We start from the raw sequence: 288,358 nt of genomic DNA, 5'->3' as shown, positions 1-288,358 counted from the left end.
AATCTTTTTAACTTATATTTCCTGCATAAAAAACTTCCTGCTTCCAACCTTTCCACTGCCATAGGATGTTTCGTCACTCTTTTTAACTTTTATTTCCAGCATAAAAATTACTTTTGTTCTTGTACTCAAGTCATATTGGAATGCCCATTTTCTTTTACATGGAGTGGCAATCCCCCCTTACATTTTGTGTTAGCCAAACATCTGAGAGCCATGTGCCTGTGTGTTTAATACACCCTTTCTTAGTGTACCATTACCAAGATTGTCTGTTGTAATCACTAAATTGTTAGTTTTTATATTTAACTCTGGGAATCAGCTGCTGGACTGATTGTTGTAGTATGATAAAGTAGTTGCTACCCCACCTTAGTTACTCACATTAGATTATATAGCATTTCTTAAACAGCAAACTAAGTTGCCTAAAACCAATAAATAAATAAAATAAACTGTATCTATTCAACTTCAGGGAATGATCACAAACCTATGTCATGTTTCCAGTATAGTATCCTGACCTATAACTAGTTACGATACTAAGGTCTGATAAACAAAAACATTCTGTTTAGCTCTAGGCAATGGCCTTATAACAGCAAAAAACTGTTCAGTTCTCTGAAATTCTCCGTTCAACTGCTATATATATATATATATATTTTTTTTTTTTTTTTCCCTATCCACAGAAGACTCAGGGAATTCCTTCTGCTTGTAGTTCTTTTCCACACAGACCATGTGTGCCTATTTTGGGATCGTCCTGGCTATTGTACTTTTTACTTGGCCTGGTTTGGTAGGAGAAGGGGTATCAAGATGCTCTCTTTTCTTAGTGTTAGTTGCACGCGTTCATTTTAACAGCTTTTGCATATGATGATACATTAGCTTCCCTCTTACTTGTTCGATAATTTTCCACTTCCTCTGCTGTAGAAAAGCAGTAATTTTAATTACCTCTTGTGATAAGGAACATAACAGGAAAGCTTAATTGCATCTGATATCCTAGCTCTGTGAACAAGTGAAGATAAGGTGCCAATGCATTTCTCTTAAGGAAGAGTGTTGTACTGTAATTAGGGACCAGCCATAGATTCATGTCGGCAATTCTCAGACCTGATTCCAGCTGCCTTGCTTTTTAAAGATCTTCTCTCTGTCCACATAGTTCATGCATTTAAAGATAAATTGTCTGGGGAAACTGCCCCTCTCTGCCCATGGAGTAACCTTATGGCCTTATTCTATAACAGGAGTCTTGGAGCTGCCCAATAATTTCTACATCTGTGATGCTATGCACCTCCTGGAGTTATTTCCTTCTACTTTCTCTGGGAGATCAAGAATTTGAATATTATTACAGTTTGCATGTTTTTTCAAATCATCCAGTCTACAGTCAAAACCATTCATCACTGACGGTAACAGTCTGGTGTTTATTTCCATTTTCAATGCATTTCATTGTTTTTTTTTAAATTTCCTTCTCTTGTACCATTAGGATGCCATGCAGGTGTCCCAGTAGTGCCCCATGATTTTGTTGTCATATTTATGAATTTGAATAGTGTCCATGGCTGATGCTTGGATCATTTTTGTCAGTGCTTCTAGAAATTCTTTTATAGATTTTAGGACTTCTGCCGTGCCAAATGGTGTTCTGCTATTATACATCTTCCCGCTGTCTCCATAGGCCATTGCTACAGGATATCTACACCATCTTTTTTAGGATATAGTTATACTAACTTTGTTTCCCTTTTGGAGAGGTCTTGCTAGGCTATGTTCATCTCAACAAGCAATCGGGTTTGATTTTGTTAGCAGCTGCGGTCTTCTAGGCGGCGGGTTAACATAGTGGAGGTAAAGAGCATTATCGGGTAAAACCTCTACCATTAACATGTGCTCATGCACATCCCTGTTTTGCACCATTTTATGCATTAAGTATTTATTCTTACTGTTGCTATATCCTTTGGGACTTTAATCTTCTTCATAGGTTCATAAGTTCATAGGTGTTTACTAGGCTAACGACCACAAGGGCCTTTTTAAGCCTAGCCATACATCCCAAATCTCTGACAAGTTTTGGTACCCTTGATAAGTGTAAACAGAGGCTTGGGAGATGAAACATTTACAAGCAAGGACCTGTTAGAGGAACCATTTACAGGTTGCCTGTGTCCATTAGAGACATAGGTGCCAAGCTCGGCCCACATAAAGCCAATGTCTGAGTTCTTTCCTGTCCTAGTTCATCTGTACTTTATTTAAGCTATTACCTACGTCTTACAGACCAGCCTTAATCAAAATCTCATCATATCATCTGCTTCATCTAGCCTTCCTCTTCAGCTTCAAACAGCAATCCACTTGCTGAATTTCCATCACTGATACAGCAGCAGTCCCTAGTCACAGGCCCACAGTCTTGCAGAAGCAGCTGTCAGTTTTTGTGTAGCAACACACTTAAAATGTTGTAGTGTGGCTTTTCAATAAAAATATAGCCAAACAAATAACTCTTTATAGAACTTTGTAACCTCATTAAAAACACATTAGGCCTAACACCTAATAAGAGCACTTATTACAACTAACTCCAAGAGACCCACACTGAGGACCCTAAGCAATTCTGACCTTCTATACATAGTCTGTTAACTCAGGATACCCAACCAAGCAATCTCCTACCACCTCAAAGAATAGATAATCAATTTCTAACCAATCTGATGCACACTTTATTCAATCTGTTTTCTCCAGAACTAACCACCACCAGCCTAGCATAGTCTTCATTTTACTCCAACAATTTTCAGTTATTCATCTGTTCTACATTAATCCAGTTCCCACCTCCACCATTAAAAACTACTCTCAAAGCTTAAACCTACTATTCTTGAAGCAGATAACTTGCCCTCTGAAATCATTTGTATGGCCGCTGACTCACTAGCTCACCCCATCTCAATCTTAATAAACCGGTCTATCCAGGAAAACTACTTAGCTAATATCGGATCATTCCCCTACACATGGGAGGTAATTTCACCAAATTATGCACCTGCACCCCTTCCCTTATTGCTGGTCTATCACCTACAATCCAGATGATGGAGTAGCTGAAAGAAGAGTCCCTGTTTCTACCCACCTCTATCACTAGTCGCACAAGACTCAATATCATGTTCAATGCTCTTAACATTTTTATTAATCAGCCACACACAGTTACCAGTGAAGCCTTACTCATTCAATATGCAGACGATACAACACTTAACTGGTCTTTCTTCTCCCTCCCAAGAAAAAAATGCAATTTCTTCAATATAATCTCAGTTCCTTATTTCAAAACCTATCTCTAATACAAAAATAACTTCTCAATTACCTCATCTAATAATAATGCAAGTAAACTAATCACTCAGACAAAACTACATGGTGCCACCATTGATGAAGTTAGACCCCAACATACAGCAAGTGCTAAAAAAGTCACACCAAAAACTCAACTTCCTATAACAAAACAAATTCCTCCCAAGTGATCATGCCAGAAAAGCTACAGCCTGTACCTTTCTTCTACCCTCACTATTATATGTCACCCTCCGCTATACTAGCACATCACTCTCTCCAAAATAAGATGGAACAATGCTAAAATAAAACTGTAAGATTTGCTGCCAGCCAAAGTGCAAAATCCCACCACTGCCTAACCTTAAAACATCTACAGTATCATGAACTTGAACACTAATGTTCTATAACCAATTCCTGATGGTCCATAATATTACTTTCAAACCTCAGTACTTTTCAGAATTACAAAAACTTGTCATGTCCTACTCCAGAAAAAGACATCTGCTCTAAGGCAAACTTTTAGTTACCTTAATCAAACCCACAACTGGACAAGTAAGCCTTTAAACTCCAACTGTGTCTCTAATATCTGGAACTCTGTTCCCACCATCAATAGACAATGACCCCACATACTCAGATTCTAAACTCTTCTTGAGCAAACCTTTAGCAAGTTATAACTCTGCATATGTTCCGCCCTTGGATAATCAACCTCGTCTACCACTATTCACCTTTTGAGTTTGCTTAATTAATATCCTGCATAATTAACTCAGTTTGGAAGCTAGGAGGAAAAATGATAAAGATCTGGAAGGTTTTGTTTAACAGTACTTTAAGAGGAGGAGAAGTACCAACATCCTGGAAGAAAGCAGTGGTAGCTGTAATACCTAAAGAGGGTAAAGGTCCATCAGATCCAGCTTCATACAGGCCCATTTCAGTACTAAACTATGATTATAAAGTGTTCATTTCTATAATGGCTATGAGAGTGGCAGAAGTAATGCTAAAACTGATAGATATGGATCAGTGTGGTTTTGTGGAGGGGAGGTAAACATCTGGCAACATTAACAGAACCCCACTCCAAGGCTCCTGAAATCCACCAAATGAACCACAAGTAATGAGCACAACACAGCTCAGTCAAAACAGGAACCACGAATCACTGCAGCAAGATTTCTTTAATTAAAAAACCATCGAACAGTATAAACACTTAAAACTGTTGAGCGCTTTCATCTAATACATCAGATTTCCTCAGAACATAAAACCAAATGTAACACAACATTTAAATAGCATAATTTCCCGCCCTTTTTGCCAATTAACTCATGTTAATTAAGCTTTTTAACCCTTGGTTGAATATTTAGAATAAAACAGACAATCTCCTATAGTCTCAAAATTCAAGAATGCATATTGCCAATTCTATATGCCTATATAAAATTATTTGAATACATAAATAATACACTGTTCTATATGATGTATTATATAATATAGTATATTGCTAATATACCTTACACACATAAAATAAGATATTTCCTTTGGCATAAATTTCCTATATACCCCTATGGTGATGTGTAGATATGGTTATACTGGTGTAAGTATCTAATATACTTTATTTATACTTTATTTCCTCAACAAGGGTTTAGTGGGTATAACTTCATTGAGACCTGGTGGTGTCGCTGCCTCCAACCGCAATTGCCACTTTAGTTAGTTGCAACCTCAGAGGAGGTAATATCAAGGCCATAGTGGGGGAAAAAGAAATAAAGTGGCAATTGCGGTTGGAGGCACCATATCTACACATCACCATAGGGGTATATAGGAAATTTATGCCAAAGGAAATATCTTATTTTATGTGTGTAAGGTATATTAGCAATATACTATATTATATAATACATCATATAGAACAGTGTATTATTTATGTATTCAAATAATTTTATATAGGCATATAGAATTGGCAATATGCATTCTTGAATTTTGAGACTATAGGAGATTGTCTGTTTTATTCTAAATATTCAACCAAGGGTTAAAAAGCTTAATTAACATGAGTTAATTGGCAAAAAGGGCGGGAAATTATGCTATTTAAATGTTGTGTTACATTTGGTTTTATGTTCTGAGGAAATCTGATGTATTAGATGAAAGCGCTCAACAGTTTTAAGTGTTTATACTGTTCGATGGTTTTTTAATTAAAGAAATCTTGCTGCAGTGATTCGTGGTTCCTGTTTCAACATTAACAGAACATTGATGATCCAGAGGAAAGCAGAATGTAAGAAAATACCATTGTTGTTGGTGGGTCTTGATCCACAGAAACCTTCAGACAAAGTGAGCTGGGACTTTATAAGCAGGGCAATGGAAGCATTTACATTTCCTGAAAAAAACTATAAGCTTGATTAGGAGGATATATGACGAACTGGAGGCAAAAATTAAAGTGGATGTGGTCCTTTCTGATAATTTCTGCTTGAGCAGAGGAACTAGTTATTGGTGTCCTCTTTCCCCTTTATTATTTGCATTATATTTGGAACCACTGGCAAAGAAAATAAGGGACTCAGAAGTTCAAGGATATAATTGGTATGGTAGTCAAGAAAAGCTGGCTTTATTTGCAGATGATATTATTTTATACTTGATAAATCCAGAATGAGACATTAAAATGTTGTGGAAGATTTTGTGCAGTTTCAGATATTTTCGAGATACAAAATTAATGAAGCTAAAACAAAGGCAATAGCAGTAAATTATGTACCCACACACAAATTAGTTCAGGAATATCCACATTTATGGGGACATGATAAAATGAAGTATTTAGGAGTATGGATTAAAACAAAAATTGAGAAAATGGAAGCTTTGTTATATGGATATGGATAATAAGATACAAGCAGTTAAAATATTTTTAGTCCCTTTAGTTTTATACAAAGGTCAGGCATATTTTAATCAACCACAGGAGAAGTCGTGAATATGAATTAATAAAGAGCTGAAGGACTTTATCTGGGAGGGGAAGATAGCAAGAGGCAAGTGGGATAAGATGATTCTTCCAGTAGAACAGGGCGGACTGGGTTTACCCAATTTGAATGGGTATTAAAGAGCTACACAGTTAAGACTCTTATATATAGCACAAGCAGAAACCTACATTTCAAAGTGGAAAGGGATGATAATGAAACAGGGGGTGAAGCTGAAGAAACAGGAGAGACTGGGAGTTTAGATGCAGGCCTTTAAGGAGAATAACAATAATCATACAGAATATTATATCCATGAAGTATCAGAAAGTATTCTAAGAACTAAGCCAACATGGGATTGGTGACAGAAGATTCTGCCAAAAGGGATGACTACAATCAGGGATGTAGACAACAGGCAAAACAGGGCTGGAATTTATTGGAGAAAACTGGCAAGTGAACCAAGGTATTGGGAGCAAATTACTAGAGAGGGAACGATGATAGAATAGAAGGACACCAAGAATTTATTTGGACTGCAGGTTAGAGATCACCTTTCCTATCAAGGATTGATATCAAAGTATCGGCAAAGAGAAAGAAATAGGGGTGTCCTAAATGAGACACCAGCACTGACAGAGATTTTAGTAGAATCTAGAACTGAAGCTGCCATTAAAAAAGAATAATTAGTATGGCATATAAAACATTGCATGATAACTATAAGAATCAATCAGAGGAGGTTAGAAAGGACTGGTAAGAGAGATTGGATAAGCAATTTACAAAGAAACAATGGGAGGATATATGTATGTCTCTCAAATATGCAACAAAATGTAGAAGATTTAGAAATTCCGCTGTGGCAACCCCTAACCGGGAAAAGCCGAAAGAAAAACAACAACATGGAAATGTTTGCATAGATATTTCTATACCCCAAATAGACTACAGAGAATTTTACTCAGGCAGACAGCAAATGTTGGAAGTGTGGTGGGGAAGAAAGAGACAATTGGGAACATATTTTCAGGGAGTTGGGTGAACTGGTGGACTTTAAAGATTCCCTGCAGGAATTACTGTCAGAGATGCTGGGTGGCAGATTGGTCTGATGAGGGAGATTTTTCTGAGCTATGATATAAATCATAACTGCCTAGGCATGGTAAGGCCTTGCTGTGTCTTATAATGATGGCTGCCAAAAAAGCAATTACTAGAAAACGGAAATCAAAATCTAAACTATCTATACTAGAATTAGTGAATATAGTAACAGAGATAAAACAACTGGAATTGAGCTCTTTAGAAAAGGGTAGGAGCAAACTACACAGGAAAAAGGAATTGTGGGAACAATACATACAAGGGAGAAATGAGGTCTAAAAGGCAGCAGGATTTAAATGAGCTACATAATATTTGACTGAAAAAGACCGAGTAGATTATAAGTGATGTATAATGTTTGCAACTGGGAGTGTGTCAGTATGGTTTGTGATGTAAAATGCTTGCAACTAGGATTGTGTCAGTGTGGTTTGTTTTCATTTGTGTAAATGTATGATTGTCTACGTAGTAAGTGATGGTTCAATAAAAATGTTTCTTTAAAAAGAAAAAAGGCAGGAATTGGATAATTTATGTAATGTTGCTTAGGTTATATGATCTATAGCAATATATGTGAAGTAAAATGTTTGTTATGTTAATTATAGCATGATTACTTTTATATGAATGTAAATTTGCCTATGTCATAAGTGATAAGTGAGTAAAGGTGTTTGGAAAAGAAAATAGCATGTTCTTTGTATTTCACTGTTGCAGTCATCACCTGTGGGTTATCCCTGCTGTGGTAACCCTCGGCCGGCCCAAATACCACAGTCAATTTTTTTTGAGTTGGCTGCAGTCGCCTGTAGACTGACGTCAGGTCATCAGTGCTATAAACCAAGCAGCCGACATCATTACATCAGTCTTTCTTACCATGGAGCCCGTAGCAGAAGCAGTTCACATGAGTGCCGGTTGGTCGCTACCAGAAGTTGAATTTCAGCTGAAATCGTCTAAAGCTAAGTACCCCATTGGGGATCCGTTTTTCTTGCACTAACTGATGTCCGAAAAAGTTAACAATTGTCTCACCTGTGGAAAGCAGATCCCACACCGAGACTTCCATTCGTACTGTGTCACTTGTTTAGGCCCAGACCATGACCTCCTCCATTGCCAGTTCTTTGCCCTCTTTAATGCGAGAACCATTCACCGTAAAGCTCTTTTTGTAGACAGTTATTTTCATGTTCCATCTTTACATTCCTATATGGCATCTGTCAGCCAACAATCTGTGGACATTCGAGATAAAGATAGAGACAGACCACATGAGGCTAAGCCTTCCGAAGACACTACCGCTAAGCATGTCATCAGTTCTCTGGAATTCAGTGAGGCACTTTCTCAGCCCCTGATGCCCGATTCAATATCTATGCAGGCCTCTACTGAAACCCTTTTGGAGTTCAGTATGCCACAGAAATCTTCTTCATCTTCCAAGCCTTTGGCTGTCTCTGCCTTGGTTGGGTTTGGAGCCATGACACAGACACTGGCTTCCGAGGAGGCCTTTTGCACTACTGAATCTAGACAAAAAACAATGTCTTCTCATCTGACTACTGTTTCTCTCAGACCGACAGATTCTCTCAGGCCTAGAAGCCAGGCCACTCCTAAGAAATCTGCTTCTAGCCACCATCTTGCTACTGCTCCACCACCCCAAGCACAAATGCTTAAAATGGTGGAGGATCTCATCTCCCTTATCGGGGGTAGTCAGGCCACAACTTCTAAAAGGAAAAGGCGCCCTTCTCCAGAAATTATGAAAGAACAGGATTCTGAGGAATCTGATTATTCAGTTTTTGAAGAGAAACAACATCCCTTAACTGCTTATGAGGATTCAGATGCAGAGGAATCCATCCCTTCTACCTCCCCTCAAGAGGACCTTTCCTTTGAGGAAACCCTTCACTCCCTCAGGGAGCATTTCCAATGGGAATCTCAGGACTTCCCACAGTCTAAGAAAAGACTTAGAGAGTTTCTGGTAATGCCCCAGCACAGAGCCCTGGCCACCACCTATTTTAGAAGTGGTGGATGATGTTTTCCATGAGTCCAGTGTAGACCCTGATGCCCTCCTTCCTGCTCCCAGTAAACCTGACAGGTGTTACAGAGTACCATATTCTCACAAATACCTCTTCAGAAATCCTGCTGCAGACCCAGAGGTCATTACACAGGGACCAAAAAGAGCTAAGGCTAGTTCTGCAAACAATCCTGCTCCTTCTGACAAGGATTCCAGAGCACTGGACAGATGGGGTAAAAAAGTGTACACCTCTGCAACCTTTGCTATTTAAGCACTCAACTGTCAGTTCCACATGTTAAAATATCAACAACACACTTTGGAACTATTAAAGCAAAAGATTTCAACCTTTCCTGACTGTGATAACTCGAAAGAGTTAGAAGATTTACTGCACTCTACTTGTCAAGTGGCCATACACTTATTACACCATGGATATGATTCCCTAGAAGCCTGAAGCAGTCAGCAGTGTCAGGATCTGTCATTAGGAGACATGCATGGTTGAAGGAACAACCTCTCCCTGATCATGTCAAGTCTAAATTAACTGATGCTTCCTTGGATAAGGACAGCTTATTTGGAGTAAAAGCAGAAGAGGTGCTTAAAAAGATGGAAGACAAAGCAAAATCTATGCAAACAGTAAAATATTTCTTTCAGGTTCAACCTCCCAGGTTCAGCAGGAACTTTCCCTTTAAGCACTGTACCTTCCCTACACCTAGCAGACAGGGCCAAGGTAAGCCCCGCAGGGACAGACCATCCAGGCCGCTATCCCATGGCCAGCAGAGAAGCAAACAATGGACAACTTTTGTCTCTACGGCAGGGAGTTCAAAGCCAACTTTCTATGGCAAACACTCAGAATGACTCCCTTCCCCCCTGCCCTCCCTTCACTCATCAAAAACTAGGAGGAAGGCTCTCCCTCTTCAAAGACAATTGGCTTTCTGTAACAAAGGACCAATGGGTCATAATGATCATTTTTCAGGGATACAAATTCTCTTTCAGCGAACTCCGAATTCCAAGAGGGTACCCAGACTTACCTCTGAACCAGTGGGAAGAGGCATTGAAACAGGTCCAAACTCTCATATCCCAGGGAGCAGTAGAACCTGTCAACTCAGATCAAACAGGCAAAGGCTTTTATTCCAGACTATTCCTTGTTCCCAGAAAAGAGGGCACTTGGCACCCCATCCTGGATCTATCCATTCTGAAAACCTCCCTGGTGGTCCCCAGATTCAAAATCTAACTTTTCAGCAGCTGCTGCCTATGCTAACAAAAAATGCCTGGCCAGTGACGCTAGACCTAAAAGATGCCTACCTCCACATCCCCATCAGTGAATTGTGCAGGAAATTCCTGCTCTTCAGAGCAGGCTCACAAAACTTTCAATTCTCTGCGCTGTCCTTTGGCTTAACTACTGCACCCAGAGTATTCACCAAATGCTTGGCCCCGGCCATAGCATTCTGCAGACAGAGAAGTATGCAGATTTGCCCTTACTTGGATGACTGCCTCATTCAGGCAGAGTGCAAAGAAAAGTTGCTCCAGGACCTTCTCTTTGTCAAATCACTCCTAACTTCCCTAAGGTTCACCATCAATGAGAAGAAATCAAAGCAAAAGCCCACCAGAAGATCATTTTCTTGAGAGCTGTGTTAGACACAGCATCCCAAATGGCCTTCCTATTCCCAGAAGGGCAGAGCTTCCTGCCTCTCTACTTTACCCAGCTGGCTTCCAGAAGTCACCTCACCATGAGGAAGTCCCTGCAAGCCGTGGGATACATGGCATCTTGCATCCTTCTCATTCCTCTAGCCAGGCTTCACATGAGAAAACCAGTGGTATCTAAAGAACCTTTGGCGCCAGCACTCTCAGTCCCTAGAGACTTTTCTCCCTCTGATCTTATGTATAAGGGCTGAGTTTATCTGGTGGGCAGAGGCCTGTGCCAGGAACAAGGGTCTTCCCTTCATCCTCCGCACTACCAACCAGACCATCACAACCGACACCTCAGACATTGCTTGGGGTGCTCACCTAACAGGCAGGTGCACCCAAGATCTTTGGGATGCCCAGCAACTTCACTTGCACATCAATCAGAAAGAAATTATGGCAGTACAAAAGGCTCTGACATTTTTCAAACCCCATCTCAGGCCAGGGGTTCTTCTTATAAAAACAGACAACACCACAGTAATGTGGATATCAACAAACAGGGTGGAGCCAATCTTACCTCCTGTGCAGGTTAGCCATGAGCCTTTGGCTTACAGCAACCTCCATGGGTCTACACCTAATTGCCCAATGCCTTCCAGGGGTCAACAACACCCTAGCAGACCATCTAAGCAGAAACTTACTAGACCCCCATGAATGGCAGCTCCACAAGGAAATCTTTCTGAAAATCACTCAGGAATGGGGAACTCCAGAAGTAGATCTCTTTGCCTCGCATCTCAACCACCAGCTGCAAAAGTTCTGCACCAGGGAGTATCACCTCCTAGCATGGAAGATGGATGCCTTGATCTTCCCCTGGAACTCCCTCTTTGTGTATGCGTTCCCTCCTCTGCCCCTTATTCCCAAGTTACTGATCAAAATAAGGCAGGAGAGACCAAAGACCATCCTCATTGCTCCAGACTGGCCCAGACAGCATCGGTACCCCTTACTGTGCAGCCTGACCTTACAGCCCCCCGAACAGTTTCCCCTAATCTCAGACCTCTTGACCCAGGTGAGGGGGAACATATTGCACCCAGACTTACAGACTCTCAATCTTTCAGCATGGCTTATACCTTAAAAGCTAACAAGGAGTCCCTGTTAAGCAAACAGGTCCTAGACATCATCACAGAGGCCAAAAGGCCCAGCACCTGAAAATGATACTAAGGGAAATGGAAAAGATTCTGCTCCTGGAACCAGTCCAAAGGGGCCAGTACCTCCCATCCTTCCATCTCTCTTATCTTGGATTACCTAGTCAAGTTGCACAATAGTGGCCTCTCTTTCTCCTCTCTTAAAATCCATGCCTAAGCCATTTCTGCCCATTATGATTCAGACCCACCCCTCTTCTCTCATCCTTTGATTAAGCAATTCCACAGAGGGGCTTCTAATACCAGACCTCCCAGAAGGCCTCCCACACCACCCTGGGACCCGAATTATGTTCTTGAAAAATTAACCTTACTTTCTTTTGAACCCGCTGCTTCTACATAATTTAAATACCTCTCCTGGAAGACTGCCTTCCTACTAGCTATCACCTCAGCCAAAAGGGTATCAGAACTTCCAGCTCTCATGGCTTTTGAGCCCTTCATCATTTTCCATGCAGAAACGGGTCTCCCCGAGTACTAAACCCTCCTTTATGTCCAAGGTGGTATCTGATGTGACCCTCAAACAGGCCATACACCTACCCACCTTCTTTCCCACCCCTCAAAATAAGGGGGAAATAATTCCACACTCGCTATATGTGCACAGACAACTCAGATACTATCTGGACCATTACTACTTGTCAGCTTTGCCCCTGGGACAGAGGGGAAGCCCATTTCCAAACAAACAATTTCCAAATGGATATGACACTGTATCCATTTCTGCTACAGACATGGGAAACCCCCCCAAGTCTATCCGTACCCATTCTACTAGGGCAGCCTCCACTTCCACAGCCTTCATTAGAGGAGTCCCCACCAGGGACATCTTGGAAGATGCCACCTGGACCTCTGTCCATACCTTTACAAAGCATTACCACCTACCCCTTTTTTCTAAGTCTAGGGCAGGGTTTGCCTCTGCAGTTTTGCAGGGCCTTCTGACCCATGCCTAGGACTCTAACCTATCCTTCCACCCCTTTCCTCAGCTTTGAAAATCCTCCCACAGGTGATAGCTGCAACAGTGAAACACAAAGAACATAGTACAGTTGTGTACACTTACCATAAATGTAGATGTTCAAGTGTATTCACTGTTGCAGTCCTGGTTTCCATCCATCCCCTATAAAGCATCTTCCCCTAGGGGGACATAAGCTTCCTACGGTGGCTTTTAGCCAGCAGGACCACTTTTCCTTATTTCCTTGTGCTTCTGATGGGTTAGGACAAGAAAAACTGATGTAATGACGTTGGCTGCCTTGCTTTATAACACTGACGACCTGACTTCAGACTGCAGGTGACTGCAGCCGACGCAAAAAAAACATTGACTCTGGTATTCGGGCCTGCCAAGGGCTACCACAGCAAGGATAACCGACAGGTGATGACTGCAACAGTGAATACACTCAAACATTTACATTTATGGTAAGTGTACACAACTGTACTTTCTTCCTCCTGCAAATTGAAATACCATATGTTACATTCATGGTACTTAATGTTTTATGTTTATTTTGTTGCACTACGTGCTGTTGTTGTTATTATTATAAGTAATTTTTCTAAACATTTATGTATTAGATTTATTTTCTTTTTGCAAGTTATAATTGCATGTTATGATATGTAATTTCTTACCTGTTATTGTAAATGGAACTCTTCCCCCAGGTCTCTGCCTGAAAGAAGGCTGTTGTTATCCAGTCAGACTTCACAGTCAAACAAAAGCAAATAAATGTATTACTGTCCTGCAAATAACCTTCCCTGTAATGATGCTAAAACACAATATACTGGCAAATCATGCACAGTAAATTCTCTAACTCAAGTTTCTGTGTTTTGTTTTGCTAAGTAAGTAAGTAAACTGAATCTTATGGATCTGTTCAACCATGGCCAAGGATAAAAAGGATGTATGAATGGACAGTTTACAATATATATATTTACCAGGCTTGTAAGAGGTAGAAAGTAAATGAAGTGTAGGAGAAACCCATGCAGACACAGGGAGAATACGCAAACTTCTGAGACACTGTAACCGGAGGTCAGCACTGACTTTTGGATCGTAGAGCTGCAAGGCAATTACAGCCACTATATGATAGAGCCTCCCTCTGTTCTGATTTCATTTAGTCCGAAGACTGTTTCATACATTGTTCAGCTTCAGTGAGTTTTGGACAGCCTTCAACAGTAGCCACTCCTTTGTGCTTGGCAAAAACAGGCATTTCCCATTGCTTCCCGGGCTTTTTAAGATAGTTAACTACTAAAGTACTCACCCTCCTCTCCATTGATTTCAATGGAATTGCTATTTGTCAAGCTAACTACATTTAAGATAGAATAAGCAATACTTTGCCTGGCCTCCTCTTCATTTTGAAAACTGCAGCCATATGGTTCCCTTGTCTTTCACTGATTCCCTTCTGAACCTAATTCCCATCTCAGTACATACTAATTCTCCATGCCAACACTGTTGAAATCTGATATGCAGGAATCTTAAAGTCTCTTTAGCTGTGTTTCCACACTAAAGTCCAAGAAACAACTGCCACAAAAATAGCCACTTTTTCAGATGAGTGCCTGGAACTTTACAAAATGTAATAGACTTTCTCAGAATAACTCTTTTTTGTAGGGGGAGAAATGACTGGGACTTTTGTAGTGTCACCAGTATGAGACAACAGTTACTTAATATTGTGATCTCCCTCAAACTTTTCTGCTGTTAAACACCTCATGCAAAAACCCTGTTTCAGAAATTGCATATCATTATGGTAAAATATGGAGATGGTAGCAGTTTTAGTAATGACTTTGGAAATGCTTCATTCCATAATGCATACATTTCCACTGGTACTACATGACATGGAGGCCACCTTACATACTGCATTGACATTGTGATGTCGTTGGGTGGTCTTATGTACGACTGTAATATCTGCATGATCAAGTACTGTTTGACTGGGTAATTTGAGCTGTAAACATAGAATGTCCCAAAACATAAGTCCAGATATGAGACGCTTTATGCATTTGGTCACTGTGTGCAGCTGAAAGAAATGGACAGAGGCAATGGGTGGTCAAGAACTCATGGGTATCACTGCTGAACTGAAATGCAGCCAGTGATAGGAACTATTCCGCTCTGTCTATAGCAAGCCTTTTTAAATGTACATGCATTATTTTTATGAACCTACTCACCTAGCTACATTTCTGTTTTACAACAGTAACAGGAAGATGGTTTCAACTGTGTAGGGTGGCAACCAGACTGTGGTTAAATTATCATTCATGTGCTTTACGTTTAGCCCACATCAGATTAGTTCATCAAATCAATGTGCATATAGCTGTTCCCACTGAATAAGCCTGCGACATCTGTGTGGATATTTAACGGAGCACTGCATTCTTTTTGTTTTATTTTTATACACTAATAATTTAAGACTCTTAACTAATTAAAAGAATTAGCCATTGCTTTTGCTGTTATCTCTCCTGGAAGCAAAGTAACTGAGGTTCTGGCAGGCAAGAAACAGCTGCCCTTGATTTTTACAACTGTATGCATTTGCTGTGACCTTGTTGAAGGGTCACAGGTTTCCCTGGACTTCTGATGGCCTAACTGGTGCCTCTTGTTTGCCTAAAAAAATCTAAGACGTTAAAAATTTAGCTTTGCAGTTGCCTGCATATTTCATTTCACATTTCTTTTGTAGACTGTTAGATTGTTGCTACAGTGTCATTAACAAACAAATAAAATCAACGATTGACTACAGAAGAATATAGCAGAAAGTTCTGACCAAGTGTGAATTAAAGTTGTATGTCCAAATCCAGCTGATGTAAAATGTTTTCTTTAGAAAATGTTCCTCTGCATTCCTAGACTGTATACAATTAACTGCAAGGAGGTGGTTAACTGAGCATGAGTCAGATTCAACAACAAATTAGTTTTCTAGACTTCCTTATAACTACCATTGTTAGTCTGATTAACCCCCAAAACCTTCAAGTATTAATTTCATTTTGCATCTCTGGGCAGACTTTTTAGCATATGTTCTCAAATAACTATTTTACTGCAGGGAACTCTTTCTGCATATCTTCCACTAATAACGGGTGAACTGCAATGACAGAGTGACTTATCTCATATGTTATCTTACTCTAGGATATTGATAAAATTAACCTGGCAGGTTTAGCATGGCCTTTCTTGCAGTTAACACACTGATAAGCAAAATAAAGTTGTTACTTCTATACAATCCTGTGAAAAGTGGTGTGTAAATTGCAAGTACATTACACATACTATTCTTGCATCAGTTTGTCAGGTTTCAGATAACTGGAATGAAAATGAATGGTGTATTAAATCCTAACAGGCAGGCATCGCTTTCATCTCTTTTCATACTACACATAAACTGATAAGTGAACATGTCCTCTTAATACCTGCTTATAGAGCATTATGGATTGGGATTGTGGTACCTAGCAGAAACTGTCAGTCCAAAGTCACCTTTCTGCTGGCACTTTACTTAATACAACATATGAGATGACATATTTTAATGAAATAATCCCAATCCAGTTTAATTCTATAGACATGATGCAGGTGCAAAGCAGGTTTTTGATTTACACTCCATGGTTATTGTGTACTGTTCATGAATTTCTGTTGTAGCTAATGCTGCAAGCAGCAGATTCTCACTTAGTTTTTGGCTGGTACGGTGCTTTTCAATAACATTTTATGGAATGTTCACAACTAGCAACATTTTATGGACTGTTCAGATTATTAGCTTGAGTTACTACCATTTCCCAAATCCATTATTATCAGAAGACTACAAATGTTTCTTTACACTTTATTGACTATTTAAAGCAAACAATTTTTGAATGATGATTAAATCATTTGGTGAGAAAACTAAGTAAATAGCTCACAGACAAAGCTGTTTTTCCCTATTAATTTAGACAACAGTATTCTATGGAGCCACTTTGAATAATTGTGTCTCATAGAGTCATAGGTTCATAGGAATATGCTAGGCTAATAACCATGAGAATGTCTTTAAGCCTAGCCATGCATCCCAAATGTATCCAACAAGTTTGGTCTCCTACGTGTTAGTTTTAGGGGTGTGTGTGTAAGCTATGATATGCATAGTCAACATTTTACTGATTGCCTCTATCAATTAGAGACATAGGTGACAAACCAGGGGTGAATTTTGATTTCCAATACTCTGGTTCAGGTTATGCCCGAGTAGGGTCAGGGAAGAACTTTGTTTCACATGGATGAGAAGCCTGTTCCAGAGAAGAGATATTGTCTGGCAAACATACCAGTCTCTCCTACATGCCCTATTTTTATTGCAAGCAAGGCTAAGTCCCTGGATCAGGTAGCTCTGATGGTATTCATTTTGTGGAAATGGAAGGGATCTATCAGAGTGGGATTCTTGGGTGCGTTATATGCCAGATATAGATCATCCTCCTGCCAACAGTTTGTAGGAGACAGAGTATAAGAGTGGGGTTTTGAAGTGATACACATTGAACATGCTGTTAACGCCCAGTATTCTTTTTGTGGGGAAGCCCTGTGGATGTTACACTTGTTGCATTTGCCTGGTCAGGAACATACCCAAGGGGCACTGTACTCAATGATGGGTATGATGAGAGCTGAGCACAGTGGAACGATGACTTCCTTGGACTTAGATGCCACACCCTTGCATGCAACTTGAGCAGCGCAAAATGATTTCCTTACTACATTAGACACGTTGGTCAAAAGCCAGGTTATTTTCTATATATTTCTACCAATCCCTGACTACTAGGTGTACTCTTATGGGTCTGTTATTAATGAGGTAGGTTTTTGGGGTACCCAACTTCCCAAAGTGCAGCATTCATTTCTTGGCACGGAGTTTTAAACCATGTCTATGGTAGCAGTTATTTGTCTGTATTAGCCTTCCTGGAGCTGGAGGATATTAATGTCTTGGGGAAACTTGTTCAGCCATAGGCCTTTGATGTTGGCCTTGACTTCCAAGGAGCAGATGAGGAGAACCTACTACTGAGACCAGAAGGAGTCCACTGGTGATGGGCCTCTTTGTGGAAGAGGGATCCTCTACCTAACTGCCTGGGTCCAACCTGTAAGCCATCGGGCAATCTAGCATGTAACATATGAGTTTATGCCTAACTTTGTGAGTTTGTTTGCAATGCCCTTGGTCAGGTCAATGTAGGCAGTATGCACCATTCTGCCCTCGTCCATTGCCTCAGTGACCTTCTTGAAGAAGTCTACCAGACTAAGTAGGTGTGGTCTTCCCTTGACAAAATCGAGCTGGGTTGGAACTAGTGTTTGAAAGTTTCCATTGTCATTATTAATAATTTCCATTATAATTCCTTCTGTGGGTTTGCATATGAGACTATTCAGACTAATGAGTCTGTCGTTTCAGGGGTCTGTAGATGGCCTACCCTTAGGTAGGGGGATGACTGTTGCAGTTCTCTCTCTATTCATATGGTGCACAGCCTGACAGGAGGCTATGGTTAAATAATGACAACAGAGATTCTGATAGGTCTTGTTTCATGCTATTTAGGAGGCATCCTGTAATAATATCGGGCCCATTTTATTGATATTCTTGGCCTTGGAGACTGCATTTAGACCTGTTCTCTAGTGATGGTGAGGGATTATGTTCAATGGTATTTTTTGAAGAGTGATGGGGGGGACCAAAATTGGAGCTGAATTTAGCAGCCACTAGATTTGCTATATCTTCTTACTCTGTACAGGTGGCTCCATTCACATTTAGCACTGCACACTGTAATGTACAGCCATTGAGGTTACGGACATAGCTAAAGAAAGACTTGTGGTTGTCCTTGGCCTAGGAGGCTAATTTTACATCTAAATTGGTTTTGGTGGGACCTGATTTGTCCTTTGAGTTGTTTGTTTAGATTGAAGGGAGAATTTTTACCTTCTGGGTGTAGTATTTCCTAATTTTTACTATGGATTTCTTTCTTATGTTGTACAACCTATTGATATTTCAATTTCACCAGGATGACTTCTTTACTGAATTTTCTGTGTACTTATTTCTGGTAGCAACAGCTATATCTATGCATTTATTAATTTGACTGTATAGAGTGTATACAATTCCACATAAAACACTGAGCTTTTAGGGTTTGGGAAGGTCTGAAAGTTTGTCAGGTTGTCACTTAATATTGGAAGTTTTCTTTAGAATAGTTTCTAAATGCTACAGGGTTAGCTGTGGTCATGTTTTTTATTTTTATTTAAAAGGAGATGGCTTTATAGTCCAATCTTACCAGAGAGAACATTATACTAGTGGGGATGTAGCATTCTCCCATGTTAGTGTGGACCAGGTCCAGCATGTTTTCTCCCCTAGTGGATGTGTGGACTATCTCACTGAGGGTGTTAGTGTTTACAAAATCCGGGAATCTGTGGGCCAGCAGGTTTGTGGTTATGTATAATTCCAGTTTACAGCGGGATAGTTAAAGTCTCCCATGAATATGGTACTGGGTTGAATGATGAGTATTTCCAGTAAGTTTAAGTATGGGTTATGGGTTTCATGGATTTTCTGGGTTGCACAGTGGGACCTATAGCTAGCAAGGATATGATGTGGGACTTTGCCTATAGTAATTTGGATATGGAGAAGCTCAAGCTCATAATTCTGTTTGACTAGCCTTGAGGTGACCTCATTATTGATTTAGATTGAGACAGCTCCACCTTTAATCCATGCCTCTATAGTAGCTGGCAGTAGCTGAAGGATATGAAGTCTGAAACTCCAAAGTCTGTCATTATTTAGTGACTTCAGTACTCATTGATTTGATAGAAAAACAAACATTTTACATGTTGCTGCCCAAAAATATGAGATAGAAATCTGGACATATTGTAATGGGTGTTGTTTTGGTGGAGCGATTTTGGGGTTGCTGAAGATATGTGTTGTACATGAAATATCTGAGAAGTTTTTAGGATTTAAAAAGATTACTTTTAAGAGCCTCTGCATGTGTGTGTGTGTGTGTGTGTGTGTGTGTGTGTGTGTGTGTGTGTGTGTGTGTGTGTGTGTGTGTGATCCATACTGTGTGTTTGGTGGGCTCACTGTGTGCATTTCTGACAACCTTGTCATTATTTTCTGTGCGGGATGTGAGAGCTTCATCTCCAAACACATTGTGTAACATCTCTCACATATCATATCAGTTTGTTTGAAAATAATTTGCTTGTCAGTAAGGATAACATTGCTTCAGGATGCCCATATTCACCAAGCTGGTAGTCAGTAAGTTGTTGTAACAGTGAGGATTAATAATAAGAGTATCTACTAGCTAAGCGCTTGGGGCACTGCTTGACCCTGCACAAAGTAGTTTCTCTTCAGGCAGCTGAGTAAAAGGGTAGTCTTTCTGGGCAAAAAGTGCAGGAATGCAATTATCAAGTAATGTCAACAAATAAAAAATAGCAGATCAGAAAGTAACACTACCTGGAAGCCTTATCAAAAGTGTAGCTCTCTGCAATCAGTAAAGAGTACAATATTAACAACCTTTAAAATGACTAAAAGTACAAAATCAACAAGTAAAGCAGCAATAAGGAAGTAACACTTAAATACAGATAACTGAACTGTAAAAACAATAAAATAAATATCTTATCTTCCACAGATGGAGCAGGGTTAATTCAGGACCCTGTGTGGCAGGAAACCTGAGCAGGAGACAATTTGTAGTAAGGGAGGTAGTCTTGAGCAATACTAGTTTGCTGGGTAGGCACTTAGTATTTTGGAAAACAGTGGGTGGGAAAAGTACTTACGTAACTTACACAACTGACAATGCAAAGAAAGAGAGGAGGGAGGACCTTGAAAGTCAGATCACATTAATTGGTGGAAGCCAGAGATACAGGAATTTAAAACTACAAAAGGTAAAGGATGTGAGGGTTACAGAAAATGTCCAACTGCAAGAAGCAGATTATATTGACAGGGGTCCAATCAAGTAAAGCCAGAACTGGAGGCCTTTAACTTAAGAAAATGTAGTAAGTCACACTTCTCTTAGTCCTATGACTTTGGGCTACAGGCTAATGACCTTAGGTAGGTTAGCATTTCAGAAACTTTAGTTACAGTACTTCCTTGCACCAATTGTAAACGTTATAGAATAGGTAGCAGTACTTAATGTACCAGTGGGGCTGTGGCACACACAAAGAACAAGGGGAGAAAGCAAAGTAAACAGAAAGGCATCAGAATGCAACTTCAAGCAGGTAAATGATAAGCAGAATGTATGACTGTAGCAGCAAAAGTGGAATGTAAACAGCTGCAAAAGCACTGAAGCACAAATCCTGTGACAGAATTTACAATACTGCCACTACTGAAATCCCACTACACTCTAACGCACAAGACTATCAGAAATAGTAACACTGTTTATGGAAAAATGCAGTCATAAATGACTGAGGCTCAAATCTGATAGTAGCTCACAGTTCTGCTACAAATGTGAATGAAACAAAAAGACTAAGGCCCCAGAGAGGGTTCAAAATATGAACTAGCTAGTGTTTTCATTTAATTCTACTTATGGAGGTGGAAGTACAGTATAATAAATAAATTGTCCAAAGATCTTGCAGTAATTCACAATTTTCCCACAACAGCAAATTAAACTACAAGATTAAAGTCCCAAAGCCAATTACAAACTGAAAAAATACAATGAGGTATGTTTTTTTTTGCTAAAACATTGAAAAAACAGAAAAGTAAAAAAAAAAAAAAACCACCACTCAGCTCACTATAGGTGCCATTAAAACTATTTAATCTTAACTGAAATAAGAGCTAGTTTTTACTCTTTTTGGTGAAAAGCTTGTTTCTCATAGTCCGGGGCTTTTCTTCTCTGAAAATAAAAATAAAAGACCCTGGATGGGCATGGCTTTGTACTGGTTATAGCAGGCTAGCTACAGAGGGATCCAGTAAAATAACTCCAGTATTGAAGCTCCATGACTTCAGAAACTATAGGAAGTCACAATTCTTAGTCATATTATTCTGAGCCCCAGGTCAATGACCTCAGGTAGGTTAGAATTTCAGAAACTTTAGGTTTTACAGTTGGGAAAGGGAAGAACCATGTAACTAATCAGTAGGGTGCAGTACTTTATGTATCAGCAGGGCAGACATAAAGAACAGGAACACTGCAAAGTAAACAGAAATTCACAGGAATACAACTTTAAGCATTTAAATAATAAGCTGAATATAAGACCTGCTGCAAAACTGGAATGTAAACAGATGAAAAAGTACTGAAGTACAAATCCTGCAGCAAAATCTACAATGCTGTCTTATTTAATTGACACAGGATTATGCAAACCCCAAACTTTGGGAGGTCCGTAGTCAATTCAGTAGCACCCCATTTTTTTTCCTTTTTGCTGGGTGCAAGCCCCCCACACACACACAACCTGCTGTAGGCGCAAAACTCCTCATTCCTTGATCATAATATATATATATATATATATATATATATATATATATATATATATATATATATCAACTCTATTATCACACAAACTCAGAGATGAGGGAGAAAGTAAGAAAAATGCAACAGCCATCTTCTCTGGCTGCCATGACAGAATGCTAGAAATTTTTCAGTTTGATGTTCTGAGCATCAGTCAGTTATCTGGTGATGAACAGCAAGGCTTGTGTTTTAATCAGATCTTCTGCTTTTCCAGGATGCATTGGTATATCCATTTTTGTCACAAAAATTCCAAGCCATCTTTAGAAAAAAACATAACATGACAAAAGGAAAGAATGTTTGTTCCTCATCTAGAGCAGGCTTTCCTTATTCATTTGAAGCAAAACGCATCCCTTACCCTAGTCAAACATAACTTGCACCAGCAGATAGGAAATCACACATCTATCCCTGGTTTGCCACCTATCTCCCTAAAGGACAGGGGTAGCCTGTGAACAACTGATGCCTTCAGTACTAATTTGTGAAACTCCTTTGCGTATTGACATGTCAGCAATTTTTTGATACATTTGGGGTAAGCTTGTCTAGGCTTAAAATGCCTCTTGCACCTAGTAATCACCTATGAATCTATAAAAGAATTAGAGAAAGTTGTGTTCTTGAAAAAAAAACAGTAAGGGTTTTTATATAAGTTTTGTTTTAATTACACTTGCATTTTTCAGCATATTTGCAACGTGATAAAATAATACAGGTAAGTAGACTCCTTGCTCAGGATAGCTTGGAAAGCACACATATGGGGATAGTAAGTGCAATATAATTCTCTTACATTTGCATAACATTGCACTAATGAAGACAATTTGAAAGGTGCCCTATCAAAGTTTTACTCACTTGGTGACATTATTCATAACAGCCACGAGCATTTTATGGTCATGAACTCTTCTCTGCAAAAAGTTCATCCTTGTAAACAAGGCAGCCAGCATGCAATGAGTTTAGGTGAAAACAAAGAATTACTTTCTTTTTGTAGAGATAGAAAGTACTAAGAATAAAACACACACTTGTGAATGTATGCATGACATGTGGAAAGTATAAGGCACTCCACATTAAATGTCATCTTGTTCCTGTATGTAGCTATATTTATGTAGTCCACCTCTGGATTTTACTTAAGGGCCTTTCAAGACAAATGGCATCTTTAACAGGTTAATTTACATTCACACACACACTTCCAAATTGCACCCCAAGTTATCTATATGCAATTTTTTATATAATTCATATCTCACTCTGCATAAACTGTACTTTCATATTTAATTAATGTGTTATGAAGCTGGCAAGGAGTTATACACATGAAGATGATGTTTTAATGTCTAAATAAATGATCTTTCTAAAATGCTAAGATAAACACTGGAAATTTATTTCTGTAACACAATTTGCTTTAAACCATTTGAGACAAAAATGTCTGTGCCAGCTATATTGCCTTCTACGTTGAGTGTAGTGACAAATGAAGAAAACAGATATGAAACAGCTGCAGGACCAAGGTGTCTGAATGTGGTGTGTTGCAGAGTGATTCATTATGTCTACACCTTTTCACCTCCCAGGCATCACTTCCTTCTCTACAAGGATACCAGTCGAGCATCACTTGTCAGCATAAGATTGCACTACTTGAAACTCTGATTAATTTCTAACACTTTTCACACACATCTGCCCACATATAATTCCTCACTGCTCATTAGGTAACAGTGTTGCTGTATGTTACAGATGTGTAAATCTTGTCAAACAATCAAAGACATTATGCTAAACATAGTTAAAAGGTATTTATTTGGCTGCTGTCAAAGCAGAATGGCTGTAGAAATAAACTAAACAGTCCTTTTCCTTTCATATATCTTGTTCTTTAATATCAGATTTAAACAGTTATTTGAAAATAATAACAGCTGCCATCACTATTGCCTCGACAACATAAAAAGCTCATTTTAGTTAATACAGTCCAAAACCAACATCCCTCTAATAACATACCAGACAGAATATCATGAATTTTTGATGCATTCCTGCATGACAGCCTCAGTGTTGTACATGTGATGCTGTAACACATATCGCAGGCAACAGAAACCATTGAATATGCCTGTTTTAGCTACCATTGTGAACATATAAGCACATTGTTAGTTACATAATGCTCAGAGGTACCCATTTCTGTAATCTTTAGTTTTATATATTCTCAGGTTTCATAGATATTCCAATAACATTGAGTCTTATGACTATTTACACCTTGCAGTACCATCCCAAACCACACTAATCAATCCCAGAGTACTAATCTAGAGTATGTTTAATGGAAGATAGTAAGGTACACTGCTTAACATACATGAGAAGTTTAATACAGATGTTTTGGTGGTGTTGGGTCATACACCTGTTCCTCCACCACATTTTATTTGTTGGTGAAGATGTAGGTCCTTGGTTCTGATACTGACGGAGTCACTGACCTTGCAGACACAGGAAATTCAGCACAACCAGGTCTCTAATAGTGCAGTAAATTAGACAGATATCTTCATTTAAAAGTCCATGAGATACTGAATAAACAGATAGATCTTCCAGTCTCTCTTGGTAGCTCAGAGACTTTAAGTCTATAATCATTTTAGTTAGGGTCTTTACAGTTGCTTGATATGTTTAGTGAGATATACCCCAAAAGGGACAAGTTTTACTCTAGAACTGGGGTGATGTAGAAGGGAGTGAGTAATAACTGGGGTAATCAATGCTGAGTATAAGGGATTGAGTAATAACTGGGGTGGTCAATGCTGAGTATAAGGGGGTGAGTAATAACTGGGGTGATCAATGTTGAGTATAAGAGAGTGAGTAATAACTGGGGTGATCAATGTTGAGTATAAGGGAGTGAGTAATAACTGGGGTGATCAATGCTGAGTATAAGGGAGTGAGTAATAACTGGGGTGATCAATGCTGAGCATAAGGGAATGAGTACCTCTTTGGACTTTGAATATATTACTTTTGTATTTAGCTATGCTAAATAAAAGGATTTCCTGACAGTCATTTCTCACATGATGGTCAAACTTGGAATTATCAACCCAAGTTTCTAGAACATTGTCTACATTTTTGTTTTGTAATGGCATGCTGTCTATGCAGCTCAATGAGGGAAGAAGATATCTACCAAAAGTGATGATGCCACACTTTTTAGCATTTAGTTTCAACCCATTCTATCACACCAAGAGTTTACTAGGGAGGGTTCATAATAAACCGCTTGGATGTCAAAGGGTTACCTTAAAAGCAACTGCCCCTTTGCAGCCAGAGGTGTTGGTTGTTTGCTTTGAGATTTGAGAAGTAAAATCCAAGAAGGAGAGATCACAGCAGTAAGCCCTGTGGGAAACTGCTGGTCACTTTCATACATTCAGATGAGGTGCCTTTCACTTGCATTGTGTGGGTTATGTTTTTCAACCAGTTTGCAAATCTTCTTACCACATGTGGGTCTATCTCCAATGTGTTCAGCTTCTGTCTGATGCCAGCATGAAGAATAATGTCAAAAGCCTTGCACATGTTAAGAGGAACGTACCACATGGCTACTGGCTACAGATTCTACTGCTCTTTTAACAAAGTTTACCATATTCAGAAGACAGGATCTACTCTTCACAAAACTACAATGTTGGGAGTCAAGTTTGACAAAACTTCCAGCTATCATAATTTGTGATGTCGGTCATAATACATTCCATGTCTTTGCAGAGGAGGCTTTTAAGGCAGACAGGTCTGTAATAACTTAGGTTGGTTGTAAGGTCACCTTTTCGTGATGCATCATTATTGCAATGTACCACTAGCTAAGCTTAGATTAAACAGATCAAGTAGTGGGTCTGCAAGGGCATATTAACATAATTAATTAAGCAACAAGGTATATAGGCAGACCCCATGGAAGAAGTATTTTTGGCCTTAGTTAGCACTTTCAGTAAATGATCTTTAGTGATAATTGGGGGAATAAGTGATTCAAATATTTAGGGCTTTGAATACAAGTCTTGGGAGTTAAGTGGGAACTGAAGTTGTTTGCAAGCCTGCTGGCAATGTCTTTTGGGTCAGAATAGGAGGTGTTACTTTGAATTAGTTCAAGCAATGTAGAGCATTATTTCTTATTTTCTTAACAGAGATAAAGAAGCAGTCATAATTAACTTTGGCTTCAGAGACCAGCTTGGGACATGACAGTACTTATTTATTTATTCAATTACTTATTATAAATTGTAATGCTCCTGATATTTCCATTGAGAAGGGGGGTTGGATCTGCTATGTATTTTAAACATTTTTTTCTTCTGTTGTAGAGTTTATTTGTGGTAGTGGACCACCAGGGTGGCTTTTTTGAGGTTCTCACAATACTTTTTGCTGGCAGTGACTACCTGCTCTATCCATGTTTCTAAATGGGTGAAAAATTCCATAGTATTGTTTGTGGTTGTGTCAAGGTCAGGGAGGGTGCAGTCAAAAGAAAATTGTAACATTTTTTCACAGAGTTGGTAGAGGTTGGCATGTTAATAATATTTAAATTCAGTTGGGCTTGTTATAGGACTGGTAAAAGAGGTATCAGAAAGGTAATGCAAGAGGGGGACACATTTCTAAGAATGATGTCAATAATACTGCTCTCTAACAGATTTTTTTGCCAACTTCTCAAGGAAGTTTTTGTTTATTAAGGCTAGGCATTTTGGAACATATACTACAGTGGAGGTGGAGGTGTCCCAGTTAATTGGAAGATAGTTAAGTCTCCCAAAAGAATGGAGTTTCTGCTAGTAGGAAGAACATATAACACTGAGGAATTTCAACTCATCATCAGGGGACAAAAAATGTATTCTGCACAAAGATGTTAATTTGAAAATATGCTCTAACTAGAGTGATCAGTAGGTTAGTTAGTTGAGTTTGTGGGTCCCAAACCTACCTGGAAGTAATATGTTCTTTGCCAAATAAGGAGACTACACCACAGTTACCATCAGATCTGAAGACATGAAACGCACAAAAGCCCAGGTATACATTGAATGCTCTCTTTAAAGCAGCAATCAGTAACCATGCAATTAAGACAATACATTTCACCGTTGGAAGAATAGAGAAGAGAAGCAGACAAACAAAATACTTAGAAAGATGGATATGATAAAAGCAATGCACAGTATCAGAACAGACTAGAATCTATTGTACACTATTTCATATAATAAATTAAAAATATCAGCACAGGCAGAAAAACTTAGAAAATATGCAGATAAATATAAAAGAAACAGACAAAATAAACAATTCACTGATGACCCCCAAGAAAGTTTTATACAGAGTTGGGAAACAAAGCTAAAGGAATAGAAACACTGCCAAAAAGAGACACATTTTGCAGAAATATCTACAAAGACCCTGTGGAGTGTAACAGACAGGCTAAATGAAAATAAGTAGTAAAAGAAACAGTAAGAAGGTCAGAGTGATAGGATATGAAATGGGATGAAGTACTGGGCATAGAAAGTGAAACAAAATTAAGAAAAGCTCCTAACTGGAAAACCCCAGGTTCAGATGCAGTGTGTAACCTCTGGCTAAAAGTATTAACATCTTTATGTGTAGATTTAACCTTGAGTAACAACTACTTATATGTGTATCTTGAACAGATACCAACCTAGTTAGCAACAGGAAAAACAACAGACCTCCTTAACAGTGAACCTGTAAGCCAACCTGGAAATTATAAATCAATAGTTTGCCTTCTGACGATGTACAAACTGTGTACTGGAACTGATGCCAACAGAGTTTACAGTCATTTAGAAGAAAAGTCAATCATGGCAATGGAACAAACGGACAGCAAAAGAACGTCATTTGGAAATAAAAAGGATTGCTTACAGATATAGAAGGCACATCCTAAACTGATCAACTACATTACAGTGACCATTACAGTGACCATGAAACAGTGGCAAGTGACTTATAGGTTCATAGGTTGCTACTAGGCTATCGGCCCTAGGGCCTATATAAGCCTAGTTATACCAATTCCCTGGATATTTCTTCCCACAATATTTTGATACTTTGCAATTTATCCATGAGAAAGAGCAAATTAATATCCCAGGGATAAAAGTTCAAAAGGTGATATTCCTGGGTGATTCTTTGTCACTGTATTTGTCTTACTCTTAACCCATTAATCTATTTCATTAACAGATTACATCTTGGTTATAATCTGGTTCCCAGAAAACAAAATTTTTCATCAGCTTTTTGTGGATGACAACATTATATAGTTTAGCAGAGGAGTTAAAAACACAACTGCAAGTGGTTAAAACTCTCTCAGATGATAATAAGAATAACATTTGGTCTTTTTAAATGTGTGAAAGCAACATTAAATCAGGAAAGTTGCAGTATCAAGGAAATATCAAGCTAGGTCACAAATGTGATATAAAGAAACTTGAGCAGGAAGAAGTGTATAAATATCTGGGATTTGATGAAGGATTGGCAATAAAACATGAACAAATGTGAATAAAACTCAGTAAGGAAAACTTCAGAAAACTATTATATAAAACAGCCATGACATCTATGTATAAAGTCTAACCTATAAACCAATTTGTTCTCTCTGTTTTAACTTACAGTTTTGGTGTGATTAACTGGCCACAAAAGGTATTGGATCCATTGGACAGAAAATAAGAAGAATGCTTTACGCTTATCAAATGATATATAAAAACAGTGTATACAAAGATTATATATCCCTTGCTCTGAAGGAGGTAAGGGCCTCCTCAGAATTGATCACATGTATAGATCTGCAGTTGTGGGACTGCGTACATATCTGCTGATCTCATCAGATCCAAACATAGTAAAAGTTTTAAAACATGAAGACAGAAAGTATGAGATGACCTCTCTGCTTACTTTAGCAGAAGCATTCAGGTTGTAAATCGTAAAGGAAATCAAACCAGAAGTAAATAATAGTAAGACAGCAACTGAATGTGCCAAGAAACAAAAGAATGTGTATAAGAAGTATCAGATGAGAAGGAAAAGAATGTGGAAAAGCCATAAATATAGTAGCAAGTACAGAGATCTCCTTGAACGGCCTCATGTTGATTGATACAAGAATGGTTAAGGAGAGGTGAGTTGAAATCAAAGGATGAAAGGTTGACAATGCCAGCCCAGGATATTGGACTATGTACACATTGGTGTACAAAGCCCATTGAACATGTGGGAGGAACAGATAAATGTACATTCTGTACAAAATAACTGGAAACAATTGCACACCTTGTTGCTGAATGTGATTCACTCTTGGCAGAGGGAAAGTATGCTGAAAGACGCAATAATGTGGCACAACTGTTGCATTGGGGATTGTGCAAATACTGCAATATAGAAGTTGCTGAGAAACATTGGAAACATTATAGAGAATGATGAAACGTACATCATGTGAAAGCACGCATTACCAACAATTCAGAAAATAGATGACAGAAGACCAGATACAGTAGTCCATGAAAAAAATGCAAAAGTAGCATTGATCTCTGAAATTGCTGTAGCTAGCGATTACAGTATCTCATGTACAGAAAGACAGAAAGACATAAAATATCAGGATTTGCAGGCAGAAATAAGAACAATGTGGAAAAAAGATACCCAAACAGTTCTAACAGTAGTAAAAACAATGTGTCTAATCAGAAAGAATCCTTATTCATGTTTAGATATGCTACCAGTACATATAACTCCACATGAATTAGAGAAGGAGTAATTTTGGGCACATTGTAGATGCTGCAAAGAGCATTTCTGGCTAACATCAAAGATTGAACCAATACTAATTTCACAAACTTTAATTATACCTTCACTTAGGAATGGGGTCCATTCCCATCACAGTATAAGAAACCCAAAAGATTTGCAGAAAATAATCTACCATTGCCTCTCCCTAAGACAACTAGGATGGTTAGAACTCCCTAACCTACTAAAATACAATCAACTTCTCCTGACCCATCAACCAAATACAATACCTGCCCTCTCTGGTCTGCCCACCTTCCGTAGTACCACTTTACTGACCGTTACCAATTGCTTACATAGCTCAGGCCAATCCCTTTACTCCTATGTAGTTGCTAAGGCCTGGAATTCTCTAACCCTTAAATTAATTATCTGATGAAGTTGTGGACGAAAACGTATGGTGATTTACTTCAGCGTTAGTGTATATTGAGTGAACTGTTCGGCTTATTAAACACAGTGTGCCTTATCTAGCAGTGGTTCAGGGTGCTTTGTTTGGCTTACTAATTCTCTAACCCTTGACATTAGATGTCTAAATAGTAAACATACTTTCAAATCCCTACTAAAAGATCTCCTGTTCAAAACTTGGATATGTCCCTATACAGAACCAGACTAATTTAACCTGTTCCTGACTTTCAACATCCCTAGATCACAGGTGTACTATCTAGCTTCACTTAATGCATAGTACTGTGAACCAGGTGTTTAGGCCACCTTTATAGCTATGATTTTTAGTTTATGACCCTGTTTGGCTATGGAAACTTCTTTTTGAATTTATGTTCAAGCAATTCATTGTATATTTGTTATATAATATCTTGCTTAATTGTTTCTCAATATTCTAACCACTGTATACTGCATCAGTTATAAAACTCTGATTGTAATCGTTTTACATGTTCTATGCCCTTTGTACAAAATAGCTATATTTATATAATTTTGTATTATTTTTATTATTTTTTTATCATTATTTTATTATGTATCTGGAGCTTTTCTCCCAGGCCTCCGCTGAAAATGGTCACCATGTGTCCAGTCGGACTAACCTCGTAAACAAATGAAAAATAAATAAAAAAGTAACCATGCAGACATGGATGCTTTTCAAATGCAAGAGTGCCTCAAAATCAGGCAATTTATTGTCTGCTATTGAGAAAAGCCACTTTAATGTGATCCAATTTTTTAGAGTGATATGTTGGTTATATTGGAATGTCTATCAACTGGACTATATCTAAAACAACTTGGGGGGATAGCAAAGGCTTTAGACAGTATGTTGAAGCCTTGGAATGAGAAGTACAAGACATCTTTAGCAAAGCAAGCTGCACTGTGAACCATTTTATTATTTATTTATGTATTTTATTTGACATTTGTTTACCAGGGTGGTCTGACTGGGTCTACAGAATCTGTTTTCAGCAAAGGCCTGGGTTGAAAAGCTCCACATACAGTAGAATACAAATACAGTATAATCCAATACAATAAAGATTACATTAGAAATACTATACAAAAAATAAGTTGAAAGAACAAACTGCTACAAGATGTTGGAATGTATTACCACACATCTAGACAATTCTATACAGTTAAAACATTACAGACAATAATAATCACTCTCATCATACATGATGTAGATAGTGTCAAAAAAAAAGTATGTACTAGGTAGTGCAATGTGTGACATTGACTGTTATAGTACATGCAAAATAGAATGTTAGTTTCAGTTAGGAAAATAGCAACCAGAAAGTTAGTGATGCAGACATATAGTGAGAGAGAGTTAAGAAGAATAGAAGCAATAAAGCCTGAGCAGTAGCTTAAGGATATGGTATAGAAGCAGAGAAGGAGTTAGAAGAGCTTTAGAATCTTGCAGTCTGTGAGGGATTGAAATGTGAGAGAAGAGGAAGAACTGAGCATTACGCAGGCTTTATGCAGGAGCAGAGCCATTTACTTTTGAGATGATTTTTTAAAGAGGCTTTAAAATGGGTTAGACCAGGCATAAACCCTGGTAGCTAGAGGTAGTGAATTTCAATGCGTAGAGACAAAGTATGAATACAGAGAGCGACCAGGTTTTCTTTTGGGTTTTGAGATAGCTAAGAGATTTTTGTTTTCTGATTGTAAGGATCGATTTGGTGTGTAAGGTGCGACTAGATTGGCTAGTGCAGGGCAGGCAGTAGGCTTAAAAATAAGGTTGTACAAGGTGGATAGCTGAATAACGACAAGTTGGTTGGGTAGTTCAAGCCAGTTTAATTCTAGGAGTGGTTTACAGTGGTGTGTGTGATATTTACAGTTTGTGGCAAACTTTGTTGTAGCACTGTTCCAACTTTCTTAGGGTAGAATTTTATAAGTTGGTTAAGAAAGGGGCACCATAAAGGAAAGAGGGAAGTAAAAATGTTTTTGCAAGGGTAGTTTTGGTTGCTGCAGTAAAGAAATGTTTGTTTCTATATAAGAGTCCCAATTTTTGATGAGTTTTCTTTATATATATTGCTGTATATGGGGGTCAAATGAAAGTTTATTGTCAATGATAACACCAAGAAGGTTGGTTTCTTGCACTATTTCTATGGCAGTGTTGTCAGATGCAAGGATGTTGAAATGATCAGTGACAAGGGAGGTGTTTTTGGGATGAAAGAGTACTAGTTTTGTCAATTTTGAGTTGGGCATTTCTTAGCCAGGATTCAACTACTGTAAAGGACTGTTGAGTTTTTGAGAGTAGTTCTGGTAGTGATAGAACAGTACAGATTATGGTGGAATCATCAGCATACTGAATGAGGGTCCCAGTGTGAGAGGCAGTGTGAAGGTTGTTTGTGAAAATGTTGAAGAGTATGGGATCTAGGATGGAGCCTTGGGGGACTCCAGTAGTGTTGTGGAAAAAAGGTGAGAGTTTGTTGGACCATTTCACTGATTGTTTACAATCCTTGAGGTAGCTCTGAAACCAATTTATAGTATTATGTGAGAAGCCTAATTTAGACAGTGTGTTCAAAAGTAAGGGGTGAGACACTGTGTCAAAGGCCTTGGAGAGATCAAGAAATACTGAGGCTGTATAGCATACTGCATCTCTGGCCTTGTTCACGGTGTCTGTAAAAGATAGTAGGGCTGTAGCTGTGCCCCGGCTAGGTTGGAAGCCATGTTGGGTTTTGGTTAAAAGGAATCCAAACACAAAAAACAAACTAGAAAAAGAACTGAGACAAATGAACATGCCCTCACTGCACCACTTCTATTAAAACAATCCAAATGGTATCGATGTCCACCTTCAATGGACCAAGCAAAGCATAAAAGTTTTAAAAGGTAAAGCCTTCAGTTTTAATTTCCGCTTTTCGTCCTGCTCCTAGCAGGACTTCTTCAGACAAACAACAAGAATCAACAAATTTCCACTTTTTAAATAAAATCACATTTCAATTACAGTTGAAATCACATTTCAATTAAAATGCTTAGTTCCCTGTAACGGGATTTAAAAAGGCCAACCCCCCAAGAATAAAAGACACAGCACATTTTGTACTTTCAATATTTGACTTTGTAAACAAGTAAAACATGAAAGTAAGAAATAAAAAATGAAAAGTAGTAAAAACAAAAAACAAAAGAAATAAATATTCCCTTCTATCTTGACAAGTTACCAGTAGTGCCGTTCAAACATACAAAAAGTGCAAAAATAACACACAGTGCCTGTGTGTTTGTTTACCTCCTTTTTTCACTTATTCCTGACATGTTGACTAAACTTACTTCTTCACCTAAAATAGCTCTTCAGCAATCCTTACTTATAAAGTTACCCTAAGCAACTTCTCCTATTTGTATGAATACTGAGAAACATCGCTCATACAACTGCCTTATATACTAATACATAAAGGTTCCATGACTCATGTCTACACTTAAATCTGTATCTTTATATTTCCAGAACTCACCCTGTGTTGTTACATATTAATGTGACACAAAGTTGTTCAAGGTATTTCGCCTCGCTCTTGTTGCCACAAAGAATAGCATACCTAGACGTAGACCTTAGTAAAGACCACATAAACAAACGTTATATTGCAAAGATCTATAGAAAAGAGACCTACTCCAATGCCTTACTTCACTTTACTAGCAACCATCCACTCTTCCAGAAACGATCAGTGGTCAAGGGCCAACTGGTCAGGGCAGCCCATATGGTGACCACTGACATGGACTTCAACATGGAGTGTAGTAGGTTGGAAGATATGTTTGTCAAGAGAGGTTACCCATCCACTTTAGTATTAGACCTTATAAGTGAAGTGAAAGAAAAGAGAAAAAGAGGGGTTTACCAACCTATTTTGGGAGGCTCAGTAGGAGCAGATAGCCTCTACAGTTATTCTACTGAGGTTCAACCTAGCACTAATGTGGAGAGGGATACTCATTCATCAAATTTTATAACTACTTTTAATATGGATGGATATGGAATTAGGTCTATTATTTATAAAAACTGGGAACTAGTAAAATCTGACTATAGCCTGTCTTCTATATGGAGAGATGTACCTAGGGTCACCTTTAGAAGAGGTGCCAATTTAAAAAGTATACTACAAAGAAGCTGGAAACCTTTAAATCCAACTAGTAGAAATGGAATGTGGAAATGTAACGTGTTCATATTGTCCACAGGTAGATGCTGGCCAAAATTTTACAATTAGAGATGTCAGTTATAAAATCAACAAGAAGTTCAACTGTAATTCAAAGGGAGTGGTCTATCTCGCTCAGTGTAATACCTGTCCTGCCTTTTATATAGGCAAAACGGACAGGAAACTGAGGGAGAGAATTTATGAACACGTATACAGTATTAGAACGTTAAAAAAGGAAAACGCATTGGCCAGACGTGGAAAGTTTCCCACAGCATTCCTTTAAATTTAAAGCCATAGACGATCAAATTTGTGACTTGAGGGGTGGTCCAACTTCTTTATTGTTGGAGAAAAGGGAGTTGTTATGGCAACTCCAAACTAGAGCCTGTTGTCATCTGGGCTTGAATGAAATTTATTCGATTTCTTGTATACTGAAGCTCAAAAGCCTCACGAGGTAAATCACTGTGTCCCTTTACTTTTTATTTATAATATTATATATATATTTTTTATTAGTATTTTAGGAAAAAAGTCCACTAATTAATATATATATAACAGCATGGCCTCACAGACCAGGTCATTTTGCATATGGTCGGGCATGCCCCCCCCCCCCCCCCCACTTTATCCACAAAATTTCCCTTGGAAGTTTATTTGTGTGATATAACATGCTAAACCATTGCAGCTTGTGTAGGTATATACCAACAAACAACACTAGGTGGTGTTTTAGGGTAACTACACAAGCAAACAGCAATGGAGGCTTGAATAAGATGAACTAGCAGATATTTTTGGAAATTGTTTAAAGGATGGAGTAACAGTGGAGCTTTACTGTATGTTTAGTGATTCATCTCCACCACACTGGGGTCTTGAATGTGGCAAAAAGAGCGAGGCGAAATACCTTGAACAACTTTGTGTCACATTAATATGTAACAACACAGGGTGAGTTCTGGAAATATAAAGATACAGATTTAAGTGTAGACACGAGTCATGGAACCTTTATGTATTAGTATATAAGGCAGTTGTATGAGCGATGTTTCTCAGTATTCATACAAATAGGAGAAGTTGCTTAGGGTAACTTTATAAGTAAGGATTGCTGAAGAGCTATTTTAGGTGAAGAAGTAAGTTTAGTCAACATGTCAGGAATAAGTGAAAAAAGGAGGTAAACAAACACACAGGCACTGTGTATTATTTTTGCACTTTTTGTATTTTGAACGGCACTACTGGTAACTTGTCAAGATAGAAGGGAATATTCATTTCTTTTGTTTTTTGTTTTTACTACTTTTCATTTTTCATTTCTTACTTTCATGTTTTACTTGTTTACAAAGTCAAATATTATTGAAAGTACAAAATGTGCTGTGTCTTTTTTTCTTGGGGGGGTTGGCCTTTTTAAATCCCGTTACAGGGAACTAAGCATTTTAATTGAAATGTGATTTCAACTGTAATTGAAATGTGATTTTATTTAAAAAGTGGAAATTTGTTGATTCTTGTTGTTTGTCTGAAGAAGTCCTGCTAGGAGCAGGACGAAAAGCGGAAATTAAAACTGAAGGCTTTACCTTTTAAAACTTTTATGCTTTGCTTGGTTCATTGAAGGTGGACAAAGTGGTGCAGTGAGGGCGTGTTCATTTGTCTCAGTTCTTTTTCGGGTTTTGGTTAAAAGGTTGTTGTGCAATAGATACTGCATTACTTGCTGATGGATACCTCTCTCTAGAATTTTGGATATGGGTGACAAGATGGATATAGGATGGAAACTGGATGGATCAAAAGAGTTGCCTCCTTTGTGGATGGTGGTGATGTGAACTTGTTTCCATACAGTAGGTATTTCTGATTCAGATAAAGACCTATTTTTAAGGATACTGATTGGGTGGGTGACTGAGTTAGCAGCCAGCTTGAGGTATTATGGGGAGAGACTGTCAACTGAAGTAGAGCTGGGTTTTTGTTTTTGTAGCAGTTTCTTAATGGTGTCAGTGGGTATGGGATGAAATGAGAATGGGGTTTGTATGACATTTTGTTGAATAGCAGGGTTAGTAATTACAGGGTAAGAAGCAGCTGATGGCCTGGGGTTGGTGTCTGAATAGGTTGAAGGGTGGGGGTTCCAGCATTAGGGGTGTGAGTTAGTAGTTAAAGTTTTCGGCCATTTTGCCCCATACTGAGACATACTGGATCACTCCTGGAATGCCATTAACTTTTTATCCAATTACTGAAACCAATTATCTTTTTATTTTGTATCTATGCATCATGTGGAGTAAAGGAAGGATTACACTAGGACCAGTATCTGACCTATATTTGTAACATGCATGGAAAGTTCTGACATGCCTCACTGCATATTATTCAGCATTTTACATGTCAATTCATTCACTCCCACAAGAGCCAGTACCATGCTGTTTTATTATTTGTCAGAGGATATGGTCCCTAATACCCTTGTAATAACTGAAATCCATCCAGGCATCTGGTGACAAGTTAATGTCATCTATCACTAAATCATTTCTGCAGTGCTGTGGTCAATGCAACTCTTATGGGAGATATGCAAGAGGTGAATGAGTGGCCTGATTTTGGTGAAACTTAGTATTCTTATTTCTGGAGGCTTGGTGTGATTAGTGAAAAATTGTGACGGAGGTGTCTGATGCTCACAGGGAAAGGCTTTTAGGTGAAAGGGAAGTCTACAGTTTAATGAGCTATTTACATCTCTGACAGATGAAAATATTGATATTGAGTATAAGTTCATTACCTGTGAGCATAAGACAATCTATTCACAGCCTTATTAGACCTAGTGCTAAAAGACTGACAAGCACTAAAAGGCTTTCTCTAGTATTTTTCTAGAAAGCAGCTGTACATTCATAACACAAATATTTCAGCAGTTTCCCATTCAGTAAATAGCAGATTAAATTGTTGCAGAGATAGCTGTCTAGCACTTACTGAATCAGTAGGCCTGTAACCTACAAACTGAAAGTAACATATATGATTGCGTCTAAATGTTAATTTTCTATAGATTTTGATATATATCTTGTTCATATAATTATAATGTACCGATTCAGTATGAGAATGGCTAACTGAAATTCAGTTGCTAAAAATTGTAAGAAAATAACTACTGCTGTATTTGAGACCATACAGAAAGGCAAAACTATCTCCATTGTTAGCAATGTTGATCCACTGAGTTTTCTTTACCAAAAGTAAAAAAAAAAAAAAAAAAAATAACTTGGGATAACCATGGACCAAATGTTTATTTCTCCATTCATGTACATACCATATCACATGCTGCCCTTACCCAATTAAAACTGGTATACAAATTGTGACAAAAGGAGATACTGCTAGCACAGCTAGATGGAATTTTGTAAATAATTATATGTCACTGGTGAATATCAAAATGATTTATACAAGATGCTTGTGTTACAAATGTATTTGTATGTCGTGTATATCAAACTGCTTGTACAGACGTGTGTGTTAAAAAGATATTTGTAGAGTGCTGTGTTTGAAATGTAACCATGGTGTTCCCTACTGGAAGTGAACAGAAATGTACCTGCAATATTGTAACTGTTTAAATGTATATGCTTAACAGAGGAAACTGGAAGATTAACCTCAGTCCAGCAAATGTTAGAAAAACATCTGAAATTAAATTACTTTATAGACTATGCAATAAAGAGGCTATCTCTCAAGTTTTCAGTGCAGCTAGAGACGCAAAGTCTGTACTAGAAAGCTTTTTGTATTGTCTTTGGAGTGAACTAAATACTACTTTAGAAGGATGAAGGAATGTCATTGTTTTATGACTTCCAGCATCTGCAAAAGATCTGAGCAAGACCACTTGAATGATTATTTTTACAAGTAGATGCTAAATACTGCCAGCTTCAGCAATGGGATTTTTTGCCTGGGAACTAGAAGTCAGAGGACCTGAAATGATGTCATTCTGCAAGCTTTCCCAGCAGTAATGTTTTAGATATTACTTTGATAAGTCTCTTAGTGAGACAGAGCATTCTGCATTCTGTCTTGGACCTGAAAACAATAATAAGAACCATTCACCACATCTTCCTAGCTCTAATGAAGTAAGTTTCTAGGGAACAGTATAACTCTTTTAGATACATTTGGAAATACAGTAAAGCTTAGTTTAGATATTTTTCTTTATTTGTGTGAGCCTGTACTGCAATGTTATTTTAAATATTTCCTGCAGTTTTGAACTTTGATGTCACTGTGAATACATATTTAGTATTAGGTTCATAGGTGTGTACTAGGCTAATGGACCTGGAGCCTTTACAAGCCTAGCCCATAGAAGTGCCTTGGCATCATACGGCATCTATCAAGTAGAGCCACTTGAGTGATCCCCAGGATGAACTTTCTATTTCCCATCCACTCATCAAGATTTATCTTGAAGAGGGCCAGTGAGGTGCTCTGCTTGACATGTATGGGAAGTCTATTCCAGAGCATGGGCAGTCTTCTGGGTTATGAACCTGTCTCTCCAGCATGTTCTTTTGATTGTGGTAATGAGGTTGAGGTCTCTGGAGTGTGTGATGTGGAGGAATTGGGATTCCTTTATATATAGCATTTTAAAAGAGCTGGGTCAGACATAGCTTTGCAAGTCAAGCAGAGATTTCCTCTTAGTAGATGATATGAGGCAGAGAATAGCAGGAGTTTTTAGAGTCTGTCCATGTAGGACATGTATATAAGGTCTAGGATCCTCTTCGTGAGGTACTTTTGGGGACTTTCCTGCTGTTGCATGTGTCTAGTGAGGTACGTGCCAAATGAGGCATTGTACTCAATGATTGGCCTAATGAGGGAAGAGTAGAGAGAGATGATGACCTCTTTCTTCTTGGATGCAAAACCCTTGGTAATGAGATGTGCCACATAGAAGGATTTTCTGACCACAGTGGTGGTTGAAGGAGAGGTTGCTGTCAACCTGTGTCCCCAGATCTATTATAATGCCTTCAGTGTTCAGTGGGCTCCCATCGATGTGGTAATTAGAGGGAACTGAGTTTTTCCCAAAGAGGATGACAATGCATTTTTTGGGACTAAGCTGAAGGCCATGGTTTTGACACCAGTCATTGATCTCAGTGAGGCCTTTCTGTATGATGTCGACATCACTTGGGGAGTTAATAATGGCTCCCAGCTTGCAGTCATCTGTGACTTCTCAAATCATGTGACCCAAACAGGTATGACCCTAACCCTGAGTAGCATCCTGCCTTCGCCCAGAATGATACCACAATATAAGGACAAAATGATTGACTTCAACAATTGGCTAAGCTTCTGATGTCATTCAAAGGGAATCCAGTATCTGTCTGCCTGGGATGACATGATAGACAGACCACGATGCTTTGCCAGAGATGGTCTGCACCTGTTGCCCCTGGGATTCAGGTTACTGGTTAAGGCCTTTTTTAGGCAAAGTTCAAAGGACAAAACCACCATCGTAACAGGTAAAAGCATGCAAAATCTGAAGGTAATGTTACTCAATGCTAGAAGTCTAAACCTCAAAATGCACTAACTCGAGGCACTCCTAAAAATGGAGAACATCGATATCTGTGCAGTAACTGAGACCTGCTTCAAGGTTCCAGAGAGCACCACAGCAATACCAGGCTACAACTCTTACCACAGTTTTCGGCTACCAAACCAGGATCGAAACACTAAAAGTGGAGGAGTGTCCATATTCACCAAGGATATTCACACCATCAGGTTAGTTGCCCAACACAATGAGTCTGAAATTCTCCACGTGCAACTAGCACTAGGTAAGACTGCAGTCCAAATTGTAGCTTGCTACAGATGCCCCACCATGTCCCAAGATTCTCACTACACCTTTCTAAACATACTGGAAAATATTAATATACAACCAAACATCCTAATACTGGGTGATTTCAACTACCCTGCCATCAACTGGGAAAACTACTTGTGTATCAACACCTTTACCCAACGGTTCTTGGAATTCATAAATTCCAATGCCCTGGATCAACTAATCCATAGTCACACCAGGGACTCCAATATCCTAGACCTGGTCATTACCAACATGGGAAATTGATGCTCCACACCTCTGGTCACCCCCCTCATTGGTCAGGTCAGATCATAAGCTAATCATCTTAAACATCCACATCCCACCCCCACCCCCCAGTAAGGAAATCTCCATAAAAAACTTCTCCAAAGCCAACTTCATGCTACTCAAGTCAGAAGTTACAAACTTCATGACACCCATGCAGATGGGAACTGAAATTTCAACTGCTGAGTCCTACACTAAGGCACTGTATGAGCACATCCACTCATGCATGAACTGTGTCATCCCAAATAGAACCAAGATGCTCTCCTCCAAAAAAGGAAGCCAATCTGGTGGTCCCTTGCCAGAAACAAACTTTACAACAAAAGGAAGAAACTGTTGCAAAAAAGAGGAAAATCCCAGGATGCAAAAAAACTCCCTTACCAGCCTCAGTAAGAAGCTGAGATCCCTCATAAAATCCTTCAAAGCTAGTTATGAAAATACAATTGCCAAAGATTCTAAAGACAACCAGAAGGTATTCTAAAACTATGTCAAGAATCTAAATGGCAATGCTCAGATCTGCTCTGAGCTACAACAGAATGGCATTAAATATACTGATCCCAAGGATATTGCCAGTATCCTGGCAGATCGATTCAGTGCCAACTTCACCCCCCTCTCACCCCCTAAAGGGCCCATCTCAATACCAAAAGATTGCCAAATTCTGGTAATAATGGACACACAGGTAAAAATAGCACTCTCCAAAGCTAAGAATACAGCATCAATGGAACCAGATGACATCTCATGCTGTGTACTACATGAACTACAAAATGAACTGGCACCTCACCTAAGTGTCATGTTTAATCATACCCTCACCTCAGGCTTCATGCCCACTGATTGACTTCTTCGAATCAGTCTCCAGAGCCATGGACGAGGGTAAGGCAGTCCACACAGCGTATCTGGACCTCGCCAAGGCCTTTCACACCATCCCCCACTCTGGAATCATAGATAAACTTACTAAGCTGGGCATTAATCCCTATGTCACTCGATGGGTTGCCAACTGGCTTCTGACAGAACCCGCACTGTAAAAGTAGCTGACTCCAAATCCAGACAAGTGGAGTAACTCAGGATTCAGTCCTGGGACCTCTTGTTTGGCATCTACTTGTCTGAAGTACAGGCTAACACTAAGGGACTCTGGCTAACAAAGTTTGCAGATGACTGCAAACTGGGAGCCATTATTGAATCCCAAAATTATGTGGATATTCTACAAAAGGGCCTTACAGAAAAAGATGCTTGGTGCCAGAGCCATGGGCTCAAGTTCAATGCCAAGAAATGTATAGTTATCTATTTGGGAAAAACATGTACAAGTGAATTACCACATAGGTGGCAGTACACTAAACACCGAAAGTGTGATAAGAGACTTAGGGACACAGGTGGACAGTGGTCTCACCTTCAATAACCACATCGCCACAACAGTCAGGAAATCCTTCTATGTGGCACACCTCATCACTAAGGGCTTTTCATCAAGAAAAAAGGAGGTCATTCTCCCACTGTACTCATCCCTCATTAGACCCATTATAGAATACAATGCCCCATTTGGTATGTACCTCTCAAGACATCTGCAACAACTGGAAAGGCCGCAGAAATACCTCACTAAAAGAATCATAGGCCTAAAGCAGATGCCCTATGCTGATCACCTTAAAAAACTCCAGCTATACTCTGTTGCATATCATCTACTCTGAGGTGATCTCTACTTAACATACAAGGCCTTGTCAAACCCAGAGCTGTTGGACATGCTACACTTAAAGAAATCTCAATCCCTCAGAGCCACATGCCCCAGGGATCTAAACCTTGTCATCACAATAAACAAAACATGATGGAGGGATAGGTTCCTGTCCCAGAGACTCCCCAGATTCTGGAATAGACTGCCCATACATGTCAAGCAGAGGGCCTCTTTGGCCCTATTCAAAAGGAACCTTGATGATTGGATGGGAGAAAAGAAATTCACCCTGGGGATCACGTCAGTCACCCTGCTAGACAGGAGTCCAGGAAAGTAAATAGTGTGGGAAGAAATAGCCAGGGAATTGTTATGGCTAGGCTTGTATAGGCCCTAGGGCCGATAGCCTAATATCAACCTATGAGCCTATGAACCTATGAAACTTAGTCAGCCAGAGTCCCTCTGTGTTGGCCTGGACTTCTGAGAAGTAGATGCCAAACAGGAGAGGACCCAGGACTAATTCCTGTGGGACTCCACTCATGACTGGTAGGCAGTCTGACTTGGAGTACTCTACTTTTATTATTTACTATTAAATATATTTAATCCCTTCATTGTGGCTGATCTTTGTAGAGATATTTAAGTTTCAAGAGTACTTGCATATTTATTTGGTGACATTGTGTATGTGTGTGTGTGTGTGTGTGTGTGTGTGTGTGTGTGTGTGTGTGTGTGTGTGTGTCTGTGTGTAAATCAAACCTCAAAGAGTGTGTGTTAGCTACCTGGGCAGGGACATGAAGCACTGATTGGACAGAGAGGGTGCTGGAGGTCTTGGCATGATCACTCAGCTGAGATCTCAACTCTATAGCTGTGCCAGTGGGGAGTCTTACCTTGACAACCCAGGGACATAGGCAAGGATTCTGTTTATGGACTTCAGCTCTGTATTTAATACAATAATTCCAAAACTTCTTCACTTGGAACTTTCCCAGCTTTCTGATCCTGCTTCAACCTGTCAATAGATCACCAATTTTCTAACCAATAGGAAACAGCAGGTGAAACTGGGGACATTTACATCTAGTTATTGCATGATCAATACAGGTGCCACCCAGGGATGTGTGCTCTCCCCTCTGCTATTCTCCCTGTACACTAATGACTACACCACTAAAAACCTCTCTGTCAAACGTATTAGATATGCAGACAATACAATGATCATCGGGCTCATCAGGAATGGTGATGAGTCTGCATACAGACGAGAGGTTGAGCAGCTGGCCCTTTGGCATAGTTAGAATAATCTGGAACTGAACACTCTTAAAACTGTGGAGATGACAGTGGACTTTAGAAGTGGTACTACAATACTGTCCCCCCTCTTTATATTTAATACTGCTGTGTCAGTTGTGGAAACCTTCAAGTTTTTGGGATCTGTAATCTCCCATGGCTTGAAGTGGGAGACCAATGTAGGGTCCATCATAAAAAAGGCACAACAGTGAATGTACTCTCTGAGACAGATGAGGACGTTCAATCTCCCACAGGAACTGTTAATTCAGTTCTATACAGCAGTCATTGAGTCTGTTCTCAGCTCATCCCTAACAGTATGGTTTGGATCTCTGTCTAATCATGACAAAAACAGGTTACATCAAATAGTCAAGTCTGCTGAAAATATCACTGGTGCTAGACTGCCCTCCTTACAGGACCTGTACTATTCTGGAGTCATGAAAAGGGCAGGATAAATCATCACCGACCCTTCACATCCAGGCCACCATCTTTTTGCACTGTTACCATCAGCCAGGCTTTATAGCTTGATACGCACCAAAACAAGCAGATATACGAACATTTTTTTTCCACAGGCCATCAATTTTATAAATGGTTAACTCCGCTTATTAGGTGGAGGTATTCCTCTTCCCAAGCCTCCAAGGATTCTGCAGTATTGTTTATATATTGTTAATACTTGTTTCTTTCCGATTTTATTTCAGTATTTCTTGCACTGAGTTGCACTTTGCACCTTGTATGTATATGTATATGTATATTTACTTTTTGTCTTGTTCTTAACAGTTGCATGTATGTCATTTGTCTTGTTTTTAATAGTTGAATGTATGTCATTTATGTAATTCATACTTGAAAAGTCACTGAAACCAGAGTCAAATTCCTTGCATGCATGCATACTTGTCCAATAAATGTGATTCTGATTCTGATTATAAGAGATCTGGTAAAAAAAGAAGAAACCAGCACCGGACTGACTGTGGTCTCTGTGTGCTCTTAAGGGAAATTGCACTTGATGCCGAGAGTGCATCTGGAAATACTGTGTGTACTTGTTATCTTCCAAGTGAAGGTCTCCCACTGTTGCCAGTAGTGAGGATTGAGGCTCCTTGATTACTGGTCCAGTGGTGGGTTGTCATATTTGGTTGGCAGTGGTGGGATTACCACATCACATATTGAGATTCAGTGATGTGGATATTGAACTCCTGTAGTCTGTTTCTTGGTCAGGGAGAGCAGGTAAGGATGTCAGCAGAGGATTATGGCAAGCTGACAAGGAGCCCATTGGCTGAGATGTGCCAAGCCAAAGGACTGGTGCATGCCAAGCTGACTAAAGCAGAAAGGATTGCAGCCTTAACCACAGCTGTATCACAAACCAGCAACCAGGAAGACAACCAGACTGGCCTTCGGAATGTACAGCTCTCAGAAAATGGACAGTTCAACTTTTCCTCAGAGGACTTAAAATTCTGTCTACAGTTAAAGAGACTTAAAGTGGAGGCCATACATTTGGAACTAGAATCAGCAGAGAGACTGAGACATTTGGAAGCCAAAGAAAATGAGAGGCAGAGGCAGCATGAAAAGGAAGTGCTGACTCTTAGCCAGGGTCATGGAGGTAATGGGGGAAGGGAATAACCGAACCCTAGAAGCAATAAAGCTCAGTAAATTTCTTCCACAGTTTACAGAGGGTGATACTTTTGATAGTTTTATTCATATGTTTGAAAGGGCATGTAAACAGCATAATGTTGACCAAGGGCCCTGTGTATGGTAAAGCTATAACTGCTGTTTCCAAATTGTCTGATACTAATTGCTTAAAGTATAATACAGTTAAAATTGTTTATTAGAGTGTTTTAAGTTAAAACTTGAAGCTTGTAGAAAAATGTTCCATGAGCATAGACGCAAGGCAGATGAAAGTGTGTGTGAATATATTGCTGAGCTATGCTAAGCACTTATTTTCATAGGTGGGTGAGTGGGTGTCAGGTCACCACTTCTGAAGGGCATGCAGACCATTTGGTGAGGGAACTAGCCCTTAGCACTTTGCCTGAGGACATGAGAATCTGGAGAAAAAAGGAGACCTATACCTAGCAAGCAGGGCATCACTACACTGGAAAGGGATACCCACTGCTGCACATGGGTATAATAGAACCCATGGTGGGCAGCCTAAATCACCCCAACAGAGACCACCAGTGACATGGAAAGCTACTAGTTCAGGTACATGGCTAGGATCAAGGGTTAAATATTTTAAATGTAACCAATGGGGCCATGTACCATATAGATGCCCACAGAGGGAAGGTGGGGAATAAAACATAGGGGAGCCAGTAAGGGTAAATGACAGAATGCCAGTGGTAAGTTGTCTGGAGACAACAAGGGTACTAAGCTACCACAAGAGGTTATATCCTACCTTAGTATATGGGAAACAGGCCACTGCTGAGAGAGACACAGCCTCTGAACTAACCATTCTGAAGCCTGCAATGGTTAAAGAGGAGCAGTACTTGCCTGGGCTGTCTACTCCAGTCAGAGCCTTAGGAGTGACCCCATTCCAAATACCTTTGGCTAGGGTTCACCTTGACTGGGAGGGTGGAAAAGGAAGGAAGCAGGTACGTGTGTTTGAGGATATCCCTGCAGATGTCCCAACAGGGAATGATTTTGATAATACTGTACCTTGCGTACATGCAGTGACATGCACTCAGGCTTGGAAATAGGCATGTGGGTCTGGTAGTTTGGGGGGACCCCAGAGAGACCACACACTTGAAGCCAGGACTGGTACAGTGGTTACTTCAGGAAGGCAACTACCCTGTAGCAGTGAGAATGAAGGTGAGCCACAGCTGCTGGTGGGTACTGATGTTCCCTTGGACAGAGTGACTGCAAGGGCTGAGATGAATAGTAGTACCCAGGCTGACAGTGCAGCACCACTGTCAGAGGATACCAGATTTCCTGTGGAAGGGGAGCTGGGAAGGGTAACAAAGAGAGAACTGAGACAGGCTCAGCTCTCAGACCCTACATTACAAGGCTTGAAAGAAGTAGCCAGCAAGGCACCTGATTCTCAAGGAGAAGGGAAATCCGTATACTGGGACAAATGGTTGCTGTGTAGAGAGTGGACCCCTGTGTTTGGAATATAACCACAGTGTGCCCTATTGGAAGAGAACAGAGTATCTGCACTATTGTAACCATTTTAATGTGTATGTTTAACAGAGGAAACTGGAGGGTTAACCTCAGTTCAGCAAACTTTAGAAAAATATCTGAAATTAAATTACTTTATAGGCTATGCAATAAAGATGCCATTTCTCAAGTTTTCAATGCAGCTTGAGACACAAATTATGTACTAGAAAGCTTTCTGTATTGTCTTTGGAGTGAACAAATTTCTACTTTAGAAGCATGAAGGAATGTTATTGTTTTATGACTTCCAGCATCTGACAAAGATCTGAGCAAGAGCACTCATACGAGTATTTTTACAGGTAAATTCTAAATACTGCCAGTTTCAGCAATGGGGGTTTTGGCCTAGGAACTATAAGTCAGATGACCAGAAATTATGTCGTTCTACAAGCTTTCCAGCAGTAATATTTTAGATATTATTTTGAGAAGTCTCTTAGTGAGACAGAGCATTCTGCTTTCTGTCTTGGACCTGACATCAGTAATAAGAGCCATCTACCACATCTGCCTTGCTCTAATGAAGTAAGTTTTTAGGGAACAGTATAACTCTCTTAGATACAGTCAGGAATATAGTAAAGCTTAGTCTGATGGTTTTCTTTATTTGTGTGAGCCTGTACTGCAATGTTATTTTAAATATTTCCTGTGGTTTTGAACTCTCTGATGTCACTGTGAATGTATATTTAGCATTGCCTTGTTGTTTTATTATTTATTATTAAATATATTTAAGTCTTTCATTTTGGCTGATCTGCGTAGCTATATCTAAGTTTTGAGAGTACTTGCATATTTATTTGGTGACACTGTGTGGGCCACTCCTAATAGCCCTGCTCTTGGTCAAACTACCATTTGGATTAGTATTACTACTGTACAGTAAGACTGGACAGCCTTTGTTAAGGGCCCTAAAGTAGCTGATAAGGAGTGACTGGTGGCAGTGGAAACTACCTTACAGTTTTGGCAGAAGGGGGCATAGCTAGTAAACATGTGCCAGCCTTTCCCAGGTGTGTGTGTGTTTGTGTGTGTGTGTGTGTGTGTGTGTGTGTGTGTGTGTGTGTGTGTGTGTGTGTAAATCAAACCTCAAAGAGTGTATATCAGCTACTTGGGCAGGGACATGACATGAAGCACTAGTTGGGCAGAGAGGGAGCTGGCGGTCTTGGCTTGGTCACTCAGCTGAGATCTCAACTCTATAGTTGTGCCAGTGGGGAGTCTTATTAGGGATCTAGAGAAAAAGGGAGACACCAGCTCTGGACTGACTGTGGTCTCTGTGTGCTATTAAGGGAAATTGCACTTGATACAGAGTGCTGCATCTGAAAATACTGTGTGTGTACCTGTTATCCTCCCAGTGAACATCCCGCACTGTTGCTTGTGGTGACAATTGAGGCTCCTTGATTGCTGGTCAAGTGGTGGGTCATCACACAAATACTCTAATTTACATCCTTTGGAGTCAAGAAATGTTGTTGCATTACAGATGGTAATGCCCAGCACAGAACACTATCTCAATGCACTTGTACTGAACTCAGCCCAAATAACAAGAACCTTCAGGTGGTAGCAAATAAAACACTCATAGGTCTTAGCCAATAAACATCACACATCATAAGCACTGACCTTTAAACATTATCGCAGAGCATCAGAAAGAGAAACAGTTTCTTATTTTCACAACAGAAGGTATTTCTAAATTGGGCCCTATGTAGTTAGAGACATGGAATCGTTGTTTATTTAGGTAAGGTATGTACCTATAAGCAGGTCTGACATTCTGTTGAATATCAACAGATTTAGGAGGAGCAAGTCTAAATCTGAGGGTCAAAAGCATAGTGATAAGCTTAAATCACAGCAAATGGCAATTATTAAGATATACAGATTCCTATCCCTAAAGATCCCATTAAAACATAATTGTAATTCACTGATGAAATCCAGAAAGTTACCAATAACTATCAGGACAAATTTCATGCTGACCTGCACATCATTTACAAATTGCTGATGTGCTCATGTTGCTGTCACAAGCAGCCAAACAAAAGCATAGAGTTCTAACATACTCCATCCACAGATCTGAAGACAATACCGTTCTCCTGAGTTAGAACACAGTTCACTAAAGAAATTGGCAAAAAAGAATTTTCAGTGCATGTGGCTGAAGCTTTGAGCTCACTAACCTAAGTATCAAAAAACTCAGGGAGTTTTAGGTCTTTCAAAATAGAATTTAATTTGGCTCCTTACAGCTAAACACATATGTCATTGGGTTAACAATGGCTAAAAAACTAAGATAAGAAAGCATGAAGAAGCTTTCAGCGCAGTTTTCTCAGTCTGTTGTACAGGAAACACAAGCACCTATACAATCTGAATGAACTAACTTGCTTTTTTCTTTCACTTAATAAAGGTTCTTCAGCAAAAATTAAGTAATATATAGCTAAACTGAAAAAGACAGAATATCATATCCTATAACTGGTACAGTCTAAAAGCTAGAAGACTAATTAAAAAATCACAAATGTACACTATTTTAGTAAAAACTTAGTTCCATATTTATAGCATGCCTCTTCATTGTTTAGTAGAACTAAAAAGCGCACCCAGGCTTACTTTCAGAAAGAACATTAAACAGCAAACATATGTGGAAGCTAGATATTCCACTGATTACAAACACAACAACTAAATATTCCCTGAACAAAACACTCATAGTTTGCAATGACCCCTTTTTAGATGCTAAATTACAGTTAATAGATTTGTACAGCATAACTCTTTATGTGAAAATGGAAAAAAGCACACTTTCACTAATGAAATACTTAGAAATATGCAAGCGGCATGATATAAATGTAAAATACATCCTTAAAACAAAATGTGATATTAACCAATCTTACAAAACTATGTTTCAGTTTTGCTTTACACAGGCATAGTCTCTTGTAGTCTCCATGTGGGGTGTTGACCTTCTACTCCATATCACCTCACTTAGTGTGTTATAAAATGCCAGGGGCATACTCTCACAGACTACTGAAGTACTTGGCTTGGACACCAAACAAGCTACTGCCCAGCTGTAGAGTTTGGATTTATTACTGGAAAGATATTGGGTACAGCCCTCCATATTTTGGACTCCGTAGTCTTGCCCATGTAGAGATTATTGCTTCTCTGTTGCTGTGATATGTCAGCATTGATGGTATGTGCTGTAATAGGCCTTAACAGTTTCACCTACATAGCAGTTCAAGATTTTCAGAGTTCTAAAAATTATCAATAATTTAGCATAATACAACCAAGTTATAGGTCAGTTATGGAATGATTTCACAGCTGAATCAGCTGCCTAATGTATCTACAGTTTATGTAAAGCACCACATTAATTTACATACTGAGTGTGTCTATAGATTTTGCTTTTCTGTCTTTATATATGACTATGTATATATATTGTATGTACACATATGTATATGTACGTGTGTGCATGTGTCAGTTACATTTTTTATTTTTTTTTACACAGTTGTCACTTAAATAATTTGTCAATGATAAAACATAAATGTGCACTTTGACTAAGATGTAATAGTCTGAGGTTTTATATGCAGTCTGCAGGCAAATCCCACAGAAGTAAACCACTTTATCGGTTCTTCAGTAAAGGATAATTAAAGAAAAACTATGCATTTCTTCTGCTCAAACAAATGCCCTTTGTAAGGAAAAGCAAAACAGTTTGGAAAGTTCAACAGCGTAAAAACTGATGGATCATACTTCACTCCATCCATCCATCTGCCCGCCCACACTCCCTTTCCCCATTTCTGCACACGGGGTTGGGATGTTACTTTAATAGTGACAATCATCTATAGCCAAGATTTACACTGTCGGGTTGCTAGCCCTGCTGCGACTAATCTTCCATACCACACACTCACACCTATGGCCAACTTAGAGTGTCCAGTCCACCTAATGCATGTCTTTGGAATGTGGGAGGAACTGGAGCACCCAGAGGAAACCTATACAACCACAAGGAGAACATGAATCAACCTTAACTGAGCTCTTGTAAATCTATTTTTTTCATTTTATATTACTCTTATTTTCCAGCCAGCATCCTACTGAACAAAAAATTGTATGGACAAATCTTCCTATTGATAAAAATTAAGTCAAAGCAACCAACACAACATTCTTTTCTCCTATTTTCGGTAAGTGTACATGTGAATCATTACAACCGTCATGCAATAGCACTGGACAGAGGTCATAAAGCAGATAAATAAAAGGTAAGCGTGACGCAGTTCCCTTGGAAATATGTGCTGAAAGAAGTTTATACAATTTACAAAAAGATTCTAACACACTAAAATAAGGTTAAACAATTTATGGAAAGCCATCAAATACTATGAACACTGCCCTTTGAATGAAATGAACACTGCAGGCAGTAACAGGACTCACACCAGGCACAAAGTCCTAACTGACAGACAAGAGTCACTTGTGTTTGATAGTGAATACCTAGAAACCGGCTTGCTGAAGTATTTAACAGCAGCTGTCCTGGTCAGCTTGTGATCCATTATGCCTGCTATATATACCATTCACTTGCTGTACTGTTGTACTGTACAAAAAGAAAGAACGTGGGTGAAGAGAAGAATTTTATGACCTAGAAAGGTGAGATTAATATGTTCTTTGGCAGATTCAAGCATCGTTTTGGGACCCTGTATAGCATTCTGTGGTCTTGATATTTATGCTAATAAATGGAAAATAATCCCTAGAATATATGCTAACAGGAACATCTGTGAAACTGCATATCAGCTCTCCTATGTGAAACTATGCATACTGTTCATCTCCATGTAATCTGTCTACAGTGCAAGCAGTGATCCAGATACTTATTTATCCCAAGCTCCTCAGGAGACAAAGTCAGTAACAGGATTTTTTTTTTGCATAATCTACCTTATTGATTTATTAACAGAAGCCAACAAACCATCTAGTGAGGCAAAATATTATACATGACTTTATGCTCTACTCTGCTGATTGCTGTAATCACTTCTGCTTCATGGAGCATCTCCCTAAATGCACATTGAGCTAATTGTATTATTTAACCCATGTGCTGCTGCAGTGCACACACATTTGGTTTGAGTAGCTGGACTACAAAAATGAAAGAAGAATGTGAAAAAGACAACAGGCAGAACAGCTGGAAAAAGAAGGAAGAACACAAAGACAGGAAAAAGAGGGCAGCAGTTAAACTTTAAATCTCTTAGTCATGCGTGTGACAGCTAAATCCCCCACTGCATTTCTGCATGCAAGTCCAGACAATACAAGACTTGTCTTTCTGTATTCAGTACTGCTCCTGTATATAGCACAAACATAACTGCACATTTTTGTCATTCCTAATTGAGTATCATAAACACCTGTGTGGCTTCTAATTTACCTACTGGTACCATGATTAGTATTCATGTTTCTAATGCAAATTTTGCTAGTTTACTGCAATTAGCCATGACATGTACATTTCCAATCTTGACATATTTTAGTGACTTGTGGACTGACAGGTACCTGTCTCTATCACCTGCAATAACTGTAACCACAGTTTTCAATACTTGCACTGCAGTCAGTATCCATAGATCATACAAAGATCACTAACATAGATCTTACTTGTTAACTGCGGATGAAGATAGGTAGCTCTTTACAGGTAAATCTTATCTATATCTTGCACCTTACATGCACATGATGGAGGACATGCAGATTAAAGAAGGGACTTACTTGCATTTTCTCTCTTTTATTATATGCAATTCCTTGGATGTCCTTTGTGGTTCACTGTTGCAGTCATCACTGTAGGGTTCTTCCTGCCAACAGCAGCCCCCGATCGGCCAGAATCCCAAAGTCTGGATTGGGTGCCAGCTGAGGTCGCATTTATCCTGACGTCAATGCGCCGGAAGGTATAAAGACCTCAGCTGACACCATTTCCCCAGCTTTTCTTGCAGCGCGGTGCCCTTTGCAGTTCACTGATGCCAGTTGGCCTGTTCCTGTTTGTTTTTGGATCTAATCCCAGGATTTTCATTTTTTACAGATAAGTACCCCGTTGGGGAGGTCTTTTTCTTGCTCCAGTCAGATGTCAGAAAAAGTTAATAATTGTATTTCTTGTGGGAAGCAAATACCTCATAGGGATTTTCACTCTTAATGTATTCCCTGCCTGGGTCCTGACCACGACGTTGCTAATTGTGTGTTTTGTGCTAGATTTAATCAGCGTATTATTAGGCGTACATATAACTTTGCCTTTTACTATTTTAGAAAAAGGTTTTATTATAACATGTCTTCAGACTCTTTTCTGGCTTCTGGGGTGTGTAAGAGGCGCAGGGATGCAGACAGGCCTCTGAGGTCCACAGCAAAGATGTTACTCAGTTATTGCCAGTTGCTGGTTCGTCGGTCGTCAGTGAGGCACCTTTGCAGCCCTTGTCGTCCGCCTCTTTTGAACCAATTGCTTGTACCAACTCCAGTGTGGAGCTGACGTGGTCTTCAGAATTGCCAGGGACTGGACCTTCGGATACTGCTCCCTCAGTTGGGTCCGGAGCCGGTAGGCAGATACCAGCTTCTGAGGGAGTTCTCAGGCCTTCACAGCTTCCTGTAAATGTGGATTTGGGTTTACATGCTAAGTCAAAGTCTAAGGCTCCAGCTAAAGTGAAGTGGCTAGCACAGGCACCTTTTGATCAGGGTCCTAGGCCTCAGAGGCAGATGCTTAGGATGGCTGAAGATCTCTTAACTATGATCAGGGGTTCTCATCTCCCTCCTGATAAGAAGCCTAGATTACAGTACGATTATGATTCTTCAGACCAAATTTCTGTTTCTTCTGCTTCTTCCCTTGAGCAGGATTATTCTTTTCCTCTTTATGAGGATTCTGATGCTGAAGATTCCTTTCCTTCCACCTCTCCTCCTGAGGATTATTCTTTTGGTGAAACTTTGCATGATATGAGGGTGCATTTTCACTGGGAAGGGCAGAAATTCTCTGAATCCAAGAAAAGGCTTAGGGATTTTCTTCTTCTCCCACAGCATAAGCCTCTGGCTATTCCCCCTGTATTGGACATTGTTGATGATGTTTTTTCGGAAGCTTCTCTCTCTCCTGATTCTTTTCCCCTTACTCCGGCCAAACCGGATAGGCATTATAGGGTTCCAGATTCTCATAAATTTCTTTTAAAAAATCTTTCGCCTGATCCTGAAACAATTTCTCAGGGTCCTAAGGGTGTTAAAGCGGCCTCTGCTAAAAATCCTATTCCCTTTGACCGAGAGTCCAGGGCTTTGGAGAGATGGGGTAAAAAGATTTATACTTCTGCTACATTGTCTATTAGGGCTTTGAACTGTCAATTTCATATGCTGAAGTATCAGCAATACCTTTTGTCTGTATTTCAACAAAAGATGTCAGCTGTGCCTATTGGTGCGGATAATCAGGAGTTACAGGATTTATTGCATGCTATTGAACAAGTGGGTAAACATACCCTGCATTGTGGTTTTGATTCTTTGGAAGCTTCTTGTAGGGCTGCAACAACTGGCGCTGTTATTAGAAGACATGCTGGGTTAAGGGATCAAAGCTTGCCGGATCAGATTAAAGCCAAACTTTTGGATGCCCCTTTGCAGCACAATGTTCTGTTTGGGTCCAGAGCTGAAGAGGTATTGAAGAAAATGGAAGACAAAGCCAAATCTATGCAGACGGTTAAGGATTTTCTACAGGTGCAACCTCCAAGATTTGGCAGACACTGGCCAACTAAATCTTGGTCCTTTCCGGGCTCGGACAGGTCTCAGAGAGGCAGATTCAGGCGTTCCAGAGGTAGGGGGCAGTCACAGTCCCATTTTAGGAATAGGCAGTGGAGTGTCCCTTCTCCCAAGGGAGATGAAGATAAGTCTCAACCCTACCAAAAACAGTCTTTATGACTCTCCCTTTCTGGTTCCAGGGGCTCCTCTCCTGGAAGCTCCTTTGGGAGGAAGGATTTCTCTTTTTTATCAAAATTGGAATCACATAACCCAGGACAATGGGTTCTGGACATAGTCTCAAGAGGTTACAGATTTCATTTCCACACTTTGCCAAAACCGAATGGTTGGCCAGACCTGCCAAATCATCAGTGGGCAGAGGCACAAAGGCAGGTTCAGTCCCTCCTGGCTATGAGGGCCATTGAATTGGTGCCAAATTTAGAAATAGGGCAAGGCTTTTATTCCAGACTTTTCCTGGTTCCCAGGAAGGAAAATTTGTGGAGACCAATCCTGGAACTCTCTGTACTAAACACCTTCCTAGATATACCAAAATTCAAGATGCTCACTCTGCAGCAGCTGCTGCCTATGTTAAGCAAGAACGCTTGGATGGTGACTTTGGACTTAAAAGAAGATTACCTGCATATTCCTATAAGGCAAGAGTGCAGAAGGTATCTGCATTTCAAAGCAGGCTTGAAACATTACCAGTTCTCTGTGCTGCCCTTTGGCTTATCTGCTGCACCCACAGTCTTTATGAAGTGCCTGGCACCAGTAATGGCATTTTGCAGACAGAAGAGGATTCAAATTTACCCTTATCTGGACGACTGTCTTCTTCAAGCGGACGACAAAGACACTCTACTTCGGCATCTAGCCTTTGTGCAGCATCTTCTTCAGTGCCTCGGTTTCACAGTGAATCTAAAGAAATCAAACCTGGTGCCCACACAACAGATTACTTTCCTGGGTGCTCTTCTGAGTACTTCAACCCAGATGGCTTCTTTGACACCAGACAGAAAAGTGCAACTGGCTTCTTTTTTCCGACACCTGGCTTCAATGAAACAGCTGACTGCAAGAAAAATTCTGCAGGCTTTGGTTTACACGGCCTCCTGCATTCTGCTAATACCATATGCAAGGCTGCATATGAGGAAACTGCAGTGGTACCTCAAGAGTATCTGGTCTCAGCATTACCACAGTTTGGAAACAGTGGTCACGATTTTGACTTGTCTCCAGCGAGATTTTCTTTGGTGGGCTGAAGCCTGTCTACAGAACAAGGGGAAGCCTTTTTGTCCTCCGCCGACCAACCAAGTTCTGGCAACGGATGCTTCCGATTATGCACGGGAAGCCCACATGCCCGGGAGATGTCTTCAGGGTGTTTGGACGAAGGAGCAAACACACCTGCACATAAATTTGAAGGAGATGCTAGCTGTACAGAATGCCCTGATAGCCTTCAGGGACCTTCTTCTACCAGGACAATTGTTGATACGGACAGACAATACTACAGTGATGTGGTACATCAACAAGCAGGGGGACTCTCACTCTTACCCCCTGTGAAGATTAGCCATGAATCTCTGGTACACTGCTCTGACCTGCAGTGTCGACTTACAGGCGCAATTCCGGCCAGGGAAAGATAACACTCTGGCAGACGCATTGAGCAGACGCATTTCAGATCCACGCGAATGGATGTTGGATGTTCGGATATTCAGGATGATTATAAAGGATTGGGGATGTCCAGACATAGATCTCTTTGCATCCCCTCAGAATCATCAACTTCCAACATTCTGCACAAGGACTTACCACAAACTAGCATGGAAAGTGGATGCCCTCTCATTCAGTTGGAAACACCTCTCAGTATATGCTTTTCCTCCCCTTCCTCTTCTACCTCAGGTACTTCTGAAGATAAAACAGGACAGACCGCACATGATTCTACTGGCTCCCAATTGGCCTCGGCAATTCTGGTATTCCACTCTGATGAACTTGGTTCAGGAGCCTCCCTGGATTCTGCCTCAAATCCCTCATCTACTGTCTCAACGGGACAGCCGGATACTGCACAGTCATGTTGAGACTCTCTGCATCTAGCTGCCTGGTGGATCCAGGGTCTGTAAACACCTCTGCCCTTTCCAAACAGGTATTGGATGTAATCCTTGAAGCTAGACAGCCCAGCACTAGAAAATCTTATGTGGGAAAATGGAAAAGATTTTGCTCCTGGAGTCAAGTCCAGGGTGGTGATTCTTCTGTTCTGAACATTCCTCTGATTTTACAGTATCTGACAGAGTTATTACATACGGGCCTATCTTTTTCGTCTGTTAAGCTTCATGCTTTGGCTATTTCTGCACATTACAATATGGATCCTCCGATTTTTTCTCATCCATTACTTAAACAATTCCTTAGAGGGGCTAAGAATATTCGGCCCCCTATAAGAGCTCCTGTTCCCACTTGGGATCTTAACTATGTTTTGGAGAAGTTAACTTTGTCTCCTTTTGAACCTGCAGCTTCTGCGGATTTAAAATTTTTGTCTTGGAAAACTGCTTTTCTTTTAGCTATTACCTCTGCTAGAAGAATTTTGGAATTGCAAGCACTCATGGCTGTGGAACCCTTCCTTATTTTTCATCAGGACAGGGTATCTCTATGGACTAATCCCACCTTTATGCCCAAGGTGGTTTCGGCAGTGGCCTTGAATCAGTCTATTCATTTGCCTACCTTTTATCCTAATCCTCAAAGTGAGGAAGAAAGTCTTTTGCACTCCCTAGACGTGCGCAGACAGCTTCGTCTGTACCTGGACAGGACCAAGATATTCCGGAAATCTGATCAGTTGTTTGTCGCTTATGCTCCTACTGTTCAGGGGAAAGCAATCACTAAGCAAACTATTTCCAAGTGGATTGCCCACTGCATCAAGTTCTGTTACTCTTATCATGGCAGTCCAGTTCTTGTTAATGTTAGGACTCATTCTACCCAGGCTACTGCTACTTCAGCAGCTTTTCTTTGTGGGGTTCCTACCAAGGATATTTTGGAAGCTGCTACTTGGAGTTCTGTATATACTTTTTCTAAGCATTACAACCTCCCTCTCTATTCTAAATCCAGAGCAGGTTTTGCTTCTGCGGTTTTGCAAGGTTTTGTGACCGCTCTCTCTGTTTCTCCTTCAGCCACCCTTTCTTAGCTTTGGGACTCAACCCTACAGTGATGACTGCAACAGTGAACCACGAAGGACATAGTACAGTTGTGTACTCTTACCATAAATGTAGATGTTTGAGTGTGTTCACTGTTGCAGTCCGGGTTACCCTCCCTCCTATCCCCTCTTTTGTTTTTTCCTTGAGTATTGTCTGTTATGAGGTATTTTGGCTGCTGAGGTTTTGGGCATGGTTTCTTTTTTGGCCTTTTCTTTCTGGGCACCTGACATCTGGGGCAAGAAAAACTGGGGAAATGGCGTCAGCTGAGGTCTTTATACCTTCCGGCGCATTGACGTCAGGATAAATGCGACCTCAGCTGGCGCCTGATCCAGACTTTGGGATTCTGGCCGATCGGGGGCTGCTGCTGGCAGGAAGAGCCCTACAGTGATGACTGCAACAGTGAACACACTCGAACATCTACATTTATGGTAAGAGTACACAACTGTACTTTTGGCAGCATTCCTAAACAGCACGAGCAGAGAAACCTAGCCAATGCATTTTTTTTTTTTTTTTTTTTTTTTGTATAAAATCTTTTTATTTCCTTTTTTTTGTGAAAACAGATACAGTAAAATGTAACAATATTAATAGGTAGTAATATGACCAGAGAATACATTGCTGAAGAATAAAAAATAAATGCAAAACAGTAAGAGCTATTTACACATATGCTAAAATTCCATCACTGGTTATATATACTAACTTCAAGCTAGAATATGTTCAAAAAGGGATTTCCAAAGTTCTGTAAAGTGAGTATGGGATTTCTCAGTGTAGGTTAAATATTTGTCAGCTAGTAGGAGTTTTGTAGCTAATTGTTTGAAACCCTCCCATGTGAGTGATGTTTTATCCTTCCAATGTAATGCGATGTAGTATTTAATTAAAGAAACTATTGTTATTAATATTCTTGTTTGCAGTTTAGTCAGGCCTGCGGGAATGATATGTAGGAGAGCTAGTTAACAAGATAAGGTGGACTTTTCATAGCCCATTTTTTCTAGTTGGACTCTGTGAGCACCATAGCTTGTAGGTGCACTTGCAGCCCCAGAAGATGTGGAGTAGATCAGCCTTGTGATTATCACAATAGGAACAGGATGGAGAGGTGATTGTGTATATTTTATTTATAATGATTGGAGTGAGATAGGCATTATGAAGTGTCAGGATCTGTATATATTTAAGTTTTTTTAAGGGGAATAAGTTTGGAAGTAAGCGGGATCACTTGAGATATTTGTTTGTTTGTGATTGAAGGATCGATTTCCTTCCAGTAACTAGAATCAATAACTTCTTTCTGCATTTCGATTGATAGAATACATTGGTAGGAGTTAGATAGCATTTTTTTGTTTGAGGATAGGTTTTACAGGTTTGAATGTCATTTGCGTTGATATCAGGATTGTCTATGATATATTGGCTAAGGTCTCGAATTTGCCTTAAAATGACTGTATAACTTTTAGGGAGCTTTAATTGTGTTCTCATTTCAGTGATAGTATTGTTCTTGAAGGGAAATATATCAGAGATGGTTAGTTTCTAGAGGAGGGGATAAGTGTTCAGGTTAATCATGCTATTATTCATTTTGAGATTGGGGTTAAGGTGGATAGGTTGTAGGGAATTGAATGCATAATATAGGTTTAATGATTTGAACATTCTTTGTATAACAGTGACTTTATGTTTAATGATTGGGTGTATTTTAAGATTTTTTAAATTTTCGTTCTAAAGGAAAGGGAGGGCTCTGGGATGTATGAATAGTATTTTGATATAGCTGTGTAATAGTTTGATCCAGATTGGAGACCATTATTGCGGTGAAGTGGTGTGGTCGGCTATTGTTATTAGTCTATTACAGTTTATGATATCATAGTAGAGTTTAAAGTCCAGCAGCCCTAACCCTCCACAGTCTTTATGGTATGTCAATTTATTATAATTGATTCTGACTTGATTTGGGGACCAAAATAAATTTGGAAGTTGTGGAGTGAATGGTTTTGAAGAGTTTTAGGTTGATAATGGTATTGGAGGCATTACATTTATATAGAAATCTGGGTAAAGATTCATTTTGATTGTGGCTATTTTAGCTAGGAATGGAAGTTGAAGTTTTGTCCATCTGCCCAGATCATGTTGTATGTTTGACCAGAGATTAATAATGTTATTTGTATATGATTGCTTAGGATCTTGGTGGAAGGATATTCTTAGATATTTTAATGAATTGTTAGTTTTAATACCAGCTGCAAAGGAGTAGGTGGGAAGCTGACAGAGAGAGTTAATAGGGAAGATATTTTTTTTCTTTAGGTTTAGTTTGTAATTCGAGAAAGCTGAAAAGGTGTCTATAGTGGATAGTAGTTTCTGGAGATCTGAATTATGTAGCGAGTAGTAAAGATTTAGATCATCAGCGAAAGCCGCTAGGGTAGTTTTAGTGTTAAAGATATTGGGGATATGGTGGAAAGTTTTCTGATAAATGAGGAGAAAAAGGGGTTCAATGTATAAATTAAAAAGATAGGGGGCATAGGACATCCTTGTCTGGCACCATTCTCAATGTCTACTCAAGAAGATAGGTGTTTATTAATTTGTAGGAAAATTATGAGCCTTGGAGTATAGTGGTTTGATAGCTTGTATGTAGTTATTGGGTATGTTAAAGAGATGCAAGATATTGAGCAAAAAGTATACATTGAGTCTATCAAATGCTTTTGAGGTATCGATAGCTAAGGTGTAGATTGGAGTACATGTATGGGTACAGAGATTAATCATGGTGTCCAGGGTATGATCAAAGGTTTGTCTCTGTATTATGAAACCTGATTGTTCAGGGGAAACAATGTTTGGAATGATTGGTTTAATTCTGTTTGCTAGTATTGATGCAACTATTGTTATAGCAAGATGTATTAGGGCTATTTGAGGTTGAAGTTTGGTTTAGGTATGAGAATAGCTTTGAATGCATTTAGATGTATATCACTTACACCATTGGAAGTAATGTAATTGAATACATGGAGAAGAAAGAGAGATGATTTTTGTGGGAAAGCTTTGTAGAATTTGGCCTTAAGACCATCTGGACCTGGTGATTTGTTGGGTTTGAGTTTGCTGACTGTCATAATAACGTCTTGCTGGGAGATTTGGGAGGATAACATATTTTGTTGATCTGGACTGATTTTGGGAAAATGTAATTGGTTTAAGAAGGCATCCTGTTTATTATGAGAGAGGTTTGATGGACGGTAGGATTTTGTATATATACTTTCAAAGATACATATGATATCTTGAGTAGTGTTAGCCAATGCATCTTAACTCATTACAGCTGGGTGGGTCTCCAGGCGTTTCTGCAGTTAACTTCTACTGACGCCTGTAGGTGTCATATATTGCTTGTTCCTATTTGCATTAATAATTCAAAAAACATGTTACATGTAGGTAACAGAATATTTTATCTTGAAGCATACATGATGGCAAACACAATTGTTTTGATATTTGACCTCTGTCTAATGCAGCTAATGACATATTGGATATTATTTGTATACTGTTTAATGTTACCGTAATAATTTTCATATTTCTCTAAATATCTCAACATTCAGATAATACAGACAGAACTGCATAGCCTCATATGAAAGCTAACAGCTGTATGAAGAAAATCCTGCTGGCAGTATGTGTCTTGCTTGAATAGTTACTGAGATATCATAAGCTGTTTATACAGCATTAAAACATTAATATTCACTGCCTTTATTATGGTTTATAAAATCAAGTTTAAAGCATCAAACTGAATGCCACCTATAAAAGATTCATTTATCCTGAATAGTTTGCCATTTACAGTTTTCTACTAACTCTTGCATTTCCAGAAATATGAATATTTGTTTGAACTGCAGGGTGATAATTTTATTATTTTAAGCCACACCCACTGGGAGTTAAAGGTACACACTCAAAAGAGCTGTACTGGAGGAAATGAGTTGGGTAAACGGCATGCTCTAAAAGAAAGGAAATGACAAGATACTGTGCATACTGTTTCCTGAACTAATCCTTAATCAAATCACCATTACTCTTAAGCAAACACCTCTAGGGTCAAGCGTACCAAAATATATATCAAAACAGAGAAGCTATTGAACAGTAATTAAATCCAGCCCAAAAATTTGGGCGCCAAATTAGTGTGACATCTAAATACTAAATAGAATGTCATGCTTTCCACTTTAAATAGGATTGTGGGTTACTACTCAAACATCCAAATTTCAAAAATTATGCAAATATATAAATATATTATTAAGGAGACTGGGTAAAACCTATAGATTTTAATGGATGATATTGCAAAAGTCTCCTTCACAAAGTGATTTATTTTGTGTGCAACATGTGGGTCTTTTCTTTAATTTTCTGGTAACATCAGTGTGTTGGTCATATGGCCTGGTTTCCTGTGTATTAAAATATTCAACATTTTGTGTGACAGGAGAGGGATGGGCTTCACAAAACTATATGGACGGTTGAATGAAGCCTGAAAATAGGAATGTATCTCAATAAAATATGTACATAGTATACAGGGGTAAAATAAGCCAGAAAATAGGTGTATACATTCAAAAACAACAACAGCAACAAAAGGTACACTTGAGAGGTTTGGGCTTAAGTACTAAAGAATTGCCCTGCAATCCCCACCTCTCCCTATATATAAATATATATATATATGTATATATATATATATATATATATATATATATATATATATATATATATATATAGACATATATATGTATACACAGTTGTAATTAGGACAGAGTGTAGGGACAGCTGACCTGTGTGTAAACTGTTAGAGAGCACAATTGATGGGTGCCAAGGAAGCATGAGTGCAGTATACCATCTTTCATTTATGAACTCGGAAGCATATTGTGGCTTCATAAATGAATGCCAAAACAGCATGCGCTGTTGCGGGGTGAGCTCATTCTGTGCTACTAACTGTAGCAAGATGCTTGTCACAGTTGTAGCAAGCAGCCTGCAGCAGTTAGAGATGCAGACAAAATATTTTTTGTTCTCAGCTTTGGCAGCACTTTTACCTATAAGTCTGGTGGGACTTGAGTATCCAGAACAATTTGCCATTGTAACTGTTCATGCATACATTTTAAGAGTGAAGAAATGTCAAGGCTTATATGTTACAGTTATATTATGATTCATCCTGATTTTATTCAGTTCTCCCCCTCCTTTACAAAGCCGTATAGTTTTGATCAGTATAAACTCCTGTTAAAGGATTACATCTGACTGATTAACCTTACCTTCTGATGACCGACTGATAGTTGAGTAAAGTATTAATGTGAGGTGCTTGCAGATGCTTGACTGTGAGAAAATATTTCCAAAACCACAGTACATTTATATTACCTGGCTACATAAAAATGGAAGGAGATAGTAACATACCCAGGCCAGGAAACAAGTTTCTGAGTTAGTATTTCTGCCAGTATACAATACCTATCACCATCTGTGTACCATTCAGGCATATTTCTATCCAACCTAAGATGCACCAATTTACAGCTGACATTTCTGTTATATAAATACATTTAATATCTACAAATCTAAAGGATTATCAGCAGCCAAGGTGTATATGTCAGACCTGACACCCTTGAACTAAACCTGCAAACAGAGATCAAATGAGTGGTAGGCTAAAGAGATCTATAAACACTACATTGTAAAACTGTGTTATAATGCAAAGTAGTTCTTTTACAAATGGCTAGAGGAAGCAAGACTATCAATGTTGTCATCAGAACATCTTCATTTGCATAAGCACATTGCTATATTCATCAGGAAATGCATCAGCTGGAAATATGAGAAACAAAGGTTAGAAAATCACATTTTAGACTTCTAACTTGATTCCATTACTAAACTGTCCTTGTCTGCTGACAAGAAGCAGATATTTTCTGCTGTTTAAAGTTGTTTTGACCATGTCAAGTACAACAACTGTACTGATATCGACATGATTTAATACACCATTATGTTCATACTGCCTGTTCACTACTGTACACCAAGTCCAAATGTTGGGGATATCTCACTTTCTCTATCTAGGTATTTATAGAGAGAGATGCATCTCTCTTTCTATATATACATATATATGAAACTAGGTCTGTCTGTCTGTCCATCTATTGTGTGTCTCCTTATGTTAGTTATTCATTTTCAGGTTTCATTATAAATCTTAACTCTTAGAATTCTATTCTTTGTTAACTATTAAACCATTTACATAATCAAGGATGACTTCATGTTGCCTTTTTAATATTTAGGTATAGACTTAGGTTACATTTTATGCCTTACTTTCTAATTGCTTTCTTTTATTGGTTTCATGTTATATTGTATTCTGGTCTTAACATTTTCTAACGCTGAATGTTTACATTTGTTATATAATTTGTGCATTTTTACTAATTGTTTACTAATGATCGATGCTCTTCATCCTGATCTATGTTCTTTATGTGACAGTGCAGGCTCCTTCCTCAGTGAGATTATTATTATTTTTAGACTATATTGAACATATACCTAATGAAAGACCTAAAACATAACTAAGTGAATTCCAAACTAGTTTTGACAAATTGACTCTTTCAGACTTTGATGCTTTTTACAGCTGTCATATCTGCACTACTAACATCTTAATTCTGATACATAGTCAAAAGCTTAAACTTTGCTGTCATGATCTATACTTGGAAGACCTCCACCATGAAAGTAAATTCCAAGGTAAGGCTTAGGGGTTTCAGCTTTGGAAGAAGCAAACCCCTGATAAAAGCCATGCCTCTTCTTCCTTATCACATCATACCTTGTTCCTCCCCGGTCTTGCTCCCCTACTATGACCATTCAGTTATATAAATGACCATGTCTGCTTATCAATGTGGGAGCAGAATGTAATTTTTTGTAAGCATCCTGACATGTGACTACACTGCACTGATATAATGTTTGTACAATCTGCTGAATGTCCTTTTTTATAAACATCTTCACACATATGCCCACATTTCACTATGGCAATGTTTGTATAAAAACTGCTCTCTAGAGGTGGTGACAAACAACAAAGCAGAGCTGCTAAATTTTGTTCTGGATTACGTAATCAGTATCCAAATTTCTATAGAGACTGGAAAAAAAAAAGTTGGTTTCTGGCAACCAGACTAATGGTTAGTAGTATGGTCCTAAGACAGTCCATCAAGAATCAGGTCAACTCCAGAAAAATGATAGATTTATCTTTGAAATTACATAGATTGTTTTTTTCAATTAGAATTTGAATGTTGGGGATTATATGCATTGCTCATCAATTCTGACAAGATTCTAACAGTAATAGAGGTTATGTTAGGAGGCCTATAAAGACATAGTCGAGTCTTCCACCCATATACATTTTAGTTGTTTGTTTGTCTTTCGGCTTTTCCCAGTTAGGGGTTGCCACAGCGGAACTCCGGTCTGCTAATGATTGGCAGTAGATTTTCACGAACGCCGAGGTGCCAGCTCGACGTCCATCCTTCAACGAAGGCATGCCCATTTACGCATGTCTTTCGAACGCCACCCAACTGCGGGGAGGACATGCAGACTCCACACAGAAAGCACTCCTCGTACTCCAGCCGAGAATCGAATGGGAGATCCTCTTGCTGTGAGGCAACAACGCTACCACTGCACCACCGCAGCTATATGTTATATAAATACATGTTTCTAAGTAATGAAGATTTTTTTTTTAATATTAGTTGAATACTCTTCTTCAATTTTTTTCATATATTCTTGCCTTGAGAATAGCTTCCAAAACACGTGTTCTGTCTTATTTTCTTAGACTAATTTCTGCTAGCACAACAAAATCGTCCCAGCTTTTACTCAGAAGTAACAGTCACTGCTGCACTGTATTTCTAAAACTCCTGTCACGTGCACAGATCAGACAAAAGTATAGCATATAATAATGTTCTGTTTGCTCAGAAAACATTGAGGGTTTACTTATTTAGACTCATGCACATTCACAGCGGAGGGAGTATGGTATTCACGCTTGTGTCCAGGTGTGTAGCAGTTGGAGCTGTATCCTTATTTGCATATCCAATGTAGTTTGACAAACCACTGACCATTCTGCTTCTTAACTCCTAGAATCAAATTTATTTTCTCCCATTTACCTGTACATAAGCACTTTTTTGAGGGGGGACTCCTTTTATTCTTTTCTTTATTTTTCACAAAGGAAATGTGTTAGTTACTAAGATATCAGAATGAGAAAGAGGCCTAATAGGAGGGATAGAAGTGCAAAAAAAGTTATTTTTTATCTTTTTTTCTTCAGGTATGTTACTTTTAGGTCTGGCTTTACCTGTGGATATATATCTAAATCTATGTCTATATATATTGTGTGTGCGTATTGCTTTTGTTTATTAGGAATGTCTGACTAGGTGGGTAACCCTTTATCAGTGAAAGTCCGGGGAGAAAATCCCCAGTGAGAAAGACAGATCTATAGCAGTACACATGCTGGTATAAAATAACATAAGACTTCAGAAATAAAGTAACATACAGGTTTATAGAAAAACAAGATCAAAACTAATTTCTGCATATAAAACACATGATATATCATATGAAAGCACAGTGATAAAAACGTATCAAACAGTTATTCAATTAATCAAAACATGGGATAGATTTAGAAATTATAATAAAAAGAGGGCCTGTTTAGTGATTAATTACAGGCATCAAGGTCAGTGGTAGAAAGGAATCCTGTATCACACAGTGATGGCAAAAAGGAATCCTGCATCTTACTAGGGTCATAGAAAGGGGAATCTCATTTCGTACTGCAGTAGTGAAAATGAATCATTTATATAATAAAATGTGGCAGAAAGGAATCCTGTATCTTTCTAGGGTGATATATAGTTAATTCTGTTTCTTACTAGGGTGATATTTAAACCCAGCTACTGGGGATGCACAAGCCAGTGCATTTCTTTGTGTTGGTCCCAAACCCAGATAAATGGGGAGGGTTGCATGAGGAAGGGGATCCGGTGTAAAATTTTGCCAAATCATACATGCAGACAAAAGTACACATATACATACCGGATTGGTCAAGGCCCAGGTTAACAAAGACTGCCACCAGTACTCTTGGCCAATAGGGTGCTGGCGGAAATTGGGCTACTGTTGGCCAAAGGAGGAGAAGAGGCGGAAGGCATGGCCGAAGGCAGGTAAAGGCTAGGACTGTGATAGTGAGGGTCGGAACTTTGAATGTTGGCAGTATGACTGGTATAGGGAGAGAGCCAGCTGATACGATGGACCGAAGGAAGGTTGGTATATTGTGGTGCAAGAGACCAGATGGAAGGGGAGCAAGGCTAGGTGTATTGGAGGTGGGTTCAAATTGTTTTATCATGGTGTGGATGGGAGGAGAAATGGCGTAGGCATTATCCTGAAGGAAGAGTATGCTAAGAGTGTTTTGGAGGTGAAAAGTGTCGGATAGTGTGATGTTTATGAAGCTGGAAATTGATGGTGTAATGATGAATGTTGTTAGTGCATATGCTCCACAAGCTGGGTGTGCGATGGATGAGAAAGAAAAAATTTTGGAGTGAGTTGGATGAAGTGGTGATGACTGTACCCAAGGGTGAGAGACTGGTGATTGGAGCAGATTTCAATGGGCATGTTGGTGAAGGGAACAGAGGGGATGAGGAAGTGATGGGTAGGTATGGTGTTAAGCAAAGGAATGCAGAAAGTCAGATGGCAGTGGATTTTGTGAAAAGGATGGACATGGCTGTGTTGAATATGTATTTTAACAAGAGGGAGAAGTATAGGGTGACATACAAGAGTGGAGGAAGATGCACACAGGTGGATTATATCTTATGTAGAAGGGCCAGTCTGAAGGAGATTGGAGACTGTAAAGTGGTGGCAGGGGAAAGTGTAGTTAGGCAGCATAGGATGGTGGTTTGTAGGATGACATTGGGGATCAAGAAGAGGAGGATGAGTGTGAGGGCAGCACCAAGGATCAAATGGTGGAAATTAAAAAATGGTAATTGTGAGGTGATGTTCAGGGAAGAGTTAAGACAGGCACTGGGTGGCAGTGAAGAGTTACCAAATAGCTGGGTAACTACAGCAAAGCTAGTAAGAAAGATGGCTAGATAGGTGCTTGGTGTGACTTCTGGAAAGAGGAAGGAGGACAAGGAGACCTGGTGGTGGAATGAAGAAGTACAGGAGAGTATACAGAAAAAGAGGCTGGCGAAGAAGAAGTGGGATTGTCAGAGAGATGAAGAAAGTAGACAAGAGTATAAGGAGATGAGGTGCATGGCAAAGAGAGAGGTGGTGAAGGCTAAGGATAAGGCGTATGACGAGTTGTATAAAAGGTTGGACACTAAGGAGGGAGAAAAGGACCTGTACCAATTGGCTAGACAGAGGGACTGAGCTAGTAAAGATGTGCAGCAGGTAAGGGTGATAAAGGATAATGAGGGAAACGTAGTCACAAGTGAGGAGAGTGTTTTGAGCAGATGGAAAGAGTACTTTGAGGGTCTGATGAATGAAGAGAATGAGAGGGAGAGAAGGTTGGATGATGTGCAGATAGTGAATCATGAAGTGCAGTGGATTAGCAAGGAGGAAGTAAAGATAGCTATGAAGAGGATGAAGAACGGAAAGGCTGTTGGTCCAGATGACATACCTGTGGAAGCATGGAGGTGTTTAGGTGAAATGGCAGTGGAGTTTTTAACTAGATTGTTTAATGAAATCTTGGAAAGTGAGAGGATGCCTGAGGAATGGAGAAAAAGTGTTTTGGCACCGATTTTTAAGAATAAGGGTGATGTGCAGAGCTGTAGTAACTACAGAGGGATTAAATTGATCAGTCACAGCATGAAGTTATGGGAAAGAGTAGTGGAAGCTAGGTTAAGAAGGGAGGTGATGATTAGTGATCAGCAGTATGGTTTCATGCCAGGAAAGAGCACTACATATGCGATGTTTGCTTTGAGAGTGTTGATGGAGAAGTACAGAGAATGTCAGAAAGAGTTGCATTGTGTCTTTGTGGATTTAGAGAAAGCATATGACAGGGTGCCTAGAGAGGAGTTGTGGTATTGTATGAGGAAGTCGGGAGGGTCAGAGAAGTATGTAAGAGTGGTACAGGATATGTACGAGGGTAGTGTGACAGCGGTGAGGTCAGCGGTGGGAGTGACGGATGCGTTTAAGGTGGAGGTGGGATTACATCAAGGTTCAGCTCTGAGCCCTTTCTTATTTGTAATGGTGATGGACAGGTTGACAGACGAGATCAGACAGGAGTCCCCGTGGACTATGATGTTTGCAGATGACATTGTGATCTGTAGTGAGAGCAGGGAACAGGTGGAGGAGACCCTGGAGAGGTGGAGATATGCTCTAGAAAGAAGAGGAATGAAGGTCAGCAGGACTAAGACAGAATATATGTGTGTGAATGAGAGGGAGGATAGAGGAATGGTGAGGATGCAGGGAGTAGAGGTGGCAAAGGAGGATGAATTTAAATACTTGGGATCAACAGTTCAGAGTAATGGTGAGTGTGGAAGAAAGGTGAAGAAGAGAGTACAGGCAGGATGGAGTGGGTGGAGATGAGTGTCAGTAGTGATTCGTGACAGACGAGTACCAATAAGAGTGAAAGGGAAGGTCTACAAGAGGGTAGTGAGACCAGCTATGTTATATGAGTTGGAGACAGTGGCATTGACAAAAAGGCAGGAGTCAGAGCTTGACGTGGCAGAGTTGAAGATGTTAAGATTTGCACTGGGTGTGACGAGGATGGACAGGATTAGGAATAAGTATATTAGAGGTCAGCCCAGATTGAAAGGTTTGGAGACAAAGCCAGAGAGGCAAGATTACGTTGGTTTGGACATGTGCTGAGGAGGGATGCAGAGTATATTGGGAAAAAGATGCTAAGGATGAAGCTGCCCGGTAACAGGAAAAGAGGAAGGCCTAAGATAAGGTTTATGAATGTGGTGAGAGAGGACATGCAGGTGGTTGGTGTGACAGAGCAAGATGCAGAGGACAGGAAGAAATGGAAACAGTTGATCTTCTGTGGCGACCCCTGGCGGGAGCAGCCGAAAGAAGAAAAAGCAGACTAGGGTGATATTTAACTTTAAGGATGATTTTCTTATTTAGTAAAGAATCAGAGAAGTCTAAATTTACCTTTTTTTGAAAATTGGAAGTGTCCAGCAATAAAGAAAATGTGGATTATGTCTTTGGTGTATGATATGCATGGGTGGTGGTATTAGTGTTTTTCTACCTGTACTATTGTGAGCAGATCATACAGATAGCTGTCAGCCTATACCATTGTGTCAGTAATAGGGGTGTTATTCTGGAGATTAGTGTGTCAGCATCAGGACAGATATCCTGGATGTGTCTGACAGGTACATAGCCAAGAATTCTTCAAATACATTTCCAGAGTGGTTTTGAATATGCTGAAATTGACAGACTGGTTAATAGCTGGTAATGTAGCCTTCCATCATTTAGATACATGTGGTGTACAGATTTATAGAACCTTATTGGGGGACAATTTCCGAAGTAGATTCAATTATTTTCATTCATTGTATCGTCTCACATTAAATGGCTATTAAATACAGCCAAAAGCTGCTTTTATCTAAAACTTTTCCAAATTAGATTTCAGTTTTGTCTTTTGTATTAAATCATGTTAATTATCAAAGATGCATCATTTACTTTCAAATTTCGGTACTTTTCCGTTATTGGGGCAAAAGTTCTAATGAGTGCTTGAAATGTTTTATTAGGAGAGAGTAAAAGGTCTACTGAAATCACTGCTTCTTGTTAAAAATGAAATGCTGTTTATTCTTTATCTGCGATCTACAAACGTGTCTTCCTGCAGTTTTGGAGAAGTTATTATTTTCCTTATGAAATGAACTGGGAAAATCGGTGATACTAGTAAAGTACCATTAACTTGAAAACCTGAAAAAAATATAAGCTAACTCACAAACTTGAGAAGTGTAATTATTATTTAAATAGAATGAATCCCCTTTTCTCCCAAAATTGCCAGTTTTTGAAGGGGCAAAATAAAACAAAATTTGAAACAAAGCCAGGGACGTGACAGGTATGGCGTTAGTGTGTTAATTTTACCCTTCTTTACTTGTCCAATTATTTCAGCCTTTATCCAGATTGTGATGATATTTATTTTTAGACAGCACCTTCCCCAAACTGTGCCAGGGTGGCAGAAGTCAACTGAGTGACAGCCAAATACTACTGAGGATACAGATGAGTAACAGTATACGCGGTCAAACACACACATCGTGCAAAAAGAAGTCTGCACCTTTTGGTTTGGCAAAAATAGTTTTTTTGTCATTTAGCAGAAAAAGGATGTCAAAACACAAGACAGTTATGAATAACATGACTTACTAGTTTAAGATACTGTTTTGACAAAACTCTTCAGTTCTACGCCTACATACCTCTCAACCTTCAAACTGTGATGTTTGAATAAAGTGTAATGCCGCGCAAAATTCCACCACAGAAATGCCATTTACTTTTGCTTCATAAAAGTAGTCTGTCTGCCAATACAGTGGGTACAACAAAACATAAATTGTTGCCTTTCAAGACGGTGCGGTGTAAAAAGGAAATACCGCAGACTTTTTGTGCTATGCATGGCTAGATTTACGGCAAGAGTGGCAATACTAAACACTTATTCTGTTAACCCTTTTTTGCTGGAGAAAAAGAAAGTAGGCACTGCCAGCCCCAACAAGTAAGGAATACCCTCATATCAGAGAGCACAATACTACAATATGTTTATAATTCACTTACACAGCAAGCACTTTACACTAGCTGTTTTCAGTGTTTTGTATGTGGTTCCATACAACAGGCCGCAAATTGAAGCAAATCTAACATTGTTACCCCTTTGCACAAGTGTAACCCTTCTAAAAGTGAGTCAGGAAGCTATATAGATGTAAGTATACTTCTCAACTGCCTAGCACAAGGAATCTGGGCAAATATTATAATAAAACATTCCAAGCGCTCATTAGAACTGCAACGGAAAAGTACCCAAATGTCAACTATTTCCTGTAATTATTTCATTTTTCTTGGAAAAATAGGTGATCTATAGTATTTGTAAGTAGTTAATAGGCATGTGGCCCACAAGATTTTTGAGAAGCCAAGTTCAAAATTCCTAGATGACCCAAAGCATTATCAATAGGCAAATGAGGGATGATAGAATCAAATCCAGTACCACAGAAACCACAAGGTAACAACTCATAGCTTTAATACTTTGTGCTGACTGTAGATCACACACACAGCTCACAAAAATGTTTAGATGACAATGTTGTAACTACTTAGAATGACAACAAAAACCCACATTTAATTGCTAGTGATGGCACAATAGACAACCATGGCTGTGGGAATAGAACCCACAGCCATCAATATGTTCTCTCCAGAAGGCAAAGCCACAATGTACTGAGCCAATTGTACATTTTTGTGAATTATTTTGTAGCAGTATACAACCAGGCTCCAAAGAACTTTAACATCCTAAATTTTTTTTCCAATGTAAATAAACTATTAACTCACTGGAAAAAATACAAAGTTTAAATATCAATCACTGGCCCCATTTTGAGGAGCCTTTTCATCAGGCACCTCACACGTACTCTTATACTACCAACATAAACTCTTGATGTACATAACTGGGTGTTTTCTGAATCCATCTTTCAACACATGGCAATATTAAACTCCAGATAATACATAATAAACATTCTGTTTGGTTACAAGATAAGCAGCTTACACTAAATGATAAGAAAAACTTAATTTCTTTGATAGTCAGTCAGAACTCACAACCCCACCAACTATTGCTATTCTTACCAACAACAATCAAACCAAGGTTGCTCTGATGGTGCAGAGGGATAAAGCCCTGAATACAGCACAGATTACCTGGGTTCAATTTGGGCCTCGGGTGACTGATGGAGTGATAAGAAAGTATGAATATGCCTAAACTGGTAGGAGGGCAGTGATGTGGGCAGCTAGACTGATAATCCTTGGTGGAGGCTGGGGAAAGTTTAGGGAGGTGGCATGGTGCAAAGAAGAGAGGGTGGACCTGGCTGTGCTGCCACAGAGGAGTTGTGAAATGCTGCAATTTCCTCATTGCACTCCCATCCACAGATGCAACCATGTCGCTGTGAGGGAGGGAAGTGGGAGTGGGAAAGGCACACAAAAATGCCCCCAGATGGATGCATAGATAGCTGAGTACTTGGGACACCCTTAGGATCCACACTGGCCCCAGTACATAGCAGAATAAATCTGTGGGGAGGGGTACTGTGGTTGTCTGGTTACCTTATTGAGGACATGGGACACTGGGATGCTAGTCTGGTAAACAAAGAAGAAAGATGATCACAAAAAAAAAAAAAAAAAAAAAAAAAAAATCAAACTATCGAATAGGTAATCTCTTCTAAATACCTAGGTTTAACCCAGATCCTAGTTTATTTATACCCATTCATATCCACAACTTAAAAGCAAATACAAACTGTATCTTATATGGTTGTCACAGAATCTTTTACTTCATTAACCCTGTCACATTTATAATATGACCTTTCTTTTGTTGCTTGCTCCTCAAAGACTTACAAACATTATCCAACATGATCTGTTATTTTATTTTCCTTTCCTTTCATGTACAGCAACTTGCTGACTTTCTCTTACAAATCATTATCATCATCATCCCCCTTTTTCCCATTTCTACATGGGGTCAGGGAATCGTGTTAACTGTTGCCATCTCTCTCAATTTAATGCCACACTCCTGCCTTCTTCGACACTAAGGCCTGGACGTCCCAGATCTTCTTTCATAAAATCCATCCACCTCTTTGCTGGATGTCCTTCTTTCCTCTTACCTTCTTCCCATCTGTCCCAAATATCCTTCACCAGACTGTCTTCTGCTTTTCTGCACATGTGCAAACCATTGTAATCTGTTCTCTTGGACCTTTTCTGCAATTGGAGCTACTTTGGCTTCTGCTCTTATGTCCTCATTTCTTCATCTGGCCCAGACAGTGCATCCTATCACCATTCTCAGGCACTTCATTTCCATCACCTCTAGCTTCTTTATCTGCTCTGCAATTACTTCCCAGGTTTCTGTACCATAGATTAGTACTGGCCACACTATTGTCTTGTACACTTTACTTTTCAGCTTCTTTGGCATTCTTCTGTCATAGACTACACCTGATACACTATGCCAGTTGTCTGCAGTCCCTCTGATTCTAGCTTTGACCTCTAGATTCAGACTTCCTTTCTCCTCAACCGCCCCTCACATATACTTGAAGCCATTTACCTGTTCCACTATCTTCCCTTCTGTCTCATTTCTCAGCTTCTTCTGATTTCCCCAGTTTGCTGCCATTACCACTGTCTTATCTGTGCTTAGTTTCATCCCATGTGCCTTCAATTTTGCATTCCATTACTCTATACTTTGATGGAGTCCTTGCTCAGAGTATGCCTGTAATGTCACATCATCTGCATACAGCAACTTTGTTGATCTGTCCCCTCCTACCTGTTTGCTAATGTAGTCCATCAGCAGTATGAACAGCAGTGGGCTCAGAGCTGAACCCTGGTGTACACCTACTCCCCCTAGGTACCACTCTGTTAGGCTGAACACTGTTCTTACTCGAGTCATTGGGTCCTTGTACATAGCTTGCACTAATTCTACCAATGTTTCTGGGACTTTGAACCACCGCAGTACTGCCCAGATCAACTTTCTTGGGACCTTGCTATATGCTTTCTCCAAGTCTAGGAATGCCCAGTTGGACTCTTTCCTCATTTCGAGCTTCTTCTCATGTATCTGTCTCACTGCAAACATTGAGTCAGTTTACTACATCGTGATCTGAATCCGAACTGCTCATCTCCCATCTTACATTCTGCTATTCTGCATATCCATTTATCAATCACCCTCTCCAGAACTTTCATGCAATGTGATAGGAGTTTGATGTCTTTGTACTGCCCATAGTTGTGGATGTCCCCTTTGTTCTTGTACACTGGCACGAGTATGCTTATTCTCCAGTCATCTGGGATGTACCTTTCTCTCTATACTGCTATGAGTACCCTCAGGAGCCATTTCTCCCCATCTCATTCAGCATCTTTATCATATCTGCTGTGACCTCATTTCAGCCTGCTGCTTTTCCTGGCTTAATTTTTCTTTGTGCTATTCTTACATCTTCTAGGGTAGGCTCCTCTTCTTTTCTCATTGTAGGCTGTTTCTGAGGTAGTACAGCTTCTGTGGGGTTTTCTTCATTCAGAAGCTGCTGGAAATACTCCTTCCATCTGCCTTTGATGTCCTGTGGACTGGTGAGCCATTTGTTGCTGGCATTCCTTATGAAGGGTGTCTGACTATCTTCTTTATCTTTCTGTCTTTGCCTTGCAAACAAGACACATAACTCTCCTAAACAGTGTACCACTTAACCAAAGCCCCTAAGGCAAAATAGCATGCCCAACACACTCGTCATGTGACTCGATAGTGAGGCACACTGATGTCCCACTCACTAGGATGAATAAGGAGAAAGTAACAGTCAGCTGCCAGTCAGGTGTCAGGATCCTCCACATAATGCATGCACTCAGGTCCCTCAACAACAGGTACAAATATGACTCTGTAATTGTACATGTGGGTATGAATGACCTGAGATGTTCCTCCCTGGACTACATGAAAAGAGACATGGAGGAGCTCTTGGATTATGTAGCCCAGGTGGGTATGACTCTATTCCTGAGCAGCAACCTACTATCACCCAGAATGATACCACAGTACAAGCAGAAAATGATTGATTTCAACAACTGGCTAAGTTTCTGGTGTCATTCTAAGCGGATCCAGTATCTATCTGCCTGGGATGACATGATTGACAGACCTTGATACTTTGCCAGAGATGGCATGCATCTGTCACCACTGGGCTTCCAGATACTGCCCAAGGCTCTTGCCACCCTTATAGTGCCTTTTTTAGGTGGTTCTCCAAAGACCAAATTACCACCATAACAGCTACAAACAAATGCAATCTGAGAGTCATGCTGCTCAACGCTAGAAGTCTAAATCTCAAAATGCACTTGCTCTAAGCACTCTTTAAAATGGAGAACATCGACATTTGTGCTGTAACAGAGACCTAGTTCAAGGCAGCAGAAAGCACCCTTGCACTACCAGGCTATAACTCATTCCACACCTTTCAGCCCCAGAACTTGGACCGAAGCTCCAACAGTGGTGGTGTTTCCATATTCATAAAGGATGAGCACACCTCCAGACTGGTAGCCCAAAATAATGCATCTGAGATACTTCCAGTGCAACTAACACTGCATAAGACAGAGATTCAGGTTGTAGCCTGCTACAGGTCCCCAACCATGTCCCAAGACTCACACTCCACATTCCTAAGCAACCTGGAGAATATTAGGGTCCAACCTAACACTCTCATACTGGGCGACTTCAGCTACCCCTCCATTAACTGGCAAAACTACTCCTGTACCAATACACTTGCCCAATGATTTCTGGAATTCATTAATTCTAATGCTCTGGACCAGCTCGTTCGTACCCCCACTAGTGGTAGCAACATTCCTGGCCTGGTCATTACTAACATTGGTGACCATTGCTTTACACCAATAGTCAACTCCTCCTTGGTTAGATCTGACCACAAACTAATCACCTTTGAAATCCACATCCCTCCTACCCACCCTCCACAAAGGTAACTGCCATAAAAAACTTCTCCAAATCTAACTTTGGGCTCCTACAAACAGAGGTGGCTTACTTCACAGTACCCATGCAAATGGAGAATAGTTACATGACCACTAAATCATACACCAATGCACTGTACGAACACGTACACAAATGCATGGATTGCGCCATACCCAATAGAACTAAGACTCTCTCCTCAAAAAAAAAAAAAGGAAGCCAATCTAGTAGTCCCCTGCCATAAACAAACTCTACAACAGAAGGAGAAAACTGATGCAGAATAAAGTGATGTCCCAAGACTGGAAAAACTCCCTTATCAGCCTCAACAAAATCCTCCAAAGCTAGCTATGAAAACAGAATTGCAGCAGATAGTAAAGACAACCACAAGGCCTTCGATAGTTATGTAAAGAACCTCCACGGCAATACCCAGATTTGCACTGAGCTATTGCACAATGGTACCTCCTATATCGAGCCAACAGATATTGCCAATATACTGACTGACAGATTCAGTGCTAACTTTACCCCTCTCTCTCCCCCCAAAGGACCAATCACAATACCAGTAGATTGCCAGGCACCCAATATTACTGCAATACAGGTTAAAACAGCACTGTCCAATGCTACGAATACAGCTTCTATGGGACCTGACAATATCTCTGTCTGTGTTCTACATGAACTACAGAGTGAACTGGCACCTCACCTATGTGCCCTGTTCAATCACAGCCTCACCTCAGGCTTTGTCCCTACCAAATGGTGCACTGCTACAGTCATCCCTGTCCACAAAAGAGGAGTGACTACAGACCCCGGGAATTATCACCCAATTAGCCTGATGAGTCTGATATGCAAAGCTATGGAACACATCATCATGGATCTAATATACCTTCTGGCTCAGTATAGGTGACTCCATTTACAATGAGATCTGCACACAATTGTGCATTGCCTATGAGGTTGCAGACATACCTAAAGAATGTTTTGTGGTTGTCCTTGGTGTGGGAGGGCAAACTTACCTCAAATTTGGCCTTGCTAGACTTTATTTGTCCTCTGAGTTGTTTTTTTAGTTTAATTAGAGTGCTTTTATCCTGCTGTGTGCTGCACCTCCTAATTTTTGCCATGATTTTCTTCCTCCTGTTATACATCCAATTGATTTTGTGATTCCACCAGAGTGGCTTGTTTTTTGAGTTAGTTTGGTACTTCTCGTTGGTGGGTACAGCTGCCTCTATACAGCTATTAACATGCTTGTACAAGACTTCTGTGAACAGTTCTGCATAGGCAGAAGTGTTCTCATTGTCTATAGGGGCTTGACATTTTGCCAGGTTCTCACTTAATATTAGGAGGTTAACCTTAGAATAGTTCCTGAATATAGTACAGTTGTGTACCTACCATAAATGTAGATGTTCGAGTGTATTCACTGTTGCAGTCATTACACTTGGGTTATCCTGCTGGCAGGCTACCGGCAGTCGGCCCGAGTTCCAAAGTCTAGGTCCGGCGTTGGTTGATGTCGTCTCTTCCCTGACATCAGTGCGCCAGGGGTATAAAGATGCAGCCGACGCCATTTTCTTCAGTTTTTCTTGCCCCAGATGTCAGGTGCCCCCAAATAGGAAAGGCTGGAAAAATAATGCCAAAAAACATGCATGTACAAAAATAAACATTTCCTTCATCTACAAGCAAATACACCACATAGGTTGTATAGAGTTGAGAAGTACAGAAAAGTCCCAGCAATGAAAAGGGGGATGGTAGGTGGGAAACATGGACTGCAACTGTAAATACACTCGAACATCTACATTTATGGTAGGTACACAACTGTACTATGTTCATCGTGTTTCACTGTTGCAGTCATTACACTTGGATTGAATCCCAAAGCTGAGGTTGGGTGGCTGGGCCTAAATAGGATTAGAAGAGGCTACCAGGCCCTGCAGAACTGCAGTGGCAAAGCCTGCTCTGGATTTGGAGTAGAGAGGTAAGTGATAGTGCTTTGTGAAGGTGTGCCCTGAACTCCAGGTTGCAGCTTCTAAAATGTCTTTGGTTGGTACTCCTCTGAGAAAAGCTGCTTGGCTGCTGCTCTGGTAGAATGTGGCCTAATGCCCTTAGGCACTGATTTGCCATGTTGTGCATAGCAGAAGCGAATGCAGTGTCCTATCCATTTTGAAATTGTCTGCTTTGAGAAAGGCTTTCCTTGTGATCCTGCAGCATAAGCTACAAACACAGCTGCTCAGTTTTTCTGAAAGCTTTTGTTTTGTGCAAGTGGAATCATAGCTGTCTGTGTATGTCCAAAGTGTGCAGAAGTCTCTCCCCTTTATTCTGGGGATTTGGATAGAAAGTTGGCAAATTAATGGTTTGGTTAAGAGCCACACTGGAAACCACCTTTGGCATAAACATTGGGTTTGTCCTTAGAGAGACCCTGTCCTGATAAAAAATGATGAAAGGTTCCACTGCCATTAATGCCTATAACTCTGAGACTCTTCTTGCTGAAGTTATTGCTAGGAGCAGAGCAGTTTTTCATGATAAGAATTTTATATCAACTGTGTTGGCTGGCTCAAGAGGAGGCAGTGTGAGTTTTTCTTAAACAAAATTGAGGTCCCAAGTAGGTATTGGTGTTCTCCTTAGGGGTCTTATGTTTCTTGCCCCTCTGAAGTACTGTCTTAGTAGTGGATGTGAAAAAATAGGAGGTTCCGTATTGTAATGAGCTGAAATGGCAGAGGCATGGATCTTAATAGATGAAAATGATAGGCCTTTGTCCAGCATCTCAGTTAGGTATTGTAAAATCTGAGGTATATTTGGAACAAGTGGTTCGAGTCCTTGTGCCTGGTTCCAAGCACAGAATCTCTTCCATTTTTCTGCATAGGATTTCCTAGTGCTAGGCCTCCTGGCTTCTAAAATGACATCCATAACAGCTTTAGAGAGAGGTGTGGTCTGAGTGACTATATTATCTGCCATGCAGCCAGATTTAAGGTTCTGATTTGACTGTGTAGAATCTGGTTGTTTTGTTGAGTCAGTAGATGAGGAATTTGAGGTAAAGGCCAGGCTGGACCTTGAGACAAGCTCTTTAGGATTATAGGTTCATAGGTTTATACCAGGCTATCTGCCCTAGGGCATTTATAAGCCTAGCCAGAGTGTGTTTGGCTTTCGTCACCCATTTTAAATTAATTTTTCTATGCCCTTTTTTGAGGTTAGTATACTGTGCCTCTGTCTAACAGTGACACAGAAGTGATACCTGGGGTAAACCTACGATCCCCCATCCACTCATAAAGATTCCTCTTAAAGAGAGTCAATGAGGGACTTTGCCTAACCTGGACTGGGATTTTATTCCAGAGTGAAGAGAGCCTCTGGGTTATAGGTTCATAGGTTCATACTAGGCTATCTGCCCTAGGGCATTTATAAGCCTAGCCAGAATGTGTTTGGCTTTCGCCACCCATTTTAAATTTATTTTGCTATGCCCTTTTTCGAGGTTAGTATACTGTGCCTCTGTCTAACAGTGACGCAGAAGTGATACCCAGGGTAAACCTACGATCTCCCATCCACTCATCAAGATTCCTCTTGAAGAGAGTCAATGAGGGACTCTGCCTAACCTGGACTGGGATTTTATTCCAGAGCGAAGGGAGCCTCTGGGTTATGAATCTGTCCCTCCAGCATGTCCTATTTATTTCAGTGCTGAGGTTCAAGTCTCTCGAGCACGTAGCTCGATGGGATTTGGATTTTCTGAGGTGCAGCATGTCCATTAATTCCGGGTTGTTTCTGGCTTTATACGTCAGGCACAGATCACCTCTGAACAGGCGGTATGCCGCTGAGTAGAGCTGGAGTTTATTTAACCGGGCAGCATATGGCATCTGTTTGAGCCCTTTGATCCTCTTGGTGAGGTACTTTTGGGGTCTTTCCAGTTGCTGCAGGTGTCTGGTAAGGTACATCCCAAAAGGGGCATTGTACTCAATTATGGGCCTGATGAGGGATGAGTAAAGAGGCACAATGACCTCCCCTGATCTAGATGTGAATCCCTTCATGATTAGGTGGGCTATATAAAATGTTTTTCTAACCACTTTGGCCATGTGGTTGTCAAATGAGAGATTGCTATCAACTTGGGTCCCCAGGTCCCTAATTACTTCTTCTGTACTTAATGGATTACCACCTATGTGGTAATTTGTGGGCACTTTGTTTTTGCCAAAGGGGATGACTATACACTTTTTGGCATTTAGCTTGAGGCCATGGCTCTGGCACCAGTTGTCTGTTTCTATGAGGCCCTTTTGGAGGATGCTTGTGTCGGCTGGAGAGTCGATTATGGAACCCAGTTTGCAGTCATCTGCGAACTTGGTCAGCTACAGTCCTTCCATGTTGGCCTGTACCTCCGAGAAATATATACCGAACAAGAGAGGTCCCAGGACTGAGCCTTGTGGGACACCACTTGTAACTGGTTTGGAGTCTGACATGGCTCCAGCAATTCTAACCATGTGGGTTCTGTCCTTGAGCCAGTTTGCAATCCATCTAGTGACATAGGGGTTTATATTTAAGCTGGTGAGCTTATCTATAATGCCCGAATGGGGTATTGTATCGAAGGCTTTTGCGAGGTCCAGGTAGGCTGTGTGGACCACCTTCCCCTCGTCAATGGCCTTGGTGACTGTTTCAAAGAAATCAACCAGGTTTAAGAGGCAGGATCTGCCCTTAACAAAGCCGAACTGGGTAGGATCCAGTGTCTGTAGGTCCCCAATATCTTTATTTATGAGGTCCATGATGATCCTTACCATAGCTTTGCAGACCAAGCTAGTCAGGCTTATGGGGCGATAGTTTCCAGGATCCGTTGAGGCACCACCTTTATGGAGAGGGACCACTGTTGCTGTACGCCACTCTTTGTGCACGTATCCTGTAGTAAGGCTGAGATTGAACAGTAGTTTTATGTTTGGGTTTAGCTCTTTTTGGAGTTCATGTAGGACGCAGCCCGGGACACCGTCTGGTCCCATTGATGCTGTGTTTTTTGCTTTGGAGAGGGCGGCTCTTACCTGAGCATCTGACATGTCAGGGGGCAGCACTCTGCTGTGATACATATTTGCCCTTTTGGTGAAGAGGGGGGGAGAAGTTTGCGCTGAACCTGTCAGCTAGGATGTTGGCAATGTCTGTGGGTTCAGTGTATTTTTTGTCATTTTGGACTAATTCTGAGCATATCTGGGAATTACCACCCAGGTTCCTAACATAACTAAAGAAAGCCTTGTGATTATCCTTAGTGTCCTGTGCAATTTTTCTCTCGAAGCTGGCCTTAGACAATTTTATGAGTGCCTGTAGTTTTTTGCTAATACTGATCAGTGATGCCTTCCCTTTTGGGATTTTGCTCTATCATTTAGTAGCTTCCTCCTTCTATTGTATAGTTTGTTTATGGCTGGGGTCCACCAGACAGGACGTCTGCCTTTAGAGGATTGGGTCTTGGTTTTATTTGGGATTGCATGATCCATGCATTCCTGAAGGTGTTCATAGAATGCGTTTATAAAGGATTCTGCGGTCTGGGCCGTATTTTCCACAGGCCCGGGGGCTTTGAAGGATTCCACCTCGGTTTTGAGGAGTGAGAAATTTGCTTTAGAGAAGTTTTTCACTGTGGTTTTCTGGGCAGGGGGGGTGGGGTCGGGATGTGAATATCCAGTGAGATTAGTTTATGGTCTGATCTTACCAGTGAGGGATACACTTCTGGTCTGGAGCATAGAGTCCCCATGTTGGTGATGATCAGGTCCAGTATGTTTTCCCCTCTTGTGGGAGTGGTAACAAGTTGTTCCATAGCATTTGAGTTTATAAATTCTAGGAACCTTTGGGCTAGGGTGTTGGAGCTAGAGTAATGCTCCCAGTCTATGTTTGGGTAGTTGAAGTCGCCCAATATAATGGTGTTTGGAGAGACCTTCATATTTTCCAGTGTTCTCAGAAAGGCCGAGTGGGGTTCCTGGGTTTGGGAGGGTGGTCTGCAGCAGGCTATAAACTGGAAGGCAGTTTTACCCACTGTTAGTTGCACATGGATAGTCTCTGATGCTTCGTGCTTTGCCACCAACCTGGAGGTGTCGGTATCTTTGATGAATATCGATACTCCCCCTCCTTTTGTGGTTCGGTCCAAGTTTTGGGGCCGAAAAGCATGGTATGAGGTATAACCTGGTAGTGCTGGGGTGCTCTCAGGAGCCCTGAACCAGGTTTCTGTTACTGCACAGATATCGATGTTCTCCATGCTAAGGAGAGTTTTGAGTGCGTGCATCTTGAGGTTTAGACTTCTGGCGTTGAGTAGCATTACTCTTAGTTTCTTATCCCTTGTGATACCTATGGAGATGGGTTTGTCTTTTGAGCCTTGCCTAAAAAAGGCACTATGGGGGTAGCAAGAGCCTTTGCCAATATCTGAAAGCCCAGGGGTGACAGGTGCAAGCTGTCCCTAGTGAAGCATCGTGGCTTGTCGAGCATATCATCCCAAGCTGACAGGCATTGGATCCCCTTTGAATGACACCAGTACTTAAGCCAATTGTTGAAATTGATCATCTTGTCTTCATATTGTGGCATCATTCTTGGTGAGGGTAAGATTCTACTCAAAGTCAGGGTCATACCGGCCTGGGCTACATGCTCAGAGAGCTCCTTTATGTCTCTTTTCATCTAGTCCAGGGAGGTACGTCTCAGGTCATTCACACCAGCATGGACAATGACTGAGTCATATTTGTACTTGCCTTAGAGTGACATGAGTGCTTGTGTTATGTGGCAGATCCTAGCGCCTGACAGGCTGCTCACCGTGACCCTCTCCTTGTTCAGCCTGGTGAGCGGGACATCAGTGTGCCTGACGATAGAGTCACCTATTACAAGTGTATCAGGTGTGTTGTTTAGTCTTAAGGGCTGTGACTGTTCGGCACACTGGCTTTGTGAGATATGTGTTGCATGTGTTTTATTTTGGGGTAGCGGTTGCTTGGGTGTCTGCTTTGGAGGTCTCTGCTGCTTAGGCAGATCTTTATTTAGAGCCTCCGAGTATGTTTTTGTGTGATTATGTGTTTGGTTTGCTGTTGTGGTAGGTCTATGTGAGACTGGAATTGTAGTGAGTGTGGTTTCCTTCTCCTCCTGACTGGTTACGCCAGTACTGAGTTGAGAGAGCTTAGCCTCCAGTTTGGCTATATGGTTGCATCTCTCACATGTGTTGGAATTTGTTGGGAGGAGGACAGGGTTGTCTGTGTACATGAGGCAGTTGTAACATTGCCTCAAGATTCCCAGATTCGCCAGCTGGACCGGAGAGGAGATTGACAACTGACCTTTGGACATGCTGTCCCTCCAGCATGTCCTATTTATTTCAGTGCTGAGGTTCAAGTCTCTCGAGCACGTAGCTTGATGGGATTTGGATTTTCTGAGGTGCAGCATGTCCATTAATTCCGGATTGGACATGGCTTTATACGTCAGGCACAGATCGCCTCTGAGCAGGCGGTATGCCACTGAGTAGAGCTGGAGTTTCTTTAACCAGGCAGCATATGGCATCTGTTTGAGTCCTTTGATCCTCTTGGTGAGGTACTTTTGGGGTCTTTCCAGTTGCTGCAGGTGTCTGGTAAGGTACATCCCATAAGGGGCATTGTACTCAATTATGGGCCTGATGAGGGATGAGTAAAGAGGCACGATGACCTCCCCTGATCTAGATGTGAATCCCTTCATGATTAGGTGGGCTATATAAAATGTTTTTCTAACCACTTTGGCCACGTGGTTGTCAAATGAGAGATTGCTATCAACTTGGGTCCCCAGGTCCCTAATTACTTCTTCCGTACTTAATGGATTACCACCTATGTGGTAATTTGTGGGCACTTTGTTTTTGCCAAAGGGGATGACTATACACTTTTTGGCATTTAGCTTGAGGCCATGGCTCTGACACCAGTTGTCTGTTTCTATGAGGCCCTTTTGGAGGATGCTTCTGTCTGCTGGAGAGTCGATTATGGCGCCCAGTTTGCAGTCATCTGCGAACTTGGTCAGCCACAGTCCTTCCGTGTTGGCCTGTACCTCCGAGAAATATATACCGAACAAGAGAGGTCCCAGGACTGAGCCTTGTGGGACACCACTTGTAATTGGTTTGGAGTCTGACATGGCTCCAGCAATTCTAACCATGTGGGTTCTGTCCTTGAGCCAGTTTGCAACCCATCTAGTGACATAGGGGTTTATATTTAAGCTGGTGAGCTTATCTATAATGCCCGAGTGGGGTATTGTATTGAAGGCTTTTGTGAGGTCCAGGTAGGCTGTGTGGACCACCTTCCCCTCGTCAATGGCCTTGGTGACTGTTTCAAAGAAATCGACCAGGTTTTAGAGGCAGGATCTGCCCTTAACAAAGCCGAACTGGGTAGGATACAGTGTCTGTAGGTCCCCAATATCTTTATTTATGAGGTCCATGATGATCCTTTCCATAGCTTTGCAGACCAAGCTAGTCAGGCTTATGGGGTGATAGTTTCCAGGATCCATTGAGGCACCACCTTTGTGGAGAGGGACCACTGTTGCTGTACGCCACTCTTTGGGTACATATCCTGTGGTAAAGCTGAGATTGAACAGTAGTTTTATGTTTGGGTTTAGCTCTTCTTGGAGTTCATGTAGGATGCAGCCCCGGACACCGTCTGGTCCCATTGATGCTGTGTTTTTTGCTTGGGAGAGGGCGGCTCTTACCTGAGCATCTGAGATGTCAGGGGGGCAGCACTCTGCTGGGATAGATATTTGCCCTTTTGGTGGGGATGGGGGGGGGGTTTGCACTGAACCTGTCAGCTAGGATGTTGGCAATGTCTGTGGGTTCGGTGTATTTTTTGTCATTTTGGACTAATTCTGAACATATCTGGGAATTCCCACCCAGGTTCCTAACATAACTAAAGAAAGCCTTGTGATTATCCTTAGTGTCCTGTGCAATTTTTCTCTCGAAGCTGGCCTTAGACAATTTTATGAGTGCCCGTAGTTTTTTGCTAACACTGATCAGAGGTGCCTTCCCTTTTTGGGATTTTGCTCTATCATGTAGTAGCTTCCTCCTTCTACTGTATAGTTTGTTTATGGCTGGGGTCCACCAGACAGGACATCTGCCTTTGGAGGATTGGGTCTTGGTTTTATTTGGGATTGCATGATCCATGCATTCCTGAAGGTGTTCATAGAATGCGTTTATAAAGGATTCTCCGGTCTGGGCCGTATTTTCCACAGGCCTGGTGGCTTTGAAGGATTCCACCTCGGTTTTGAGGAAAGTGAAATTTGCTTTAGAGAAGTTTTTCACTGTGGTTTTCTGGGCAGGGGGTGGGGTCGGGATGTGAATATCCAGTGAGATTAGTTTATGGTCTGATCTTACCAGTGAGGGATACACTTCTGGTCTGGAGCATAGAGTCCCCATGTTGGTGATGATCAGGTCCAGTATGTTTTCCCCTCTTGTGGGAGTGGTAACAAGTTGTTCCATAGCATTTGAGTTTATAAATTCTAGGAACCTTTCAGCTAGGGTGTTGGAGCTAGAGTAATGCTCCCAGTCTATGTTTGGGTAGTTGAAGTCGCCCAATATAATGCTGTTTGGAGAGACCTTCATATTTTCCAGTGTTCTCAGGAAGGCCGAGTGGGGTTCCTGGGTTTGTGACAGTGGTCTGTAGCAGGCTATAAACTGGAAGGCAGTTTTACCCACTGTTAGTTGCACATGGATAGTCTCTGATGCTTCGTGCTGTGCCACCAACCGGGAGCTGTGGGTATCTTTGATGAATATTGATACTCCCCCTCCTTTTCTGGTTCGGTCCAAGTTTTGGGGCCGAAAAGCATGGTATGAGGTATAACCTGGTAGTGCTGGGGTGCTCTCAGGAGCCCTGAACCAGGTTTCTGTTACTGCACAGATATCGATGTTCTCCATGCTAAGGAGAGTTTTGAGTGCGTGCATCTTGAGGTTTAGACTTCTAGCGTTGAGTAGCATTACTCTTAGTTTCTTATCCCTTGTGATACCTATGGAGGTGGGTTTGTCTTTTGAGCCTTGCCTAAAAAAGGCACTATGGGGGTAGCAAGAGCCTTTGCCAATATCCAAAAGCCCAGGGGTGACAGGTGCAAGCCGTCCCTAGCGAAGCATCGAGGCTTGTCGAGCATGTCATCCCAGGCTGACAGGCATTGGATCCCCTTTGAATGACACCAATACTTAAGCCAATTGTTGAAATGAATCATCTTGTCTTCATATTGTGGCATCATTCTTGGTGAGGGTAAGATGCTACTCAAGGTCAGGGTCATACTGGCCTGGGCTACATGCTCAGAGAGCTCCTCTATGTCTCTTTTCATGTAGCCCAGGGAGGTACGTCTCAGGTCATTCACACCAGCATGGACAATGACGGAGTCGTATTTGTACTTGCCTTGGAGTGACCTGAGTACTTAAGTTATGTGGCGGATCCTAGCGCCCGACAGGCAGCTCACTGTGACTTTCTCCTTGTTCAGCCTGGTGAGCGTGACGTCAGTGTGCCTGAGTCACCTATTACAAGTGTATCAGGTGTGTTGTTTAGCCTTAAGGGCTGTGACTGTTTGGCACACTGGCTTTGTGAGCTATGTGTTGCACGTGTTTTGTTTTGGGGTAGTGGTTGCTTGGGTGTCTGCTTTGGAGGTCTCTGCTGCTTAGGCAGATTTTTATTTAGAGCCTCCGAGTATGTTTTTGTGCGTTTATATGTTTGGTTTGCTGTCGTGGTAGGTCTATATGAGACTGGAATTGTAGTGAGTGTGGTTTCCTTCTCCTCCTGACTGGTTACGCCAGGACTGAGTTGAGAGAGCTTAGCCTCCAGTTTGGCTATATGGTTGCATCTCTCACATGTGTTGGAATTTGTTGGGAGGAGGAGAGGGTTGTCTGTGTACATGAGGCAGTTGTAACATTGCCTCAAGATTCCCAGATGCACCAGCTGGACCGGTGAGGAGATTGACAACTGACCTTTGGACATGCTAGAATAGTATTGGGAATTCCTTTATAATTGAAAAAAAGGGCCAATGGGGAACAAGGTACTCAAGGGGAGTTTGTGAGGGTGTAGTGCTTTTAATTTTTTAGTGCTGACTTATATAATTGCTTTAGTGAGCAAGTGTCAGGTAACTTAAATGCAATGTGTTACAGGTAACTTAAATGCAAAAATGACAAACAGTAACTTTCTTTCAAGTGAAACAAGGAAATAAGTACAGTAAGCAATGCAGATATTACTAGGGATCCACAGAAGCACTGAAAAGCCGCGTTTTAGGTGGAATTAGCGTTTCATGGAAATAACAAGCAAACAAGCATACAAACAAAGCTAGATTCAGCAAGCCTGGGTCTAGTCTATGCTACAGCAGACAAGGTGTACCAATTTCAGTAAGAAACAGTTCAAATATGCAGGCATTATAAGCCTTTAACCAGAAATTCCCAGCTCAGAAGGGCAGAGTCCAGCATCTCCTCCCACAAGAGTGCAGACCACGAATCTTCTTAATGTAAAATAACTGGCCTGAAGCCCAAGTGCTTAAACCAGAACTAATACACTTTTAGAATAACAGACACTGAGATTGGGTACCAGTACTGGCGTGGCCAGTCTGGGGCAATCAGGATCATTTTTCGCTTCTCTTGTCTGAGTTTTAGGAGTACCTTGGGAAGAAGAGGCAGTGGACGGAAGGCATGAACTGTCAGGGTTTTCCAGATGAATGAAAGAGTATCCACTTTCCATGCTTGTGAGTGATAAGTCCTTGTGCAGAATTTCTGTAGTTGGCAGTTGTGAGGGGAGGCAAAAAGATCTATGTCTGGGCGTCCTCATTTCCTTGTTATCATGCTGAAGACCTGTGGATTTAGTTTCTATTCGTGCGGATCCATGAGATTTCTGCTTAGTTCATCTGCCAGTGTATTTTTCTTTCCTGGCAGGAATTGTGCCTGCAGATGTACTTGATAGGTCAGTGCTGTATTCCACAAAGTCATGGCTTGTCTGCAGAGGGGGTAGGAATGTGTGCCCCCTTGCTTCTTCATGTACCACATAACTGTGGTGTTGCCCGTCTTTAGTAATAGTTGTCCTGGATGTAGTAGATCTTTGAAGGCTGTCAGGGCATTCTGTACAGCTAGCATCTCTTTTTGATTGATGTGAAGATGCATTTGTTCCTTGGGCCACATGCCCTGAATACATTTTCCTGCTATGTGCGCCCCCCCCAGGCATAATCCGATGCATCCGTTGTTATTGTCTGCCTGGCTGTGGGCAAGGTGAAAGGCTGTCCCTTGTTGTGGTGACAGGCCCGGGACCACCATAGAAACTCCTGTTGTAGACAGGGAATTATAGTTACTATCGTTTCCAGGCCGTGGCAATGTTGAGTACAAACACTTTTTAGATACCATTGTAGTTTCCTCAAATGCAGTCTTGCATATGGAATTAGTAGAATGCAGGATGCCATGAAACCCAGGGCCTGCAGAATTTTTCTTGCAGGGAGCTGGGACTTTGTTGCCATCATTTGAAAGTAATGAGTCAGTTGCCTTTGTTTGTCTGGCATGACATAAGCCATCTGGGCAGTTGTATTTAAGCTTGCACCCAGGAATATTATCTCTTGAGAGGGCACTAGTTTTGATTTATTTTCGTTTACAGTGTACCCTAGGCAAATTAATAATCTTTTTACAAACGCCAGATGTTTTAGTAGAATGTCTTTGCTCTCTGCTTGAATAAGGCAGTCGTCCAAGTAGGGATATATTTGAATTCCTCTTTGTCTGCAAAATGCAATTACAGGTGCCAGGCATTTTGTGAAGACCCTGGGCGCAGCAGATAAGCCAAAGGGCAGTGCAGAGAATTGGTAATGCATTGAGCCAGCTATGAATCTGAGGTATCTTTTGCAAGATTGTCTGATTGGGACATGCAGGTATGCCTCCTTGAGGTCCAAAGTAACTAGCCAAGCCTTCTTGCCCAGCATGGGTAAAAGTTGCTGTAGTGTTAACATTTTGAATTTTGGAACATCCAGGGAAGTATTTAGGATTGACAAGTCCAATATTGGTCTCCAGGCTTTGTCCTTTCTGGGTACCAGGAAAAGTCTTGAGTAAAATCCTTATCCCTGTTCTTGTTGTGGTACTCTTTGAATAGCTCCCATGCCCATGAGCGCAGCAATTTCCTTTTGTGCCTCTGCCCATTGGTTTTGTGACCGGTCCGGCATACCTTTTGGTTTTGGAAGGGTGTGAAAGTGGAAACTGTAACCTTGAGAAACTATATTCAGTACACATTTGTCCTGGGTGATTATGTGCCAATTTTGTGCGAAAAGTCCTAGCTTTCCCCCTAGGGGTGCTGCTAAAAGGTAAGTGCTTAGCTTTTGTAGAGGGAAGTCATTGGGACTGTTTCCTGTAAGGTTGTGATTTGTCATCTCCTCCATTGGGGGCAGAAGCATCCCATTGTTTAGGTCTGTAGGAGCCTTGGGGCTGAGATCTGCCTCTTGGGTGTCTGTATCTGCCTCTTTGTGGCCTGTCTGACACCTGAAAGGACCAATTTTTTGAAGGCCAGTTTCTACTAAACCTAGGTGGTTGAACCTGTAAGAAATCCTTTACTGTCTGCATAGATTTTGCTTTATCCTGCATTTTCTTTAACACCTCTTCTGCCTTAACACCAAAGTATCATGCTGTAGTGGAGCATCCAATAATTTTACTTTAACATGTTCAGGTAAACTTTGTTCTTTCAACCAAGCATACCTCCGAATGACAGAGCCTGTAACTACGGCTCTGCAAGAAGCCTCTAATGAATCAAAACCACATTGCAGAGTATGCTTTCCCACTTGTTCAGCTGCATGCAATAATTCCTGCATTTCCTTATTGTCAGGATTTTCTGAGTTTGTAAGCATTTTCTGTTTTAACAAAGACATGAGGTACTGTTGGTATTTAAGCATGTGAAACTGACAGTTTAAAGAACTTACAGCTAAAGTAGCAGAAGTGTAAACTTTTTTCCACCATCTATCCAGAGCTCTAAAATCCCTATCAGAGGGGACAGGGTTTTTTGCAGTGGAAGCCTTAACCCCACTGGAACCCTGAGAAATAGTTTCTGGGTCAGCAGCAGGGTTTTTATAAAGAAATTTATGAGAGTCAGGGACCCTGTAATACCTGTCTGGCTTGACTGGTGCAGGGGGTAAACAGTGGATTCAGAGAAAGCATCATCAACAATATCAAGCACAGGGGGAATAGCCAGGGGCCTGTGCTGAGGCAGTAAAAGAAAATCTCTGAGCCTTTTCTTCAATTCTGAATAATCCTGGCTCTCCCAGTGGAAATGCTCCCTCATGGTGTGCAGAGTTTCCCCAAAAGAATAATCCTCAGGTGGAGAGGCGGAAGGTATAGATTCTTCAGCATCAGAGTCCTCAGAGGGAGGGAGAGAATAGCCCTGATCTGAAGAGGAATCAGAGGAAATAGAAACCTGGTCAGAGGAATCATAGTCAGTGTCTTGCCTAGACCTTTTATCAGAAGGGGGATGGGAACTCCTGATCAAAGTAATTAAGTCTTCGGACATTTTAAGCATCTGTTTCTTTGGCATGGATGACTGTCCAGGAGAATGCTGTACTTGTTTCCTTGTCTTTAATGATGTCTTTGACTGTACCTTGGCTGCTGCAGAGGATTTAATAGTAAGCTGTGAAGGTCTGAAAACACCCTCAGAAGCCGATGCCTGCTCAGCAGCTCCAGACCCATCTGAGGGAATAGTTTCCATAGGCCCAATACCTTGAGTATCCAGAGGCCTAGTTGTCTCCACATGGGAGTCGGATACGGCCTGTGGCTATGAGGTAGCGGGTGTCAGTCGCTGCAAAAGCACCTCACTGAGAACTGGCGAACCGGCGACTGGTCTAGAAGAGGCTTTGTCGTCGGTTTTGGACCTCGGATGCCTGTCCTTTTCCTTGTCTTTGCGTTTTTTATGAATTCCGGTCATCGGTTGTTCCGACGGCATTATATAGTTAAACCTTCGGCCAAAGTAATGTAAAGCAAAATCAAACCAACGTTTAATAGTGCGTTTGTTGAATCTAGCACAAAACCGACAACTAGTAACGTCGTGGTCAGGGCCTAGGCAAGGAATACAGTAAGAGTGAAAGTCCTTATGAGGTATTTGCTTCCCACAAGAAATACAATTGTTAACTTTTACTGACATCGGTCTGGAGCAAGAAAAAGTTTCCCTAACGGGGTACTTAGCTTTATTGAAGACTTCGGTTCTGAAACTCTATTTCGAAAATCTCAGGAGTCGGCCGACCGGCACTTGCGAACTGCTTTTGCTTCGGGCACCGCGCGGCAAGAAAGACTGAAGAAAATGGCGTTGGTTGCATCTTTTATACCCCTGGCGCACTGACGTCAGGGAAGAGGCGACATCAACCGACGCCAGACCTAGACTTTGGAACTCGGGCTGAATGCGGGTAGCCTGCCAGCAGGATAACCCAAGTGTAATGACTGCAACAGTGAAACACGTTGAACATCCCCGGTTTAGCTGAGAGTCCAGGTTTTATTTTTACTTCAGAGACCATTTTATGGCCTGACCTTACCAGGGTAGGCATTACAGTAGGGGGTGTGCAGCACTGTCCCATATTAGTGAGGACCAGATCCAGTATGGTTTACACCCCTGGTTGCTGTATTGACTGTCTGGTCCAGGGAGTTTGTGCTTACAAAATCCAGGAGTCTCTGTGCATGTATGTTTGATGTCGTATAGGATTCCCAGTTAATAGTGGGGTAATTAAAGTCACCCATGAATATGGTATTGCGTTGGATGGTTAGTGTTTCTAATAAGTTTAAATACATGGCATGGTTTCCTGGGTCATAGAGGGGGACCTATAGCTTGCAAGGAAATGGTATTGGATTTTACCTATGATTATATGAACATGAAGCAGCTCAAGTGCATTGTCCTGTTTGACCAGCCTTGAAGTGTATTTATTTTTTATGTAAATAGAGACACCTCCACCTTTAGTCCCTGCCTGTGAAGTAGCTGGTCTAAATGTGTGGAAGGCATTATAACCCTGCACTGTTGGTGTGCTGTCCGTGGCTTTAAACCACGTCTCTGAGACCGCACGGACATCACCATTCCCTAGGGTAAAGAGAGCTTCCAGATAGTGGAGTTTTTTTTTAGGCTTCTAGCACTGAGCAGTAATACATTTAGATTTTCTTGGTTTTGATTTGATATGTCGGAAGTAAAAATGGTTTTAGACATTAGTTGGAGGATAGCAAAGTTAAAGCAATTTTCAAAGTTTGATCTTTATTTAACTACTGTTATTATGACTATAAGAACAATGATACCAAACTGTTTCAAGTAAACTGCAAAAGAGAATGGACACCCTCTCCAGGTGCATAGCCTAACATTATAAGTAATCTGCTATTTTGCACCACACTTTACAAAAAAATGATGCATGCTGATATAACATCCTTCTCATAAAGGATTTCTTATACAGTGAAAAGTGTTGTATTGCTACTCATATAAGCCTCATTGTAGTAATGACTCCAAATGTAGCAATTATGAAAAAGTGGCAATGGCTAAGCAGATTCACTGGATTCAGTTGCACAGATGGTAATTCTGGAATGTATGTCAAGTGATGTAATAATGGTCATTCACCAAGACCTACTGAAGTGTTGGCTATTGTGGTACCTCTCATAGATACAAAGTATGAAGAGATGAGAGGTATATGATGCTGATGGGTATAGATTACATTTAGGATGCCTTCATGCTTTCATTGGTCCATTTACTAGTTATGCAATATTTACCAAATGGTGAAAGAAGTTACTGTTTGGCAGTGATAGTGATACACTGTGACAAGTAGATGATCTCTGAAGCTGAACTATCAATCACGGAAGAGAATACTTTCTAGCTAGGTGAGGTTATAAATGGAGACAGAAACCATCTTAAAATGAAACTACACTAAGAGATAAATGCTGCCCCATTCTTATTTCAAGGGCTTACTGTTTCGACAGTTCTCAGTAACACTACATATAGATCATCCTGCAACAGTTAACTATCTGCTAGACAATCAAAGGTTATAAGGGATAATAACATGTGTTTCAGTACTTAATAAGCACTGAAATTGGAGTTGTGGCAAATACTTATGAAAAGAATATAGAGTTGCAGTCCCCAGCTGATACCAGGAGGTAAGCTGTTTGTTTCTTTGCTTATTTGTTTATTTGCTCACCTTGGGAAAACATAACTGAACCATACATAATAGATGTGTGTGTGTGTGTGTGTCTGTGTGTAATATAGCTCTAGATCGTTAAGTCCTTTTAGTGAGAAATATTACCAGGGTGGCATTACAAAACTTAATGATTGTTATCAAAGTATGACTTTTAGACACAAGGATTGGGTTTGGCTATGTATTTATGTTTTATCTTTGATATTTTCTATATATATATATATATATATATATATATATATATATATATATATATATATATATATATATATGACTGCCGCGGTGGCGCAGCAGTGGCGTTGTTCCCTCACAGCAAGAGGTTCTCCCGTTCGATTCTCGGCTTGGGTTGGGAGTGCCTCCTGTTTGGAGTCTGCATGTCCTCCCCACGGTCGAGTGGGCATTCGAAAGACTTGCGTTGAATGGGTGTGCCTTTGTTGAAGGTTGGGCATCGGGCTGGCAACTCAACACCATAAAAACGAACTGCCAATCATTAGCGAATTGGAGTTCCGCTGTGGCGACTCCTAACCGGGAAAAGCCGAAAGACAAACATATATATATATATATATATATATATATCTATATACATATATACATATATATATATATATATATATATATATATATATATATATATATATATATATATATATGGGTCTACTTCATAAGATTGACAGACCATTTGATCGACATTCATTTGGTCGACAGCTCATTTTGTCGACAACCAGTATTCAAGGCACTTAACAGGGATTTGCCCCCCCTCTCCAATGTTGTGTGACCCTGGAGTTGTTTCATATAGTTAGGGGGGTGTGGGGGGAACAGCCCCCCACATTGGGTGGTGTGAGGGGGCAAAGCCCCTCACCTATTTTCTTTTAAAATGTGTAGTTTTCTTGTATTTTCATGCTTTTAAACGAAAATAGGTTGGGGGGCTTTGTCCCCCACACCCCCCCTAACTATATATAACAACTCCAGGGTCGCACAACATTGGGGAGGGGGACAAATCCCTGCTAAGTGCCTTGAATACTTGTTGTCGACCAAATGAATTTCGATCAAATGGTCTGTTGACCATATGAAGTAGACCCATGTATATATATAGAGAGAGAGAGAGAGAGAGAGAGAGAGAGAAAGATATTTGGACATGAAACAGAAACAGTTCTTTTTTGACTAAACCTTTCTCTTCAGGACTTCACCAAATTTCTCTATGTCTGGGTGAGGGATAAGTACATTGAGCCACCTGCTGAGTTGTATTCCACGAGACAAAAGTAATCTAATTTTTATTTACCATTTTGTCACAGGAAGAAATGTTAAGTGAAGTAAAACAGCACTTAGCAATTATAGTATAAAAAGGACGTTCTCTGAAATAACATTTTAGTTAGAAGAGTAGTTTCAGTGAAAGCAGAACATGTATAATGTGAACTAATTTATGTGATTATCAAATATTGGTACAGCATGGATCCTCCTCCTCTCCTGCCATCTAGTGTATGTGCAGATGAGTAACTTTGTTTACTAAAGTGCAACAGTGAAAAACATACATCTGGTACCTCGGCCATTTGCCTTTATAGGATTTTTTTTTTTTTTATCCATACGTTATTGGAAGTTATCTACCACAACTAGTGAATATGCCTACACGAAAACTCAGTTGGCTACTATATTGCTCAGTATCTTAAAAAAAAATAGTTGCACAGATATGGGTAACTATCCACAAACACCTCCCTGTTTTTACCTATGTATGCGGAATATTTTAACCTCAGAAAAAAGCCTTTCTGCTCATTTTCTTGTGTAGCTTATGCAGTCATGCCACATCAAGGTACAAGGTTTCTTCAGAGCACTGAAATCAGACTCTTAACCAACTAAGTGTAGGTTTTGGTGTTCTTGAAGTACATCTAATCCGATTACCACAAGACAAAGTTGCCCCACAAGCTTCTTCTTTAGCTACACAAGCTGTACCTGATACAGGCAGCAAAATATACATTCTCTGCCTTCTCTAGTAGTCAAACAGCAAAACTATGCAATATAACAATGACATTGGATTCAGCGTTTGCTGGGATGAATGTGAACTTCTGGCATCAGGACAAGGTTTTGATACATCATGGATCCATATCTGAAGAGTAGTGTGTCTCGTGGCAAATCCTGTTCTGAAAGTAACAGGATATGTAGTCTTAGAAGATGTAGCACTACCCCCAACTCTGAAGGCACTGGTAGTATTTCTTATTACGTCTGTACACCTGCTCTAGAACACATGTATGCAAAGCTTCTAATTGATTATTCAAGACAAAAAAGTAAGCATGTCAACTCTGCTGTCAATCAAGGCATAATAGAGAATGTCCTCACCTTTAACTCTCATGTTAGTTGTTTCTCACTTAAATAATAATTTTCAAAGTGAATCAATACTTTGTTAGAGCTTCCCTTCCATTAGATCATTAATATTAGTTATTGCTTGCTTATTTATTTGCTGAATTTGATTACTGGGAACATCTGAATAGGCAATAAAACCCCTTTTTGCCATAGTCCCGGGGAGTAAAGCTCCAACTGTCAAATATGTGCACATAAGATTCATACATAGTAACCCTTTCTGATAAGACAACAGGAGCTAAATACAAATTCACATTTATGTAAAACATAAGGGCTGCATTCACATTGCAATTTGCAGCATATGGTGCTTCATTCTCATTACATTATACCAGTGACAGTGATGGATATGTGAGTGAAAACTTCACTTGGATTCCAGAAAGGAGAACAACACAACCATACAAATAATATGCAGGGCTGCATTCATATTGCAATATACAGAGTTACTTCTCATTACAGCAATTAATTGAGGTGGATATTTGTGTGCAAACTTCAATTTTAGATTTACAAAATTAGCTGTAAAGAATATCCTGAAATGATGCAGTAAGACATGCTGATACAAATGCATTATTACAATTATCCAGGAGAATTAGCTTATAGTTGCTTTGAGAGGGAAAGACTGGACAACACATTTTTGTCCTTAGGGAAATAAATTAAGAGAATGAATGGGAATTATTCCCTGTAGCAATGAAGTGCAAGTTGCGGTTTAGCCTGGAGCAATGCAGTATCACAGCCAGGAATCTGATAATATTTTTTTTTATTTGATTTGATTTTGGTTTATTGATCTTGGACCAAGATCTACTGCTTTAACTATGGGTTACTGACTGCTATACTCACCTAATCTATCCAGACTGTCGAAGAGACATAGGACAGTGGCAGGATTCATGAACAAAACTGGAAGTCTCTCCCTCCTCACTCAATGCACTACAAAGTGAAATATACTGCAGCATGAGTAACAGCTCAGGATGGCACATGATATACCGTTGCACTGATCTCCGTACTGTGCAAGGCATACTCAGTGAGTAGGGTGTGCCGCACAGTGACCCTGTGCAAGTTGCTTGATAATTTGTCCACAATGTTGTCTGTTGCTCTGCAAGGTATATATGTGGACACTGCCTTCCAAAAAGCCTCAAGATGGAACAAAAATAGTTTATTCTAATATATATTCCAAAATGGATGCTTTGCATGAATTAGTTCCTAGTAAGGCAACATAACATGGTGCTGCAAATTGTTCAGAGATGATAGAGCAGGTGGAAAATGAATATTGTATGCCACATAGAGGTAACTAACATCCTGACATGAAAATGCTCTATTTCCACTGCCCATAGTTATATGCAAGGACTGAAAAGAAGGAGAAGGCCAAGCAGAAAACTAACACACAGGCAATCAGTAGAGTCCTGCATACCCAAACTGTGGTCAAGAACACATGGACATAGTCACTACCACCATGGGACAACACAGACAGCTGCATTCTACAAAATGGGTGGTATGAGGAAAGCAGTGGTCCATGCCAACATGTAAGAAGTTACATCTAATACTCAGTACATAGTAAATAAAATATTCAAATGACAAATGACAGTCTGAATGGAGTGCAATACATGCTAATAATGCAGTGCAATGCAGCAGTGCACAGAAACGCAGCTCATTTGCTGGGACACCACAAATGGGTGGATCACATGGCTGCATATCATCTTGAGTGTGCTAGTCAGTGACTGGGTTGTAACATGCCGCTAGAACAAATAAAGTGCTCTTCACTCCACAGCAGAAGAAGACCTTGTTACTGTGCAGCAGATATAATCTCAAAGGATGAAACACAACACATTGCTATTGCGATGGTTGTCTCAGTATGCAGTCCTTTGTCCTGCTATCACTCTGTATTCATGTCCACTTACCTGCATTAACATACTTATTAATGTTTGTAGTCCATGTGGAGCATCAATATCCTGCTACATGTCCAATCCCTACTTAGCTGTACAACTACATGTGCAGCACACAATTGTCCATGCTGCTATGGAGGAGCTCTGTGTTAGTACCAGTGGTGGCATTTCATTAGTAAAAGGTGGAGAACACCTTTACTCCTTATGCCATCTTTGTGTGTAACTCTAAACTTACAGCACCACTTCTGTATGCGTAGGTTTGACTGTTGGAGATTTATATGCATGTACAGGTAATACTCTATTCTCTATTCTGATAAATGCATGGATTATAGTCTGTGTTGCAGGGGGATTCTGTTTAATATATACTAGTTTTATTGCAGTGATAGCTTCAGAAATATATAGCTTTGTCTGTTTGGTCAGCTTTCAGTGTTGCAAAGTAACTGTTTCCAAAGACAGCCATGGTACAAAGACTTGGTGCCTCTGAAGTGTGTTAATGAGTTGCTCATTTACATATGCACTATGCATCATCTGCATGACCAAAGCATAGTATCATGTCTCTCCTGCAGGCATGACAAGATGCCATTGAGGAATCCCTTAAAGCCATTTCTAGCTTGTGCCATGGATACCAGCTATATGATTAATAGAGTTCCTAGGACACATTCAGTCCATTTACCATAATCGCCTTACCACTACCATCACTGGGCTAAAGATTCTCACCTGTCAAGACAGGTATGAAGGTCTGTGTCTGCACTCCTGTCTCTTATAGACTCTTCCATGATAATTTATATATAACATTCCATGCTATTAAGGCCTCCAAAAAACAAATGGGAAATCCTGCCTCCATGAGGGCAAAAGAGTCACAGCACAGATGAATTTAAGGGTACCCATCCAAAAATGAAGGTACGAAGTTGAGTAAATGAGAGCATCGCTCTGCATTACTTGTAACTGGACATTATTATTGAGAAGAAGTATTGAATAATAAATCTGTCCTACTTGTCTGCCTTTTTTAAGTATTCATAGAGTTTCAAGTTTTCAGTTTGAGTGCTTACTAAGTCATTTGTTTTGTGGAGGCATAAGATATCATGAACACTGAGACCTTAATAGCATGGTATGTTATATATAAATTATTGTGCAAGAGTGTATAAGAGACAAGAGTACAGACACATAGCTTCATACCTGTCTTGACAGGTGAATATCTTAACCCAGTGATCTTTAAATAGGAACCTATGTGTTGTTCAAGCTGGGTGATGTGTTTGGATAGAGACATAGTAAAAGGAACATTATATCCTATGATTGGTCTGATAAGGGCAGAATATAGAGGAATGATAACTTCTTTTAACTTGGGTGAAATGCCCCCAGATATTAACTGGGATTCATAGAAATATTTCCAGACTATTTTTGCTTTGTGGAAGTAAAATGATAGGGACCTGTCTACAAAGGTGATGATATCTCAGATTACCATAGGGAGCTGTCTACAAAGGTGATGACATCTCAGATTACCATAGGGAGCTGTCTACAAAGGTGTTAATATCTCAGATTACCATAGGGAGCTGTCTACAAAGATGATAATATCTCAGATTACCATAGGGAGTTGTCTACAAAGGTGATAATATCTCAGATTACCATAGGGAGTTGTCTATAAAGGTGATAACACCTCAGATTACCACGGGGAGCTGTCTACAAATGTGCTAACACCTCAGATTACCATAGGGAGCTCTCTACAAAGGTGATAATATCTCAGATTACCATATCGGTTTTGAATGGAATGCTGTCTACACTAGAAGCTGCTGCCAAGATTTGTGTTCTAAAGGTGAGAAAGGTATACTCCATTATATTTAACTTAAAACCATTTCTAGCAAATTATTGGTTTGTAAAGTTTAGCTCCATATATCTCAACTGTACAGATTTTTGCAGAATGTTCAGATTTTTGCTCCATATTTTTATTCCATTATGTATAAAACGTTGGTTTTCTGGCAAACCACTAGCAAATCATTGAAGGTTAACATCAGAAAATAATGACAGACATTTGAGTTTCACACTTCATATCATTCAGAAAAGTCTTGCTAATGCAAAAACTGTTATTCGATCAATTTTCTAAATTTGTAAGAGCAGTATTTAAAATTTGTCTCTATTTTGGGGCCTTTGTCCCCCCATTATTGATGGCTTTGTCCAGATTGCTTGCTCTAAGAGGGTGAGAGGTATGCTGCAGTAATGGTATCAGATGCATACATCTTACACTCATTGGCATTAGTAGTTAGACATATGTCTGGATTACTGGAAATCTGAAAAGTAAATGCTCAACAGAAGGGGGGGTCACAATACTGAGGCCTGAGGAATGCCACTAGCTATATTTTTACTTTCTGAGGTAACCATGAGAATGTACAGGGCTGAGTAACTATATGGTAGCAGCATCTAATGTCCTGTAATGCATATTTTATAATATTGTCAAAATTAGTAAACTTTGCAGTGAGTCAGATGCTTAGAGGATTTAAAGGCAGAGACCAGAAACATCACAATGGATTATTTGGGGCTCAACTACCTAGAATCCTTTTTATAAAATCATGATGTGCTCTCCCTTCAGCATAATGTTTTAAACAAGTGGAACAGCTGTTCACATCAGTATTTCACATTTTAGTGTATCCCACATTCCACTTAGATTGAAGTTCTTTACCTCAGCTGTTTAAGAATCCAGTTTCTATAGATAACTAATGCTAAATATTACTGTACAAACATCAGACAGCATTGGATCTACTATAACTAAAAGACCTGTATGTTCCAGACACGTCCCTGATAATCCATATTTTGTAGCTATATTTAATTGCATTGTTTTGGGACAGATCAGTAATTACCATGGAGGTTGTAGCTATGGTACCTGACAGCATGTGTTTGGGGACAGTTCAGGAAGTGTCAGGCAGGAACTTGTAATGCAGCTATGACTATGATAACATATTTTTTAATAGACCCATAACCCTTCATATTACAGTTTTTATTACCACTTCTGTATTAAGGGGGCTGCCACCTATGTGATAATTTGTGGGTGTTTGGTTTTTCCCAAATGGGATGACTATACATTTTTTGGCATTTAGCTTGAGGCCATGACTTTGACACCAGGTGTCCGTCTCAGTAAAGCCCTTTTGGAGGATGTCCGTGTCAGCCGGGGAGTCAGTTATGGCTCCCAGTTTGCAGTCATCAGCAAACTTCGTTAGCCATAGTCCTCCTGTGTTTGCCTGTACTTCTGAGAACTATATGCCAGACAGTAGGGGTCCCAGGACTGAACCTTGCAGGACACCACTTGTGACTGGCTTAGAGTCGGACTTGGAGCCCACTATTTTTACCGTGTGAGTTCTGTCTGTAAGCCAATTGGCAACCCATCTCGTGACATAGGGGTTTATATTCAGGCTGGTGAGTTTTTCCTGTATTACCCGAGTGGGGAATGGTGCCGAAAGCCTTGGCGAGGTCACGGTAGGCTGTGTGAACCACCTTTCCATCGTCTATGGCCTTGGTGATTGTCTCGAAGAAGTCAACCAGGTTTAGTAGGCATGATCTGCCCTTAACAAAGCCGAACTGGGTCGGGTCAAGTGTTTGGAGGTTCCCAATGTATTTGTTAATGAGTTCCATGATGATGCACTCCATAGCCTTGCAAACCAGGCTAGTCAGGCTTACCAGGGACAGTTGTGGCCCCTCCTTTGTGGAGAGGAATAATCGTTGCCATGCACCATTCTATGGGCACATAGCCTGTGGAGAGGCTGAGGTTGAACAGCGTGTTTAGGTGAGGGGTTAGTTCGTTCTGTAGTTTGTGCAAGATGCAGCCTGGGATACCATCTGGTCCCATTGACTCTGTATTTTTGGCTTTTGAAAGGGCTGTTTTCAACTGTGCGTCTGTGATTTTTGGGACACTACACTTTTCCAGCATTGTTGTGGGCCCTTTTGGAAGTGAGAGGGGGTGAATTTTGCACTGAATCTATCTGTCAGGATGTTGGCAATATAAGTAGGTTCAGCATATTTTGTGCTATTTTGCACTAGTTCAGTGCATATCTGCAAGTTGCCACTAAGATTCTAAACATAGCTAAAGAAGGTTTTGTGATTATCTTTTGAATCCTTGGCTATTTTTCTTTTGAAGTTAGCCTTGGATGATTTTATGAGGGACCTTAGTTTCTTACTGATACTGATCAGGGATGTCTTTCCTTCCTGTGATTTGTTTTTTTTCTGAACTAGTTTCCTCCTTTTATTGTACAGCCTGTTTATGGCAGGGGTCCACCAAACTGGTTTCCTTCTCTTAGAGGAGTGAGTTTTGGTTTTGCTAGGGATGGCACGATCCATGCATTCTTGTACATGCTCATAGAGTGCATTTGTAAAGGTTTCTGCATCTTGGGCAGCATTACCTTTAGTGTGAGGGCTGTGAAACTTACCACCTCTGTCTTAAGTAAGGTGAAGTTTGCTTTAGAAAAGTTTTTTTTACTGTGGTTTCCTTAGTTGGGGGTGGTGGTGGGGTGTGGACATCCAGAGTGATTCATTTTGGTCTGATCTAACCACTGACGGGTTGACCTCTGGTGTGGAACACCTGTCGTCCATGTTGGTGATGACCAGGTCCAATATGTTTTCACCTCTGGTAGGGGAGTTTACCAGCTGATCCAGGGCATTTGAGTTGATAAATTCCAGGAAGCGCTGGGCCTGGGAGTTTGTACTCGAGTAGTTTTCCCAGTGAATGGTAGGGTCATTGAAATCACCCAATATCAGGGTGTTTGGTAGGACTTTCATGTGCTCTGATGTCTCCAGAAAGGTGGAATGGTGGTCCTGGGTCATAGAGGGTGATCTGTAGTAGGCCACAGCTTGCAATGCAGATTTGACCGATGTTAGTTGCACATGGAAGATCTCAGTGATATCATGCTGTGCCACTAACCTGGAGGTGTAGGTATCCTTGATGAATATGGATACACCCTCCCCTTTTGTGTTTCGGTCCGTGTTCTGTGGCTGAAAGGTGTGGTATGAGTTGTAGTCCAGTAGTGCTGGGGTGCTCTCTGGAGCCTTGAACCAGGTTTCAGTTACTGCACAGATGTCGACGTTCTCCATACTGAGGAGTGCTTCGAGCGCATGCATTTTGAGATTTAAACTCCTGGCGTTGAGTAGCATAACCCTCAGTTATTTGTTAATTGTGCTGTTTACGGAGGTGGGTTTGACTTTTGAGCTGTGCCTACAAAAGGCACTATGGGGACAGCAAGAGCCTTGGCCAGTATTTGAAAGCCTAGGAATGACATGTGCAAGCCATCTGTTGTGAAGCAATGCGACTTGTCGAGCATGTCATCCCAGGCTGACAGACACTGGATCCCCTTTGAATGACACCAGAAGTTTGGCCAATTGTTGAAATTGATCAATGTTTTCTTTATACTGAGGTATCATTCTTGGTGAGGGCAGGATGCTACTCAGGGTCAGGGTCATACCAGCCTGGGCTTCATGATCAGAGAGCTCTTCCATGTCTCTTTTCATGTAGTCCAGGGAGGTACATCTCAGGTCATTCACACCAACATGAACAATGACAGAGTCATATTTGTACTTGTTTTGGAGTGACCTGAGTGCTTGTGTTATGTGGGGGATTCTGGCTCCCGACAGGCAGCTAACAGTAACCTTCTTCTGCTTGTCCAGCCTAGTGAGTGGGAAGTCAGTGTGCCTGACTATAGAGTCAACTATTACTAGTGTGCTAGGTATGTTATTTCGCCTTAAGGGCTGTGATTGTGCGGCATACTGATTTTGTGTTTTATGTGTTGTCTGGTTTGTGACGGGAGGTGCAGGTTGTTTGGGTGTCTGCTTTGGAGGTCTCTGATGCTTTTGCAGGTTTTTATTTAGAGTCTCCAAGTACTATTTTGTGTATTTATGTGTATTTTTTGCCAGTGGTGTTTTAGTAGGTCTGTGTGCAGCTGGAGGTGTGGTGCAAGTGTTAACCTTCTCCTCCTGACTGTCTGTTTCAGTCTTGAGTGGAGATAGCTTAGCTTCCAGTTTGGCTTTATAATTGCATCTCTTGCATATGTTAGTGTTTTGTGGTAGGAGGAGAGGGTTGTCGGTGTACATGAGGCAGTTGTAACATTGCTTCAGGATACCCAGATTCACCAGCTGGACTGGAGAGTACACCTGAAATTGCCCTTTGGTCATGCCTGAATAATAGGGTGAGCTGAATAGTCCCTTGGTTGGTGAGGGGTGAATAAAGAGCCTTGCCCTGTTGGGCAATCAGTGTCAGGGTATATTAGTGCTTGCTATTAGGTCTGAGCAAGTGCTGGGCTGTAAGATGCTCTTTGCGTGCTTAGGTTGAGAGTTAGACTAGTTTCATGGGAAAAACTGAAGAGGAGACTTAGTGTAGTCGGGAATAATTTAAGCGTAGCTAACCAGCCTTGCCGGTGCGCAAAACACGGTTTTTATTGTAGGGAAATGAAATAGATAGAAATTAGCCCAAAATGGCCAATAAACTACTAACTTCTGGGCTGGAACCACTCCTCCAGGGACAGATAGGTTACCCAAGTTCCCCTCTCTCACAGGTGAACAGAGAAACTTCCTTCCATCCAAGTAAGGTATGGGCAACTCAGAAACTAGTATCAAAGCCCTGAATTCAGCACTAGCCTGATAACTGGACTATACTAGCTTAGAAAGGCAGGAAACAATGCATTTTTTTTTTTTTTTTTTGAAAAGATAAGGCAAAAACAGTAAAAAATACACTTAAAACAGCTTTAAATGACTACAAACGATCAGAAAAGGGTATTGCACTTTAGTGTGTAGCCTACAGCAGTTAAACAAATTATTTAAACAAAAAACAACTTTTTAAAAGTACACACACACACACACACACACACACACACACACACACACACACACACACACACACACACACACACCTGAGCTAGAACTTTAAGGTCAGCGGACTTCATTAATTCAGCAATCACAATTCTCTAAAAAAAAAACAAAAGTTTGGATCAGGCTAGGGTATGAACCACAGTGTCCAGGAAATCCTTAAGTAAATTTCTGTTATCATATTTACAAGTGCCTTCCTGTTACTCCACAAGGTCTCTTCCCATATATGTTCTGACTGCTGTCCACCAAGAGTCCTTTCTCTTGGCCATAGAATTCCCTCTCTCTAAGAGGCAAACATTTCTTGTTCAAATACCACTAGTATCCCAGAGAGACAAACATCTCTTAATCAAACACTGCCTGTCATCCTGGTAGGCAAACATCTTTGATGTGCTGTACTGGAGTCTTTTCTTTTAATTACAGTTGCCACCTTTCCTTAAGGCCAAAACTGGACCGAAGCTACACCCCTTGCAACTCTCATAACCACACCCATCTCCTCCCCTCTCCCTGTCCACTTTCCTCCTATTTCCTGATGTCATTGTCGTGTTAGGTGAGGAAGAGCTCCTACTTTTCCATTTGCTATGCTTTTTTTTTTGCCAATTTACTATGCTTTTCTAACATAGTAAATCTGCCGATTTAACAAACTACGATAGTTTTTCTTTTTTGAAACAGAATACTGGAGTTCGCACAGCATTTTCTGCACTGCCAGACAAATGGTTTGATTTCCAGATAGTCTGGCAAAAATAGATAGGTGGCAATGCTACTTTTAGTTAATTCTTAACAAGTGTCTCCAATCACTTTCCACTGCTGCATGCTCACTGCCGCTGCATGCTGTACTGCAGTATACTGTGCATTCGTAGTAGCTCACATTAGACTGAAGTTTCCACTGCTGCATGCTCACTGCTGCTGCATGCTGTACTGCAGTATACTGTGCATTCGTAGTAGTTCACATTAGACTGAAGTTTCCACTGCTGCATGCTCACTGCCACTGCATTCTGTACTGTAGTATATGGTGCATTCGTAGTAGCTCACATTACACTGAAGTTTCCACTGCTGCATGCTCACTGCCGCTGCATGCTGTACTGCAGTATACTGTGCTTTCGTAGTAGCTCAAATTAGACTGCACTTTCAGAGCCGTACAGCATTTTTGAAATAAAGCAGCAATTATTCCAACAAAAATAATACTTCCACAGCCATGTTGTTGCAAAGTGCATTTTCATAAAAAAGGTAGCATTTGTGCAACATTATTTATATCTACCAGGCCACAATAACCCCTCCCCATCCCAGTATAAAAGTTAAGCTTCTATCTCACTAGAATGGTTCATGGGACCCAAATAACCCATCCAAATTGTTGTTTATGTGATGTAGTCTAAATAGCCCCTGATCATATCTTGACTGGTAAGAAACCTTGCTTTGCCATGCTTTCTGGGCACTGGACAGTAGTCAAATATGGTTACCTCATTTATGCTCAAGAAATCGTTAGAAAATCATATGACACCTGACTTAGGGACCAAGACAACTGTACTGTACCATTAAATTTGGGACTGCTCAATAACTTGTACTTTAGACACCATTTTCACTTCCTCACACACTGCTTTTCTCTGGGACACTGGAGCCCTAAATGGTTTTAAGTTCACCATCTCCCCAACCACTGTTTCAGATTTGCAATAAAACATCAATATTTATTAGTGGGATGTTGGCATAATGCTTAAGGTGTTTACCTTACAGACATAAGGTGCAGGGTTTGAGTCTCACATGGCCTAGATGGCTAGGCTTAAAGTGGCCTATAAGAACAGTGAGCCTAGTACTAATCTAGAGACCTATGTGGTAGTGTGTGCTAATCTCACTGGCTGTGCTGACACTATGGGTTCGGAGTTAGTATAATGGTTAAGATGTTTACCTTACAGACACAAGGTGCAGGGTTTGATTCTCACATGGCCTAGTTGACTAGTCTTAAAGTGGCCCATAAGAACAGTTAGCTTAGTATTAATCCATAAACCTATGTGGTAGTGTGTGCTAATCTCACTGGCTGTGCTGACACTATGGGTTCAGAGTTAGTATAATGGTTAAGGTACTTACCTCCCAAACAAGAGGTACTAGATTTTACTCTCACTAAAGAAAACTGGCTGAGTTTAAAATGGTCCAAAGTACAGCTAGCCTAGTACTTACCTGTGAAACTATAATCAGAAATGACATATTCACAGCCATGAACAAAACAGCATTTTACATTCTCAGCTTTTATACATATACTATGGTACTATATAGTTACATAGTGTATGTATATAAATATATACAGACAGAGACATACATATTTGGGTCACTATTACTGTGTTTTTACATTAGGAGGACTGGGTTTATTCCTTTTTTGGCAGAAGGTGTTAGCCTGGTGTATCTGAGTTGGGAAATAAACAAAAGGACTCATAGTGTAGTCATTTTATTGGCCATAGTGTTCGTTAGTTAGTTTTCTATTTTTTCTGTAATGCCATAATTTTTTCTTGTTTGCATGGGTTAGCAGTACCCTGTACAGTAGCAAACCCATAGAAAGCTAGTTTTCCTTGTAGAATAGTTCATTGAACTGTACCCTGTGAGGCAGCAATATGGAGCAAATACATAGTGCACTGACAAGCTTAGAGCAGTTAATTGGGTGTCAAGTGGTAATATCTACAGATTTAGTAGAATTCAGTATTGTGTAAATGTTAAAGTTAGTGCAATTTAGTATGATTTAACATAATTTGCTCAAATAAATCAGCCTTATTAGTCTATACCAATAACGCACACTTAATAGCCTTCTAACCCTAACATACCACTCCCTTGTAGCTCACCAATCAAAGGGCTGAACAGTATGGAAATGTAATTTCCTAACTTCTCTGTTGCCAGCTTGGTAGATATGAGCACCTTGAGACAATGTAGAAATTGTCTCATGTTTACTAACAACCACTTAATCCTTAAAGAAGCAGACACAGTATTCGAGAGGTGTACTTACACAATGACACTTGATGCTAACCTGATCTCTCACTTACAAGTCCATGTCTCATCCTCCCCAGTAATGTCTGACCATAAAGCTATTTCCTTCAGGTTGTCAAAATCACACACACACCATCCCACCTCACAAAACATACAACACACACACAATACAAAGACTAACATATGCCCTGGCACCTAATAGCAATCTTCTTAATCAACAAATTTTACCTAGATTTCCCATTGTCAAAGCTATGACTCGGCAAGCCAAAAGGTTCTCAGAAAAAACACCACCAAACGCCACACATACTGTCAATCACAGTGGTGTAACACCTAACACCATGCATACTGTCACTCTCAGTGGTGTAACACCTAACACCAAGCATGCTGTCACTCTCAGTGGTGCAACACCTAACAACATGCATTGTCACTCTCAATGTTGTAATACCTAATACCACGTATACTGTCACTCTCAGTGGTGCAACAGCTAACAACATGCATTATGTCACTCTCAATGGTGTAACATCTAACACCGCGTATACTGTCACTCTCAGTGGTGTAACTCCTAACAACATGCATTATGTTACTCTCAGTGGTGCAACACCTAACACCACTCATTATGTCACTCTCAGAAGAGTAATACCTAACACCACACATGCTGTCACTCTCAGTGGTGTAACACCTAACACCACATAGACTGTCACTCTCAGTGGTGTAACACCTAACACCATACATCCTGTCACTCTCAGTGGTTTAACACCTAACACCATGAATACTGTCACTCTCAGTGGTTTAACACCTAACACCATGAATACTGTCACTCTCAGTGGTGTAACACCTAACACCATGCATAGTGTCACTCTCAGTGGAGCTTCAGACACTAAACCCCTAAGGCAAGCAAATACACTCCCAGGACTCTTGTCATAGGGGACTCCATCGTAAGATATACTGAAGCACCTCTAACCAGGCTGATCAAGGAGAAGATAACTGTTAGCTGCTTACCCGGAGACATGATCTGCCAGATCATGCATGCACTGAAGTCACGATGCCACAGATACCAATTTGATTCCATCATAGTCCATTTAGGTGTACATTACCTGAGATGTACCTCCCTGGACTATATGAAGAGACACGTTATGGAGCTTTCAGACTGTGTGTCTCAGGATGTTATGAGCCTATCACTGAGCACCATATTACAATTACCAAGGATGATGCCACAATATGAGCAAACAATGATTGATTTCAACAGCTGGCTGTCATTCTGAGGGGATCTAATATTTGTCATCATGGGAGGACATGGTTAACAGACTGCATTTACTTTTCCAAGGATGGTCTGCACCTTTCCCCTCTAGGATTTTGAATACTGGCTAAAACTTTATCTACCCTAGCAGTGCAAATTTGATGAAACTACGGACGTAGCAAAATCAACTCAACAGAACCTCAAGATGATACTGCTCAATGCTAGGAGCCTAAATAAAACAGAAAAAAAAACACTCCCTCCAAGCCCTCCTCACACTTGAGAATACAGACATCTATGCAGTTAGTGAGACAGAGTTTAAAGCAGTAGAGAGTACCCTGGCAGTGCAAGGTTTCAGTGCCTTCCACACTTTTTGACTAGCAGCTGCATAGACAAGGGCTAAAAGCTGAGGTGTCTCAATAAACATCAACAACAAGAATACCTCTAGGGTGGTCAAACCAGGTGACTTGCTTGAGTTCCTCCATGTGCAGATTATCACAGACAAAATCCCATATTACATCCTAGCCATCTATAGGACACCCTCCATGTCCCGAGAAGCTCACAGTGCATACATGTACCTACTGGAGACACTTACCATCCAACCTAACAATCTACTTATGGGAGACTTAGTTACCCTTCTATAGACTGGGAATCATACACAGCCTCAAATCTACAGTCACATAGATTTCTGGACTTCATAAATATGAACACCCTTGACCAAATAGTGAATCTGCCCACTAGAAGCACAAAAATATTAGACCTCATGCTCACAAACATGGGAGAATGCTGTACCCCCCCCCCACACACACACATGTCTCATCCTCTCCGGTAATGTCCAACCATAAAGCTGTTTCCTTTAAAACCAAAATCAACTCCATTATCTCATTAAAGCTAGTAACAGTTATGAACTATTTCAAGGCAAATTAACTTTTATTAAGTGATGTTTTTTCAAAATTCAATGCCTCTCCCAACCCCAAGAACACAGCAGCCTATGCTGAATTGCTCTCAAAAACTCAGTATAGCCATGTTAGTAGTTGCATAGAGGCTGCTGTACCTACAACTAGTAAGTCCAGGACCAGCTCTAGAAAAAAAATCACCCTTGCGGTATCCCAAATTAAACAGGATAAACAAGCAAAAGGGAAAAAAATTATGGCAAAAAGTAGGAAGGGTAATTCCCTTAATGATAAAAACTCTTTCATCAAACTAAATAAGATTTAAGAGGGCTAATAAAGTCAAGCAAAGTCAACTTTGAGGTTAAGACAGCCTTCCAGGTGAAAGATAACCACATGGCCTTCTACAGCTATGTCAGAAACCTCAAAGGCAGAATACAGCAATGTGCTGAACTGGTGGTTAATGGTGCCACTTTAACCAAACCTGGTGAAACAGAGAACCTGTTACTGGAAATATTCACTTCCAACTTTTGCCTCCCCTCACCCCCAATGGATCTATATTAGAACATTAAATATTTAACAGTTCGAATCACTAAAGCTCGACCTTTAGTGATCGAACTGTTAAAACATTGAATGTTCAGAAAAAAAAAATAAAAACAACAAAAGAAATAACTAAACAGTGTAGGCAAGGGGGCAAGACCCCTTGCACCCCCTACACCCCCTGCTACTTAAATATATAAACTCCGAGACTGCACTACATTGAAGTAAATGGACATATCCCCTTACGGAGATTTCCGTTTACTTGTTCGATCTTCTGCAGTTTCTCTACTCTCATGTCGACAATGTCAGATTCAACATTGTCAGCTTTCGAGAATTTAATATAGACCCCCCAACTACCCCCGAAAAAATAAACTCGATCATAGCCACTCCAACTATAACAAAGGAAGCACGTATTGGCTACACTCACTAAAGCCAAAAACACAACCTTAGTGAACCCCGATAACATCCCAGGATGCCTCCTGAACAGCATAAAATGACTTCTCAGGACCCTTGGATTTATTATTTAACTATAGTCTTAAAACAGGCTTTGTGCCATGTGAACGGAGAACTGTGACAGTCATCCCACTTCACAAGGGCAGACCTTCAACAGATCCTGTAACCTACAGACCCATTAGTCTGACTAGTCTTACTTCTAAAGCCATGGAAACAATTATCATGGAAATTATCAGCAAGGGCAAAGGAGACCTCCAGACACTGGATCCTTCTTAGTTTGGCTTTGTCAGAGGAAGGTCATGCTTACTGAATCTGGTGGACTTCTTTGAAAAGGTCACTAAGGCAACTGATGACAGGAAAATGGTGCATACTGAATATCTAGATCTGGCTAAGGCATTTGATATAAAACCCCACTTGGGCAATGTCAACAAACCTACGGAATTAGGTATAAACTCTGTTATTACACACTGGATAGTTACCTGGCTCCCTAATAGGATCTTGGAGTTTAGAACTGGTGTAGACACCTCCACAAAGAGGTCAATCACCAGTGCAGCTCCCCCCCTGGACTCTGTGCTAGCCCCAGTCCTACTTAGCATTTACTTCTCAGGTGTCAAAACCAATGCCAAAGACCTCTCGCTAACCAAATTCTCAGATGATTGCAAACTGGAAGAAGTCATTGAATCCTCTCAAAATGAGAGCACCCATCAGGTAGGTCTAACACAGACAAATGCTTGGTGCCAAAGCCATGGTTTAAAACTCAATACCAAGAACTGCATTATAGTACTTTTTGGGAAGTCTGTCACTCCAGGTATTATAATAATAAAGGAAAAACCCATAAACATTGATTCACTAGTCAGGAATCTGGGAAATTATGTACATAATAGCCAAGCCTTCGGCCAACATGTGACAAAACGTGAGAACTAAACTTCCTATCATCTTTTCAATGACTTGTGCTTCCAATGGCATTGTCATTTTTTCCACTTACTCACTTACAACGCATCTTGTATTTGTTTCAGAAAAGACCCTTAGTTGTTCTGCTTATTTTGTGTGGGTGTGTGGGTGTGTGCGTGTGTGCGTGTGTGTGTGTGTGTGTGTGTGTGTGTGTGTGTGTGTGTGTGTGTGTGTGTGTGTGTGTGTGTGTGTTCATGTGTGTGCCTATGTGTGCAATTCAGTGCAGCATGTGTGTAAATTCTCTGATATAAATGCTGTTACCTGAATTACTGTCTGGATAAAGTTATACTGTACAACTGTTCTCTCTCAGCTATTCAAATGACTGCAAACTGCAGTTACCAGCAGTGCTAAAATTCTGTCAATGAGGAGAGTGGTCATCAATTTTTGAAATGTAAAAACAGCAAGCTCAAAAAAGCCTATTAACAAAAATGTTTAAAAACAAAAAATAAATCATCCTCCAATTTAGCAAAGTACAGAAAGTTGCTATAATCATACTACAAATAATCTGAACAATCTACTTAATTTTTTTTAAAAATCCAGTTCTCTGTGGCATAAACTAATTTCCACTACAGACTGGCAGTTAACTCATAGAAATAAATCTATGATCTGTTATTGAGCTGGTTCCATTACACTAAGGTTTAATTTCCTCATCCTCCTTTCATCTGCTGGGTAACTCTCAGCAAATCAGTTGACCTGATATGTGCTCCTGGGTCATGCCTGAAAAGGAATACTTGCATTCAGTGGGCTTAACTAGTTGGCAAAAGAGCTAGCTTAATGTACCTGCTCATGGACCCACTGTCAACCTGCACATTACATCATTTTTGTCTATTACAGCGTTACTGTCAGGAAGCCATTACTCATTAAACTGCAAAATATTTCAACAGACGTTTTAGGGGAGATTTGAAAATGTTGCATATTTCAGCAGTAAGAAAAATACAAAAGCTCTTCACCTGATAAAGTTTGTAAACGTGGAGGTATTAAGCACTTCATTTATTGGGTCAGTACTCATCATCTGTAATATACACTGCCAGTACTCCAAAATGGTTCCTATATGGCAGCCTACAACAGGACTAGCAGGGAGGAATGTGCCATCAACTATACCTAAAATGCATATGAAAAAGATGCCCTGCAGTTTCAGTAACCGGTCTCTTCCACACACACAAAGTTACATAAATTACCAAACAGGTGGCATGGACATTTAAAGGTCACAAAAACAGGGCCTTCAGAGGCCAATATCCCAATAATACTGTATAATACATGTCTGAGAATGCCAAGGTTGAAAAATTCATCTGATATATATCCCCTGTGGTCTCTAAAAGAAACATTTCAGGAGTCTGTAATAAATGGGATATTTTGATGAAATGTTTCAGACTCACGTAGACACTGCTTTGTGTGGCAGATCCAGTTATGCAAAACATTTTAAAAGACATTGCTTTATATTTTGTGCAGTCTATTCTCTCAACACTATACACTCAGAAAAAGGCGGCACATAATTAAAGCTATGTCCTTTAAATTACTACATTTTATACTTCATTGCTTTGCTTTATTAGCTTCACATGTCTGCGTTTACAGTCAGTTTATGACTTCATTTTCATTTTAGGCTTAGAGAAATTGTAGGCATTCTTTTGTTACATGAATTGATTTTGTTATGGGAGTGAATAGCAGACAGAAAAATTAGTCTTTGAGGTCAGAACTAAGTACGTAATTAGGACATACCGTTGCACAAAATATTTCATTGTTTTAATCCCTGTAGGTGCTTCAACCTTGTAGCTAAATTAGTTGCGCTTTCATGGGAGTCTGCTTTAGACTGAAAAATGTGTATGTGAGTGGCAAATTAGGTCTCCTGCACTGGGGCTATAGTGCCAACAGGTAAAAATGAACCAACCACAGATGAAAATGGGTATTAATTGTATCTACTTTGTCCAATTACTAAAATAAAATACACACAAACATCCACTCAGTGTGTAAGCACACATTACTGATTTGATCATCATTTATGTACTAAAGTGACACATTTTATCCTCAGATATTAAGTGTAGGTAATTTGGTCAGATAAGAATACTGTCAGGCACAACAATTTAAACAACCCACAGATTCTTAATCCATAAAGTCTATTATTTTATTGTGTTCTTCTATTCTATATTTCCATTTTGGACAGATGGGATAACTGTGTCCAGGGATATAATACTGATTTTGCATATTTTCATCATCAGTTTATTGGACAGTTACTGTACCAGGATAGAATGCACTTAAATATTAAAGCATATTATGGGATAAAGAAACATAATTTTTTAAGCATGATGATAATTTGAATATATTATGCTTTCTTTTTTGTAGCAATTTCCTCTTTTGTTCTCTATTATAATAATGCCTTTGAGAATTAGCTATCCTTCCCAGAAAAATGATACATAACAGTTAGTGAAAAACAAGACCATTAAAACACTGCTTCACAAAAAGAAAAAAAAATCAAGCCAGGAAATTGTTTCTTAGAATTTGTTTCCTGAGTTACTAAGATGTCTGAAAAACCAACTCCTAAAGCCAATACATGTTTCTACAAGATGGTTATTGTCCAGACAGAGAATAGAAAATTTACTTGTGGTGGTGATCATAGAATGAAATGAAATGCAAACTGCAACACAACTAATGTGATATATTTAGGGACTTGTAATCTGTACCCAAGTTGTTATGTTGGTAAGGCTAACTGTAGATTAAAAGAAAGAATTTGTAACTATTTGTCAGACATAAGAAGAAAGGTTGAAACAAATGCCCTTTACAAGCATATTCATAAGGAAGGTGAAGGTTGTAACTTTAGTTGTTACCATTAATCATTATAGAGGAGGGGACATTTTTAACAAAACTGAAAGAATTGAATACTAATAAATACAAGTATTAAGAGCAGACAGCCATCCAGGCTTAAATACATCTGTTTCCATAAACTTTGTACTTAAGGCAAAGCCAATTAGATCATTTTTTTTTAAATGAATGCATTTCATTTTTTCAGTATATTTCCTGGTGCTACTATTGTTACACCTAAAATTATTATTTCTTCATTTTTTGATAATTCCTATTCCAGAACATAGGTTCATATGTAAGTACTAGGCTAGCTGCACTTGTAGGCCATTTTAAGCCTAGCAAAATTCCCTTTTTGTGTTCAAAATAACCTGTCCCATTTGGTTATAAACTGGTCTTACCCATTCAATGGTCAGAAATTATATATTACCCCTAATAAGAATAACTTGAATCATACCATAGATAACAGAGTAGATGGGATAAAGCATTTATGGGTTGTATCTTTCCATTAGGGGCATTCCAGGGGTAAATCTTCTGATTCACATTCACAGATCTAAGATATGCTTCAAAATGGATAGAGATGAATTTTGTTTATGTGGATGTAGAGTCTGTTCCACAGCAGTGGTATCCTCTGCAAAATATACCTGTCCATCTAAACCATTCTTTTGGTGTTGCAGAAAAAGTTTATATCTCTATACCAAGTATGTCTGATGCCATTTGACTTCCTGATGCACAGTAAATCCATCAGTAATGGTTCAGAAGATGCATTGTATGCAGGACCATACCTCTCAACTGTAAAGATTTTTGCAGAATGTCCAGATTTTTGCCTCATATTTTTGGTCTGTTTTTCATAAAATTGGGGTTTTCTAGCAAATCATTAACAAGTCATGAAAGATTGAAGTTGGAAAATAATAACAGTCATTTGAGTTTCAGACTTCGTATCCCTTCGGAAAATGTATGGTAACACAACACTTGTTATTCTATCAACTTTCTAAGTTTGTAAGAGCAATATTTAAAAATTGTCCCTATTTTGGGCCTTTGTTCCCATAATATTTATGGCTTTGTTCAGATGTCTTACTGTAAGAGGTTGAGAGGTATGTGCCAGACACAGGTCACCTCTTAGCAGTCTGTAGGATCAAGAGTACAGGCAGAGCGCTGAGTTGGTGCATGTAGGACAAATTGTTAAGGTCTTGTTCACTTTTAGTAAGGTATCTATGTAGGTGTTCCAGTTGTCCCATGTGCCTGGATAGATATCTGCCAAAGGGAACATTATATTCAATACATGGCCTAATGAGGGCTGAGTGAAAGGGGCAATGACACCCCTCAATCTAGACAACATCCCTTTGTTTATAAGTTGTGCAATATAGAAGGTCTTCTCACAAGAATAAACACTTGTTGGTCAATAGGTCAGCATCAACATAAGTTGCTAAATCCTGAAAAACTGGGTCAATTCTTTGGGGGTGAACTGTCAATGTGGTAACTTCCAAAGGATACAATAATGCATTTCTGGCATTTAGTTTCAGGCTATGATTTTCACACCAGTTATTTATTTGAGACAAGCATTTATGTAGAATGGCTAAATTATTTCCTACATGTGTAATTTCCTACGGTCCAAACATTTTGTCCCCCTGCATATTGCCTGCATTCTTTTCCTTTCTTCTCCTTTGTCACATCTGGCATCTTAACAAGCAAAAAAAAAAAATCCATTTTTATTTTTTACACCACTCCACCACCTCCAAACCTCTTGTAAGTGGTTTACTTCCCACCAACTGATTTTTTACTATATATAAAAATGACCAACAGTCACCTGACCTTAAACACTATAAAAATAAAAAACACACATACTGAAACCGGTAAAATCAACCGTTTATTTGCTGGTCGAACAACTAAGCGCTTTCGCCAATCAAAACAAAGGCTTTTTCTTCTCCTTCCCTTAGTAAGCTTCCTTCTCCTCCAACTCTGCTTCCCTTTCCTCCATCATGGGATTCTGGGAACTGCAGTAGAAGCCCTCCAGCACCACCTAGCAGATCCAGAGAGTAGGGGTCATTTATTTAAAAATGTTATATGTACAATACTATTTACAAACTTACATATTTACAAATATATACAGTGTACATATTTCTATTCCTTTCCATTACTGTCATACACTCATACATATCTTGTTTTTCACTATTATGATAAACTTCTATCTTCATTATGGTATTTGAACCCCACTCCCTCTGTCTCAAACACCATCTAATTTTTATTAAACATTACTGCATCTGGTGTTGCGGTAGCATTGTCGCCTCACAGTTAGACGTTGCCCGTTCAATTCTCAGTTAGAGCGTCTTGTGTGTGGCGACATGCGTGAACGGGCGTTCCTTCACTGAAGGTTGTGCGTTGGGCCCTGCAAGCCAGCACATAAAACTCTACTGCCAATCATTAGCAGACCGGAGTTCCGCTGTGGCAACCCCTAACCGGGAAAAGCCGAAAGACACAAACAAACAAACTGCATCTCCATTTACCATTAGACATGAGTTAGTTTATCTTTTCATTCTAAAAGGTCCCTACAACATAAATTAATCATTTATCTGTTTTACTAATGTATTCCATATTTTATGGCTAGAATACCAGCATATAATCATATCTATATTTATTTCATTTATCTCCTTTATATTTTCAAAGAAAGTTTCTTTACACTGTTTTCACACAATTTTATAACCCTTATACATTGTAAGAACACATGTTCTGTAGTTTCTTTCAAAAAACAACAAAGCTCCTTTATATCATCTAGATTTCTATTCCATTATTCCTCTCTTATAGTTTTACACCCCAATTTTATTTCTAACACAGAGATTTCTTTCATCAAGAAAGATACTCCTCTTATATTTACTATATCACCCAGTCCCTTACTTTTTACTTTATTTAAAGTCATGTTTATTGTATTTAAATATCGATGTATATACCATATAACTTACTTCATCAAGGCTTTGTTTCTCATAATCAATATAATATCATCTGTGTAAGTAAACATGACTAATTTTTTTTGTTTGCTGAAATAAATTTATATTAAAAAAACATAAAAACATGCAATATTAAGCATATTTTAAAGTTTAAATATATCAAAAATAAAATAAGGAAATGTTTAACTATATACACTATATATAATGTCGCCTGGTTAATCTCTAAAATGACATAATATATAATGCTTTACTGAACAGGTAGAACATTCATACCAAATAAAGCAATGAAATAGAAAAAAAAAACAATTAATAAGGGTTGTAAATAACCTAAAGAGAATCACTTATAGTTTGATATTAATCAACAAGAGGTAACACTTTAGTCCAAGGTATTTTGTAAATAGTCCTAGGAAAGACTCTGAGTTCTTTAATATTAAGGTCTTTATAAATAACCTCCATTAAAGATGATAAGAAATCTTCAAATCAAGGTGATGATGACGTGTTCCAATTCTTCTTTGTGTTTTTTGCTTGCCACAGTCAACATTACCCAAATTAAATAATTATATTCATGTTACATTATATACGTTTCAGTTACATTAAGTAAGTTAAGGGCTTAAGACAGAAGAAATGTATCAAACCACGATGGTCTTAAAAACTCTAACTTTTTCCCATAAAGGTATAATAAGACAGTCAAACATATGTAACCAGTCTTTATTACAAGTTTTCAAACATCCCCAGCAGTTAAGGTCCATGTTTTTATTAACTTTAACTATTCTATTAGGTGTTAGGAAAAACCTGCATAAAAACCTCCAAGTTAAAATTTTTCAATATTATGACCAGGATGTAGGTTTTATTCAGTATAATAATTGTGTTTTTTTTTCTAAAGTTACATTTATGTCGTGGTCCTTGCTGATAACTTTTCTGAATTTATCACTAATGTAAATGCTATATTGAATATGTAACTTGTAAAGCTTAGAGACTGTATTTTCTATATTTAATTTGTTATATTCCATTCCATTAATAAGGTGTATTATGGTTGGTTTATTTTTATATTGGGTCTGAGACAGTAAAGGACATTTTTGCTATGCTTATATTAATATATTCTGTAGACAGACCCAGTCGTAAGGATCTAAATTATATTCATTCATGAGACAATGAACATCTTTAATTTTTATATCACTGAGGCGTTGCTGCCAACACATACATTTCTTTAGGGACCAGTTCTTGATTCTATGGAGATCAGCTTTATCAAAGTAATCTCTTGTTATTTTTATTGGAATAATTAAGTCAAAATGAAGTTTTAGATCAACATTTCCTAACTATGTTTTTGAGTATTTTTTTAATATTTAATATAATTAGATTCAGTGGGAGAAGATATGTTATACTGCATGTAATTGCATCAATAATACCAGAAAAGGTTATCATGTTTAGTATGATTGACAGTATAAATTCTCATTTTTTTATCTTGGAAAAGAGATAAATGATCTTTCTAGTTAGAGTTACAGTATGGGTCATTCCAATTAAGAATGATTTCATTTATCACTGATTTTATATAAGTAATTAAGTCTGGGAAATGTATTCCTTCTGAGTCTCAAGGTTTAGTATGATGATGAAATGCTATTCTAGGCTTCCTGGGGAAATTTTAATAGGACATTTTTAATTTCCTTTAATTGAGACCTGTCAAGGAATAAAGCTAAAGCTTGTATAATATACAATACTTAAGACCAGTTGTATTAATTATTATTGGTCGTCAAAGGAAATTATCATGTTGTTCCATTTACTAGTTAAATTTGTAATAATTTCCAAGAATTTTTTTACAGATGGTATCTCTAGTTTCTTCAGTTGCACCCATTATGTTAACACCTAAGTATTCTAAAGCTAGAATATTTTTCCAATTATATTGATATTGTATACTGATGAGATTGTATTTTATTTAAAAACAAATATTAAGTCTTTGTATTATTAAATTTTAGTCCTGAACATAATCGGAATTTATTAATATCAAGGTCCGTTTATTTTAATGTTGATTTTTTATTCAGGAGGCTTAGTAATATGTCATCAGCAAAAAAAAAAAAAAATAATAATAATTTAGAATTATCGTTATTTATTGTTTTTATGCATTTTATGTTACTATTGTTTCTAATGAGATAGCTAGCAGTTCTATTGCTAGGGAAAATAATGTAGGGCATAATGGACAATCTTGTTTAGTTCCTTTGGTCAACATACTTGATTTAGACATGTATGGGCCAATTTAATATACACCTTATTATTTCTGTATATACACTCTAAATGGGTTATAAACTTTTTAGGAAAACTAAAGCCTAATGCTTTGAACAGGTAGCTCCAGTTTTATGTATCAAAAGCTTTTTCAATGTCTAAAGTTACAAATAAGACTTTTTCATCTCTTTTGTTTACGAAATCCAAGAGTGTGAAAACTCTACTAATATTGTCATTTGCTTGTCTTTTATGTATAAAACCCATGTGGTCTGTATTTACTAAATGCATCAAAGGTTCTTTAAGTCTATCATTAAAAATCTATGTAAGACTTTTATAATCATTATTTAAAAAAAGAGATGGTCTGTAAGAATAGCACAGGTGGGGATCTTTACTTTGTTTTTGCATTGGAGTAATTAAAGAATATGTCTAAGAAGAAGGGATAACATCATTATTTTGAATTTCTATGAAACTTTTTATGAAAGAGTTTAATAATGGGTGGGGAAAATAGCTTATATATTTTTAATTTGATTCCATCTAAAGTGGGTTGTGTTAAAAATGTACCAACAGTGGGTCCTGCTGAATAGAAAATAATTACACTTGTATGTTAGACTATATTGTAACTCTTGAAATGAATATATTGTAACAGAAGATACTGGAAGAGAAGAGATTAATCTTAGACCAGCTAACTTTTAAAAATAGTCTGAAATTAAATTACCTGGTTTAGTCCATAAATATTGTATCTTACAGTTCAGATTGCAGCCAGAGATAAAATGTCTGTGAAAACCAGGACTAGGAATCCTACTGTATTGTCCTTAGGGGTTAACCAATTCCTACCCTGGAAGTGTGGAAGATTTTGATTGATTCTATATCTTCCAGATGCTATAACAAATCTTAGCAAAGCTCTATGTGTGTTTATGGTGACACATATGTGCAAGATATTGACTCAGTTTCTAGTAAAGGGGGTAGTGTGGGAACCAGACGTCAGCTGACCAGATGTATGTGATGTCATTCTGTAATCCACTGAAATGATGTTTAATACTAGATGAGACAGATGTCTCAGGGCAGTCTGTTTGTGAAGCCTGACAAAGAAGACCACACACACACTTCATCTCGTCTTGCTTTAGCAAGCAACAAAGGAATAGTAATTATTTAGATCAGTCAGGAAAATATAGTGAGATTAGTTAAGTACTGTCTTTGTATCTGTGTTAATATATCCATCTGTGTTATTTTTGATATTTCCTGTGGCTAAAACTCTGGTATTTAGCATCTTCATGTTATTTTGTTATTTATTATTAAATATATTTACATTTTTCATTGTGGCTGGTGTTTTAAAGAATAATTTAATCTTTTATAGTACTATTTATTTGGTGAAACTGTGGCCACTCCTGAAAGCCTTGCTGCATTGGTCAAACACTACCATTTGTATTAGTATTAGTTTTACTCAGTATAATTGGGTACCCTTTTAAGAGCCTTACAGTATCTGGCTTTGGAGTCTTCTGGTTGCAGTATCTACCTTATAGTCTGGGCAGAGGGTGGTGGAAGACTTGGCTTGGAACACTCAGCTGACAACTCAGGGTAATTGGCAAGACTTAAAATGGCTCACAAGGGCAGTTAGCCTAGTGCTAAACTATGAACCTATGAACAGCTGTTTTAGTGGGGAGTCTTATGTGGGCCCTGGAAAGAGAGAGAGAGAGAGAGAGAGAGAGAGAGAGAGAGAGGGAAATCCAGCCTCAGGACTTAGTGCATTTTCTGTGTGCTCTTAAGGGAAATTGTGCTTGGTGCAGAGAGCTGCATTGGGAAACACTATGTGTATCTATCTTTGCTCCAAGTGAACATCCCTCACCAGTATCAGTGGTCAGGATTGAGTCTCCTTGATTACTGGCCCAGAGCAAGGATGGCCCAAGCATCATTAAACCTTCAATATTTTCAAACTTGTAAAGCATTTGGGGTGTACTTACATTATTTTTCCACAGTATTATGACACTTCTTCTTCTGCTTTTAAAAGTGGATTGTGATAGTATTTAAAAATTTGAAAGGTTTCCAAATTGTTTTATCTTCATGCATAATGTGTAGCTCTTGAAGAAGTGTGAGTTGTGCTTTATTTAAATTTAAAAACTGCAATAACTTAGAGCCTTTCCTATAATTATTTAATCCATTAATATTTAGTGAAAGTAGTGTTAAGCCCATATATATGGTGAAAATGGTATAAGTTTATTTTTGTTGTTGTCATTTTGATGGTTATAACTTTCTATTACATTTATCGAAAAAGAAAACATATACATTTTGTAGCTTCCAAATTATGATAAAGTTTCAAAAATTTTACAACCAGGCAAACTAATTTTTTATGTAAATATTTATATAAAAAGTTACTTTGTTTTTCTAAATACATGGAATTATTCGAATTCCTAACCTAGCAATACAATTAACTATGCCACTTCTCTTTACATAAATCAACCCACAAATCTATGACAAATAGGAACATTTAGCTCTATTAGAACTCTGCAATAAATTCCTAGTTAGTGAGGCATTAACTGTTGAAAGTTATAATAATGAAAGTAAAGAACTAATTCTTAGTTATTCAGTTTAATTTAAGAACAAATATGTAAGGATAGTAGTATATAGAATAAATCCATGTCCTCTTTTTTCATTTTCCCCTTTTTTCATCTTTATGTTTTATTCTTGGTTTCCTCATACAATTTTAGCATATTTGGTCAAAAAGGAATATCCAATTTAAAAAAATCTTTTATGCACCATTCATGCATTTTTCCTTATCAAATAAGATAACATAAAATAATATGTAGGAGGGGGTGCTGAAAAGTTCTAAGCCCAACTTAGAAGAGAATGATGTGGAGCCATGGCACTTACAACATATTCACCCCAAAGTTTAACACACTTGACATATTGTGTCTGAAGTTTCTGTAACTCTGCCAAAAAAATCTGAAGTATGGTCACGGAAATACGGCTTCTCTGCTGCAGTCAACTCCAAATCACTTGAAAGCTGCAGAGATTTACTCTATTTAAGGTTTGGAAACAGGAAATAGATGGAGCAAGATCTGGAGAATAGGGAGGATGGTCTATGCATGCAAACCTCAATGTTGTCAAAACACCCATTGCTTTGCCAGCCTTGTGAACAGGTGCACTGTCTTGCAAAAAGATAACTCCTTTCTGCAGCTTCCCTCTCCTTTCTTCTTTCAATGCCTCCTTTAATTGGCACAGCAAGTTACAGTAATGTTCTGCCTTAACTGTTTGGCCACTTGGAAAACAGTCAAGTCATTACAACACCTTCCTGATACCAAAACATTGTTGCCATGACCTTTCCTGCTAACTTTTTGGTCTTGAATTTCTTTGGCTTTGGTGACCCTGAATGCTGTCATTGCATGGGAAGTTATTTTGTGTCAGGATCACAGTGATGTAACCATGTTTCATCAAAAGTAACCAGTCATTTCAAAAAGTTGACATACGCTCAATGACAATGCCACAAAATCAACTTGGAAGTTTCCACTTGATGTCTTTCCTCATCACCATTCAAACATTTGGGCATCCACCTGGCTGGCAGATTCTGCATACCCATCTGCTCATGGATTATAAACCCAACACATTCTGTAGATATCTGTAGTGTCTCAGTAAATGTTTTCTGTGATATTCGCCAATCTGCCAAAATCAGGTCATGGACATGGTTAACAATTTCAGGAGTTGACACAGTTTGAGGCCTCCCAGATCTTGCTGCACCTTCAGTCTCAAAATCTCCATGTCGAAAGTTTGCACAACACTTCTTCACAGTAAGGTAAGAAGGGCTCTTGTCACTCAATGTTTGTATCATACATTTATGGATTTTCTTTGGAGTTTTCCTTTGCAAGAATATGAACTTTATGATGGCTGGAGTTCTACACATTTTGTTAATGTTTCAATCAGTCATCTAAAACAGTGTCAAAATTCTGCAATTTTGCACTTTGCAAGAAGAAAGAACTCTCTTTTCAACTATAGAAGCAAAATAATGCTCAGAATTTAGAATGTTCATCGGCCTTAGAACTTTTCAGCACCCCCTCGTAAAGCATACAATAACTTGTCTAATTTTAGTACAATTGTGCATAATGATAGTACATTCTTGCTTTATGACCATCTCATTAATCACTAAAGATTAAATTATAAAATAAGAATTAAGACGTGATCAAGTTGGGAAGAGAGGGAGTGGAAGGGGAAATTAATTAAGAACTAAATGAAGAATTGTCATCTATGTCAACAGTAAACAAAAAAAAAATCAACTCATATTAATCTTTCACTAGAAGATAGAAGAAAAATTGATATCATCATTTATTTATGTATATTTTGTCCACATCCAAATTACAAGATAAAACAGGAACATATGGTTATATCATGCCATTATTAATAAATCATTCCTTTATGTCACTTTAAGAAATAAAAACTTATAGCCCACTTGCAGCCTACATTTCTTCTTCTTTTAATCTCCATCTATGTCATTTGGGACAGTTTCTATATCAGTAACTTTTGACTGGTGTTTTGTATCATCTCATTAAGAATGTCTGTTTATTTTAAAATATTTTCTCTCATGTTTTCCAGATTATCATTAAAGACATCAATTTTCAGTGTCAACACTTGATGAGAGGAAAAAATTATTTGTACATCCTTTTTAAGAGAACCGTCCAAATGTCTATGTTCCAAATAATTCATCTCTTCTGCAGTCCAGTAAGTCTCTGACATAATTTGACAGGAAAATGTTCATATGACAAGACAAGACTTCATTACTAGAAAGTGCAGTGGTTCAGTGGTAGAGTTGTTGCCTCACAGCAAGAGGTTCTCCAGTTCGATTTTTGGCTGGGTTGCCTTCTATGTGGAGTCTGCATATCCACCCTGGGTTTGTGTGGGTTTCCTCTGGATGCTCCATTTTACTCCCACAATACAAAGAAATGCATCTGGAACGTTTTTCCCTGGGCCTCCACTGAAAATTGTCTGGTTCCAAGTTGGACTTTCCCTGTTAATAAATGTTAAATAAAATAATAAAATATGATTCCACAAAATTCAGTAATAATGTATTCTGAGTACTTCAGTTGTTCTGTATAGAATTTTTATTTTTATATTTGAAATTTCTCATACAAATTACAGATCTAAATACCTTATCAAATTCATATAAGCAAATATAATTTTCCAATTCCTTGTTTTCTTGTTCTGTCAACTTGTAACATGCCATTCTCTTTTTCTACTTTTTTTTGTCTTGAAACATTTTCTTTATATATATTATGATATTCATAGTTTTTCCTGACGTCTTCTTACCTCTCCTCTATCATTTTTCATTTCTCTCATTATACTAGTATTCTCTTTAACTATGCTACTCAAATAAGCTGACACCTCTTCTTTTTTACCCTGTAGATAATATATTTGCTTAAATAATAATTTATTAATTCTCTCTTGATTCTTTTCATACATTCTCCATTCTATAACATAATATTCTCTATTGTTCCTTTCCCAATCTGTTAACGCATTTATACACATTGTTTTATAATTTATTTTTCCACTTTTCTTGTATCTGACTGGCATTATAAAAACTTTTTTTTTTTCTTTCAAAGCTAGCCACCATTCAGACCAGTTTTATAACACACTCCAGTGCAAATGAGATCTTTCAAGAAACACATACTTATTTTTTTCTAAGCAAATGAGCTCTTTCAAGAAACACATACTTATTTTTTTCCATTTTCATCCTATAATTTCTCATTATTATTTTTATTCCTTTTCCCAATCTTATATTACCTTATTTTCTTGTATTTCTATACATATGGCTGAGTGATCTGAAAAAACCTGTCTGTCCCTTAGCTATACTTAAACCTTGGGATATAATAAAATAATCTATGTATGTCTTATAATATATTATATATTTATCTACTATATGTCCACAAATTATTATTCCAAATCTTTAAATTGTCACATTTTATAACATCAAAAATTGTCTTAACATTATTTCCTTTCCTGTTTCTCACAAAGCACAATTAAACTATTCCATTAATATTATTATATTCATACTAATTACTGCATAATCCTAAACTTCATTAAATAGATCTTCCCTTTCTTGACTTGTAACATAGGCATGCACTGCTATAATTCTATTTACTTGATTATTTCATCTGAGATCTATAATAGTTACTCTTCCTATCATTGTGAATGCTGTGCTCAGTATTTTGACTGATGTTCTACAAAGTACAGCTATGCCGAATATAGTTTATTTCCCAGGTTCCATATTGTATCTCCTCCCCAAAGTTTCTTGGTTTGCAATCTTTCTTTTTGTATCAAAAATCTTACATCTTCTAATATTACTATGTCAACATCACACTTGTTTCACCAATTTAGGATACCTATTCTTCTTATTTTGTTGATACTATTTATATTTACTGAAAGTATTCTAAAGTTGTCATTATGTCTATGTTGTGCCAATTTTGTTATATTTACAACATTTCAATTCACACCTTTTTGTATTATGACCTGTTTCACATCAAATATAACAACATTTTCTCTTATCACAGTTACTTATAAAATGATCATCTTTTCCACAGGGGGGGAAAACATTTTTAGTTGTCCCCAGTATTTTGCAATACCTGTTACCCTCCACATGTATCATACTAGAAATATGGACATTTTTTTCTTTCCCCATTTTTTGTGCAATATGACAGCGCCATGTCCAAGTCCATAATCTTCTGTTATCAATCACATTGTTAATGTCCATAACCTAACACAAAAATAAAGCACAGCCAACACAAAATAGGTGAACCTCCAATAACTATTTATTGTAAAAAAACAATTAATAGACAAAATGCTGCAGACCAGTTTTGGCAAATGCCTTCTTCAGTATAGACACAAATGGAAATAATATCAAAATCCCATCCCCAGTTACACTTAAATACACACAATAATACACATACCCCTACCTTTCACCAATTACAACATGTCATTTAAACCTGGCGGAAGCAAAGCCCCTAGCTTAATTATCCAAAACTTTTGTTTTTTGTTCAATATATTATGGCAACCTAATTTATTACTTCCTTTAACAGTAATACGATCAATAGCAGTAAATCTGAACTTATCAGTAGAATGTTGTAAAACATGTCTTCATAAAGCATTAGACACTCTGACATCACTAAAATGTTCAAAGATATGAATCTTAAATTGTCTAGAAGTTTGTCCCTCAAAAAATGCAGAACAATGACATTCAACCAAATAAATCACACATTCTGAAAAACAATTGACAAAGCACTTGATATCAAATAGCACATATATATTATCAGAAGAAAAATGTTTAGTTTTCATAACATGTTGACAAGCAGTGCAGCATCCACAAGGGAAACATCCAGTTAAAGGTATTCCTTCCACAGGCCATTTATTATTACCAGTAGGCACAGACGTTTTAAAATGATCCAAAAAATGTTAAATTCTTATCTGTCAAAAGAATGTCCCAATGTTTATCAATGAACTAACAAAACTGATTAGCATTATTGCAGTTGTGTAATGTCCATAACATACTTACAAAGTTTGAACTTGAACATTTATTTCTTTTTTTTTTATTTCTCTGTGAAATGCTTTAACCACATTAGAATTTCATGGATTACAGTTCTTTTTCATCTCATATCCCCCCCCCCCAAAAAAAAAAAATTCCCAGAACAGAACTGGTCTCAAAAATAATATCACAATATATCTTTATGAATAAGAATAAAAACTGTGAAATATATGAAACTTTCTATGCCCAGACTGACTTAGAGCTGCTCCCTCAGACACTGATCTGTCTACAAAGGGGCATCTAGAAGTTTTGTAACACTTGTTTTGTTTTTCTATGACTACTATTATCTTGAAGTTTAGTACATCTAACTTTTCTAACAATTCTAATGAGTCTAGACCTTATGATCAGTATATAACAAGTGTGCTGTAATGGAGATACAGGAATTTGATTGTGCCACCAATCATAATGAGCATATTATGTGTTCAACACATGGATGCCAAGAAATTCACCCAGAAAGCTAATCTTGGCACCCATGTTGAGAACACATAACTTTTTGTTATGATTGGAGATCTAATCATAATTCTTTGTAGTGCATTAAGATTTATTTTCTCCATGTACTACTAGTTAGTGAAAATTTTGATTTAAAAAATGATGTGTTGTACCTGTTAGAGTGTGCTCAACAATATACTAAGGTTGAAAGTAAATTTGCTACAAATATGCAACATAAATAAGATATAAGATAAAGCTTGCTCAAATGTAGAAATAGAGTTTAGCAATATGTGATTAGCATCCATGCTAAATGACTGTGACTTGGAAAATAAGAAATCTGCTGAATGGACATCTTTCCTTACAGACTTAAAAACAGGATGTATGCATTTTATTGTCAGTGAGAGCAAAAATGTAAAATATGCTTTTTTAAAGAATGGGCAATATGACATGTTTCTATCATATGACACTGTTACAATATGTTTCCTTAAAAAAAATGCTTTTCTGCACTTATCAGTATTTGCAGAAGAACAGATGTTCTTATACAAAGATCCAAATAGAATACTAAAGACAAAAAACAGGATGTTCACACTGTGAGAAAAGCTGGCCTCTTATAAATTCAGCAAAAATGTGACAGGACATTGTTAAACAAGGAAGCTTAAAAATAATATTATTAAGTCAGCATTTGTGTCAGCAGGAACAATCAGTATTGTTTCCACAGGATGAGCAATTCTCCAAAATAGAATACCAAGAGGAAATGTATATGTATGTGCATGACTAAAATTGTATATAAAGATCTGTATTAATCCAGTTATGTTAGGGGTACTGGTAGGGACACATTTGTCCCGAGGTAAATGTTATATCTCTTACATCATCTGTACTATATGAGAAGTAAAGTGGAACAGTACTTTAAGCTACAGCGTTAGTATGTCTGGTTTATTATAAAAAGTTGATGCTGCAAAGTATATTCTCTCATCAGTGTATATTCTTCAAGTTTCTGAATCCAAAAATAACCAGACTTTGATTTCAGCAGAATCCAGCCAGCAAGACTGAGTGTCTTAAGAAGACTTCAAATCCATAACAGTAAGCAGCACCATATAATTTTTCAGTACCAGCTTAGAAAGCTGGTAAAGCAATGGGGAAGTGTTTGATGTTTTATGTATTCCCTGTGTAAGGGAAGCAGTAGTAAACCAAAGTACAGTAAACTCTCACTTAACCGGAACTTAAGCAATCAGCACTCTCAAGCAACTGTCAAAAAAAAAAAAATTCAAAGAAATACAGTAAAATTTTCATGTATTGCACTTTCTGTTCCCTCCTCCCTGCAGAAACATACCTTACATTTTTTGAGTTTTACAGTTTTAAAAAGAAAGAAAGGAATACATTCCCTGTCTCCCTAACCTGACAACAAGTCACATCAAATATTATAGGGTACAGCATTAGTCAGACCTATTTTTAATAGTAGACCAAAACAAACTCCTCAAATTGTGAAACCAAAACAGTTAAAATACAGAAAAATGGCAGCAGCAGAACCACAGCAACACTGTCAGATGAAGTTGGTGGAGTACACCGACGAAAACGCTTACTTTATCTACAATAAAAACAGTGTTGCTGTGGTTCTGCTGCTGCTGTTTTTCTGTTTTTTAACTATTTTTAATAGTAACTGTCAAGCAACCAGAAACTACAGTTATCCGGCATCTACCAATCCCCGTGGGTGCCGGATAACTGAGAGTTTACTGTACTTGGTATGCTTTAGCAGGCAGCAGGTAGAAATGGGAATTGAATCAAAGCCATTTCATGCCCTGCTGTGGTTTTTCATTGATATGTCTGCTTTTTGTGCAGACTTGATGTTAACAGTACCAACGGGGTGCTTAACAATCCTCTATGCACCTCTAAGGTTGGGTCTCAGTTTGTAGCAGCGCTTAACCGGGATATTATTTAACCATTTTTAGAGAGCAATTGTGGCGCACTGTGTACTGAAAAGATAATGTGACTGTTGATTTGCCATATTAAACTTTGCAGAGTACAGAGGACATTTTAAAGTCCCACATCAGTGTTTCATTGACATTATGGTCTGACATTACATACAAGGTTAGAAATAAGTTAAGGAAAATGAAGATCGTTTATGTTATGTTCTTTTGGAAAACGTTAACATGGCTGTACTCAGTGCCAGGAGTCTTGATAAAGACATGCCGAAATTTGAGGCTCCCATGTAACTTAAACACATTCATAAATGTGAAATTACAAAGACGTTGTTTCAAAGCAATGAGGGCACATAAGTTCCAGGTTTACTTCTTATCACATTTTCATTCCTAACAACACGTGTGGGGCATTATTAGTAGTAGCCAAAGATATCATCACCTCAACATACATTCTTCATGACACTAAGTTGGAACTCCTGCATGTCTAAAATACCCTAAATAGGATAAATTACCTCTTCATAGCTAGTTACAGAAAACCTCTGTACCATCTTCAGATCATCATAGCTATCTTAACACCTTATCTAACACCACCATTAGCGACAGCACCATTCTACAGAGGACCTTTAACTCATTCAAGCATATAGTACTTTTTTGTATACCTCCAGTTAACACCCATAGCTCCTTATGGCATCCAGACCTTTCTTGGGTATGACCTTTTAACTCAATGACTTACCAACTTATAACAGGCAAAATTCGAATGGGTAAGGAATTATTAATAAAATTCCACTAAGATTGCTAATATAGGATGCCCCACAGTAGAAAAACCTTGATTATATTTTGTTTTTTTTACTTTTTTTTTAATGCTCTGGAATGCAAAGAAGTGTGCAGGCTGTAAGATGTGCAACATTCCATACCACATAGGTGTTAATAAGTTAACTACTCAACATAGGTTCATAGGTAGGTACTAGGCTATTGGCCCTAGGGCCTATATAAGCCTAGCCAAAAAGGTATCCTGGCTTTCGCCACCCAAGAAAATTATTTTCCTGTGCTCCTGTTGAGCAGAGCCACAGAGGTGATCCCCGGGGTGAATTTCCTATTTCCCATCCAATCATCAAGATTTTTCTTGAAGAGTACTAATGAGGAGCTTTGTTTGATATAGATAGTTTATTCCAGAGTATGGGAAGTCTCTGGGACAGGAAGCTATCCCTCCAGCATGTTCTGTTTATTGTAGTGACAAGGTTTAGGTCCCTAGAGTGTGTAGCTCGGAAGGATTGGGCTTTCTTTAAGTGGAGCATGTCCAAAAGCTCTGGGTTTGACATAGCTTTGTATGTTAGGCAGAGATCGCCTCTGAATAGGCAATATGCGATGGAGTAAAGCTGGAGTTTTTTCAGATGTTCTGTGTAGGGCATCTGTTTGTGGCCGGTATTTTTGCGGCCTTTCTAGTTGTTGTAGATAACCTACACTATCAATAATTATCATTCCCAACACCTCCTTGACATGATAAATGTTAACTCTCTTTTACAAACAGCCATCCTACTAGTTACTCGTCCTTGCAAATATGGCCAATTCTTGCATACCTCCCTAGCTATCATTTGCCCTTGATAAATAAAACCATATGTCAGTGACCTTTTCCTTTAAAACTGGAGGGATTTCCTTTGTAAATACCTCTGTGTTTAGGGACTACTCAAAAGCAAACCTTCTCCAATTACTTGAATGGCCTACACAAATTCTGCTGTAATCCTCCTTTGATGGACCCCAACTGGTAAAGCTGCTGCCTATGTCTCTGACATCTTCTCCCACTTAAATAGTTGCATTAATAAGGCAGTCTCTATCTGTACCTATATAATGAGAATTTAAAAACAAGCTCCTATGGTGGAATACCCATATAAATAAATTATATCACTAGAGAAAGAAATTACTTCATCTATATGTTGTGAGGTGGGCTACTAAATGGGGATCTAAATCCACCTGTGATAACAGGACATTTAAGCAAACTGATAAACAGCTAAAGGGAACCATTAAGAATGTCAAAGATAAGTATGAATTAAAAATATCCATTAATACCAAAAATAATTGCATTTCTTTCTTTAACTATGTCTGGAAGTTAACACCTAATAAAGTTCCTCACCAGTGCAGAATAATACTGCTGACTCTGACCCAAAGAAAATACCTGATACCCTAGTTGACAAATTTAGTGGAAAGTTTACACCATCCACAGGTATAGCTATTCCAGAGATTCCGCAGTCCCACCCATGTCCTTTAATTGGTGTGGAACAAGTTCTTTAAGCCTTCACAAAAGCTAAAAGCACCTAATCCATGGGGCATCTTTATATGCTAGGTGCCTGATTATCAGTACCATAAATGACATATCTGAACCCCTATTAACCTCTTCTCCACTGGGTACTTTCCCAAATCCTGGAAAACTGCCATTATAATGCCATTACAGCCATGAACCATGTCAAATACAGACTCATTAGTCTCACAAGTAGCATATGCAAAGATATGGAATATATTATCTCAGACCTCATCAACCTGGACAGTGAAAGTCTCTGAACCATGGAACTTCATTTGTTTGGCTTTGTCAGCAGAAAGTCCTACCTCTTTAACCTCAAAGATGTCTTTGAAAGATTCCCCAAAGCAGTGGATAGCAGTTACCTGGTAGGTGTAGCATATCTTGCCACTGTTCTCCAAGTAGGAATTACTGATAAGCCTGTAAATCTGAATATAAATCCATATGTTTTTTGGTGGTCTACTAACTGGTTGTCGAACAGAACCTGTGACGTTAGAGTTTCAAGTGTCATTTCTGACAACAAAAAAATTTACCAGTGGTAAACCATGGGGTTCAGCAATGACCCTCTCACATTTGGCATTTATTTCTCAAAATTCAGGCCAATACGCCTGACCTATGGTTATCTAACTTTTCTTATGACTATAAATTGGGTGTTGTTATTCGACCTTCCACCAAGTCACAATTGCTCCAAAATGGCTTACAACACATAAACACTTGGTTCAAGGACAAGAGTCTCAAATAAGGTATGAAAAATATAGTATATAAAGTGATCAGAACATTCCAATCAGACACTGTCATGAGGGATAAAGGAACTCTTACTGATAATTCCTTATCATTTGACCATCATTTCATCACATCAGTTTGGAAAGTCTTCCATCTGGCTCATCTAATTTCCAAATCCAAAAAACTCTTCATTCCCCTTGACACATATCTGATTAGACACATTATTAAATACAATACCTCCTTTATCATGCATTTGCCTAAACATATCACTCACTTCCGAGACCTCAGAAATTCATAACTAAAACAATTCTGTGTTCCCAAAAGTCTTAATTTTCTGGACAGGCTGGCAGCATTTTTACTACACTTAGTTTTACACTCCTCTACAGGGATCTCTTTGACCTTATATTCCTTTGCAGAACAAATGGTTTCCAAAAGATTTATTATTTATTTATGTTTGTTGACCAGGAATAATCCAACTGAGCTGAAAGCCCATTTACCATGGAGACTTGGGGAGAAAAGTTCCACCGTTATACCACAGAGGTAACAAATAAAGTCAACTGTGCATTCAAACTCTTTAAAACACATACAAGACAATTACCAAATTGCATATGTACGTAAACAGAATATATCAGTAGTGAAGGCTACAAATGAAAACAACAGTTAAAAATAAGTTTTAGGATGTAGATAGTATAGTGGCTAAAGATGACAGAGGAAGATAGGGAGTGACTGGGATGGATATGGGTTGGAGACAGGAATGATGGAGATAAAATTCAGGTGCAAGGACAGCTCCAAGTGGAGTTAAACATGTTTTAGACTGTACAGACATGCTTTATTTTAATCTGTCTAAGGTCTGGGGGGGGGTGGAATTAAACAGTTTGGCTAATGAATAGAGTATAGAGTCATCAGAGTGGTTGCTCAATTTGACAGCTTCTAGAAAGTTTTGGGTCTGAGATCTTAGGTGTCTGCAAGGCATATTTTGGAAGTAAATTAGAAATGGGTTAGCAATTGCTGAGTTCATACAGAATTTTATTTGTATTTTTAACTGGTTAAATATTAAAAGGCATTTTTTAATCTTATGAAGTGGTTTACAATGATGAGTTTTGTTGCAACATATTTTTCACTTTTATTGAATGCTTTTGTAGCTTATATAGGAGAGTTTTTTATATAAGAAAGAATAGAGGAGGCATAATGTAGGCAATCCCAAAGTGTAGGCTATATCTTTAGTTGTGCTGTTTCTCTTGGGTGGATTTTGATTTGAATAACATATACCTTGTGAGGTTTTGAGGTTACATGGTCAGCAAGTTTCTTGAAAGATAATTTATGATCTATAAAAATACTTAAATATATACCTAAGAGTTTGGTATGGGAGACTTCTTCATTTTTTCTGTTATTTTGTGAAGTAATTCTGATTTCACAAGAATCAAATGTAAGAGTTTAGTTTTATTGAAATTTAACAAAAAATTTAAATCAGCAGTATAAACAATGGTGGAGTCATCAGCATACTGTACTAATGTGGCTTCAGGAATCTTGACATATTCCATTTACAAAGATAATGAACACAATCTGTCTAAGTACAGAGCCTCGTGGATATAAAAGTAGATGCTACTTTGCACCAATTTGCTGCTTGCTTTTGATTAGTTAAATAACTATTGAACCATTCTAATGCGTTGTGTTTCAGATCCATATTAGGCAGCCTTTGAAAAAGGAGTGCGTGTGAGATGGTATCACATGCCTTAGGTAGGTCTAAGAGAATAGCAACAGTGGAAAGACCCTTGCTTTTTCTATGATTAATAGTATTTAAGAAAGATAAAAGACCAGTTTCAGAGCTGAATCCAGATTGAAAACCATGTTATATAAATCATAATAAATTGATATTTATAAGATGATGTAATGGCTGCTTTTATATTCATTGTTCAAGCAATTTAGAAATGGGATAGTATAGCAAGAGGTCTAAACTTACTAAGAGAGTTGTTTTGTCCTCCTTAATGAAGTATTATATAAAATTGTTTTCATAGGACTGGAACATAAGTTACATATATGGATCTAATTATCAGTATGGAGGTAGGAGACACACCATTATATCATCTGCAATTCAAAGACATTCAGATAGAGAAAGGTCAGAAGTGAGCGAGGTAGGATTTAGCTTTTGTAGTAATCTTTTTATTTGAGGGTACTTGCTGAAGGTTTAGTGTACCAGATAAGTCATGTGAGCCATTGTTACTTGGTATGAAGTTACTATTTTGCATAAAATAATTAGCCGTGTCTATGAAACATTGTTGAAAGTGGTGGCAATGCTAATATTTATTTCCCATGAGAAAGGACCGGGTGTGTTTTTTGCCCTGACTTAAAAAAGTTTATTAATGGCTGACCAGTGTTGTTTGTGATTATTTTATTGCTGGATGAATTGCTGGTTAAAGCAAATGTGCTTTTTTTCTGGAAATGTAGTAATTGAAATTATATATTTAGCCTGGTTTTAAAATGTGTTATAATTTGAATAGATTGGATTGGTTGACAGTTTTTCCAGTGTCTATAGGCATAATCCTTGATTGATATTAGACCCTTAATTTCTTTTGACATCCAAAGTGCAGTACAGTAGGCAGTTTGCTAACACATTATGACCTTAATCCTCTGTGCTTACTATCAAAACTGATATGATATAGTTTTGAGTTTGGAAAGGTTTTCTACTAGCTATCACCTCAGCCAGAAGGGTTTCAGAATTTCAGGCACTGATGGCCAGTTTGCTAACACATTATGACCTTAATCCTCTGTGTTTAAGTTTATGAACAATTTGATTTAAAGAATACAGAAATAAATATGATTGTTTTTTTTCTTTATATAACCATCCTATAAATACACATTGAAAATTTCAAATTATGATGACAGATATTTTGTAGATTCAAATAATTTTCAGGTAAGCTTAATGCACTGTGACATTCAATCGGGTTTACTAAAAATAAAAACAGGTAAGGAGTAGTGGTACATGAGTGAGGAGATCTGTCCCATGCAAAAGAGGGACTTATGTCATACTCAGAATCAATTGTTTTGAAAACAATCATCTTTCTGTGTTTTATTTATTTATTTATTTATCATTTGTTGACCGGGAAAGTCCGACTAGGTTCCACAGAGCCTGTTTTCAGCGGAGGCCCAGGGAGAAATGCTCCAGATGCATGTCTTTGGAATGTGGGAGGAAACCGGAGCACCCGGAGGAAACCCACATGGACACAGGGAGAACATGCAAACTCCACACAGAAGGCACCCCAGCCGAGAATCGAACCAGAGAACCTCTTGCTGTGAGGCAACAACGTTGACCGCTGCACCACTGTGCCGCCCAGTGTTATACTGTCAGACATTTTATATCCAACAGTGAGCAAATTGGTGTCATTTTTGGGGATGTTTTGCATATTAAATGATAAAGAATATTATGATAAACAATGTTCATAGGTTCATAGGTTCATAGGTTTATACTAGGCTATCTGCCCTAAGGCATTTATAAGCCTAGCCCAAATTTTTGTGGCTTACGCCACCCCTTATATGAAAAAATACTGTGCCCATTAGTTTGTTGTGCCTCTGTCCAGCAGTGACACAAAGATGATTCCCGGGATAAACCTACGATCTCCCATCCACAGGTCAAGATTTCTCTTGAACAGAGCCAGCGAGGTGCTCTGCCTCACATGGATCGGGATTTTATTCCACAGCATAGGGAGTCTCTGAGTGATAAATCTATCCCTCCAGCACGTCCTATTTATATCCGTGCTAAGGTTTAAGTCGCTTGCTCTAGTGGTTTTGGTGGATTTGGATTTTTGAGGTGGAGCATGTCCATTAATTCCGGGTTGGACATGGCCTTGTATGTCAGGCACATGTCACCTCTGAGCAGACGGTATGCAACTGAATAGAGCTGGAGTTTCTTCAATCTGGCAGCATATGACAGATTTTGGAGTCCTTTATCCTTTTGGTGAGGAACTTTTGGGGTCTCTCCAATTGCTGCAGATGTCGGGTGAGATACATCCCGAATGGGGCATTGTACTCTATCATTGGTCTGATAAGTGAAGAGTACAGGGGAACAATGACCTCACTAGATCTGGATGTGAATCCCTTCATGATCAGGTGGGCAATGTAGAAGGTCTTTCTAACCACTTTAGCAACGTGAGTGTCAAAAGAAAGGCCACTGTCAACCTGGGTCCCCAGGTCCCTGATAACCTCTTCTGTGCTTAGTGGATTACCACCTATATGGTAGCTTGGGGTTACCTTGTTTTTCCCGAAGGGTATGACTATACATTTTTTGGCGTTTAGCTTCAGGGCATGGCTCTGGCACCAGCTATCTGTTTCCGTGAGTCCCTTCTGAAGGATATCCGTGTCCGATGCACTTTCCACTATGGCACCCTGTTTGCAGTCGTCTGCAAACTTTGTCAGCCAAAGTCCTCCCATGTTGGCCTGTACTTCTGAGAAGTAGATGCCGAACAATAGGGGGCCAAGGACCGAGCCCTGTGGGACACCACTTGTGACCGGCTTGGAGTCTGACATAGCGCCAGCAACTCTAACCCTGTGGGTTCTGTCCTTAAGCCAGTTTGCAACCCATCTTGTGACATATGGGTTTACATTTAAGCTGGTAAGTTTTTCTACAATACCCGAGTGGGGTATTGTGTCAAAGGCCTTTGCAAGGTTAAGGTAGGCTGTATGGACTGCCTTTCCCTCATCAATGGCCTTGGTGACTGTTTTGAAGAAGTCGACCAAGTTCAAAAGGCATGATCTGCCCTTGACGAAGCCAAACTGGGTCGGGTCCAATGTCTGCAAGTCCCCTATATCTTTGTTTATGAGCTCCATTATGATCCTCTCCATAGCTTTGCAGACTAGACTTGTTAAGCTTATGGGGCGGTAATTACCAGGGGTCCGTAGAGGCACCGCCTTTGTGGAGTGGGACCACAGTTGCCGTACGCCACTCCTTGGGCACGTATCCTGTGGTAAGGCTGAGAATGTTGAAATGTACTATGTTACATGTATGAAATGTACTATGTTACTACATTCTTAGCAGACTACAGCAAAGAAAAAATGTGCTAGTTCTGCAGGAGGAAAGCTTTAAAGCATGCACAGAATTTGAGAACTGAACTAACAAGAGATGATATGGCATATTGAAGGGCATGCTGTGTATCAGGAATTTGTTAATATGACTACTAAGGGAAAAAAAAGTCCAGATAGAAAGGGGATATAATTAGAGAAAGTGATAGATGTAAATAATAGATTTGGAATGTTACACATTCTGTGGTGATGATGCTAATCTGAGCAGCTTGGAGGAAAATGGGACTTAAAAGATAATTTGGAAAGTACAGTTGTGTACACTTACCATAAACGTTGATGTTCGTCTATTCACGGTTGCAGTCATCACCTGTGGGTTATCCCTGCTGTAGTAACCCTCAGCCAGCCCGGATACTAGAGTCAATGCTTTTCCTCATCAGCTGCTGTCATTTGCAGACTGACGTCAGGTCGTCAGTGCTATAAAGCAAGGCAGTTGACACCATTACATCAGTTTTTCTTGCCCTAACCAATCAGAAGCCCATGGAAATATAGTAAAGTGGTCCTGGTGGCTAAAAGCCACCATAAGAAGCTTATATCTCCCTAAGGAAAGAAGATATAAGGGGGAAGGAGGGTGGGAAACCAGGACTGCAACAGTGAATACACTTCAACATCTACATCAATATTAAGTGTGCACAGCTGTACAATGTTCTTCATGTTTCACTGTTGCAGTCATCACCTGTGGGAGAATTCCCAAAGCTGAGGAGAGGGGTGGTAAGATTAGTAAGAGACTTAGGCATGGGTCAACATGCCATGCAGAACTGCAGAGGCAAATCCTGCTCTAGCCTTAGAAAAAAGAGGTAAGTGGTAATGCTTGGTAAAGGTATGAACAGAAGTCCAGGTGGCAGCTTCCAAGATGTCCCTGGTGGGAACTCCTCTGAGGAATGTTGTGGAAGTGGAGGCTGCCCTAGTGGAATGGGTATGAATAGACTTAGGGGGTGGTTTCCCATGTAATCTGTAGCAGAAATGGATACAGTGTGATATCCATTTGGAAATGGTCTGCTTGGAAATGCACTTTCCCTCTGCCTCTGGGGCAAAGCTGACAAGAAGTTGATCTATTTTCCTGAAGGTTTTAGTATGGTCCAGATAGTATCTGAGCTGTCTGTGCACATCTAGTGAGTGCAGAATTCTTTCCCCGTCGTTTTGAGGGTTAGGAAAGAAGGTGTATAGGTGTACGGCCTGGTTAAGAATCACATTAGATACCACCTTGGGCATGAAGGAGGGATTAGTCTTCAGGGAGACCCTGTCTGCATGGAAAATGATGAAGGGCTCAATGTCCACAGTGCCTGAAATTCTGAAACCCTTCTGGCTGAGGTGACAGCTAGTAGAAAAGCAGTCTTCCAGGAGAGGTATCTTAGTTCTGCTGAAGCAGCAGGCTCAAAGGGTGGTAAGGTTAGTTTTTCCAAAGCATAATTCAGGTCCCAGGCTAGCGTGGGTGGCCTTCTGGGAGGTCTGATACTAGAAGCCCCTCTGAGGAATTATTTAATTGAAGGATGTGAGAACAGGAGCTTATCTATATCAAAATGAGCTGAAATGGCTGAGGCATGGATTTTAATAGAACAGAAGGAGAGACCACTACTGAGTAACTCTGTTAGGTAGTCCAGGACAAAAGGGCTGGAAGGTTGTGAGGTATTTACCCCTCTGGACTGGCTTCAGGAGCAGAATCTTTTCCATTTTACTATGCTTCTGGCCTGTGTGATAATGTCTAGGACCTGTTTGCTTAACAGGGGCCCCTGGTTTGCCTTTAGAGTATTAGCCATGCTGATAGTTTGAGAGTCTGCAAGTCTGGGTGCAGCATTTTCCCCCACCTTCTAGGGATGTGGAGGTAGGTATCTTTTAGGTCTAGGGTCACTAACCAGGTATTTTTTGTCAGCATAGGCAGCAGCTGCTGCAAAGATTTCATTTTTAATTTGGGAACCACCACAGAGGTGTTAAGAATGGATAGATCTAGGATGGGACACCAAGGTCCCTCTTTTTTGGAAACAAGGAATATTCTGGAATAAAAGCCTTTGCCTGTTTGATATGACTGGACAGGTTCTACTGCCCCTTGGTGTATGAGAGTTTGGACTTGTTTCAATGCCTCTGCCCACGGATTTGGAGGTAAGTCTGGGTACCTCTTGGAATTGGGAGTTCGTTGAAAGAGAATTTCTATCCCTGAAAAATTATCTTTAAGATCCATTGGTCTTTTGTTACAGAAAGCCAGTTTTCTTTGCAGAGGGAAAGCCTTCCTCCTAGCTTTTGGTGAGGGAAAAGAGGGCAGAGGGGGGAGAGGGAGTCATTGAGTTTTTGCCATACAGGGATGGCTTAGAACTCCTTGCCTTTGGAGCAGAAGTGGTCTACTGTTTGGTTCTCTGCTGTCCCCGAGATAGGAATCTGGGTGGTCTGTCCCTGCGGGGCTTACTTTGCCCCTGTCTGCTAGGTGCAGGAAAGGACCATTGCTTTGAGGGAAAATTCCTGCTGAACCTAGGAGGTTGTACCTGACAGAAATCTTTTGCTGTTTGCATAGATTTTGCTTTGATTTCCATCTTTTTAAGCACCTCTTCTGCTTTTACTCCAAACAAGCTGTCCTTATCCAAGGGAGCATCAATTAATTTAAACTTGACATGATCAGGGAGAGGTTGTTCCTTCAACCATGCATGTCTCCTAATGACAGATCCTGATACTGCTGACTGCTTGAAGCTTCTAGGGTGTCATCTCCATGGTGTAAGGAGTGTACGGCCACTTGACAAGTAGAGTGCAGTAAATCTGCTAACTCTTTCAAAGTGACACAGTCAGGAAAGGTTGAAATCTTTTGTTTTAATAGTTCCAAAGTGTGTTGTTGATACTTTGACATGTGGAACTGACAGTTGACTGCTCTAATAGCAGAGGTGTACACTTTTTTACCCCATCTGTCCAGCGCTCTGGAATTCTTGTCAGAAGGAACAGGATTGTTTGCAGAACTAGCCTTAGCTCTTTTTGGTCCCTATGTAATGACCTCTGGGTCTGCAGCAGGACTTCTGAAGAGGTATTTGTGAGAATCTGGTACTCTGTAATACCTGTCAGGTTTACTCGGAGGAGGTGGGAGGGCATCGGGAGCTAAGCTGGATTCATGGAAGATATCATCCACCACCTCTAAGACAGGAGGGATGGCCAAAGGTCTGTGCTGGGGCAGGTCTAGAAACTATCTTAGTCTTTTCTTAGACTAAGGGAAGTCCTGGGATTCCCAGTGGAAATGTTCCCTAAGGGTGTGAAGGGTTTCCCCAAAGGAAAGATCTTCTGGTGGGGAGGCAAAAGGAATACATTCCTCTGCAACTGAATCCTCAACTTTATTAGCTGATTTCTCCCCTGGCTGCTGTGCATTCCCGGCCCTAGCATTTCTTCACTCTTTCCAACCACCCAGCTTGCAGTAAGCTTTCTCTGCCATCTCAATCCTCTAAGTAACGAATTCAGGCCACCCTACTTCACAACCCTGCCATCAAAGAAGCAAGATAGTACGTTGTCCTAGACCTAGCTGTAAAACTACATGATTTTTAAATAACCTGCGTGTGTGTTTAAGACATGCTACTTAGCCAGGATACCCAGCAGCCATATTCCCCCCTACCCCTTAGGGAGCAAACCCTTATTTTTCCGTAGTATTTCCTTCCATATAAGCTATCCGTGTCTTTCCTAACTCTTTAGTAGCTTTCGCCATTCTCTAGCGTCTGCTGCTATATACTTTAGCCCACTAGGTGGCGACCTAAACTAGGCTTGTCCTGCACACTCTATTCCCCTCTCTCTAACAGCATATCACTTAGTTCTTTTTCCCCAGTTTCCGACTGCTCCAAGCTTCCACTCTATTTACCTTAATTTCCATTCTCCCAGCTAATTTCCTCTGTTTTCCACTCTGTTTCCCCATACTATCCATACCACTTACCTGTGTCTACTGAGGTATCCTCAGTAGTCAGCTGTTAACTGATTGTTCTCTCAGCATTCTCCTCATTTACCTTTCTGAACCCTGCTACTTTTGCCCCTTTCTTCCTTACCTCCTGTACTGGACTCCCTCCTACCACTCATATTCTCAATCATTCACCCGTCCGTTCTCAAGCTCATTTCTCTTCTTCCCTCCTTCCCAACCTTTCTCTATAGGACAACCCACCAAATACTTGCCTATCCAACTAGGGTCTTAGCCCCTCCTTGATCTCACCTGTCTATACCTCCTCACCCTCCCCCCTCCTACCTCACTTCCTTTCCAAGTACATAAAGTTGTGTAGCTCTGCTATGCGCCATCTTTATTAGCTGATTTTTCCCCCTGGCTGCTGTGCATTTCCAGCCCTAGCATTTCTTCACTGTAAGTAGTTCTCTTGCTACTGTTAATATCCTTCTTGTATGGTGAGTGGTATTTCATTAATGCTTAGTCTGGGTTTGAAATTGAAACTTAATACAATAGAATTCTAGACTGCTATATCTATCTTTGATTGTACCTTAAATTGTACTAGGAGCGGCTACCTTTATCCTTGCCTCCACATGGAGTTCTCGTAAGACCCCACTGCTGAGAGAGAGCACAATACTTTTCTCCACGTTACTTCCAGTTGTTGAAGTTTTAGTTATCAGGCTTGTGGTTTGAGCTGTGCTGGATTTTTGTTGCATGACACTACCCCATCGCTCCAGCTACACTCTGTATCTTCTGAGTTACTAGGACTGTATGAGCTCAGGGTAAAGTCGGCGAATTACACCACTCATACAGTAGTCTTAAGCTAGTGATATCTCCTCGTTTACTTAGGTAGTCCGAGTTAATCCACTTTAATTTGATCTGTAGCGCTTCGTTTAAGCTGCGCTTATTTACTGAAGTATCCAAGCTAAAATCACTTATTAACTCTACAGTGGTTGTATTAAGCTGTGCTTTTTATTAACCAGCATTCTTTGCACCTTAATACCAGCACCTTTAATAATCAGTGCTCTTGGTGTGCTAAGGATACCTTATGCTGATATGACTCACACAATAGTCCTAATTTAGCTATATACTGTTATTTTGTCGAGGAATGTATAGGTTATAGGTTATAGGGAGTTATGGTGGCAATTAGTGCTCGAGGCAAACAAAGTCCCAGGATTGAATGAATATATTTCGATCCAGCCACTATTAAAACTAAAAGCAAGTAAGGAATAAAATATACCTAAACAAACCATTAGATGGCAATATATAGGTAAAAAATAATATACATTTACAAAGGACACCTTCAATGCATTAAACATCTTGATTTAAACTTGTGACAATACAAAATATTTTAAGATGTCATAGTAATTTTGTAAATAAGTTTTATGAATTGTATTTTAAATTAATATATGAACAATGGAGATTTAATAGTTAAAGATTTAATTGAATGGATTTTTTGATTGGTTGGGGTACTGACGTGAATGTATTTAAATTGACATTTGTTTTTAATGAGTGCATCTGATGAAGTCCATGGAGGACGAAAACGCATGATTTTATAACAGCGTTCATTCATTTTAATTTTTGTGAATAAAAGCTTTAGATTTTTGGACCGCTTCTCCTTTGGGGTTCCTCTCTTTGTATGGTGTTTGTCGAGGAAGACTTACGTTTTGTCACTTCTTGGACTTAATGCGCTTGTCATAAACAGCACTCTTGGCACATAAGGATAGCTGTGTTTGTTTGTGTTTATATATACCCTGTATGCAGCAGAATCTGCACGCAGCCTCTCTTTTTCAAACTTGAACAGGGGAAGAGCTTACGGCAAAATTGTTTCATGTAGCCATTCTTAGTTCAATGCAGTATAAAATATATACCTCCTATGTTTACTTCATCGCACTACTGCCCTCTATGTTAAGTGACACTGGTGTTTGTTAATGACACTACAGCCTTATATCTTAGTAGAACTGATGTATTTGACTTGATGCGTTTTTACAGTTGTCCTGTACTGTTGAAGACAAATGTGATGAACTAGGTGGTACTTAATTACATGCTGTATTTGCTTCTACCTAACACTATACTGTTAACTACCTAGGTTTCACAGTATTACATGACTTTATTTAGTTGAAATTAGCAGATAGTAGTCATACTCTGTTTTCCTAGCCAATTTTGGGTTACACTACTTTGAATTACTCCCTCTCTCATTGTTAAACATTATTTTGGTATGTGAATCAGCCTGGTAACCTAAAGCAGTGGTTACTGTTACATTTCAGACCTAGGCATTTGCTATTTTACTAGATATATGTATTTAGCATTATCACTGAAATGTTTGTGTATCTTTTTTTAACCTACTTATGTAACTACAACATTGAATAACTGCATTCTCCTCATTTACCTGTCTGTCCCGGTCCGGTCGCCCTGCGGGCTCACTCTGCTCCCCTACCCTGCCCCCAATTCCCAACCACACCCACTACTCCTACATTTATTCTCACCTGTTAACTCCTCCCTTTTTTCTTAACCAATCCTCTCACAACACATCCCTCCCACGAATTTACTAACTCCTCTCCAACCAAACCCAAAGCCTTCTCTTCTTACCCCTATACCCTTCAGTTTCTCCCTCTCTATCATACTCTCATCTCTTTTTTATTTCCACTCTTACCTTACACCAATCAACCATGTCCCCACATCTTACATGAATCTTTCTCACATCCTGTTTAACTATATTGTTCCTAATTCCTCTTTTCCATGCCACCTCATATACATCTTACAAACTCCCTTCCTCCTTCCTACCCCCCACTCCACCACCCATCTCTATCTCCATCCATCCAAATCTCACTTTCATTATATATCACCCTCAATATTTCAACCTAATACACTCCACTACTTTAAAATAAAACTTACATTCTGTTCTTTCAAGTGGCACTCACCCAAATCACTCACTAACCTCCCACAATCAACTAAGCCCAAACTACAACTATTGTTCATCTCCTCTTACTCCCTTTCCCTAGCAGGAGATATTCACCCCAACCCTGGTCCTAAAACTATTACCAACTCCACTTCCCCTGTCACAACCAATAGCACCAATACCACTCCTCCTACCTCATCTAACATTACTAACCAAAAATTCCTAAAAATTCTTTCTCTAAATGCCCACAGTCTAAAAATCAAAACTGCTCTCTTCTATGCTTGGCTTTACCATACCCTGCCAGACATAGTAGCAGTCTCCGAGACTTGGCTAAAACCCCAGATTTACGACTCTGAAATCCTACCATCAGGTTTCTAGGCTCTCAGATGTGACCACCCAAACAAAAAAGGTGGAGGAGTAGACTTAATTTACTCAAATCTACACTCCGTCTCTCCTTACCAAAACCGCATTCCTCAATTCAATAATGCAGAATTAGTCGTGGGGCTACTCAAACTGAATAACTTCAAAAGCATATGTCTTATAGCCCTTTATATCCCCCCCCTGGTAACAACACTACCACCCTAGAAGACATTCTTCTATGGGCTTCAACTAATATTAAGCTCGAGACATACATATTAGGCTATGTGATCATCGACTGGAACAAAATCAATGGCACCAATCCATCTATATCTATTAATCTTTTAAATTTCACTCAACTAACTAAGAGCATCACAAGACCCAATAAAAAGAACCCCCCCAGGTTCCACTCTGGACTGGATTCTAGCCTCCCACCCAAATAAGATCTTATACTCAGGTACCTTACCAGACACCATAAGTGACCACTTTCCTGCCTTTATCCATCGAGCAACACACTCAAAGCCACACCTTCACCAATATACCCATACCCGCAACCTCACTAATTTTAATCCTTCAAGTTTCTCTAACTCCCTCAAACTAATAAACTGGGATAATCTAAAAACACTTTCCCTAGATAACGCTGTAGATTTTTTCAATACTACCTTCTTAGATATCTTAAATTCCCATGCCCCACCTAGAACTAAACAAATAAAATCCAACCGTGCCCCCTGGCTATTTAAGGATACTAAAAATCTTATGCAACAAAGAGACAAGACCTGGAAACTGTACCACCAACACCAACTCCATGAAATGCTTCTTAAATAGAAGCAACTCTGTAACCTAACCAAAAAACATATCATAAGAGATAAAAAGTCTTACCACACAAAACTCTAGACCAATCACTCCAAAAACCCTAAACAGTTCTGGACCTCCATCAACTGTCTACTAAATCCTGGTAAAAAAAGAAACCCTTGTCCTGATACCAGTAAAACTGACACAGAATTAGCCACCCTATTCAACTCCTTCTTTATCAACTCCATAGCTGAACTCACCAAGACCTTCCTCAATCACAACTCTTCCTCTCTCCTCAAACCCACATCCCCCACATCCACCCAATCTTAACTGCCCCCCCCACATTTCACCTAAAGCCCATCTTCACATCCTACATAAAAAAAACTTCTCGCTAGACTTAAGCCATGCTCCCCAGCCCAAGACAATATCCCCTCTATCTATCTAAAGCTCGCTGCTGATGACATTGCCATCCCCATCAGCATTCTCATCAATAGATCCATACAGGAGTCTTATGTTCCCAAACTGTGGCATGCTGCCTTTATCCTTCCCCTCCATAAAGGAGGTAAAAATAATACTATCTCTAACTTCCGTCCAGTAGGTATTCTCTCCCCAATCTCAAAAATACTTGAAAAATGCATCCACCTCCAGCTCATGCCTTACCTTACTGATAATCACCTCCTCACTCCTACACAACATGGTTTTTGTCCTGGACATAGTACAATAACTGCTCTTCTCTCTTTCTTAGACTTAGTAAATCATGCCTGTGATTCTGGAGAAATTGTATCCACTATCCTTCTAGATCTTTCCAAAGCTTTCGACACTGTTTCCCATACCCACCTTCTAAATCATCTTTCTAATCTTAATCTCTCACAGAACACCCTATTATGTTTTAACAGCTACCTTTCTAATAGGTCCCAAGTGAAATGGCAAACTGGCACGTCAAAGTTCCTACCCACCCCTACTGGAGTTTCCCGGGGATCCATACTCGGCCCAATGCTCTTCAGTGTATTTATTAATGATTTTCATGCTGCCATGCCTAACACTAAAATAGTGCAATATGCAAATGACTCAACATTAGTTTGCTCTGCTTCTAATCTCCCTGACCTCCTAGCAAAAACTCAGTTGGCCTTTTCTATAACTGAAAACTGGATGCTTCAAAATCATCTCTCCCTAAATGCTAATAAATCAAAATTTCTTCTTTTCTCCCCAACAAGAACCCACCAGCTTGACAAACAATCTTTCAATATCTTTAGCCATACTAACTCCACTATAGAAATTGTCCCTTCTGCTAAACTACTTGGAGTTACCATAGATGAACACCTAAAGTTTGACACACATGTTCAGCTAAACATTAAAAAAACTCACCACAAACTTGGCATGCTATATAGACACTCCCAATTCCTCTCTTCATCTAGCAGACAAGCTCTTGCCACCACCTACTTACTACCTTCTCTTCTATATGGTGCTCCCCTACTTACCAACTTATCCTCTTCCATCTCCTCAAAACTAGAAACATGTTACAACAAAATTGCTATATTCACAACTAAAGCTAATTACTCCTCTCACCACTGCACATCTCTCCACCTGCTAAACTGGCTAGAACTTCCCAATCAACTCAACCTCCTTCAACTCTCTACTACCCACAGACTCATCTTCAAACCAACTCTATGCCCTGCTTTAGCAAATATCTTACCCTTTTACACCCCCACAGAGCCCTGAGATCTGCACACCAGAATCTCCTCTCTGTATACAATCCTAAGCATCCTGCTGGTCACCTTCTACTCTCTTCTTCCCTAGCCAAAAGATGGAATTCCCTCCCTTCTTCTCTTAGAATCTCTGAAAACTATGAATACTTTAAAACTCAGCTTCATCCCTACCTTACACAGCACTGGAAATGTAACTGAATTCTCCCTACTTAACCTACTTACTCTCTTCTATGTATGCTTCCTCAAACAGCTTCTCTACTTATTCATCCACCCCAGGCTGTTCTCCTAAACACATACCTCACTCTAAATCTAAAGACCCCTTAAACATCTGCCTCCCTCTAAGTCAAATTCAACACCAAATTATTAATAATGTTTCTCTACCTTAAATGTACACAATGTAAATACTGTATATAGTCCCTGATCTCATCCCGTCTTACTGAAAACAATTAATCTTTAATAACTACCTATATTAAGCTGATGCAGTTTAACTATGGCAATCATACCTTCCATGTGTGAGCTCCGCTTTTACTAATGTTCAACCACCTCTCTAAGAATACTCCAGACACTATAATCTATGCCCTACTAACAGTGTACTTCGGACTTATTTCTCCTCCATTTCTGCTAAACCTCAATATACAACATTCAAATTTTTAACCCTCAACTAATAATTGCTTTCCCTTTAATTGTGAACTCTTCTCTTGCCTCTATCACTTAATTATTGTACAAATAGTTCTCTATACAACTTTGTAAATATGATTATGAACTGTCCTGCCATTATGCAATTGTACTTTTCTTATTAATTTGTATAATTTCATTTTTGTTTAATTGCTTGTAATATGGAGCTTTTCTCCCCAGGCCTCCACTGAAAACAGGCTCTTTGAGCCCAGTGGACATCCCCGGTAATCAAACTGGAAATAAATAAATAAATAAGCAGTGAGAGGTTGTTCCACTTCAAAATCTAAATAATCAGATTCCTCACAATCCTGTTCTGTCAGTATTTCAGGATAAGGGTCTCTTTTCCTTTTTAGAAGTTGTGGCCTGACTACCCTGAAAATAGAGATAAGATCCTCCACCATTTTAGGCATTTGGGTTTGGGGTGGTGAGCAGGAGTAAGATGGTGGCTAAAGGTAGATTTTTTAGGAGTGGCCTTGCTTCTAGGCCTAAGAGTATCCATCGGTCTGAGAGCAATGGTAGTCAGATGAGAAGACATTGTTTTTTGTCTAGATTCAGTAGTGTGAAAGGCCTCCTCAGAAGCTGGTGCCTGTGTCACGGCTCCGGACCCAACCGAGGCAGAAAAAGCCAAAGGGTTGGAAGACAAAGAAGATTTCTGCGGCATACCGGACTCTGAAAGGGTCTCAGTAGAGGCCTGCAAATGTATTGTACTGGGCATCAGGCACCGTGAAGGCGCCTCACTGAATTCCAGAGAACTGATGACCTGCTTAGCAGTAGAGTCATCAGAAGGCTTAGCTTTGTGTGGTCTGTCTCTGTCTTAATCTTTATGTTTTTTCAGAATGCCTATCTATTGTTGGCTGATGGACGCCATTTCGGAATGTGAAGATGGAGGACAAAAATACCTGGCTACAACAAGAGCTCTATGATGAATGGTTCTTGCGTTAAAGAGGGCACAGAACCGGCAACGGGGCATGTCATTGTTTGGGCCTAAACGAGTGACGCAGTATGAATGAAAGTCTCTGTGTGGGATCTGCTTTCCATAGGTGAGACAATTGTTAACTTTTTCTGACATCGGGCAGTGCAACAAAAAAGGATCCCCAATGGGGTACTTAGCTTTAGACGTTTTCAGCTGTAATTCAAACTCTGGTAGTGACCGACTGGCATACTTCCAAACTGCTTCTGCTACGGGCTCCATGGCAAGAAAGACTGAGGTAATGGTGTCGGCTGCCTTGCTTTGTAGCACTGATGACCTGATGTCAGTCTGCAAGCGACAGCAGCCAATGCAGAAAAACACTGACTCTGGTATTCGGGCCGGCTGAGGGCTACCACAACAGGGATAACCTACAGGTCATGACTGTAACAGTGAAACATGAACATCATTGTAAAAGAAAAAAAAGAGAAATGAATGTTTGACATGTTTTGGTCCTTCTTTTGTTTTTATTTTAAGGTAAATGTGAGTAACATTTTTTTACTTTACATATTTGCTAACTAGGTAAATCCACTAGACACAAATTTCCCTTTTCCGGGATGATCCAAGAGCACTGTCAGGTTTAGTGACTCAGAGTCATGCAGTTGGCAAATGGAAGTGGAAGGAATAAAACCCCATACCACTGGGTACAGGAAACAGCTTGTTAACAGCTCACAATCTTAACCTTCTTCACTAACTGTCAGACATGAAGAGCATCAAAATATAATGGCTGCTGATAAATTATGAAATTTTGGGACCTGCTACAGTTAGTCCCAAAACAAGGAGACTGAATGGCCAAAAGATAGACTTAAATATACCAAGTCCAAGATGGTCATTTTCTGGAATATTCCCTCTTATCAGAAGTATGGCAATCTCAGAATTGGTATATATATATATATATATATATATATATATATATATGTATATATGTTTGGGGTGTGTGGGAGAACTGTTCCCATATCAGGGTAAGCAGAGGGCTTGCTCCCTGCAAAAAAAAAAAAAAAAAAAAAAAGGTTTTAAGGTGAAGAGCTCCTGGATTTTTTATTTTTTTTGGTGTATCAGCACTCAGCATTTCAAGTGCAAGTCAATAGTTATGCTAAGCAATATGCTCAAAAAACAAAAACTTGATTTTAGTACCATAAAGGACATTAGGTTTGTTTTTATGAAGGAAACAAGAAGAGCAAAATGTTATTTTCATGATAAAGTATGGTTTCTGAGGCACGGAGATTGCTCTGAGGGAGTGCTTTTTTTTTGCTTTGCATGAACTATTCAAAAACCATAATAGACGATGGCTAATATGCCAGAATGTATCAGTATTGTAGTAATCAAACACTGTACTATGGCATATTAGCCATTGTAATTAAACACTGTACTATGGCATATTAGCCATTGTCTATCAGTATTGTAGTAATCAAATACTGTACTATGGCATATTAGCCATTGTCTGTCAGTATTGTAGTAATCAAACACTGTACTATGGCATATTAGCCATCATCTATCAGTATTGTAGTAATCAAACACTGTACTACACAAAATGAATGGAAATTTAGTTTACCACATCCTGTTATATTTCATACTACAAACACAAAAATGAATACTCTTTTCAAACATTTTTGAATGGGAAGAGGCATCTGTGGCACCTTCTACATCAGAGTCTTCCTGCATATTTTTTGTACTTCTAAATAACTCAAAAAACATAACATCTCAGGGAATAGGAAAGTACAAGTATTACATCTTCTCCAAGGACTTACAATCTTGAGATGTTATACATGCGTAACGGGAGTGTGTGTAGCAACCTTCCCCAAGTGGGATGTGTGGAAGAGTGGTTACCATCCCTGCAAAAAAATTCTTTGCATTTCTGTTGTCATACTGATTGCCATAACTCCAATTATTCTATATTTGATGCACAAACATATCAAACCACTGGTGTCACTAATGTTAATTATAACTATTTCTGTAAACAAACAGAGCAGTAGAGAAGCCGCTAACAAGCACCTTAGCCAGGATGACCCTGGATGCTTGTTAGCTGCTTATTCCATCTAGCTTGCTAGCTAGCTACCCTTGTGGGCCACTTTAAACCAAACGAATTTCCCTTTCGGTGCTTGAATTATCTTACCCCATTTTTGTTACATTGGCATTAAAAATTCCATGGTTGATAATTATACATTAGTAATTATATCTCTCTCTCTCTCTCCCTCTATATATATATATATACATATATATATATATATATATATATATATATATATATATATATAAAATCTATAGCTATATATATATATATATATATATATATATATATATATATATATATATATAAAAAACTGTTATTGGAGGAGGAAATGACAAAGATAATTTTGGATAAGCTTTTAAAGACTGTCTAGGAAGTAAATGGAGCAGATGATGGTAGAATCATTGCCATACTGGATCAGGGTAACTTGTTTATTTGTGGTATTTAAATCATGTATGAACAGGTTGAAGAAGAGGGGGGGGGGCTGGATATCAATATTTGAGGTACATCAAGAGTGATTGAAATAAAAGATGACTAGCTAGATTTCCACTTTACTGACAGGTCCCTGTTAGTGAGATAGCTGTGAAACTACTGAGGGGTACAAAGGAACAGTTCAAGGGCACAGAGGTTTTTCTAGCAGGTTTTGGGGGGAGATTGTGTCAACACCCTTTAAGAAGTCAAGCGACAGACAGGATAAGAGTACACCATCATTTCTACATAGGTTGGTGGGATTGCTGAAATTCAGTATGGCCAGAGTAGTGCTACATTTAGGATAAGCTCCATGCTGTGTGGAGAGCACTGTTGAGAACGTAGCTTCGTAATTGTTTTGGGATACATTTCTTTAATATTTTGGAAAGTGGAGACATACTGTCAATGAGCCTACAGTTAGAATACTCAGTGGAATTTCCTCCTTTGTGGAGTGGTAGTATATAGAATTTTTTTTCAAGATGCTGGCAAATAAGATTCTTAGACTGATCTATTAGCATGGAAACAAGATATGTCATGGCATTGTTTGCTTTCTTTAGGTAATCAGCTGGTCAAGGTTAGTGGGATTTTAGCTTAGATGGGTATTTCTTATTAGTGGATATGAGGATAGGATTTAGAGTGAAATTGATAAGAGTTGAGATTTGGCAGCTGTTCCATATTTGTGGCTCTGACTTACGGTAGCTTATAAAAAATAATACTTTTTTTATGAAGTGGTCATTAAAATGGGCAGCAATTGGGGGGCGTGGCCAAGGATGAACACAGGATAGCAGCAGATTTCTTCAGCTCCACCAATTTCACAGCACTGACAGGAAATAATTACTTTTAAAATTAATTTATGAAGTAATTTTCTTTCTAAATACGCTTGGAATATCTATTTCTTGAATAATATCTAAAAAAGAAAGAAAATTTTAATAATATTCCTGTCAGAAAACACCTTGGAAATTTTTTCTGTCAGCTTCTCTGTTTGAAATGAGTTCCAGTAAGACAAATTCTCAAGATTCCAGCATCAAGAAAGAACTTCAGTCTCTGATATCTACAATCCAGCAACTTACTGCCAAAATGGATAAACTGGATACTAAAATTGATACCTTCATAGAAAAAACTACAAAACAAATAGACTTGTTACATATAGACTTGCAACAACAGAAGACCCAGATTACAGGCATAGAAGAGACTGTAAATGAGATGGAGAATAGAATCCAAGAAGAAGAAATCAACATTGACTTTTTGCTGAAACAGAATACACATCTACAAACTAAACTTGATGACCTGGAAAATAGATCTAGGTGCAATAACATTAGGATTTTTGGACTGCCAGAAAATATTGAAGGTAACAATATTACTTCTTTTTTAAATACATGGCTCCCTAAAACTTTAGACTTACCAGAAGCTTTTTCTTTTGGTATCGAAAGAGCCCATAGATCCATATCTAATTCTAACTCTAACAAAAAGTATCCTAGGTCAGTTATAGTTAGATTTCTATCATCTTTTGATAAAGAGATGGTACTTAAAACTGCTTGGGCTAAAGCACCTGTTAAAATTAATGAGACAACTGTGCGTTTTGACAATGACTATTCTTCCTTGGTAATAACTAAAAGAAAAGTTTTCCTGCCATTAATAAGAGAGCTTAAGAAAGCACAGTTTAAAACCTACCTTCTGTTTCCTGTCAAACTAAAAATCTTTCTTCCTGATGGCCCTAGAATTTTTGAAGACTTAGACTCTGCATTGCTGTTTATCAAAAAAAAAAAAGATTTTGGATAAAATAGAGGAAATGGAATGGGCTAGTCCTTCATTAAAGAGGTTGGCAACAGAAGCTTCAAGGAAGACTTCAGAGAAGAAAAAAAGACTAAAAAACAAATGACTTGTTTTATGTTTTTTTCTTTTTCTCTCTCTCTTTTTTCTTCACTATTAATCTTTTTAAATACAGTTACTGCATTTTCAGAAAGCCACAAATATTCTGAAAAAGATTTAATCAAAGTTACTTTCTGTGTACAAAGAACTGTTTTTGTTTTATAAATAGTCAAAATATCTGAGGAACTAATAAAAAGCTATCAATCAATCTGTTTCTCTTTGTGACAAAGAGACTTAAGGTTAGTAATTAGATACATTTCTTTTTTTCTTTTATTTTAAATAATTACATTCTTTTTAGATTATGCATTTAGTAAGGGGTGGGGGAGGGCAGGTAGAGAAGTGTAATGAAAATATGATAAGTGGAATAATAACTTATTAATTCCTTGTAAAAAAGTATATATACTGTTTAAATACTGTTGCTAATTATTTTTCCATGATTCTATTGCTTATACTTGTTTACAAATAAACTGTCATGCTTTAATTATTAATAATTAGAACTAAATGGTAGTAAATAATATGTTTCATATCTATCTTTATTAATATATACAGCAAGTTATATTCCACTATAGATACTTTTTATAGCTTTCCTTTTTTATTTATTTATTTTTTTTATCTCTTCTCTTACTCTCTTTTATTTTCTACTCTCTGTTTTTTCTCTTTTCTCTCTCTCTCTTTTTCTTTCATATAGGTACATTTACATGCTTTTGATAATTCTGATACAGTAAATAATATGATTTGTATAAAAATTGAATAGGGACTTAAAAAAATAGTTGTATTATATACTAATAACTGTGGGCTTAGTTTCACTGTCATAGAGGCTGTAATAACTTGTAAATTACTTTGCAAAGGTTTTGCTCTGTTTAGTTTCATTTATATTGCTAAATGAATGTCAGTCACTTGTATTTATTAAAATTCCCACCAGAATTTTAAGGGAGACAATCTGGGATGTGGGTTACCTCGTGAATAGTGTCCTCGAGTTGTTTTAAAAGCTTCAACACTCAGAATTCATGCAGAGAAGCTGAATGCAGTCAATTTGAACTTTGACCCCTGAATTCACACTGACACATCGCAGATTCAAGAAGAACACTCTACCAGGAAGTAGAACTGCTGCAAATGCGACTCTGCGATGGAAAATGAACTCTATTACATTTAAATCTGAGTTATTTTTTATAACTATTTACTTATTTATGTTATAATTTATAAAATATAAAAGTTATAATGATTTTAAATGATTCAGTATCCCATAGTAAACAAATGTGATATTTTAGAAGGCACAGAAAGTAAAACATATATACATATGTTTTTGAAAGTTTACTTGACTGAAACATATTAATGTATGTATGTACTTATGATTTAAACATATACAATGTTACAATTCATTTGACTTATCTAACTGACAAGCATAAATATCATTATGATTTTATTTTAGAAGAAGTTGTCATGTGACATATTTTAAAGCAGCAGTTCAGATATATAAAATACAGATGGCTTTCTTCACAACAATGCAAGTATACTTGGGAATTTACTTAGTTATGCAGTATGATTTGTAACTAATTTTATAAACATAAATATTTTATTTTACTGGCAATAATAAGTATGAGAAAAAAAGCTTTGATGCAAGTAGTTTAAAGTCTTTTAGAAGCTGTTAACTGCATTTCTATGACAGAAAATAGGTACATTTTGTTTTTTTTTCTCTCTCTCTCTCTCTCTCTCTCACTCCTTTTATTTCTCTCTCTTTTCTTGGTTCCTAATATCAAGTTTATTTGAATGCTATTTGATTATAAATGTATTATATTAAATAGATGTACATAGAAGTATGAATTGTTTTTAAAAGTTTCTATTTGTTTATACGATGCTGATTTATCAAATGTTTAGTTTTGTCTTACTAGATAATCTAATTGAAAGATGTTAATTTTAGTTAATAATAACTAGTATTAAACTGATAAGGTGGCAGCTGAGGTACTGCTGCTTAGGGTAGGGGGTTAACTTGAGTAGTATGTGCTACTCAAAGTTGGAGTTTTTAACTCAGGCTGGGTGCAAGGTTTAATCCTTATATTATTTTTTTTTGTTTACTGTTGTTTGTATATAGTTCTGACATCCACAATACATTTTGTAAGCTCATTGTCACTACAAACAAAATTGAAGCTTATACAAAATCCCATAAGAGTCTCAATATATACAGCTATATTTAAAGGTACACCTAAAGGAGGAGGTATAACATTACTTATTTTGTTAATTGTTATTCTGATTATAAGTTTTATATGTTTTAAAAATGCCAAATGACTTCTCTAAAAGGAATTACTTTAAACATTAATGGACTGAATAATCCATGTAAAAGGGCAAGCTTAATGAGATACATTAATTTACATAAGGCCAACTTAGTATTCCTTCAAGAAACACATCTCTTGAAAAAGGATATTGATAAATTAGCCACTAATAAATATACAGTATTAGTTAGTTCAGAGCACACTCAGAAAAAAAGAGGAGTGGCTATTTTATGGAATAAAAGTATGCCCATTCCTAAAACTATTAAGTCTTATGAAGATGATAAAGGAATGTTTTGTATGGTTACAATACAAATTAATGGAACGACATATACATTAATCAATGTATATTGGATACCAGGAATTGGTATTAATACAGTGAAATACCATCTTAATAAGATCATATCATTCTCTATAGGAGATATTATTTTAGCAGGTGACTTTAATTGTATCCTGCATGAAAAAGATACTACTACTATAGGAAAAAGGAAAATTACATCTAATGCAAAACATTTAAAGGACTTTGTTAATTCTTATCATTTAAATGATATTAATAATCAGATAGACTCAAAATCATTACCATACACCTTTTTTCTAACAGATATAAAACTTATTCAAAAATAGAGTCTTTATTTCTAACCAGATGGTAACAGAATTAATAAATTCTAAAATCATTTCGTGTCCTATATCAGATCATAATTCAATTGTCTTTGAGTTCATGATAAAAAGTTCTTACAATGTTCAGATCAAAAGGATACCAGCATACTTAACTCAACTAAAAGACTATAAAGATTATATACTTTCAGAAGTGCAACATTTTTTAGAAATAAACAATACACCTGAAGTCTCCATTGTTTATGTTTGGGATGCTTTAAAATCATATCTATATGGACAAAGTATCAGATGGTATAATAATAAAAGGAAATCTTGGGATAAGGAATTATTAGATATTCAAAGTAAATTAGACTCTTATAAGCATAATAATAAAGAAAATATTATGGACAAAAAAGTCAATGAAGAAATAAACAAACTAAATGAGAAATACAAAGAAATTTTAACTCATAAAGTTAAAATAACTTTAGAGAAATACAAGTTTTTGTCTTACTCAATAAGCCCCAAATACTTACATAGACTTAAAAATAAAACAAAAAGGTTGAATAAGCAAAATCATATTAAAGAAATTTTCTCTCTAAGGAAAAAGAAGAATGTTTCTAGTCTACCAGAAATATTAGATGAATTTAGAAATCACTTTCACAAAATTAATCATAATAACATTAACATGGAACCTATAGATAAAATAAAGGAATTTATAATACAAACATGAATAAAAAACTTAATAAACAACAAACTAAACTATTGGATAAAAGTATTTCATATACAAAGGTTGTTACACAAATAAACAAGCTTAAATCAAACAAAGCACCAGGTAATGATGGTATTATACCAGAGATATATAAAATTCTTTCTAAAAGTACATACTCATTAATACATAAGGTTTTTATTTTGGCCCAAAATGAGCTAATAACTCCCCCATCTTGGCAATACACATTTATTTCACCAATTGTAAAACCCAATAAAGATCCAACTAGATGCACTTCATATCGACCCATTTCATTACTTAATGTTGATTATAAAATGTTTATGAGTATTTTTGCTGATAGATTGAAGACAATCATCCCAGGCATTATAGATATAGATCAGACAGGCTTCATTGTAAATAGAAACACTTTTGATAATATAAGGAGGACTCTAACATTAATTGATTTTGCAAATAGGAGAAAGAAAGATTTAACACTTATTAGTCTTGATATAAGTTCAGCATTTGATTCAGTAAGTTGGGACTACTTGTTTACTTTACTGAAGTGCACAAACTTCTCAGATGCATTTGTAAATCTAATTGAACATCTATATAAAGGTGCATTGGTTTATATTAAAATAGGAACATATGTCTCACAAAAAATACCCATTTTAAAAGGTACAAAACAAGGGTGTCCACTTTCTCCACTATTATTTACTTTAATAATGGAGCCTTGGGCTAATCTGATCAGAAACAGTACTGATATAGAGGGATTTGAAATAGATGAAAATACAACATCTAAAATTCAACTTTTTGCAGATGATGTTCTAATTACATCAGCAGGATCTAATTCCTCTATGCAGTCCCTATTTGATAAAATGATGAGTTTTAAAAATATTTCTGGTTTAATATTCAATGAAGAAAAAACTAAAATACTACCTATATATACACGAAAAAATGTTCTCATTAGTGATTTTAGTAAATATATACCCAATTCAGGTCAGATAACTTATCTAGGTATAATATTAACTAAAGATATCAAATCTATTATACATAATAATTATAATACCTGTCATCTTAATATACAAAAATATTTTCAATACCTGGAATAATATGTTTTTTACTTTGGAAGAGAGACTTACAATTATTAAAATGATAATATTCCCCAAGATATTATATTTAATACAATCAATAATACTCCCACCTACAAAAATAACTATCAAGAAATTGAATACATTAATGTTAAACTTCCTATGGGCACCTAATAGACCTAGGATTGCATTAAAGAAACATACCAATAGCTGGTCTCAAGGGGGCATTTCTTTTCCAGACTTTAACTTATATACTATCTCTTCTACTATAAAAGTTATTACTTTGTTAATAGATCAGTCATATGTTGCAAAATGGAAAGATTACTGGGAACTAATTAGTGTTCACTTCATGAAAATCTCTTTAACACATAAAAATATGATTGTAAATAACTCCATGCTATGGTTACTAAAAGAATTTTGCACTTCACCTATTACACCAAAATATATAGTTAGTTATCCATTAAACATTATTATTAGTTATCGTAATTTTATATTCATGCATCCTAAATATAAGGAATGGAATTTTATTATATTCCCTATAAAGTATACACGTGGTATGCTTTTGTCATCTACTTCTGAAGGAACTCATTCAGTCACAGACAATGATCTAAAGTACTGGTATCAGTTGCTATCTGATAATAAAGTTAAAAATTTAGATCTTTTAAAACAAGAATTTGATCTGAGAGAAACTTGTTGGTTAGAAGTTCAGACCTTTAGACAACATCTCATTAATAAAATTGATTTAATGTCTATAACAGTTAAAGAATCTATTCCAACACTGATTGATTACCTGATATTAAATTTACAACATACAGTTTCTGATAAAGGTAAACTTTCATACATACATAAAATTATTAGAGAAGAAACTTATTACAATGTAGATACCTATTGGAATTATTTCACTTCCATTAATGGTGAATTACCAAATCAACAAGATAAACAATATATATTGGAATCTGCCTATAAAACTACTTCTTCCATTATCTGGAGACTTTTTACTTGGAAATTTTTACATAGATCCTTTTATATACCTTTGATGATGAATAAAATAAATAATAAAGACAATCTATGTAAAAGATGTAATGTAGAAATTAATGCTGACTGGGCACATATGTTTTATGACTGTATACAATTGAAAGAATATTGGAAGTCAATCAATGATTTTTTGCAGGCTCGTTTTACAGATAATTTCATTATTTCTAAATCTTATATTATTCAACACTCCTGTACCTCAAAGTGTTAAAAAAGTTAAGCTTCCATTGTTATGGTCTATTCTAGCAGTGGCTAGAAAAATAATAACCAGAAATTGGATTTCAGATACACCTCCTTATTTTAATGAATTTAAAAATGTTATGACTGTTGTGTGCCATATGGAATTGATGACAATAAAATCAAGAACTACTAGAAAAACATCTTATTATGTTATATGGGATACCTTACAAAATTTGTTAAAAAAATCTTAACTTCAATAGCATGGTATTTTAGTTTAATTAATTGATTTGATTGTAGTGGATGTCTTTGTAAATACTTTGGTTATTTTATTGAATATTATAACCATTTCTATTTTAATTACTTGTATAAAATTGTTATGATATTTACTTGTATGTTAAAAATAATAAACTTGTTTAAAAAAAAAATGGGCAGCAATTATTTCTGGTGAATCTGATTGAGATGGATTACATTAAGCTGTTCTGTTGGAGTACAACAGATTCTTTAAGGAAGTTCAGAACATTTTGGGGTTATTTTGGTGCACTTTTTTTGTGTGTTTTAAGATATTTATTTTACTTTTGTTAGCTTTGACTCTAGCTTTGGTGACATTGAAAAGCTGTAGCCTCTGCACAGGTTCTTCCTGCCCGGCTTTACAAACTTTGTCTCTCTTTTGTGTATTTGTACTTTAGTTTGTTTTGATAGCCAGAAGATGGATTTTCCTCACCTCCTTCTATGAGGGGCTTGCTTGTTGAGAATAGCAAGAAATATGCTATGGAAGTTTTGTATAAATTCATCTAGTGGCAAGTACTTTAGGGCAGGTCAGTCAGAGTTTAGTAAATTGGATGTAAAGGTGTCTTTGCTGAATGCAGTTGTTACTTAATTCATTGATGAAGTACAGTTTAGGTATGTGAGTTGAGTTTATGTGAATGAATGTGGGAAGGTGGTCACTGATTGTGTCAGGAAGACTTCAAAGAAGTTAATTTTGATGGTGTTAGTATTTATGATCTTGCCCAATATGAAGGATTTGTTACTGGGATTGTTATATCTAGTACTAGTATTAATAAGCTGGGTGAAATTAAAGAGATTTATACTTGTTTAGGAGGAGCTATGGAATGGCACTTACAAATCAGTATTTAGATTGCCTATGATTACATTTTTGTGAGGAAGGCTGGTAGATATCCATGAGAAGATGTCTTCTGCAGGGGGAAATATTGTTGACAGAAAGAATGTAGATGGCTATGACACATAGGGTCTTGTGACTACTGAGTTTAGTGAAGGACACAAGTATCTCAGTTTTGTTACATTTACAGATTTTGTTGGGATACAATAACATGCCTGGGGTATTTTTTAAGATGATAGCTACACTCCTTTTTTTCTGTCCAGTCCAAATATATTACAGCCTGGAAGGAAAATCTCATCATCTTGGAGGTGATAAGGATGTCTGGCATACCTCTCAACCATACCAAATTCCTCAGAATTTACCGGTTCTGAGGACAAAAAAATGAAGTGCCACGAATTTCTGAGTGGCCCCTTCAAATCCCAATTGTGTGCAGTTTTATGTTACAGCTAATGTTAGATTCATGAGTTAGTGCCCGTCTTCCTGTCAAGCTTGAAGACTCAGATGAGGGATTAAAAAAAAAAACGTTTGCTTACAGCTCACCCATGTTAACTTACGGTACTGTGGCAGCCAACCAAAGAGGCTGTGTGAGTCAACGTAATGACATCAAAGCATGGGTTTGATTCTGCATACAGAAAACAGCACTGGAAACTGAGGAAGATTCGGACTTGTTATTGTAATTCCGTAACTTTATTATTAAAGCACATAACATGTTAAGCGCTTTCATTCCTTGTTCAGGAATTTCATCAAATGAGTTTTAAATATGTTTTAATACTATGGTTATGGTTTTATAATTTAAATCCAAATCTTTCTTGGCTGATTTCCATTGCCGTTTTTTGCGCACAGGATTGTTGCTGCTGCAGTTTGCCATCTTTACTTAATGGGTTCACCATATATTTATGCAATGCTGTTCATGGAATACAGATTGTAGTTTTTTTTTCTCTGCTTACAAACCCATTCCACTGTCATATTCATAATGTTACTGTCCTATCTCATCTCCCAGTCAGTCATCCACAACCTCCAGTAATCTCGGAAAAAGTGAAGTGCTTGCTTATCACGTCTTTCATACCTGTCTGTTCTGAAACTTATTTGCTACTCATTTTTTCTACACACTAGAATTAGAATATTTATTCTAACTTCTGTGTTACTCCGTATCCTGGGCTGAAGTTGCAAAGAACGATTTTAGACTACATCTTATGTACAGCCAGTCATTTATCCATAACATCCTTTTTCCCATTTCTGCACATGAAGCCAGATCAACGGATTAGTGACCATCACACCACCAGATGGCTAGCTTTGCCATAATTATTCTTGCATACCACATTCAAATATGCATCCAATTGCCCAAGCCATCCACTGCATGTCATTTAAATGTGTGAGGAACTGAGAGCACTCAGAGAAAACCAACAGAACTGGGAAAACATGCAGACTCCACACAGAAGGAATACCAACCTAAAAACTGAAGAGAAAAGCTATGTAAGATACAATGGTAGGTACTCGCTGACAAACTAACACAGCTGCGGTGCAATAAAACTGGTCCTCAGTTCAGTTCCTGTTAACAAAATTGTACTGACAGGCTCACAAATGCAGTTTCTTTCCCTTTAAAAAGCTTAAGTTCCAAGTCAAGTAAAAAATGAGCAAGAACTCCCAAAGCAACCGGACTGTTCACGTTAATAAACAGAACACTTTATGGTCAATCATAACCTACTTATCAATGTGCTAAAAGCCCAATCTCTTGACCCACAAGCAATCCTTTGGTTCAAATCTTATCTGGAAAACAGACAACAAGCAGTACTCTGGGATAATAATCTATCCACATACCTCCCAGTAAGCACTGGAGTTCCTCAAGGTTCTATCCTAGGCCCTCTTCTTTTCTCCATCTTTATTAATGATCTCCATACTGTTTTTCCACAATCCACCTGTATACAATACGCTGATGACTCTACTCTTATCTGTACTGCCAAGTCTTCTTCCTCTCTCCATACCCTTACACAAAATGTATTTAACACAGTTGAAAATTGGTTCACACAACGCTGCCTTCTTCTTAACCCTAAGAAAACTAAGCTACTACTCTTTACTCCCACTATAAAATCTCCTCAGTTCCACTTCACTATTACCTCTGACAATGGAACCTGCATTTCCCCCGATTCTACTGCCCAACTACTTGGACTAACTATTGACCATAACCTCACCTTCGATGCCCATGTTAATAATATTATAAAAACTGTTAATAAACAATTAGGCTCCCTGTATAGAATAAAACCCTTCCTTACACCTCTAGCTAAGAAATCCATAGCCCAGACTCACCTTACTTCCACCCTTTTCTATGCTTCTGCCATTTACACCAATCTATCTAAGCATAATCTCACCAAACTTGAAACTAGCTACAATAACATAACCAGATTTGCCACTGGCTCTCCATACAGAACTCATCACTGCCTTAACCTTAAACAACTCAGATGGTTAGAACTACAAAAGCAACTACAATACAATCAACTTGTGATTGCACAAAAATCCTGCACCATCCTTCTAATACTCCCATCCTTACTAATCTGATCTCCCCTTATAAAAATCTTTCAACACTACGCTCAGCTAATAAACTTCTTATTGCCTGCAACCCTTCTAATAACAAAGCAGGCGATTCCCTCTTCTCCAATGTTGTGGGGAGAATCTGGAACAAACTTCCAAATACACTCACCTCACTCTCATCCTCTGTAATCTTTAAAAACACCTTAGAGACCACCTTAAAATACATTGGCTTTGCCCCTGCTCAAAGCCTGATTGAATCTACTTTTCATCTCTCCCTCCCTGGTTCTTACTTTCCTGCTTCCTTAATCAATTACCCTCCCATATCTTATGAACAACACTATAACACGTTTCCTAATGTTAAATTGTTTTAGTTTTGATTGACTTCACATGAACCCTACTAAAGCATTAAGACTTTTTTAAATTTTTTTACTTCTACTCTAATGAAACGTTACATTATTCACAATTTATTTTTTTCATGTCTTATTTTGTAATGTAAAACTAATCTTTTTTATAATATTTTGAATGTATTAATTTACTTATGTTGGAGCTTTTCTCCTCGGGCCTCTACTGAAAAGGGATATGTATCCAGCTAGACTAGCCTGGTCAACAAATGTAAATAAATAAAGTAAAACACATAAAAAAACAGCAGATTGAGTGCTTTCATCCAGATTCTGATGAAGTCCCACTTTGAGGGAATGAAAGTGCTCAATCTGCTGTTTTTTTATGTATTTTACTTTAATAAAGTGTGCTGTTTATTAATGTGAACAGTCCAGTTGCTTTGGGAGTACTTGCTCATTTTTTGATTGTTGTGGTTTTGGATTCTGAGGCCGTTTTTTCTACAGTGGTTCAGTTCCAAGTCAATCAGACAGTATATAGTTTGATAGCTTCTTACAGTTCTTATTGGCTGAGAATCCTGCTCGTCACAGCTAGCGAGAGTGGGAAAACAGATAAAATTTAAATATTTGTGGTGTAGTCAGTGGCGCATTCAGTACTCGTTGGTTGCGGACACCTCATTTGGGACAGAGTGGTATCAGGATGGACTGGATTTCAACTTTAATAAGAAGCTAACTTCAGAATGCTGTTGGCGTGTTTTTCATCAGGTAACTGAGGTGTTGTAATGAATGGAACAAACTACTGCAGCTTCTTCTTTTTGGTAAGTGGACTATTTTCTCTATGAAGCGACAGTGACTGGCACATTTTGGTAACTACCAGGGTAAGATGAGCAAAAGGAAAATTTGTCCTTATGGTTTTGATTCTGCATACAGAAATGGCATTGGAAACCGAGAAAGATTCGAACGTGTTGTTGTAATTCTCTAACTTTATTATTACAATGCATGTTAAGCACTTTCATTCCTTGTTGGGGAATTTCATCAGATGAGTTTTAAATGTGTTTTAATACTAAAGTTATGGTTTTACAGTTTAAGTCCAAATCTTTCTTGGTTGATTTTCATTGCCGTTTTTTGCTTATGTTAAAAGGAGTGTTGGCTATGCCTTGAGTGTGAGGGAATTAACCTAACATACACCTGTAAAACTCTTCTTGGTGTTTCTTCCTAGTACAGGCTCCAAGTAGCTAACAGTTTGTTTGGCGTTGATTAATTTTCATAAAATGAAAATTTTATGTATGGAAGTTTACTGCTCATGAAGGGCATGGATAGTGGTTTTAAAATATGGTTTTAGCATTATCTGCTTAAAATCTGAATCATTTGCTGGTTATTTAGTAACAGGGTTAAGAAGTTTATTTTAACTCGTGCAAGTGACGTGTACATAGAATTGTACTGGAACTGAGACTTAGAGTGCTGTTGGATAATGGCTGTAATTTAGATTGGAATACTGTGTCGCATATTAGATGCGGAGTGTTACCTAGGCCTAGACAGTTACTATTTAACAGATGGATTGCACAATTAAAATGACAAAGTTGTTATTTTTATTTTATAAATAGATCTAAATGTGATGATGATTGGCATTATGATGCTATGAAAGGTGACTTGCCTTTGTTTTTTGTATCAGGAAGCTGTGAAAATGTTTTCAAACACTTTTAGAATATATTTTTCTTTCTTCAAAAAAGATTTCACCTTAAGAATCTTTTGTATTTTGTGTTACACAGCCTAGAGTGCTGACTGACTGGCAAATACACAATGTGATTTATGATACATGATACATCCATGAGGGTTTTATACCTAGTCTTGCCCTCACTTAATCCTGCAATAGCCAACTATGCAGTTCTTGAAAAAATATAATTCAAATTTACCCTGCAGCCACTTTAAAACGTCTGTCGTATGAGATGATCTGATACTTATTTTTCTCCCATTCACAGCTGATTGTAATCCCTCATGATCTACGGAATCTGCATACCTGGAGGGGCTGCTTTTGTTCTAAATGCACAAGAATGTTTTAACACATCTGTTTGTGTTTTTATGGGTCATAGATAACCTTCATTAGATTTGCTTAGTTAGAACCCAGGAAAAGTTTTTCACAATATTAAAACTTCGAAAGCATGCATATTTCTGGGACTAATACTGTATCCATTTTTAACTGTGTGATCTGACTCATTGCATTTTGTAAGCAGTTTTCTTCAGGGTTGCTGTGCACACAAAATACTTTATATTCCCCCTCGACTGATGTTCTCATAAAACAGAAGAATCAGTCTTTGAAACCAAAGCTCATTTTGTTCTATACAAACTGTTATTGCTTGCAGCATGAATATTATTATTTTTGTGTTTTCCATTCGATTGGGGTGGGTGAGGTTACCAGATGCATTTTCTTTGAATGTGGGTTTCAAATGTTGTTTCAATGAATGTGAGTTTCAAGGGCATTGACGTTTTAATGCTAAGTCTATTTTCATTGTGAGACTGTATTGCTTTGTTTAGTAGATGTCTATTAGTGTTTGTGCTATAAAATGTAAAATAAAAGTTTTACATTATTTAATCATTGTAGAAGTAAAGCAGTATGCACATTACAGTGTTTATGGTAACTGGGGCAAAATAGCCTAGTAATGGGACATTGGAATGGATGCGAGGAACTATGGGGCCATATTTTAGTTGAATATTCTTCTGTTTGCGTTTGAAAGTTGATATCCCATAATTCCCGTGGAGTGGGTGTGGTTACAGAATTATGTATGCAATTTCTATGTTACTCGGTGTACAGATTTGTACCTATTTTTCATGGGCCTTTGTCCAGATTTTTGATGGTTCCAGGTTGAGAGGTATGATGTCTAGTGACTGAACTGACATACATGCACAGATACTGAAATTTCTTAGGTTAATTTACATTATATTTAGAACTGGACTTTTTGTGGAATTATAGAGCTGTAAGCTAGCGTTGGGGTTGATCTCCCCATAGAAATGAAGTGCTGGGTGAGAAGTAAGGAAACAGTGAGGTATTTAGATTTAACTTTGAATTTTTGGGTAAGGTTTACTTTAATAAGTTTGGGGGATAATTTAAACTAGCTGAATTTAAAGCAGTCATTATGGGATGTATTATACAGATTGTGTGTTATCAAGTAGAGGAGATGGTTATCATTGACACTGGCTGTAGGATTTTGGCAGAGATGTGTTCTTTTTGTATACATAACTGTGATAATTCATGAGGTAGGATATAAAAAGCAGAGAGCAGAGAAAATATTAGTATTGAATGGCTAAGTATGTTTCTTTGTAGTTGGTGATAGTCAGCTAGGTAGAAAGGCATTGTGCCAGGTAAAGGTGAAGATAGATTTGAAAAGAGGGCCCTGTTAAAGAATTGTTGAAAGTAAGAAAATTAATGAAGCAAATGGATTGATGTAGGAAGTAGAATGTCAGAAGGAGATGGAAGGATGGAGTGGTGCCACAAGCAAGAGTTTACTGGGTTTACTTGTCATTGACTTTGACCTGTAATTGGGAGATGGAGTGGTGTGAAAGGGGGTTAGAAGAAAATAAATGCACAGTAAGGGGTTGGTGGCTATTATGACTAGACTGGAGTAGAGCAGTGAAGCGATGCCAAGCATACTGAGGCTGAATATAGCAGGGTCCACATTGGATGCAACTCTAGTATCCAGAGACAGTCTGTAGTCTTGTAAATTACTGTGCAATATAAGTGTGAGCCTGTTTTCAAAATGTAGGTAAGAACTTAGATTTTCCACAAAGTATCAGATGTGTTTTCATTAGTTATCGGTAAATAACATCCAAGGCATGAAAAAGAAGGGTAAAAAGGAAAATGTGTCTAAAAACAGAACAGAACTGTCTATAGAGAAAAAGATAAATGTACTGATGCATCAGCTGTAAGGAACAGGTTAGGAGGTGCGGGTAGACCTGGTAGGGCAGGTTGTATCTTTAAAATTACAGAGCAGAAGAGGAGGGAATCTGCAGCTGCATAGGGGTAGTAAAGGCTATGTTTAACTCTAGAAATGTAAAATAGCCAAAGGTAAGACCATTAAGAATAGGATTAGCACAGAGATACTAAATGTGCACCGATACGATTACAAACAGAGCATGACTGAGATGATGACAAAAGAAAAAGTAAGTGCCCCTTGCACTGAATTAATTCTAATTGGATTTAAGCCGGTAAGATCTTACAGGGCTACTAGTTTTAGTTGTTTTTGCTTTGCTAAACTTGATACAGAAGATTTATCTTATAGGCACTCAAAACTCTGCAGTGTCTGTGTGAGTGGGGAGGGGGTAGCAATACTGTACATAAGGTAAAATGGTGGCTAGTCTATAAAGTGTGTTTATTCTGATTTTTAGAAAGAAGGTTAATGTGTATGAGTCTGTTGTAGTTGACTTAGGGATATATAACTGCAGTTTACTTGTTACCAGTTAAGTGAGAAAATAGATGACATATTTTCTGCAACCTTGGAGACCCAGTCAGTGTCATAAATGGGATGTTCCATGTGCTTTCAGAAAGAACAGGGACTTCATGTCTTACATACTAAATTGTGCTTTTCTTCTTTTGTTTATTTTATTATTTATTTATTTTTTTGTTAAAAGTATTTACAAAGGAATGCAATGGTCTGGAGATCTTTTAAAAAAATTCTGGAGATTTTTTTAAATAATAAAATGTTAACTATAATGCATTTAGATGGAGAGCAAGCAAGAGAGGTCAAGCCTACTGAATTGGGGGAGTGTTTTAAAATAATTAAAAAAACTGAAAGATAAACTTTAGTGAAAAGTCAACATTAAGGATATGCTGATATTAGGCCATACTAATGAACTCCTTAGAAAAACATATATTCTTTATTTTAAATAATTACTATTTATTTTAAGAACTAACAGCATTGTGTCCTAAAATATACTTTGGGGTATTTTTTTTTTACTTTATTATGATAAGTTTAGTAAAAATCCACTACTTGTCCTTCAAGTGTTACAGGATCTTAAAAACTAAATTTCATCTGCACCCGTTTAGGAAGATGGATGCTAAGTTTACAGTCTCATCTGTGGACTGGCATCTTAGGGTTACTGCACTGTCCACAGCGTATATATTTTGGAACATGAATAAATCAAAACACCTTGTATGAAGGTACAACCTTCTTATCTTCAAAGGCATGCAGTACCTGTGAATGAACCTCCTATACTGACGTTACACTATCTGCTGAAAGAACCTCAGACAGTAACATGTTTGTGTCATTATCAGATAATGACAATATCATGACTGAATCATACTGTCATAAGCAATCCATTTTAACAGCTGCTGTTGCCAGAGCTCTGTCTGTTCACATTCTTCATCCATAGTTCTGCTTACTTGCCAACAGACAATCAAAACTGTAGTGTTGAAACAGTAACAATCTCTTTCCCAATTCTTTGGATGGATAATGTGGTATTTTGGTTAATGTTACTAATTCTGGTAGTAATTTCAGGTTTTACATTTCCCAAACTGATGAATATCTAGGATGAGAAATGCAAAAGTGTGATTGCCTCTTCTACCCCTGCCCACCCGAATGATTTCACTACTTTATTCCAAGAGAAACAGGAAGAACAACCTCATGATGTTGGTTAAGAATGTTTTCCATTTTTCTCCTTCTCTTAGCATGCATGCCAGAATATATGGATTTAATATACATCTCTGTCTCCTCCAACTTCACTTGCTGGCATTGTGAGTACATTTCAGAAACACCAGCACTACAAACCGATACAAGCTGTATAGCCAGGTCATACTTTATTCAGTGAAAAACAGGCAAAATTGATGGATTCAGTTTTTGACCCAAGAGTTAGAGGATGCAAACACCAAGGCAGAGGAACTGAAGTTCAAATAAGCTGCTTTTAATAGTTTTAGACTGACAAAAATGTACACACACACACACACACACACACACACACACACACACACGCACACACGCACACACACACACACACACACACACACAATGTTGATTGTTACATTGCAACAGTTTTTTTTCTTGGTACATCTGCTCATATTCTATGACATGCATGCAGAGTGCAGAAAACAGTTGTGACCAGAAAATTGGCTTTCCATTGTGCCTTGTGAATGAAAGTTAACAATTTGCATTTATCACCTGCAAACAACTGAAGCAATAACGCAGGTCTTTTTGAAATACATTTGTACAGTGAACTCAATGACAGCTCTTTTAAAGCAGAATGGAGGCCTTTTGAAATGCATTTGCTTTGTGAACACAATGCACATCAGATAAGGATATCAACACCCAAGTAATGTCTACTTATACGGCACTATTTTGGATTTTGAAATGTATGGATTACTAAAAAAAGAAATATTGTAGAAGCTAATCACTTGAAGCAACTGTCTACTGAGTTTAGAAAAGAGAAACACTACTTTGTTCACTTTTATGTGAAACACAGCTGTGAGCTTTTGTTTTAAAAATAAGACTGTTATTGTTATGGTAGTTTTACAACATGACAGTCCTCAGCTTGGTTTAGTTTATGGCATTTCCTTGCGTCACACAAAATGCAGTCAATGTTACCCACGTTCTGTCCCGAGTCTGATTACACATGCAATGTTATCTAGTATACATATACAGAAAAGCTGACACCAATGTTACTCCCATTCTGTGCCCAGTATCATTAGACATGCAAAGCTATCTACTATACATATGCACATAAGCTGACACTGTAATGATGTCTGAGTTTTATCCTATGATAAATGTTAAGGCTAGTTCAGGAACTGCATTGAAATGTTCCAAAATGTTGAACTGCGGTCAGTTTAATCAGCAAATAAATGTAATCTCTGTTACTCTACATGTCAGAAAAACTACAAAATGCAACTGAATTACTTGCAGGTCATAATATCTAATGGGGCAGTGCTCCAAACTATTGTGATTAACCAGGCTTTGAATGAAGATATTTAACATATTAACCTTCATCATCATAATCATCAACAACTCCCTTTTTCCCATTGTCTATATGTCGTTGAGGTGCCGTTTCACTTGTTGCCATCATTCCCTATTTGATGCCACTCATGCCTGACTGTTGCAGGTCTTCTATCACACAATCCATCCACCTCTTTGCTGGACGCCCTCATTTTCTCTCGCCTTCTTCCTGTCTGTCCCAAATCTTCTGCACTAGACTGTCTTCTGCTTCCCTGCACATTTGGCTAAACTGCCATCATTTGTTCTCTTTGACCTTTTCTGCAATTGGAGCTACTTTGGTTTCTTCTCTTATGCCTTCATTTCTTCATGTGTCATATAGTGTGAATCCTGCTACCCATCTCATGCACTTCATCACCATCACCTCTAGCTTCCTCAACTGCTCTGCCTTTACTGCCCAGTTTCTGTACCATACAGTAGTACTGGTCGCACCACTGTTTTGTACACCCTACTTTTCAGCTTCATTGGCATTCTTCTGTCATACACTACTCCTGACACTCTGTACCAACTGGCTGCAGCCCCTCTGATTTTAGCTTTGACCTCCTCATTCAGATTTCCCTTCTCTTCAACCGCCCCTCACAGATACTTAAACTATTAACCCATTCTACTATTTCCCCTTCTATGTCAATTTTCAGCTTCTTCAGATTTCCCACATTTGCTGCCATTCCAGCTGTCTTATCTGTACTCAATTTCATCCCATGTGACTTCAGTTTTGCATTCCATTCTGCTGTCCTTTGAAGTTCTTGTTCAGAGTCTGCTTGTAATGCCACATTGTCTGCATACGTTAACTTTGTTGATCTGTCCCCTCCAACCTATATTGTAATGTAATCCATCACCAGTATGAACAGGAGTGGGCTCAGAGCTGAACCCTCCTGCACATCTACTCCTAACGGGAACCCCTCTTTGAGACCTAACACTATTCGTACTTGAGTCATTGGGTCCTTGCACATAGCTATCACTAATCCTACCAATGTTTCTGGGACTTCATACCACCACAGGACTGCCCAAATCAGCTTTCTTGTGACCTTGTCATATGCTTTCTCCAAGCCAGGAATGCTCAATTGGACTCTTTCCCTATCTCATCTCTTTTTCTCAAGAATATGTCTCACTGAAAACATCGGGGCAGTTGTACTGTATGCTGATCTGAATCAGAACTACTTATTTCCCATCTATTCTACTACTCTGTGTATTTGTTTATCAGTCCCCCTCTCCAGAACTTTCATGCAGTGCGACAGGAGTTTGAAAGCTCTATTCTGCCCACAGCTGTGAATGTCCCCTTTGTTCTTGAACATTGGTACTAGTGTGCTTATTCTCCAGTCATCTGGGATACATCTTGCACTCCATACTGCTGTGGGTACCCTCAGGACCCATTTCTTCCCTCTCTCATCCTACAGCTTAGTACTATCTGCTGTGACCTCATCTGAGTTTTCTGTATTCCCTGACTTCATTTTCCTTAGTGCTGTTGTTTTTTCTAGGGTGAGTCGGGGGCAGTACAGCTTCTGTGAGGTTATCTTCATTCAGAAGCTGCTGAAATACTCCTTCCCTTTGGCTTTGTTGTCTTGTAGACTGGTGGACACATTGCCACTGGTATCCTTTATGAATGTTGTCTGACTAACTTCTCTATCTTTTTTGTTTGTGCCTTGAAATGTGATAGTGTTCCTTTGTGCATCAACTGAGCTACTTTCCAGAAGTTGGTAGAGTGCTTCGGATGTCTTTTTCTTTGCTACTGCAACTCCTCTCTTAGCCGCTTTGTTAGCCAACCAGTATTACTTACTAGCCTGGTCTGTCTTTTCCTTCTCCCACGTTTTCCTGCACTCCTTTCTTTTGATGACTTCCTGGATGTCTGCTTTCCACTACCAGTTTTCCAACTCATTACAGCCGAGTGACGTCTCCAGGCGTTTCTGCAGTTACCTCTTACTGCTCCTCTAGGCGTCAAATATTACCTGTTCAAATTTGCATTAATAATTCCAAAACCATGCTACATACAAGGTATCAGAATATTTTATCTGGAAGCATACATGCTGGCAAATACAACTGCATTGATCTATGACCTCTGTCAGTGACTATTTGGTAGTACTGTAAGGTGATCATTTTTTAAAGGCTGAAGCCACACCCACTGGGAGTTAAAGGTACACACTCAAAACAGCTCTCCTGGAGGGAATACCTGGCTCAGCCACATATCTGTTCTGTAGCCATTACATATGCTGTTTTGAGGTGTTGCCATTCTTCTTCAACTCCATCTATTTCCTCTTGTTCTTCAGGTGTTCAAGCCCTGAGTAATTGTTTGAACTGTTGTTCTTTCTCTCCAGTCATCTTCCATGTCTTCAGCCTGGTCTCTATGATCTTAGAGCCTTCTCTGACCATTGCTTGCAACTGATTGTGGAAGCTGATTGTTTGCTTCTGATTGCAACTGTTTGTGTAACATTTTATCCTTCATCTAGCTGCAAAACCTTTTTTTCTAGTGGTGTAGTTTTTTTGCAAATGTATCCCCAAGACTTAAACTGAGTCTGTACTTAGGATTCATGTGAACAATCACTATGCCATGTTGTTATGTCACAAATAACACTCTACACTAAACAAGTCATCTGTACCATTAGTCTCAGTTTTGGAGTCACAAGAATGCAGTCTACAATTTAACCACCCAAGTACATTACCTTTACCTACATAAGCGTGTACTTCATCAGAATCATGGCAGCACAGATCTGCCCGGCATTAATTTTTATATCTCTATCTTAAGTGAATTTTGACTTATTTTCTGAATTATCTGCTTTCAATTGTCAGAAGTCCCATGTTGTTTTGGCAAGATGAGGCAGATATATTAGTTCTGTACCTAATCTTCATAATACTGTCATCTTCCAACAACCTATCATTTAAAAATGCCAACACTTCTTCAAATATTAGTTAATCACACTTAAAACACTACATATATCAGTTTTATCTGCTGCCCCCATGCACGCAGAGAAGAGTCGTTTTATAGGACTATATCTATCAGTTCACATTTGTGTAATACATCTGCAGTGTAACCATTAGTTTTGGACAGCTGTAAGTGTTCTGGGCTCTGTGGAACATAAGTTTTTTTAAGAAACACGTTAGGGTGTGTGATCAGCTGAGTACATCAGTATGACTGGTCACTCCTTGGGTTTGGTTAATGTTGTAAATACTGTGCATGTGCATTATGTGTAAATATCAACCACTCAGCTTGTTTTCCAGTCTAGTTGTGATGACTTCACAGTGTTATGCTTTGAACTTTATCTGGGTTTGCTCTTCTCTGTCCCATGTACCTACTTGTTTGCTGCTTTCTTGATAGTTACAGAAAATGATGGATGCCTTTAAATGTTCCACTTCATTTAATATGACTACAGTGACACCAAACAAGCTCTCCCAGGTCATTCATATCCAACAATCTGAATCTCCACACTTACTCACTAAAAGAATACACGGCATAAATAACATGTCTTAGGCAGACCACCTCAAAGCCCTATCCCTGAATTCTGTCTCCTATAGGCTGTTGTGAGAAGATATATGCCTGGCATACAAGGCATTGTCAGACCCCACCCTGATGAACCTCCTGCATATCTGGAAAACAAATAGCACCAGAATTACTAATTCTAAAGACTTAAACCTTGCCTGTGATATAAATAGGACCTGTTGGAGAGACAGGTATGTATCTCAAAGGTTACCCTTTCTCTGGAACAGGCTCCTCATCCATGTGAAGCAGAGTTCTTCCCTAACCCAATTCAAGTGTAACTTGGAAAACTGGATGGGGAACAGGAAATTCATCCCTGGTTTGGCACCTATGTCGTTTATGGACACAACCAGCCTTTAGATGCTTCATGTCCCAAGCCTCTGCTTATAAATGTTTCACCTCCCAAGCCCCTACTTACACTTATCAAGGGTTCCAGAACATGCCAGTGATTTGAAATGCATGGCTAGGCTTAAAAAGGCCTTTGTGATTGTTAGCCTAGTAAACACCTATGAACCAATCCAATTAAACTCTTTCTTTCTCCTTTTTACATAGTATCTTAGGAGGACTTGGGTCCACAGTTGTAGTTTACTTTCTCAGAATGGGATAAATCTGCACTGTAATTTTATATCACATATGTTGATCAATTCCTTTTTTTTATATGTGTGTGATTGTTGATCCAAAGACCCAGTTCATTATCATCAGTTTTATGTTATCATGTTTCCAGACCATATAAATGAGACAGAGGGAAACTAAAACCAAATTCCAAAGGAAAAAAATGTGTTTAAATTTTATATTTTGTCTGATACCACCACTAAAGTTCTATTCCTGCATATCTGAAACACTTAAGAAGGGGTATGATGTGGCATTAATGTAAAATGTTTCTCTGCTTAATATCTACAAACCATTTGTTTATGAGCTTTCATTCTATTGCTCCATAACATAAATGGTTACTTAAAAAAAACAGTATGTAATAGTATATGACATACATTATCTTCTTTTCAAACATAAATGAGGCTTATCCTAATACAAAGGCTGAAAACAGAACAGTGGTATCAATTTTAATAAATAGGGCTTGCCTTTAAATGTAGTTCATGGTAACTTAGAATACAGGCAAAGCTAAAAACTCTTGGTGACCCAGCTCTCATGTCCCACTCTGTGAACCATATGCCACTGTCACTTTGAAACTCATAACCATACTTCTCAACATTTTTGTTTAAGAATTCTAGACAGAGCCAACAACAGCAGGTGACAAACCCCCAAAATCAGGGACAATTTTTAAATTGTATTCCATCTCACACAGGTTTTGCATCAACATATATTTCTGAACAAAAAGAAGTAGGACTCTGTAATGTCTAGCATTACTGACTTACCAATCCTCAGTAATTTTCCAAAAAAGCAAACATTTTACAAGGGACATGGCAAAATATGAGGCATAATCATGGATAGTTGAGAGGCATGGTCATAACCTTTGTAAGTTCTTAGGCTCTACTAAAAAATCTGATGATTTAATGGCTTTCAAAGAACTTGATTAATACAATTCTTAATATACAGAGTATTTTACTCAGCAATACCATTGGAAGAACAGCTATTATAAAGTTTGCCAAAGTGTATTAGTTCCTGTGCAGCACAACACGAAATAGGCATTAAATAAAATGCTGGTATGGTTCAACTTCAGTTTTATTATAGAACTTAAACTATAAACACAGAGTATAAAAAACAGTCACGTCTCTTCAGACCCTGGTTCCTGGGATATCAAATCCAAATGAAGTATAAATTCACTCTCGATTTAAAACACAAAGTAGCAGTTTTATTCAGGTACACAATTGGCAAGCGCTTTCGCTATCAAGCTTCATCAAGCCTATAACAGTCAAATCTAAAATGAGGCTTATATAAAAAATTCAAAAAATGTCAATCAACACAATTAATCAATTAGTGAAATAGCCCCTTAAAGGCATCAGCTTCATAAGACATTTCATGAATCAACAAAAATTGAACAGATGCATTTTAAAATTCAACCATATCTAAACATATATATATATATATATATATATATATATATATATATATATATACACATAAAAAACAACAATTATATATGCATATATATAAAAAAGCACATATATAAACTTAAAAACAAATACATTTATACTACATAAAAATATCATCATAAAAGGTTATGAGTCATTTATGTAGTATAAATGTATTTGTTTACTTTTAAGTAAGCGATATATGTGCTTTTTTATATATATGCATATATAATTGTTGTTTTTATATATATATATATATATATATATATATATATATATATATATATATATATGTTTAGATATGGTTGAATTTTAAAATGCATCTGTTCAATCTTTGTTGATTCGTGAAATGTCTTATGAAGCTGATGCCTTTAAGGGGTTATTTCACTAATTGATTAATTGTGTTGATTGACATTTTTTGAATTTTTTTATATAAGCCTCATTTTAGATTTGACTGTTATAGGCTTGATGAAGCTTGATAGCGAAAGCACTTGCCAATTGTGTACCTGAATAAAACTGCTACTTTGTGTTTTAAATCGAGAGTGAATTTATACTTCATTTGGATTTGATATCCCAGGAACCAGGGTCTGAAGAGACGTGACTGCTTTTTATACTATTTGTTTGCTGACTGCCTGGGGTGACTGCGAGCTAGTTTCTGATTTTATTTTTATGAACTGGCTTTTTCTGCTCGCAGTCTTTAACCAATACGTGGTATTTTTGTTTATAATTTTTGTTTATAAACACAGAGTGTTAAAGTCATCAGCTGTAGCTCCTGTGGTACAGGGTTTGATTCCCTCAACCTTCAATTTGCTTTCTCTGTCACACTGAGCAAGTCAATTAACCAAACCTTGCTCCTGGATCATCCCTGAAAAGGAAATGTCTTATAGTGGGCCTACCCAATCCCAGTTAACAAATGGGTGTTATTGTTATTATATTTATTATCATCATCATTTTACACAGCAGAAGTAAATTCGTGAACATAAAATGCCATAATATAACAAATGCCATAGGTAAAATTATCTTACTGCCTCAGCTAGAATTTTGTCTCCCACTAATTACTGTAGCTTCTAAAAGAAATATTTCCACCATTCAGTTCATTTAATTTGCCATTTCCAGATTCATCACTGTCTCCTCAAGAAATGAGCACAGCTGCTAAACCACTGAAAAAGCTAACTGGCTAGCTGTGAAACAACATGCTGACTTTCCATTTGTGTCTCAACTATTTAAACTTATCAAGAATGACATCTCCCATCCTATAGCTTCCAGACTATTCAGAGACGCACCACTATACAGCCTTAGACATCTTAAACTCTGATATCCTCCCCACCAACACCGCAAGCTAAGTTTTGCAGCACAGACCATGCTTTCCCAGTCCTTGGTCCAAACTATGGGAGTCTTTCCCTTCTTTTCTTAAAGGTCATTTCTCTTACCCCAGTTTCCATTCACAAATAATAGCACATTTAAAGACTATGAAAATGCAACAGCAATCTCTCTGCTCATATAATTGAACCTCTTTATTCTCTTCTACTGCATAGCTTGCTTTGACTATATTTTTGATTGTGATTCTTTTATCACACTGACTCTGATGCCAATCTACATTTAATGCTTACATATGCTGTGTTTTTTACTGTCACTCTGCATATAATGTCTATCACCGTTATACCCTCACATCAGCTATGACATTCACTTTATATATAATATATGTATATACTGCATTTTGTCATTCTCTCAGTATATATCATGTATCTATTGGGTTTTCCATGAGCTGAGACTGAAATGGGTCGAATGGGATCAGTGCTCTACCTTGGTTAACAAATTGAAATTAAAATTACTCATCATTGCTGCTCCAGATACCCTCCTGAGCAAGGATGAAATCTACAGAATCCAACTAGACACAAACTCAAATTAGAAGTAAAGTAATAATGAAGAAATAACCGTAGGTACCCATCTGCCATCATCTATGAACACGCACAATCCAATATACACATAGGTACATATTTACATTTATATAACAAAGGCAGCTAATCACTATAGCATCTTCTATGTGAGGTATTGAGGAATCTGAAAGATTAATATTAGCATCAAGGCAGAAGATGCATTGTATATTAGTCTGTATCTATGAAGGGATCATTTGTCAAAAGGGCCTTAAGCTTTTAACTTAATGGTATGATATTAATGAGACTTCTTATTTCATTAGGTATTTTATTTCATGGGGCAGTGCTTAGTTTTACAGAAGGCTTCCTCTGTTAAGGCTAAGGTAAATTAGGACTGAGCAACAATGTGGTATCATAATTTCTTAAGTTATTGTTTGTGTTATGAACTGCAAAGATATTTTTAAGAGGGGGATAGTATTTTTCTTACACTAACGTAAAAGTCAGAGCATTGAGTAAAATGGTAGCTGTTGCTGTGATTAATAGCTACTGGTTTTACTTAAAGTTAAGGAATATGTTCAGTGGGCTCAGATAAATAAATACACCAAATAAATTATCTTATAGTCTTTGACAGTAAGATTGCATTGTGTGGAGACAATCTAAAGAACTGGTGGGACAGTTTGTTTTAATACAGGTTCTTGTAATTCATATAACATATCAATATATTTGCTATTTGGCTTTGCAGTTCAAATTGAAAGCAAATTAATACCTTTAGTTACTTTCCACCCACAATTTACAGTCTGGATAGCACCTCCCAGAAACAAGCTGTTAATGTCAGCCACATATTGATTCTATCTCAGTAGTTCAAGCAGTTACTGCAGGTTTCCCCACAAGTTAGCCCTGACTGAGGTGTCACATTGTATGTAATCTCCTGCTCACCCTTCTGACTCTGTGTTGTTATTGCAGGCTACCTCTTTTTGTACATCCCTAATTGGTAGTCAGTGGCTTGTTAATTAGTTAATACATTTCCTGTCTACCACTGAGGGAGCTTTTAATTCCCAGTCATACTTAAAGGGACATGCAACTTTTTTTCAAACTTAACATTTCACTGCTGGCAATGAGTATTCAAGTCTGGGTAATAGGACATGCAATGCAATAGCCTTTCTTGCTTCACTGATGACAAGATGAGCTACTTCATAGGGCATTTTAGTTCATTTAAAAAATTATTTGACTGAAGCTCAACATTTAGCTTGAAGGAAAGATTTTGGGCTCATTCCATGCTAACATACTTTTGATGTGTGACACATGGTATAAATTACCATTAGGGTCTTTAAGAATAACCGGGATTGGGATGATGCATTTGTTTTTTTACACTGTGCCAAATAACGACAGCAAGTCTTTGTGAGTTAATAGCTTGGTTTTGCAACACAGTTCCATACAATGACAGTCTTCTTGTAATTTACTATTTAATGTTATATTGCTTTTTTTCATAGTAGCAGTATCATCTGTACATGGAGTGTAGGACGTGTGCCATACCTAAAAGGATTCTATTAATGAAATTGCTAAAAAGGAGAGGGCTACGTACAGATCCTTGGGATGCTTCTTTTGTAATGGTGTCAGAATACATGAGTAAATTAGCACCTAGTACCACAAAGGTTCTTTTCACTAGCAAGTTTCTGAACCATAAAACTACATTTTATGAAAATCTGCAGTCATCTAGTTTCTGCCAATATCATAGTTGTGTACAGTCTTACCATAGCAGTAGATTGCCTTCTCTACACTGTTGCAGTATTCATAACCAATGGGACTTCCTGCCAAGGATAGCCACATGACTGTCTAGTACACCAAAGCCTTTTATTTTTATCAGCATCGCACCTGAGATCTATGCTCCCTGCATTCACACAGGACTTAATGGTGATGTACAGATGCTTCAAACTCAGAAATGATGTGTCCCAGGGCAACAAGAGCAACCCCAAGAGAAAGGCGTGCATGTGCATTCAGGGAAACAGGAGATGCCTAAGAAAAAAGGAAAAGACTCCTCGACCAGTCAGATATTCCCACAAGAAAAAGGGAGAAAGGGGGCAGAAGGCTGGGACTGAATACTACAACAGAGAAGAGAAGGACATCTACTGTTATGGTAAGATTTTATACAAATGTACTGTGTCATTCCATATCACTGCTGCAGTATTCATAACCAACGGGAGACTACAAAAGCTACAGTAAGGAATGGGAGGGGAAAGGCAAAGAGGAACCTTTCAGAAACTCATAAAAGATAGCCTTGGCATAAACCCACCTTGGCTCTGGAAATTACATTTAACTTGTAAAGTTTAGTGAAGGTATGCACAGAAGACCAGATTGTAGATTCAAGGATGGAAATGTTGTCCAAACCTTTGTAGAAAGCCCCAGAGAAGGCCTGGTACCATGGGCCTGAACAGAGGCAGAAAGCTGTGCCATGGAAGGAATAATAAAAGGAAATGGCTTTCAAAATCCAGGAGGAGATGGTTTGCTTAGAAACTGCCAAACCCGAAGTTCTACCTTGAAAGGAAACAAATTTTTTTCAGATTTGCATATGGCCTTCATCTTGTCCAAATAATACCGGAGCTGTATACAAAAATCCAAGGTGTGCAGAACCTTCTCACTAGCAGATTGTGGAAAAAAAAAGTGAAGGAAGATTGAAAGACTGATTAAGGGACAACTCATTGACAAACTTGGACATAAAAGAATGATCAGTACACAGAGACACCCTGTCCCTATGAAAAATCAAAAAAGGGGAACTGCCATCAAGGCTTGGAATTCAGAAACTCTCTTGGTGGATGTGAGGACAACCATTAAAACTGTCTTCCAGGTGCAATGTTGCAAAAAAGCAGCAGCAGGCTGAAAAGGAGCCTCCAACATGTTTTCAAGAACAAAATTAAGGTCCCAAAAAGGATGGACAGTCTTTCTTGGGGGCCTTATGTTGAGGACACCTTTCATGAATTGTTGAAACTCAAAACAAGGGCCCAACAGTGAATTCAAAAGTGTAGAGGCAGAGACTGTTGACAAGTGAACTTTGACAGAAGAATATGCAAAGCTAGCATGGAGAAGTTCACAGAAATGAGAGAGTACCAAAGGAACCCCCAGTGAAAATCGGTTCAGGTGAAGCTTAAGACATGAAACAAAAAGACTCTTCTATTTGGACATATATGATTTTCCTGTATTAGATTTCCTGGCCTCATGCAGAACCCTAAGCACATCCTCAGAAAACTGGTGTCAAACGGGGATTAAAACCCTATCACCCAAAGTATCAAATAAAATGTGGGCAGATGACAGTGAGACCACTTATCTTGTGTGACGTGATCCATTTGGTGAGATAACTTGTGATGATTGCCTCTGGCCAGATGAAAGAGGAGGGGGAATCAGTGCTGTCTGGGCCAAAGGGGAGAAGAAGAAAAAGCATAAAGGAATGTCCCCTTCAAGGAAAAAGGCATAGCATCCATATTCCAAGCCAGAGAATTTGGGGCTCTGGAGCAGAAACGAGGAAGCTGTCTGTTCAGAGGGGAGGCAAAAAGGTCCACTTGATGAATATCCCACCAATGAACAATGTCTAAAGACATCTCTCTGTGAAGCATCCATTTGTGGGACTGTGTCCTGGACCTGCTCAAAGGTTTTGTTCTGAAGGAATGTAAACTGCCTGAAGAAAAAAAAACCTACAGCTGAACAGCCAGATCCCAGAACTGAAGGGTTAGCCTGAAAAGAAGATAAGAGCTTGTGCCTCCCTGCTTGTTGATGTAACACATGACTGTGGCATTGTCTGTATATACCCTTAAAGGGCCTGAGGACCAGAGAGACAGTGGAAGGCCTGGAAAGTGAGGATAAGAACCAAATCTCTCTGATGTTGATGCAGTTCCATTGCTGATGTGGGGGCCACAGATTCTGAATCCTCATATTGCTGGAAGCAGCCTGCCACATCTGATCTGTAGCATCTGTAAGAAACTTCTGAGATAGAGCAGGAGGCTGGAAAGTGACACCTGTGTTGACGGATATGTCTGAATCTACAATGAAGCTCAAGTTTGAGACAAGGGAGTAAGGGCCTGGAAACTACAGAGGGTGGCAATGCTGAAGCCACACCAACTGTAGGTACCACTGAAATGTCCTCATATGAAGCTTGGTAAAGGGGACCATGAGTATGGTTGAGACCTCGAATCCCAGAGCTCCCTGAAATTCCCCAGCAGACAGGAGATATAGAGGAAGCAAGGACTGGAAGTAGATTCTTAGAGACAGAACACTGGGAATAGGCAGATAGGCCAGCATTGGAATAGTTTGGTTCCTGCAACCCAAAAAATATGATCTTGAGGGGTAAACAGAAGAGACTTCTGGAAATTGATGGTGAAACCCAGACTGTGCAAAAGGAGACTGTTAAGGCTTAGGTCCTGCAGGACTCTGGAAGTAGAGGCAGTCTGAAGAAGAAGAAGGTCATCCAGATAAAGGAATATTTGTTCTCCTTGAAGCCTGCAGAAAGCTATGACTGGAGCCATGCACTTAAAGAATACCCTTGAGGTTGTGAAAAGACCAAAGGGCAAAGCACAGAACTGAAAATGATAGGAAGAAACAGAAACATAAAAAGCTTCCTGAATAGAGAGTGAATGGGAATATAGATAGGTGTTCTTGAGATCCAGAGAAACCAAATCCCTGAAGTAGCAAGAGATAAAACAGAGTTTGGAGGGAAAGCATGCCGAATATAGGTGTCTTGAGAAAAGTATTCATAAAGGAAAGGTCTAGAACAGATCTTCAGGACCCCTCCTTTGTGGGGACTAGATACATCGCTGAATAAATCAATCCTTGTACCACTTAGGACCTCTTGAGCATGCTTGAATGCTGCTTTGATCCAGACAGCCCTGCAGTACCCTGCAAAATGGGGAATTTGGTCTGAAGAGGGTTGGGAAATGCCCAAAAAGTGGAGTAGGGATTTCCAGACCATAAAATAGCCTTGACATATTGACAGAACCCAAAAGTCTGAAGTAATCTGTTACCAAACAGGGAGTGACAGCAAGTGTCTGAGAAACAAGGGGACCCAACCATTCGGGAAAGGAGGGCAGACTGTCATACAGAAACAGAATTGTCGTAAAAAAGCGTTTTTTTGAGTGCTAGGTGTCTGATGGGGTTTGTCAGGAAAAAAACATACCTAGGAACTTTCTTAATTTTGGATGCCTGACAAGGCTATCTTTAAACAAAAACAGTAACATCACTGAAATTTAGGAAAGGGAGAGACAGACCTGCTTAAGATCCTTTATGACCTTGCTTGGTCCTACATTTAGTCTCAGGAAATGACAGACAACCTGTTTGTTCTGGTTATAAACTGATTGCTCTCAGTTATAAACTAACCTGATGGTGGGAGTGTCACTGTGATAGAAAGTATTACTAAATATCCCGTCAGAGTTATATCCTCTGACATTCAGTCACTATCTTCCTTCATGCAGCAGGTATGGGTCATATTTTATTACATTGATATTTGTTCTAAGACTGAGTAAAACAGTGAAAATACAAGTGTGTTATATTTCTAGCACTTTCATTCAGATCAGATAAGCTTTATGTATGCTGAGCATGTTTCCTCTTTAACACATATGTATGTAATGTGATGGAGTTCTGGTATGTATACATAGATAGCTACAGATATAGATAGATATAGGTATATAGGGGCAGATATATAGTTATAGCTATAGATATAGATATAGCTATAGATATAGATATAGATATAGATAGGTATTGCACTGTTTTGATGTACTGCTGAATCCCAAACATGTTTTGAAGTGATGGTGTTACATTGTGCCTGTCACTGCAGTGCCATGTTCTGACACTTTGTTCAGTATAGGTGTACATTTAACTGCATTACTGCAGTTTTCTGTTAGTATACTTCCTGCGACAACTACTCTGTGCTTTCATTCACACACTGTCTTAGTATCACTCTACCTTTATATTTCACCTGCATTCTCTTGGTCTGGCTTAGTGTGGTCTTTCCTCCATATTTTTTTTATACTACATACTAACTTTGTTACCTCAATATAATATAACAGCTTAGTAGAGATTTTTCTTTCTTTCATTTCAAAGCTTGCAGTCATTACATCTGACCTCAATACTGCAAGAGCTCTGCCACAAGGACCTACACCTACAAGCACACTGAGTTATTGTTTAATGTAAGCATGATTGTCATGAAGAACCTTCTTGTGTATTAACTTTGATCAATTAAATGCATGCCTGCTCTGTGTTTGAAATTCTGTGAAACTGTCTAAGGACCTCTTACTCAGTTGGACACTCTCCCCTTTTGCTTGACCAGTACTTTATATTGCATATGCCAGTTATTTAGTCTCCAGAAATGGCAGAAACCTGTTTTACTGGCATCTGTTAGTTAATTGTTTTACCCCAATTCAGCCACCCCATCTTCCTCTAATATTAGACTTCCTACATACATACTTCCCTTGTGACGTTTACTTCAAAACCCTCCCTGACTGACCTGACTACTTCTATACATACATTTCTGTTTCTTGTTTCCTACTTCCCCATCTCTATTATAGCAATAACCCACGCCTGGGTGTGGGTAATGCTGGATTTACCCACGGTTGGTGTGGTTTGGTCAAAAGGGCGAAGCCCGAGTGGCCAAACAAAGCCAACCGTGGGTAAATCCAGCATTACCCACACCCAGAAGTGGGTTATTGATACTATACAATGACCTTATTTAAGAAAAAAAAAATTACTTTTCTTAAATAATGGTATTGTATAATGCCTCCTTACTGCCTTTCCGCAGCTGTCTGGGTATTCTGTGGCAGGTCTGATGTACTGCGCATGTGCATGCCTACGCAGTACATCAGAGCTGTGGGCAAAAGCAATGGAGAAAGCAAGATCGCCGTTGCTTTTTACAGCCTGTCTCGCTATGTTAAATGAGTTTAACATAGCGAGACAGCTTTAAAAAAAGCAACAGAGAATCTCTGTTGCTTTTTAAAGTGTCTCGCTATGTTAAATGAGTTTAACATAGCGAGACAACTTTAAAAAAAACAACGGAGATGCTCCATGGCTTTTTTTAAAAACTGTCTCGCTATGTTAAGATCTTGCGTTCTCCATTGCTGTAAAAAAAAAAAAAAAAAAAAAAGAGTTATACTAATGGAAAAAGTCCGGGCGACCGGACCTTTTTCCATTACTATAACTCTGATTTACAACATGCACGCTGACCAATCAGCGTGCACGTTTTGGAATATTAATGGGGGGGTCGTTGTATAATTAGTTTTTAGCCCCATTACCAACTATCTTTCTTCCTACCATACTGCTTTGCACTATATCCATTTACAATCACAACCCTCCCAAATAGTACCCATCTATTCCTCGTAGTATCTTTTTCTTTTCCCAAATAAACCTTCATTTCCTCTTATTCTAACTATATCTTCATACTGTAGCCTTTATTATACCTCTATTCCTTACATTCCAAAGAAGATACCGGGAAACCATACCTCTCTTCTTTTACAGAGAATATTTTTCTCCTTACCTTTCCTCTTCCAGCTCTCAGATCCACAATCACTGAATCTTCTACTATCCTGCATCTTCTTGTTTAATTATTCATTGCTACTTCCCCACTACCTGACATCTATAAGATACAGATTCATGTACCTAATTATGATACTCTTCAGCTTATTCTTCATTCTTCTCCTCCTACTGTGCCATTTTTCATCCTATCAAAGACTCAATAATATCTCTCAACACCTCTCCAACTCTGTCCCAACCACCTATCCATACTTTCTCTTTACACACTCTACACATTGAACCAAACCTATTTAATATTACCCCTCACCTTTATTCCAAATAAAGGCCGATTAATTGCACTTGATCTCAAACCAAAACAAAATTAAGTCATAAGGTGTCCATCCTAATACCTTCAATCAATGCTAGTGACTTTCACTCATTTAACTAAGAATGTACTTTCCTGATGTGTAACAGATTGCTGACACTGCTGCTCATACGCTTGTACTTGGCGATTGATTATTTGTCGTTGCTATCTGGGGAGTGTTAGAAGCCTATTGCCTATGATTTGTTTTACAGGGCGAACTGGTTGTATATGTGTCATAAATTAAAACTAAGTGTGCGAGGGATACAAGTGCAGCTTGGATTTGCGACGCCTCCCACATGGTCATCTCTACCCCCTGCTTAGCGTGCCTTGAATCACAGCATACTGTAATCCTTGCTAGTCTAACCTTATTATTAATATCGTTTAGTGTAAGGTGCTGTTTATGCGAAGAAAGCACTGTTTATTTCCTGTACTTACACCAGGTTACGTGCATTCTCTTTCACTTGCAGATGGTGCTTGAAGCGACTTAAATAGTGTTTTGCTCAAGTGTCTTACCCTAATATCTTTCACTCGCAGATGGTGCTTGAAATTACTTAAATAATGTTTTTGCTCAAGTGTCTTGCCCTAATATATATACATATATATATATAAAATTGCATTTTTGCTTAGGCGTCTTACCCTAATATCAACCTGATGCAGCTTTACTATCCTTCATGTGTAGTGCTACCTGAAGCAAGCATAGGACAAGAATAACTAAACTGAGTGCTTACTTCAGTACCTGGGCATCCTGCACTGTTGTATATGCTCCTACTGCACGCACATATTTTTTTACTTATTTATTTACTTTACTGCAGCTAGCGTTAGCTACTTGTCAGGCCTTTTTCTGATTTACTGTACCCTTTCAGAGATGAACACAGACTGGGCCAATCACTCTACATGATTAAATAATTGTTCTACACTTTACTGCAAATGCCTGCTTACTCTGAAGTTTGCTTAGCACCCCTGTTGACTACTTTCCTTTTAAACTAGACCTGCTTACCTTTTCCTAGCATTCTTCACAAAAATCCTTTGTGTAGTGTCCTGTCTACTTAGTCCTCATTTGGGTAACCTCTGTGGGAGACATAACCTATTTCCAAGTGGCTGTTACCTTGCACATTTACTTTTGGTAACTTGTCTTGAACTATTTGTTTAAATATAACTTGCCTAGGCTGTAGCTTATATATATATATCCAGGTAATAAGTCTGCCATTCAACTTGCTGAATGTAATTCCAGCCATTTATATGTTAACAGGCATTAAGAGTACCTTGCTTGCTCCTAATTAATGCACATTTCAGGGAATTTCTCCATTCTCCTGTGCCTACTGATTACTGTTTACTTATTGCATGCCTTAATTGTCAACTGGAAGCTGTAACTGTAGACTGACATTATAGTATTCCTTATATATTGTTCATTACTGCTTGAACTGGTTCTTATCAGGATTGTTTTAACTGTAATACTAATTAGTCATGCTGCCTTAACCCCTAATTCCTCCTAGCTCTGTACCTCCTATCCTGCAATAAAGGACCTGCCTGGTCTTTAAATACCCCTTTCATCCAATTCCAGCCATCCCAACGCCTGGCCAAATATTTCTGCTGCCCCAGTGATTTGTTTTTCTTCCTTGTTTCTAACAGATTAAGACAGTATGCTATACCCAAGTCCTACTTCTTCAAGTGTTTCTGTTTAATTTACACTTTACCTAGTATAGGTTGTAGACTGTTTCTGTGTAATTTATCCTGTACCAAGTAGAGATAGTATTTAAACCACTGAGTCAGGAAACCAGCAGCCGTACTCCTCTCTATCTGTGTTCCTGCTGCCATATTCCCATACCCCCTGGTCCCATTATCTGTTTCACCCCTACCTGCTACATTTATCACAGTTACCTTGTTGTATTCTACTCTCTGCCCACTAGGTGGTGCTCCAAGCTAGCTTTAGGCTATAACTATTCCCCCACGTTCCCCTAGTTTTTCTTCTCTGGATCTTCTCTCAAATTTTTCCCCTTGCCTAGCTGCTAATCTTCCTGCATTGTTCTGATGCTCTTATCACTTTCTTTCCACACCCTCTAGCTCCATTATACCTCTTCTATTTCTTCCGACTCCACTAACCTTTTTTACCTCTAACCTGCTGCACCAAACTCTGCTTACCTCTGACCACATTCACTGCACCTGGAACCTGCTACTCTCTGATTGTCTCTGCTAACTCTTCTTCTACCTGCTCTAACCCGTTCCATTCACCCTGTGGGCTCACTCTCCACTCCCCTACCCTACCCCCAATTCCCACCCACCCCCCAGTGCTGTTAGCTTTACACTTCCATAGCCACACCCCCTACCCCTCATCTACCTATCACAATCTACTTCCACTTAACATCCCCTCCCCTACAACAATAATTCCTGAACGTTACTTAACACCTTTACACCCTCCCCCTTACCTGTCCTTACTATAAGTTCCTGTTTTTACCAACTAAACTTAACTTCCTTTCATATTCTAACCTTATAACAACTCATATTAAACTTTTTTTCCTCAGTCCACTCTACCTCTTACAACTCTCTCTCCCTCCTTCTGTCACCTTTATTTTCACCTGTTACTAGACATCTTTATTCTTACATAATACAAGACACCTTCCTTCATCTCACGCCACCCATGTCCTATTCAACCCAATGGCCTCTAAACATAACTCTATTTACACATACCTCATATTCTTACCTACTATTCTATCTTCCCTAATTCTAGCATTCACACTAACCTTCTTTGAACATTTTTCTCTGCTTAAACAGCACCACCACTACTACCAACAAACTCAACCAGTATCACATATAAATTCCCTCAACCACATTAACATAACCTCTACTTCTAGCTATATACTTCCAAAGTACCATAGATCTACCCCTATCACTTACTTCCATGACAAGAAACCCCCTAACAACTACTACATAATCATAAAACTAATACAAAAACCTCAACAACATCCCCTCTTAGATGGTGATATCCATCCAAGGCCCCAATACAAGACTTCCCAGTGACCCAATACACCAAAAACCCCATACCACCTCTACCCCAACAAGTTCATCTAACTCCCTCCTGATAGCTCACCTTAACATCCGTAGCATTAACAATAAAATATCCCATCTTCATGCGTTCCTAGATGTACACAAATTTGATACCCTCTGTATTACTGAAACTTGGCTTAAACCTTCAACCAAAGACCATGAGATTACCCCGCCAGGATATAACATCCTGAGAAATTACCATATTACCAAAAAGGGTGGAGGGTAGCCATGTTTTATAAATCAGAACTCCAAGTATCACCCTTCAATGTGCCACTTCCCACAAACTCCATTGCAGAAATCCTTTCAGCTAAACTTCAAATCAATAAGCATAAATCCATCTATATAATCTGCTCCTATCTTCCCCCCCAGAAACAATATCAGTACACTAGAAAATATACTTAGTGGCCTATTTACCCACCTACCCCAGGAAACCATTGTGTTAGGTGACTTTAATATAGACTGGACTACCTGTAGGTCCCCCAATCCTATTAACCACATAAATCTTTATGGTTTCTCACAAATGATAACCACCCCTACTAGAACCCACAAACAAAGTGGTAAGGAAACCACACTAGACTGGATCCTCATAAACAGTCACCCTACTACTTATAAACTAGGAACCCTTCCAGATGACATCAGTGACCATGCTCTAACCTATATAATTAAACAAAAACTTCATAGCCTCAATGCTACTATTTTCAAAACCTCCTGTTTTAAAAAAAACATTCGCCCTGAGAACTTCCAAAAAGAATTGAAGGCATGCGACTGGTCACCACTGCTCCATCTTCAACTTGATGAAGCAGTGACCTACTTCAGTACTAGATTCCTTCAAATCCTAGATTACCATGCCCCCTATCGCTCCTCCTGAATAAAGACCAAAACTGCCCCATGGCTCACAAAACAAACTAAGCAAAAAATCCTCCTAAGAAATAAAATCTGGGCCAAGTGGAGAGCCTCTAAAAGCCCATCAGATCACCTTTACTTTAAACAATTAAGAAATGCCACCAAAAAGGAAATTCTGCTAGACAAAAAAAAAAACTTTTGCCTCCACCTCCAAAAAAACCACAAACAAAAACCACAACATTTCTGGTCAGCTATGAACAAACTACTTCAGCCAGGGCACTCTAAGACTCCTACCCCATCAGGTATCACCCACAATAACCCTAAGCTAATAGCCAATTCCTTTAACTACTACTTTACAGAAGCCATACAAACTCTAGCTAATACTCTACCACCCATTAGCTCCCTCCCACCTAATACCACAACAAATCCAGTTCCTTCTTTTCACATACAAGCAGTACCTACATCCCTCATTTGTAACCTCCTTCAAAAACTCAAACCATGCACCCCTTCTGCTGACTGTCTACCAGCAGAATACCTGCAAATTGCAGCTAAAGCCATTGCCTACCCTATTTCTATCCTTATTAATAGAACTATTACAGAAAGTAAAATCCCTTTTATATGGCAGGTCTTTCACATCATCCCTCTACATAAAGGTGGGACATCAACTGGTATTTCCAACTTTAGACCAATCGCCCTAATCTCTCCTATAGCTAAAATAATGGAAAAATGTATCCACCAACAACTACTTGACCTCCTCCTCCACAACAATTTACTTGCTAACTGCCAACATGGCTTCAGACCATTCCATAGTACTTCAACTGCCCTGCTATCCTTTTCTGACTGTAAAAACAAAAATCGTAAAAATAACTCTCTTTCCTCCGCACTATTTATTGACCTTTCAAAAGCCTTCGATATGGTCAACCATAATCTGTTTATTGAGGTACTAAAAGCCCATTCACTGGATGCACAGGCATTACTCTGATTTAAATCTTATTTATACAACTGACATCAAGCAGTCCTTTGGGGCAATAAGCTTTCATCTCCCCTCCCTGTAAACATTGGAGTACCTCAAGGCTCTATCCTAGGCCCTCTTCTCTTTTCAATGTTTATTAATGACCTAAATACTAAAATTCCTCAAGCCACCTGCATACAATATGCTGATGATTCTACTTTAATCTGCTCAGCTAGGTCCTCAACCTCACTCCAGACCCTCAACCAAACTGCATTTCATAGTGTGGAAAATTGGTTCATGCAACACTGCCTCCTCCTGAACCCCAAAAAAACAAAATTATTACTCTTTGCTCCTACTCAAAAATCCCCACAAATTCACTTCACAATAACCTTTAACAATGGAACCACCACATCCCCTGATACTACAACCCATCTCCTGGGCATAACCATAGACAACAAACTTAGCTATGATGATCACATCAACACTACCATAAAATCTGTCAACACAAAACTAGGTTCCCTGTATAGAATCAAACCCTTCCTTACACCAACAGCCAGAATCACTATTGCCCAGACCCACTTGATCTCTACCCTGTTCTATGCTTCTGCCATTTATACTAATCTTTCTAAAAACAACCTCAACAAACTTGTCACTAGCTATAATAACATATCCAGATTTGCCACTGGCAACCCTTTCAGAACCCACCACTGTCTCAACCTCAAACAATTGGGATGGTTAGAATTGCAGCACCAACTACTTTATCATCAACTTACTATAACCCAAAAGATACTTTACCACCACAATAATACCCCAATCCTCACTAATCTGACTACCCCTTACAAAAATCTTACAACTCTTCGCTCAGCAAATAAGATTCTAGTTTCCACTATTAAATTTAACAACAAAGCTGGGGACTCTCTATTCACTAACACGGTGGGAAAAGCCTGGAACCAGCTTCCAAGTGAACTTTCTACTCTCTCTTCCACACATCTTTTTAAAAAACATCTCAAAGGACATCTTAAAATCACTGGCTTTGTCCCTGCACAAACCCTGACTGATTTTTCACTTTGCCCATTCCTGCTCTCCACTTTTACTTCACTTCTTTACTGTACTATATTGCTCAAACCATTCTATGTCCTTTTCTACTGTACTATGTTTCCTACCTGTACTAACAATTAAACTAACCTTAAACCATCCGCTGTCCTAAAAAAAAAAAACTTTTTATAATTTTTTAAAAATTTATTACTCTTTGTGTTTTTCCCCTCTCAAATATTGTTTATTTTTCTGTATTTGATCTTCGTTCATTCCCCACTAAATAACTCTGCACACAATAATTTTTTCTCTCAAATATTGTTATTATCTGTATTTGATCACAGCTTAATTTTTTATATTAATATTGTATAATAAGTTTCTGTCTATGCTTCGAGCTTTTCTCCCCGGGCCTCTATTGAAAATGGACATGTATCCAGTTAGACTAGCCTGGTCAACAAATGTAAATAAATAATAAAATAATAAAATAATAAATATGAATTCTCTCCAAAAAACAAGTATACATAATCCCCAAATATACTAAAATCCTTCTAGGAGGAGATATACACCATAATCCTGGCCCTGCTTATCACAATGAACACAAAGATAATTCTCTTCCACACACTTCTGTGACCCAACAGCTAAACATCCCAACCCTGGTGATCTAATTTTTTCTGCTATAAATATTACAAGTCTAAGAAATAAAACTGCTGAACTACATGTCCAACATAAGGCTGATGTTTTCGCTGTAACTGAAACTTGGCTTAAACCCAGCATAAATTACACCAAAGTTATACCTCCTGGCTATAATATCATCCATAATGGCTGTCTAAAAGGAAAGGCGGTGGCATTGCTTTAATATTTCCCTGTAACTACCACATTTTCCTTAGCAAACCAACACCAAAATTCAGTAGGCTTCTTATTGCATTCCTAAAAATAAACAGTTATAAACAAATATGTATTATGGCCCTTTATATCCCTCCTGGTGACAATATAGCTATGCTGGAAGATATCCTGCATTGGATATCTATAACATTTCCACAAGAAAAGAAAATATTACTATGTGATGTTAATGTCAATTGGTTGAACATAAACTCTAACTCCTCTACATTTTGCATGAACTTATGTGGTTTCACACAACTAATTAATAGCCTCACACATTACAGCAAGACATCAAATTCTCTATTAGACTGGATCCTAGTATCAGACCCTAGCAAATACTCCATCACAGGTACAATGTCAGACTCTCTCAGTGATCAATCTCCCAATCTATATGACTAGACATCCAGTTAATCCTTTCCAAATTTAAGACAGAAATGTTAATTACTACACTATTATCTATTAACTGGAACTTCCTAAAATGTCTCCCCCTAAATGATGCTGTAATTGAATTTGATACAACTTTTCTAAATATCTCAAATAGGTTTGTGCTTCCTAGAAGAGAAACTGAAAACAAATAAGGCAATTTGGCTATCCAAAAAGAGTTGAATGTTAATGCAGGATAAAAAGAAGGCATGGAAAGAACAGCAAAAATTCCTCAATAGCTTAAACTTCTGAATGCTTCACTATCAGACTAAACCTCAAATAAATGAAGACATAAAACTATACTATAATAGCTTTCAGAATAATACTAAACACAACACTAAAAAATTTTGGACATCCATTAAAGAAATCTTACATCATGGCCAAAAATTAATCCCAAACACCTTTCCAGATAATTCACCATTTGAAACTGCAATACAGTTCAACTCTTATTTTATAGATAGTCTAGCATCTCTGACCAAGGATTTCTCAACATCTAATCCCAACCCTGCCCAACAGCCACATATCACCACATCTACTTTCACCTTCAAACCTGTGCCCATGTCCTATATAAAACTACTCTTAAACATATACCATGCTCTTCTTCAGCTGATGACCTTCTAAGTGAGAACCTAAAAATAGCAGCTAATAGCATTGCCTATCCTGTCTCAATCCTTATAAATATATCAATCCAGGAATCTCCCATTCCCTTTCTCTGGAAAAAGGCACACATTATCCCTCTGCACAAAGGAGGAAATTCAGCAAACATTAATAACTTTAGACCTATAGCAATCTTATTTTGCCTCACCAAAATACTTGAAAAATGTATTCAAAACCAATTGCTAGACTATCACCTGCAGGAATATCTCCTATTCCCTCCACAACATGGCTTCTGTCCTTCCCATAGTACTAGCACTACCCTTCTAACCTATACAGATACTGTCAGTAAAGCTAGAGATAATGGCAAACCAGTCTTTCTTATTCCTAGACTTGTCTAAATCCTTCGACGCAGTTTGTCACAGCAAACTTTTACTTTAAATGTCCTCACTACGTCTTTCTCAGCCCACCCTTCTGTGGTTCAAAAGCTACCTGTTCAATAGGTATCAGTCATTAAAATGGCACTGCACACTCTCTCCTTACCCCCCCCCCCTTACCAGCCACTGAAACATGGCTTCATAACTCACGACTCATGCTCAACCCAGAAAAGTCCAAGCTACTACTTTTTCCCAAATCCCTGTCGCATTGAAACACAAAATTTAAAGTTCTCTCTCATTTGACAATACAACCACTGAAGTCACTTCTCATAACAAACTATTGAGGGTGACAGTGGATAATAATCTTACATTTGACCTGCATATAGAAAATCGCATAAGAAAAACTCATCAAAACTAGGTATGCTTAACAGAGCCAAAAACGTTCTTCATGATGCAACTAAAACTGCACTCACCACTATTTATCTCCTCCCCACTTTTCTTTATGGCACTCCCATCCTTACTAGCTTCCAGGCTTCACAAAGATTAAAACGTGAACAATGCTATAATAAAGTTGCTAAATTTGCAACTTACAGCCCTTTCAGAATCCACCACTATATAGCACTGAAATGCCTAAATTGGTTAGAACTGTCACATTGACTAACATATACACAGCTTCTTACCACCTATAAAATTATCCAGCATCCATCTGCCTGTCCAGCACTAAAAACATTTTACACAACCATATTCCCAGTTGGTCATTGTGATCCAGTGACCAAAAACTCCTGTCTGTCTACAGAGCTAGCAAATCTGCTCGTCACTTTCTGTATCCTACAAGGTTACAAATGCCTGGAAGTCTTTGCCTGTATTCGTCAGGTCTATACCCTCCCTCCCATCTTTCAAAGCCACTCTGAAAGACTTCCTAGCTAACCTTGTTCTCTGTTCTTGATGATATGACCAGCCATGGTATCCCTCTTCACATCCACTGCAGATGTGTGCAAAGCAGCAAAGGGCATGTGAGAAGCCGGTTCCATGATGGCCTCCGACAGGGTTGCAGCAGAGGGAATCGATGTCAGCATCGGGCGGTCTTCAGGGTTATCATCCTTCTCTAGAGAGATGTCTGGCAGAGGATGGACAGCAGCTGTATCAAACCTTGACTTTTTGGCCTTTTTTTTAAGCAGCAGTGACTGTACCTTGGGGTGGGTGGATTTGGGCATGGTTCCTTGGGTCAACAACTTTGCGATGTCAGTTCTCAAGATTAATGGAAAAAGAAGACAGACAGCTGTGAAGTGTCTTTGGCATAAACACCTGACAAACTAAGCACTGAGAGTAGTGAGAAGTGCCTATACAAAAGAACATTGGTTGTGATGACCATTACAGGAAATCTGCCATTTTTGGATAACATGAGCTCTCAAAACAAAATGTAAAGGAAAAAAAAAGAAATGAAAAGAAAAAAAGGAGCCCCAACAGGGTACTTATTTGAACGAGACTATGTATAACTAGTATAGAGAAGAGCGTTCAGGGCAAAGTTTAATTATGGCATTAGGACTAGCAGCAAAGACATTCTGAAGTTGGACCATACATACTTCATCTTTATGCTCTATGCTGATGATGCAAGCATACATCTAACGTATGACACTAGTAAGAATTAAAGGCTTTGGTATACTGGCCAGTTGTGGAGCTGTCCTTGGCAGGTGATGCCATCGGTTGCATCAGTGATACAGAAGGACATCTAGGGGATGACCTACTCTTTAAAAGTCACATTTGCTGTACACTTGTTTTGTGTATATTTGTTAGAATGTAAGTAGTAATTTAGTCAACGATTAATTGTGTTATAGCTGGGTCTAAAACAATATTGCTTACATGTTAGTATGTGATATTTTTATATATATTTAGGAGTCTGATTATAATAAATTACCTAAAATCTTAGCATACTTTTGATGTTGGTCTGTAATCTGTTGCATGTGAATATGTATTAACCAAAAGAAGACATATGACTATGGCATGTTTGAGGTCCGTAGGAAATTTCAGTAGTTATGAATAAATTAAAAATATGTGTTTCTTGCTTGGCAATTATGGAACTTCCTATCTGTTGAGAATTTTAATTTTAATAAATGTATAACAGAGTTGTATCTAAAGTCTATATGGTACAGTATTTTCATTGCTAGCTTACTGTAGATAATTTTGATGTAAAAAGGAGGAAGCCTAGCATAAGTATATAGTTAAGCTCAATGTGCAATGATCGATGCTCAATGTGTTTGGATAATCAAACTTGGAAGTATCAAATTAGGCTTTCATGTCATTTGTAGCCAGACCAATTGGGGCCAAACACCATGTTCCCAAACCAATCATCTTCTAATTTCTTAAAGCTCATCAAACTAAGCCTATGCAATACTGCATGATAACAAAGTCCTCACTCTATAAGCTCTGCACTGCAAGAAGATGCTTGTCAAGGCAGTGTTAAGAACTTGTAATGTTAATAACTTTCTATCATTCCTTACTGCAACTAAATACTGAACAAAGTTCACCCCCAACAAAGCAGCCAACATTCTGTTATTAGAAAATTTATGGAGAAGTATGAAGCCCCCACTAACTAACCTATAAACTACTTAATTTAAGGTTCGGAGGATTGGCATAATAGTTAAGGTGTTTACCTTATAAACACAAGGTGCAAGGTTTGATTTTCACAGGGAGTAATTGGCTAGGCTTAAAATGGCCCACAAAGTCAGTTAGCCTAGTAGTAATCTTTGAACCCATGAACCTACAGTTGCTCAAGAGTATCTCTATATTTAAGGTCTTTTACCTTGACCACGTCTTGCAAATCATTTCTGTATCCTTTACAGTTGTTTAATTGTGTGTTATATACACAAAAAGCTGCACAATACTCAATACTGGGTCTCATAAGAAACTTCAAGAGGTACACCAATATTCTTTCATCTTGACTTGATATTCAGCACAGTAGGTCCTTCAAAACTAACTAGCACATCTTAATACCTAGATTCATATACATAACATTTTGAAGTCTATCAATTACTAACCCAAAATCCCTTCTTTATCCTTTCTAGACAATACACTGTAGTTTAAAACAAAGAGATAACCATGATTGTGCACAACTTACTTAATGCTATCTATTTCAATGCCAAACATTATTAAGGGTATCAATAAAATTTTTTAACCCATTATGACAAATTGTATTAGTCACAATTACTCCCATCTTTGTACCATCAGCAAACCTACTCATCCAGATTGTTCTTAATAAGGGAAGTCAGGACATAAATACTTACCGATTTGGGACTCAGACTTTCACAGCTTTCAGTACTGAAAAGGTATTGGCATTTCTTACTCTACAACTACTGCCACCTAGCCAGTTTGCGAACCATTTTAGGATGCACTAATTAATACTTCTAGACTATATAATTATAACAACTTTGAAGATGTGGACAGTATTAAAATATTTTCCAAGTCCAGGTAGATTACATCTATTGTATCCAGTAACTTCATATAGAAACTTATCAGACTGGTCATGCTAGAGTAATAAGTTAATAAACATCAGAACCATGTGTGGCATCCGGTTTAATGTTAAGGCTAATTCCACTCCATCCATCCTTGCAATGAACACCTATATTCTTGAGTAAGGCTTTTTATTATTATTGAGATCTTCTGCCAATTTCAACTCATATCTACTCTTACCTACTCTCACACTACATGTTTTTGTTACTTTCATTTGACTGAGATTTTAGTTGTTGACACAACAATGTTATATTTTTGACAAATATGCTTTTGTTTTTCTTTTTCACAGATTCTTTTCAACTTCTTAATCCCCTGGAATTGGTTCATTTTTATTTGATTCACAAAACATGGAACATGCTTATCTATTAACTTATTAGTAAAATTATAAATAACATCCCAATTTTATTTACACATTTATCTTTCATAGTCTCTTCCTACCTCCACTCAATTCCTCACTGACTGCCCCAAAATCGGACTGACAAAAATTCCTACATATATTTTCAACTTCACATAACTCAATTTTAAGAGTTATGACCTTTCACACTGCCCTCAGGTGCTCTGCACCATGTAATTTTGAATTAGACACATTTCTACACTTACTCTATTCTGTATCCATACAGTACCCGAAACAGTACATAACCTTATCTATACAATCAATTCCTTGCTGTGAGCCCCAAAATTCAACTGAAGGAATTTCATCAATCTGACAGAACTCAGTTTTAGGAGTCATGACCTTTCACAGTACCAGCATGTGCTCTGCACCATATAATTCTGGCTTAATGAAACAAATGTCAAACTTTATCTTATTCTTTATCCATACCACATCCAAAACATTATCTAACCTTGTTGGTTGGTTCACTACCTGTAACTAATTACACACAACACTGAGCTCAGTAATTTTGCTAATTTCACCATTTTTTGAGACAGTTCCCAATCTGTACAAGGTAGACTGAACTCTCTCACTGTCATCTTAGCCCACTTATAAATCATTCCCTGACAGCTTTCCCAGACTTCAACCACTTCCTCATTCTGGTATGATACTCTGTAAAATAAAGCATCATTCACTTTTTATTTCCATTAACAATATTCACAACTACAAGTTCATATTCTTTATTAGCTAACACAGTGAAGGAATGTGAATATGGACTAACATACATAGAAACATAACCATTTATTTTCATTCTGTATAACTGTGGTGTCCCTTAAGTCTGTATGGTATCTGTTATAACAGTCTTAAACAGTAAAGATGTAGTTACTGGGGGAGGGAATATCATTGTAGTTCATGGAGCTTGGTGATTACACTTCAATAAGACAAACCAATTAAGTACTTCTATAGCATGAGACCTGATTTTAACATTTGTTAAGCACCCCTGCTTCAGTGGTTAAGATCAGGTATCATAATAGGCAATTTAATCTGCTAGTACTGGCCAGCTAATGAGAGTGGCAGAATTCAAAACATATTTCTTTCTGCCTGCTGTCTACGCCAGTAATCTGTCCCTGACTTTTCTTAACATAAAACAGTGGTTATGTTGTCTTTCTGATAGCACTCACTAAGTGCTTTAGAGATTTGAAAGCCATTAAAATACTTGGGTGTTTTTTTTGTTTGTTTTTTGTAACTAGGTGCATATAAAGTAGATAAAGCTCCATGCACTATAAAGAATTATAGTTGGATCCCTGATCATGATGTTTATTATGTGTTCTCAACATGGATGTCAAGATTCACCTGTCAAGCTTTGCTCTTGAGGTGAATTTCTTGGCATCCATTTCCTAACATATAATACACCAGTCATGATCAGAGACCTGACTGTAATCCTCTATTTTAATGCCATGCAGTTATTCATATCTAGGTTGCCTGATTTAACATTACTTGGGAGCATTTTTTAGGTATTTATAGTTTTTGTGGTTCACTTGAATCATTTAGAGGTTGTCCTAGTAACTGATTTTTTTTTAAATTTCTGCAATAGATGACTTTGGTGTGCAAGTCTTTATTCTAGCTTCTTGTTTAAGGACTAAGAATGCACCTCTCTAATCAATACTTGAGGAATTTTTTTCCAGTTTGCCCATACCTAGTTTCTTCTTTTATCATTATTTGTTCTTGAAGTCTGATACTTAGCCATTGGGCTTTACTTCCTTGCAGTCTACATTTCTTAAGTCAAAAGCCCGTCCTGTATGGAACCACAAGACTATAAAAGCCAAAACGGACTGAAGTAGAATGTGAGACATTCAAAACAACAGAGCAATCATTGTATTGCAGCTTGGCATGTGATGTTTGATCTGAGGTTTCAGACATGGATCTTTTTAGCACCATCTGCCCAGGTATTTTTGATGACTCTATACATCAGGAAAAATAAGACGAGTCTACCTACTGATACAATTTGTGATGAAAAGTATAAAGTTTTCATCTTATCAGGTTATGTTTGTTATCAGTTTATCTAACAGTGTGCATTTAACTGTGGCTGCATTATGCAAGGTATGATTTTGTGCCATTTGATTTATATTGTTATTGTACATACATTTTGTAAGCTGATTTCTACAGAGACCTTTCCAGTCTATATTTAAGTTAACTAGAATTATCAGTTTATACTGCACCAAATGTGCTAATAATGTTTTTTATAATTTCTTGTACCAACCAGCCTGAATCTATGCTGTAGCAAGGTTAATTTTTGCATGATGTCAAAGGGTAATTTAAATAACTGACCACTTTGGAGCAGTATCAGAAGCACACATTCTCTTGTCTATGCCTATAGTGGTAAGTTGAGTTGTTTTGTTTAAGACTGTAAGAACTTCATCACCAATATGGCTACCTAGTCTGCCATCTATAGATGCATGGCTTGACTGGGTAATGTGAGTGGACAATCAATGAGGTGTCTTTTAACAAGATTTAGTTATAATTAAAACCTTTAGGATGTGCCGAATAAGTTATGCTTCAGTATGAGCCCATTTTATTGATAATGCTGCAGAGGCAATACTTACACCCTTATAACAATTTACTTCTTGAATGCCCCATAGGGATCATCATGACAAGTGTTTGTTTTGTCTAGGTGCTTCTTACAACCACACTCAGTACTTTCAGCTGAGGTAAGTAAAGTTGCAAACTAATGAATGAAAGAAGGGAAGGGGGAGGATAAGTGTAATTAAAATGTAACAAAGTAGAGACAGTTATTGTTGGTCTTTAATTTGAGAAGAGTGAGCATTTAGTGCATATATTATGATTGCCAAAAACAATGTGAATTACCTACTAGTACGCAAGTTAAGATAGCTATTATTTTATTTTATTTATTTATTTTACATTTGTTTACCGGGATAGTCAGACTGGACACATGTCCATTTATAGTGGAGGCCCAGGGAGAAAAGCTCCCAGTAATTAACATAAGCAAAAAAAATATTTAAACACTTGATAAGAATACAATCCTATATACAGCATTTTGAGACATAAATACAGTAAAGCAACAATTTGACAAAAGCATGCAGTTATATAATATTTGAAATATCTTATGAGAAAGATTCTTGAGACTGTAGCATATATACATTAAGTAAAATGGGAAAGGAAACAGTTTATGGTGGTATCCGCAGTGAAAGTTAAGTAATACATGGACATAGCCAGGTATTCATTAAGTGAGATTTGAGAGAGTTTTTGAACAGCGCAGTAGTAGAGGCAGAAGTCAAAGCAGGAGGAAGGTTATTCCAGGATCTAGCTATGTTATAAGAGTTTTATGTTTTACTGAACTAACATAGGGCTAGTATATGAGCCTTTGTATAAAAATGATGAATAAGAAGGCTGTATATATACACCAGATATAATTACAGTAGGATAAAGTAATCAGCAGTTGTTAAATATGAGCAAAAATGGTTTAGTATGTATTAGTGTGGTGAAGTATAAGATACATTTCAACAATATAGGGTCATAAGAGACAAGGAGATGGTCAAAGCTGAAATGGTATCATACAGCCAGATGAGAAATGCTTGTGGTGTGGATATAGCTGTAAGACAGAAGTTGCTATCATAGTATAGTTATAAGTAAAACGTCTAAGTTGTCAAAATTAGAAGTTAGTATATTATACTGCATTACAATAAGAAGAAAGTATTAAAATGAAAAGGTTATGATGGTGTTTAGTAACTGCTAAATGGAAGTAAGGTATTCAAGTGAGATAAATATAGTTGGCTATTATTGTAGTTGTTACAGAATGTACAACTGTTGAGTTAGAAATTTGATTTAATGCAATTATAAAACTTGTTGCATATACATGGCACTGTTTAAACATGGTAATGATTACTTTAAGTATCAGTAACTGTTGTTGTACACTTAAGTGTTAGCAACAATATTATGAGACAAGTAACTGCAGATAGAGGTGTTTGGTGATAAAATTTAGTTTAGAGGTAGCATTTAATATGTTAACAGGATCATCAGCCTCACCAGTCTTATATGCAAAGCCATGGAACACATCCAAGCAGAGCTCATGTATGCAGACATAGGCAACTTAACTAAATCAGACTGCACACAATTTGGTTTTGTAATGGGCAGGTCCTGCCTACTAAACCTAGTAACCTTCTTTGAAAATGTTATCAAGGCTGTGGACAATGGCCATTCTATGCATTCTGCATACATTGACCTACCCAAAGCTTTTAATGCTATTCCTCATTCTGTAATTATTGAAAAATTAGGCAAAGTTAATGTAATCTCCTATGTTGTCCATAGAATGGCTAGCCAACTGATTGTGAATGTCACTGATAAACTCTTTAAATATAAAATTGTACTGAATGGGGTGCCACACAGATCTGTTCTAGGCCCTGTACTCTCCTGTTTAGCATTTATTTTGCACACATCCAAGTCAATATCACAGATGTGTGGTAGACAAAATGTGCTGATGACTACACACTGGGTACTGTTATCCACTTATTCATGAAAATTAAACAGGTCCAGAAAGGGATGGAATATGCACTTATCTGGTGAACTGAAAATGGAAAAATTAAATGCAAAAAAGTGCAGTGTGTTTGCATTTATCCAAAAGATGTTCCCACCATTTGTATTATAAATGATACTCCTTTTTAGACAGAGATATGAGTACTTATGTGGACATCTCTCTCTTATTAAATCATCATGTTTATGTCATACTTTGGAAACCCTTCTTTCTATCCTAATTAATTATCAGCCAAAAAAGTCATCCTGCCCCTATAGTTTTTCTTCTCAGATCCATCCCTGAATACAATGCTCTCTTTGATATGTACAAATCCAAGCATATCTCTGAACTGGAAAGGCCCCAAGATTTCTTACCAAGAAAATAAAAGTCCTAAATCTTTCCTCAATTTCAGAAGATTAACAAGACTTTTCTCATACTTAGTAGCCTATTGGCTTGTTCCAAGGTTATCTGTGTCTAGCTTTTCAGGCTACGCAAGACCCAGTCCTATTTGACTTGTATTTCTTTGAAAGACTACTGTCTTTACAAACACGTGCATTAGAAGCCTAAATTTACCCCAAAACATAAAGAAGACTCACTGTAGGGATAGGTTCCTTAAGCAACATATTCTCAGACAATGGAATAAGTTTCCACTACATGACAACACAAGTACAGCTTTGGCTACATTTAAGGCTAGTCTTAATGACTTGATGGCTAAAGAAATATTTACACCAGGCTTATCAAGGAAGGCCCTGCTCAGTTTAAGAAGAAAGCAATATTAAGCTTCAGATGAGACCCACAACAGACGTGCGTGCAACTGCAACACAAGAAAGTATGCAGAACAGAAGCATGGCGTCAAACTCTTTTTAGAGACCAACCAGGACATCGGAGTGCATCTGCCAGAGAAATTAGTTGTCTGAGGATATGGCTCATCAAGACAGCGGTCGAAATCTTGAGGAAGAGTAAGGAATGGCCCAACGATAAGAAGCAGAGCTCTGAAGCAACAGTAAGTTATATTAGAAATGTTTCTGTCTGCTTGAATGGACATAATACTTTGGCGGAACACCATTTAACTCAAAAATCATTGAACAATTGTTGTATGACAGTGAATTGTGATGGAAATGTTCTATCTATTTGTAAAAATACTTCTGACTGAATGGACATAATATTTTGGCGGAATGCCATTTGACTCAAAAATCACCTAATAATTGTCAAAAAACAGTAAATTATGACAGAAATGTGTTACCCAATGAACCATTGAAATGTATAGATAGATGTATTTCATCTTCGGATTGTGTCTTGAATGAGACTTTTCAAAATGTTCAGCAAACTTGCCAAATGGCAGCAGGCCTTTATTTAAATGTTTCTAATGGTGCAAATGAATGTGTAGGGCAATTGAAAAATTCCTTGGCTGTAGAATGGTTTGATAATGGTTATATGGCAGCAGGTTCTAATGAAAATGATTTTAGTCAGCGCAATGAACAATTGGAATGTGTTAATAGGTCTGTGCAAATTGTGAATCTGTCTAATACTGCACAAAATAGCCAGATAAGAACAATGTCTGATAAAAGGACTTCTGATGTTTTAAAAGAGTTACCAAAATGTCCTTTAGTTGTAAATGTATTTAAATATGAACTTTTTAAGGCAGAGATGTCATTATTATCACATGGTATTAAGTTTGTACCTTTACAGACTTGAACTTGTTTTCAAGGAGTTTAAATTTGAAAAATATCTTTAAGGATAATAGTAATTCTATGAATGGTCACCTTAAAAGAAGTAGTACTTTTATTCCTGTTAGTGATCCTGGTATTAATGTGTTTAATAATATTTGTGAAAAACAAATTTGTGAACTCTATAGCAAAAAAAGTTTTAAAAAAATGTATAATTTAACTGCTGAAGAATCTGAAGCACTGAAGTCCCTGCAAAATAATAATGAAACAATTATAAAAGAAGCAGACAAGAGGGGTGCCATTGTACTAATGGATACAGAAAACTATTTACAAACTGTGACTGATTTGTTATCAGACAGACAGACTTTTAAACCAGTTGGCAATAAAGAAATAGATAATATGATAAGTAAAATAAATATGTCTATCTATGACCTACAGGTGATGGATGATATAGATATTGATACCTTCCATTTTTTGAGTGCACCTTGCTCAACCATTCCTGTACTTTATGGTCTCCCTAAAATATATAAATCTATACTGAAACCTTGGATGAGACCAATAGTCTCGGGGAGGGAATGGATAACGGAGCCCATGTCTGTCTATCTACAGGACGTGTAAAAGGGTTATTTGAGGCATGTACCTAGTTACAGTAAAGACACTGGTGACTTCCTGACCCAGTTACATAGTTGGTATGATAGCAATGCCCATGACTGTTTCATTTTGGTAACACTAGATATAAAATCTCTTTTTACGGTCATTCCTAATGTATATGGAATTGACTGTACAATGAAGATCTTACAGGGCTATGGTTCTCTTTCTGCTAGACGTATTGAAACTATTTGTGAACTTTTAGAAACAATATTTTTACCTTCAGTAAGCAGGTGTACCATCAGATAATTGAAACGGCCATGGGCACTGCTGTAGCCAATACTTATGCAAGTCTAACTCTGGGAAAATGGGAGAAGATGAATGTATATGGTGAAACTAACTTATATGCTCCAAATATTTTATTTTATAAATGTTTTGTGGATGATTTTTTTTTTTTTGGTTTGGCATGGAAATGTTATAGATTTGCAGGATTTCGTTAGTTACTTAAATGGTACTGTTGAATTTTTAAAATTTGAAATGACCTTCTCTGAAACTTCTTTGAATTTTTTAGATGTAGGATTACAAGTAACAGTCTGGTTTAGAAACATGTATATATAAGAAGGAGGTGCAAGTATATAAATACTTGCATAAGAACAGTATGCATGCAAAAAGAACTTTTAAAAGTGGCTTAATAGTCAGTATCTGTGAGCTAGCAGGCTAAATACTAAACTAGATGTCTGTGAAATGCAGATGCAAGGAATGACTAATAACTTTTTGGAAAGGGGTTACAATGTAAATGAAATAGAATTGGCTAGAAATGATGTTTTACAACTAAGAAATTCAAGGGCAAAACCCTATTTTCTTCTCAAGGGCATGCTAATTCTGGTGATGTGAACTCAGTTCCTTCACAACCTTTAAGATATTTAATGACCTTTAGTAGGGCTAGTGAAACAATAGAGTATGTTATCAGAAATAACTGGTATATCTTAAAGGCCATACCTGGTCACGAGAAGTGGCTCCCAGAGAAACCTCTGTTTACCTATCATAACTGCGACAATTTAAAGAAGCTTTTATGTTATAAGGATTTTTCCTTAAATAATAAATCTGCTCCTGTGTTCAATAGGAAGGGAACTTTTGCTTGTCATAATTGTTCATGTTGCTCTATTATAAATCGGTCAATAGAGTTCATGCACCCTGTTAGTGGTAGGAAACATACCTTCCATTGTACTGCAACATGTAATACATCATCTATTATATCTCTTGCTACATGTAATAAATGATTAAGTTTTTATGTTGTAAAATCAATGAGAAGGTTAAAAGACAGGATAATAGAACACAGGTCTGAGATACGCAGGAAGATATTAACTAACTCCCTAGCCAGCACATAGAAGAAACTGATGATACACACCAGTTTAGGTTTTGGGTTATACATGTTATATACAAATGCAAGATGTGGTGACGCAATTAATAATATAGACACAAAGGAATACGAATGGATTATTCGACTAGAAGCAGATAAATATCCAGGCCTTTACATTAAAACTGGTCCTAATAGCTAAGCAACAAAGAGTGAGGAAAAAGTAGTTTTTTGTTATATTCGTCATATACATTTTTTATATATATTTCTTAACATGTTTTGATGTATATATTTTTTATGGATGACTGTCTTTTTAAGAAGATTGTTGATTTTAATTGATGTTATTGCTAAGGTGACTGTGTCATGTGATGTAATTAATTATCTTTAAAAATGCTGTTTTTATGGGATTGTATGTAAGACACTGAAGAAGTATAACTGTATCTGAAAGCTTTGTCATTTTATTAAAGTGTTTGATGGTGTGGAGTACTACTTTTTTCTTACTAACAGCAATGCTGCCAATTATAATGTGAGTCTCAAAGCATATCACATATGACTATTAAAAGTTCAAAGTTATTAAGTGCTTTACACAGGAGTCAAGTGGCACAGAATGGCACAGTGGTGGACCATTAAAACCCAGAAAAACATGAGAAATATGCACATACTCTCAAATGCACAGCATAGTTATACCTGCAACACTTTTTTGTATGCAAAATCTGCTAACTAAACTGCTGCTGTCAACTATTAAAAAACAGAAAAGAAAAAAAACTTAAATGGCCAAAAAGGAGAATTTTCTGATCCTTCAGTCTCTGCATTTCATCTTGAAAGGACATTTATAGAATGGTGTCACTAGTAAAATGAAGATGGGTTCTCAACATTAAATTACCAACAGCTCATCATCCTGCTAATTGGTTGTCATTGGAAGATACAAAGTATTCAGAAATATCTGCAATGAACACAGCTAGCTTCCTCTATTTACTGTGTGTGTGTGTGTGTGTGTGTGTGTGTGTGTGTGTGTGTGTGTGTGTGTGTGTGTGTGTGTGTGTGTGTGTGTGTGTGTGCGCGTGTGTGCGTGTGTGTGTGTGTGTGTGTGTATGTGCGCACGCATGTGTGTGTGTGTGAGTGTGTGTGTATGTAGATGAACCACACTGCTCATTAATAATGAAATTGGCTAGGCAGATTTGCATGATGAACAGTTCATTAAATATCCCGCCTGCAGATGCATCAGGGAGAAGCTGTGTATTGTGTGGCAGCACTAAAGGGCCATGAGGTTTCTGTGCTGATCTCGGTCTTGACCCTATGATACATATACATACATACACATGCACACAAATACACACACACAAACACACGCGCGCGCGCGAGCATATGGAATAAAGATGAAGGTAGGAGAGTTAGAGTATGTACTAGGGCCATACAAAAAACACATAACATAGACAGGACTACAAGGGGAGGTGTTGATGATGAAGACAATGAGGAAGGGGGATTCAGACCCACAGGAGAAGATGACAGTTATGGAGGTGATTATGGCAACTGGGGACACCACTAGCTATGATGCTGCTGTTTGTGGTGTATGGCAGGGGTGCTAGTTGAGAAACTGATATGTATATAAATGTAAAATAACTGAAGGGAAAAACATTAAAACAATACACAAATGTTTATAGTGGAAAGAAGTGTGAGAAAGAAGGTTAGAGAGGGCAAAGTACAAACACATTGTCAGTATGTAGACACAACATAATCAGCGTCTGACCACTTTACCTGTACTAGAATGCAAAGGTCATGAAGCAAGTACTCAACTGAAACAATGATGTGTCTACATGCAATTCTATTCATGCAGTTCTGCTACATGCTAAGTAATAGGAGCAATCAGACAGCAGACTTAAGGAAAACACATAATAGATGTCTGTCACACTCTTGCAAAATGAATGAACTACTAAAAGAGACTAAAGCATAAAACCCTATGGAACTTGAACCTACAACTGACATCACCTGTATTGTCAAAGGCACTTCATTTATATGTTGAGTTAAAAGAGATGTCATACAGAAGCATTCAGGGAAACATGCAGTAGTTGTGTGCCATACACTTGCAGAATGAAAGACTAAAACAGAGAAAAGCATAAACCTGTACTGGACTTGAACCCACAACAGGCATCATCTGTATTATCAAAGGCACTTCAGTTACATACTGAGCTGCAGCAGAAGTTGGAAGGAAGCCTTCAGGGAAAATATAAAGTAGTTGTGTGTCACACGCTTACAAGATGAATGAGACAAAGCTGTACATCACCTAAGGGAACTGAACCTACAACCTTCATCACATGTGCATTACCAAAGGCACTTCATTTGCAAAAACGATCTCCACTCAGTAGTACTGAAAGAACTTCTTTAATAAAATTCCACCTCAAACGATTGAAAACAACACAGTAGAGTTAAGCGCTTTCACCTAGTCCAAATACCAGGCTTCTTCAGAACTCTGAACATTGTCATTTCTCCTCTTAAATAGCATAAATTACATCATGTGACAGCCCCTCCCCAAAACAATTCAGTTACTTAAAACCACAATACAATCCTAATTTAAATGAGTCCTGGTCTACTAAGTTAAAAAACATTAAATTCTAAGTAATGAAAAACATCATAACAACCACAAAATACAAATAAATGCATGATGTGAGTAAAATGTGTAGTTCGTACAACAAGAAACGGTCCACATTAATAATGACTACAATTCACATTTCTAGTCATTGTCTGGCAGCTCTTAGTTTTAAAACACTGCCAATATTAATATTGTCATTTAATCCCGGGGCTCTTCCAGCATCTAATTTAAGTTGCCAAAGCAACTCCCTATATTCCAATTTGGATTCCCAACTACCGCCCCGAGGGTCTGTGCAAACCTGCTCAAGTACAAAAAACTTTATATCCATATTATTACAATTTTGGAAATGTTTATAAAAGGCATTAGTTTCCTTCCCTTTGCTAACTTCGTATAAATGTTCATAAACCCTCTTGTTTAAATGCCTTTCTGTTTTCCCTACATAAAAACTTGAGCATTGCATGCACATGCCCAAGTAAACTATCCCCTTGGACTTACAATTAAAGTATTGAGAGGATTGAATGTTAAATTTCCTAGACGAAACGTACAGGGAACCCTGATTGGACATGTAAGGGCATTGGTGGCATGCCCCACACTTGTAAGTACCTTTCTTCTTCCTGGCCTGCCCACTCAACTTTACTACCCCTCTCTCCATATAGTCCTTGAGATTCATATCTCTCCTCCTAATAAAGTGAGGTTGAATAGGTAAAAAATCTGAAATTTCCTCGTTTACCTTTAAGACGGCCAGTATTTTACAATAGTCCTTTCTACTTCTGACGAAGTCCCCGAGAAGGTGTGCACAAAGGCACCTTCTTTGGAAAAGGTCAAAAAGTTTATAGCTTCAATACAGCACATTTGTAAGGATTCATGGGAGTTTTTGAAGGGAACAAAGAAATAATTATTTAGCAGGGATTTGCTTATGGTCACGATTGACGTTATTGAATTGTTCCCGAGTATTCCCGATGAGAAGGGTTTGGAATGGTTTTCGGAAATTCTTATTACTGAATCTGGGTTGGACAACAACACCATTAATTTAGGAACTGAATTTACCGAAACTGTTCTTAAGAAAAACTTCCTATATTTTAATGGAGAATATTACCATCAAAAGAAGGGTGTTGCTATGGGGGCATCTTGTGCCCCATTATACACTAATTGTGTGTTATACTACTGGGAAAGAAAATTCATACTACAAACGGAGTGGACAAAACACATTATTAACTACACCAGATTTTTAGATGACATTTGTTTGTTGTGGAGAGGGTCAAAAGAAGAACTAGATGAATTTTTTAATTACATCAATGAATCTACCGAATTTTTGAAATTTACTATGAACATGAAGGAAGACAGTTTGGATTATTTAGATGTCACACTGTACAAGGACTATGAGAACAATTATTTTCAGTCAAACATTTTTAGGAAAAAGACATTTTCAAATACTTATTTGCATTTCGACAGTGGACATCCCTTCTATCAAAAAAGGGGTATAGTGGAAGGCCAGTTGATTAGGGCTTCAAGAATGACAAGTACGAGGGACGAATTCTTGAAGGAGGTGGATTTTATTAAGATTCTCTTCTTAGAGAGGGGTTACCCTGAGGATTTGATTGGTAATATATTGAAGGAAATTATGGAGAATAGGAATAATAAATTTTTCCCTTTATTAGGGAGTGGAACTGGTGATTTGGATAAAGGTTCTTCAAAAACTATTTCCAAGGAAGGTGCCTTTGTGCACACCTTCTCGGGGACTTCGTCAGAAGTAGAAAGGATTATTGTAAAATACTGGCCTGTCTTAAAGGTAAACGAGGAAATTTCTGATTGTTTACCTATTTAACCTCACTTTATTAGGAGGAGAGATATGAATCTCAAGGACTATATGGAGAGAGGGGTAATAAAGTTGAGTGGGCAGGCCAGGAAGAAGAAAGGTACTTACAAGTGTGGGGCATGCCACCAATGCCCTTACATGTCCAATCAGGGTTCCCTGTACATTCCGTCTAGTAAATTTAACATTCAATCCTTTCAATGGTGTGGAGTGGAGATCGTTTGTGGATCCTTCCTTTTTGCGAGTGGTTCTTGGTTTATCGTTCCTTTACTTTATCACTTCATTTACATACTAAGCTACAGTAAAGGTCAGACAGTAATCTTCAAGGACAAATTATGTCTCACGCATGTGCAGAATGCAAGAAGAAAACACACAACAATGATTCCTCATGGCACCACCTTTGTGATCTATAGACATTATTCAAAGCCATAATTTGCAAAGTAAGTACTTAAAACCTTGTGGTCATACTTGATTACATTTGTACCAACTGCCATACAATATTGCCCAGCTCATGTTCATGTCTGGTCAGTATAAGTAATGTATGATAGTGGTTGCACATAACATTTGGATGTATGAATTACGGCAGCCTAAAGTGTTGCTATACAGCAAGCAGGAGCGCTGCTAAGTCAATAGTACATGGGCATCAGTAGTGTTCCTTGTAACTTGCTGCACACAGCAGGAGCAGATAAGAAAACTGATTTGGAAACCTTGCCTGATCATGAGTGACACGTATTTAATAAAAATCATATCTGTTAGGCAGGTAAGCCCACTAGACATACAGTCCCTTTTCAACGGTGACTCTGGAGCTTTGTGTTTTAAGTGACTTGCAACAGGAACTATAGCTCACAACCTTAATCTCTGTGCCAACTGCAACAGCAGTTTTCAAAGTATTTATTTGTTGACAAGACTAAAGACTGGAAATAGGAGCATAGGAAAGAAATAAAAAAAAGAAGCAAGCAGCGTGCAGAATATAAGGTGAACAATTATGGAGTGCGTAGAATAGAAGTGGCAAAGGTGGGGTTACATGTTATATTTGTGGGACAGATGCCCATTGTCCATTCATAAAGTGAAGGAAAATTTGGGTTGAAAGTAAGGGAAGTAATGTGAAGGTAACAGGATTAGTGTATTTAGCAGGGGAAGACAGACAAGACTGTCACAGGGTGTGGTAACACAATGAGGGAGAGGGAACAGAATGGTGAAGAAGACTTCAGTCAAACAGAAGGAAGACAATGATGAGGGGAGGACTGTATAACCAACAGGGGTAAACACTGACATAAAAGGGAGAGGAACACCAGGTGGGGTTCCACAGCTGCAGTCCCTGCTGGCTACGATCAAGTGGGAGACTGCTCACTACCCTGGGTTCTGTTTGAAGACAGTGGTGGACAGGGCTGTGACTTAATGAATCATCTGAACAAGTTCTCCATATGGCCAATTCAAACATCTAACCTCCTGCTATTACCTACCCCACAATGTCTATCAGCTGCCAATGGTTCACAAAGATGTCACTTCCACTGGCACTATAACAGCAGGTGTAACAGCCCCAGCATCTGATGCAGAGTTACTGGGGTGGTGTGGGTAGGAAAGAAGGTGTGGAGGTGACTGTGGTAGGTTGGAACTCAGATGTTATGGGTGCTTCTGGCAGTGATGGTGGCACTTCTGCTGCCAACTGTGGGGGAGGTCAAAGGTGAGGGTCATAATGCTGCTCCTGTAATAGTAAAATAAATTTAAAGAAACAAAACAACAGATGTATGTAATAGAAAGGATATCAACAAAGAGGGTTGAGAAGAAAGAAAATCAAATACAATGAAAAAATAAAGCAGATATGTACATGGAGTATAATTAAGTTACACCTAATATACTTGAATGAACAACAGACGCACTTCTCAATTTAACAAAGCCATTAGTGTAGACAACTAAAAGGGGTACCTGAACCTGCAGTCATCATCACATGCATTTTTGAGAGGCAAATGATTAACACGAGGAGCTATCTGGACAAACCGACAGAGGTCTGTGCACCAAGATACAGTAATGTAATGCCTGAGGCAAATGTACACAAACAAAGGAAAAATGCTGCACAGACCTACATTCTCCTCACAGATTCTATAAGTGAAGGAGACAAGTATATTGACAAAGACCATTCATGAAACAAATGACTTCCTGCCAGAACAAATGTTGCTCACATAGATTTCCTACTTCTGGGCAGGTGAAGTGGTAGCAATAAGAGCCTCTTGCAGATACACAGTTACTAATGCTGTGTCACCCACTGACATTCTTTAGCAATTCCCTTATTTGGAACATGGACATTCTTCTGAGTTAAAACAGGCAGTGGGTGCAGCCCTACTGACCATCTCTTACACATTAATGAATCACACCACCATCTTGTTTTTTCTCATTAACGTAACCCAAAATGTTCATTATAATGCTGTTGCTTGTTCACATGTTATACAGCCAATAGCATATACTTCCCTTTACCATACTGCTTAGTTTGCCTACTCAAGACTGCTTACCATGGCAGTTCACTTAGGGAGATGGAGGAATGTTTTTTAAGTGTGGTCCTTTACTCCATCACAACTTCTTCACTGGAAAGACAACATCAGACATATAAGATGAATGTGTAAGAAAAGTAACTATAAAATTAAATACTAATTAAATACTAAAATTCAGGTTTTTATATGATTTTTGACACCTTGCACTTTGCATCTAAATGCAGTTGCATTTCATTAGATCACTGGATCATAGGAATTACAAGGCAACTGAGCCTTTAGGCCTTTTCTGCCTTTCCAGTACCTACCCTTAAGCCTTACATTACATTCCAAGGAGAGCTATGTCAGTCATGTCAGGGATGAATTTATAACTACCCATCCAGTTATGGAGCTACTTTTTAAAGGCAGTGTGTCACACTGTGTAACTTGGAAAAGAAGTTTGTTCTAGAGAAGGGGCAGTCACTGTGAGACAAATCTATCCCTCCACCTTGACTTATTTATTTGATGGAGAAGATTCAGATCTCTGGCCCTAATGTTATTAGTAGTGTTTGATTTTTGGAGACATAAGAGTTCTTGGACTAATGGATTCCTTTTGGCCCTGAAAGGCACAGGTCACCCCTAAGGAGTCTATATGATATCGAATATAGAGAGATACAGCCTCCAATCTCTCTCATTTAAGAACCTCTATGGTCTATTCAGCTGGTTAATATTCTTAGTAAAGTACATCCCATAGGGAGTGTTATATACTATCTCACTGCATAGTACAAGGAGGTGAGAAATTCTTTTATTCTAGAGAAAATACCTTTTCATATGAGCAAGGTAAAAGGATTTCTTAAACACCACTGAGATATTATCAAATGTGAGGGAACAATCCATCCAAGTACTTTCGCATTTTGAAGTAATGTGTTACTATAATGTGATGAAAGAGGTTGCTAACTGAATTGGATAATATTATACTTCACATCACTGATTTTGAGCCCACTTTTTTATACATCAGTTGTTGAGAAGTCTATGTTCCTGTCTGAATACCTGTATATAGAGGAAACTTGAAATCTCCCACCTTACAACCATCCACAAACTTTGTTAACCAGAGATATTCATTTTATATACATATATATATATATATATATATATATATATATATATATATATAGAGAGAGAGAGAGCTGTGAAGTTGATACCAGATAGCAGAGGTCCCAGCACAGATCCCAGGGGGACTTCAGAGGATGGACTCCTTACTTTTACTGTGTGAGTTCTGTCTCTAAACCATTTGGCTATCCACCTAATGATATGCAGTTCACTCTGGAGTTCCTTCGGCTTGTTTACTATACTTGATGTGGTATGGTATCAAATGCCTTGGTTAGGTCAGGGTACACTATGCAGGCATCTCATCCAATTTATAGCCTGAGTAGCCCTCTCAAAGATGTTTACTAGATTTATCAGGCAATATTAACCCTTGATAAAGCCAAACTACTGGGTTAAAGTTTGATAAAATAAATTTTGTTATCATAGTTAATTAGGTCAGTTATGACATATTCCGTGACTTTGCATATAAAACTCAATAGACTGATTGGTCTACAATTCCTGGAGTCAGTGGGGTCCACCCTTATGGTGTGGCATCACAATAGCTGCACACCATACCTGCTGGATATAATGCTAAGCTTAGGTTAAACAGATTGAGGAGTGGGTCCATCCATGCTTATTTAGTGCTATTTATTATGCAATCTGTTTGACAACTACTACTAAGACACATCTTCACCTACTCAATATCCACGATGCTTTGCCAGAGATGGTGTGCACCTGTCACCCCTGGGATTCACAAAAGCAAAAAGTAACAAACAAGTGAAAACAAAAACCAGAAGACAAAATTACCATGTACTTGTGAACACCAAGGGAATTCTTGTATAGTCCACACTTGTAAATACTCCACACTCAAATGGCTGCTGTAGACAAAATCCAGGATAAAATCAGTTATGTTGGATGCTAAATAAATGTCCACAAAGAGGTCCTATGCAACAAAATATCCATATGAATCAAGTAGTAAAGAAGATTTCTCCAAAAGCTTTATTGAACCAATACTGTGAAGCACTTTTTGTTCCACTAAATAGTGGGACTTCTTCAAACAAACAGATTCTGACAAAAAACAAGGTTTAAATACTGATTTTGGTGCCAAAAAGGTGCCGTTGCTAGGTTACAGTTCTGTGCTTCAATTAGTTAAAGGTATAGTGTCCTAACAACTAGTGAAATGAATCTATGAGTGAATTTAAAACAAAATCAACAAAACTTCAGAAACATTAAAAAGATTAAAAGCATTGCTAAGATGTCATTATTACAGTATCTAAATATATACTAAATATAAAACAAATATAAAAATATATAAAGTATATATGGTAATACAAATCACATCTATATATTACTACATGTTTCAGACTAAGGAATGAGCAGCAAAAAACAAAAACCAGTATGTACAAAAGTTACTCAACTTGAGCACTGAATACATATATAAATAAATCACATCAAAGAATCGAGTGGTTACAAAAAAGAAAGAACGATGTTGTGGGAAATTGCTATTCAAAGATGGTACAAAGTCACATTGGAACTACAATAGTCTGGTCATAATCCCACCTAAAACACATGCCTAACTACAAAGTCTAACAAAGGTCATAAATATATGTTCAGGATATACAGTGACACCTGAACAGCGAACTATTAAATAGTGCAATTAATGTAGTCAGGTCATGTAGAAAGCATATGTATTGTAATTGTACAAGTAATATGGTAAAAATATATATGCTAACATGTAAACGATAGATTTAAAATCAAACAGCACCTAGTAAACCTATATAAGGGTAAAATGCAAGGTTACTGAAGATAAATTACTCCATAAGTGCGCGGTAATGTACAGAAATTCACTCCGAAAACAAAGCAATCAAACCCCCCCCCCACAGGAGTATATAACATGACAGTGGTATGTATCAACATCGTAGGCTTCTCAATTTCAGTAACGGATATAATGTGATAGTCTCATTAAGGCCTGGGGGGGCATTGGCATGGCACCTAATCTGCCAAAAAAATTCTAGTACTTCCAACAGGACTTCAAAGGGTCCTTCACGGCTGTCAGGTGAAATGGTATCAATTGCTTTAAAATTTAATTTATGGCTAGGGTTGTCAATAATATGTTTAGCAAGTGCATTCTCTATTTTCTTTTTCTTGATTGCGTATAGGTGTTCGTCGACCCGTTCTCATAGTTTTCTATTAGTTTTTCCTAAATAAAATGAAGGACAAGCCTGGCACTGTGCCAAGTAAATTACTTTTGTTGACAAGCAGTTAAATTTATATTTGAGGTTATATGTAATGTTCCTTACTGTGAATGTCTGCCCTGTAATCATATGTGCACAATAATTACACATATTGCACTGATACATACCCACTCTCTGTGTTCCTAGTCACACATTGTTTTGTAATATCTGTTTCAAGTTTTTCCCTTTTTTCCAGACAATCTTTGGCTTAGGTGGTAATTTTTTACTCAGAACACCATCGTTAGATATGATGTTCCAATTTTTATTAATGATAAGGGAAATAAAGTTACTGTCTAAGCTATAGGGAGTAATTATTGTGCATGTATGATTACAGGGCAGACATTCACAGTAAGGAACATTACATATGACCTCAAATATAAATTCAACTGCTTGTCAACAAAAGTAATTTACTTGGCACAGTGCCAGGCTTGTCCTTCATTTTATTTAGGAAAAACTGATAAGAAACTACGAGAACGGGTCTACGAACACCTATACGCAATCAAGAAAAAAAAAAAAAGAAAACAGAGAATGCACTTGCTAAACATATTATTGACAACCCTAGCCATAAATTCAATTTTAAAGCAATTGATACCATTTCACCTGACAGCCGTGAAGGACCCTTTGAAGTCCTGTTGGAAGTACTAGAACTTTTTTTGTAGATTTGGTGCCATGCCAATGCCCCCCCAGGCCTTAATGAGACTATCACATTATATCTGTTACTGACATTGAGAAGCCTACGACGTTGATACATACCACTGTCATGTTATATACTCTTGTGGGGGGGGGGGGTTAGCTTGCTTTGTTTTCGGAGTGAATTTCTGTACATTACCGCGCACTTATGGAGTAATTTGTCTTCAGTAACCTTGCATTTTACCCTTATATAGGTTTACTAGGTGCTGTTTGATTTTAAATCTATCGTTTACATGTTAGCATATATATTTTTACCATATTTCTTGTACAATTACAATACATATGCTTTCTACATGACCTGACTACATTAATTGCACTATTTAATAGTTCTCTGTTCAGGTGTCACTGTATATCCTGAACATATATTTATGACCTTTGTTAGACTTTGTAGTTAGGCATGTGTTTTAGGTGGGATTATGACCAGACTATTGTAGTTCCAATGTGACTTTGTACCATATTTGAATAGCAATTTCCCACAACATCGTTCTTTGTTTTTTGTAACCACTCGATTCTTTGATGTGATTTATTTATATATGTATTCGGTGCTCAAGTTGAGTAACTTTTGTACATACTGGTTTTTGTTTTTTTACTGCTCATTCCTTAGTCTGAAACATGTAGTAATATATAGATGTGATTTGTATTACCACATATACTTTATATATTTTTATATTTGTTTTATATTTAGTATATATTTAGATACTGTAATAATGACATCTTAGTGATGTTTTTAATCTTTTTAATGGTTCTGAAGTTTTGTTGATTTTGTTTTAAATTCACTCATAGATTCATTTCACTAGTTGTTAGGACACTATACCTTTAACTAATTGAAGCACAAAACTGCAACCTAGCAACGGCACCTTTTTGGCGCCAAAATCAGTATTTAAACCTTGTTTTTTGTCAGAATCTGTTTGTCTGAAGAAGTCCCACAATTTAGTGGGACGAAAAGCGCTTCACAGTATTGGTTCAATAAAGCTTTTGGAGAAATCTTCTTTACTACTTGATTCATATGGATATTTTGTTGCATAGGACCTCTTTGTGGACATTTATTTAGCATCCAACATAACTGATTTTATCCTGGATTTTGTCTACAGCAGCCATTTGAGTGTGGAGAATTTACAAGTGTGGACTATACAAGAATTCCCTTGGCGTTCACAAGTACAGGGTAATTTTGTCTTCTGGTTTTTGTTTTCACCCCTGGGATTCTGGTTACTGGCTAAAGCTCTTGCCACCCTATAGTGCCTTTTTTAGGCAAGGTTCAAAGGATAAAACCACCACCATATCAGATACAAGCATGCAAAATCTGAAGGTAATGCTACTCAATGCTAGAAGTCCAAACCTCAAAATGCACCTTCTCAAGGCACTCCTAAAAATGGAGAACATCGATATCTGTGCAGTAACTGAAACCTGGTTCAAGGCTCCAGAGAGCACCCCTGCAATACCAAGCTACAATTCTTCCCACACATTTCGGCCACAAAACCAAGACCAAAACACTAAAGGTGGAGGAGTGTCCATATTCACACCTCCAGGCTAGTTGCCCAACACAATGCATCTGAAATTCTCCAGGTGCAACTAACACTAGGTAAGACTACAATCCAAATTGTAGCTTGCTAGAGATCCCCCACCATGCCCCAAGATTCTCACTACACCTTTTTAAACATACTGGAAAATATTAAGATACAACCAAACACCCTAATACTGGGTGATTTCAACTACCCTGCCATTAATTTGGAAAACTACTCGGGTACCAACTCCTTTTCCCAACGGTTCTTGGAATTCATAAATTCATCTAATCCATTGTCCCACCAGGGGTTCCAATATCCTAGACCTGGTCATTACCAACATGGGAGATAGATGCTCCACACCAGTGGTCACCCCCTCATTGGTCAGGTCTGACCATAAGCAAATCACCCTTGACATCCACATCCAACCCCCTCCCCCCCAGTAAAGAAACCTCCTTAAAAAACTTCTCCAAAGCCAACTTCATGCTACTGAAGTCAGAAGTGACAAACTTCACAACACCTACGCAGACGGGATCTGGAAGTTTGACTGCAGTATCCTACACTAAGGCACTGTACGAGCACATCCACGCATGCATGAATCGTGCCATCCCAAATAGAACCAAGATGCTCTTCTCCAAAAAAAGGAAGCCAATCTGGTGGTCCCCTGCCATAAACAAACTATACAACAGAAGGAAGAAACTGTTGCAGAAAAGAGAAAAATCTCAGGATGCAAAATACTCCCTTACCAGCCTCAGTAAGAAGCTGAGATCCCTCATGAAATCCTCAAAAGCTAGCTACGAAAATAAAATTGCCAAAGATTCCAAAGGCAACCACAAGGCATTCTATAGTTATGCCAAGAATCTAAATGGCAATGCTCAGATCTGCTCTGAGCTACAACAGAATGGCATTAAATATACTGATCCCAAGGATATTGCCAATATCCTGGAAGATCGATTTAGTGCCAACTTCACCCCCCTCTCACCCCCTATACCATCTCAATATCAAAAGATTGCCAAATTCTGATAATCACAGCCACATAGGTAGAAACCACACTCTCCAATGCTAAGAATACAGCATCCGTGGGACCAGATGACATCCCAGGCTGTGTACTACATGAACTACAAAATGAACTGGCACCTCACCTAAGTGTCATGTTTATTCATAGCCTCACCTCAGGCTTCATGCCCACTGAGTGGCACACAGCTACAGTTATCCCGCTCCACAAGGGAGGATCTGCCTTGGATCCAGGGAACTACCATCCCATCAGTCTGACAAGCCTGATCTGCAAGGGCATGGAACGCATTATCATGGAACTTATAAACAAAGACATTGGCAACCTTCAAACACTGGACCCCACTCAGTTTGGGTTTGTGAAGGGCCGATCTTGTCTCCTGATTCTGATTGACTTCTTCGAATCAGTCTCCAGAGCTGTGGACGAGGGTAAGGCAGTCCACACAGCCTATCTGGACCTCGCCAAGGCCTTCAACTCCATCCCCCACTCTGGAATCATAGATAAACTTACTAAGCTGGGCATAAATCCCTACATCACTCGATGGGTTGCCAACTGGCTTACTGAAAGAACCCAGACTGTAAAAGTAGCCGACTCCAAATCCAGCTCCAGACAACTGACAAGTGGAGTATCTCAGGGTTCAGTCCTGGGACCACTCTTGTTTGGCATCTACTTCTCTGAAGTACAGGCCAACACTAAGGGACTCTGGCTAACAAAGTTTGCAGATGACTGCAAACTGGGAGCCATTACTGAATCCCCAAATGATGTGGATATTCTACAAAAGGGCCTTACAGAAACAGATGCCTGGTGCCAGAGCCATGGGCTCAAGCTTAATGCCAAGAAATGTATAGTTACCCCCTTTGGAAAAAAAATGTACCCATGAATTACCACATAGGTGGCAGGACACTAAACATGGAAAGTGTGATGAGAGATTTAGGGACACAGGTAGACAGTGGTCTCACTTTCAATAACCACATCACCACAACAGTCAGGAAATCCTTCTATGTGACATACCTCATCACTAAGGGTTTTTCATCCAGAAAAAAGGAGGTCATTGTCCCACTGTACTCATCCCTCATTAGATCCATTATAGAGTATAATGCCCCATTTGGTATGCACCTCACAAGACATCTGCAACAGCTGGAAAGGCCACAGAAATACCTCACTAAAAGAATCACAGGTGTAAAGCAGATGCCATATGCTGACCATCTAAAAAAGCTCCAGCTATACACTGTGGCATATCGTCTACTCAGAGGTGATCTCTGCTTAACATACAAGGCCATGTCAAACCCTGAGCTGTTGGACATGCTCCACTTAAAGAAATCCCAATCCCTCAGAGCCACACGCTCCAGGGATCTAAACCTTGTCATCACAATGAACAAAACATGCTGGAGGGATAGGTTCTCGACCCAGAGACTCCCCATACTCTGGAATAGACTGCCCATACATGTTAAACAGAGCACCTCATTGGACCTCTAAAAAAGGAACCTTGATGATTGGATGGGAGGTAGGAAATTCACTCCGGGAATCATGTCAGTCACCCTGCTAGACAGGGGTCCAGAGAAGTAAATATTGTGGGAAGAAATATCCAGGGAATTGTTATGGCTAGGCTTGCATAGGCCCTAGGGCCGATAGCCTAGTACCAACCTATGAACCTATGAACATCCACTAAATGCATAAGTATTTTTTATACTGTAACAGTTCCCTTTATTTCATACATATGTAATCTAATTACCAAACATATTTGTGATTAACATATATTACTTAATGTCTATTCTTGTACATTGTAACTGAAAAAAATGGTCTGGATGCACCAGAAAGCAATAAATAATTTATTCCACAGATAAATATAAGCGCTTTCACCCGGCTGTAGTGCTGGGCTTTTTCAAGTAAAAAAATTATTTATTGCTTTCCGGTGCATCTAGACCATTTTTTTCAGTTACTAGTTACCAGTTTTATAGTCTCTGTTCTCCATGTTTTGTTTGTTTATTATTGTACATTAATGAATGTCTGTTTAAAATGTTCATAATATGCTGGAGCTTTACTCTCCAGGCCTGCACTTTATGGAAGTTCTTGACTAAACCCAGTCATACAAACCCAGTAAAACAAAAAACAAAATCAGATAAATTAACATATTGTCAAGACCTGTACATGAGGTGTTCTTCATTTGAAACGGTACTTTCACTAAATGTTCTTTTGTGATGGGTGATGGCTAGATTCTATTTTAAGTAGGCTTTGAATACATATCTCTGAGATGAAGTCGGCACTAAATTTGTTTGCCAATACTTTGGCAAAATACATTGGATTGGAGTAGGTAGTACCTTTATGAATAAGCTGTGAGTAGTGTTGAGTGTTGTTTCTTAATTTCCTGACCTAGCTAAAGATGGATTTGAAGTTGTCTTTCCCTTCTTGCAGCTAGTCAAATTTCATGGAATGCCTTCGTTTTTATGTTGTTTTTTTCTAGTTTCTTAACAAGCTATTTAATGTTCTCCTTAACTTGGTGATCTTTTGTTATGCTATACAGGTTAAGAATTTTCTTCCTTTTATTATATAGTTTCTAGGTCTTAAACTGAATTTTATAAGTCATAGTCAACACAATAACTATTGCATTTGAAATATTTTGTAAACAACTTAATCTCTCAAAAGCCACTCATGTTACACACATACTGTCAGTAGCATTTTATTCATCTAGTTGAGAACATTCATATGAGGCTAAGGAATTCAGTCTGTGTTACTTGGTTGTTGAGATATTTAGAAACATGTTAATGCAGTTGAGTTTGCCATTACATCCGAGTGATGCCTCCAGGTACATCTGCAGTTAACTCCTACTGATGCCTCTAGGCATCAAATATTGCTTATTTATATCTGCATCAATAATTCCAAAACCATGCTACATACAAGATTTTAAAAGATTACATCTCAAAGCTTACACAATGGCAAACTCAACAGCATTAAAATTAATTTGACCTCTATCTAGTGCAGATAAATAGAAATTAATTGTTTTTATGATATTAATTTAGATAGATATAATTTTCACATTTTTCTAAACATCTCATCAACCAAGGAACACAGACAGAACTCCTTAGCCTCATATGAAAGCTCTCAGCTAGATGCATAAAATGCTGCTGACAGTATGTGCATAACTTGAGTGGTTGCTGAAATATTGTAAGTTGTTGCACAGTATTACAAATGTAACAGTTACTGTGTTGAATGTGACTTATAAAATTAATTTTAAGACCTAGAACCTAAAGAATACTACTACTATAAAAATAGTTTGTGCTGAAAAGATTGACATTTATACTTCTTTCATAACCATTATCGTTCCAGAGATATGCACGTTTATTTGAAATGTGAGGACCTAATTTGATTCTGTCAAAAGGCTTAGGCTCCACCCATTGAAAGTTACAGTGCAAACTTGCTGAATTTCACTGTTGCGAATGAGTTAAAGAATTGTAGGAAATTTTTTCATTTGAAGTAATCTGTACATTTGCAGTAACACTATATTCCTTTCCCAACTTCTCCCATTAAAAATACTTGGCAAAACAGGATCTATTGTCAAAAAAATATATATATTTATGTGTGTTGTTTGTGTGTGTGTGTGTGTGTGTGTGTGTGTGTGTGTGTGTGTGTGTGTGTGTGTGTGTGTGTGTGTCTGGACCCCCTTCAAAACATTGAATACTCACATTATCGAATCCCACTTCATCTTCGTCAAATCTTCATTATATCGAACTCCTGAAACAATGAAAACAAATCTCAGGAAAGGAACCACTTGGCCACCACTGTGAACCTTGTTCTTCCTCCACTGTAGTGTGATCTTGGAGTTGGTATATTTAGTTGAGGGTGCGGTGGGGGTGAAACCCCCACTTGGAGGGTTTTTTTGTTTTGCTGTTTGTTTTGTCATAGTGGTTGAGTGGTTCCTTTGTCAGGGTTCATTTTCATTGTTCTGGGAGTTCGATATAATGAAGATTCAATGAAGTCAGGCTCAAGGAAGTGAGATTCGATGTTTTGAAGGAGACCTATATATCTATCTACCTATATATATATATATATATATATATATATATATATATATATAGTATTATTCTTCCCCACTCTTTCTCCTGCCCAATTATCTTAATGTGCTCCTTTTGTATTTTTCCCTGTCTTCTCTCTCTCCCATATTTCTGACTATCCTGTCTTACCTTTTCCAACATTATAACAGCCAGAACAGGTTGTCTGTATAAAGACCCCTTAAAAGAGAATAAAAGAATTTAAAAAGGTTTTATAAACTATAAGCCACTGTCACTGAACCACAATTAATGCAAAATCTTATGGAAAATCCTGAAAGACGCACACAGATCCAAGCTCCCAATGGCTTACAGAAAATAAATGACAACATTTGAAAATTTTGTACATAAAGATTTTTTCACGCACAGATATACTCATTTCATGTCAGTTTACACTGACTCAGATATGCAAAAATATATTGAGCATTCACACAAAATGTTAAGAAGTACTAAAACCATTGGCAATTGTTTGTAGTTTGTCCATTTAAATATAGGCATAGTGGTATGATTAGCAGATTCACTTTATGCATTTTATGAAATGTGTGGCTATGAACACAATCACATTTCTAGTCCTCTTTCCTCTACTTACTTTTGGCTAATGGTGGTAAACCAAGGAAACAGGAGAAGCATGAACTCGGAGGAAAACAACACTACCTGTTAAAACATACTAGTGCGCTTTGTAACAGCCCTTGCTTTACTTAAACAAAAGAGTGAAAGTAGTGGAAGTCATTTTTCAATAAACCTCTTGTGAAGAAATAGCAGTTGTGTGCAAGCCTTATATTTATATAGCTTCCTTGATAGCCAATGGATTTTGGTTAGTAAAGAGTGTAGTCCATTGCTAACATAAGTAATACAATAAGCATGTTTATCTGCTGATATGTTAAAGAGCATCAAAGTAGTCTGTGGCAAAAACAATGATAGTATATGGTGCCTTTCAATTGAATTCCAGCACTCATTCTGTTGTTTTTGGCTAAGTCTAGGCAAGATTACACATCAACATGATGAATTCTGCCAAGACAGCTAACTAAAATGCACACGCACACTGAAGATATACAATTCAAAACTGAAGGCAGAGTGCAATAAAATAATCTTTTGGGAGACAAAATTCGATGTGAACACTTATAAACTATATAAATAATTCTAAAATCATGAGCAAAAATATTACTTGGATAGATGTGATGATAAAGGAAGAGCATTTGTATGAGATGATGGCTTACCTTACATAGCAGCATAGGTGAGGAATGTAAGGAACTTACCTAAGACAGAAAAAAAGATAAAATACAGTGTAAATCTTGAGAAATATCCTTTGCTAAAAAAAGCAAACTATAAATGTTTTCTTATAACAGCAATTAGTCCAAGGGTAGGATTGTCAGACTATGTATGTGGCTAGAATCAGTGTCACTAAGTGGCTTGAGAAGTTTGCTGGAACAATCCATTTACCATTTTAACAAATATTAAAATAAATTAGTGTCTGATGAGCAGGAAAAAATTCATTCAGTCAGGACAGGAACTTCAATGACTGCACTAAGGTGCTGCAGAGACATATTTTACATTTGTTTACTAGTTTCCCAACATAACCTTCTCATCAACAATGTCTTACAACATACATCATGTATTTACTTTGGCTTGAGAGAAAGTGGGAATTCTATAACCTTAAGTCCCTGCACACTTCATATGGCCAAGTAGTGTTCCACTAGACTCAGTTTATCTGTGACTATAGGCCTGTATGTTTTTGTAAGACGAGGCCCATGCGGAGCTCTCAGATTCTAACCTGGATATGACCATTGTACAGCACAAGCATAATACAAACTTTGAGCTGCTTGATTTAAAATCAAATATTTGACCAAAAGACATGCGATTTATTTTTGTCCATAAACAGATTTTACTTACTATTATTCTGCGGTGGTGCAGCGGTAGCGTTGTTGCCTCACAGCAAGAGGTTCTCCCGTTCGATTCTCGGCTGGAGTGCAGGGAGTGCCTACTGTGTGGAGTCTGCATGTCCTCCCCGCGGTTGGGTGGGCATTCGATAGACATGCATAAATGGGCATTCCTTCATTGAAGGTTGAATGTCGAGCTGGCACCTCGACGTTCGTGAAAATCTACTGCCAATCATTAGTGGACCGGAGTTCCGCTGTGGCAACCCCTAACCGGGAAAAGTCAAAAGACAACAACAACATTCTATTCTGAATTTAGTTCCCCTTGATTTTCATCTGCCTAAGATATAAAGGAGACAATGTCATCAATGATGCTTGATCAGACAATAGTAATTTAATAAGGTCCCAAAACTAAACTAAGAGGGACTTATTTGGGAGCACAGTATGACTCTCTGTACTACTCCCTAGTCTCAATGCACCGTTGTCTACTCTTAAACTGCCTGGGTCTCTAAAAGGCCCTGCTTTTGAATTTATTATTAAGTAATGGCTGACCTAACATGTCCAAAGCTATTTAACATATCAATGCACATATACAACCTATACGTTCTTATCGATGGCAGTTGTGATGCCATGATAAAATAATTTTTGCAGTTTAGTATGTTTAACAAAGGTTCAAGTATACTTGCTATACATTACAGAAATTTATAGTACACAATTTTTCTTGCAAGGTCAACATGACAAACTTTTCCATGATCTTACAAAACATCTGAAAAAAGATTGACAGGTCTATAGCTTTAAATTCACCTACAGTGTGTCATCATCATTTTTGTAGACTGAGTCTATGAAAGCCTTTTTCCATTCATTTGGGTTTTCATGTTTATGACATGAGAAATTTTACCCAGTTACTCAGTGTTACTTATTTAATTATTTTATATCCCTATTCTATATGCTGTCAAGTTAAGGCTTTCTTTGCATTCAGTTTCTTCAAAAAGGGATTAGTAAACCACTGTTTTTGTTATTCCTCATTTCAGAGTAGCTCTTGATTTATGGACCAATGCAATAAACTTCTCTCTAGTTTTTGTTGAACAACTCAGTGTTATCATTTATACAGATGATTTTTCTGACTACTTGACTGGCAAATACATTTTATTCTAGAATCCATCATAACTGTAAATCACAGAAAACCACTTTTTTATTTATTAATTACTGTTGCAAAATATATTAATTGATTTATTGGTCTACAGTAACCACATTATTTCCATAATCAGCTCAATGAAAAGATAGATTAGTTTCCTGACACAGACTAGCATATGCAAAATGATTTCTTAGACTTAAATAAGCTGTTTTATGGGATTTTTAAAAGCTGAATTTTATCAGTTTGATTGAGATTTACCTCAGACTGACTCTAAACATTTTAAGTAACACAGTCTAATCGGTCAAACAGATAACCTGGTTTTGAATGTGTAATACAAGATGTAATGTGTTCAATTCTTGATATTGCAATCTAACTTCACTAAGAGAAAAATAGCTATTTTGATAATGCTTATAGTAACAGAATAATAATTTCAAACAACATGTTCCTGTAACCACTTTGAGAGAACTGGTTTCAATGTTTAAAAGTCAGTCAACAACACGTTATCTAGAGTTCAGAAAGACTCCACAGAAAACATAATAGGCACATTAACATTAGAATGGTGGCTCCATGTGGGAATATATACTGAACATTTCATTAACAGCTGTTAAATGAAGGCCCAAGTACAAGCCCTATGTTTATGTATTGCCTAGGATTTCAAAGGTGAAGGCCCAAGTACAAGCCCTATGTTTATGTATTGCCTAGGATTTCAAAGGTGAAGGCCCAAGTACAAGCCCTATGTTTATGTATTGCCTAGGATTTCAAAGAATGCCCTTGAGAACAATGGTTTGCATGATCTGTACAACATCAGGAAAAGGTATTTTACTACTGAATTTTACTATACAGCCTTTTGTAGTAAATGTTCCATAGTGCAAAAAAGATGCAGCTTTTTCAGGCATTTACATTGAAAAATGGATATTGGTGATTAGACAGTGACAGATGTTAACAGCCATTATAAAAATACACAAAAATGGAGATTTATAGTAGTCAGGGGCAAGTTAAGATATATGTAAAAAGGATCCTTTCTTTGAAAGAGTTAGAATTTTGATGAATACGAGTTGTAATGCTTTTAGCAATCATTTCCTGGGGATTTAATAAACTCCATGTAGGCTTTGTGCAAAGACTACATGGAGTACATTTGTTTGCACGGTGAACAGCAGCACTAATTACATATTCATGCAGTGCACTGCATTTAAACACAAACACGCACAGTTTCATGGCTAGCAACAATATTGCTAGTCAGAAAACCATGTAAAGTAACATAGATAGCAGCAGACATGAAGACCTGTTTACCTACAGGCAAACTAGGTCTGCGGGATTGCACTGCATGCCACAATGATTACCAGGGATAATAATATAGCAATGTATATGGTCCAAATACATTACAAGATATTATATCCAGTGCATAGTATTGTGGAGTCCCATTTCAGGCATTCTGTACAAAAGGTGTGTAAATGATCCCTAATGGTACATGGATGGCAGTATGAAATAAACAGTTGGGGAAGTGTGTGCATTGAATAGACACACACAGCTGATTTATAGGAATGAACACAGGGAAAGAGGACAGGTGAAACATCTTAATGTACAGCAGATGAGGAAATGTGAAATAAGACAGTTGTAACAAGAACACAAATCACATATTAATATGATACAGTATGGACTGCACAGTGGAAATGTATATTACGTGACTGTCAAACAAGGTGACATAACAATGGAGAAGGATGTCTTTGTTATATAAGCATCTTGACATGAACAATGAAGATGACATCTATCAGGGATGTTATATATAATAGGGGTTAGGTGCATATTGTGAAGCTGTGCAAAGTGAGTTGTCTGAATATGACTGCAATGTCAGCAGAGGTCTCCAGCAAGTGGGATATTTAGTTACAGGCTCATAGACGACAGTAAACAGAAGCACACACAATCCTGGACAATATCAGAATAATACCACCAGTAATCACATGTCTCTGACAAAACATGTGATTATGAGTGATCATAGATGGTTCTGCATGAACACACTTGTACAACTATTATGAGGTTTCAACAATCTATGAGGGTAATCAAGCACATTGTCCTGACACTGTAACATCTAATGGGGGTGTTAGGAGAGACACTGCTATATCTGTATGTGACATTATTATTAATCCAGGCTAGATGACAGGTGTGCATGGCATATATATATATATGTCACAATCCACCATATCATAAATGTAACCCATACCATCAGTGTTGTCAAACAGCTATGTATGTACTGTGTGCATCACTTGAACAGGTATCACACATGCATCTGGTATAACACATTGATAGGGGTTCAGCGTCATCAGACAGTAATGTTTATGCAACAAGACGGACACTTAAGTATGGCCAATAAGATGTGTGAGCTCACTGTAGCAAAGGTGGTACACTTGAGTTACTCATCCCTGGAAGATATGTAGGGAGATTGATGGAGAAGGGTGCATTGTACTCAGTTATTGGTGTGATGCAGGTTGTGAACTATGGAAGGATTATGGCCTTTGATGTGGATGTCCTGGACATAATCAATTGTTGTGTTGCATACAAGAGAGTAGCCACCACTGTAGGCACATGCTGGTGGACATTCTGCATACCATCTACCTTAGTACACAGGTCACTTACCACTTGATCAGCTCAAAGGGGTGTGATCTCTATGTTATCATTGGGTTGTGCATTTGTTTTTATAATGTACCTCTCTGGACTATATGAAGAGACACATGACTGAACTATCAGATTATGTGTTCCAGGCTGGTGTGATCCTAGCCCTAAGCAGCATACTACCTTCACCAAGGATGATTACACAATATAAAAAAAACTGATGGACTTAATTGATTGGTTTAGCTACTGGTGTCAATCTAGGGGGATCCAGTATCTCTCAGCCTGGGCTTACATGACTGACAAGCCATGCTGCTTTGCAAGAGATGGTCTGAACCTGTGTCTTCTAAGCTATTGGATACTGGCAAAGGTTCTTACCTCCCCCATAGTGTCTTTGTTAGGCAATGTGAAAGCAACTAAGGTTCTGACATAACAACATCCTCTGGAGGCAAACTCAGAGTTCTGCTGTTTAATGCTAGGAGTCTAAACATGAAGCTGCACAAGAGGAAATGGCCAACCTGCTAATTGACAGATTTGGTGCAAAGCTCAACCCCCTGGCCCCACTGGCCATACACCAAAGCATACCAGTCCCCTACTTAGTATCTCTAGACATCATGTCATATCTGTCCTCTCCAAGGTTAAAAACCTCAATGGTACCAGATAATATCCCATGTTGCTTACTAAGCAACCTAAAACAGGACTGAGTGGATCAAATTAGAGTCCTCTATAACCATTGCCCGAGAACTGGCTATATTCCAGTGAAGTGGAAAATGGCAGCAGTAATCTCCTTGCATAAAGGGGGGGGGCATCAACCAACCCTAGGAACTACATACCTATAAGTCTAACCATTCTCATCTGCAAGGCCATGGAAAAAAATCATCATGGACCTTATCAACAAGAACATGGGTGACCTTCAAACTCTAAACTCAACCCAGTTTGGCAGATCATGCTCATTAATATCAATATACTTTTTTGAGAAAGTTACCAAAATCCTGGATGAAGGTAAAACAGTGCATACTCCCTATTTTGATCTGGCCAAAGGTTTTGACAAAATGTCCCACTCAGGTATCATTGAGAAACTTTCCCAGCTGTGGATTAACACTGATCTATTACATTACAGTGACCATGGAACAGTGGCACACCACTTTGCAATTAAGCCATGATAAAGGGCAACTTATTATTTCAGGGATAAAAATCCAAAGGGGGATATTCCAGGGTGACTCTCTGTCACCACTGCTATTCTGCCTTGCATTAAGCTGTCTACTTAACAGCTTAGGTCATGGTTGCAATTAGGCTCCTAGAAAACAACAAAGTGCAAATACTACTCATCTTCTCTTTGTTGATGATTTGAAACTGTATAGCTCATCAGATGAGAAACTGAAAGCACAACTGCAAGTTGTCAAAACTTTTTCAGATGATACAAGAATGTCATTTGGTCTTGATAAATGTGCAAATGAAACATTTAAAGCAGGAAAACTGCAGCACCAAGAAAACATCAGTTTTGGACAAGAATGTGATATAAAAGAACTTGAGCAAGCGGGAGTGCATAAATATTGGGAACTTATGAAGGATCAACCATAAAACATGAACAAATGCAAATAAAACTTAGTAAAAAGTACTTCAGAAAAATTAAATTAATCCTGAAAACAGTTTTGACATCTAGGAACTATAAACCAGTTTACTCTTCCTGTCCTAACTTACAGTTTTGGAGTGATTGACTGACCCCAAAACATGTTGGATAGATTAGATAGGAAAACAAGAAGGATGCTTCATGGTCACCAAATGATTTATAAAAATCAGTGCTTACCAAGATTATATATTCCCCATTCTGAAGGAGAGATGGGCCTCCTTGAAATTGATTACATGTACAGATTTGCAATCGTGGGAATCCACACATATCTGGTGACCTCACAAGGCCCAAACATAGTGAAAGTTTTGAAACATGAGGAGAATAAATCTAAGATGACTTCCCTGCTTAGATTAGCAGAAGCATATCGGCATCAAGCAGGAATGGAAATCAAACCACAAGTAGATAAAAATCAGGCAGCAAATGAATGTGCCAAAAAACTAAAGAAAGAATATAAGGTGAAGGACCAGATGAGAAGGCAAGAAATGAGGGAAAAGCATAAATATAGTTGGAAGTATAGAAAACGTCTGGAAGAACCTCATGTTGATCAGGAATGAATGCAGGGATGGTTAAGGAGAGGTGAATTTAAACCAAGAGATGAAAGGTTAATATTGGTGGCCCAAGATAGTGGGCTACGTACATGTTGATTTACAAAGTCCATTGAACATGTGGGAGAAACAGACAAATGTAGGTTTTGTAAAACAGAATTGGAAACAGTTGCACACCTCGTTGATGGTTGCGACATACTAATGGCAGAAGGACTGTATACTGAAAGTCATAATAATGTGGTGAGACTGTTGCACTGGGGATTGTGCAAACATTATGGCATTGAAGTGGCTGAAAAAGACTGGAAATACGAGCCACAACGCATCATAGAAAATGATAAAGTTTACATCACATGTGTCACCTACTACCAAAAGTTCAAGGTAGTGGCTAGAAAACCAGATATAGTGGTCCAGAAAAATAAGACAAAAGTAACATTGATCATTGAAATTGCCACACCCAGTGTCTACAGTATCCTGTGTATAGCATGACATATAGTCATAAAATGTCAGATTTGCAAGCAAAAATGATAGCAATGTGGAAGAAAGATACCCAGATAGTTCCAGTAGTAGCAGGAGCAATGTGTCTTAGTCTACAATCCTATTTAAATACACTACCAATACATGTAACTCCATACGAATTGCAGAAGGAGTGAAGCAATACTAATTTCATTAACTTTAATAGTACTTTGACTTAGGAATGGAGTCCATTCCTGTCATGGTATTAGAAACCCAAAAGATTTGGAGAAATTAAAAAAATGGGGACTGGCCATTACATCACCAGATGCTTAGTCAATTGGCTCACTGACATAACACATACATATCTTATAACACCACCGTACTTGACCCTCATCAGAACACTAACAGAGTAAAATTATCCCTTTTTCATGTACCTCACCAGACACCTGCAGCAGCTGGAGAGACCACAGTGGTTTCTCAGCAAGAAAATACAAGGCCTACAAACCATACCATGATGTATGCGGATAGACTGAAATCCCTGTCACTGTACTCTGCATTGTACATGATGATATGACTTGTGCATGGCCTACAGGCCAGTTTCTGACCCTGCCCTGAATGAAATGCTGCACTTCCACAAATTTAATGGCACAAGAGTTGCTCTCACTAGGGTTCTTAACCTAAACTGTGACATTAACAGAACATACTTGACAGACAGCTATAGCTGATGACATCAGCAGAGTCTGCTGAGAGGAAGATGGTAATAGCAGTGTTTGATATGCTGATGTAAAATCATCTCTCCAGTGTCAAGCAAGTGGACAAACACACACATAAACACCCCCCCACACACATACACACAAAATGGTTGACCATACTGAGAACATAGCCCCTATCTAAGTACACTGTCTAGAGACCTCCATATTTAATATGAGTGTCACAGCACAAGTCGGACTTGGAGAGTGTCAAACAACAATTTATAAGTGATGACATAAGCAGTGTCTGGTGAGAGGAAGGTGATAATAGTAGTGCCCAACATGCGGGTGTAAAATGCGCTCTATAATGTCAAACAAATGCTTACACACACACACACACACACACACACACACACACACACACACACACACACACACACACACACACACACACACACAAACAGTTGACTGCAGTGAGAATAGAACCCCCTACCTATCTAAGTACACTTACTAGGAACCTCTGTATTTAATGCAAGTGCCACAGCACAAGTCTGACTTGGAGTGTATCGGACAACTTTTTATAAGTGATGCCATTAGCAGTGTTTGGTGAGAAGAAGATGGTAATAGCAATGTTTGACATACTGGTGTAAAATGCTGTCTCTAATGTCAAGCAAGTGTACACACACACACACACACACACACATGCATATACACACACACACACACACACACACACACACACACACACACACACACATACTCCAGTTGACTGCTGCAAGAAGAGAAATCCTACCTAAGTAGATTGACTAGAGAACTCAGTAATTTACAAATGCACCACAGCACAAGTCTGACTTTTAAAAGGCTGAAGAACAACTTATAGTGGATGACATCATTGTATGTTTAAGAGAAGATGTTGGGAGGCCTGTCTGAAATGGACAGTTAGCCATGTACAACTGTCAAGATCTTAAAGTTATGCATGTTACCAGACTGATGAGTGTATATATATATATATATATATATATATATATATATATATATATATATATATATACATATATACACACACGCGCGCGCGCTCACACACACATTGTGTTTCCAATCTGCGGGTATACTTTAAGGAACAGCTTTACAAATTTTATGCAAACAGTTGTCCACATTACTACAACTATTGGAAAATCTGAATAGACATGGTATATAAGAAAGCATTTGTTACTTATTTCTGTAGTGTAGTTGATACATTTGTGAAGAAGTACTGAGAGACCAAGTTTGCAGTGCATGGGGGAAGGTAACAGACAGCAGCTGTGTAAGTATGTCTTGTTTACTTAAAAAGTGCCTTCCATTTGTTTCTATTTTACATGTACGTTCATGGGATGAAGACTACATGTACAGTAAATGTAGGTAATACAGGCTATAATGCACTTTCCATAGTGTACCCTACATGACTGATGGCAAAGTGTTTGCACATGTGAGATGCACATTTATACTGCTTTCCCTCTTTGTGCATGGTTAAGCGCTGAGCAAATGTGAGCCACATTGTTAAGATTCTGACAGCTCTGAATAATGAGTGAATAAAATATTCCTGTTGCTTAACTAACTCTGTGGCAGCAGGTGTAAATGCAATGACATATTTCTTTTGGAGCTCAGAAGATACATTGTTCGATTCCACATGCATCTAATAGTTTTAAATATGTTTACTGCAATGAAATAATTTTTTATGTTACACTCACTGTGTGTTACCTTAGTGCAGCATGTGTAAGTGGCATTTCACGGAGGTAATTGCATCAAGCTAGCTATTTACAGTTGCTCAACATTGGTGTATGATGCCAAACTCCATGCAAAGAGGACAAAAAGTGAAGGGCTCTATAGCTTTTTTACTTACTTATGTGTGTGTTGTGTGTGATTCTATTTTTTGACCAGACTAAAGGTATTAAAATGGGATAGATAGGAAAGTGGTGAAATGGGGGCAAGCATGAGGAAAAACAAGGGGAAAGCAATATAGGAATGTGCAGGAGGGAGGTAGGAAAGAACCATAGCTATCCACTTCTTCAACAGAGTAACATGAAAATATGTACTGAATATTGGCTGAATTTGGACTCTCACCTCAACAAACAGGGGCAACAACAATGTAATCATGTTGTATAGCCAATTGGACCAATTCAAGTGAGTCAAGAAGATGTGTGTGAAGTGGAGAGCTATATATGGGATGCCAATTTTTTGTGGGACAGGTTCCCATTTTTTTCTTAATTCGCTAAGAGAGGAATGTTGGGTAAGGGATGTAGGTATTTCTGGGTCAGGTAAGTAGGGTAAGTGAAGATACAGATGCAAACAAACAGGACAAATACAAGACAAGAAACAGCGATGGTGATGGATGCAAAAGGTTGTGGAACACCATGATTAGGGCTGGGGAGGGGACAATAGAGGCCCATGCCCATCAAACATGGGGATAGTGAGAATCTAGTCCGCACCAGCAGGACTGTCAACACCATCCTCTTACTCTGCAGGCTGTTGTAGTGCTTGACATCTCCTCCTATGGATCATGAGGGAGAGCAGCCTGTCCATCTGGCATAGGCGTGCACCAATGGTGCTGTGCATGACCTTATGCACCTATCCTGGCATCTTTTGGCAGGTGATAAAATCCTCATTTCCACCAGTAGGGTACCACTGCACCAGCTGCTGGGGTAGTACTGCCTGAGGGCACAGGTAATACAGGGATAGCAGAGGCAGTACTGCCAGGATGGGTCCGAGATGTGTTGGGCATCGGTGCTGGAGCCAGGGCAGCCTGAGCCACTGGGGCTGGCCTACCTCCCTGTACTGTACATCATTTTTTGAGTTGTCAGAGATGTATGAAATTTAAACATTTTGATAACACACAGAAATAAAACAAAAGAGAGATAATAAATGTTGAAATAAACACAACCACTGCTAAATCAGTTAAATGCTGCAATCCCAGGCAGCAAAATATAAAATAAACAAAAACGTACTGGGATGTAGGTGAAGCAAGTGCCAATGAATCTCACAGTGAGTCCAAAATTAATACAAATGAATTTATTCCAAGCAGATATCCATAGATAAGCGCTTTCGCTATATAAGCTTCATCAGATCTAAACAAAGTGGATTAACATGAACAGGGGTATATATACACACTTGAAGTCAATTAATCATCAAATCTTAAAGAGAAACACCATATTTAACCTGATAAAACTTGGAATATATTAAGAAAACACAAGAAATATACTTAAAAAGTATGTATGAAAAATATATAAAAAATATTAAATAATATATAAAAAACACACAAAAGTGTATAGAAATATATAAAAAATATGTAAGTAATATGCATAAATATGTATAAATGTAAAAAAACCAATATGCATGTATATAACTATCTAACATTCCTACGTTGTCTCAGTTTTGGTTTTATAGAAGCTCTTTCATTGAGTCCTAACCCCCTGTCCGCTCTTAAAAGAATAATCCATTCACTCTCTTTACTCTCAGTATATGTCCTAATATCACCACCTCTCTTATTCGGAGTAATAATCTCCAAAACCCTAAATAGAAACTTGTGGGTGTTCCCACAAAGAGTTACATGCTTAGCTAATGCGTTATAAGATGAACCTTTCTTGATGTGATATATATGTTCTCTAACTCTGTCTCTAAGTGGGCGATTCGTCTTGCCCACATAAAATGACAGGCAAGACTGACATACCGCTAAATATACATTTGGGGTCATACAATCAGCCTCTACATTAGTGTTAAAAACAGTCTGTAGGTTGGGATGAAAGAAACAAGTGCTAATATCAATATAAGAACAAAAGTTACAACGGCCACATGGTTTAGTGTGGCCATGAATCATTGAATGCCTCTCTAATTTTGGATGACAGAGCATCCTTTTTAAGTTATTCTTGTTCCTATAGAGGAAATGAGGTTAATTTCCTACTATCTCCCTTAAATCTTCGTCCACTTGTCGGATGCCCCAATGTTTAGCAATAATCTCCTTGACTTTAAAATGGTCGGAGACAAACAGTGTCGAGAATTTAACCTGATTATTGATACTCTTTCCTTTTATGGTTCCAATAGAACTGATAGGTCCAAAGTATGGTGTTGCCACTGTGGAGCACAATTGATGTACTTCATTTATATGCTGGTTAACCTCTATGTGTTAACCTCTCTCTCAAATCATCTAGCTCAGCTGTAAAACCACTATCCATGGGATTTAGTCTGGAGGCTCTGATCGCTTGGCCCTTTATAATGTTCCTAAAAATGAATGGTGGGTGCATGCTTGACCTCATGAGTAATGAATTGGAGTAACAAGTTTTTCTATATACACCCGTATTTATCAGGCCATTAGATAGCTTTTCAATATATAGATCTAGAAATTCAATCTTATGTGCTGAAAAGTGCATAGTAAATTGTAGACACTTCGTCAAATTATTCATAATAAGTAACATAGATTGGCGTTCTACTTCTGTACCTCTCCATAGAACAAAAAGATCATCGACAAAGCGAGATAAGGGTTGGGGTGAAAGAAAAAAAAGAGAAAATTAGTACCATCGTATGTGACATACAATGCAGTATCACAATAACAACAGTATTTTATCTGAACTTTTACATGTAAGTATACTTTTTAACAGCTATAAACTATTATTAAGGAATGCTGAAACTAATCATTGCAATGTGCATATATTGCACATATGCTTGGTCCAATTGTACAGATTAAGTTAAAATCAGGGAATTTACATGACTTGTTTAGAAATTAATGTAATATTTTTAAAGGCTTGTACTATTTTATACTTGTTACTTGTGGTATTTGAACCCACAACATCTGACTACAATCTTACACTTGACTCCTACAGTTGGTTTGTGCTACAAACGGAAGCATGCATGTTTGCTTTTACAGTTTGGATATGCATGCTTACTTTGCTACAAATGCATAGAAAATACATTTTTATTTTATAAGCTACCAATAAAACTTCTATAGTGCTGCATGCATATCCCTTGCTTCCCTCAGTCCCTCTACATGCTCAGCATGGGCTTCTCTATTCATAGTTATCTCAGCAATGGCTGTAGAATAAACAGAAGAGAAGAGCATTATGCATACCAGTCTTGCCTACATGTACTTTCTATCTATTACAAATTCTCTTTATTAGTATAGGTACACAACTGTGGGATGTTACTAGTACTGAACTCATCCATCCACTGGTTAAGTATATCCCTCTTGCACCTTTTTAGGTCATTAAAGTGAAGCCTACACTGTTCTCCAGTGTGTGGAATGCCAGTCACACTGGAGATAGCATTGGTCAGACTATTCCAAGCCTCAGACTTGTACTGGGACCCAGTATTATCCCCCTGCAAAGGCCTTAGGCTGTGCCACTTTATAAGAAGTCCAATAAAGATTCTGGACTCATCAGCACTCCACCTCTGTACTCTAAATTAGGCACCTTTCTTCTAACATCAGACATGCCCAAGCAGAGAGACTAGCAAAAGCTAATAATGATTTTCTGCCAATTCTTAGTATTATGTTTACTGGTAGTGCGCAAACTTGATCAACAATGCCAACTGTATTTGTTTGATGTTAAGCAGGGAGCAACAGTGCTAAACAGACAGAAAAGCACTTTTTAAATGGGAAGTTTAATATGACAGTTGGCAATAGTTTGACAGCTGGTTGCTGCTGGAAATGTAAGGTGATTTTATTTTGCAGACATGTACTGGAGTTATACATTTCATGACCTGAGACATTTTTGCTTTCATGTTATACACTGATAAACGTATTTTTTATAAGGTGGGCTTCAAATCTATGCATAACAGACAAAACATTTTCTTCTGCAGTGGTGATTTTACATCTTTACTACAGAAGAAATACTTCCCAGACATATTGATGAACTATATATAAACACACATGACAGATTGAGGGGTTAACCATGTATGTATGTGACCTGACAAGGTCCTGGTTTATACATTCATGTGTGTATCAGCCTTATTGACGTCTGATGGCCATACAGGGCCAGTTGACACAATTATAATTACAGAAAATACTAATCTGTATACCCTCAGTTACACATATAATTCATATGAGCTTCACTGCTATTCATATGTATTGTTACTATTATTTATAATTATGTTTAACTTTTTATGTAACATTTAATATAAAGTGAAATGGAACAACAGTAAAAATATTTGGAATTTGCTGTACTAGAATCCAGGATCATCTGTAGTGTAACCCTACACTTACACCTGCTGCCACAGAAATAGTTAAATAACAGTTGGATATTTCCCTATTCATTGTTAACTTCTGTGCATTAACTGCCCTCCAATGCCACTTAACGTGTTTATGCATAAGTAAACTGGAAAGAGTACAGTGGAAATACACCAAAGGCATCCACAGATGTGAAAATTTAAGTTATTATAAAAGACTAAAATATCTGAACTTGTACAGTGTCTCTTACAAATATCTAAGGGGAGCTCTTATGCAGGTATATAGGTTCATAGGTAGGTACTAGGCTATCTGCCCAAAGGCATTTATAAGCCTAGCCGGAATGTGTTGGCTTTCGCTGCCCCCTTAGATTAGTTCCCTGTGCCTCTGTCCAGCAGAGCCATTGAAGTGATCCCTGGGGTAAACTTTCTGTTTCCCATCCACTCGTCAAGGTTTCTCTTGAAGAGGGTTGGCGAGGAGCTCTGCCTAATGTAGATTGGAATCTTGTTCCAGAGCATGGGAAGTCTCTGGGACAGGAATCTATCCCTCCAGCATGTCCTATTTATTGTGGTGAGTTTTAGATCCCTGGAGTGTGTGGCTCGAGGGGATATGGTTTTCTTTAGGTGGAGCATGTCCATCAATTCGGGTTGGACATGGCCTTGTATGTCAGGCAGAGATCACCTCTGAGTAGGCGGTATGCAACCGAGTACAGCTGGAGATTTTTCAGTCGAGCTGTATAGGGCATCTGCTTGAGGCCAATGATCTTCTTGGTGAGGTACTTCTGTTGTCTTTCCAGCTGTTGCAAGTGTCTTGTAAGGTACATCCCAAATGGGGCATTGTACTCTATGATGGGTCAGATGAGTGATGTGTAGAGTGGCCCAATGACCTCTTTCGATCTGGATGCAAACCCTTTTGTGATTAGGTGGGCCACATAGAAGGATTTTCTAACCACTTTGGCAATGTGAGCATCAAAGGAGTGGTTGCTATCTACTTGGGACCCCAGATCCCTTATTACGTCTTCTGTATTTAGGGGGCTACTACCTGTGTGGTAGTTTGTGGGTACTTTGTTTTTTCCAAAGGGATGACTATGCACTTTTTGGCATTTAGCTTGAGGCCATGGTTTTGACACCAGGTATCTGTCTCAGTGAGACCCTTTTGGAGGATGTCTTTGTCAGCCAGAGAGTCAATTATAGCCCCTAGTTTGCAGTCATCTGCGAACTTGGTCAGCCATAGTCCTCCTGTGCTTGCCTGTACCTCTAGGAAGTATATGCCGAACAGAAGTGTTCCTAGAACTGAGCCCTGGGGAATGCCACTTGTAATCAGTTTAGAGTCAGACCTAGCTCCTGCAACTTTTACCATGTGGGTTCTGTCCATGAGCCAGTTGGCAACCCATCGCATGACGTAGGGGTTTATGTTCAGGCTGGTGAGCTTGTTTATAATACCTGAGTGGGGAATGGTGATGAAGGCCTTTGCAAGCTCTAGGTGGGCTGTGTGGACCACCTTTCCCTCATCTATAGCCTTGGTAACTGTCTCAAAGATGTCCACCAGGTTTAGGAGGCATGATCTGCCCTTAACAAAGCCGAACTGGGTAGGGTCCAGTGTTTGGAGGTTCCCAATGTCTCTGTTAATGAGATCCATAATGATGTGCTCCATAGCTTTGCAGACCAAGCTAGTCAGGCTTATAGGACGATAGTTCCTGGGGTCCGTTGTGGCTCCACCTTTGTGGAGTGGAATAACCATTGCTGTGCACCACTCTGTGGGCACATAGCTTGTGGAGAGGCTGAGTTTAGACAGTGTGTTTAGGTGAGGGGTTAGGTCATCTTTGAGCTTGTTTAGGATACAGGCTGGGACACCATCCGATTCCACTGATGCTGTGTTTTTGGCTTTGGAGAGGGCTGTTTTGACCTGAGTGTCTGTGATTTCAGGGGCACTACATTCTTCTGGTATAGTTATGGGACCTTTTGGGGGTGAAGTTTGCACTGAACGTGTCTGCCAGGATGTTGGCTGTATCGGTCGGTTCAGCATATATTGTGCCACTCTGCACTAACTCTGAGCAGATCTGAAAATTGCCACTTAGATTCTTGACATAGCTAAAGAATGCCTTGTGGTTATCTTTGGAGTCCATGGCAATTTTTCTTTCGAAGCTAGCCTTGGATAATTTTATGAGGGAATGTAGTTTCTTGCTGATACTGATCAGGGATGTCTTCCTTTCTTGGGATTTTACTCTTTTCTGTACTAGTTTCCTCCTTCTATTGTATAGCTTGTTTATGGCAGGGGTTCACCAGACTGTTTTCCTTTTCTTGGAGGAGTGAGTTTTGGTCTTGTTTGGGATAGCATGATCTATTAATTCTTGTATGTGCCCGTAGAGTGCATTTGTAAAGGATTCTGCAGCTTGGACAGCATTATCCTTTAGCATGGGGGCTTTGAAACTTCCCACCTTGGTCTTAAGTAACGTGAAGTTTGCATTTGAAAAGTTTTTCACGGTGGTTTCTTTGACCGGGGGTGGTGGCAGAATGTGGATATCCAGAGTGATTAGTTTATGGTCAGATCTAACCAGCAAGGGGTGGAACACTGGTCACCCATGTTGGTGATGACCAGGTCCAATATGTTGTCACCTCTGGTGGGGGTGTTGACCAGTTGATCCAGGGCATTTGAGTTTATAAATTCTAGGAAATGTTGGGCAAGGGAGTTTGTACTTGAGTAGTTCTTCCAGTTAATGTTTAGGTAATTGGAATCACCCAATATTAGGGTGTTTGGTAGGACCTTTATGTTTCCCAGTTTTTCCAGGAATGCAGAGAGGGAGTCCTGGGACATGGTGGGTGATCTCTAGCAAGCTATAAATTGAATAGCAGTTTTGCCCATTATTAGTTGCACATGGATGATCTCTGAAGCACATTGTGCTGTACCACTAACCTGGAGGTGTGGGTATCCTTGATGAATATGGATACACCCCCGCCTTTTGTATTTTGGTCCGGGTTTTGTGGCTAAAATGTATGGTATGAGTTGTAGCCTGGCAGTGCTGGGTTGCTCTCTGGAGCCTTAAACCAGGTTTCTGTTACTGCACATATATCGATTTTCTCCATACTGAGGAGTGCCGCGAGTGTGTGCATTTTGAGATTTAGACTTCCTCAGTTTTTTGTTACTTGTGCTATTTACGGTGGTGAATTTGTCTTTTGAGCCTTACCTAAAAACATTACTATGGGGGTGGGAAGAGGCTTGGCCAGTATTCGAAAGCCTAAGGGTGACAGGTGCAATCTGTCTCTAACAAAGCAGCATGGCTTGTCGAACATGTCATCCCAGGCTGACAGACACTGGATCCCCTTTGAATGACACCAGAAGCTTAGCCAATTGTTGAAACTGATAATTTTTTCTCTATACCGTGGTATCATTCTTGGTGAGGGGAGGATGCTACTCATGGTCAGGGTCATACTGGCCTGGGCTACGTAATTAGAGAGCTTCTCCATGTCTCTTTTCATGTAGTCCAGGGAGGTATGGCTTAGGTCATTCACACCAACATGGACAATGACAGAGTCATAGTTGTACTTGTTCTGGAGTGAGCTGAGTGCTTTTGTTATGTGGCGGATCCTGGCACCCGACAGGCAGCTAACAGTAACCTTCTCCTTGTTCAGCTTAGAGAGTGGGACGTCAGTGTGCCTAACTATAGAGTCACCTTTTACTAGTGTGTTGGGTATGTTATTTTGCCTTAAGGGCTGTGATTGCGTGGCACACTGGTTTTGTGAAGTATGTGTTTCATGGTTTGTGTTGGGGGTGGAGGTTGCTTGGATGTCTGCTTTGGAGGTCTCTGTTGCTTTTGCAGATTTTTATTTAGAGCCTCCGAGTATGTTTTCATGTATTTATGTGTGTTTTTTGCCGGTTTTGGTTTCATAGGTCTATGTGAGACTGGTGGTGTGATGCAAGTAATTCCCTTCTCCTCTTGACTGCTTGGTCCAGTCTTGGGTTGAGAGAGAGAGCTTAGCCTCCAGTTTGGCTGTATAATTGCATCTCTCGCTTGTATTAGTGTTTGGTGGAAGGAATAGAGGGTTGTTTGTGTACATGAGGGAATTGTAACATTGCCTCAAAATGCCCAGATTCACCAGCTGGACCGGAGAGTACACCTGAAACTGCCCTTTGGACATGCCTGAATAGGTACAGTTAACTGTTTTACTGATTGGCTGGTAAGGTCGAAGAGAGAGCCTTATCCTTCTCTACAGCATAGGGGGGTCTAGTGCTAAGGTTTATTAGTGCTTGCTATGAGTTTTGAGCAAGTGCTGGGATGAGAAGTGAATGGTTTGAGTGCTTAAGTTGAAAGTTTGTCTAGTTCCAAGGAAAAAATTGAAGAGTAGACTGTGTGGAGCCGGCAATAGTTATACCCTAGCTGAACGGCGCTGCCCGGCACGCAAAACCGCGATAATGCGGTTTTTATAGCAGGGAAATGAAAGAGATAGAAATTAGCCCAAAATGGCCAATAAACTATTAATTTCTGGGCTGAAACCACTCCTCCATGACAGATAGGCTGCTCAAAGCTCCCCTCTCTCACAGGTGAACAGAGAAACTTTCTTCTATCTAAGTATGGTATGGGCAAACACAGAAACTTGTAACACAGCCCTAAATTCAGCACTAACCTGAAAACTGGACTATACTAGCTTAGAAAGGTGGAAACAAGTATTTTTTTTTTCAGAAAATAAAGCAGATACAATCAAAAAACTTTAAATGCACAGAAATGGCTATCACACTTGAGTGTGTAGCCTATAACAGTTAAACAGGTAATTTAAACACAGAAATGACTTTGTTAAACTGCAGGCAGTAAAATAAGTACAATATGTAACTGGAACAAGCTTTTTAAATCAAATAAACTCTAAAAAATCTGCGTTTTAGGCGGAATTAGCTAAAGGCAGCAAGAAAATGCAGATATAGGGCATTTAGATACAACTACCACTGGGAATGTTTGGGGTTATCAAAAAGTACTAGAAAATCATCAGATAACCTATGTAGAATATTCTATAGGAATAAGAAGTGTACTAATTGATTCTCTGATAGAGTAGCTGATGCGTGGAACAGCTAACAAATTACATTAAGGCAAGTACTAGTTTAGATATTTTTAAGAACAGCCTAGACACATACTATGGGAACACATGTTTTGGTATACTGGCAAGCTACAAGGGCATTAATGCCCATGCTTGAAATATTTGTATGCATATATGTACATATTGATAGACTGGATCTGTTTTGCAATTGTCTACAGTATGTTTCTTCTGCACTGGAGGTAAGGGAGTCTGAATTGCTGTTGTATTTTCCTTCTCCCTACCAGTAAACATTCACAGTTGCAATCCATTAGCAACAAACACTGAAGGAGTGCCTGCACTATGTTTACATCAGCAACATGGAGCCAAGAATTTGGGAATAAGTAATTCTAATGAGTTCACTCCTCATTTGCATCTTCACCATGCTCACAGGCCTGAATCTGCACTATAAAAAGGGAACCTTGTAGCCAGGGAACCTGAAGGTGAGGAGACTTGTTTATGTAGATAACACAGAAGAAGACTGATATTACTTTGGATTTATCATAGAAGACTACCAATCTTGATAAGGTATGATTGCATTTTTCAGTTATATACTGGATATACTAAGATATCACTTACAAAAAATATTTTTTATCTGTGCATTAGCAAATGCTACTTCTATCTCTATGCACTTTTTAGAAGTTTACTGATGGTATAGATATTTTTTGTCACAGCATTTTACTTTCTTAGATACACAGCCTTATTAACTTTCATCACACGTGCTAATGTTACAACTGTTTCTCTATACACTCTTCTATTGTTACTTTAGTGAAATGTAAATGTTCTATACTGTCAAAGACATAGGGGTGTCAGTCTTCTAGGATGGCCCATAGACACCTTGTAGTACAGTGCTTGCTAAAGGTACAGGTGACTTGCAATTGCATAAAACTGAATATTCAAAGGTAAATGTGTACACGTTTTTGGGACAGTTTATTTGATAGCACTTGCAACAGTTCCCTAATGTTTTATTCCTTTGCTTGGTAGCAAAATGTCATTTGCCTCTTGTTTTGGGGGTTGTGGAGACAAGTTCAATTTTTGTGTTGGCACAAACAAAAAATTGTTTGAACAGTGGTTTGATATTCTTACTCCTCTTGTTTTGTATCCGACCTTGCTTTGTGTGAGACTGTGATATGTTACAATCACATAAATCCTTTTTTATATTTGAATATTTTCAAAGGTTTTGTTTCTCCAGTGGGTAATATCCAAAAAATACTACTTATGTCTTATATCTAAATGTGGGTCGTTAATTTCTAACTTCTCTCTTAAATGATTTGCCAGTACAAAAGTACCAAACTGAGGATATTCGGTGACCATCAGTACCTTTCAGAGGTAAGAATGTGTGACTCTTTGATACCTGATCCCTATTACTTGATAGAGGACAGCTGTATTCACATAAGCCCCTGCTGTCACATGTTGAAGTCATTCCTGTACAAATCAACCACATTTTACTTACTAACATTACTAAGTAACAGTATGCAAGGATATGCTATTCATTGGTATTATTACAAATTTTTAAATACTCTAGATTCAAAACTTACCTTGTAAATCTGGCAATTGCTACAGTTTTAGTTCAGGGTTGACTCTGTCTGATGCTAGGAGTACACAGCCATTACATGGGAAGGTAAAGGTAGTGAGTGTTGCCTGGCATCAATTTTATTGCATGTGTATGCATAGGATGAAGGTTTTAGCCTCTTGGGTGATGAGTGAGTGTGCTATGCATTGCCTCTTAGCCAATGCGAGGGCATACTGAACACACTTATGTCTGCCTACACTTACAGCAGCTGCAAGTTCCCCCTCTGATTCCTCACTTCCATTGATAGTGAGATGTGTGCCCCTCCCCCTGGTTGATCCTACTGAAGCTGTTTTCTCAGGATGATCCTGTGAAGCATTGCACAATCAGTGAAGGCTTCAGTACATGTACATGGATTGTACTGCAGGGCTCTCCCAGATGTAGCTAAGCACCAGAACCACAACATCTGCAGCCCAAACACACACTCTATGATATTTCTGGTTTGAGCATGTGCCTCATTATAGCATTCTTCAGTTGGTGTGTGTGCATTTCTGATGGGTGTCATCAGCCACAGTTCCAGTGCATAACCTGCATCCCCCAGTAAATGAACATGTGGGATATCCCCCCCTAGTAAGCATCTCATATAGTTGGCAGTTGTGTCAGATATGTAAGTCATGGTAACTGCCTGGGTTGCCAGCACTCACTTTCCGGATGATTCCCTTAGCATTACACACAACTTGACAGTTAGTGAAGTAGAAGCCCTCTCTATTTATGCACACCCTTCCCTATTTCCCAGGTGGTGCCTTGATTAATATATGAATACAGTATATGGCACCCAGTACTTCAGGGTAGTGTGCTACAGGGTAGAATTCCTGAATAATTATGGCCCTGTACTCAGGAGTATGGGGAAAATATATGTGGTCACTGGAATGTTGGAGCATAGCATACAGGAAATGATGAAGGATCCTGGATGCTGATGCCCGTGACACCTTCAGCATGTACCCTGTTTGTCTCTGAAAGGTTCCTGTAGCTAAAATTCTAAGTGCTACACATCTCCACTGGTATTGGTTCCCCTCAGTTTGTCCTTGATCTGCGTCGAGGATAATAGAGGTTGCAGATTTGCTGTAGGGTGTCTATCCACCCAGTAGCACTCTACAATTTCCACCACATGTAGATTGTGATAAGTTAAATGGGGTCTAAAAAATTTCTCCTTCTTGGCCATGGTCTATTAGCAGCAGCACATACACATGAATTAAAGCATCAGCAGCCACTAACATTCTTTCTGTGTAGACTTCTTTCCATGGCTACAGTTCAACAAGTTTTGGAATTTGCACAGAAAACAGGTACAAAGTCTACAAGGCTGCTTTTGCTTTACAGCTTGTTGAATAGCCCCTCCATCTTGGATTGGTTGATTAGCATACAATTCAGCTGCTTATGCTGTAATTAGCATACTGCAGTGTTTGCCATGTTTGCACAGCTGTACATAGCATGTAGAGCTGCCTACTGAATCCAAAACTGTGTGCTACGGTGTGTGCATCATGCCATGATGTGCACATGGTCTTAGCGGACCATGTAGGTTTTTATTGAATCTGCCCCATTGTTTTAAATAAAGTATAGGAATAACTATGATGCTGTGGTTTATTCTCATGTACGCAACATTGTAGACTATTTATGTGGAAATATGCTAAACCATAGACCAGTTAAGCCATTTGAAACCTAGCCACTGCAGTTCCACTAGCACACTCAATTACTCACTCATCCAGTCCATAATGGATGGGTGAGCTTGGCCTGGGGTAAATTTGTAGTTTCACATCGAATTGTCTAATCAAGATTTAAAGATGGAGAGGGCAATAGTTTTGCTTTAAAAAAGTAGGTGTTTAATTAATAAACACGTGTCTTTGCTGTTGATATCTGTCATTCTAACATAGCTTATATATGTTGCTATATAAATTTAGCACCCTTGACCAGTTATTTGAGTTAATACCACTCTTGCAGATATGGAGGAGAACAACTAGAACTGGGTTGTTTACAACTTTGTAGGCCAAACAGAATGCCTCTGATGAGTTTGCAGGAGACAATAAGTGAGACAGGGATTATGGATGTTCTAGGTCAGTTAAGTAGATTTTCTAGTGTGAAGCTTCTGTGGTTTCTCAAGTTGAAATGGGTGCTCTGACAGGTACATGCTGAAGGGTGCATGGTACCGTAGTATCAGCCTGATGAAGTACAGCGGGAATAAGAACATCTTTGCACCAAGAGGGAAAATCATTGCTAATCAAGTGGGGAAGGTAGAAAGCTTTCCCAATGACTGATTATATGGTGGAGAAAGGAGATGTTGCTATCCATGAAGATGGCTGAATCCAGTGTCTACTTTAAGGGTGGTGTTGGGAGGTTTGTTTATCTGGTAAGCCTGCAAGAGTTCCAGTTTCCCAAACTCTATAATACTACATTGTCTGGCACTTCATCTTCAGATCATGATCGAGACAGGCCCTCCTGCAGGATGCAAGTGTCTGGAGGGAAAATGATGATGGCTTCAAACTTGAAATAATCCACAAATTTAACATTCATTTTGACATCAGAAAAGTAAAGGCCAAACAAAAGTTGTCCCAGTGCACTGGGGCACACCCCTAATAACAACCATCAGTAATATGCCTAGTGAAGGATAGTGTTCCACCAGCTCCAACAGAATGAGCTCTATCAGTATGCCAGTTGGCACTCCAGTGGGTTTCATAGAGATTTAAACTGACTATAACCAGTTTGTAAATGATGACGAAGTGGTGAATAATGTTCAAAGCCTTAGCTAACAAGGCAATTAATGCACACTGACATGCCTTTGATGAGTGCTTCTGTGACTACTTCAAAGAAGTAGATGAGGTTCAGTAGGCCAAAACTATCTTCTGCAAATTCAGATTGGTTTGGATCTAGCAAGTGTGGGTTCCCTATGTCACTGTTGATATATTCATGATTATACAGTTCCATAAATGCGCAAATTATATTGGTAAGGCTGATGACTCTGTAGATGCCAAAGTCAGCTGTGGAATGTTCTTATGTAAGGGCACTACTATAGCTCTTCCCTTAGCTTCTGTTACATACCCAGGGGAAGTCTGCAGTTAAATAGGTGGGAGATAGGTCCAGTAAGGTGTGTTTCATACTGATGAGGAAACAACTGAGAAGGACACACCAAGCTTGCGATTTTGGTCTGGACAGTGTTTTTAGTATCTGTTCTGAAATGATTTCCTGTGGAAGTATGGAATGAATACTTTGTACTGGGAAATCTGTATGTGAGAGGAGAGAAGTTGTAGCTGACTTTATCTGCTAGGATCTGAGTGGGTGTTATATCTGAGTTTTTATTTATATTATACAAGAATGCCATGGCTATCCTTCACTAACAGCAACTTTTATTTCATTATTACCTTTTTTGGGACTTGATCATATTCTTCAGTTTTTATTAAATCTTTTAAGACTGATTGATTGTAACACACTGAGATTTTTTCTTCAAGTATATGAGATGTTTCCATTTATTTTATAGTTTGTTTATGGATGGAATTCACCAAGGTAGTTTGTTTCCACACTTGACATTGTATTTGTTATGAACACAAACAGAAGTGCTACACAAGAGCTGAGGTGGGAGTTTAAGCATTGGATGTATGTTGGGGATATAAATAAGTTAATTAAGAAGTGGGAGAATGTTGAACCATGTTAAGTCAGCAGCAAACCGAAGGAGGTTAGCCTTGGAGAAGTCACTAAAGATGACTGAGTTATGACCAGTACTTGGACTGTGCGGTAAATATTCCAGTATGGTAATCTGATTTTACCAATAAGAGTTTGACAGCGGGTGGGGAACAGACAGGAGCTGCACTGGCTAAGACAAGATTAAGTATGTTGGTGCCTTTAATTGGGACTGTTTGATCAAGTAAGTTTGCACTGATAAAGTCAAGGAAGAATTGTGCATAATTGTTTGTTGAGGTAAAATTGTGCCAATTAATGTAGGAGTAGTAAAAGTCCGCTAGAATGATATTAAAGGACTGCAACTTATTATGATATCCTTCCTAATTTGTGGGTGTCATAAATCAGGTTCTGTACATGGCCAGGATATGATATTACTTCTTGTTTACAGATACTAGGAAACAAAGGAATTTAAGGTGATTGTCTAGTTTGATTAGTCTCCAGAAGATGGTGTTTCAGATAAAGATAGACATGACACCAACATCTTCACTATTGCTATCTATACTTGTGGGCCTATATCAGTGGAAGGCAGTAAAACCTTATAAGGAAGGAATGTTGTCAATAAACTGGAAGAAATCTTCAGTGATAACTCCAATATTCAAGTTTTCTAGAATGAGGAAGGCCTTGATGAAGGGCATATTCTTATTTAGTTTCCCAGCAATACACTATTTACAGGTTCATAGGTGAATACTAAGCTAACTACCCTGAAGGTCCATTTTTTGAGCTTAGCCAATAACTCAAGGTCAGAATCCAACTCTGTATCTTCTTTCTATGAAGAGAAGACCTTAACCACTAAGCCAAACCCACCAAGAGTTAGGAGGGTTTTCTAATCTGGATTTACTAGGTAATCAGAGAGGACTGACTTTGCATAAAAGGCACAATGGGGACAGACAAGACATTAGCCAGTTTGTGAAAGTCCTGGTGAGACAGGTACAAACCATCCCTGGTGAAAGAGGCATGCCTGTTTTCAGCTTAACTTCAGCCAAACACATGGACCTCCTCAGAATTATGTGGCTCATGAATTCAACTATTCAGAGCCAATCTTGATTATATTGTGTCATTCTGTGTTTTGCAGGCATACTCATCATGCCTCGTTTCATACAGACTAAGGGGGTGCATCACAAGTCATTCATATCCATATGAATAATGACCATGTCATACTCATTGTCAGGGTAAAGGGACTTCAACATTCATTTATGTGGTACAGTCTAGCACCTGAAATGCACCTGTTTCCCCATATTAGTGCAGTTTTTTGAGTGGTCCATAAATGTGACATATTATGTTGTCACCTATATCAAGTACACTGTGGTGGTGAAGGAAGAAAGTATATGTGGTATGAAATTTGATTTGTGTGTTGCTGAAGATTGTTTTTTGTGCACATCTTTACACTGGTGTGCTTAATTAGTTCTTTGTAGTTGTAGAACTAATATTTTTAGTATCAGTTTTGCAATGTGATGGTGCAGTGTTAGTAAGGATACTTACAACCAGTTTGTCTAAGAGATGTACATCTAGTTGTAATACTTATTTCCACCTCTCACGTGTGAACATTTTTTGCGGTAATAACAAATGTTTGTCAGTAAACATGAGGTGACTTGTACATTGCCTCAAGGTGCCTGGTGGTAGAAGGCTGGTGATAGATGGTCCAAAGGCAGAATGAGTACCACCAGTGTTTGATATAGAAATGCCTGGTGGTATACTGTTGGAATGTAATGGAGTTTTGGTGACCACTGGTATGTTTAGAAGGGAGTGAGTGAGGATTCTATGCTATAGAAAGGCATTCTGAAAATGCCTGATGGTATATTTTTTGTGATGTAATGGCATTTTGGTGATCCTTGGTCTCTAAGAAAGGTAGTCATATAAGTCTGATACACAGGACATAAGAAACAGTACAAATCTGTGCAGAACATTGGAACACAGTATAACACAGTTTGAGTAAGTGGCATGTGATCTAATCTCATTCCATTAAAAAGAAAACAGTGATACAATTCAAAATACATTTCATTGAAAATACTAATAACTGAATCACATTTGACAGAGTATCATGCAAGCTTATAAAAAAGACTCTGAAAGACTCATGGGACCTACTTAGGAACATTACATCTACCCTCTATTCGGAGAATTTAATTTTTGTTACCATTGATGTGGTGGACCTTTTTACTTGTATCCCACACAATGAAGGAATGAGGATCTTTGAGGACATTATTTTTATGGACAATACCTTGACACACATAGAAAAGGTTGCTGTAGTGGGACTTATGGACAACATTTTGAAATATAACTTTCTAACATTTAATGGAGAATTTTTCCAGCAAACAAAAGGGGTAGCAATGGGGGCGGCGTGTGCACCCACTTATGCTAACATAGTCCTTGCAGGTTGGGAATTGAACTACATTTTGAATTCTGAATTCCGACAATATTGGTCCTTATATCGACGTTTTCTTGGCGATATTGTTATCTTTTGGACTGGGGTAGTGACCAACTATCTCTCTTTTTGGAGTATAGCAACCACACCACCTCTTGTTTGAGCTTTACACACACAAGCTCGGTAGACAGACTTCAATACTTGGATGTGGAGGTCCAAAAGAACAAAATTTCTAAAGATTTTGAGACCATAATATTCGGAAAAATACGTTCTGCAATTCCTACCTACACTTTCTTAGTGCACACCCCACTGCAAAAGAAACATTGTCAAAGGACAATTTGTTAGAGGTTGTCGAATGACAAGCACGGACGAGGCATTTTCAGTGGAATGTCACCCGCTAGAAGCCACGTGCCTCGCAAGAGGATACCCACTCGAGTTCATAAAAAACATTAGAACGGAAGTTGAACAACACAGAAAGACCAAATTTAAACCCATAAAAGGATGTCTAAATGACAAAGCCTTAAGTGAGCAGACCACTAAGAGTCAGACAAACATCAACATAAATCATACCCCAGTTGAATCTGACTATCAATCAGCACTTATCTTGGAATTTAATGGCTTCAACTCCAAGATAAAAAGCACGATCCTCAATGAGTGGGAAAAATTCATCTCTTTCTCAGATATACCGAACATAAAAGGAAAAACACCAAAAATGGTATATAAAAATGCACGTAGCATAAAAAAGTTTTAGAGAACAATCTCACAAAAGATCCTCATCACTACTTGGAGAGGGCATGCCTTAATAACACCTCATATGGAACATTTCATTGTGGGCACTGTAAACAATGTCCCTATATTTCCAACAAAAGAGAAATTTACATTGAAATAAGGGACATTAATATATATAGCACTGGTTCATTCAACTGTGAGTCCCAGGGAGTGGTTTACCTTGCAATGTGTACAAAATGCAGTTCGTATTATGTTGGGAAAACAGAAAGAGTATTGAAGAGGCGGATTTATGAACATTTATATGAGATACAAAAAGCAAAGGACACCAATGCATTGTACAAACACACAAAGAACTGTAAAGAAGCCACATTCTCCTTTTTGTTTTAGAACAAGTTAAAAAGAAATAAGAGGAGGTCCCTGGGAAGAATGGCTTGAATACAGGGAACTGTATTGGCAAATTTTATTAGAGGCCAACAAATCACCAGGCTTAAATGAATGTATCTCAATTATTCCAGCTCTCAAACTGAGATCAATTCAAGTTTGAAACTCATTAAGTAATTCTATGAACAGTAGAGGGCACTGTTGTCTATGCTTCTGTTTTTTATGTACCTACTACAATTACTGTGCACATAAATACATTTATCAGTTTTTAACCTAACAGCTTCATTATATTGTGGGTTCTAGAAACCTAATTGACTACAATATTTTTTAATCAAAACCTCTGCTTTTAAATACTGTAATTACTTTAAAGGAAAAGTTTTTTACATATTTATTAGATGATACGAACTCTGTGATCTAGTTTTGGACGTTTTATACTTTGAATAAAGTGCGGATTGTGTGCGCTGTCTCTGGATTCCTTTTGTTATAAGCTTATAAAAATATCACAAATGCTGCTGTGGTTTTGGATCATAGAAATTACAATGGAAATTAGAGCTGATCTCTATTTTTAACATGTCAATGTCCACTGTCATGTTGTACCTCCATCTCTAGCATATCATATCATGACTGACTGTGTGAGAGGCTTTTTCATTTCTCTTTTCTCTGCAGCCAAAACATGGCTTTGTTTACTATAATGGTAAATCATACATTTAAGTAAACATGTGTGGGGAAGAGCAGAGGGGCTGCCAAAAAAAAACAACAAAAAAAAAAAACAAAAAACAAAAAACAAAAAAAAAAAATATATATATATATATATATATATATATATATATATATATATATATATACACACACACATACATACATATACATACACTCACATACATATGGGGGTATAAACAGCATATGTGAAATTTTCTATGGAATATGTTTTGGTGATTTCTGTTTTCTATGAAATGTGTTTCTGAATATTTGTGCATTGTTTTATTTTACTGTGGATGAAATGAGATTAGATCAAATCATATATAATCACTGCAGCACAATATGATACAGTCTGAATCATATATCACAATACAGCACAGCTTAATATAGTATAAATCAATAAAGTATGATAGTATAAGGGTTAAGAGAACAGCAGGCACAGATGCCATGGCACAAAAAACTAAGAGAAATTCAAAGCAGTATAATAGAAAAATGCCTTCTTCTTCTTTCAGCTTTTCCTGGTTAGGGGTTGCCACAGAGGATCACCTGTCCACTTATCATTGGCAGTTATGTTTTATGGTGTCGAGTTGCCAGCCCGATGCCCAACCTTCCACAGAAGGCACTCGCATGCACGCAGTCATGCCTAGGGCCAATTTGGCATGTCCAGTCCCCCTACAGCATGTCTTTGGGATGTGGGAGGAAACTGGAGCACTCGGAGGAATATGCAGACTTCGCACAGAAGGCACCCCAGCCGAGGATCAAACCGGCAAGTCTCTTGCTGTGAGGTGACAACGCTAACTGCTGCACCACCACGGCCACCCATAATAGAAGAATGCTTAGAGAACAGAAATAGTGTCACAGCACAATATTCTAATGCACTATTTAGTGCAGTACCAAATGAATGACTGAACTGTACTACATTTAATACAGAAGGCTAAATGTTACAAAATACATTTGGTACACTAGGCATATTTGACACAACGCAGTAGTCAAGGTGTCAACAGTATGCTTAGGTATACAGTGTTAAACAGAGTACAGAAAACAAATGCATTGCAGCACAATATGTGCCAAAGAGACGATTAAGTATAAAATGCATGGAGGGTCAAAGTTGGCAATTATTGAAGAAATGACAAAGGAGATCACAACAAAAATGTAATACTGCAGCATACTGCACTAAACTGTCAGTTACCTGGATCTCAAGCAACCACACAACAAAAATGTAATACTGCAGCATACTGCACTAAACTGTCAGTTACCTGGATCTCAAGCAACCACACAACAAAAATGTAATACTGCAGCATACTGCACTAAACTGTCAGTTAACTGGATCTCAAGCAACCAGCACTCTCAAGCAACCAGCAAAAAAAAAAAACATCGAAGATATACAGCAAAATGTTCATGTGTTGCACATTTTCTGTCACCCTCCCACACCCCACAGAAATATACCTTACATTTTTAGAGTTTTAGAGTTGTTAAAAGGAAGATAGGAATAAATTCCCTCTCTTCCCAACCTGAGTACATGTCAGACCAAACAAATAGTATAGAGTACAGTATTAATCAGGCCTACTTTTAACAGTAACTCTCAAGCAACCAGAAACTACAGTTATCCTGCATCTGCCAATCCTCATGGGTGCCGGTTAACTGGGAGTTTACTGTTAAACAATCAGTTGTTGAGAAATGCACAGCAAGGTACAATCATTGCAATGGTGCTAAATCCAGTTTCACTGATGAGTAGATCGTAGGATAAACTGCATGCACATGCAATCAGGTACACACACTACCACAGCAGCAGTTATGATAAATCCTGCTTTCTTATCTGACAAGCAGTGCTGACAACTACCAGCACATGCAATTAAGTATAGTCTGACACAAACAAACACTAGAGTACATAGCTTGTTAAATAGAGGTATTGGAATACGCTGATCGTTTTGTGTATGCATTTGGAGGATAGGAGACTTACTCTGAATTATTTCATATCCTCCCTCAAAAAACAGTAAATACAAGGCTTTTTAAGATATTTATGTGTGATTCCAACTTGGCCATGGATACCATTGTAAAGTTTCATTTGCTTATGTGTATTCACTTCAGACTACTTTATAGTATTGCATAACGATCATATTATGCAAATAGGAATTTTCCATGTAGATTCAAAATCCTTTCAGGGGCAATACCACTTGTAGTAAAAATACAGTTTAAGAATGATGCATAGAGATGAGATATGTGGTCAAAGGTGCACACTAGTCAAGACATTGTGCCTGATTCTGGACAGTCAAAATCGCTAATAAATAGGATCTCCCTGGATAATGGAATTCACTGATAAGTGTCAAAATAAATCAACATTTGTATGTATCCTTTAAAACAGCCAACAGGGGATATTTTTTTTTCCTTTGGCCATAAACTTACCAGTGGCCAGACAGAAGCCAGTCAGGGAAGATAAAAGATTTTCTTAATAGATTTCAAAGGAATCGAACTGTGTATCAGCATTCCAAAAATATATATATGTATAAGAGCACAAAAGGACACTATAGGTTCATAGGTTCAGATGTGTTTACTAAGCTAATGATCACAGGGGTCTTTTTAAGCCTAGCCAAGCATCCTAAATCTCTGACAAGTTCTGATACCCTTGATAAGTGTAAGCAGGGGCTTGGGGGATGAAACATTTACAATCTAGGGCCTGGAAGATGAACCATTTACAGATTGCTTGTCTCCATTAGAGACTTAGGTGCCAAACCAGGGATGAATTTCCTTTTCCCCATCCAATATTCCAAGTTACACCTGAATTGGGTTAGGGAAGAACTCTGCTTCACATGAATGGGGTGCCTGTTCCAGAAATTCGGTAATCTCTGGTATACATACCTGTGTCTCCAACAGGTCCTATTTATATCACAGGCATGGTCCAAGTCCTTAGAATGGGTAATTCTGGTGCTGTTTGTTTTGTGGATATGCAGGAGGTAAATCAGAATGGGGCCTGACAATGCCCTGTATGTCAGGCATAGATCTCCCCTCAAAGGCCTGTGGGAGACAGAATACAGCAATAGAGTCTTGAGGCGGTCTGCATAGGACATTTTACTAATGCCCTGTGTTCTTTTATTCAGGAACCTCTGTGGACATTCCAATTGTTGGATATGCCTGGTTAGGTACATACCAAAGGGGGCATTGTACTCAATGACAGGTGTGATGAATGCCGAATACAGTAGAACAGTGATTTCCTTTGACTTACATGCCTTACCTTTGTTTATAAGTTGCGCAACATAGAATGATTTCCTCACTACTGTAGACAAGTGATGGTCAAAGGCTAGATTACTATCTATGTGTATTCCTAAGTCCATGACCATTGGGTCATCTCTAAGGGGTGTGTTGTCAGTATGAAGGTACATTGTGAAATTATTTCACATCAAAGTGGTGGATGAGTAGATAAGCCTACCTAAAGAAATAGTGCACTTTATCAGAACAAAAGAAATCAAAAACATGTGAGGGTAGACATAATTTAGTACCTGTTTTTAGTAGGACAAAATAAAAATAGGGAAATAGTTATCCACTTGCATGTTCTCTCTTTTGGAACAAGAATGGTAACGCAGATTTGTACATTCCAGAGTCAAAAGAAGTAGGAAAGGAGAGGTTATAAACACCAGGGAAGTCACAAATGTAACAGAAGTGGCCATCAAAAATCCTGGATGCATGTCCTAGTGCTACCAGAGGTAGGAATGGCCGACGACAGCTTAACTGCAGTTTTACTACTACTAGTAACTTTATTAAAATAAACAGCAGGAACTTTTCCTCGAGCTCTGGCATGCAGAAATCAGGTGGGCACAGCCTGGCTTCTTCTAAATCAGGTATGGATGATTCAATGAGTTTGGTTATATATTTATTTGTTCAATGATTTGTTTTTATTTTTAATTAGGCCCACAAGGGAGGATAACAACAAACCATTTGCCATTTTTAGATGATCAGAAAGACTATTACATTTCATCTGAGTTTATTGAAGCGTTTTTTTTTCCTGCTGTATTATACCAAGACATAACCGTGGTGGTGGTGCTGCGGTAGCGTTGTCGCCTCACAGTCAGACGCTGTCCGGTTCGATTCTCAGCTAGAGCATCTTCTATGTTATGACATTCGTGAATGGGTGTACCTTTGTTGAAGGTTGTGCATCAGGGCTGGTAACTCAGCATGTAAAAATCAACTACCAATCATTACCAGACCGGAGTAACGCTGTGGCGACCCTTAACCAGGAAAAGCCGAAAGACACAACATTATACCAAGACATGCTTTGCAAATACGCACCATGTACTTGCGTGTGCTTTTCATCCCAATATACAACTTGTCCTTGAGTTTTGAGTTTAGTCTATATTCACTTATCTGTAAGATAATTGAAATGACTGTGCCAGACTTACTGTTATCTCTTACTTTCCAGCTTTTAGTTGCACAGCGAGCATTGCCATTCTTGTTCTAGAAACATCTTAGTTTCAAGGCTACCAGGCACCAAGCATGTCTTAAGTGTTCCATTTCTGCAAAAGTGTAAGGCAGACATTCAAAGACAGCATTTTAATTATTACTGAAATTAACTACATCTTGGAGAAAATGAACAAGGGAGTCATTGATTTAGTTAATCAAGTCTGGAAATAGTTTTTAAATTAATTGCTTTCATTGTGCTCTGCATTTAAAGTTAGCAGTGCCAAAACTCAGTAGTGCTGTGAGACTAAGAACAGTCCAGGCAAAGAATCTGCTACCTGCAGCATAAGTGCACTTAACAGTCTGCTAAACAAAGATCAGAACACATTTTAATAAGTAAATAATATCCATTTCAAGTTAAGAAATTACTGACATTTTGAGTAACAGTGCTCTTCAAATAAACTTTCAATCTCCGTTTTTCTAATATGGAATAATCATGTGTGTGTGTGTGTGTGTGTGTGTGTGTGTGTGTGTGTGTGTGTGTGTGTGTGTGTGTGTGCGCGTGTGTGTGTTTATATACATACATACATATACATGTATGTAAGTATATATAAATAGATGTGCTTCTAAACATCGAAGTACACAAATCATGAATGGCTGATGATTGATCCCAAAAGAATGAAAGCCAAAACAGTGAAAAAACAAATAATTATGCTTTTTGCAGGGGGCTGAGCCCCCAACCCCTATTAATTACATATAGTAACTCTGAGATCATTCTGCAGTGGGGAAAGGGCAACTTCTCTGATCCCCACTGTATACAATCTTGAATGGACATTGGCCGAAGCAATCAAATGAGCTCAATCTCTTCTGCTGGTCTTAAACATGTTTGAGATTATGTATGTACATATATGTGTATATATAGGATCACAGAAAGTTACTAGGCTAACGGCCCTAGGTCCCTTACAAACCTAGTCAAGTTCTACCCTTATTTCCATAATCAGCACCTATTACCCCTTTGCAAAACAGACACAGATGAACCCCCAGGGTGAATTTATGACTACCCATCCAGTTGTCCAGACTGTGTTTGAAGAGGGCCAATGAGGTGCTCTGTTTGACATGAAGTGGGAGTCTGTTCCAAAAGTGTGGTAACCTCTGGGAGACAAATCTGTCCCTCCAGCAGGTTCTATTTATGTCACATACCAGGTTAAGGTCTTTAGAACAAATAACCCATGTACCATTTGACTTGCAGATATGCAGCATTTCCAATAAAGCAGGGTCAGAGATTGCCTTATATACAAGGGAGAGTTCGCCTCTGAGTACTCTGTATGAAACAGAATAAAGGTACAGTAACTTCAGATGATCCACATAGGAAAGATGGTGAAGACCTTGAATTTTCCTTGTGAAGAACCATTGTGGTGTCTCCAATTGCTGCAGGTGCTTGGAAAGGTACAGACCAAAAAGTGCATTGTACTCTATTACTGGCCAGATGAGGAAAGAGTATGAGTAGAATGCCCTTCTTAACATTGTGGAGACATGGTGATCAAAGGTAGGATTGCTGTCAACCTGTGTTCCCAGGTCTCTCACCACTGAGTGCATACTTAGGATGTTGCTATTGATGTGGTAGTTATCAGGAACATTGCTCTTACTGAAAGGGATGATAATACATTTTTTGCATTGAGTTTAAGGCCATGACTTTGGCACCAATTTTTTGTTTGTGTAAGACCCTCTTGTAGGATATTGACATAAATTTGGAGATTCTATGACCACTTCCAGTTTGCAGAGATCTGCAAACTTTGTCAGCCACAGACCATTACTTTTTGCTTGTACTTTGGAGAAAGAGTTTCCAAACAGTAGAGGTCCCAGGAATGATCCTTGTAGAACACCACTGATTGCAGGTCTACTGTTGGAGGTAGAGCCCCCTATTTTTACTACATGTGTTCTATCAGTGAGCCATTTAGTGACCAATTAAATGATATAAGGGTTGATACCTAGTTGGGTGCATTTGTCAATGATGCCTGAGTGGGGGATAGTGGCAAAAGCCTTGGTTAAATCCAGGTAGGCTACATGCACTGATTTCCCCTCATCCAGGGCCATGGAAACTGTCTCAAAGAAGTCCACCAGGATTAACAGGCATGATCTCCCTTTGACAAATCTAAATTGAGTAGGGCCAAGTGTTTGGAAATTACCTATAGCTTTGTGATAAGGTCCATGATGATTAACTCCATGGCCTTGCAGTTAAGGCTAGTCAGGTTAATAAGTCTATAGATCCCGTGGTCAGTGGAAGCACCAACTTTGTACAAGGGAATAACAGTGGCCATTTTCCATTCAGCTGAGATGAAGCTGGTGCTTAGATTATGATTGAAAAGAGTGCCTAGTTGTGTTGCTAATTTTTGTTGGAGTCAATGCAGGATGCAGCCTGGGATGTTATCAGGTTCCATAGATCTTGTGTTTTTGGCCATACAGAGGGTATTTACAACCTGCTCTTTAGAGATACAAGGTAAGGGACAGGTGGTGGGGGGGGTGTTTAGTACGTGTGGCGTGGACACTGCTGGACAGGGGAGTGAAATTTTCTCAGGAGCAGTCAGCTAACAGGTTAGCTATGTCCAAAGGCTAAGCATATGCAGTATCATTAACTACCACTTCAGCACAAATCTGGTCCTTTCCTTTTAGGTTATGGATAGAACTAAAGAATGCCTTATGGTTGTCCTTACTTGATGAAGCTAATTTGGCATCATAGTTTGCTTTGAAGGACTTCACAATATGTCTTGTTTGCTTGTTTAAGCTGAGGAGTGAGTGTTTCCAGTTTAGGGCTCACTCCCTCTTACTCTTAGACAGCAATTTCTTCCCCTTACTGTAAAGCCTGTTAATGGCGGTTTTCCACAGGCAGGTTTGTTCTTCCTTGAGGAGCTGGTTTTGGTCCTAGCAGGTACGGCAGAGTCAATGCAGTTATACAGGTGTTTGTATAAAGCATTGGTGCAGAACTTGGCATAGTTGCCAGTTCCATCTGAGGGGGGGGGGGGAGGTGCAGTGAAGCTATTTATACCATCCCGTATAAATATAAATATGCTTTGCAGAAGTTTTTTTTTGTTTAGTTTCTACTAGTGGGGATCAAGAGTGATAGTTCCTTTGAATGAGAATGATTTCTGGTCAGATCTCACCAGGAAAGACCTTACAGTGGGGGTGCTACAGTGGTCTCTCTTACTGGTAAGCACCAGATCCAGGATGTTGGTACCCCTTGTGGGGATGTCAACCAGCTGGTCCAGGGCATTGGAGATAATGAAGTTGATGAACCTTTGGGCAAGTGAGTTTGAGCACAAGTAATTTACTCAGTCAATGGATGGGTAGTTAAAGTTGCCCAAAACCATGGTGTTTGGATGTATCTTGATAGAATCAAGTAGATCCAAATAGGCAGAGTGGGTGTCCTGATTCATGGAGGGGGTCCTGTAGCTGGCATTGACTTGAATAGGTCTCCTACCAGCAGCTAATTTCACCTGAAGTATCTCCAGGGAATAATAGTTTAACCAATCTGCAGTTGTATTTACCTTTAAAGAATAGCGATACGCCACTTACTTTAGTTTTCACTCCTTCAGTTTGTGATCTTCACGTGTGGAAAGAGGTGTAACCTGGCCTGACTGGGATGCTTTCAACAGCCTCTGACCAGGTGACTGGGACTGCACAAATGTCTGCATCTTCCAAGAAGAGGACTGTTTCCAGTGAGTGCAATTTCACCTTAAGACTCCTAGCGTTTAGCAGCTTAACCTTGAGCTTGTTTTTGGATGGAGTTTCTACATTGGGAATTTTGTCCTTGAGACACTGGCTAAAAAGGCACTATGGAGGTGGCAAGAGCCTTAGCCATTAGCCAAAATCCCAGGGATGACAGACGAAGACCATCTCTGGCAAAGCATAGAGGTCTGTCAATCATGTCATCCCAGGCTGACAGATACTGGATCCCCTTAGAATGACACCAGTAAATAAGCCAATTATTGAAGTCAATCATTTTCTGTTTGTAGTGAGCCATCATCACAGGTGAAGATAAAATGCTGCTTAAGACTAGGGACAATCCTGCCTGAGACACATAGTCTGAGACCTCCATCATGTCTCTCTTCATATATGTGTCAATGTGAAGACACACTCCCAACCTTAATAAACTTTACTGTCTCTTCTCTCCTTCACTTTCCAGGTAGTTTGAATTATTACTTACTCCCTCTGAGGCCTTCACTGATTTCCACTGATTGCCTCTTTGGTTTCTTTGCATTCCACCTGGTTTACATCCCTTGTGCTATCTCCCTCCCCCAATACAAAGTCTATATTAGAATCCTGCTGAGCATGGAGCCATCTTTATAGGTTCATAGATTAGTACTAAACTAACTGCCCTTGCGAGCCATTTTAAGCTTAGACAGTTATCCCTTGTGAGACTCAAACCCTGCACCTTGTGTTTGTAAGGCAAACACCTTAACTATTAGGCCACCCTCCCAACCCTTTTCTAGTCTCCCACCAGGACACAAGTTTTCCTCAGCAATTACATCCTGCTTGCCGGTAAGCCATTAGACCTCAGGAATTTGTTTTAAAAGTGTTCAGATTTGTAAAGTAATACTTACTTTTTGCTGTATTTGGATCTATACAACTAGTATTCATTTTTCTGATTTCTGACTACTGATCTGCTTATTTTGTTTATTTAACTGGTTGATTCTGTCATTCAGGAATTGTGTTTTACTGACACTACCACTGCAGCTATGTTGTCTCTATGCTACTAAAACTGCTGTTATAACTGTAATGTACATCTAATTGACCTAGTCTTGGAGTTAGAAACAGTATTTACTGACATAGCACTACAGTTGTCTCTGCTACTGCTTCAGCTGTACTGTTGTGTTCATTTTCCTTTTTCTTGTATGCACAGGATAATTGGCTGATAAATGTATTGTGCATGATTTATTAACCTGTTTCCAAACTAAGTTATGGCACTGTGATGTGGTTACTGTTGAAGCACTCTGAAACTGTAGCAGTAGCATCTATTCTCCTGCTTTATCCACACTATCCTCAGATTTGTATCTTTTACACCCTCCTATCTCCTAATTACTTCCTTTGACCTGTCTTTGTCTCCTTCTACTAGCTTCATCCTCTCTTTTTTTCTCTCTCTTCAGAGCACACTCAAGCAAATCTGCAGTCTGAGGCTATCACTCCACCCATAAAGTATAAGAAGGAATCAGTACTGCAAACTAAACAAGGATATACATTTTGAGCCTCAAGAGCAGGGTCAGTCCAACCAGGCATTCTACTTGTATGTTTTATGAGAGTGAAGCTATTACATTAGCAGTATTTCTTAGTAGTTCTCAGCTTGCTAATAAAACTGACTGTTGTAGCCTTGTGCCCCCCCCCCCGCTAGTACAGTAATCCTAACTGTCCAATAGACAGTATACATTTAATTCACATCCCTGTGACTAAATTAACCATCAAGCAGCCCTCTCAGTGCTTTCTGCCTTAGTTTGTATCACTTGGAGGCCCACCTGTTTATTTGCATCTCTATACATTCCCCTTCATTGTTAATGTATCACCCTAGCCTAATCTGTGCACAAACTGGTTACTAATCAGCAAGTCAATGTGAAGACACACTCCCAACCTTAATAAACTTTGCTGTCTCTTCTCTCCTTCACTTTACAGGTAGTTTGAATTATTACTTACTCCCTCTGAGGCCTTCACTGATTTCCACTGATTGTCAATCTGGTTTCTTTGCATTCCACCTGGTTTACACCCCTTGTGCTATCTCCCTCCCCCAATACAAAGTCTATATTAGAATCCTGCTGAGCATGGAGCCATCTTTATAGGTTCATAGATTAGTACTAAGCTAACTGCCCTTGCGAGCCATTTTAAGCTTAGCCAGTTATCCCTTGTGAGACTCAAACCCTGTGAGACTCAAACCCTGCACCTTGTGTTTGAAAGGCAAACACCTTAACTATTAGGCCACCCTCCCAACCCTTTTCTAGTCTTCCACCAGGACACAAGTACTCCTCAGCAATTACATCCTGCTTGCCGGTAAGCCATTAGACCTCAGGAATTTGTTTTAAAAGTGTTCAGATTTGTAAAGTAATACTTACTGTTTCTTTTGCCTTAGCTGGCTCTGCCCTACTCCGTTTGCTCTCGCTAATGCTCGGGCTGTCTCCGCTCCCCTGCCCTGCCCCCTATTCCCTCCCACCCCCACTACCTCTACATTTATAGTAATCACAGCCACACCCACAGCTCACCCTCACATCACCTCCACCAATCACAGCTCCTCAAGTCATATCACATTATACCACACCAACTTGCTCCACACAAAATACTCCCAATTGCTCTCATTCCCACTAGGCATTTTTTACATCACCCACACTACTTCCCCATCCACATATAGTGCAACCCTATAATTCCTATTCAGACCCCCCCACCTAGAAACAACTTAAACTTTATAACCATGACTATCACGCAACTAAGTCTAGTCTGTTTTCTCATAATTCTTTACAACACCACAAGTTATCACTCTAGCAATATCCCTAAACTTAGTAGCACAACACTGCATTATGCACTCTCGTATACAGACACCACACATTATAATAATATCTGCCCACAGTTATTCAAGAACTACATAACGGACCAATTCAGGACTAAACACATATGCTCTCATTCCTACTCCAAAAAAACACAATACTTTCTCACACTCCTCACCAAACTGCAACATCTGTATAACCATTTTAACTCCAGTCTCACCATAAGTGGGGATATCCACCCCAACCCAGGCCCAAATCCATCCTGTCCAACTCAAACTGCTCCAACACAAATGTCAGAACATAACACCCCCACTTTTTTCATCCCTGGGCAAATCAACAACAGCAGCAAAACCAGCCATCTTTTAATGCTAAATATTAATATTAGATGTATCAAAAATAAAATACCTGAACTCCAGGCCACAATAGCACACTACTCCCCAGACATAGTTGCTTTAACAGAAACCTGGCTAAATAAAAACATAGCTAACTCAGAATTTCTCCCTACCGACTACAATATCATTAGACAAGACAGACCACTTCGTAAAGGGGGTGGAACTGCCTTACTGTACAAGTCAAACTTAACTGTCCGTCAATTACCAAACTCCTACCCCTCCCCCAATAATTGGGACATACTTATCTCACAACTTCAACTTCACCCTAAAAAGGTCATGCCCATAATTGTGATCTATATTCCACCTGGTAATACACCTGCTAGCCTTGAAGACTTCTTATCCTGGTGTTCTTCCACATACTCACAAGAAACCCTTATTCTGGGGGACTTCAACCTAGATTGGTTCACCTGTATATCAGAACCACCAAGTAATCTAATAAATCTCCATGGCTACCAGCAGCTAGTCCAAATTCCAACTAGATGTGATAAAAAATCTAAAAGGGAATCCATCCTTGACTGGGTCCTAACTAACAACCCCACATTGTACCCTCACACTGGCAGTCTCCCAGACACCTTAAGTGACCACAACATAATATATTTTATACGTAGTAGAACAAGCATATGCAAAACCACTAACTATATATCCACTAGAAACACAAAAATTCTCTCCTGAGGTCCTCAACACTTTACTCTGTAACTGTGACTGGACCCCCCCTAAAAACCCTCCCACTTGACCAGGCTGTAGCATATTTCAACAAAACATTTCTACAACACCTAGACACTGTCGCTCCATTGCGCAAAATCAAAGTTAGAACCTCTACAAACCCCTGGCTCAGTAAAGAAACCAAACAAATCCTCAAGTCCAGAGACACTGCCTGGCTTTACTATCAAAAAAACAAAGAAACACAAAGCCTAACTGAGTACCAAGAACTGCGCAACCGTGCAAAAAAATGCATTAGGCTGGACAAAAAATCCTACTACACAATATTACAAACTAAATACCAACACAACCTGCAAATATTTTGGAAAAATGCAAACCAGCTACTAAAATCCACCCAAAAGGCTACCCCCAAACCAACCACCCCGGCACAAAGTTCCCATTGAAACACAATTCAACTCCCACTTTGTGAACTCAATTCTATCCTTAGTATCACAGGACAGTTCCTTCCTCACTATCCCCCCCAACACAAATAACACTAATACAAGCTTTACCCTCAAACAGTTTCCACCACTTCAATCAAAAGCATGCTCTCCAAACTAAAATCCTCATCAACAGCAGCCGCCCTACTCCCCAGCTATTTCTTGAAACTCACAGCAGATGCTATTGCTATCCCAGTCTCCACTCTCATAAACAGATCAATTGTTGAAAACTATGTGCCAAAACTCTGGAAAATATCTTATGTTACACCCATACATAAAGGCGGGACCTCCACTGAACTTAATAACTACAGTCCCATTGCTTTACTCTCCCCCCTGGCCAGAATCCTAGAAAAATGCATCCATACCCAGATGCTAAAATGTCTCCTAGACAGCAACATCCTGTCACCTACTCAGCATGGTTTCAGACCTGCCCATAGTACCACTACAGCCCTCCTCTGTTTCACAGACCCAGTAAACCGTCTCAAAAATGAAGGCCTACAAGTGTCAACTCTTTTTTTGGATATGTCCAAAGCATTTGACACAGTCTCACACCAAATCCTGCTAAACAAACTAAACCAATATCATCTATCAAATTCCACTCTTACCTGGTTCCAAAGCTAATTAACTGACAGGTACCAAGCTGTGAAATGGGAAAATTCTCTCTCTCCTCAGCTGCCCATAACTATAGGAGTCCCACAGGGTTCTATCTTAGGACCACTACTATTCACAGTATTCACAAATGACCTCCATACCTCCACACAGCATGCATCTATAATTCAGTATGCAGATGGCACTACCTTAATCTGTGCTGCACAAAACATTCCCACCCTCCTGCAAATAACTCAACTAGCATTCTCTGACGTTGAAAACTACCTTACCAAAGCCCGACTTATCCTCATTCCAAAGAAAACTCAGCTTATGATTATAACCAGTTCTAACAAAAGCACTAACAGTCAATTCACTATCTACTCCACTAATGCTACTCCAATTGCTCCAGTGGCACAGGCTAAGCTATTGGGAATAACCATAGACTCCCACCTAAAATTTGATAGTCATCGCAACTTAACTATTAAAAAAGTACATGCCAAACTTGGTTCGCTCTACTGTATCAAACCATTTCTTACCAACAACACAAGATCAGCCATTGCTCGCTCCCAGCTTCTATCCACCCTACTCTATGTATCTCCCATTCTGACTAATCTCAACAAAACTGAACTAAGCAAAATGGAAGCCTGCTATAACAGAATTGCCCATATAGAACTCATCACTGTACTGCTTTGAGACAGCTCCACTGGCTTGAACTCAGTGGCGGCTAGTGACTTCAAATCAAAGGGGGGCTGCAGGAGATAGCTGAATGGGTGGGGTCAATGGGAAGGGGGACAGCCAACTAGAAAGGGGAGGAGCTATGCTCAAAGCCACAAAAACTAACTTTAATTAAATATGCTGCCCTGGGTGCCAAACCGTCATTATGAGAGTCCAATCAAGGCAAATGAAGTGTAAAAGAATAAAAATATTTCAATGCATTGGCTGCATGACAGCTTACTTAATATCTAGATGGAAACAAAAAGGTTGTGAGGCATGAAAAAATAAATTACTTTTTAAATACATTACTGGAATGCCAGTCAAAATCAAGTATAAGAAAAATAAGCAGCACTCAACTCAAACCGCTTCTTCCTTGCACTGCAGTTCTAATTATAATTTATATTCAGCTTTATTAAAGTACCAAGTAACATGCTGAGAGTAGCAATCTCTGTGATGCCCCCACTTGTAAAAATGTTTCTTATCCAAAAAAGACCTGCTGCCTGACAACTATCTACTTGTTTCATGGGGAAAACATGATCAAAGTAAAAAATGAAAAGCAAACAAGAAACAAGCTCAAGATGCATTGCTTAAAGGATTACTGTACAGGTTATGGACCACACATGAATGGCATTCTGTTTAGTTTATGGGTAAAGCCCTCAGAGATCACTGGAAGTCTCCAACAAGTGTAATGAGCTTCTTAAAATAATGTAATCCTGTCCTTTATTACAAATACTGTCATATGCATTTCAATACCCAACACTTATACATTATCTAGTTAAGTATTCTTTGCATGGCAACAACAGAAAGGCTTCAATGTTGGCAATTCTTTAACAGTATGCTTATTAAAGCTTAATTGCATGTTATGATCTCAGACAAGCTTACCTGATGGTCATTAAAGCATTGCTACTTAAAACACAGAGTAACAGGCACTTTGAGTAAGAAGCATAAATCAACAGTACAAAAATATGACAGAAACCAGAGCATTCTGCAAAATCAAGAACAGATGAAAAGCCACTCTAGTACTTGCATCTACCTTGGATGGGGGGGATACTCTGCACATTTACACTGCATAACTACTCCTTGCCTTGCTTCGACACATCCAGAGTCACTACATGGGGGAGTGGGGTGCAACAAGTATGTCACAATTTGAAATGTCTCTGGCTGACTGTGATGGCCCTGACACATTTGTCATACCTCTCACCCTCAGAGCAAGAAATCTGGGCAAAGCCATACACAGAAGTAGGACAAAGGCCCAAAAATAAGGACAATTTTTAAATATTGCTCTTATAAACTTAGAAAGATAAGAGAATAGAAGGTATTGCATTAGTATGAATTTTCTGAAGAATATGAAATCTGAAACTCAAATGTCTGTCATTATTTTCTAACTTCAGTCTTTAATGATTTACCACTAATTTGCAAAAAAAAAAAAACACAATTTTATGAAAAATGGACCAAAAATGTGATGCAAAAATATAAAATAGCCACACAATACAGCTGGGAACCTGTCAAAGAAGGGACACTTTTTTAATATTAGTTCTGCTAACTTGAGCAGCTGTCAAAATAAATGAATCTACATGCATTTCTGAAATAAAAGTAATCTATAACTCTGATTATTACAGTTATTTATTAATTGTAAACCCTCCATGTTTTCTTCCCCTAATAATCCCTCTGCAAAATAGCAATTTTGGAAGAGCAACATTTTGAGCCAAATTCGGGGACAGTTGAGAGGTTTGGCTATGCCTAGTTCTATAAAGCAATTTATTTGCATGTACCTCTCAACCTGTTAATGCAATAAATCTGGACAAGGCCAAATATATTGGGGGAACATTTAAACAGTACTAAAAATTGCTCTTGTATAAACTGAGACAGTTTATAGAATAACAGGTCTTACTTTAGCATGCATTTTTCTGAAGGTTATGAAATCTGAAACTCAGTGTGTCATTATTTGGTGACTTAATTCCTAAATGATTTTCCAGAAAACCACAAATTTTATGAGGAACAAACCAAAAATAATAAGCAAAAATCTATTCATTCTGTGAAAATCTGGACAGTTGGGAGGTATAGTTCAGCTGGGGCTGTCTTTGAGTTTGCCGCCCTTCCCCCTCACAAAATCATGGTCGAATGGAGCCCTTCCCCCTGCAGCCATTCCAATGATCCATTACTTGCCTATTTCACTCCATATACCATAACACTAATGTGCATACTGCTTTACTTCTATGATGATTTAGATTTCATTTGAAAGTTTTATTTTGCATTTTACAGAACAAACACTAAGACATCTGCTAAACAAAGCAATGCAGTCTCACAATGAAAACAGGCTTAGCATTAAAAACTTCTCTGCCCTTGAAACTCACATTCAATGAAACAGCATTGAAACCCACATTCAAAGAAAATACATTTTGCCAGTGGCAGATAAAGATTAACTTTGGGCTGTTTTCAAATCATAGGCCCCTTGCACATGAAATATACATGTGCTCTTTGATACACCTTCCTGATTGTACTAAATGATATTCCTTGTACAATACAGTACAGTTAGATGGCATTTTAAATTTATTTTTTTTGAACATTTTTCCAGTAAACAATGAAACAAAATGCATGCACCAATGACAAAACTACCCAATTCAGAACATTTCCATCATAAAAGTCTACTCAACCTTCTACAGTCCACCAGTATCAGTAAATATGCACAATCTCTGAAGTAGTAAAAGTCATCTAAATAATTCCACATCAAAGAAATCTGTAACAATGTAGAGGTTCCTGCTAGAAAACAAAGTTATATGTCATTGTTTATTCATCTACAAATAAAGTGCCTGTTGCCCTTGACGAATAAATTGCCTATGTTGCATGCATTAAAAAAAAATAAGCTAGTAATAATCGCAATAGTGACTGTATGGCAAACTGATAACAGGTTCATAGTTGCTACTCTAGGTATCTTTGTCAGAAAGGACTGCAGCATCCACCCACTTTATAACAGTACAGTATCAGCAATGCATCTATCTACTGTAGGAGTAGAACCCACAGCCTTCTGCATCAAAAGCAAGTACACTACCTGGTGTGCTATTAACAATGCAAGCATATTCAGAATAAGCAGCACAAAGTTTTGTTCCCCTGCAGCTCTTAGCTCCTTGTAAAATCTACGCAACATGCAGTTGTATCTCTGAACTTTGCAGCACAAGAAATCTGGAAAAAGTCAAAATTTATTTGGGGGGAGGGGGACAAAAGCCCAAAAACCAGGGACACATTTTAAATATTGCTTGTATAATGTTGGAAAGTTGCTAGAATAAAATGCTGTGTTACCACCATACATTTCACTGCCACGTCTTTAACCCAGGGGACCCTGTGCAAAACAGTCAGAGAAACATACCACTATGCCAAATCAGCTGTTTTGTGAAAGTGAGGAAGACGAACTTAAATGGCTACCATTTAGTGAATTCAGTTCTCAACATAGCTGTCAACCTCTTTGCACAAAACACCTGAACAAAGTCAATAATGGGAGGAATACAGCCCCCAAACATATTCAATGAATTCAGTTCTCACTATAGCTCTCAACCTCTTAAGCAAAAAACATGTGGACACAGCCAGTAATGGGGGGAATACAGCCCCCAAACATTCAATGAATTCAGTTATCACCATAGATAACTCTCGACCTTAGCACAAAATACCTGGACAAAGCCAATAATGGGGGAATTCAGCCCCAAAAATAGGTTCAAATTTCAAATATCCATGTTATAAACTTAGACAACTGCTAGAACAGTTTTGTGTTACCACGTACTTTCTGAAGAATATGAAGTCTGAAATTCAAATGTCTGTTATTTTTAAACATTTAATCAGGAAACTAGTCTGACTTGGAACAAAAGACAATTTTCAGCAGAGCAGGGAGAAATGCCAGACACATCTTTGTAAGATGGGAGGACATGCAGACACCACACAGAAGGCACCCCAGCCAAGAATCAAACCAGAGAACCTGTAGCTGTTAGGCAGCAATGCTACCAGTGCACCACTGCACTACAGACTTTGCAAGGAAAAATGTAGATACACCACAGATTTTATGAGTAACAGAACAAATAGGAGGCAAAAATCTGCAAATTTTTTTAGAAATGGTGGTGGATAGGGAATCAAAAGTACAGGATTCAAGCCTGAGTGTCTCTACCCACCACCATTTGTTTTCTCTAGCCACCAGTATATAGTAACTGGGGCATTTTACACACACACACACACACACACACACACACACACACACACACACACACACACACACACAGACACACACACACACACACACACACACACACACACACACACACACACACACACACACACACACACACACACACACACACACACCCTTTGCCCAGCAAATGTCCTAGTTACAAAGCCTTCACCTACCTGTTCACTCCAGCCAACGACTGCCGTTTCACGAACGAAGCAAGTCCACAATCCAGAGAGCGACCAAACACCTACCTGAAGCAGTAATCCATGAATGAAGCCAAGCCCGCGCAATGAACGTCCCGCGAGAGCAGCAGCAGCTCACCCCTCATTCATTTTGCCTGTAGCCAAAGCAGTCCAGAGCTCCTCTTCTATGTGGTGATGACCGCACAGATTCTTGGGTATCTCACAGCAATGATTGCTGGGTACCTCTTTGGCTCTATCCGGACTGCTGATAAAGGCAGTCTGAGTTTTACTAATGCCTCTGCGCATGCACAGAGGAGTCGGGACTCGTGATTTTTTTTTCCATTTTTGTTTTCCAGTTTTAAAGATTTTTCTTTTGCAATTTCTAGGTGGGAGGGCTGCAGTCTGGCAGCCCGATAGCATGAGCCACCCCTGCTTGAACTGCCCAACCTCCTAACCTACAATCAGCTCTGCCTCTGTCATTCGATCTATTACCTCCTCAATAAGTGTCCTGCCCTCAAAAACCTAGTACAACATCACTCAGCCAAAAGGTCTCTTAGATCATCAAGCAAACTACTACTAGAAGTCACCAACAGCTACAATAGCTTTGGAGATGCACTATATAGTAGTTCAGTGGCTAAAAAATGGAACGCTGTCCCTACAAGCATTCAAAACACATCATCCAAAGCCTCCTTCAAAGACCTCATCAGGCAACATCTCAAGGAAAGTTGGCAGTGCCATGATTGCTTCCCAGGCTAGTGAAAGTGGATAACACATACATACAAAATCTAGAGCACTTGATAATAGTTTTCAATCTTATACACAAACACTGGCTAATCTACAATGTATGTACTGTACCTGTGTACTATGTATGTATTCTACCTATGTTCCAAAGTTCAGCTGTACACCACAAATCTATTAATTACCTTTATTTTTAAAATTAATATTTTTTTGTTTGTTCTCTCCACTGTAACTGTTAATGTGCCGCATACCACTGTAAAAACATGTCTCCTAATTGTGTGTATACTGATCATGTCTAAATAACTAAATGTGTCTGTAATTTTTCTTTGTGGAGCTTTTCTCCCTGGGCCTCTGCTGAAAAAGGGCCTTTTCGGCTCAGTCAGACACCCCCGGTTAACAAATGTAAAATAAAGAAGTAAAAAAATAAAATATAGTCCAGACAGGTACATCTCAAGTTATTCACAACAACATGGACTATGACAGAGCCATAACAATACCTGTTTTTGAGAGACTTGAGTCCATGTGTGATATGGCGGATCCTGGCACTTGACAGACAGCTGACTGTGACTTTCTCCTTACCCAGCCTGGTGAGAGGGACATCTGTGTGTCTGACGATGAAATCACCTGTGACTATTACATTTAGTTTTGTGTTTTGCCTTAAGGGCTTGACAGGTGAGACAATGGTGCTTGAGCTATTATGTTTATTGCATTCAGTAGAGGAAGTATTATGTGTAGCATGCTTGTGTTTCTGTTTGGAAGGCCTGTGATGTTTAGCCATGGTTTTTGTGGGAACCTCTGTATATGTAGCTATGTGTGATGTGTGTTTGGGTGGAGTAGGAGGTGAGGTGTGCATGCTGACAACCCGCTCATTGTCATGTACTGACTGGTGTGTGACAGAGCATGGATTCAAGGTTCTTAATATAGTTGCATCTCACACATACACACATATACATACATATATATATATATATATATATATATATATATATATATATATAAATAGTATGGGTCTACTTCAAAATGGTTCACCTTCCCTACCTTAACTTGGCCAAGGCATTTGACACAATATGACACTCAGAAATTGTTGATAAACTTAAGATGTTAGGTATAAACCCTAACGTCACCTAGTGAATAGCAAGCTGGCTCGCAAACAGGACCCAGGAAGTTAAAATTGGGAAGTCCGGCTGTACAGTGAGGCCAGTCACAAAGCAGAGTCTCACAGGTATTATTCCTGGGATGACTCCCTTTTGGCATTTACTTCTCTTAATTCAAGGTCAATGTCAAGAACCTCTGGCTGACCACCTTTGTAGACAATTGCAAATTAAGAGCTGTCACAGAATTACCAACTGACAATAACATTCTCCAGGATGGGCAGACACAGACAAATAAGTTGTATCAGAGCCAGGGACTAAAACTAAATGTCAAGAAATGCAAAATAATATCCTACAAGAAGTCATCCACATTTGGTATTGACAACAGTGGTCAGGGACTTGGGGACAAACATAGACAGTAATCTAGCCTTTGACCATCACGTGTTTACAGTAATGAGAAAATCACTCTCTGCTGTACATCTTATAAACAAATATATGGCATCTAGGTCCAAGAAGGTCATTATTCCATTGCATTTATCATTCTTCAGACCTATAATTAAGTACAATGCTCCCTTTGGTATGCACCTAAACAGGCATATCCAACAACTGGAACATCTGCAGAGGTTCCGCACTAAATGAATACAAGGTATAAGTAACATGTCCTCTGGAAACTGCTTGAAAGACCAATTTGTAAAGGTTGTTGAGGGGAGATCTATGCCTGGCATACAAGGCATTGTCAGACCTCACCCTGATGGACCTTCTACATATCCGCAAAACAAACAGCACCAGAATTACTGGTTCTAAAGACTTAAATCTTGCCTGTGATACAAACAGAACCTGCTGGAAAGACAGGTATGTATCCCAGAGACTTTTCCTTGTCTGAAACAGGCTCCGCATCCATGAGAAGCAGAATTACTACCAAACTCAATTCAAGTATAACTTAGACAACTGAATAGGGGACAGGAAATGTATCCCTAGTTTGGCACCTATGTCTCTAATGGACACAGGCAGCAAGTAAATGGTTCATCTCCTAAGTTTCCTGCTTACACTTATCAAGGGTACCAGAATGAGTCAGTGATTTGGAATACATGGCTAGTCTTAAAAAGGCCCTAGTGGTCATTAGCCTAGTACAAACCTATGAATCTATAAAGCTATAAGTCTGGGAAACAGCAAAATTATTGAATGAATACTTTGCTTCAGTTTTCACAAAAGAAAGCAACTGGGTTCCAAGTAGGAAAGGAAGTAATGCAGAATAGAATAGTAGGACATAAAAGAAGGCTATTGAGAGGAAATTGGATACCAAAAGTATCCTCCAAGAGTCTCCAAGAATCTGGCCAAACAGCAAACATAGCTTGTGACTGTTTTTTTAAACAGATCACTGGCAGCTCTGGAAAGCCTACAATTGAAAGATAGCCACTGTGCTACACTGTATGGGGAAATGATGGAAAAATCAAGGGAACTTCAGGCTTGTTAGACTAACAACCGTGGCAAGGAATGTCAAGAAGTGGATTACTGGGAAAGGCAGGTCACATTTCCAGAATATAACTCTAGGACAACAACTATCCTAAGTTCATGACTAAATAGAGGTACCCAGCAAACATGAATACTAGTAGTTGTGTTCTGCTTGGACTGCAGTGACTCATGCTCACAGAGAAGCCACAAGGAAAACTAGATGGGCTAGTTTAGGACTTAGACTAAGGAAATATAATACAGCATGATTAAATGTAGGACACAGGGAGTGGCAGTGAGAAGGAAAGTGTAAAGAGTAAGGAAAGGGAATCATAAATTACCACTGAGGTCAGCTCTGTGCGCAGTAGTGTACCCAGGATCCATTCAGTTATATATGATCTTATAGAGAGTAAAATGGAAGTCTTCACTGAAGAGAAAAAGTCATGGGTAGCAGTAAAGGATGGGAAAGGCTCCAAAATGTAGTGGCTGACTCATCATCTTCTTTCGGCTGTTCCAGTTAGGGGTCACCAAAGTGGATCATCTGTTTCCATTTCTTCCTGTCCTCTGCATCTTGCTCTGTCACACCAACCACCTGCATGTCCTCTCTCACCACATCCATAAACCTTATCTTAGGCCTTCCTCTTTTCCTGTTACCTTGTAGCTTCATCCTTAGCATCTTTTTCCCAATATACTCAGCATCCCTCCCCAGCACATTTCCAAGCCAATGTAAACTTGCCTCTCTGGCTTTGTCTCCAAACCTTTCCACCTGGGCTGACTCTCTAATATACTTATTCCTAATCCTGTCCACCCTCGTCACACCCAGTGTAAATCTTAACATCTTTAACTCTGCCACATCCAGCTCTAACTTCTGCCTTTTTTTCAATGTCACTGTCTCCAACCCATATAACATAACTGGTCTCACTACCCTCTTGTAGACCTTCCCTTTCACTCTTACTGGTACTCGTCTGTCACAAATCACTCCTGACACACTTCTCCACCCACTCCATCCTGCCTGTTCTCTCTTCTACACCTCTCTTCCACACTCACCATTACTCTGAACTACTGATTCCAAGTATTTAAGCATTTTAAAAAGTAGAAGTAGAGATCCAGTACCAACATAAACAGAATGTTGCACATGGGCCACAGTAATGCTGGTGTGAAGTATCAGCTAGAGGGGAGGGTAGAAAGTACAGTTTTGTACCTACCATAAATGTAGATGTTCGAGTGCTCATACAGCTGCAGTCATTACAGATGGGTTATCCTGCCGTCAGGCGGGTCCTCGGTCGGCCGAATTCCAAAGTCTAGGTCCAGCGTCGGTTGTCGTCGCTTCTTCCCTGACGTCAGTGTGGCAGGGGTATAAAAGAGGCAGCCGACGCCATTTTCTTCAGTTTTTCTTGCCCCAGATGTCAGGTGCCCCCAGAAGGAAGGCAAACATAATGTTATGCAAAGATGCAATGGTGATAAATCAAAAAACAGTAGTTGCAAGCAAATACACCATAAAAGAATACCCCAAAAAGGTTATATGAAAAGGTGTTTGTCATAAGGCCTGTCCTAAGATGGGATGGAGGGAGGGAAACCTGGACTGCAGCTGTATGAGCACTCGAACATCTACATTTATGGTAGGTACAAAACTGTACTATGTTCATTGTGCATACAACTGCAGTCATTACAGATGGGTAGAATCCCAAAGCTAAGTAAGGGTGGTAGGCACTAAGTGGAACTAGGAGGGGCTAGTATGCCCTGCAGGACTGCTGTGGCAAAGCCCGCTCTAGATTTAGAGTATAGTGGGAGGTGATAGTGCTTGGAGAAAGTGTGCACTGAACTCCAGGTGGTTGCTTCCAAAATGTCCTTGGTAGGGACCCCCCTGAGGAAGGCTGCAGAGGTAGCTGTGGCTCTGGTGGAGTAGGATCTGATGCATGCAGGCACAGTTTTTCCATGAAATGAGTAACAAAAGCGTATGCAGTGGGCTATCCATTTTGAAATTGTCTGTTTGGAAATAGCCTTTCCTTGAGCACCTGCAGCATAGGACACAAAGAGTTGTTCAGATTTCCTGAATGGCTTTGTCCTGTCCAAATAGTAATGAAGTTGTCTATGAATGTCCAAGGAATATAGCAGTCTTTCCCCTTTGTTTTGTGGATTAGGATAAAAGGTAGGTAAGTGGATAGTCTGATTCAAAGCTACACTGGATACTACCTTTGGCATAAAGTTAGGGTTGGTTCATAAGCAAACTCTGTCCTGATGGAAAATGATGAATGGTTGCACAGCCATGAGGGCCTGTAGCTCCGAAACCCTGCGTGCTGAGGTGATAGCCAGAAGAAAGGCTGTTTTCCATGACAAGTATTGTAGCTCTGTTGAAGAAGCTGGCTCGAAGGGAGGAAGGGTCAGCTTTTCCAATACAAAGTTGAGGTCCCAAGCAGGGACTGGTGGTTTCCTTGGGGGTTTTATATTCTTTGCCCCTCTGAGGAACTGTCTTAAGAGAGGATGTGAGAATAAAGGAGGATCTGTGTTGTATTGTGCAGAAATGGCTGAAGCGTGGATCTTGATGGAGGAGAAGGAAAGTCCACTGTTTAACATCTCAGCTAGGTACTATAAAATTTGAGGTATATTTATTACCCAAGGATTCTGTCCCTTTTCTTGATTCCAGGCACAAAATCGTTTCCATTTGGCGGAGTAGGCTTTTCTAGTAGAAGGTCTTCTGGCCTCCAAGATGACATCCTGCACCTCCTTGGAGAGGAGAATCTGATGGGAAATCAAGGAATTATCCATGCAGTTAGATTTAGGGTTTTGAGATGGCTGTGAAGGGTCTTGTAGTTGTGCTGGGACAACAGAAGAGGGACTAGAGGTAGGGTCCATGGTGGGGAATGTGTCAGGCTCTTCCGGAGCGGATACCAGTGTTGTCTTTGCCAGTCTGGAGCAATGAGAATCATTTTCGGCCTCTCTGCTCTGGCTTTTAATAGAACTTTGGGCAGCAGAGGAAGAGGGGGGAAGGCATAGACTGTCAATGTTGCCCAATTTTAGGAAAGTGTGTCCACTTTCCAGGCCTGTGGATGATAAGTCCTTGAACAAAATTTTTTCAACTGGCAATTTCTGTGGGTAGCAAAGAGATCTATGTCTGGCTGTCCCCATGCATGAGTTATCTTTGTGAAAACTTGAGGATGCAACTTCCATTCGTGAGGATCTTTCATATTTCTGCTTAGCTTGTCTGCCAGTGTGTTTTCCTTCCCTGGCAGGAATTGTGCCTGTAGTTGAATTTGCAATTCCAGTGCTGTGTTCCAGAGGGTCATGGCTTGCCTGCACAAGGGGTATGAATGAGTTCCCCCCTGTTTGTTTATGTACCACATCACTGTGATGTTGTCTGTCCTTATCAATAGCTGGCCTGGATGCAGTAGGTCTTTGAAGGTCATAATAGCATTTTGCACGGCTAGCATTTCCTTTAGGTTGATGTGAAGGTGCTTCTCTTTTCGGGTTCATTTTCCCTGAATGCAATGATCTGTCATGTGTGCTCCCCAGACGTAGTCTGAGGCGTCTGTTGTGATGATTTGAGTTGTTTGAGGTACACAGAAAGGAAGACCTGTGTTTCTTTGGCAAGCTTGAGCCCACCACAAAAATTCCTTTTGAAGGCATAGAATGAGTGGTATAATTGCTTCCAAGCTGTGGCTGTGTTGAGACCATAAGGTTTTTAGGTACCATTGAAGTTTCCTCATATGCAGCTTTGCACATGGGATTAGTAGGATGCAAGATGCCATGAATCCCAGAGCCTGCAGGACTTTCCTTGCAGTTAGCCTGGTGAAAGTTGCCATTTTTCTGAAGTATTGAGACAGTTGCCCTTGTTTGTCTGGCGTGAGGTAGGCCATCTGGGTGGTTGTATTCAAGCTGGCACCCAGGAAAATTATTTGCTGAGAGGGTATTAGTTTTGATTTCTTTTTGTTGACTGTGTATTCCAGGAAGTTCAACAGTTTTATTACAAACGCCAGGTGCTGCAGTAGTATGTCCTTGCTGTCCACTTGGATCAGGCAGTCGTCCAGATATGGGTAGATTTGTATCCCTTGTAGTCTGCAGAAGGCGATTACTGATGCCAGGCATTTCATAAACACTCTGTGCGCAGTAGATAAGCCAAAGGGCAATGCAGAGAATTGGTAATGGGTTGAACCTGCAAGAAATCTGAGGTATCTTCTGCAATCTTGTCTGATAGGGACATGCAGGTATGCCTCCTTGAGGTCCAATGTTACCAGCCAAGACTCCTTGCCCAGCATGGGAAGAAGCTGCTGTAATGTGAGCATCTTGAATTTTGGCACCTGTAGATATGTGTTTAGGATGGATAGGTCTAAGATAGGTCTCCAATCTTTGTCTTTCCTTGGTACCAGGAATAGTTTGGAATAAATCCCTTGACCTTGTTCATTTGCAGGTACCTCTTGGATTGCTTTCATGTCCATGAGAGCTGAAATTTGTTTTTGTGCCTCTGCCCTTTGATTTTGTGGCAGGTTTGGCATGCCTCTCATTTTTGGAAGGGTGTGAAAGTGGAATCTGTAGCCTCTGTCTATAATGTCCAGAATCCATATGTCTTTTGTAACAATATGCCAATTTTTTGAGAATAATGTCAGTTTTCCGCCCAAAGGTGCTGCCATTAAAGCTTTGCTTGGCAGGTGTAGGGGGAAGTCATTGTGTCTGTTTTCTAAAAGACTGTGATCTATCTTCTCCACCTCTTGGGGTTGGTGCTTGCCACTGTCTGGCTCTGAAAGATCCTTAAGGTTGCCCTCTACCCCTTGAGCATCTGTATCTGCCCCTTTGAGGTCTGTCCGTGGCTGGAAAGGACCAATTTTTTGAAGGCCAGTTTCTGCTGAAACGTGGAGGTTGTACCTGCAGGAAATCTTTCACTGTTTGCATTGATTTCGCTTTTTCCTCCATTTTCTTTAGTACCTTCTCGGCTTTAACTCCAAACAATACATCTTTTTGAAGAGGTGCATCTAATAATTTAGCTTTGACATGATCTGGTAAGGTTTGCTCTTTGAGCCAAGCATGCCTATGTATAACAGACCCAGTAACAGCAGCTCTACATGAAGCTTCTAAAGCATCAAAACCACACTGCAAGGTATGTTTACCCACTTGCTCTGCACCATGCAACAAATCCTGCAACTCTTTTAAATCTGGTTGTTCTGGTTGTGTCATCTTGTTTTTCAGCTGAGATATCAAAAACTGTTGATACTTTAACATATGGAACTGACAGTTTAATGCCCTCATGGTTAAAGTGGCCGAGGTGTACACCTTTTTCCCCCACCTTTCTAAAGCTCTGGAATCTCACTCTGAAGGTAATGGGTTTTAGCAGTAGAGGCCTTAATTCCCTTGGGACCCTGTGAAATTGTTTCTGGGTCAGCGGTATGGCTTTTATATAGGAACTGGTGAGAATCAGGAACCCGGTAATACCTGTCTGGTTTAACAGGAGCTGGAGGCAAAGAATCTGGATTAAGGCTGGCTTCTGTGTACACATCATCCAATATATCTAAAACAGGAGGGATAGCCAGGGGCCTATGCTGGGGGAGCAGAAGAAATTCCCTGAGCCTTTTTTTGGAATCTGAGTAATCTTGGCCTTCCCAGTGAAAGTGTTCCCTCAATGTATGCAGGGATTCCCCAAAAGAGAAGTCCTCAGGGGGGGAGACCGAGGGAATAGACTCCTCTGCATCAGAGTCTTCAAATGGAGAATAGGCATAATCCTGGTCCTCAGATAATTCTGAGGTAATAGAAGCTTGATCTGAGGAAGGGTAGTCTTCCTCTAATCTGGGCCTTTTGTCAGAGGGGAGTTGAGAACCCCTGATAAGAGTAATCAAATCCTCAGCCATTTTAAGCATCTGCTTTTTAGGCATGGTGCCTTGAGAGGGGGTCTGAGGAACCTGTTTTTTGGTTTTCATGGCTGCTTTAGATTTTGTGAAGGCTTTAATAGAGAAGGAGGAAGGCCTGAAGACCCCTTGAGAAATGGCAGGCCTGTCTAAATTCTGAGTTTCCCCGTCAGGAGTGGCGTCGGTATCTGTAGTAGGAATGGGGGCTGAGGAGCCTGCGACCTCGGGTACTGAAGACACCGGTAATGTAGTGTCATCGGTACTCAGGGGCTGCGTAGGCGCCTCGCTGAGAACCGGAGAACCGGTAGTCGGCCTTAGCGTGGTTTCAGTAGATGGTGCGGACCTCGTATATTGGTCCTTATCTTTGCGTTTTTTGCTCAAAACTGGAGTCGGAGTATCCGACAACATAATATAATTAAATTTTTTGCCAAAAAAGTGAAGGGCGAATTCCGCCCGACGCTTAATAGTGCGCTTGTTGAATCTAGCACAAAACCGGCAGGCCGAGACGTCATGGTCTGGGCCTAAGCAAGGTATACAAAAAGAGTGGAAATCCTTATGTGGTATTTGCTTCCCACATGAAATGCAATTATTAACTTTTTCTGACATCGGTCTGAGGCAAGAAAAGTTTCCCCAATGGGGTACTTAGCTTTCAAGAAGACTTCGGCTGAAATACTTTCGTAAATCTCAGGAGCTGTCCGACCGGCACTTGCGAACTGCTTCTGCTTCGGGCACCGCGCGGCAAGAAAGACTGGAGAAAATGGCATCGGCTGCCTCTTTTATACCCCTGCCGCACTGACGTCAGGGAAGAAGTGACGACAACCGACGCCGGACCTAGACTTTGGAATTCGGCCGACCGAGGACCCGCCTGACGGCAGGATAACCCATCTGTAATGACTGCAGCTGTATGCACGATGAACATCTGGTGATATCACAGCAGGAAATAGATCTTGGTGCAATGATCTCATTGGACAGGACCACTATGATCAAAACTGCAAGGAAGTTGAAGCAGCCAACATAATGTCATCTTGGCCACTGTGTACAGTTCTGGGTACCACTGAATGGAAGAGATATCAAGATCCAAAAGACAGCAATGTGTGTCCGTGCAGCACAGAATTAAAAACTAGTAAAACAATAGTGTCGGGTGACCTCAGTGTCACAAGTAAGGATTAAAAAGCACATATTTTCCTCCAAAAGGCATACAAAAAGCCAGTCATTCCAGACAAGAATGTAAAACTCCAAAATTTAATCAGAAAAAAAATTAAAATCCACGACATTTGGCTTGTACATATAAACAGTTAATCACTTTAGTCCCATAGTAAAGGACTTCTTCAGAACCATTGTAAATCATCCAATTAAGCTTTTTATACCTATCAAGGTGGCACTTAGGTCATCCAACACTACGTGAGACTTTGATTTACTAGGGATATCATGATACTGGAGGCAGTCCAGAGAAGAGTAACCATAAGAGTGCATGAGATGGAGGGGAAGAGATATGACCAGAGGCTAAAAGTGCAGCTAAATCTCTTCCAAGTAGAGGCTAGCAACAGCAGTAGAGATGTGCTATGGGTATGCAAGTTTATGTTCCTGAGATGGAAAGTTGACTTTGAGCAAAAATAAAAAAAAAGAGAACAGGATGGGGGATATGCAGCAGAATTTATAAACCAGGTATATTCTCAATTTTAAAAAGCACATCATAAAGGGGGAATGATGACAAAGAAGGAACCCAGGGAGGCATTCATGAGGGTATAGGACAAATGAAAAGTCGAGAGTGAATATAGGAAAGGGGGAGATTGAATGTTTAATGCACTTAAACAGCAGATTGGATAGGCTTATGACCTCTTCTTTGGCTGTCAGGTGACTGCATCATATAATGCAGACAGATAAAAAGTAGTAAACATATGCCAGATACTACAGCTATGTTACTCCCACCACCTCTTGCACTGGATAGAGTGGAAAAACATACCACCCAATATGACTTGATGGAAGACTTCCAGCAGAGAGCCCTATACCAGGGCGATTTAACATCTAAGCAAAAGAGTTAAAAATAATCTCCAAATGTGTAATCACAAATATGCATCTTCTTCTCTCCAGATTGAATACTGTCACAGTTGAGGTCCTAGAATATCTGTTAATGCATACAGTGTGCATGATACTTGTCATTCATTCACTGAGAAGTCAAGAATTTCTGTCTTTAAACTAGCTGATATGAGGTTAGTCTAAGTGCTCTAATGCATAAGGTCACCAATGCCTAATAGTCACAGGTGATCCATGCCATACTGTGCCTTCCTGTGCCTTCCCCAAAGGATAAAACCATGGGTTCCTATTATGTTACCAAAAGATAACATAATCGAATGCTCAGAACTTCGAAATGTCCGCATTTCAAAGATTGCATTGTGGGATCGCAGTACCGTGAAGATTGGGATAGTTGCCCTTTCCTCACTGTAGTGTGATCTCGGAGTTAGAATATATATTTAGCAGGGGGATGTGGGGGGGTGTAGCCTCCCACAATAAAAGTTTCGATATGCGGCCGTTTCGAAGTTTTGAGCGTTCGATTATGTTATCTTTCAATAACGTAATATGAACTCTAAAACCATAATATGCATTCATATCCAACTAGATAATAAAGTGTCAAAATGGACTTTCTTAGATTTAAGGGTCCCATAATTACTACATCTAATTAAGCGCTATCCCAGCATCTACACTATGCTTTTATGAGCAAATATGGCTAGTAGTTCATATTACCTGTGGGAAACAAGAAATACATTTTGGCAAAAACACGGCTGCTATGACTACTCCCTAAGCCAGTAAAGAAGGTTCAATGCTTACAAGGATTATTTGAGGCCAGGATCACATATGGGTACTAATAAGGTAATGTATAATACCCAAAGCCAGGCATGCTGATGGTGTCTGAAAGACTGATATACTTGCTCTGTGTTGTACTAGTTTTTTTCAACAGTTCATCCCAGGATTTGATGCATACCTGAGATAGTGGCATTTATAATCACAAACAAAATTTTAGATAGAGAATGCACTAAGGTTCAGCTTCTAAATGATATGAATCAGAATGTCCAAGGCTGAAAGCACAAACGGTTGTTTAAAAAATCATGACATCTTTTCTTAGAGGGGTTGGGGATGAAGTCTTTTCCCCCATGCCTTGGACTTCACTTACTGCATCCTTTAATTATTTTTTTTTTACTTAAAATTTTTATTTATTTTATTTTACATTTGTTTACCGGGAGAGTCTGACTGGGCAAGTTGCCCATTTTCAGCGGACGCCTGGGGAGAAAAGCTCCACACAGTACAAGATTAACAATACCGAGGCATACACATACAAATGTATTTAAAAACATGCAATATATATATATATATATATATATATATATATATATATATATATATATATATATATATGAATGAAATTATTCATAGAGAAAAGCATCAAACAGTCCAAGATTAGTAATACAGTAATGTACACATACAATATACTTAAAAAAAATACATGCAGAATATACATAAGAAATTATCCAGAGAAATTTGAGGAGAAAGTACTTAAAAGGAAATAAACCCTAAATGTTGCTGCAGCTGACAAATACACATACTATACACCCCCTACACTAATTTAATTTAAATGGTAAATCCAATGAATCACAGAAATCTGAATTGTCTGCAGAATTCTGCCAAGCTATGTTTACGCTGGACAGGGTCTTCTGGGATGCTTTCTTTGAATACAGATTGCTGCTTAAGAATTTAAATAGCAAAATATTTTAAACATAATTCATGGTCAACAATTTTCAGATGAATTATAATCTGTAATAACTAATTTAATAGCCTAAAAAATGGCAGAAATGATTAAGATGTATGCATACTTGATATGTATATGGATGCTCTGCAGGCCCATGAGTTCCAAATGCTTCAAAATTACTGTCTGTAAGCTGATGACTCTAGCACCTTGAATATGTGTTCCTGGGCAAACAACCTTGGGGAGGGAGTGGGAGGGATATTTTAGGGTTAAGGACTGAGAAGGGAGTTTTAAGGTTATGGATAGGGAAGGGAGTTTTAGGGTTAGTGAGCTAACAGGGAATTTAGGTTTAGGGAGAGAGTTGGAGTTTTTGGGTTAGGGTGCAATCATGAACTTTAGGGATAGGGATTCAGAGTGGAAGTTTATGGTAAGGGACTGAGCAGTCATGCTGAGAACTTGGTTAAGTTTTAGGTTTAGTGTTTAGGTTTTGCTAGGGCTTTGTATTTTATAGGATCAGGTGCTGGGAGGTCTATGTAGAAACAAGGAATTGGGCTAGTTTGTGTTTGGCACTTGGAAATGGTAGTGATAGAATGTGTCATATATTACTAGCACCTGGATTAGACCCTGCTTATACACTGGGTGGCTAGTAAAGTTAAGAAGGATAGTATCTTCAGCAAGTTAAAGAATCCTACATTTCTGGGAACCCGCATTAATTCTTCATACATTTTTATCACCTCTAATCGTACAGGCTAGTATTTCATTTACTAGCAAAACAAATGAGAAGGAGAAAGGTCAGCATTTCTTCACCCTTTTAAAAAATATTAATGGGATGGGAAAGTCAAACAACTGCTATATAATAAGGCATTACTCTGGTTTAAACATTTTGAAGATCTTTTTTGTAAACCTTGGTGAGAATACCAGGGGTTCAACAGTATACAGCTATTAGCCATTGTAGCAGGCCTCTATATTCCAGGCCTACATTCCAGTAACAACTAATGACTTTCTTTGCTCATCATACCACTACTTTAAGAAAAGTACCGGGCTCATCACATCATACTTTTACCTCTCCTTGAGCAAACTCAGTTGATTAGGATGGATAACATGAAAAAATAGCTGCATTTAACTTTTGGGTACAGATAAACATCATTATCTTACAATTAGTATTCAAAATTTAAACAGATTAACTTTAATGGAGTATAGCTATTGCCAACATGTGCTGCTCTCCAATAATTTCATGCTTTGTTTTATTATTGTGACTAAGAACTACAAGTCTTGGAATTATAATATGGACCTAATGAACTCATGTTCTTATTTGTGCTGCCTATTTTTGAGTCTCATTATGTCTGTCTCCCTTTCTCACAGAAACACACAAACACACACACACACACACAAACACACACACACACACACACACACACACACACACACACACACACACACACACACACACACACACACACACACACATATGCCTGTATGTGTATAAAGTGGGAATCAGAAAGCATGTCCTATTCCCTTCCCTATTGCTGCTATGCACATGTTTACTTACCAGCAGGTGCATGCTAGAGGTGAAGGAGACACAGCGTGCTACACTATCTATGCATGTTAGTGCCATCTGTCTCTAGTACCAGATGAATTAGTTAATTAGTGAATGCATAGTAGCTATGGGATGTGTCCTTATAGATGTACACTCCTTGCTCATAATGTCAGCCATGAGATTTACATGAAGAGTAAATAGTCTGCTTTGTATGCAGTGTCTGCAGTCCTCCAGCTTTAGAGAGTGCCTTTCATTAGGTAGGGTAGACAGTGTTGCACTGCTGTGATCCCATTGTTGAGTTATGTACCTCCCTCTATCTAGTGCTATACATATTTTGAGGCACTAAATGAATCTATGAAATGCTGTTCACTGCACTTAATGATGTACTCTTTCCATACACAGAAATCCACAGACCTGTCAGTATTGCATCCAATACACCTTCAATGCTACATTTGACAGGCAACACCTCTGAAAAAACTAGTTACCTACATGTGTGTGAATCGCAAAAAAGCACCATAGCATATCATTTTATTCAACAAATGCACAAAAAATGTTTTTTGAGGTAATAATTCCCACCTTTCAAATGCAATGGCAGAATGGTCAGGCATGCAAATTGTATTTACATCTACTTCACATTAATGTAACATTCGTTATATTGTTTAATGACCAGAAAAGAAAAAAAATAGTATTTGTGTTACATAATTCCAGCATCATGGTGGACAGGTGATCCACTGTGGTGAACCCTAACCGGGAAAAATTTTGATTGCACTTCACCATTTTGTCACATTGTCAACCCATGTCCATGAAATCCGAACTGCCCAATTAATGAAAATACCAAAAACAGTGACATTGTTGACCACTCCACACCTAAAACCAATTGCTAACATGGGTCAAGAAGGGGCGGAATTGTACGGTCTGGAATAGTGATGTTCAACAACACAGCATTCGGAGTTCAGACATCATGTAACTTGTTTTGACAATGTGACATTCGCAATTTTGATGGTAAACCCCTATGGAAGTACATCAAAACCAGACACCCCCAATGTCTCTGAGGCAGTAAATTCCACAGATGGGTAGCTTAATAGGAAAATGAGCAGAATCTCACAGTTCCAAGATGTACTTGCAGAACTGCCACCAGTCCCTAGTAACCTGAGTGCAAAACTTAGGCAGGGCAGTAGTTCAAGTAAGTAAGACCCAATACATGAGTGGACAAAGACACTAACACCAAGATTTTATAAATGACTCTGTAACAACTGGAAGACAGTGCAGACTTTCTCAGAACATGTGTAACATTCAGGTAACAAAATGTACTAGTCAGTACCTTCACAATATAATTCTGTATCATCTGTAAACAATTAAGCCCAGTGCTAGGAAGACACAGTTAACGGGCATTGTACTACTCCAGGATAGAGACCAAAGCATAAACTGCTGTTTGTATATGGAAACATTAAGATTTCACAACAGCAGACACTTGGTCAAGGTGTTAGCCTGGAATCTAAGATGTTACCAAGATTATGCACTTTGTCACCAAATTCCAGATTCCTACCTCCACATACAATGAAATTAGGGAAGACTGGGGCAGACAAATCCTTCAGAATGCATGAACTGCATGGAGCAGATAATGCTCTATGCACCACAAAGAATTATGATTGGGTCACTGCTCATAACCCTTTATTATACGTTCTTGACATGGAGGCCAAGATTCACCTCTCAAGTGAATTTGGTTCTCTATATTATGAGCAATAAAGTGCCCAGGACAGAGCTGTGTGGTACTCAAGACTTCAAATTAAAATCACCAAGAAATGTGAACTGTCCCTTCAGTTATGAAAAACACTTATTTATATGTAATCTTTTGTTTGTATTAGTTAGGGATAGGTAACCCCTAACAGTATCTCTGAGCAGCAGCATTACTTTCTGATTGGCAAGCCAATGTGAATGAACAAAGAGGAGAGGATTGAGCAATGATGTCATAGCATTGCTTTTTTCACTGTTATGACAGCGTTAAATGCAAACTTTAACAGATTACTGACTGTACTCATGCATTTAAAATATATGTACTTATCTAAGTATCACATGTATCCGTGGCCCACAATTTGTTTCCGTGAAACCTGAACATCACACAACAGCAGAAGTCATGACTTTTAGCATTCTGTTTAAAGAAAGGCTACCTGTCCTTAGGCTAAAAGATATCAGAGTATGCTATTCTATAAAAAGGATGTTTCACTGACCTTGAAGCACTGACTTAAATAAGTCATTACAGCTATTATCGACGCAGAGTGAAAAGGACAGCTAAACTGGTAGCAATGTACTTGGGATTACGCTATCATGACACTAAATATGCAACATTAAGTTACATTAATTTCTTTTATAGTCTCAGAGAATGACTAACAATCTTTTACCCTTAGCAAACAACACATTTCTGCACTTGCATGCAAGTAAGATTGGGAATTAATGGGACACTAGTCCCTTTAACAAATTACAATTAAAAGTAACCTTATAACACACTAACACACTATTGTAACATATTTTAAGCTGTATTCCTGAAATATTCTGCAAATTGATATGCACATCTAAAAACATGTAACTGCATTAAATTTTCCTAAAATTGCCAACTTAATCATACATCATCTTCAGACAGATTATTGAATACTTTATATCTGGGCAATGATGGAATCTATGTCAGGGAATTAGGAGGAAGATAGCTGTATGTAATCCACAGAGATGACATTTTCTACCAGTCACAATGCCTCCAGATCTTTTTGACAACCTTTGCTTCCGAAAGGGACACCACTGTTTTGAGTATGCATAGAGCCATGCCTTTATGCTGAGGATACTCTACAATATACATAAATAAATATAAGGTAATGTGGTAAACATGCCAGCTGTACTTGAATGAGTTCTTAAGAACAAGAAATACAGCGAGTCCTTACAGGATGGGTTGAATGGTCAGGGGAGCAGGAGTCCACATACACTAGACAGTCCATACTAATGTATGAGATATAAGAGCTAACACTTATACATCCTGCCTGCAGTCAGGTTTACTAACATTGCTTGAGTAGATATGTGTGCACAGCACATAACAGATATGCATAGGAAGGATAATATTTAAATGAAGAATGTAAGTAATTATGTCATATAACTTTGTCAGTAGGTGCAGAGGCAGCCAGCTACTGAAATGCCCAGTGCAAAATGTAGTATTATTACTAATACTAATAATAATAGCAGCGTAGTAACATTTGTTAACCAAGAAGGCCAATTAGACACACAATCCCTCTTCAAGGATGAACCATGAGCACTGTCTGGTAATGTAACTTGCTCAAAGCCACACAGTAGGCAAGCAAGAACTGAAGGAATCAAACCCTGAACCACATGAACTAAAGCTCACAATCATAATCCTCTGCAACAAGTCTTTGCTTCTTGCAATGACAGCTCCACTTCAATTAAATATGTACTGCAAAATGCTCACCTGTTGCACATTCAGTAATATGAGAATAGCAGCTACTTCATCTGACAACATAACAAAAGGGATTCTATTGAATTTTACAAAAAAGAGCTCGCCTCCTGAAAGAAGGAAGGAACATTACAGGAAAAAAAGCTTTCCAAAATACTATAATGATTACTTCAGAAAGCATGTATGCATGTATAATGAGAACTGTGTAAGGACACCAAAAGAGTTCAGGATATTCATGTAATTTCACCTCATTGCCCGACAAAAACTAAATTTGCAGTTTTTTTTTCTTCAAGTAGCTAAAGAAAAGCTGTATTTTTAAGAGATATAATCCTTAAACAGCTACTCATGAGAATAAAATAGGTTAGCCGGTACCTAAATATAGTTTAAATAAAATAGGTCAGGTCAGATCAGAAAATGAACCTGTATAAAGCTAATGAACTACTACAGAATCCACAAGATTGTTCACAGACACCACCAAAACACAGTACTGAAACTCATTCAGCTATATCATTAAGTGCCTGCACTTTAAATCAGACAGCTAGAAAATGAATTAAAGGATGGAGGCATAACATGCACTGCAGAGGGTTGCTTATTTATTTGAAACAGTATGCTGACTATAGAATACCATGACACACTCTCAGTCTTTACCAAGTTAAAAAAGGTCTAAGATAAAAAAATAATGAATAACAGCTAACAAATACAAATCAGAAAGAGTGTAGTAGCAGCTCTGTAGAGCAAACATATCATTTACTGC

This window comes from Protopterus annectens, chromosome 7.part0, assembly GCF_019279795.1.
Source record: "Protopterus annectens isolate FY-2018-M chromosome 7.part0, PAN1.0, whole genome shotgun sequence".
Classification (NCBI taxonomy): domain Eukaryota; kingdom Metazoa; phylum Chordata; order Ceratodontiformes; family Protopteridae; genus Protopterus; species Protopterus annectens.
Note: the sequence above shows the minus strand (reverse complement) of the source record.